General features: G+C 38.3%; 7 protein-coding genes and 1 long non-coding RNA gene across 13 annotated transcripts; 2 read left to right on the forward strand and 6 right to left on the reverse strand.

The window, feature by feature from the left end:
* Positions 1–37,896: 37,896 nt before the first annotated feature.
* Positions 37,897–40,889, reverse strand: LOC102238068 (DAN domain family member 5-like). The gene is made up of 2 exons (XM_023334458.1): positions 40,404–40,889; positions 37,897–38,548 (listed from the first exon to the last, which is right to left on the reverse strand). Exons 1-2 carry the CDS (start codon positions 40,887–40,889, stop codon positions 38,249–38,251), a joined length of 786 nt encoding a protein of 261 aa, XP_023190226.1. The 3' UTR covers positions 37,897–38,248.
* A 5,662-nt stretch (positions 40,890–46,551) lies between these two features.
* Positions 46,552–50,326, reverse strand: LOC102233352 (tetraspanin-1-like). The gene is made up of 8 exons (XM_005809064.2): positions 50,219–50,326; positions 48,972–49,043; positions 48,077–48,292; positions 47,867–47,941; positions 47,646–47,753; positions 47,407–47,535; positions 47,208–47,300; positions 46,552–47,072 (listed from the first exon to the last, which is right to left on the reverse strand). Exons 2-8 carry the CDS (start codon positions 49,026–49,028, stop codon positions 47,013–47,015), a joined length of 738 nt encoding a protein of 245 aa, XP_005809121.1. The 5' UTR covers positions 49,029–49,043; positions 50,219–50,326; the 3' UTR covers positions 46,552–47,012.
* Positions 50,327–54,078: 3,752 nt separating this feature from the next.
* Positions 54,079–68,524, reverse strand: LOC102238335 (ras-related protein Rab-3D-like). Its single transcript, XM_005809082.3, has 6 exons — positions 68,442–68,524; positions 66,395–66,547; positions 62,454–62,687; positions 57,926–58,044; positions 54,947–55,071; positions 54,079–54,807 (listed from the first exon to the last, which is right to left on the reverse strand). Exons 3-6 carry the CDS (start codon positions 62,685–62,687, stop codon positions 54,620–54,622), a joined length of 666 nt encoding a protein of 221 aa, XP_005809139.1. The 5' UTR covers positions 66,395–66,547; positions 68,442–68,524; the 3' UTR covers positions 54,079–54,619.
* pld6 (phospholipase D family member 6) lies at positions 67,976–74,269 on the reverse strand. Of its 3 annotated transcripts, XM_023334031.1 has the most exons (5): positions 74,156–74,269; positions 71,302–71,480; positions 70,828–71,057; positions 69,005–69,034; positions 67,976–68,708 (listed from the first exon to the last, which is right to left on the reverse strand). In XM_023334031.1, the coding sequence occupies exons 2-5, from the start codon at positions 71,478–71,480 to the stop codon at positions 68,482–68,484; spliced, it is 666 nt and encodes a 221-aa protein (XP_023189799.1). In that variant the 5' UTR covers positions 74,156–74,269; the 3' UTR covers positions 67,976–68,481. The 3 variants fall into 3 exon arrangements, with proteins under 3 accessions (XP_023189799.1, XP_005809140.1, XP_023189800.1); XM_005809083.2 differs by lacking the exon at positions 69,005–69,034 and having other exon boundaries at positions 74,156–74,258; XM_023334032.1 differs by lacking the exon at positions 74,156–74,269 and having other exon boundaries at positions 71,302–71,740.
* A 19-nt stretch (positions 74,270–74,288) lies between these two features.
* Positions 74,289–79,842, forward strand: LOC102233609 (transcription elongation factor 1 homolog). The gene is made up of 4 exons (XM_005809065.3): positions 74,289–74,357; positions 74,660–74,796; positions 74,875–74,945; positions 78,690–79,842. The coding sequence occupies exons 2-4, from the start codon at positions 74,681–74,683 to the stop codon at positions 78,752–78,754; spliced, it is 252 nt and encodes an 83-aa protein (XP_005809122.1). The 5' UTR covers positions 74,289–74,357; positions 74,660–74,680; the 3' UTR covers positions 78,755–79,842.
* A 2,901-nt stretch (positions 79,843–82,743) lies between these two features.
* Positions 82,744–88,578, reverse strand: LOC111608569. Its single transcript, XR_002752743.1, has 3 exons — positions 88,482–88,578; positions 85,254–85,385; positions 82,744–84,417 (listed from the first exon to the last, which is right to left on the reverse strand). It is a non-coding gene; the product is annotated as an uncharacterized LOC111608569 (long non-coding RNA).
* Positions 88,579–99,235: 10,657 nt separating this feature from the next.
* LOC102233866 (phospholipid phosphatase-related protein type 5-like) lies at positions 99,236–158,985 on the reverse strand. Of its 4 annotated transcripts, XM_005809066.3 has the most exons (10): positions 158,910–158,985; positions 154,512–154,557; positions 152,880–153,332; positions 147,650–147,760; positions 133,189–133,377; positions 110,047–110,167; positions 109,261–109,511; positions 105,749–105,925; positions 102,957–103,106; positions 102,672–102,786 (listed from the first exon to the last, which is right to left on the reverse strand). In XM_005809066.3, the coding sequence occupies exons 4-10, from the start codon at positions 147,758–147,760 to the stop codon at positions 102,754–102,756; spliced, it is 1,032 nt and encodes a 343-aa protein (XP_005809123.1). In that variant the 5' UTR covers positions 152,880–153,332; positions 154,512–154,557; positions 158,910–158,985; the 3' UTR covers positions 102,672–102,753. The 4 variants fall into 4 exon arrangements, with proteins under 4 accessions (XP_023190183.1, XP_023190184.1, XP_005809123.1 ...); XM_014472518.2 differs by lacking the exons at positions 154,512–154,557; positions 158,910–158,985 and having other exon boundaries at positions 102,678–102,786; positions 102,973–103,106; positions 152,880–153,383; XM_023334415.1 differs by lacking the exons at positions 152,880–153,332; positions 154,512–154,557; positions 158,910–158,985 and having other exon boundaries at positions 99,236–102,786; positions 102,973–103,106.
* A 1,784-nt stretch (positions 158,986–160,769) lies between these two features.
* On the forward strand, positions 160,770–200,258 carry LOC102216785 (paralemmin-3-like). Its single transcript, XM_023334571.1, has 8 exons — positions 160,770–161,225; positions 186,481–186,533; positions 188,024–188,104; positions 193,171–193,298; positions 194,167–194,215; positions 195,192–195,222; positions 196,634–196,684; positions 198,527–200,258. Exons 2-8 carry the CDS (start codon positions 186,489–186,491, stop codon positions 199,618–199,620), a joined length of 1,479 nt encoding a protein of 492 aa, XP_023190339.1. The 5' UTR covers positions 160,770–161,225; positions 186,481–186,488; the 3' UTR covers positions 199,621–200,258.
* Positions 200,259–213,117: the final 12,859 nt, after the last annotated feature.

A 213,117-nucleotide genomic window follows, 5' to 3' on the forward strand; every position in this document is an offset into this window, starting at 1 on the left:
GTTCCCAGAGAGGGAAAAGGGTTCTTCACAAAGTAGGCAAAAGTAACAGAATCATTCATTTTAGCATTCCCTTTTAAAACATTTTTGCTCAATGTGAGAATTGTTTTCCCTCAATGCATCTTTAGCTTGAACTGAAACAAAATGAAATCATTTATAAAGGCCAACATAACAATGTTCAGGCACAATTAGAGATGTCAGTAGCTGCAAGAACATTCTTTACTGTTCTTACTGTAGCCGTTTACCTCCATGTGATTTATTGTGTAATAGTTCAGTGGTTCGTTCGTTTGTCTGCCTGCCCACACTTTGCAGTGAGACTTTTGGAGACGAATGCTGTGGCCTGAAGTAAACTGTGAACCCTCGGGAGGACGTGACATTAGACTGACGTGAGAAACGTTTGGCTTTCTAGACACAGGCGTCACCTTTCCAAGAATTTTTATGAGGCCGCTGCTGCGTGAGTGTGTGCGTTAGGCCGAGCGGTGCTTTATCATTGGCCTGTACTGGGCTCAGCTCACATATCACACGACACACACTCCCACAGTTACACAGATAAGCTGAGTTCTGAATCACAAAAATTGTATTGACAAAAAAAAAATTAGCTTTCTTGTCTAGAAACGGTTGGGTAATTATCTTCTTTGTTCAAACAGATAAATTGTTGAAAACTGAAATTTAGTTACATGTCCATTTTTTTCCCCTTGTGGATTGGCTGGTTTCACTTTGCTTTGTTTCATTAGCGTAAAAAAAACAAAAAACAAAAAAATGTGATGTTGGGATTTTTTTTCTTTTGCACTTTAAATGCAGGTGAAATCAGATTCCCGTTTTATCCAACACATATTAATCAGAAGCCTGCATGGATCACATCTTTCATGCACGCCAAATTGTGAGTGTTTCACTGCGTGTGCTCCCATCTGATTCCCCTCTTTGTGTCATAAACCGTCAGCAAACGTGACCTGAACTGAGGGCGGCCACGGCGTCTCCTCCCAGCCTGGGCGCCACCGCGGCCTCAACACCGCAGCTTGATTTGTTCTGGGCCGGGCAGGTCAGCGGCGGGCGGAGTGTGAAACTTAGTTTTTCTGTTTGATTGAAGAGGGAGGAGGGGGACGGTGAACGAAGGTTGTGTGCGCGTGTGTGTGTGTGTGTGTGTGTGTGTGTGTGTGTGCGTGTGCGTGCGTGCTCCCCCAGGAAAAAGAGAGGACTCCTAATCTGTTTTCCTGGCTCTTCTTTAAAGGGAGAGCAAGACACACCAGAGGCTCCCTCTGATCTGCTGCCCCATCCATCCCTTCACTTTCTCTCCTCCGTCTCTCTTTTTCCTCGCCGCCATCATCTGTCTCTCGTTCCCTCTGCTTTTAGCCCTCGTTTTTTCGCGGCCCCCCGTCCCTATGCTCCCTCATCTGTTGTGTTGGCCCGCTCCGGTCTTTGTATGGCAACAGCCCTCATCTCCAGATACTCGCCTAAGAACTCTGATTCCACTTAATCGCTCAGTTTTTTATTAGTTTTCCCCTCGCAGGGTATTTTGTGTTCTGTATTGCGTTTATCTATTATGCTGTTTCAGATTTATTGCTTTAGGAGGCAGACTGTGTGGCACACTCCCCACCAACGTGGTACAAGGCGCTGTGATCTCCCTACGTCTGCCCCTCTTTATGCCTGTTTGCTTTCATCCCCTCAAAATTAAATGAACAAATACACAACCAGAGCGCTGCCACTCTCTGCTCACAACTCTTCGTGTTCTTCGCCCAGCGCTTCTTTTATTACTTTACTTTTATTATTCGGTGTCTCAAGGCCTCAGCAGCGTTTATTTAGCATGTATGTGTGTGGTGGAGGGGGGAGTGAGTGGCATCAGTTTCTCGGTCCCACTCTTAGATCCATCTGTCCTGGCACCATTTGGGCTGTGTTGCTTTACTTTTCAAATATCAATATAAAAAGAAAATCACAGGTATGTGAGCACAGATGTCTGTCTTTGAATGAGTTTTTTTGAGCAATTTGCACAATATTTAAAGTGGCTTAGTCGTGACTATGGCACATTTAAGCCCCGCTCTGTTCCAGAAAGATTAAAATATACTGTTTATTCTTCCTCTTTTAATGGAGGAGGCTGGATTTTTAGCCAGCAAATGAGAAAACCCAAGGTCATTTTGCTGCCACTGATTTGCGCTGGACTCCAAGCGTCTAATTCCTACATAAATTAGGAAGGATGGCACGCATGCCGAAAATATTTTGCCCTGAAAATGGCGGCGCCACCATACTGGCCCTCCATTTTGTTCCATCACCGAATCCGAGTCTGGATCCCGCACCTGACTTGTTGGACCAGTGCTTGCAATTGAGAAAAAAACTCCTCCCTCTCACGATGTCCCGCTGTTACTATGCGGCCTGCTTCTGGTAACTGGACGACACGAATACCGTCAACCCGGGTGAACCAATGGAAACTGGGGCCCCGTGACCACTGGTCCCTCCTTAATCAACTCTGGTTCCAGGGGCTTCCTGAGGCCGGGGAAGGGGAGGGGAGGTGTGCGGGCGAGAGGGGAGAAACTTGGGTACTGGCCATCAAATCGGCCAAATCCAGAACCAAATGAGGAGAGAGACTCATAGAAACGGCCAGACAAATGGAGACAGAAACAGAAACACAGACAAAGCCAAGATTCAAATATCTATCTATCTATATATACATATATATAAATGTATATATAGATAGATAGATATAGATATATAGATATCTCTCTCTCCATATATATATCTGTATATATACAGCAAAAGAAGCAAAACTAACAAATTAAGTGGTGATGTAAAAAAAACAAAACAAAAAAAAACCCCCAGAAAAAGCAACAACAACGCTGGCTTCTTTTCGGGGTGCATAAAAATTATTATTCATGACCTCATCCCTCCCTTCCAAATTCACCACCCTCCCTCTCAAATGCTCCCTCCTCCTCCTCACTTCCTCTCCCTTCCATTGGGTGGCAACACTTGGTAGGGCACATGGTGAGACAGCTGTTGCAGGCCAACATGGGCATCTGTGGTGCCACAGTGGATGGGATGGGATGGGGTGGTGTGGTGGTGGTGGTGTGTGTGGGGGGAGGGGGGGTTAGAGGGTGCAAGCAAACAGCATCAAGACACAAACCGTGTCTCTGCATTCATGTTGTGAACTTTCCAGAATTGCTGCTGGACTCTTAGAGCTGCTGTGGAAACATGAAGGGTTTACTAGAGTTAGAGAAAGCAAAGTAGCCCTCATTTTCACCCAGTTCTTCCAAGCCGAGCAGTGGATGACAAATTACACCTGCGTTCAGAACCACAGCAAATCCAACATTAACATGGGAACACACAAATGGCTTCCCCTAAGATGAAAGTTTGTGTCTTCAGCAACAATGGGTGTGGGCTGGTCACCGGTATCAAGGATTGCTAATGTTTTAAAATGTTAGTGTCAGAACTGTTACAGCTGCTCCTTCTGTTGAAACTGAATAATTCACTCTTTTCACTTATTTTGTAGGAATGTGCTGCAAATTGCAAAGAAATTGGAGCAACACTTTTCTCCCAAATTACTTTGGCTTTGTGGGGCTTACCCTTGCTGAAAGTTCATATAAGGAACAACCATGGCCTGATTACTGGTGTCACGGTATATCAAGGTTTCCAAAAGCTAAGGTTTCAAAATCATAACAACGTTCCTACAGTTTAAAGCCCTTTTATTCCAGAGAAAGGGCCCGAATGATTACTGCCAGTAATGCCCCTCTCACAACTGTTTCTTTGCACTGCCAGGAAGCTGGCTGAAACTTTTTAGTAAGTTACAAGACAAACCTGAATGCTTGGAAATATTTCTAGTCGCAGAAAAAAAAACAGAGACAGGCACCCGTCACTCTTATTCCCATCACTCCACAACAGTGGTGTTTTAAAACTACATTTTGTAAGCGCGTTCATTAGTGGTAGCCCCACTAATGAACTGACTGACATCTGCTTGCTGTGCTAGTAGGGCTGGAAAAAGTGTAATAATCTGAGCAATACACACTTAAATAGTAGAACATCAGAGATTTTGCTTAATAAATAAAGATAAAATGAAAAGAAAAAAATTTACTGGATTTTTATATTTTTGTAGACAGTGTATGAGAATCAAAATAGCAATAAAAACTATAGATAACAGTATTATACTGTAGCTGTAGCAATCAATATTCTATTTCAGAAGCACAGTGAACAAATTTGCTTTTCTGACTTAAAAAAAAAATAGGGTCCCATAATATATTAATATCTTTTAATTTTGGTGAGAAAATATCATGAAACTGTGATTTTTCTCATGCTCCCCCACGCCTGCCTAAGAAAAACACATTTTTATTTTTCTCTGGGAGTATTTCACTCCGTCTACCTCACATTCATACAAACTTAATTTTTTTTCAGGTAAGGAGGGTTTTCTCGGGTATATTACCACACGCCAGGTGCCTTCCCTCACACACACTTCAGCCTTACCCCTGTCTACTCTTCTCCCTCGTTTCTCACAGCACCTAAACAGCACACCCCCTTTGCCATTTCTCTCTCCCCCAAAGCGCCAGCACAGCCCCACCTCATGGTGCCAAAGTGGGCAGCCTCTGCCTTGGCGTTGCCTAGGCCTTCTGGTGCCCCAGATAGCTAAGTGAGAGTGTGCGCATATGTGTGTGAGCTGCGTGCGCGTGGGTGTGTGTTTGTTTGTGTGCGTGTACTGGCCCGGCTCTTTGCGGACACAGCCAGCCCTTTAAACTGTGTCAAGGCTCCAGATGCTGGGAGAGACTGGGATTAACACAGGCGTTTGTATGCAGACACATACGCACAGATGCACTGTTCTCCAGGCCTGAAGTATTGCATCATTCAGGTCTTACTTAGCTGATAGCTGCGTGTTTTTCTAATACAAAAACAAAAACAGAGATGCATTGATCCGAATTGTGTAGCCGGTTTACCTTTTGGCCTTTGTATAACTTTCACGTGCTTATACCAATTTTAGCCAGTACTGAACTATAATTAACACAAATGGAAATAATTATTTCAACATTTCCTGGTATGCATTAATATTAATATAAGTGTATAATTATGCCACATACAAGGGCAGTTGTCATGAAATAAGGCCTTACTATTGTTTTAAAACAAAGAAACATATCTTAAATGATCCTTAGCATCTAATGTTAGTAGTGACAGAGTTAGCGGTACTTAAACAGTTTTTCCATGTGTAGTTGTTGGAGAATGTTGACCCTCATCTTATTTCAAACGCAATTCAAAGTCACAATATTTTATAGATCGCAAAGAGAAAGCACATTTTGTTGTAACGGATATTACCCAAGATTCTTTAAAGAGTTGTTGTAGATGCTGTTTGCTGTGGGAGGAAGGATCTCCTGTAGGGGTTTGTGTTACAGCAAGTGTGAAGAAGGCTCTGAATATTGTTCTAAAGCAGGCTCATGAAGAGGATGCTCAGGGTTGACAGTAATTAATCCTAACCCTAAAACAAATTTTGTCACCATCATCTCCAGAGATTCCACCGCAGTCCCTTGAACAGAACCAGGCTTCTTTATCAGGTTGTTTAACCTTTTTAAGTCCCTGGCCCTCATGCTGCTGCCACAACAGATGATGACAGAAGACAGTGAACTCTCCACAACAGACTTAAAGAAGATATGCAGCATCTTTCTGCAAAAACGAAAGGACCTAAGATTCCCTAAGTAATACAGCCTGTCTTTTCTTGTAGTTGGCTTCATTGTTAAGTCCAGTCTGTTGTCGAGGTGCATACCAAAGTATTTATACCAGTCAACCAACTCCACTTCTTCAAGATGGTATTAAGGTATGACCTGACCCTATTTCTAGTCAAAGATTTCAGCAATGTTGCCAACATTTCAAATCCAGGATGTTCCATAAGAGATTAAAAGCTCAAAGGTGCACAATAAAACTACTTTACGGTGCATTAATCAGCCCTCCTGGTAGCCACTGAAAGTCTTGCCCTCTCTTTCTCATTTAGGACATGTCTGTTCATTGATAAAAAGCAGTGAACTTTGGCCCCACTCGTACGACAAAGCCTGGACAGCAAAATGGAAATATTGCTTTTTGCCAGTTGTCACAAAAAAGGTTTGATAACAGGCCCCACAGTGAAACCGTTTAGAAACAATATACTCATCATGCAGGTTAAAGCAAACTGAAGATATTTGGAAATAAAAAAGACAAAAAGTCATCTTACGCTTGTACAACCGGGCCGGTTTTCACCAGCATAGAGAACAATAACAACGGCAGACATCTATGCTCCTGCTGCACCTGTTCAGACCATTCGGTGTGTTCAAAGCAAAATATGCTTATTGTAGAGCATTTATGCCTTCAGAAGACATGAAGTGATTACATGTACCAGATCATGTGCAACACTGTACAAGCATAGGATTATAAAATCACGCTCCTCAATCAGAAAGTTCACAGAGTTTCAATGCTTCCAATCTGCTCGGCATGTGCACCACATCATTTGCATTGCTGTTTACATTTTTTTATGTTGTATAAACATTTTTTTTTTTTTTTTGGACATGCAACAGAAAGTGTTTTTGGAATACGGACCTTCGAGTCCTCTTCACTCAACAGCAGTGTCCACACAGAAAGGTGTTGTCAGCACAACCTGTTAGTTCCAAAAAAAAAAAAAAAAAACAGAAGAAGAAAGGATTCAAAGCACAAGTCAGTCAATCTCTCCTTGTATTTCTAAATAAAACAAAGCTGTATTGTTTTAATGCAGTCATACTCACCTTGAGTTCTGCTAAATGAAACCAAGGTGAGTTGGACTGGAACTCATTGTTCCCCATGAGTATGGGGGACAACAACCACAAAGGTGGAACAGAACCTATAGGAAAACCTGCAAACCTTAGCATTACTTTGAGATGATGTAACAGCTGCCAACATGGCACCTCAGAGAGCAAAATCTGGACTGGGTGAACTCAGAAATGGGACCTTGGAGACCTGACACACACACAAGCCCCGGTGTCCCTGCACTGGCCTTTCAGTAGCATGCCACTTTGCCCGCGGGTATAAATGCACACATGTGCATGCACACACAGAAAGGCAGACACAAATATCAAACAAAGTGTCCACCTACTATTTGTTTATTGGCATGCCATTGCCCTGAGGGTATGCAGATTTACATACACACACGCCCACGCCCCCACGCACACACACAAATACATTCACAAAGACAGAGCAGAATTCACATTCCACCAGAGGTTCGACATTAACCAAGTGCAATTAATAGGGCTGAAGTAACAGGGAACCATAGTGAATTCAGGCAATGTCTCTGCAAACCAGCAACAGCTACAAACCGCTAATTACATGTATGCAAGCTTTAGACATGCCTGTGTCCAAGTGTGCAGAAAGAGGAGGGAAAAAACAAGTGAAAGTTTTCTTCCAAAGTTCAGTGTCTCTCTCGCTCACCATGTCTTGCTGAGCAGCAGTTGTGGTGCCAGTTATGGAGTGTTTGCCATAGCAGGGAGCTGCCTTGGCATCGTGCCCTAATTTAGGAGAATTAAAAAGCACTAGACAGGCCCCTTTGTGGTACCGTGCGCCCGCTTTAATCTCCCCACGCCTCAGCGGGCACCCACAGCACCAGGAGTTGGCTCCATGCCCACATGACCCCAGGCAATATGGAAATTGCCACCAAAAAACCCCTAACTGAGCGCCGAACCCATGCCCCGGTGCACAGTGCACACAGCTTCTAGAGACATGCGCAAAGCGAAGCAATTCCTCACGCAGACTCGGTGCAGGAGGGGCAACTCCCGGCTCACAATGGTGCTTTGTACAGTACGCTCACTTGCACATACTTACACATATGATTAAAAGCATGAAAAGTAACTGCAGGCTGCATGTGTGCACCAACCTGCAGCACTGAGATACACACACATAAACACAGGATTGTTTGTTTGAGAAGGCTACAGGGGCTTGAAATGGATTGGTACTTCACATTTACTTTTCCACACATCCAAACTTGTTTCTGTTGATTGTTGTGAGGTCATTCATCAGGACTAATGAAACTGGCAGACTCAGACGCTGCTGCACTGGGCACCAACTCTGGCAGCGCAAGCTAACTCAAGGAGAAAGGGGACTGATTTAATTACACGCTGAGGGCAAATGCACACACATGCATGGCAAAAATAAAATGGATGAAGTATAGGCACATATTTTTTTAGGTTTTAGGAACCAAGTCAGGGTAAAATGAGATCTCACACACCCTGTGTATAGACACATTACAGAAAATTGTATTGCAGGTTTTTTTTTCTGATTCTGCTAAAATAACAGCCTCATAAATCCAGCTGTTCTATGAAGGCCTCAGAGGTTTGTTAGAGAACATTAGAGAACAAACACGAACGAACACAGCAAACCTTCTTAGACATGGCCATCCACCTCAATTGATGAGTCTGGCAAGGAGAGGGTTAATCAGGGAAGGAAGCCAAGAAACCTATAGTGACTTTGGAGGAGCTGTGGAGATCCAGAGCTCAGGTTGGAGCATCTGTCAACAGGAGAGATAGTCGTTTCACGCTCTACAAATCTGAACTCATGAGAAACTGGCAAGAAGAAATGCATTTTGAAAGAAATAAATTAAAAGTACATTTTGGAAAGAACTTGTTAAAAATGGCTGAGAAGGTACTCCTGTTAGATGAAACCCAAACTGAATTTTTAGCTCTTTGTGCAAAACGCAATGTGTGGTTTAAAAGTGACGTTGTGCGTGAACTGAGCATTTCCATGGTGAATATGGCAATGGCAGCAACATCCTGTGGTGATGGGAAGACAAATGAAGCTGACTAAAGACAGTTTGTGGAAGAAAGCCACAGGTTGCAACAGAGTTGGGATTGGGATGCAGGTTCAAATTTCAAAATGCAGATGTGAATCCAATCAAAATGAAATAGATAAAAGACCAAAAAAAAAGTTATATTCACACTAAGTCCAAATGAGAATTAACTATTTTCTGAAGATCAGGCAAAAGAGAAAATATTGTTTCTAGAGACTCTTGAAAGATACCTGAAAAGATTTTTAGCATTTAGCATTGCAAAATTATGTTCTTCTGCAAGTTTAAAAGGTACACTACACATTCCAGATATTTGTTTGTAAAAAAAAAGGCTAAATTATCCACTTCAAAATTCCATTTTTGTTGGTCTAACACATGACATCCCACAAAAACAAATTGAGTTTTATTGGACAGATGCTTCATCCTGGTGTTGAGAGTCACCGATGCAAGTCAACCCGGCATGTCAGACATTTAAAAACTCCTCATCAGTGGCAAACTGTCCTGAGACAAACAGCATCGTGCACCAACCAAACAGATTAAGGTGGACTCAGCAACTTTGCAGCTAAATTCAATGAAGGCGCCATTAGTGAGGCCACTAACCCGCCTCTCTGCAGGTTCACAGCGTTCCCTTTCCCTAAAACAAAGAGCCACTTTGGCCCTGGAACAGGATGCACTCCCATCCCTCTCTCTTTCTCTCTCTGTCTGCGTTTCCCCCAGTTTCCCCTTTCCCTGCTCGGTCTCCCTCTCTGTCCATTTGTCTCCCCACTGGGCTCACTTAATAAGCTTCAAAGGTTTCTGGGCAACGTGGTTTTCAAAAAAGAAAAAGAAAAAGTTACCATGGCATTTATTTGGCTCACTACATCTTCCCTCTTGCTGAGTATATGGGGTTGCCATGACATCAGTTGGCACATTATAAAGCATACAATTGTGTATATGTGTGTGGGGGTGTGTGCACGTGTTTTTGACTCTTGATAGACATCCTGCGCCAACCCCGGCTAAATGCTCAGACATTGGTGGAAAAGTGAGCAGCAACCGCACTAACAGAGTTCAGCTTCGCTCTGCCAACTTACCGCTTCAGAGCGATGCAGCCCACAACATACATGTGCACTCAAACTCCTGCTTGGTGGGTGATGCTAATATGAATATCAATTGGGATATTCATTAGAAAGTCAATGTTGGATGTGTGTATTTAATCTCACAGTCTCTGAGCTGAGCATAAACTAGAAAACGTAACATGTGTTTGGCTTTGACATATTATTAATAAACTCAGCAACAGAAGATCTGGCTAAGAGTAACAGCAGAAATGCATTTTTCTGCAAGTACATTCTGTGTTTGTTTTGGTTAAACTTACCCGTGAGAGTCCTGGATCCAAGTGCAAACTTTGGAATTGGCTTCGGGTTTCCGCGGATGGTTAATGTTTTCGTGCTGGCACCTCTCTTTGTTTCTGCTCCTGTTTGTCGCTGGGACTTAGGTTTTTTTGTGTTCCTGCATTTATCCTGTGCACTTTAGTTAGCGACAAGCGCAGAAGTAACTTGTCGTTCCTGATTTGCACGTTTAAGGGAACAGAAATGAGATCTGTGGGAAGGTCAAAGCAACACTGAGTGTAGCAGGTAATGTATTGCAGAATGATTATTTATCTTATTGTCACATTACTACCTCTGATTTTGTGTGCTGCGCTTTTCATGTTTTGGTACCACGTTCAAGAGGCCTTAGTGAACCCCACGCCTCTCTTTTGAATGTTAACTGAGTTGATCAGACAGCTAAAGACCAAATTATTTAGATTTACTTTAAAAAATTATTTTCATTTAAAACTAATATGTTTGTTTCTCTTTGGATTTGAAACAAACATATTTTAAAAGATAAAATAATTAAAAAGAAGTAAATATTTAGAGGGAAAAAAGGGCTCTACATTTTGTAACACACAAAAGGCATGTTGAATATTATAATGTTCAAACCCATCTAGTATTTGCTAAGCAGATTCTTTTGCATATTTCCACCAGCATTTTGGTCATTTATCTTTGATGATGAGCCCCAAATCACTGAGGTTAGAAAGGCTCCTTGCCATCACCCCAATCAGGCCAGGACTCTTGCTGTGCCACTCCAAAAATTTTAAAATTACTTATATTAAGAAGAAACTTGTTGACAAAATTAAAAGATTATTTCAAACAAAAATCTGTGAGGGATATTAATACCTTTTGGCTTCACTAAAGCTATTTTCATGATTTTGCAGCATCATACATTTACATCAGGTAAAAGATGAGAAACAAAAAATTAGACATTTTGGTCAGTATGTACGTATATGCTGTTAAAATGGATCTCTAATGACATAAAAGTACGTTTTAGCAGAGTGAAAGATCAAATGAGTTTCTTTTGCCTTCTTTTGTTGCCCATACATCTGTGTGATTCTTTGATATTTTGTCCCTCTAGTGGCCTCTAGTGGTTTATGTAGAATGTTGCTGATGTCAAGTTTCATTAACACTCTGTACCTGGGGTTGATTGTTTTCATTCCTGTACATGGTGTTCTTTTCTATCACCATTTAAATGCTACATGATTGCAGAACTTAAATTACCTGTATGATAAATTATTATTTAAACTGTCTGAAAATGGTGTGAATTATGAATCAAGCCTCCTGGTAAAATTCAAAAATAGAGATTTAATAGCAACCAGATGATATTAAAAGATTTGGGAATTTTGTTTCATGAGATTTGTTTTATTAGTAGTATTATCAAAGGCATTTGAAACAATCTCAATCTCTTACTACGGAAGATTTTTCTTTGCTTTTTTAGTCTAAAATATGGCAAAATATGGTAAAATAAAAAGCAGAACAGTCAAAAATGTGCCATATTTATATTTTCTGTCCTGTTTCATAACACTTTATTTTGATAATATTCTTCTTGATGTACCAATCAATACCACCAAAAATAAATATATATATATATATATATATATATATATATATATATATATATATATATATATATATATATATATATATATATATATATATATATATATATATATATATATATATATATATATATATATATCGAGTGTGTTTTCTCAACAGAGACTTGGTACATCAATATTGCCACGGGAAATATAACCAAAATTCATAGAAAGTACATTGTAGTTTGGAAAAGAATACTTGTTTTTCTTAAAGCTAATCAAACCCAAAGAAAATGAAATTAAAAAAAAAGACAACAAACAAATATTTTAACAGAACACAGCATTTGTAAAAGGCCTCTGTCAGGTTATTGTTTAATCTGGGAAACCAAAAGATTTCTTTTGCCCCAAAGTTTATCAGCCAAATAAATTCTGAGTTAACCAATTATTTACATGGATTACATCACAGTACAATTATTGTGCCCTCAGCAAGTACTGACAACCTTGGTGAACAGCATTAGGCCTTATTAGAAAGCCTTCTTCTGTAGCAGGAATGTCTAATCAGGAAATTTGAGAACCAGTCAACATTCTTATGCTTTGACCTAATCACATACACTAAGAAATAATGGCAATAAATTGTAATTGATGATGTAATACGCTGCTTGTGCGCAAGCGTCATGAATACATTTCTAGCCTGTGAAGAGAAGATTTTCCTAATCTTCTTTTATGATATGCTGAAAACACCTGCAACCTTTTCAAGGCCAAGAATCCGGAACCAGCACTCCTCCGTTCCCAAACATCTGTTTTCTGTTAAACGTGTTGTATTGCACAGTAAAATGTTCTCTGTTGCATTGAAGAAAACTTGTTAGTTTTGTCAAAGGCTGTTGAAGAGCTAATCAGAAGTAACACTTTTACTTTTCTACATGTCTAGTGTTTATGAACACAGCCAATGGTCTTCAATAGGTTTTATAATGTCAGTCCTTAATTCATTGCGGTAAAATAAATTATGGAATTTTATTTTTTTAAATTTCAACCAATCTGGTGAAATAACTTATTATATTAGGGATTCCTCAGGTATTCATAAAAACTGTTATAAAATAAACTAAAAATCAGTATTTTGAGCTTATCCTTCCTTTTTGTTATAATATCAGGGAATCTTTCTATTTTCTGTAAATGAAGTGTGACATAAGACAGAGGATGTTTAACTTGTTCACTCCTCAAAATGGAAGGGATAAGAGCCACTCAAGTGATATAGGTGTTCTTTTTTAGGTCAGAAGAATGGTACTAAAAGCATGTTTATTTTTCACTTCAATACACTTGTAAATATAACAGCTGGAACAAATATTGCATATGTTCAATCGGGGTGCCAATAGCAGTGGAGGCGCTATCAAAGAAATCAATGATTAACATCATGAGAACAGAAAGAGATGACCGCAGTTCTGTGTAAAATAGATTCCATCAGTGTCAGGGTTGCAGTGGACATGTTCAATGTGTAAAAATGTTTACATCATAGTTATAATTTGTCAAAAGTGGAATTACATGTTTAATAGTTGTTCGTCTTCCCTCGCAGAAGCCTACAGAACAAAACGACTGTTTTTTTTTTTCTCCTGATCTGTTTACGCTCGCCTGAGGAAATTTAACCAGCCAACGAGCCAAGAGTAAGAAAGCCCTTTCTCTTTTCTCCCCCTCACATCCAAAGTGGACTTATTATGTTACTTGTGGCAGTATTCCCAGTGTGGCATTAGGACTTTGAGCTCTGATAACGTTCCTGAATCCCGGCGCAGGCCTGCTTTAGCCAGTGGTGGTCACACACCGCTTTCTGTCTTCGCCCTGAGCCGGCCTCGTCAGGAATTAGTAATTAATAGGCAGACAACTACAAGCTGTTACTGTTTCTTATCCTGCTGAGGTAAGGAGATGTTTTGCAGTTCTTTAATAGGACACAGAAATTTTAGTTTTGGTTTGGAATACTGTGTCTTTTAAGTAACTTTTAGTCCTAATTTTTAGCAGTGCTATCTCCGGGCCCTCATGTTGCAGTAGAAAAAAAACAAAGGGGCAAAAATCTTCCAGTCTCCCTAATGTTCACTAATCTAATGAGGGCAGCAGGGATATTAAGCAGATTGCTGAGCATTACGTTTTAGCAATAGAGACACAGACACCAACTATTTCAGCACTTCTGGGCTGTTTTCTTCTATCCAAACCCTTTACAACAACCTCCCTTTAAAAAAAAAAAAAAAAAAAAAGTTATTTATTATTATTATTCCTCCAGTCTGATCATATCAGCCTGCTGCATCTTTGGTGGATTATTTTTTTGGCATGAAGGCGAGAAGTAATCCAATCATGCTGCTGCAGCTAGGAGTTGTTATTGCTGAGTGTGGGAGAAAGTGAGGGGGAGTAAGTGTGAGTTTTTGCGTGTGTGTGACTTTGACAGCAACAGAGAAAATGGTGCGGTTGGTCTCAAGCCAAGTTAATAAAGGGAAACAATTAGGACATTGATAGACTGATATAGCTCACAGATTCTGCAGCTCTCGTCTGTCTTCATAAAGTTTCCTCGACTTTATCTGCTTCACACACACACACATTCACACATATAGGGGCCTGCTCGCTCTCATTACAGTGGTCTCATCACTTCCCTCAGGCTCTCCTGACAGGTGTGGCTCACACACACACATACATACGCAGATAAACATTCACACAAACACGCACTCAAACCAGCCCCTACAGGGCATTTTCCCTATCCTGAGAATGCACAATGGGCACTTTGTACACACCCCAGCCTTTAGCACCCCCACACCCCCCACCAGCCTTCCATCACATCCCTCTTTAAATGGGAGATTATGCAAATGAGCTCACACCAACATGGAAACCCCACATGTAAGTGATGTGCATTCAGTGATGTATGGGGAGTCCACACATGGATGCTATAGAGCTCGCCGTGAGGCGGATGTGGCCTCAGTCCACGGACGACATTCAGACTGTTGGAAAGCAACCAGAACTTTTCTCATGATCACCTTTAAAAATGAATTAAATAAAATAAAATTGATAAAAATAAGATGACATAATTTACCTTTTACTTCACTTAAAAAAAAAAAAAATCTAATTTTTAATTTGACTAGATATATTCAGCTGACAAAAAAGTTCTAGATATATAGGTACAAATACATCTATACATATGTGGAGTTTTTTTTTTTTTTGTATTACAAAATCACAGATGCCAAAATTATTCCCACCTTTAACAATTTACAGAAAATAAATGAAACTACTTTTCTAGTAAAACAAATTTCTCTCCCCTGCTACCCTCCCTTACTTCCTGTTTATGTGATATAAAGTCTTAGTCCACCTCAATAATATGGCCCTGTCTGCTTATTTCCATCTGTCGCTCCCTCAATCCCCACTTCTGTCCTTGTCCACGGCCTCTTCAGGTCTTGTATTGACCATTGTAACTTTGTCCACATGACCACTCCTTCCCGCTCCCTCAGGTCATCCTCCTCCATCCACATCCCTGCGAATCTCTCCCAGAGTTCAGATTCAGACTCAAATCTCACCTGTTCGAAACACTCTCTGTAATTATATTGCTCCATTTTATTCTGTGTGCAATTCTAATTCTGTGGCTTTACTGCTTTGCTTGAGCCGTGTTCTTGCTTTGAGAGGTACTTATAAATTAAATGAATTCTTCTGATAATTATTATAAAGCATTTGTTTCTTTTTAAAGTTATCAAAGCGTTGAGAAACATTGCACTAAAGAAAGCAGATTTACGATTCCGCAACAAACATTGAGGAGGCTTTACGGTCGGTTAGAAAGAAACGAGAACTGATGCCTGGAGTGTCACAGGGTGATAGAACAGACTTTGCTACAACTTAGGCTCCCATAAGAGCATTTGAAATTATAGTGAACAGGTATAAAAATGTGCCAGTTGTTAACATACTTTGAAAAACCTTCCAAAAGTTTTGAAAACAGATTGATATTTTAGTACCAGTTGAATAGTTTGCGTTAATTTTGTCGGAGCAGGAATCTCATCCACATTTTTTGCAGGTAAGTAGATCAATGACTTGCAGCATTTTTCCCACAGTTGTTACTTTGACCCTTAGGTCGGGACCGCTTGGGTTCACAACCATTTCCTTCGAGATATTTAAATACATCTTTAGCAGGTGTAGCTGTATCCGATTAATGTGTTGTTTTCTCGACCACAAGATATGTCGAAGAAATCTGTCTGTCCAGTAAAAATATCTGTTCAACTTCATAACAGCTGTATTTAAATTGGCAAAAGCGATTAAGGAAAATTTAATAAACAAGTAAAAAATGTCTTTCTTCATGGGAGTAAAGTGTGAGCATTTTTTTATTATTATTATTATTTCAAATGTAAAAAATGTGAAATTATGTGATAATAATTGAAAAAATTCTGATTACTTAAATAAAGTATGAGTCCACAGAATTTATGAAATAAATTTATAAAATGTATTTGTGTGTGTTTCATCAGAATGCTGATATGTTTATGTGATTTGGTAGTCTTGAGATAGCTACTTTAAGTTACTCTTGAAATGTAACAATAAAAGATAGACATATCTATAGTTACAAAGTAAGAAAAAAATAACCTGATTCAGCAAGTAATTATGCCATCCAGCAATATTTCAATATTTAAAAGCAAAAAAAGCAAACAAAAAACTGAAAGAAAAAAAATATCTCTGAGAATCTGGCTGAAATGAGTTTAGTTCAGTGAACTCCAAGGTATGAAGGGTTGCAGACCTTTAGAGTGAAGCATGAGGTGAGCAGCCCACCGCAGGCAAGTGAAGAGCTCTGTGAAATAAACCCCGAGACTGAAGCTGCTGGAAGTGCTCCGTACAAACCGGGAAAACGAGTGAGTGTGCAGAGACAGAGACGTGGCGGACACGGACCTGCGTGGATACGAGCTCGCACGGCAGGCTTGTTACATCCATCCGCCAGGTCTGAGGTCAGGCTGGGACACAGGTTACCACAGGGTTAAAGCCTCCTGCACATGAGAAAAACAGCAGAAACAGATTTAGGAGTGAGGCGGATGCCAAGAGTGCCATCTGTTTTAGCCCCCTCTCGCTCTCCCCCAAAACACCCCGTTTCCACAGCTTGCTCCATCTTTGTCTCTGTGCACATTAGCCCCCTTTTTCCCATCCCTCGCCTGAGCAACAAACACATTTTCTCAGCAGCTAAATATTACTGTGGATTTGTTACCAGATCACTGCTCGAACACTGATAATGAACTAAGATGGTATAGATATGAGGATTGGGGTGGGGGTGGGGTAGATGAAGGGTGTAGTGGGGGATAAGTCCAAATTTGGCAACCGTCTCAAGTGTAATGACACCTCCATCTCTGTGGAAAACCATCCCCTTTTGTCTTCACTTGCATGGAAGCTCTTTCTTTTACTGTTTTGTTCCCAGAAAGCCCATGGAACATTTGCCAACATTTTTAAGAGCTGCGAAAAGCAGGATTTTTTTCTTCTGTTTTTTTTTTTTTTTTTTTAAAGTCTTCCACCTCGCAGGTGTTTCTTTTTAAGGCGTGCTCAACAATGCCAAGCTCGTCTTGGCTCGCCTTGAATGGCGTGAGCCCTTGGGGGGGCGAGGAAGAGAGAGAGAGAGAGAGGGGGAAAAAAGGTTGGAGAAATCTTATTGATTAGCAGTTTGACGCTTCCCTTTTCTTTATCTCGCAGTCGCTCTCCTTTTCTGTCTCACTCACACCATCTTCACACAGATTTTTAAATGCTGATAGGGGATTGAGAAAACCTTTTTAGGACAGGCCAAGTTAAAAAAAAAAACTTAAGCAGAGCAAAATATCTCAGATATAGAACTGCTGAAAGGGGCCGAACTGTCAGAGAACAAAGTTAGATCTTATGTTTGAAAACTGCGGTTTCAGTTTCTGTAAAAGTTGACATGAGAAACTGTTGAAAAGTTCTTGACTGTGATACTTCAAATCAGCAGTGGCTCATTTATCCATAGATGCCATGAAATGGATTCTTTTCTACCTGAATGTAGAAAAAAAATTGTTATGATCTCCAGATTAGCTCAGACTTCATTGATTAGTTTGCTAATATTCACCCAGAAGAATTAGATGGGTAATGTGGGTGAACCTCAGTCAGTGACTTTCTCAACTACATCTAGGTCTAGGACTTTGACTAGGCCATTTTAACATGTTGATATGCTTTGATTTAAACCTTCCAATTGCAACTCTGCTTACATGTTTAAGGTTTTTGTCCTGTGAGAAGCTCTATCCAGCTTCCCATTATTTCTGACCAGCCTTCTTGTTCTGCTGAACAAATACAACCCCACAGTATGATGCTTCCATCACCAGATCTCATATTTTTCTGCCACACTTTAAGTCTTTCCCAAGTAAGCCAAAATAGTTATTTCTGGACTCATTAATCATAGCACAGCTGTGCCCTACTATTTAACTTTTTCGAATGATAAATTCAAACATAGCTCCTTGTAATGTCTGCTGTGTTTTCTTGATCTTTATGGTGACCTCTAACGTATATAGAGTGAAATGGATAAGACAAATGCATCATAACATTTGCCAGATTTGTTTTTGTAAAAAAAAAATGTTCAAAACTATGTGTCATTTTCCTTCCTTTTTGTTAATCTATCCTAAAATGTTTGTAGTTGCCATGTGACAAAATTGTGAAAACTTATCAACAGTTTTCCTAGGTCCCTGTGTCTCTCAGATTGGGCATAGCTAATATATTGCGTAATAAATCGATTTAGTATTTGAGCATGAATTAGCTAAAGAATTATGTGTTGTTCAGTGAAAACAACATCGTTTGTTTGGGATAATTTGTTTGCAATGTATCTGCTACAAAATCTTGTGAGGAATTTTAGAAAAAAAAAAATCTGAAAACATCTTGGAAAGCCAATTTGGCTGAAGTTGTTGACAAAAAACATGGCCTTCCATCACAATTTTTTTTACACTTTCAGTATTCTTATGTAATTATTTGCTTTGAGTCAAATTAGATTAGTTTGATATATTTGTAACTTTCAAATCTTTAAATATTCGATCTTCTCACTGTGAAATCTGAATTGCACCAATCAATCATCCAGAAGCAGAAATTGGCCAGTTTTCCCTCAGTTTGTTCTAATCAGTGACGAGCACGTCAGGCACAAACACATCAACAAACAGCCTGTTCTCTGACGCACTCTGATTTGAGTTTATTTAAAATCAGTTAAATGTTATGGACATATTCTTTGATTCATATGTCATTTTCTGATGGAATCAAAATTAGAATCTCCGTAAAAGATAAACCTGGAACTTGTCAACATTTGAATCGACAAAATTTCACAAGTTCCAGGTTTTCCAGACCGGAAAGTCTGGAAAGATAATCAGAGATTTTTTATCAGTCAGGAAAAGCCTGAGCACTAATATGTATGAGAAAAGTAATAATTAAAACAAAAACAAAATGTCAAGCAACTCCCTGGTGACCCTTCAGGATAAGTGGGAGTAGACAATCTATGTAACAATGAATACAAACAGCTCTTTATAATTTTCTTATTGTGACAAGTGTGTCTCCTGAGACTTTTCTTTATAGTTTTACCATTTAAAGCCAAATTTTACCTCCTAATATTCTAACATGCTGAATGCAAATAGTGAAGAAAACAAAACCTGCTGTTAAATTATATTTGTTGATAACAAATCCATGGTCAGAAAATATCACGCTTTCAAATGACTTACATGTGTAAGTCAGTATATATTTAGACTGAAAATTAATCTTTTTCCCTGGCCTTGAACACCATTTGAAATAAGACAAAAAAAAATTGTACATCAAATGTATTATAAACTGGTGTGTTATTTTACTATTATTTTTATTGCCAATTTTATCTTAAAAGTTTATTTATTTCTATTACCTATCTGTGATGCCATAAATATGGTTGAGCACTTTGGTCAGCTGAGGTTGTAAATGTGCCATGCAAAATAAACTTTGAACTGAATTGAATTAAGAATTATATTTTATAGAAGCAATATTCAACAATGCCTCAATTTTAGCAGAATGTCTTAACTTTTGTGAAACAAATCCTTTCCAACCCTTTAGACACGCATTTAACTGAAACTATTGATTCAGTGAGCAATTAATTTAATTGTTCAGGAGTGGATGTTGGCCTGTCTAGAGTACCCTGCCTTTTGTCCAATGACTGCTGCAGTATTCCATTTCCCCTCCTGAGATGAACGACACAATTTTGCTAAAGTCTCGGAGAAAAGGTTTAACAAGCCGACTTGTAAGAGTACGTTTAAACTGTACTCTTACAAGAGAGTACATTTACGTTTAAAATGTAAATTTTCTGCTGTAATTACAAATCCACATTGTGCGCTGGAGGCCAGACTGTATGACTTCTTGAAAGAAACAGTGAAGGTGCTGCCAAGGAAGCCCCAGAAAAGGTGTCTGAGAATCCCCCCCACATCCATGAAACTTGTGTGTGCAGAATATTCAGTGCAGCTGTAAAACTGCAAAATTAATCAGATAAATTTGGAATAGATCAATCTCAGCTTGTAGGTTCTATAAGCAAGTTTAGCAGGACTGATTCAAACGAAAGCAGGAAAGTCTGAATCCATCTAAATTATTACATTGATTAAAATAAATCATTTGAATTAAATGATATAAAATATGCAAGAATTTGAATAATTTTGGTAAATAAGTATTCTTAAAAATGTATATACACTGAGATCTATTTAGGTGTACCTTAGCTGTTAAATGCATATAATTTATACTCATAAATATTTATTAAAATCTATCAAATAAAGTGACTGTACCAATTTTATTGGTGAAATTCAAATGTCCTGCTTTTTCATTGCATTTAAATGTAATCTGAGAGATGTTGCTGAAATGTTTCAGCTGTTACAAATTTAACTTCTTTCCTTTTATGATCTGGTTTCTTAAAACTGCTGACCAGGCAAACCTCAATTATGAAAATTATTACCCACATAATGGGTTACAATTAAGTATTTTCTACAGCACCGGTATTATGTTATTTTTAAATTTTTTTGTTAGTTTGTTTACAGTCTCATTGGTTTTCTTCGAGTTAAGTACATTGTTACTCTGCAGAGCCACCTTGTGGTAGGAAAAAATAACAACAGCTGCTGAAGTTATTTTGATACCTGTGTAAGGTAATGAGGCACGGAAATACAAAATGTAACAAAACTGGACTGGAGAGCACAATAAAACAGGAAAAACCTAAAGCACATATTGGTATATTTCATACTGTTTTGTGCTGTCTGCACATATTCTTGAAACATGTCTTTTTTTCTGGCTGAATTTACAGTTCAAACAATAAGAATGCGTAACAAAAACATTTTTTTTTTTCCTGCACACAAATCAAATTGATTTCTGAATTAAACAGAGAGGAAAACAGAGAAAAGACAGGTGGAGTGCCAGGATATGCCGGCTGGATGGAAAGAAACAGGATGGGAGGGGAGCGGGGAGGGGGGGGGACACAGAGAGAGGGATGAATAGAGAGAGCTGGGAAAGAAGTGCCATCTGTTTTTGTAGCAACAACGAAGATAAAAATGGGAGTAGTGCTCAGAAGCAGAATGTTAGCATTGAGTCCGAGTGGGAGATGACTCTGCGAATGGGGTGGTTAGGGGACTGCAAGGAGCGCTGAGAGGTAAGGGAAAAAGGGCAGATATGAGGGAGGTGGACAGATGGAAAACAGAAAGATGAGAGACAGAGGAGCAGAGATTGGGTCTGGCAGCTGAGTGAGCGCGCTGGCTACGCACACATCAGGAGGGGACGTGACTCGACACGCCGACTCTGCCCAGCTGGGTCAACGCTCTGCACAGCCATGTTGTTTTGGCATGCCACTAGCTTCGCTCAAACACACACTCACACGAACCTACAAACAAATCCTGTCACCTCCCGGCCCGCTCCCTGTCTCATATCTAAACACACACTCGTGCACCGGCAAACACACAGAGCTCACACCCAAAATGCCACGGTTTTGGCCAGTACTGGACAGGCGAGTGAGGGCCCCGGACTAATGGAAACGCCAAACTCGTTACTCTAACGCTGGGTGACAAGGGCACCTTGGGCTGCAGATGTTCCTGCTGATGACAGATGGAGCCTGGCACTGCCAGGGGACAGTGGGCCAGGCCTGCGCCAGCTTCATGCCACCTGCACCCCTCTTCTGTACCCCTCCACACAAACATGCACACTCTCCCTCCCCACTTCCTCACTTGGCCTATCTCTCCTGAACACTGGCGCACTGCTTTCCCCTTTGTACCCCCACCTCCTATTTGCATGTCTGTCCCTGTCGCCATCACTCTTCCTCTTCCACTTTCTCACACACTGGGAAGATGCTTTTCCCACTTTGCCCACTGTTAGGATGACTGCAAAAAGATAACTATGACACTGGCAAAATGTTCTGGGTCCAGCTTGACAGTAGCAGGAGTGACCCTCATCCTAAGGAACACCAAGTAGGACTCAGCAAAAGAATCAGTTTGCAGCAGGATTGTAAAAAACACGTAAGTAATGTTTGCTTCATTTACTTCGACTCTCTGGTCTGATGGCTGAGTGCATCCCGTAGCTATCTTCACTTTTGGGCAGAATGAATGTGGATTCCAGATCAGCCACTGCATGGTGCTGACTGTAATGAGGCCATTTATCATAATGGAAGTAGTGACAGACTCCTGGAGGTGATTTCCAGGTCTGGCTCAAAGAGACGGTCCACCAGGATAATTTGTTTGATGCTATTGGTAGCCAGATTACCAAAGGGTTTTCATCTGTAAATCTAATACTGTTGATTTTAGTGTCTGCTTTGGGCTCAGTGTGAAGTACTGTCCTCAACATTATCAAAGGTGTCTCTTTAATGACTGGAAAATGAATATAAATTATGACTAGAAAAGATTTAAGAGTACCTCATTTTTCACAAACAGCACACAATACCTCCAGCTTCGAAAAGGTGCTCCTGAAAATGGCCAGTGTGGCCCAATCCAACAGATGAGCTACTGTAGCTGAAATTGCAGAGGAAGTTAATGTTTTTTTTCTGGAAGACAGGTGAGAGCATAGACAACATCAACCAGCATCAGAACTGTACCATGGATCAATTGAAGAAAGTAGCTTGATCTGATAAATTGTGTTCTCTTTTATGTCACATGGATGGCCTGGTGTGAGAAACATGTGGTATCAAGATGCACTTGGGAACAAGACATGATAGCAAAAGAAGATGCTTTTCATCCTTCAACCCAGTGGCAGCTGGTGAAAATAATTCTTGGTAGGGTTGATGTGCCAATAGAGTGCGCTTCTTAGTCCAGAATTAGGATTCAGATGTTGGAAAATGACTACAATTTCACAAAATATAACATTCCACATGCAAAAAAATAAAATAGTGCAAAGTTAGCTAAAAGTAAAAGTGCTCGCTCTTCAACTACTTGCAAAATGTAATGTACTTAATGAAATCAGTGTCAACAGCTAATCCTGAATCAGACTAAACACTGTGAAAAATATAAAACAGCCCACAAATTCAACTCTGAACAACAGTTTTTTTTTTGTTTTTTTTGAGACATAACTTTTGAGAGTCAACTAATTGCAGACAGTAGAGGCCTTCCTACCAAAACAAAATACAGCCACACTGGTATTGGCTGAAATAATCACAGCTACAAGCATAAAATTAACCCAGAAATCCAGAGGACTTAACCAGGCTCTGCTGAAACCACACCACAACACCAAGCAATCACTCTGGATTTATCTGACAATCAGACGCTCTGCAAAATCGTACATATACGAATGTTGAAACAACTGAGCCAACAAAAAGCACTTCAGCTTCTCCACAACATGTCAGAGCGACAGTGTGACCCAGAAAACATTATATGAAGCAAACATTGCACTGAAAAAAGAGAATGGGGGTTTAACTTTTAGAAAAAACTTCAATTTGCTACATGTAATCAAATTAAGTTAATCAAATTTATTTTATTTACATTTTTTTAACTTATAAAATGATAAGGAATATCACTTTATAATGTTATTCCCTCATCAAAAAGAAACCTGGATTGTTGCTTAGATTTTTTTTCCGCATGTTTGGGAAATTTTTTTATCTCCCCTGACAGCCATTCAGGGGTGCCTAAACGCTTGCTCACACAAAGCACAGCCTTCTGTCTCACCTCTTCCACTCAGCTCCATCAGACTAGCAGCAGCAGAATCAATTAGCAAACACCTGCCAAACTTATCACATGAGCTACTTCTCAGTCCAACTCTCCTAAGAACTGTTGTAACAGCATAATAGAGTAGCATTGTTTTAATGACCTGTTGAAGGTATAGGGTCAGAAGGACACAGCGGCCCAAATTTAAGGTGGTACATTTCTTTGAAGTTACATTTGATATATAAAGCATTTTTATAGCAAGTGAAGGTAACATAATTGGTTGTGCTATAAAATGGCACAATGTGCCTGGAAAATACATAATCCTGCCCCTTTTAAAAGAAAATACCTCTTAGCAACATTTGCAGCAGCAACAGCATTATCCTAACCAGAGCAACAGAAACAAAACATAAACCATAGCAATGTTCATAAATGATAATCAGCAAAGGCCAAATGATAACAGCTGATGAACAGGAAATGTAAACAGCGAAAAAGAGAAAAATAGCATGGAAGATAAAACTTGTAAAGCATTTTGAGCAACACAAGCTACTAGTCATCAGGAAAATCCTCTGTATTGTGATTCAAGGTGGAGAAGTTGGTTTAAGCTCCCCTCCACTGTCAGCACCATCAACTTTATCACCATGACAATCCAAAATGAAGTTTCTAGCCAATGTTTCTGGCATCCGAAAACACATTAAATTCAGTGATGCTGATTGACCATATGTTTATTGCTTTTCCCTACCAACCACATGATTGGCTATTTAGCGTCACTTCTGAGGCATCTCAGAAGAGAAATGGTAGAAGTCTGTTGGGAGAAATTTGATGTTGAATGAGAATCTGTTGATGGAAATATTGTGCAAATAATTCAGATTACATTTAGGCACACAGTATTAAGGACAACTGGCATTGATAATACAATTTTTAAATTGTGTAGTGAGATTATTTCTTTTGACCCTCCACCTCTGGGAGGGCAGAACCCCATTGCTGGGGTTTGATAACCAAATCTATGACCTTAACTGCATGTCTTACCCGATTCTCTCTCCACTCATGTCTGACCTGCTGCAAGTAAAGGCCATCAGTGCCAGAAATATATTGAAAAAAAGAATTCAAACATCCAGAGGACTTCTACATTGTCCTACATTCACCCACTCACGAACATTCAAACAATGATGTGACCAACTTGAGGTTCCCTGCCTTGCCCAGAGGCAAATGTTGCAGTGGACGAAGCTGAAATTGAACCCACAACTTATTAACTGTAAGAGTACTAATCTACCTGTCGACCAACACTTTCAAACTTACAGAACTTAAAGAATCTGCTGCTAACACCTTGGTGCCAGAATCCATAGCACACCTTCAGAGGTCAAGTCTGTGCCTCAACAGGTCAAGAATGTTTTGGTAAAAAAAAATGCTGGCACACTGTTATGCAAGTGTTAGTTATGTTATGCCTAACCTATGTATCTCCCACAACTAAATGTTGATGAAAGGTGATCTCCTGAGGACAGAATGCATACACCATGACCACAAAGAGTGGAAAAATCATGGTTAACATCAAAGTCTTTTTCTCCCCCAAAATTATGATGAGATCCTGGAAAAGTGTCTGTGCTGCCACGCCAGCAACAAATCCAGGCACATCGTCTGTCAGTCTGGGATTCCAAGTGCTGAAAGAACACCAAGGCACCAGAGATTCATATGTTTGCCTTTTCATAAATTTTGATAAATCTAACCAGGACCGGTAGCCAAAGTTGTGTCTCCAACTTGGCCCGGAACAGTCTTTCCCACTGCTGGAATTTTGTAGACCGTGCATTTTGACATTGAAATCCTATGGAAGTCCTGTGACCGCAAGGCAGCAATGTGCATGGTCATAATCAAGGTTTCATGGGAGCTTGTGGATTGTCAGTAAAAAAAAAAAAAGAAAGACTTTGAAAATCCAGTTTTGCTTTTTTATGGGCTGTGTGTGACTGATTCCTCTATGTACTAACCCCCTCCTCCACATTTTTGCCCCCCTTCAGTCAAGGCTGCACCCCTCACCCCTCTTTGCCCACTTCATCCAAAAACCATGTGTGGCATGTCATTTCAACTCCCTCTACACTGAAGAAGGGCCCCTAACAAAACAAAACAATTATCTCTCCCCTCGTTAGGACCTGGCTTGTATCCCCTCTCCCACTCAAACCTCCCTATTCCTCCTTTCCGACGCAGCCTTCACTCTCTCCCTTCTCTAGCTGTCTGTGTGACAATAAGTCGAGCCGAGAGTCTCTTAAGTGCTTCTTGAGTGGAGCGTTTAGCTGATTTCAGGCTTCATGTTTCTTTTAGATGCCTCGGAAGGAGCAGCGGCACAGGACAGTTGAGGCAAAACGAGTAGGGTGAGCTGCCCGCGAGAGAGAAATGAAGAGGAGGCGAGTGAGGAAACGTAGAGGAATGGATGAATGCATGCTCAGCAGTGGCATGAGCTGGGCGCTGTTGTGTGCTGATGAAGAGGACGGGGAATGGATTGCTTGGCAGAGGGAGAGTGGGCAGGATTCACCATGCCAGCTCTTAATTATTTTAATTGGAGTCATTAGCTAAGTGAGCTTGAGAGACATCACCTGCATGGCATGCAGGACCGCACCTGCCATAGTGACATGGCTATTATCATCACAACCCAGCAGAGATTTTAGTTATAGCTTGCTATTCAACGTTAATGTTGCCATATTTAGGACACAAGCACAACTAATAGTCACATGGACAACATAAACAGATACAAAGATGTGCAAATAAGCATGTATTAACAGCTCAAACAAAATATTTACATATGGTATATAAAAATGCACATCCTTCCCAATTTATGGTTGGTCAGGATTACCCAAAATATTTCTGTTTGCTAAACACCACAATAAGAAGAGAGAATGTTTTAAAGTCTCTTGAGGACTTCCTTATTGGAGCATTTAGCTTTGTGTATATTCAAAGGTATATATACTTAGCATTTTATATAATTGCCTTTGAAACTGCATGGCTTGGCTCCAGTCTTTGTCCATTCCACCAAACAAAACTGGTGTAACTGAATCAGGGTTGTTTTTCTGTCTTGCTCACACTCAAGTTTTCGGGACTATCCTCATATTTTATGTGACTAAAACCAGGGCTTTGCAATGGCCAGTCAAAAACATTGTCTTTATTGTCTTTAGGCTATTTTGAAATTAATTTGGCAGTGTTACAGTGTCACTTTGAAAAAGGGATAGTGTTATCAGTAGGCCTGTCACGATAGCAAATTTTGCTGAGCGATTAATTGTCTCAAAAAACTATTGCGATAAGCGATAATATTGTCTGAAGACCTTTTTACACTGATTTAATGGAAATGATGTAATAATGCATGTGATTTCCTGCCAAAGATAGATACACTTTATTTTCAAAAGAATATTTAACACTGGAACTGATAAACAAAATAAACAAAACAACCAAAAACAAAATGGATTCTCAGTCTCCATTAACAAAAAATGTACTTGATAAAAACTAAACAACATAAAGCCAAAGTGGAAATAAATACTGCATTCAACCAAAAGAGGGCAGATTATGAAGTCTGTATATTATGTTGCCCTTCAGTAATAATTAGATTTAAATAGAGAAGATGGGCACATCGACTACCTGATGCAATAGTTCACACTACATGATTTTTTGCTCCTATTTTTTCCCTTATGACAATCTTAGACCTTTGGTCTTTCTAAGATTGTGTGGTGTGTTACGGTAGATCGTCGTTGCCGCTCCGATCTAAATCAGGGGTTTTCCCCGACTGGGACCTTAAGGCAGCCTGTTGAATGTGCCAGGCAGCCAATCAGAAAGCCCGGATTCTCCTCTGTGCTTTCTGAGGGGAAATTACTTCGGGGAATCCCAAACAGCTGACACGGCGCAACCAAGTCCAGCGGACATTGGAGATGATATGTGGAAACAACATTAATGTTTATTCAACATGCAAAGAATATAGAAATGACAAGGGAGGAGTTGGTTGTATTTCTACAGCACCTACTGCAGTTGATAAACCCGGTAACTTTTCAGCTGTTCTTCGTTAACGTGACGTAAATAGGTTCTAATGATTTTCATTCAGTCAGGACTTTACACTGACACTAGCCACATGCATTGCAGGTAGATTGTAGTAAAGCATTGATTAATGTCTGGTTTTAAAATTAGTTCACTGGACTTGCAGCCATTATTTTGTGCCCATTGTTGGACACCACACGGCAGGACCGAATACGATCGAACCGTTAAACCTAGGATTTCTGTCGGCTAATGTGTGATCTGTCAGGTTTTGAAAATGGGCCGACAATCGGCCGACAGCTCTAAGATGGTGTAGTGTGCGCTGGGCTTTACACTAAGGAAACGAGGAAGGGAGGAGTCAGTGGAGAGCACCGGAGTTGAGCCTTTTTTCATTCGGTGTCATCAACAGAAAGGGAAAAAGGCCGGAAGAGACGATAATGCCGATAATTGAAATGACGTCGATAGTTTTAATTTATCGTACGATTAATCGATTTATCGTTTATCGCGACAGGCCTAGTTATCAGGCTTATGAGTGACCCTTAATGACCAGTAGTGGTCATTAAGTTTCTATTCCCTGAGAGGCCTTTTAGTCTATGCAGTGTAGCTCTCTCTTTCCAGCTTCAGCACATATATTCATGTTCTGTTACTTGGAGACAGAAGATCTTCACTGAAAGGAAACATTTTCAACTCAACGTTAGATTTCACTTTGAACATACAATTTGTGAATGGGCAATTATGCCCATTCATAATTGCATCTCTTATGCTGTCAGTTTTACCTCTCTAACGTTTTTCTGTTCACCAATCCTTGTTTATTCCAATCTAAATCATTTTTTATGGAATTTAGTTTTCTGTCTCTTGTGGTTTTTAAGAATGAATAAAATTAAACTGTGTCAATCTGCTGAATAAACTAGAAAATAAAATTGACTAATAGGATCTTCTTGCTAGTGCACTGACCCTGATGAGTTCCTGCATAAATACAAATAATACTTCTTGTGTATCTACTGCCTTCAGTTTTGGTTTAGTCTAGATGCTAGTGACACATCATCATTCAACTAATATGAATGCAAAAATTATTGCAGACTACATATTTGGTCATTTTTGATTAAACCTCTGGTGACAGCATTGTGATGCTAACTGCAGCAGGACTTTAGAAACTTTGATGTAGATAGTGCTATACCTATCTTTGTTCCCCCAGCACCCAGCAGACAGCCTGGCAGGTGGGCTGGCAGCCAGGCAGAATGGCAGTAGGCTGGCAGGCTTAGCCCCGGGGCACCATTTCTAGCAGAGCCAACTCTGACCAGCTGGTCCAGGCTAACACTGCACAGCGAGTATGTACCACCAAATCAGAGGGGAGGTAGATGTTAGCCATGGAACAGACAACCCCTCACCAAGAGCCTGACACCTACAGCAGAAGACCTGTCCTGGTGGGATTTAGGTGAGAACACGGTGTCTTGCTTGTGATTTGACAGTTTCTTTTTAGTGATGCTTACAAGTATCCATCCTGGCAGCATCCTGTTTGCTCTCCAAAGCTGATGTAAGACCTGCTGTCCGTCCTGGTTCACAGTATCATAACCCTGTCTGAGCTCCAAGAATATGAGGACAGGATAGAGGGCCTTACCCTTCAAACCTCGCTCAGCTGGTTGGTTAGCTTAGAGGTGTTTAGACAACTGAATCATAGATCTAAACACAGATGAACAGGCGGTAAGTTGTAGGGCGTCTTTAGAACCAAGATGTTCTGCTGTGATGAACCACAACATTTTAGTTTGCACCCATGAATGCATAAAAAGCATTTAACAAAGCAAAACTTTCACATATTAAGCCAAAATATGTTATACCCCTTGATGCACCTTGATGGAAGTGATCTTATTCAAGTGGTCCCATCCCACGCATCTCTCAGCCATCTTCACATCTGACGGTTAAAAGGCTTACACACACACAGTGAAAGAGCAGGCAGCTCATTGTGCGTCTTAAAGCGCTAACTAGGCCACTTAGCACCCTGTGACGCTGATCTGATCCCCGAGGCGCTGAACTTGGCAGCAGGCCCTCCTTCTTTTGCTCCTTCCTCTCCCCTCGCCATGGGAACCAGGCCATCCTTAATGACACAGGAGCGCTCTGCCGGATCCCACAATGTGAAGGGGGCTAACATCTGTCTTGCTAAGTGGTGTACACTCTTGTGCACCTTGTTTGTTCAATCAGCAACTATCCTCTCCAACCTCCTTCCTGTGCTCCTGCAATTACTGCCCTTTTGCCCCCAATAAGAAAAAATAAACAATGAAAAAACATAATAAAGATCACATCAGAGGTCAACTCAATATTGTCTTATTTGCATCATCATTGCAGACAAGTACGCTAGAGGGGGATTGCTAATTCAGTTCTCCGTTACGGGCATATTACTCACAGCTCTGCCACTGTGAGAAATTTGGCCTGAGGGGGGAAAAAATCCCTTCAGTCCCTCATCCCTCTGCATGTTTAGAAGACATACAAGTGCCTGATTAAAAGAGGCCTCTAATTCTTCACCGTTGAGACCTGGGCAAATATTTGCCCCATCAATCTTGGAAAATATAGCCATCAACCCGAGATGGTAATCACATGCTAATGGAATCTGCAGGTCTCAATGTGAACCCCCTGTAGCGGACTGAACGCTTTCACTTTCTCAGAAAACCCACGTGAATGCAAATGGCCATCCAAAGCAGGCATTTTGACAGTGTGCCAAGGTAACGTAAAGAGCCTCCTTCTTTATGCTCCTCTGGGAATGTATGTTGGGATGTGTGGGATGAGTTCACTTTACCAGACCCAGGTGCCAGGATATAAATGAATAATAGGTTTTATGGGCCTTAACTGAAAAAAAAAGCTCATGCACATATAATCACACATGCGTGCCTGCTCAAGCGCATCTGTGGTGAAGGATGTTCAAATTCCCACAACCACTCTGAAAAGACGTCGAGCATGAGAATAGGTGGTGCCTATACATAATTCAGGAGTCCATGCTGAAACAATTATGTGTGCTTACCGCTAAGTACCCATGCTCAATAGCTCGTTTGCTCTCCAGTCTGGTGCTTTCAGATGTAAGTGCAGTGTGCAAAAAAGTCGGCGGAACATGGCTTTTTAATAAAATATAGGAGCCGACACTTGAATGCTTGAATATGAGAGTGAAGCGGTTAGGGGTAGAGGGGACAAAAACAACAAATACTCTTTGTGTTTTCCGATGCAAAATAAATTGAACTTGTAAACCTAACAGCAGTGGGAGGAAACCAATTAGCAAGGCCAAGCAAGAGGTAAGTGGATGAAGAAGACATTTTAATGACATCATTACAGATCACATTATTTCAGTTACAGATCACATTATTTCAGTTTAGAGTAATCTAAAGATACTTTTATAGTGCAGTGTGAAATAGATGTGGACTGGTTACAAGTCCAGTCAAAACTGAATTTATTCACTCTCCTTGATGATGTAGGTTTAAATTTATTTTCTTTCAACCAAGTAGGCTGTTTGTGTTTATAGATGAGACAGGCATTAAAAGAAAATAACACAAGTGACATTTTTAAACCCCAATAAATATAGCATGTTTAAGATGTTTTATGTCATTTGCTAAAATAGCTGGAAAAGCCTTTGTCTCCACCAAAAGCAATTAAATCTTTGTATAATAGCTGGCCAACTTTTTGCATTTTTCTTCTGGTATTTGACCAGTAAGTGATGGACTTCAAGTCTGTCACCCTAATCCTTTGTTCCTTCCACAGATAACCCATCAGATTTAAGCTAGGACTCCGGCTCAGCTTCTCAACATAGCTTCCAGCTAAAAGAAACATTTTTTTAAAATTAATTAATTAAAACTTTACTCTAAAAAGATCCCCAGGTCTTGTTGGCATCATGTGGGTCAGATGCCTAAGGAAAGCAACTACAAAGTTTTCTGACTTGAAATAAAGATAAATTTTTCCAGTCGCAAAAAACACAAACAGCCATATAGTGCAAACTGAAGGACGGCCAGATATCACTCTTAATAAGATAATTAAAGTTGTCAAGCTACAACAGGAATGTCTGACTGAAGGCTGGCTATCAGAGCAGATAGCCTGACAAATCAACCAGCTAATAGCAGCTTTTTATTGTTACTTTACAAAGAGCAGAATGGCTAAAAGGTAAAACTTTTGCACAATATCTGCTTAAATACTGTCACTAAACGTAATGATGCTCATCTAATAATTTTCTTTGTCTTGCAGGTAAATGCTTGCCAACACAAAACCCATTAACACTAAGATAGCTCAGTTTTCGAGTCCTTCCCATATCGGCTCAACAGGGCCAAAAGGCCGGAGTCCACCCTGACGACTCTGATGGCTCAAATTAGCATCCCTTCTTCAATTGTAAATGTGGTCGTTGACCGTCAGGCCAGAAGGTAGGAGTGTGAATAGTCCATGTTGGGGGTGGGTATCTATGATACCAGCAGGAGATCAGGTCTCCTGTAGGTAATGCTCTTCAGTTTAGTTTTGAAGCATACATGAAGTGTTTTTGGAGAGATGTGACCTTTTGCAGCTGATCCATGATGTTGTGCTGCATTATCCAGGTCATTTTGCCAAATGTACATAGAGTTTGCAAAACATAGAATCTGTTTCAAAAAATATGCAAAGGTTTTTCTAAAAGAAATTAGTAATGTTTCTCTTTGAAATAAAGCTAAGAGGGTTTAAAATGACAGTTTAGAAATAAACTAACCAAATTAATTGTGTTGATCCACCTCAAAAAAATCATGCAAAAAGTGTAAGCAAAAGAAATCTGGGAGACTTTGCACATGCAAATTTGCATGCAGCCTTTTGTGCTGTGGAGGATAAATAGGTGACTGCTTCACCTATTTAGTTCACAAGAACTAATGGCATTTATTTCAGTCATAATCTTGCGGGGGGTGACCAAGGTCAGTCCTGCACTTTATATTTTATATTTAGATTTATATTCATATTTTATACTGTTGAAAATGACAACAAAGTCAGTCGAAGTCGAAGTCTAAGGAACAATTGTGCAACTGTGAGATGCGTTGAGGCCATTACCAGGGTACTGATAAGGTAATGGCCCTATTTACTGAACAAAAGCACCTGCTAGATAAAATCCTTCAGGCCAGTTGGACTATCGAAGCCGAAATAGGTATACGTCAAAGTGGACTAACTCAAGCTATTCTATTAAAGATAGGTTATCCTTTCTTAAATGGACAAGCTTTGCTATGCTGAGTAAAATGATAATTTTTAGTGTCTGGCCTTTCTTTAAAGGCATGGCAGTATGTAAATGACCATATGGGGTCAACTCACATTGATTGGCTCAGCAGGTTATTGTTTTTACTGAGGCAATCTGTGTCATGTGACACAGATCTTCACATGGCAATCTGTCATGTGACAGTGACAGATATTTAAAACTACATCACAGTATTTTTTAGACAGTCTTTGAATGTAAGTCCTCTGTGATAATTTGGTCACTTCCTCTTAAATGTTACATGTGAATATTTGTAAAAAAAAAAAAATAATAATAATAATATATATATATATATATATATATATATATATATATATATATATATATATATATATATATATATATATATATATATATATATATATAGTAATTACTCTTTAAAACGAAAAAATAAAAGGGCCTATATTCAAATGCTATACCGTGGTCGCCTTCACCTGATTGGCTCAGCTGGTCATTGGTGACCGTGTGAAACTTCTGTGGCGAAGCCAAATTACGTCACAGATTGACGTCAATGAATGGCTGAAACAGAGTCTTTGAATGTAGGCCCTCTGCAATCATTTGGTCACTAATCATTTTCTTTGTCTTGCAGGTAAATGCTTGTAAACACAAAACCCATTAAAGATAGGTTATCCTTTCTTAAATGGACAAGCTTTTCTATACAAAGTAAAAACAAATTTTTTAGTGTGGTGCCTTTAGCGTCATTTGGTCAATAATCATTTTTCTTTTGCAGGTTTCGTGAGAAAACAATAGCCATCAAATACAGATTATCCTTTCTCTCTTTATCCTTTAAAGATATATATATTCTCGACCTGTATAGGGAGAGTGAGAGGTTGAATATATATATATATATATATATATATATATATATATATATATATATATATATATATATATATATATATATATATATATATATATATATATATATATATATACTTTTTTTTTCTCTCTCTCTCTTTCTAGAGGGTCTCGAGAGGTAGAGGGATCCTTTCTTTACTTTAAAGAGAGAGAGGATCATATACATTATTTCTGTAAACAATGCTAGTTTCCACATGCACTCTTCTCTCTTTTGTAAAAAGGCCATTAATTAAAAGCAGGGCAGTCAGTTTTTTAAAGAAAAAGTAAGGAATCCAGCAAAATTGTGAAGAAATATAAAACAACTTTGCGATAACTTACAGAAAATACATTGAAGAAGGCAAGGAATATACAAATAATTCTATTTTGTAACGGGTTAAGTATAGTTAATTGGTTAAGATTTTAAAAAAGTAACATTTGAATTAGCCAAAGTACTTTTATGCTTAATTTCTTCTGTTTTTAGCTTCAATTTTACTCATAAAAATGATTGAAAATCTATTTAAATGTCTTGATTTACTCTGGTACTCTTGATGTACCCCAAATCCAGTGGAGGGAATCGACAATGTGACCCCCACAAAGTGTGGTCACATTTGTTTGGTTTATTTGTGATTTTAGTTTAGGACATGATCCTGTTTTTTTTTTTACTTTTTTAGCAATGTCAGGCAGTAGCATAATTGCGCCGCTAGATGGCAGAAGTGGAACATTATGGGACAAACGGTGCATCGTTTCTATCTCGAAGAAGCTTCCCTCCATTCAGATGAGGGCTAGTAGCGCCACTAAACCCATCGTTCACTCATCCCTCCTATGGACCTTACCAGAGGGGCCGCTTTTCATTGGCTGATGCCCATTCTACGTGGTCACGTGCGTGGCCGTCTCACAAACACACTTAGCTTCCCGTTAGCTAAGTACAGCATAATGGCAGAACTGATACAACTTCTACACCTTGAAGCCTGTCTGCTACACATTCTTACGTTAGCTAAACAGATCAATATGCAATGTGTCTGTATCTGACATACACTAAAGATTTTATTTTAGCAGAAAAGGCTTTGGACTAAACTGTTACTCGTGTTAGCCACGTTAGCACCAAGTACAGCTAGTCAATCAACCATCGCTGTGTTCAGGGAAGCGCTGGTTAATAATCGAGAAATAAATATCAAGCCTGGAAACTTGATATCGTAACGGACTGAATGTTATGTTTTTAACGTAATCTTTGCTCGTCTTGCGGGACTCAGGCGGTTGCCACGGTAACAGGTGTGCTTAAACTACAACGAGAGAGGGAGTAAAAAGGTAGGAGTGGTTTTGAGTTGATCACCTGTTCGGGTTATTTTACCTTTGTTTACCTTTGCTGTGGTGCATTACAGCCGCTGTAGTTTCTAAACGTTGGACTAATTACCTCGTTCGTTTGTGAGTTTACGTCATTCACAACAAACATCCAATAGAACAAATATATTTCATAAAATTTTAACAAACAAATGGCTTCTACCGTGGTAATTATGTGAAATTAAATTAATTATATCCCAACTTCAGAAGATTTGCCTTTACCTTTACGGAGCTCTTTGGTTCCTCCTATCAGTCTGTAGCTTCTCATATTGACGTCATCAAACCAAATTTCAGATCTACCATAACTGCCTGACACCTGCTGGCCTCATGTTTGCAACCAGTAGTGATGTTACGTGATGTGCCGAGGCTTCGAGGCGTGTGTCGAGTAATGAAGGGGGCGTTTCCGTAAAGCGCGTATCGAGGCTTGCTTCATTTAGGGGAGGAGCCGAAAACGATGACGTCCGAAGCCTCGCTGCCTGGCTGTACCACGTGACTGTTTCGGGAAGTGGCTCAGATGTTGGCGCGGGGTTTGACAGCTTTAGAAACCCCGCAGGCTCCATTCAAAATGTGGGTTGTTGTAGGCGAGTTGCGGTCAGTTGAGAGAGTGGATAGAGTTTTGATAGTTTGGATAGCAGAGTTTGGATAATGGTTATTTAGTTTGAGACAGTTAGTTCGGTGTTTGGAGAGTTTAGTAGGTAGATAGATAGATAGATAGATAGATAGATAGATAGATAGATAGATAGATAGATAGATAGATAGATAGATAGATAGATAGATAGATAGATAGATAGATAGATAGATAGATAGATAGATAGATAGATAGGAGATTTAGGAGCGCGAGGATAGGAGTAGGATGGAGCCGGCGAGAAAGAGGAGGATTTCCCCTATGTGGGAACATTTCGATTTGATAAGCCCTAACAAGGTAAGGTGAACTGAACATTTGCAGATGCATTATGTTTGCTTATGAGGAACTGTATTTTTCACTGTTTCTTATTTTCTGTAAAGGTGAGGTGTTTATTGTGCTCCAAGGAGTTGGGGTACAATAATAACACCTCATCCATGTAGTGTCAAAAAAGAGAAATCGTTTGAAAACAAAAATTGTGGAGAAATTGTTGTTTCTTAATAAAAATGCATGAAATCATCCAAGTTACACAAGCATTAGCCTATTCACCACCCCCTCCCTAGTTCCACAAGCACTTTCACTGTCCTCTGCCTGATTAAGCCCAGGCCATTTTTCTAGAGTCACAGAAAAACTTTATTACACAACATGCCATATCTCATGACACTACTATTTTGGGAACACACAGAGGATACATTCAAACAATATTTTATTATACACATGTGTATACATAATTTATGTAGATAAATGATTTCGTCCTACACCTTTTGTGACGTCATTCCCAAGAGCCATAATAGACAAAAATTCAATGCATCACACGTGTTAAGATACAGCTGGCTGTGATTATACACCTGGCCAGTAGGTGGTTTCGTGTGCACATGAAGCCTCAAGAAATGAACCCTTTCTCGAACCAGTTGGCTCAAGTGGTTCAATGCCTCATGAGGCTTCATCTCACCATCACTAGCAACCAGCTTGTGACTGAGAAACCAGTAACCTCCTCCCAGATGATGACATGAACTTGTTAGTTCCTCTGTCCATTGTAGTAGCTGATATATTGTGAAAATCCGGTAGAAATGATGCACTAATCGAGTCATGTTTACATAGAAACAACGCGCTGCGAGGCTTTGCTTGTTTGACTTGTGGTCACGTGGGTCGGTTGTGGGCGGAGCTTGGTAAGGTCCATTAAACCAGGTTAGTTCCGTGCTAAGCAGAAATCCGACATGTAATGAACATGATTATATGACTGAGAGATGATTGGGACATTTTATCCCTGGGTAACTATGATAACAAGTCGAATTTGAATGTCAGCGTGTGACAGCGTGAGTGTTAGCTTTAGGAATCCCGTATTCCACACTGTGCTGGACGTTTATAGATTCCCAGCATTTTCTGAATTGATCAAATGAGTTCCCGTGCAAAAATATTGTTCTGCTAAGTGTGTCATGACTTTTATCCCCTGTGTATTTGGTTTATGGTTTTTGTTGCCACTATAGCTAGATTAGTAGCTCTTGGTTAGCTGCTTAGGGGATTTCCTCAGATGTTCGGTAAATTATGCATATTGAAATAGCTGTCTATAATGTGCATAAATTTGCAATGTAAAAGTTCATAATATAACAATATGTTGATATTACTAACTACTAGCAGTGTGATTGATCACAATAATTTGACAAAGTTGTATGATTACTTTATGAATACAACCTGGAATAAATTCAGATGAGAGCTACCAGCGAAACAATACCGTCTCCCATTGTTCACTCAGCTCTCCATATCTGTAATTGAGAAGTTTTATATATGTATTTTTTGGTAATACATTATTTAGGTAGGAAAGACCCAAATAAGAACAAGCGTCTCATTTACAAAGGTGTTCTGGCCAAAATGACAATGGGTCAAAGCAACAGTAAAATACAAGACATGACATTTCACACATTAGAAAATATCAAATGTCACAAAAGAACTAAACTTGAGAGGAGTCAAATAACATGTGCAACAGTTTAGTCAAAGAAAATCACAATCAAAATTCCAATGAAAACTTAAAATCAAAAATATGTGACAGTGGTTTGAATGATCAACACACAACATCCAAAGCAAAAAATACAACATACTATAATGATGGAAATAGCTGCATGATGTTGTTTGCTGTCTAGAGCCTCTATAAAATCATAAGTTATTTTTAACATTCTTGTTGCTTTCCGTGTATAAAAATGGCATTTTAAATAAATTATATATTTTTGCAACCACAAGTTGTTTTTATTCAGGCTTATTATAACATAAGAACCTCACAAAAACAAAAATCGGCATGACCAAAGTAGGTCATTTGTCAACAGTCATCGGCGGGACACTCCACCAGAATAGTTTACTCTGAATGACACATTCAGACTTGTTCAAATCTAAAGCAGAACACACAGTGGCAAACAAAAGTAAGAGGACTTGATGCACATGTGATGGAAAATAATTGCCCCATTCTTAGCAGCAATGTCGCGTTGATCCGACTACAAACATCAATGCCAATGTTTCGTCCTTTTGGCAGCTGGGACTGTTACAGGTGGGTGTAAGCAGCCGCCTCAGCGCTCCTCTCCTCCCGGCCCGTCTCACACTTGCACTCCTCCACCACCATCACTCTCTTCTCCCAGACCTGGGCTCCACAGCGCAGAGGCACAGTGACTGTCTGAGCTTTGAAAGGGGCACAGCGGGAGCAGGGGGCCCGACGGCGGAAGGCCCCCGTCCCAGGACTCGGATCGACAAACTCCCCCTCGGACGGGACAAAGAGGGAGCTGCACTGGCCGAAGCACAGCTTGTTGTACACTGTCACTGTTTGGCATCCATCTGCCGTCACATGCTGGGAGGAAGACAGAGAGGGCTGAGTTTGGGATAAACAAAGCAGCAGCTTTATGAGTAAATACACATAACAAAAAGTTGACTCTTTAAGTAATTTTAGCTCCATAAATAAACATTTGTAGTTTTAGTTTTTAGTTTGAAGTTCTCCTTAATAATTTTGAGTATCATCAAAAAAGTTTGCGTTTTGATCTAAAGCCTGAACCTAGGTATTTCAGTCAGACAACACAGCTGTAAATGTGAAATACTTCTTGACTAGCTAATAGTATGAGTTCTGATCTCATCATCCTGTTGCTACGCTGCTCAACATACTATGAAGCGATGAGCTCATCTTCGCCCCTTGAATTCGTCTTCTACATGTCAGTAGATGCCGAGAAGGTCACTGACCTCTGAGCTCAAGGGGCTGCTGGGGACAGTGGTGGGATTGAAGAAAAGCAAGCAGAAACTGGCAGCACCAGCAGCGGGCAGGAACAGCACATGAAGTGCAGCGGATGTCTGGCAGCTTAAATAAACCTCCCAGATTGTGAGGATTGTGATGTATTGATGTATTCTGAAGAATGTGTAACAGACCACATGAAAAGCTGTGATTTTGCAGGGACACACTTCAAAACAAAGCGGTAGGAGCTGCTTTTGCAAATCTTCAGATAATTTTAACGGAACAGTCACAACTGTGCTGTTTAATTTGTATTGTCCCAAGACACTATGTTTCATATTATTGATAATCATTGTTAATAATTTATTATCAATGGCAATTCAAAGCAATTCAACACACAGTATTTAGCTCTACCAACAGCTATGGAAATGTGTGCTTTAATTAATGCTAGTGCTTTACTTTTATTCTAGAAGAAAATATGGAACAATATTGCTTTTTAAAAAATTATACTGAAAAATTATAGTTTTTATTTTACTATAGTTCTAAGTATATAGAACTACAATATACACCATATTATTATATGTTGAAATTATATAACAATTACATATGTCACAATTAATTTTGTTGTCTGTAGGGTACATTAGACATCATATTTCTGTTTCCTTTAGGGTTGACAATTGTTACTCAACACATATTGCATCTGTTTATGCGATGCAAATTTCTGCTTCATGAAGGAATGTCTCATCTCTCCTTGGAATATTTTGACTACCTCCTCAGTTAAGAGTCAAGAGTTTGGGGAGCAGCGGGGAGTGGGAGTGTTCATATCCCTGCTGCTAGCAGGGATCTGGCAGGGATCAACTAATTCCATATATATAGAGGAATGGATCTACATGGCCTTGTACATCTTTTAAAAAAGCGATGAAAACAAAATCCCTTCCTTCAGTGCTAATGGGAGGTAATCCTGGATGAAAACCGATTGATTTTCCACGTGGTTGATCAGCTGTATACCCTGCGAATTTTGATTTAACTAGAATTTATCACCAATCAACAATTTTGTTTCAATTTTGGGAGACTGATTTTTTTTTACTATCATCTAGTTTTCATCTGACAAAAAAAAAAAAAATGTTGTAGATGTAAACTCTGAAAAAAACTAAATGAATACTGTTTTGCTTTTTAACATCCAACATATTCAGCTGTGAATTTTGCGGTTTAACCTTCTTGTATATTAACTATCTGCCGGGGGAAACTTGTATGTCAGCATCCATCCCCATGTAGAGTGACATGAATGACTTTGTTAATGATAAAATAATTTTCTTGGTGTTTTACATTAACTGTTTTGAGAAACTTGTGGTGTTTTGTTTGCTGTAAACCAAAATCATCCAAATAAGGGTGTGTGTCCTCTGTGTGAGTCTGAGTTTCACTCTGTTGAATAACTGAAATAAACTTTTTGAAGATATTCTAAGTCATTAAAAGGAAACTTTCTTACCTGAGTAAATGGCACCGCAGTGCATGTTTGCTTAGTATCCTTCAGGCTAACAGGCAGTGACACCTTCCCTCCTTTATCCATGACCTCCTGCCACATCTGCAGTCCTTGTTTCTTTTTCAGATCTGCCTCTGTGGGTCGTTTAGGGCGCAGGTGGCGTAGTGGACTTGTAGCATCCTTGGGGGCTTGGGCAGGACCTGGACGGCCGCGAGACAGAAAGGCAGGGAAGGACAGTCTGGACTGGTGGAAAGGAGCTCCCCTCTGATTAAGTCCTCTCCTGAAGAACGCTGAACTGACCAGGTTACGAGGGTCTAGCTGGACAACCTTAACCATTCCTTTCACAGCTTGGTCAGGTCCGCCACCCGATGATTCAGCTTCATCTCTGGACTCTCTCAGAAGAGAATTATAGGGAAAAATAAGAGCTGAGGCTGTCGAGGTGGGCAGAATGATCAGGCTGATGAGGAAAGCCATAATCTGAAAAAAAGACATAATTTTTGAGCGGAGACACTAAAATTATTATTTTAAAAAAAAACAGTTGAAGCAGCTGTAGAAGTAAAGCAGACTTTAACACTAAAACAAAATGTCAGTAGAGAAACTCAGTTGTCTGGGTGGATGATGGTCCAAGGTTCCAAACGGCAACCTTGCTGTCAGCGCTATGTAATTGTGGTGGAGGGAGTCTTCTTATGTAGGCGGCTGCCAGTTCTCACCTGCTTTACAACGCAAGGAAGGTGTCGCAATTCCCACACCGGACCAGACATCGCACCAAGCTTACAGCCCCGGGCCATGGTTACCACACAGAGAGGGCCTCTGTTTCAAGATAAGTGTTAAAAAACAGCAATCATGAAAACATCTGAACGGGGATTCAGATGTGTGAGATTTGAAATGATAACGTCTGAACCGACTCTAGACTTTTCTTAGGTTGCAGCAGTGGCTTCAGTTTGTTTTAGCCACTGAAACCAAGTTAACCCAGAAAATTCAACAAAAGCACACACAAAGTGAAACCCTTCATGTACAGGATCAAACCTGAAAGCAAACAGGCCAGCTTCAATCTTAGGTTCTACCAGATGGAGGTAAGGTAAAGATTTTTCCAGTAAAAGTTCCAATTTTTGCTAACAGACTTCCAGACATGGTCATTTAGAATGATTAAAAGATGTACATGGTCCAATTAAAACATCAGGTGTTTTATGATGTAATGAGATTCATATTATTAGAATAGGTTTATAAAAACAAGCAAACAAATCTATCTGTCTTAAAGATATCCTGTCACACTTAGTTCTGGATGGATTACCCATTCCCCTTGTTTTTAAAAAATATTAATTCTCTTTTGACTGTCTAGCATTTGGAGCTGGTTATGATGTCATTCCCCTCATGAAAAAAACCCAAATTTGTCTTATGTTTTCTTTGGTTTTGGGGACATGATGCATTCTGTTCATTTCTATTGTCTCCATATGTTTTTCCACTTCATGGTTCCTCTCTTAAATGTGCCACGAAGTATGAAAAAAATGCTGTGGAAATATTTTTAGTAACATGTTAGTACATTTGAGCAATGATAGCTCGCTGATGCTTATAAAGCTGCAAGCTAGGCCAAATTCTTGTTGACACATTATTCCAAGTTAAGTTCATTTGCTATAATACTGCATATGTACAGTATATATATATATATAAATTTCTGTTCACTTCATTTTATTATTTCACCACTGAATAGATTTGCATGTTTTTCAGCTAATTTTATGTCCAGATAAATGTCACATTAAAGGTAGACAAAAGTTTCCGAAACAATTCTCTATCATAGAATCCTGGTACTGAAACAAGGGCAATACCAGATCTACTGCAATTCTCTAAAGATGTGGAAAAAACAGGAATCCTGTTGGATTTACAGTGTTACATTTTTTTCATTTTCATTTATTTGCTAAAAAAATCAAACCCTTTTTAGATTAAACAATTTTAGCTATTTCATTGTATTTTTATGTGTTTAAAAAAAAAAACAACTAAATAATGTAAAACTTTTGTCTGCAGTAGAAAGCAAAGATTGTGTCATATGTTGAATAAATCGATCAGTTCCCAATCACCAAGTCGTTAAAACAAAAACAGTTTACTCTATAAAAGTGGAAGCTTCAAACTGTTGGTGCTGGGTCGCTGCTGCTGAACAATTCAGCTCGTCTGGCAGACGCTCCTGTTAACTTTATTTGTGAAGCCGTAATGAGTTTATGTTCCCTGTGCAAACAAGCCGTGTCCTGTTCATTTATTCCCAAAGGCCGATTCTGAGCCTCTCCCAATCATTAGACCTCACTGTGTCCTGTCGTCCGTGACGTGATCACATGCTGGCTGACTAGCTGACAGTTTTATAATGAAAGGAGTGTTTGACGTTTTCTTATACAAGACAAGAAGCAAGTCTGATTGAGCTTCAGCTTTTATGTGAAGAGGAATTGGCAAAAACTGTAGTCTAGATGGGCAAAGCTGGTAGACTCACAGTCCTATTGACTTATAGCTCTAATTGCAATAAAAAGAGATTCAATAAAGTATCCTTTTTTACTTCAAAATGATCTGCAACTTTGTTTTAGCATACCACATAAAATCTTGATAAAACACACTGGCATTTGTAATTTAATGAGATCAACTGGATAAAAGTTAAAGGGGTACAAATACTATTTCAAGGAACTCTACCACAGATTAACGTTAGTAAAAAGATTGATCACTGTATAATTTTCTACCAGTGATAAAAACCTAGCTTTCTACCAAGTGAGGGTACACTATTTTATATCCACTTTATTTGTGTGCCGAATATGACAATCTGCCACATCTGATGAAAGATGTTTCAACCACAAGAGGGCACTGTTTACAAACTATTCCCTTTTCATTTCCACTGCTGATGGCCAGAAGTATCACTTTTAGTGGGTTTCTAATACTTTTTCTCTGTTACAAAGAATAAAAAATAGAGGGAGAAATGATTGGAATAAAAGTGATGAAAAACTCACTGTAAAATCCAAATCCAATAAAACAATGACTGTTCCTGCTTTGTAGGTTTAGAGAGAGCAGTGGTAAATCATACAGTATTTTCACCAGTGAAACATCGAAGGAGTAAAGAGAAAGGTCAGTTCGATAACAAGGTGGCAAAGTTTAACAAAGCCTTCCTTCCTTGTAGATGTACCGAGTTTATTCTGCCCAACTTCCTGTAAGGGAAAGCAGTCAATAAAGCCATATAAAAAGAACCACGGTGTTAACTGTGAAGACAAAGCTGCTTGGGGGAATAATGGGCCTGAGCCTGTGAAGGAAGTAACACATAAGAGTTTAACTTTTAGAGAAACATTAAAGTTAATTCAGACAGCCACCTTTGTGAATACTTATAAATAACATCTAAAACTCTTCCTTATTATGTCCTGGGTGTGATACAGCCACAGTTTACAGGAAAATACGTCACTGTCTGCTGACTGAGTTGGATACAGTTAATGGATAACTTTGCTTCAGAAGTCTAAGTGTGAACAGGATCAGCTCTCTGTGAATTCATGCCTGAAGCAAAGCGTTGAAGCCTGCTAAGAGCAAAAAGGAAGATGAGATAATCACATGATGGATTTAGTTTCTGATTTACAACCTCTCCTCCAGATAGCATTTGTTTGAATAGAAAGACCCGATATCTGCAGCTCCTCATGTGACAACCCCACCTGCAACTTTTACAGCCAAGAAGGATTAAATGCCACTGACCAGACTCTAGTAAAACACACTCGAATGCCAACACATGCTGTACCTCGTAATCAGCCGTGTCTAATGTAAATGGTAATGTATTAAAAGTAATTAACCTCACATGGCATAAAGTGAATTAAAACACACTTCTGACCATGTGGCGAGACCATATTGATCAAATGCACCTTTTCGTTCCCCGTGCAATTAAACAGCTGTTGGTTCATATCGTCTAATGCCAGGGCCCGAGCTCATGAGCTGGGCTGAGTGCACTAATCAGCTGCCACATGTGCAGCTATGCAAACACACAGGGCTCAGAGGGTTAATTAAAATAGGAGCAGAAAATGATGCAGAAACACACATTGCTTTGCGGCGTCAGTTGCGTTATGTTGATTTGAACTTGTTTTGTCCCCCGACCCACAGTCATGAAACAGAGTATTTAATTTTAATAAACACAAAAAAGAAACTGATGGCAGAGTCAACGAGCAAACAGTAGGATCACTAAAAAACAGAGGCTGATGCACAGAGGTGGGAGTGTGATGATCTAGCGCAGAAAAAGCGCAGAAATATTTTAGTGACATTTATAAATGAGTACTTTGAATCCAATCGAATATAGAAAAACTAATATTAACGCTTCAAGTCTGCAAAAATGAAAACTCAAGCAGAATAACAAGTCGACAGGCCCAGAGTCACCACAATAACAGCTTGTCTGCTTAATTTTGAAATAATGCATGCATGCCAACAACAATAATAATAACAATATAAAAATCTTTTTAACTCGCATTTGACAACCATTGGCTCCTTAGTTTTTAGCTTAGCTTAGTTTATTTTGCACCATTAAAATACAGATCAAACATATTAAGATAAAATGATTATAACACTGCAAGAAGAGGCTCCATCCATGTAACATATTCCAAGAATAAAACCTTTCATCAGTTCGACATAAATTTATGAAATACAATCACATAGAAATAATAAAAACATGGAAACACATCCATAAAGTATTAATGGAATGTGCTCCTCCATTGCTGCTTAGTCATTTTATTGTGTTTGCTTCTTGTTTATGGGCCATGTGGAAAGAGCTCACCTGTGTCACAATAATTATGTTCAGTGGCTAACCCTAGTGCTAAAGACAGGAGGAGTTGCAGATCTAATCAACAATCTACACGGCATCCGAGCTTTCACCTCAAAGTACCCTTTGCTTCCCTGACCTCAGTGTGTTGAGTGTGTGTCATAATTATATTATACTGTGGGAAACTGTAAATCTTTCCACATCAGTTTCAGGTTTTAGTACACTGATTATGGTGCAGTAAACATGGTATGCATTGTGCATGAGATTCACTAATATCAGAGCAACAGGATTAACGTTTTGGTGCAGTAAAAAAGGATTTCAGGTATTTTCTTCAGTATTTGAGCAGAAGTTTACATACACTGATAAGTAGCATGTATGGAGTCTTAATTTGTACATTTCAAGAAATAAATGAAGATGTGATTTTCAGAGTGATGGCAATACTTGTAGCAACTTCCATAGTTTTAAAACTACTTCTTGAGATGGTTCTCACACCACTGTTTGGAAAAAGGCCCAGTAGAGACTTTACTTCCTGATGCACCTCAAGAAGCAGTACAACCCACCACATGTGCTGCTGGTCATCTTCTACAATGCCATTATTCTGTCTGTCCTGTGTTTCTTGATCACTGTGAGGGTTGGCTCATTTGCAAAACAGGACTGGACCAGACTGCAACACACAATTAGGTCTGCAGAGAAAATCATCAGGGCTGACCATCCTTTAATCCAGGACATGTGCAGGTCTGGGGTCAGGAAAAGGGCAGCTAGCATCTCTGGAGACTCCTCACATCCTGGATACAAACTGCTTTGTCGTTTACCTTCAGGCCAGCATTGCAGAGTGCTATTTACATAAAAACAGCCACCACAGAGAGTTTCTTCCCCCAGGCTGCTCCTCTGATGAACACTTAACAGTGTCCAGATCGATACTATGCACATTTGCACTAATTTGACCTTGTTTTCCTTTTTTGTAAAAAGGAACGTCCAGGAGAACATGAGAAATTTAACGTCACGTTTTCCTCACGTTAAATCTATCAAAACTTTTATGTTACTGAGGCTAATAAGCTCAGTCTTTGTTTCCTCTAACCATTTTTTTTTTTTTGCAAAAGACATTTGCCATGCCGTTTTGGAAATATGCAAGTTTCATATATTTTGGAAAATTTTGTTTTTGGAGCAAATACTTTTCAGATGACATCTCCTCCACAATAAATTCAAACATGGATGTAGAGTCATAAGTCAAAAATAATAGTCCCAATATAAAAATCATACTGGTAACAAGTGGATTTATGTGAAACTTTAGCAAGAGGTTGTCCTCTTATCAGCAAAATTATTAACTGAATTGCTTGTTTTGTGCAAAATCAGACATGTGCAGCAGCTGGAAGATAACTTAACAACCTCAGAAATCAACTAATGTGTTCTGTTCTTCATGTTTATTGCACAAACATGTTACAAAGAGAAAATAAATCACATTTCTCAAACAAAGTTTCATTCACCGTTCCTACATAATTAAAAATACAAAATAAATGCATTCTATTAGTGCCATAAATGTGAGTAACATAACACACACATAAAAGCTCAACAGAAGTCACCTCAACGTGCATCATTACATCTCAATGTAGAATACATCAGCACAAAACATCAGTGGAGGTAAAGGCTTCCCAAAACCTTAAATAAATATAAACAAGCAGTTTTAAAATGCACAACATATTAGTATTCCTTCTATATTTTAGTGCTCATAAAGAGTGATAACACTGCATAAAGAGTGTCATCTGTTCATGTTTGAATCAACCTGCTTGAATTAAATATCAGAAAAACTTTTTACATAAAAGGTCCCTTTTTACTTCCATTATTTTTTTTATCATCCCAAGGGCGAATCACTTTCCCTTTTTGCCAGCATTGCAGTAGAGAACCATAGAAACAACCATTGCAGCAATCTGTAAACAAAGAAAATTCATTATCGGTTGATCGAATTCACTAGTATTCCAACCATTTTTAAGCATCTCTACTCGGTACATTTATAATACAAAAATAGTCAAACATAAATCAAATTAAATAGTGTAATACTGTACCTCAAGGGCAGCTATTCCTAGAGCTACTCCAGCAATGATCGCAGAGTTTTCCTCCAACAGCTCCAACAGCTTAACAAAGCAACCTTTAATGTTCTGAAAGGGAGACATTTGGTTTCATATGAGGAAAGACCTGAGAGATAGATCTCCTTTGTATTTGAATAAGAAGCTAACAGAAAACAGAAATGAGTTGGTTTCATACCGCTGTTCGTGCTGCATTTGAAGTGCATGGTCCTGTGCCATCACAGCATGGTGAGGGGTATCTATCTCCAGCGTTGTTGAAAGGGGAGCCTTCGAAATCTGTGTAGTTCTTGTAACCACAGCATTGAAACTGAAGATACATAAAAAAAAAAATAATAATTACACATCTCCTTCATTGCCTCGGTGGAACATATTTTACCACAATAAATAAATGCCTGACAAAAGGAATAAATTCAGTACCTGCTCCATGGTTGTATTCCAGACTTGGGTCATATCATTCTCATTTCCATAGTTTTTTTGAATGTCTGTCCTTACTTCATTTTCTATACTGTCAAAGATTTGATCAACCTGAGAATGAAAAATAAATAGTGATACATTGTTGTTATTTGCTTTTAAAAAAAGATCTGATCTGTAAAATTTAAGACCAGCAATGTCCTGGTTTACATTCCACAGTCTCTTACCTCATCGTTGAAGACGAACAGCACCACACCTCCTGCAACCTCAATGATGAAGATGATCAGCACGAGACTGAAGAACTAAAGGGAGGCAAACAATACAATATGTTTTAGAGAAATTAGCAAAAATAAATAGTTTTACATATTAATTTTTTTTTTTTCTTTACAGCGGATAAATTTATATTCTATGCAAGTGTGATAATAATGATTACCCACCGTCAGCAGCATACACTTGCTCTCTTTGATGGCGCCGCAGCATCCCAGAAAGCCAATGATCAAAAGCACAGCGCCCACACCGATCAGCACATAGCCTACATAGTTCAGCTGGAAGACATCTTCTGGCAACTCGACCACTTTGTCCACCAAACCCAGCAAAGAGTCGCTGTCCACCGTCACCCATATACCAACTCCCAAAATGGCCGCACCTGCCAACTGAACGAGCCAAGAGAAACAAGAGCATTAGAGGAGCAGAAACAAGCAAACAATGAGAGAACATGTAAATCAGGGGTGTCAAACTCCAGTCTTCAAGGGCCGGGATCCTGCAACTTTTAGATGTGCCTCTGCTGCACCACACCTGAATAGAATAATTAGGTCATTAGCAAGGCTCTGGAGAACTTAACTACACAAGGAGGAGGAAATTAAGCCATTTCATTCCAGTGTTTTGTACCTGTGGCACATCTAAAAACTGCAGGACAGTGACCCTTGAGGACTGGAGTTTGACACCTGTGATGTAAATGATGATCATCCTCCTGGACATGTTGGGAAAATCCAACTATTCTAAATTATTACACAATAACTATTCTCATCAAATGTGGTATTTTTTGAGAATTTGTCATATCAAAGAGTTAATGACAGGATTTGTCATGGTTTCTCTACAACATACCACCTAATTTTGTGGAAAAAAATTTTTTAACTCCTCAACCCGATCAGATTTCAAACCCAGCAAAGAGTCGCTGAATATCTTCCACAGGATGCAATACGCAAATGTAAGATGGTAAAATGATGCCGTATAATAGTGTTGCTGACAGTGGGGGGTGTTATTCGCTACAGTTTACACAAGAGAAGAAGTTTCACAGAAAAGAAGTAACACTTTTCTCTTTTCCCAACTTACAAAGATGGCACCGTTGAAGATGAACATCATGACTTTAAGGAAACCTGTGCAACACATCTTGGCTGATTTGGGCTAGTGAAAAGAAGAGAAAAACAAAAACAAAAAAGATTAGCATGAACAGATCAGGTATTTTAACAGATATATCTTTTTTTTTACTTGAAATGAACAGGGTGAGGCGCAGGTGGACACAGAATGCGTCAAATAGGATTAAGCTCTGTCAAACATTAACCCTGGCAAACTACAAAAAAGCAGAGAGGAGGATTCTAATCTTCTTTAAATATTGCAAGTTTTTCTTTCTCGCATGGGGCACGGTTTCGGTTTAAGCATTAAGCTGAAAAATCAATACTTTATTTTAAGTCACTTGACTGTAAATGGTGTATGTTAAGCCCGGATTTACCACAGCATGTAAAATTTACCTGCAACCTTTCCCCTTATGTCTAAACACATTTTAGATATTGCTTTTATAACTTCCTAGTGTGCCAGAGTAATTTATGGAAGCATGTAAAGGTGGTAGCTCATGTTCTTTACAGTTGAGAAAGCGTTGCCATGATTTCTCAGAGTTGATAACTGACATTAGCTTTCTCTAATTAACTGTTTCCAAGGGTTTATGGGTCCAAATGGCACTTTGTTCTAACAAAAAAGCTTTGATATCTTCCTGGAACAAAAGCATCATAAAAATATTCATTCACCCTTGAACCTAACATTGCCCAATTTATTCCTCTGCCTATTCCCGGTTGAGCTCAGTTTAATGGTTATTGAAGATTTTTTTTGGCCCTTCCTTATCAAAACAGGCAATAAAACTCTCATATGACAGCAGGAAAACTAACGCTTGCCTGACTGCCTTCAGTGGAGACAAGAGGACAGTTTTATCCAGTGGACATGCTATATTTTTATTATTTCTTTTAACCAAAATGTAAAAGTTTGATAAATCACTAGTTTTTTTTATTGTGTTTTCTGTTTAAGAAAAGAGCATTGGACTTTGTATCTTCATTTGGTTGGGACTATATAGTATAAAAAAGAGAAAATAATAAAAAGATTGTCTATGACTAAAAAGCACAATCTTGCATCAAATGATCAAACTATGGAACAAAATATTGGCTACGGTTAAAAATATTGAATAAAGAATTCTTCATTTCTTTGACTTTTTATACTAAAATGTAGCTAATTTTCTTAAAAATGTAAAATCTATCCTGGTTCTGCCCAGATAAGTATTTTGGCAAAAGGTGCAGTAAAGCATAAGTTCGTACCTGTACTGCTGAGATGACTGTGTGTCCGCTGAGGTCTGATACTTCAGGTGTGTGTACTCAGTGAGGCTTATGGCCGTCCTTTTATCGACAACGGCTTTCACACACACACCCCCACACACAAACACACACTTGTAAGCTGGAGTTAGTGCCCTATATGTCATCAGGAAATGTTTTTAATCTGATAGCATGACAAGGATAGATTCCTACTGACCAAAGTTCACCTTGAATATGCTTTTATGATCCAAACTTTTCCAAACAATTTATCATCAAACTAACTTCAAACAGCATGTTGAGCAACTCTAACATTTAAGACAAATTGACTTCGATTTAAAACTAAATGTGGATGTAAACTCCAATGAATGAAAACTAGAAACCCTTTCGGAAAAAGTCATATGACTTGACAACTTGTTGTATCAGAGGTTAATTACGGATGTGAATACGTCATGGAAACATTTTGCAATAAATGAAGAGCTTGATTGATTGTTTTATTTCATGCAAAGATAAATGATAAATGAAACTGCAACCAGAGCAGTGAACAAGGCGGAGAAATGGAACAGAGAAATGGAACAGAGATATCTCACAGAAGTATAACTCTTATGACTATTTGACCGAACACATGTAATTGATAAAAATGCCTCAAACTAAAACAAATAAGACAATATACATTTGTGAAGTGGAAGGAAAGTTTATTACAAATAAAAATCTGGAAAGTGTGACATACGTTCATATTTGGTCCCATTTGCTCTGATACATCTAAATGAAATCTAGAGAAATTCACTGTCTTCAGAAATCACCTGAATGGAGTCTAACTGTCAACAATTTCATCCCAGTATAAATGTGGCTGTTCTGTGAAGGCCTCAGAGGTTTGCATTGTTCAATCCGTCCACAAATAGAGGATGGCACAAACCTGTATTTAACACACATGGCCTTTAAAGAAGAACATGTAGAAGAGAGCCATTGTTGAGAGAAAGTCATAAGAGGTAATGTTTACAGTTTGTCACAAGACATGTAGAGGACACAGCAAACATGTGGAAGAAGGAGCTCTGCTCAAATGAGGCCAGTATTAAACACCGTAAATCTTTTTGAACACACCATGATGCTTTTCTTAACCCTCTAATGCGTAAGTGGGTCCTTTTTGAGCCGGTAAGGTCATCTTTTTTGCAATATCTTTGTAATGAAAAGTTTTCATCATTTCATATTCCAGGTGTTCCTCAAAAAAATATGTTACTGATATCATGCAATTCAAGTTTTTAATTTACCTTTTATACATTTTCAGAAATATCATGTTTTATATTACTACCCCATTCTTCCGTGAGTGGGTCAAAAATGACCCGCATTCATTTCCTATGGAATTTAATGGGAATCTCTGTTTCTTACCAACTGTGACTGTCAGGAAAACATTTTTTTGTAAACCATACACACTGAGTCCTAAGTCTCACCCTGAATAATAATATTTTACACAGCAAGAATTTTTGCAAATAATTATTATGTAAATTTTTTACCTCACAAATGTGTATGTGTGTGTCAGTCATGAGTAATGTGACAGCGATATTGTCACGAATCAACATATTAGCCTTCTTCAAAGTTATCCAACACTAGTTATCTAACCAAGTAGCTATCATTACCGCCTATACTTTATCACCGCCTATAAAGGAAGGCGGTAATGATAGCTAGTTGGTTAGATAACTAGTGTTGGCTAACTTTGAAGAAGGTATTATTTGTGGGTGTGGGTGTGTGTGTGGGGGGGGTCTCTGTGTCTGACACCCTGGATAAGAAAACCAAGGGAGATAGAGTGTGAGGATGATATGGAAAACCTGTTGATCAATGTGTTCAAGGTTCTTTCTTTTATCATCTCAATAAATAAAATAAAAATTCATAGCTATATAAATAAATGCATAAATAAATGAGCTGGAAAATAATAGAGTGCCTTCTCCGGGTCGGGGAGGATGTCCTGCCCCAATTGGAGGAGTTCAAGTATCTCGGGATCTTGTTCAGCAATGAGGGAAAAATGGAACGGGAGATCAACAGGCGGATTAGTGCAGTGAAGAGGGTGCTGTACAGGTCTGTCGTGGTGAAGAGAGAGCTGAGTCAAAAAGCGAAGCTCTCGATTTACCGGTTGATCTAAGTTCCTACCCTCATCTATGGTCATGAGCTTTGGGTCATGTCCGAAAAAACGAGGTCACGGATACAAGTGGCCGAAAATAGGAAGGAAGATAGATAAGACAAGATAAGATAAATCTTTATTGTCAGTGTCACGAGAACAACGAAATTTAAAAAGTGCCATCAGTCAGTGCATATGCTTAAAAACAAAAAAATAACTGTCTCACAATTCACACACAATGTAAGAAATAACAAATAACTGGTAAAAAAACACACACACACACAAAAAAAACTAATAAATAAGAATAGCCACATTCTCACATACATCATTCATGATGATTAATGGTTGTTTTTGATTGCATTTAGTTTTGTTATTGCTATCGGGTAGAAACTGTCTCTGAGACGGTTGGTTCTTGGAAGGAAGGAAGGAAGAAAAAAAGAAGGATGGATGGATGCACACATACATACACTCACATGCGTGACACATATAGCATAATAGAATGCAGACAGTAATGTTAGTGTGCTTGGTTAGCTAGCTAGTTTCAAGAAATGTGCTCTTTCGCACCCCCCACCCCATGCCCACACACACACACAATAGATGTTGACATTGTTCATTATTGACATTTCAGCATTGCTGTTGTAAAATTGCTGTTGTCATTTTGTTTTAAAAATGTTCTACGAAGTGTCACAAATGTTCTACATATTGTTCTAAAAACATTTAAAAAGGTGAAAAAGGAAACTATTTCAAACATGAAATAATTCTTGTGTGAAATAAAACACAGTGGAAAGTATTATACAAAACATTATTTTGAATCAAAATGACAAAAGTAGCATAAAAACACATTTATTGCAACCCGGTCAAAAAAGACCCACTCACCAAAGACTGTGTAGTCTGTCTCTCATGCATCAGAGGGTTAAGCTGGGGAAGGGAGACTGACTAGACTTAAAGAAAAGATGGATAGAGAGAGATAAATACAGATTGATTTAGGAAGAAAAGCTTTAAGTCTCACTGTCTCTAATCTGGAAGTGAAATTAAATGGTGACTTTAAATTTGACACAAGTCAAATCTGTAGTAAAAAAAAAAAAAAAAAAAATCTTAATTGCCAAAATCAACAGACAAAATTTTGAAATCATGATTTATGCTTTTATTCACATTGTATTTTGGTGACAGAAAGGATTTCCTCTCTTGTCTTCAGCTTGTTCAAAATGCAGATCAGTCACACCTCCCTTCTGTCCTGCTCTGTACTGGCTTCCTGCGTACTACAAAGCTGATTTTAAAATCCTTTAATTTGTTTTTCAATGTCTCCGACGTCAGCAGACCAGCTGCTCTAGATTGTTCCAAAGACAAGACTGAACTTCTGAGGTGATTGGGTTTTTGCCGTTGGTTGTTAAAAAACTGGTTGTCTCTATGCAGTAGACAGGCTCTTTCACTGTCTTTTCTTAAATTTGTTTTGAACATCTATGTTTTCACACTGGTGTTCACCACAGCATGAATCGTTTATGAGTTATGCTGTTGACCAGTGTTTTACACCTGTTTTCACTTATTTAGTAATTTTATCTATTCTTAATGTACAGAAAATGTTGCATCATTTCATTTCTCTATGCATTACAAGGTCTTCTTAGATAACTGTAATCACTTCAGTACATATTTGGGGGATCCAATTTTAAAGTATTTCAGATCATTTTAGCCGCTTTCCTGTTGTAAAGTTGAAAAAAAAGTATGGAAGTACTTCACAAAAGTAAAACTAAGAGACATGATGCACAGATACAGCTTTTTTTATTGTCAACTTTCAAGAGGCTAGAAATCCGACAAATGAAACAGTACAGTGACAATCGTTAAACACACATGACAAAAATAAGTTAAATAGAGGCAGGTGATGGCATCTTTTCAAAGCAAAGAGTTACATGCTTTTTACACAATAAGCACACCTGTTATAACGACTTCCATATACGAGTTTGGCCTCAACCTTCAGGAATCTTCAAACTTAGGCCTTTTTAGTGGTGCATTTACACAAAATGGCCATAGGAGGGCAACGCAACACAAGTAAATCCATGCTGATCTGGTTCACTTCCTCAACTGCAACAGGGGCTGTCACCTACAGGAAACTGTTAAAGCAGGGATGTTATGAAGAAAGGCAGAGAGGAAGCTCTTTGGCTTTATTGGATAACAGTCTGAGGAAATTATGAGGGATCTTTCGAACCACCTCAAGGATGAGGAGAAAAATCCAATGGAGTTCATCTGCTTAGGTGTATGAAGTGAAACTGGTCGAGAGAACTGCTCCTGTTGCCGCCGATCGGCTATCAGCAAGCACAGCCTCCCTGACTCGTGTCAGGCTTATCCTTCAAGGTGTCCCCGTTCTGATTGACTGGCTGGCTGGTGTAACCGTTGACACTCTCGTTCATCTTCTCACAGATAAGGTCCACCAGCTTGTCGAAGACCTGCTTCACGTTGATGTTGTCTTTGGCACTGGCTTCGAAGAACTGAAAACCTGTGGACAAATAAGTATAAAGGGGAGATTAATCAAAACTCATCAAGTGACAGACGGGTGATCTGAGTGCTCTTGCAAGATTAGATAAAAACAAATGCAACATGCATGTGTGTACACGTGTTGGGGTGTGTGTTATTACCAAGCTCTGTAGCCACTCTTTGGGCATCTGCTTTTGGGACTTGTCTGTCGTCTTCCAAGTCCATCTTGTTGCCCACTAGCACGACCTGAGCGCTGTCCCAGGAGTAAGTCTTGATCTGGGTTGCCCTGGGAAACAGCCAGAACATTTTCACAATTATTCTATCGCTGACCCAACATGGACACTGAAGAAAAGTTGATTTCAAACAATGAGACAATGTGGTTTTATTTTAGAACTATTTAAATCTGGTAATGAACAGAGTAACTAAGGGTCACTAATCATTTATTTAGGAAGTAAGGCCCAATTTAATAACACTTGCACTGATATCTGCTTCACCTACCTTAAAATTTATTTAACACCAGCTAGAAGGACAAGTTACTACAGACATATATTGGCATTTATGTATAAAAAGCCTGAAAATAAATTTGTTAATACACTTACATCTGTGCCACTATGACATACATAGTCATTAATACATCAGTACTGTATTAACATCATACAGTACTTTGTATGATCTTAATACAAAGTACTGTTACTAAGAAGTCCTCACAGTCCTTTGTAGCATTTTACAAGGTTAGAGCATGCAGAGAAATTGACCTTTGACCCTTCCTCTATGCCCATAGTATTTCTCAAAAGGTTAGGCAATGAAAAAAAAAAAGTTTTGTGTCCGTCAAAACATTTTCAGTGTTCTGGAAATGTCAATCAGTATTTTTGAATCTGCTGGTATTTTAAAGAGTTTGCAATGCTATGCTCTGCAGCGAGTTTCCAGCGGCTTTGGAAGGAAAACGGTCCCATCATTACAGAACCTCTACTAGATTTAACAGTGGGAATGAGTGCTTTCCAACATATCCTTTGTTTTGTTTGCTTTGTCCATTTAAAATCAAATATCTCATTTTTACACATCTGTAAAACATGTATCATATTTGTGTGTTGCTAATTTATTTATTTTCTATACCAAAATCTGACATCTCAAGATGACTCGTTATAAACCGAACATAAACTTTACCCCCCAACTGGATTTAAGTGAGCAAATGCTAACTTTTTGTGCTCATTAACATACCAGGACGTGTTTATTTTGAAACTTTTCATCAATTTCTTTAAAAATACCTTCGGACAATTACAAGTGGCCAACAGAATTGGGGGCTGAAGTAAAAGTTTAAAAATCTAACAATCTAAGCTGCCAGTAACTCAGAACATAGCGAGACATGTTGTAATTTTTAGCTCTATTTAATCACACTGACTTGTGTACAATAAACTTCTATTGCTATTTTAGCACATTTTGACATCGACCAGGGTGAGTTAATTGTGAACAGTTGTTTTTTTGGGAGGTGGCAGGGGGTTAAAGAAAGAGCTGCAGTTTTAGATTTAGACTATTATTGGTCTTCAATTGATAACAACCCTAGATCCCAAATTAATGAGATTAGAAGACTTTTGAGATAAGTTAACATAAGGTGAGTTATCCATGACAGTGGAGCTGAATTTCCTTGGTAGGTTGGAAATACAGGGAACTTCTGCACATCTGTGCAGACTCAATTACAGCCGATTGATTTATAAAGTTATAGAAAAACTGTAGGTTTCTATCTTTTCCATCTGTTCATCTGGAAATAACATTTCAGACCAGATTTTGTAAGCATTATAGCTGCCTGTCTAACTGCTTTTCACTCGCCAAAAGCAGGAGCACTTCCAAACAACAGCAGCTGAGCAGCTGTAATCATTTATCAGTCTAGCAAGGAACATAAACTCTGGTGTTCAGACATTATTGGGAGCCTTGCACCTGTACCAATAAGCATGTTGTTATTAATGTCACAACAAGCAGGTGTTTGTTTCAGGATTTTTTTTTTAAAGAAAATTATTACTCGGTCAATTTCTCTTTCGGTATTGTTAACTTGGCATAATTTCAATGAGTTATAAACATCAACTTAAAAAAATAATAACTGAACTTTAATTTTTGATGCATTTCACTTAATGTCAATTTGCGTGATACATGTGGTAACATAAAGGTACAAAAGGTGTGTGCAAAGCAAAGAGATGAATTATCCCAAAGGTCATCTAACTTGAAAAACGTGTTTATCAGCAAAAACTGATGTACCAATCTGCATCAATAATAATCATTTTTATTTAAATCCCTGAATGCATTTTTATTGCAAGTATAACAATCAGCTTAGTTAGATGAAAGGAAAATCCCCCTAAACATATTTAAGGCACATTGCTCAGGTGAATGCTGCAAGTTGTGAGCCGCACTTTTTTGGTAACACAACCCCAGCTTCATGCTCTGAAAGCCCACAGGGCACTTGATCTTTGTGGCTCATTTTATATGATGTGAAAGGAAAGCGTAAGATGATCCCTTCCTTACAGTAGAAGGATGGCAAATCACAGTGAATTCGTAGAAAAGCCGTGAAACACTAGCAGACTTTTAAACCGTCAAATGCAACTGTGGAGGAAGTCATCCTGAGGCATATGCACAGTGCATTTGAGTTGTTTTTATGAAAAGAAAAAAACAAAACAACTGAAAACCTTTACATTTGTGGGGTACAACTGTATAATAATAAATATTAAACATCTGCTCTTTGTTAGGTTTGTCTTTGTTTCTGCAGTCAAACAATGTTCATGTTACTATGCTAAAGTTACAGTAGTTCAGTCTGGCGTCATTCCCCCTGACCTCCTTGGGTCGTTCTTGTTCACCCTACAGGTGTTAAGATTTCTTGATTCTGTCTAAAGCCGTTTTGTGCCATTTTGGCTTTGTAGTTGTTTAGAAAATTTTCCAGCTAAATAATAACCAGCTTAGACTTGCTTATTAAACCTGGCAGATGGCAATAAAATGCTGTGGTCTCATGTGAAAGTATGGAGTGTTAGTATTGTTTCTTTTGGCTAGAAACATGGCCAGTTTGAGTTGTTCTATATTGCTAAATTCAGCTGACACAGGGGTTTTAGCCATCAATAATTTTTTTTTTAAATCTAACTATCTCTGAAAGAAGTCCTTACCAGTCCTGCACCGCACAGAAGGACTCCTGACTCGTGATATCATACATGAGCAGGAATCCCATGGCTCCCCGGTAGTACGCTGTAGTGATGGTCCTGTAGCGCTCCTGCCCCGCCGTGTCCTGCAAACACAGGATTTCTTGGTAAGAATCGAGAATGTCATTTAAATAAATACTAACAATCACACAATCACATCCCTCTGATTTTAGGACAAAAATACAATAAAACGACACAGAAAACAAGGATCAGCTGGTAAATAAAAGTTTGGATATGGATGTGGTGTTGCATCACTGTTGCAAAGTGTGTTTTCTGCTGAACTTTCCTTTTGTCAGAGGAAAGTATAACACCCAGAACATAAGATTTAGTGCAGTTATCAGATGGGAGTCCTTGCCTTCCACTAACATTCAGTAATAGATCTGTCCCCGGTGTCAGTCTGCGCAGTAAGCACATTGGGCTCCGGCAGCTCAAACCCATGCATCTTTCATGAAGCCTGCCGTCTGGGGACAATGTTAAACATCAACTGTCATTAGCTCTGGAGCGAGAGAAATTACTTTAAATTCATGACAGGCAGCGACACATAAGAGGGCAAACAATGGAAAGCTCTACTCGTTCTGCTACTCCGTCGGCAGAGACTTGACGAATTTAAAAAACTTCTCACCCATAGGTAAGTGCTATTAATTATCTGAAGTAAATTACAGTTTTGACACTACAGAGACAGCAGCTTTTTGTGCCCCGTTTTGCTGACACAGAGACTGTCAATCTTGTTGTCTTTTAAACAAGATATTTTATGTCATAAATAAGAAAAAAAAATGCTTTCTGAGAATTCAATCTGAAACTGTTCTTTCAAGGCTCATTGCTTAGACTAATGTGAACATGAAATGCACATCTACAAGGTAAAATATACAGCAAACACATAAAGTAATCTCTTCCTAATGTAGACGGCAATGTTTTAATGGGCAACATAATTGCAAAAACACTTCAGGAATAGTTTTTGGCAACAAAAACTATTTCTGTTCTTCACTGTCTCCTAGTGTGAAACACTAGGAGACAGTGGAATTGCTTGGCATGCACGTTATGCATATAAAGAAATGATGAATCTGCAGTAATCAAGTACATCACCTGATGTTCATTTGTCAAAGATGTAGTTTACCCCTACCTACGGAAAAGGCAAAGAGACACAGAACTTAAGAAAAATTGAGAAATGTTTGGCTGGGCCTGAAAAGCAATTCTAGACAGAGAATAAAATATTGGTTTAATATTTCCAGTTACTACTTGTAGGATACAAGTCTCTTCAAAAAAATGATGCAAACAAATCCAATGTAGTCATTAAAATGTCATTCTTCTTTTATGTTAAGAGAACCTCGCTGCGAGACTACAAAATGCCCTCACTGCCTGAAACTTGTCAATGCCCACTTGCCATCAAAGGTACAAACTGCTAGAAAATGGCACAGTTGCGCTTTAATTTGTCAAACTATCGGGTTGGTGCGGATCAGTAAGCCATAATATTGTCTGGCTTATTCGGGAGTTAGTTAAACTCTGTCTGGCTAGGAGGGGTTAAACCCAAACCTTAAATGTGGCAATTTACTAGTGAGGTGACAAAAGTGACGCGCCACTTATGTCGCACTTGCTTGTCGCAAGCAGTGATGCTTTTCTGTCCCTCTGACCCCATCAATGAACCGTGCTGTGTGACAGCAGCACCATTGTCTTGTGGAAACGCAACTGAAGGGGGTCCAGGATGGCGCCGTAGGGGTCGGCTGTACGACTCTTTAGTTAGCTATTTTCAATGTTAATAGTTTTTAAAAGGAATTCAGAGATTTGAGAAGCTATTAAGTAAAAAGAAACAGTTTTCCACAGCATGTCTACTGTCACTCAGGAGGAAAAGAGCGAGAAACAGCAAAGAGACGGGAAGACACCACAGCAAAGGTGCTCTTTATTACCCTTTTCAGCTTCCAGTCTCTGTTAGGGATCATGCTGGAAAACTCAGTTTTGACAAAGATGATGATGATAATTTATTTCAGACAGACAAACATAATAATAATAAAGACTTTCATGTAAAAGTGTCTCTTTCATTCAAGTGTAAATACAATACCTTACTATCAAATTTACATACTCAACTACATGTAAAGACACCACTTATTCGGTGACTGTAAGTCTGAAAAGGAGTATGATGAAGTTTAACTTATATAATCATACCCCTTTTCCATTCATTAATTCATAGCATAAGTAGTCTTCCTATTTCTAGTATCCTTTCCAAAACAATAAAACAATAATAAATATAATAAATTTTCCTGAACCAAATGAAAGTAATACATACACCCATATATACAGTATATATATGCATCTACCTGCATATATACAGTACATAAATAATATTTACCTATTTACACACACACACACATACACACCCCTGCACCCAATTGCACAAGTCATCCACAGTGCTGTAATTCTCAGCCAAATTCATCACCTCTGTTCATCCTTATACTTTTGAATAGTAACCATTTTAAGTCTTTTCTTAAAATATCTCATGCTTGGACTTTGCTTCAGCTCTTTAGTGAGTTTATTCCAGATCTTCCCTCCAACGACAGAAATGCACATTCTTTTCATTGTTGTTCGAACATATAAAGTTCTGAAGTTGAGGTTTTCTCTACAGTCAAATCCCCCTACTCTATCAGTAAATAATTTTTGAATATTTCCTGGTAATAATTTGTTTCTAACTTTATACATAAACTGTGCGGTTTGAAACTCTACCAAATCTGGGAATTTCAGAAAATAAGAATCTATAAATAGATTGTTGGTATGACAATAAAAATCAACCTTGTGAACTATTCAAATGGCTCTTTTCTGTAATGTACATAATGGTTGAAGTGAAGTTTTGTAAGTGTTACCCCAAACTTCCACACAGTAACTTAGATATGGCAAAATAAGTGAAAAACAAAGAATATGAAGGGCAGAGGAGTTTAGAAATTTTCTAGCATTAGAGAGAACTGCAATACTTCTAGCTATTTTAGATTGAATGTATTTAATATGAGGTTTCCAACAGATTTTATTATGAATCAAAACTCCCAAAAACCAAATTTCAGTCACTCTCTCCACAGTTACATTATCAATTATTATGTATAAATCACTATGCCTTTTACAATTCCCAAATAACATAAACTTAGTTTTATCTAAATTTAGTGATAATTTGTTAATATCAAACCACTTTTTCAATTTACATAACTCTAAATTCATTTCTATCAAAAGCTGGCATAAATTTTCACCTGTACAAAAAATGTTTGTATCATCTGCAAATAAAACAAAATTAAGTGTTTTGGAAATCTTACATCATTTCTGTATAAGATAAACAACTTTGGTCAAAATACTGAACCTTGGGGATCTGCATTTTATAGGGAATACACTCAAGATTTAAAGTGTTTAGTACTATTAGTTGCACCCAATGCTAATAAAATATAATTTGTCACATTAACTCCATAATCACTTTGTTTTAAAATGAAAGGAAACTCCTCCATTACAGCAAATGCTCTCTCACTCAGGAGGTGACAACGCCTCTGCCCTGAGTGTAAATCTTTAATGACGATTCACAGCAGGAGGACTACAAAAAAATTATCGTATCTTGTATGCTGGTTTTATATCTTATTATGTTATAGTTCTTAAAGATAAATTGACTAAAATATTTACAAAAATGGAAATTACCCCCCAAAAAAGAAAATTAAACAACAATACTGCTTTGACAGTTTAAACTAGACCACAAAATTTGTGTCACTGCCTATATATAAACCCATCCGTTTATGTTGTCGTTAAAACAGAGTTGTTCGCTTTTTCTCAGAACTAAAACTGAAGTGTATGGAACAGGAGGGGGAAAAAAAACAAGAGAAATATTCCTCAGGAAGGAGTCTTTAACCAATATTTTGTTCTGAAACTGTTTCTCGCATGTCAAAATCTTGAAACAGCATTCTGGTTTTGTTGAGTTTTGACTCCTACCTCTAATGTCAGTGCATCAGTTTTATACACTTGTTTTAGTTCATGTACTTTAGGGTTGCATTCTGCAATTTTAGAAACACTGCTGAATAAATGTTTTCACAAAACATCTAATAAAAAGCAGTGTTCAGTCTTTATCTGAATTTTTCTTTTTAATTTCTGCAGGGAAGAAAAAATAAATAAAATAAAAAATACACTTTCCCTTGAAATAAAACAATGCAAAACGGGTTTTGGTGTTCAACATTAAGTTAATTTGTAATAGTTTGAATCAAATCCTCTTCAAACTTGAAGTGCAGTTACTCAAGAACTTCTGCACCTGCTTTTGTAAATAGCATAAAGAGATCGACAAGGAGGTGAAGGACTGAAAGGAATAAGAAAATAAAAATGTAGCAAAATGTATGTGCAGTTTTATTTCATTTTTTTGCACGTTAAAATGAGTTGTCCTACTATTCCTTCTAACACATCACAGACAGCTGATAACTGAAGGCAAGTTTTAGGGGTGAGTCTCTGTTAATGTGGAGTTCAAAGAGAGTCCTTTGCTTTATCACCTCACCCAGATCTGGAGCTTGACCCTCTTGTCGTTCCTGTAGATTGTCTTGACTTTAAAGTCAATGCCCACTGTGCTCACAAACGCTGAGGTGAAGGAGTCGTCTGCATAGCGAAACAGGAAGGAGGTCTTTCCCACGCTGCTGTTGCCGATGATCAGCACCTTGAACATGTAGTCAAAGTTCTGGTCGGCCGCGTCCCTCTGCTCCTGGCCGACCCCTAGGTCCCGGGCTAGCGCCATCTGTTGAACGACAACAGAATGAGGACGATCCCACATTTGACAGCAGAATACAGATATGTTCATGGTCACCTTGGTCAAGTTTCCCTGGTTCGTCAGCTTCAAAACAAGCCCTGATCAACACTTTTATAACTCTCTGCAAGATGGCTGAAATGAGAAAGATTTTCAGCTGCTACACTGTTTTTCACCACAAGCTGTCAAAACGTCTTACCTAGCAGGGCTCAAACCTGCTGATGATCAGCTAATCAAGTGCTTTTAATTGGCAGCACCTGGCAGCTACTTGCCTTATTAATTCCTCTGAAAGCAGCAAAGCTATGTTCCCATTATTACATTTATGGAAATTTTTGTCACATAAAAGACACGTTTCAACATGTTGTGGCAGAATTTAATTTAATAAAGCAACACAAATTGCAGTTCTTAAGTAAGAGCAAAACTGTTTTTTTATTGCTTTTATATAAAATAAAAAATCTGAAAAGAAAAGAGGGCATTTGTATTAGGAATGCACCAATGTGGACATTTGAACCAACATACAGTAGACACTCAAAATTACTATTGCTGTTACAGCTAATAACAGATATTTAAAGATATTATCTATATTATATACATTTCCCTACCCTTCTGAGATCATGAAAAAACCCTAACATCTAACATTTCACAGAGCTCTGTTTAATCTAAAAATGACACTGCTCAACTCCAACCTACCAAGATGTTGCTGTAAAGAACAGAGAAACTAGTCAGAGTTGATGGCAAAATGGGTGGAGCAAAATGCAGCGCAGAGCTGAAAGAAAAAAGGTTTCATACTGGGGTGGAGGTTCAACTTCCAGCAGGACAATGGCCCACGTTTCCAAAGCAATCCATTGTCTGTACACACATGTCCTTGCAGTGTTATGGGGGGTCAGAGTACCTGGCAAGAACCCATCGCAAACCCAGGACCTTCTTGCTACAAGACAAGAGATTAAGTGCTACTTTGTGTTCAAATAAAACTCACTAAAGTTTGTGTGAAAATGTGGAAAACCTCTGGGGGAATTAGTACTAATTCCTAAGTAGTAATTTTGCAAAGAATTGCATAAGTTGGTGAGTGAGATACAGCTGAAAATATCAATATGAACATTTATAGTATTTATTAATGACAACAGCTGGATGTAGATCCAGATTTGCTCCATAAAGAAAAGACAAGAAATGTGAAAATGTCCTTAAAAGTCTTGAAAGACTCATTATCCTTTATAGTTGATATGTTGTGTGCTGAAGTTTCAGCAATCTTCTCTTTGAGAATCACCTTGCTGGTGGTAAGATGGTGTTTCATGTCTACCCAACTGTTCTTTGGTATTTTTCAGATTTAGCTAAAGCAATTGGAGCAAACTGTGACAGGCCGTTGGTGAAAAAGTACATAAAGATCCTTTTAAGATAGCCTATCTGACTGGCTGTCAGTTATGGTTAGGTCATCTCTCTGTGGAGTCGTAATGTCTAAGAGATCAATATAGCAAAAAAATCCTCTGGAAAAGATGTTATACTGGTGTAAAAATGGGAGAAACTGAGCCACATTTCAGCAGATCAAAAGCTAAAGAGTTTTTGAGGTTATCCATTCAGGTGTATCCAATAGTAACAACTTGTTTTTACAGCAAAAAACAAGTGGTGGAACTGTTTTTTGTGTCAAAAAACAAATTGTGTCATTCTTTCTCACTCATACAGTGTGATGCAGTCTCTGGCTCTTTTGTAAATAATCAAGCAATTATTTTAACATTTCCAAAATATATTTTAAATATTCTCTGTCAAAGACACACCGATTTAAATTTGCAACATGCCCAAAAAGTTTCTTTTTAAAAACACAATGACAAAACATAGGAACAATATTTAGACAAAATTAAAGCCAACCTTCTTTGAGACCTCATTATTAAGTTAAAGGGGTAGTATGTATTTTCCAGGCACATAGACCAAGTAACTATGCTACTTTCAGTTAGTATAAAAAATGCTGCATAAATCAAACTAAAAAAAAATTACTTTACAATTTGATGCCTCTGTTTCTTTAAGAAGCTCCTACTCTTACCGACACTCCGCTTTAGCACATCACCACAACAATGCTTCTCATTATTCAGTTAACTGTTCTTAGAGTTAGACTGAGAAGTTTATATGCTGAGCTCAGCAGACTCACAGTTCCACCAGGTGTTTGCTAGAGCTGCTGCTGCTAGTCTGATGGAGCTGAGCAAGGAAGTGCTCTGCTCAGCTCAGCTGAAAACTGCAGCTCCAAGGAGGAGCTTTGTGATAGCAGGCATGTAGGCAATCTTGAATGATAACATGATATGAAACTCAAAAAAGTCCATTTTACATAAAACCCTCCCTTTAAGAGGAGAGATAAAGTCAGTTGTGGTCAGCACCACTTGGAAGTAACTTTTGTAAAATATGCTTACTGGTCAGACTGACATCAGAGTTTTCAGTTTCCAACCCATAGTTCACCGGTCAAAGCCTATCAAGAAGAAAATTGTCTCATCCCGGTCACAAGCTGATTTTCTCTAAAAATGACTGGAACTGCAAACTTTTATATCCGGAACATTACCAAAAAAACAGAGATTTGCCAGGAAACACTGGATATCTGAAAGTCTGTGCATTGAGAAAGAGCATAAGCTCTCTTGAAGTTTAATTTTTTAATTTATACATTTTTTGGATGCGAGTAACAAGTCTTGCTTGGCAGTGCCCACTTTGCAACGTTGGACCGTCTCGGTACGGGCAAAGTTAATGACTGGTGGAATAAATGTCTATCCGTCTTCCTGCCTTTGCTTTCTGAGAGATCATCACTAGGCTGTAAATCACATCCAGGGCGTGCTCCCTCCACAGTATCCCTCATTATCAGTCACCCGCTGCTCCCTCCGTCCATTTGTCACATGAAGTCACCACATAAACTTATAGCATCTGTAGGCACTGAGTGGTGTGCTGAGGGCAACACATCCTCTTAACCTCTGTGTGCATTTCATCCATCACCCACTGACATTCCCACTCAAACGTATACACAAACACACACCCACTGTCATCCATCTCCCTTAACTCGGCCATATTCATCCATCTATGCATCCCCTCCTTGTCATAAGCCATCCATATCTCACCCACTCTTTCCTCCCCTCATCCCTCTGCATCATAATGAGGCTGAACCATCCATTCATCAGCGGCCCACCCCCTCCTTCGTCCCAGAGGAACAGGATGGTAGTGCTCCTCCCTGGCTGGCTGCTGATGGGATCTCTGGAGACCAGCTCAGCATTACCACTTCCAAGATCCTGGAGGAGGCGGATGGGCAGCATGCTGCTGCGCACACACTCAGCAAAACAGCCGTGCCCACGCATGCGCCTACACATCAATGAGCAGCAAACTGTTGGGAGGACGGTTTTTTGCAGTTAGTTTAGTACAAAGAAGGCAAGTTTTTTTCCACATGAAAGCAAACATACCACACCGAAGCAGATTTAGTTGGCAAAGATAAAGAAACTTCTCTAACAAGAACAACTCATCCCACTTTTAAACGACTACAAATGTCCCCGATTTTCTACAAATTAAATCCGTAAAAAAAAAGTTATCATTAAGTCGAAACACGACTCGTGGCTATGCTTTATCTGGTCTGGCTGCAACAAAGCACCATATGGTATGGTAGGTATACAAAAACAAACAACAACAAAAAACACCTCCACTGCCTCCCCGACTGGGTGAAACACACGTGAACGCAACTTTACCTTGGACGTCGTTTATGATCTGCACTTCTCCGTCCTTCTCCACAAACCGCCACCTGAGAGCCGAAAGTTGCGTGCTGCTATTGGCCACTCCAGCTCAGGTGCTCGCCTCCCGGACCGCCACCCCGGTGCATGTGCCTGACACTGGGGCATCCACTGTGTAACGTGTCAAGTTAGACAAAGGGAAAAAAGAAGAGAAACACTTCCGGTTGGAGCTCACAAAAATAAAGGGCTTCGTAAAAGAGGATAAATGTTTTCTACGAATGATAAACTGCGCATATTTTAACATCACACACTTTATTTTTCCAATTTTGTCTCTGTTCTTCAGAAAAAAATGATCTTGCTATAAATTGAGATCCAAATTATGTCTAAAAGGTAGGCGGGCCACGCCTGGAGAGAAGAGAACAAAAAGTAGACCACCCCAAAATTATACTCGGATAAGAAGAGAGATAATAATATCACTCAAGTAAAAGAAAGCACAGTGTAGTAAAACTATTTTTAAATGTTTTTTTTAAAAAGGTTGCTCGACTAAATATAACTATTTTATACCCATCACTGTATAGGTCAACTGTTATGTTTGTCCTCCTTGCCTACTGCTCGAAAGAGAGCAGGTAAAGGGTTAGGAGACTATTTTAGTCAGCAACCATATGGAGTGTCCAAAGTTGCTGAATCAGCGCATGTCCTGTTAAACTGACCTCCTCCCTCTATGGAAGTCCAGAAGTGCTGCAGTTCATAAAACAGAAAATCAAATATTACTTCTTTTTTCATGATGATCAATAGCGATTTTAAACAAATATATCAGTAGCTTATTAAATAAATATTTAATTGGATATGTCAAGCTCTGAGAACTACTTCTTATTGTAAATAAGTAACACATTTTTTATTTGCTTTCATCTTAACATTTTCTGTTTTAACAACAGTTTTCACTACAGTATACCATTTATGGTCTGAGTCAAATATTTTTGGGTGAGTCCCCTATTATAACATTTCTTTTGAACTGTAATCCAAAATAAAAAAAGATAAAACCAAGCCATACTCTTGAAAGGAAGAAAAATCCACATTTTCAGTCATTGATTGTCATTGACATATGTGGTCAACATTTGTTTTGAAGGTGCTCTCTTGGTACATGACATTTAGTAAACTTCAACATTGTTGAGCAACAACCTTTACCCACACCCATGACCTTTCTGTTAAGCTGACAGAGTCTGACAGAGCGGTGATTTTAGAAAATTACCGCTGCAAGGATGTTAATATTTTAGACGTGATCTTTAAAATACAAAAAGTCGGACAAGCGGATTCTTTTTTTCTTCAAAGTGTTGGACAAGCAGAGTCAGGAAAAGTCAAATGTTTCGTGTTTAAACAAGATCCCCTCTACACATCAAAAATCCACAAGCAAAGATGCACACAAACAATTTGGAACAACATAAAACATGTTACAGCAACAGCAAAAAAAAAAAAAAAACTGCACCTGGTAGAAAAATGATGCAAGACTGCTACAACGAGCCTCCAGTCAAAACACAATAATCTTACATTTTTACAGCCACTGCAACTCAGTGCTGAACATATATGAAGATTTCCACAAACTTGTATCCACAGTTTTATTAAACATACAGCAGAATGCTATCGCATAAAAAACCTCAGCTCTTAGATTATCAGATCTAAGAGCTAAGAACAACATTAAATGTGTGACATGGTATAAAACAAGTATATATATATATTTTTTGTTAAATCAACAGCATGCATTTATCTATATTGAAACAATAGGGATTCTGTTTACTGGTGGACACATTGTTTTGGAATACTGGGTCACCATCTGTAAACTAGTCCATTGGTTAATACCTAAACTGAATTGTTTTTAGCAACAAAAAAGAAACACTAAAACAGTCCACAACAAATTGTAAAGTAAATGTCGACTGAATGATTAAACAAGTCTAATTCCCTTCAGAGTATCTCAGAATCATTTTAACTTGACTCAGTTAAAATGAACTTGATTCAGTGACACACCAAGAAAAGATCTACAAGGCAAGCTGAATAAACTAATTTTGCTCACACATCTCCAGCTGTCAGTGACCATCATGGCTAATCACGTATTAGCTCTTATAGAATCGAGCTGGATCATTAAGAGCCCATATCTGGTTGAACTCCTTGATGAAGGGTTGAACCAACTCTGCCTCCTCCGTGATGATGATGTTCTCCATGTTGCTCTGCACTGCTGTCAATGTCCAGTTTAGGGAGCCGGTGATGAGCTGGCGGCCATCCACCACTGCAAACTTGTGGTGCATGTGCACAGAGCCAGCATCACATCGCACGCAGACGCCTATGGCGAGAATGTTGGACAAGGGAGAAAGCCATGGAAAGTGAGGGAAACCTTTCATATTTGGATTCATCACACATACTGAGTGTTGTGATGTTGAGTTTGGATTTGAGTTTTCAGTCATTGAGAATGGTTATGCAGTTTTTGATTACTCAATTATTGTATCAATTATTCCACATAAACCTATACCTTTAATGTTTACCATGTAGACGTATTACATATATATATATATATATATATGGAGTGAAAGAGGACATGAAGGTAGTTGGTGTGAGAGAAGATGCAGAAGATAGGATTACATGGAGACGGATGACTCGCTGTGGCGACCCCTAAAGGGAAAAAGCCGAAAGGAAAAGAAGACGATATATATATATATATATATATATATATATATATATATAGCAGGACTTGCAGAGAAAATCATATATGTTTATATCTGCAAGCCCGTAAAAAAGACCAAACACAAAAAAACACAACTAAAATCTGAATGGGTCGAATTCAAATCAAATTCAGCTCGATTGGACTAAATTTTCTTAACTTTGGATGATATCTGATTGGCCGACACCAAATTCGCCCACTACTCTTATATACCTTTGCAAAGGACTGAAAATTATCAAGTCCAATGGACCCTTTCTCTTAGGACTACGGGATGGTTAAAAAAAATTGGTATTGCTCAAAAATCATAATCGGTAGATCAAGCTTTTTAAAGATAAACTGCAATCGCTACATCCCTATACTTTAGAATATTTTTGCGCTGAGAAGTTTATGGCTGTCTGGCTGCAACAGTACCCCAAGTCATTACCGTTCTACTACCAAACTTAACAGCTGCATGAGGCATTTGCTCTGCTGTTTGAGTTTCCTTGCATAGGCATCTGTGTTATCAATAGTAGCAGTGTGGAATCAGCTGTGTGTTGATTTAAGTCATTTTAGTCACAAATATAGACCAGATTTTATACCAAAACCCTAAACAGTAAAGAGTGTGTACTTTCTTTTTGTCATGACTGTATTTTTACAAACACCAGGCTACTTCAATCAAACTGCGACTGCAAACTGAATGACCTTGTGGTGGACCCAGTGGCATTCAGCAGGAATAAACAGCTTTTGCAAAACAAAATATGGAACAGGAGCTTAATTTTCCTCTAGCCAACTTAATTTTCCTGACGTTTGCATTCAACATTCACTTAGGCACACACAAACACACACTCAGAAACACTTTGCCTAATAACATTTGCTGTCTGGTTGCCAGCTTTGTACTTACTTAATTCTAACCCGACCATATGCAGCGACAGTGATTTATTAAATGCAGAAGGGACTGAGAGACAGAGTGAGACAGCATGAGTCACACATGTGATACAAATCTTTCAAAGCACTATTACTCTGAGTCATTGAAGGGCTTGTAGAGGCAACCTCAACTAACCCCATTATCTCACTGCTCGCCATTATAGATCATGTGGGACTTACTGACAATGATACTTCAGGTCTGAAAGCCTGGAGCAAGCTCCTGTTATTGAGTAAGACTAGCGTCATGCTCACTGTATCTTGAACTAAATGTGTCTATAATGGTGCTAAATAGGTTCATAGCAACCTTTTATTGTATATCTAAAATGTTTCTACAAGGGAGTCATGACTCTATATCCACAACCCTTCTAACATTTTGTGATGGGAGGACCCTTGACCACAATTCATTTTGATTTTTATAGCAACAGTTTACAATAAACTGAAGCTCAGAAAAGACAATTCTATTTATATACGCTTAAGTTTATATTAATCAAGTAAAGTACAGCATCATATTTTATTGACTGGGGTTACGAGAGAAATCGCGTGTTAAAATTCCAAACTTTCCAGATTCCAATCAGCTGCATTTCCTGTTCCAAGTACAAAAGTTAAACGTGAATTCCCAGACGATTTTTGCTATTGAGTTCACACTTCCAACAAGATACTTGCAAAACTACAGGACCGGCAGATGGATGGAAAAGTTTACAAATACAACTTATTTTTATCTTTTATTCTGAAATGGAAACCAAAATAAATTGATCAAATAATTCTAAAGGATAAGTTATTACATGGAAAATAAATTTGATCGTTGTACAAAAAGAGAGTGTAAAAATAGTGTTTCTCTTACCAGCCTTGCGAAGAGCTCCTATTTGTGAGCCTGTGATGGCAGAATAGTGCTTGTCACTAAGGACTCGGACAGTTACGCCCTTGCTATGCAACAGGAGCACAGCTCTACTCAGATCCATGTTTGAAAAAGAAAAAACACACAGGTCCAGTGAGGAGGAGGCAGAGAGGATGTGGCGGAGGAGACAAGAGAAAGACGTCTCTACACCGTGTGGCAGTGGACAGAAACATGAGCTGAAGCAGAAACAAAGAAGCAAGTCAGAGGCCTGTGCTGATCCATACATCTCATACTACTGTATTGCTACATGCAAATGCACTGACATGACAACATAGGTTTTCAGAACTATGTGAAACTCTCAAAATGTAGTGGTTAAAATTCACCAAAATGCCTTCAAAAAGTCAAATGTTGAGAATCTAATGTATTCTTCATATGTTTAGTTTGTGAGACATTACACTAATTTCATCACGTTGGTCTTACCAAGCTGAATTTTGGCTGAGCAAGTGCTCCACACAAGCCACCTTTGACGGGAAGAAGAGGACCTTGTTGAGGGTTCTTCTGCGCCTGCAGCGACCAAAGACCCAGCCAAGCAGCTCCAGACTGAGAGAGAGGGCCACCACTCCCAGGCCAACAATCTTCACACTCCACATCAGTGACATCTAACTCACATTACAAATTCAGTTAAGTCCAGCCATCTTCTATTGATCCTCTTACATCAGGATAACAATCATCTGGTATAAGAATATAACTGTGTTTTGCTGTGCATTACAATTAGCATTTTCAAATACAGTTGAATAAACTGTATAAATTGCAAATGTACTTGTGTAGAAGAATTAAAATGGACCCTTTTTAGTAAGATTCTCAGTCAACAGCACAGTGGCTGGAAACCTTTTTTTTCCCACATTTTGTCATGTTACAACCAAAGATTTAGTGTATTTTATTGGGATTTTATGTGGCAAATCAATGCAAAGTAGTGCATAATGGTGTGTTATAAGGAAACAGATTTTTCTTTTTTTGTCAACAAGAAAATTGCTATATGTGGCGAAAAACTGACACTGCACATTACCCTGAATATGCTAATGATGAAAAATAGCGGTGGCATTATCATGCTGTGCGGATGCTGAAAACATAGCTGCAAAAGACTTGTGACTGGGCAGAGGTTCAATTTTCAGCAGGAAAATGATCCTAAACAAACAACCAGAGCAGCAGCAAAATGGTCTAGAACAAAGAACAATCATGAATCAGAATGGCAACATCAAAGTCCAGACACATAAATCAAAGCGGGAACATGTGAAAAGACACAATTTCCATTAAATCTAACTGGCTTGAGCTATATTTGGAAGAGAAAAATGCCAGTCTAGATGTGCAAAGCTCATAGAAACATACTCTATACCAGTGGGGCTGCGGACCGTACCGGTCCGTGGTACCAATTGGTACCAATTTGTCCCGCACCAATTGGTACAGCACAGGAAATAATTAAATATTTCCGTTTTATGTATTATTTGAGTCTGGACGATCCTTTAACCGGATTCTCTCGGTTACGTCTTGCGCGCCAACATTGAGCCCACCAGCAGCAAAATGAGTAAGAAACAGATCAGATGTCTTTGGAAAGTTTCTTTGCGAAGGGGAAAAGGCCCAGAGAAGAGACAGGAGAATTGATTTATCCCGGACCGGAAGGTGATTCTCACATACTAAGCCCGCTCTAAATAATATGCGGCGACCGGCTCGCTGATGAGGCAATGAAGCCTTCAAACTGCTTCGCCACATAGAGACCAAGCACCCTGTGCATAAGCAACACTTCCGGTGTCATTGTCTCCCAGATGGGACTATCTTGTTGCAGAGAAACAAGCTCAGGGATCCCATTAATTTTTTTATCGTTATAGTGAGTAAAAATTTTCAAGATAGTAAAATGTTCGTTTTGCATCTGTATCTTATTTTGAAGGGATGTTTAAACGTTACCATAGCGACCAGAGTCAGAGAGCGTTAGGACAGTGGTCGAGAGGAGAGGAGTAGAGCTTGTGAGTCTTTAGTCTGGTTCACACGGCATGATTTAAAAATTGTCGGCCGATTTTCCAAACCTCTGATCACACACGAGCCGATAAAAGTACAACAGGTTCGATCGGTTCTTGGGTCCAGCCACACGGCAGGAGCAACACACTACACACGAACCGATTCCACTCACGAACATCCCGATTCCAGAAGAAAATCCCGTAAAACCCCAACATACCATACGTGAATTTAGAACAAACAAACACGGATGACGATGTAGTAGCAGTGGTGGTAGTTTGTGGACTCATTTTAAGCGATAAAAGACGAAACAAAAAGAAAAGGCGTTGGATTGAAGACGGCGGGAGCAGGCGCTCTATTTGCTGCATTGTGATTTGGAGGCGAGTTATGTTTTTCGTAGTTAACAGTTTTAACTGGATAAACATCCATGTTTATTAAGCCCATGGCAGTTTCCACATGTCATCTCCGATGTCCACCTGACTCTCGGATGCGCCATGTCAGCTTTTTGGTAGTCCCTCCATGCTTACGTCACCGCGTTTTCTGATTGGCTACCTGTCGCATTCAACATTCAATAGGTTGCGTTCTCGCTCCCAGTTAGGGAAACCAGGGCAAAAAAAATGCAAAATTGTGCCATCTGAACTAGGCTTTAGCTTACACACCAACATGCAGAAGCCTTATCTGACGACTCAGCGCTCCGCCCACCGGGCCGCAGTAAAATAGCCAAGTCTTGACCGGACCGCGGTGATTAAAAAGGTTGGGGACCAAGTTGTCATCCCAATGGCTGACTTGAGGAGCCTTGTCAATTTAAATATTTGTATTTTTTCCTTATAATTTACAAACATGCACTGCATTGTCCATTTTAATCACATAAAATCCCATTAACAAAACATTAAAATTTGTGGCTGTAATATGAACAATTATGAAGGGTGTAAGCATTTTGTAAGACTTTGAATCTTCTCACAAAGGTTTTCTAATATATTTTTCTCTACTATTATGCAGTTTAAATACATATTTAAACATTATTAATTTAAATAAACTAGTTCTTATTATAACAGTATAATTGAAACACATCTGATATAGAACACCTTCATAAACGTTAAAATATATTTACAACACAACTACTGATCATTTAGCTTTTGTCAGCTAGCGTAGCTAGCTGCTTTACCGATAAACTGATTACGGTAAAGCAGGAAGTTTCTAAACAGCGCAATATGGCAAGGTCAGTGTGACGGACAAGATATAAAAACGGAGACCCTATGGAACAAATACGGGTTTAGCAACAGTTTCAAGTCAAAACAAGAAACATGAACTGGTTTTAACCCCAAACCTGCTAAAGTTTCTGTCGCCACCATGCGGGAGAAAGACTTGTCAGGTTCTGCCAATCGATGTGACTGTCGTCTCCGGCAGCCAATGGGAGATCGTGACGTAAACGCTATCCTCCAATCACTTCAATCGGACCGTTGTTGGTACCGTGACTTAAGGAACCCTTTTGCTGAGCTCTCCAACGTGTATGATCAGCCTGAACTCAGGTAAATACGATTAAACTTCCTCTAGTTAACCTGTAACAGTCACGCAGTGCTCCGTTGTTGTTAGTAAATGAAAGCACTGGAAAAGTAGTTTTCTTTGAAAAATATAGTCGATGTGTCTTTTATCCGGAGGTGAATAAAGTTGTCAAGCAAGTCAACAAACATGCTAACGGTAGCCTGCTAAGTTAACAGCATGAAGTATTGACATAATTTAGGTCCCGTTGTAGTCATTAATAAGGTTGTATATTCGCTCATATTTGGTGATATCTTCTTTGAACAGTGTTTGTTTTGTGTTGCTCACCCAGACTTTATAAAGCTTGTGTAAAATGGGTCGACGCAAGTCTAAAAGAAAGCCTCCTCCAAAGAAGAAGATGACAGGGGATCTGGAAACTCAGTTCACCTGCCCCTTCTGCAACCACGAGAAGTCATGTGATGTCAAAATGTAAACACTATACGTTCCTCTGATCAGAAGTTCTTTTGATTTGTTTCGGCTGGGTTCTAACTTGTCTTTTTGTTACAGGGAGAGAAGCAGGAACACTGGAATAATATCATGCTCTGTCTGTTTGGAGGAGTTCCAGACTCCCATTACCTGTATCCTTTTCACCAAGTAGATTATAGCTTGGTGGTTATGGTCCTCTTCTTAAAAGGAAACAAAACAGTAGTGATTTGAAGAAGCACTGCTGACTTTAATGTGTTTTCATTTTATAGTGATGGGGAAATGTCGTTTAAGAGACCTGGTTTTTGTGGTTTGTCTCTTTAAAAAAGCCATCTTTTTATATTCCCATATGGATCCTCAGATATTTTTTTTCTTCTTAAATTAAAATCTTATTTAAAAAAAAAACATTAAAATGAATTACTCATTTACAAAACGTTCATTCTATTCAGTATTTATTATTTAAATTGATTATTATACTCCATGGAACACAGTGCTGTAGTTCTGTTGTAAACAAATATTTTAGTAATTGAATAATCTATTGATTATTCTTACGATTAATCGAGTAATCGGATTAAAAAAACATTGGTAAATATAACATAACAGCAGTATTACTATTTCTTATCAACATCAGTCCAATTTTTCACATTTGAGCTTCCCTGACAATAACTTTTATGTAGGTTAGAAAATGAACTTGTAACAATAATAGCTCACTTTCTGAGTTAACCTGAAGAAAAGTTATACAAAAATCTGAAATTATATTAAATTTAATAATAAAGAGGCAGGGTCACAAATACTCTTATAAAAAAATATCTATACTCCATCTTTTGGTTTATGTATTCATCTTCAGTGAGTTTAATAGATGAACTCTCACCTTGCTCAAACATTTATAGCTTTGTGTTCAGCAATAATAGCGACGGGATTTGGCACCTTCGTTCGTCACACACAGAACCACATCTACCAGGTATGTAACGCCACCCATTAGTGGCGACCAGAATGATACGAAATTTATTTTCCGGTTCGTCCGTAAAGTTACGCATCTAAAGCACAGCCTCCTGCAGTGTTCAGTCTATCCGCTCACCTGTATAAATAATCCCGCCGTGTTTGTCCCCGCCTTTCGCTTTGAACCAGCAGCTCCCGGAGGAGAAAGGCTGCTGTTCTCCAAGCATCGCTCCCGTCATTTTAAGGATGCTTATTGGTCCCCCGAAAAATGACAAAAACCCGGACATTATCATGGATCAATAAAATCCTCCCAGGTCCAACTTGAAAATTGGACCTTATGCTGCTAACCCTTAGCTTCAGGCGGAAGTGAGAGCACTGCGCAACGCAAGTAATAACCCGGTTGGAACACGGTGCATTAAATAATAAAACATAACTTAACCAAGCTTTGAGGCAGATAAATTTTCCTCGAGGAATTTTAATAATCGAGGTACTCGAATCACTCGAGGAATCGTTTTAGCCCTACAGTGCTTCAAAAAATACATTTTAAGAAGAGGCTGCTTGAGATTTCAACCTTGTATACTGTACAGTCTGCTTTTGCTAATGATGTAATTTAAATGGCGTCTAAATTTAACATCTTCCTCCGATTACTAATTTTCTCACTTTTCCAGCTTGTTGTCTTTTATTCATTGTTCTGTCTCTCTCCGTAGCATCTCCCTTCTGCCTGTTTCCTTCTCTCTTTGTGTGTGTGCTGTGTTTGTAGCCGCTGCCCCTCCCATTCCTGCTCAGAGAGGCCACATAGCTGCTGTTTGTGATAAATATTACAAGGAAAGTGAAAAAAAGAAAAACAGCAGCTCTGATCCTTTTCTACATATGTAGAACTGGTTCTTTCAGTTGATTTGTTTATGATCTGTTTGAAGACTAGTTTGTTTTAATGCGGGAAACGGTTTTCAAAAGGGTTGTTTTTTTTTGTTGATGTTGAAAAATTCAGTTAGTTCAGCCCTTCACCAGTTATTGCCTTCATCTATCCACCTCGTGGCTGGAACTCGTCAATCTGCTCTTTCAGTCTGGAAAGGTTGCCAGTTGTCCACCTCCATCAAAGATGGTGGATTGCTTTTCTATTGCCCCGGTTTTATGAAGCAGGTTCAGCCTGTTCCGGTTTTCTTAAAGAGATCTTGCTGAAGATCGTGCTTAAATGGTTCAATGAAGCTAGCTAATTAAGTCAGTAAATCAACCTAGGGTTACTTACGGTGGATATCTGCTTGCCATATAAAACAGGTGGAGCAGTAAAAGGACTTAACCAATGTTGCTGCCGTATCATTAAAGCATGAAACCATATACCATTTTGTCAGGAATTGTATCATTGCTGTTCAACAATCCCAACTGCTTTAAACCCCCTTTTGCACTAAATGATCTATCAAGGTTGGAATGTTTAAATCTAGCAGGTGGAGATACTATAAATGTCCAAGACTAAAACATGTTGTGGTTGTTTTGTGACGTTAAACAGTTGTTAAAAGTCATAAGTATAAACACAAGTGTAGCAACACATGCAGAATGATAAACGCCAGCTCATGATGAATGAGATCTTTAAAGATGGAGGCATTTTAATTGATTGCTGGTTTTTAATCTTCAGCTCCCAGCATAAACTTTCAAATAATCAGCCTCAGTCTTTGGTACATAAGTATCAATTCTTCCATTTCTATTTCAAAACAGCATCACTCATTGAGGAGAAGAATAAAGGAACATAAGCAGTTTGTGTTCATGCATAGCTATCCTTGTTCTCTTTTTAAATTACGTTCTGAGGAGACTCATTGGTGGAGAGCCGGTCCTTTTATTTCTAATTCAGAAAGCTAACTTGCTCTATTGTTTAATTTAGAGGAGCCCAAGTCCAGTCCTCAAAAGCAACTATCCTGCAACTTTTAGATACAAATGGCTGAATTGTCTCATCAGAATATCATTCAGCTCTGCAGAGGCCCAGTAATGAGGCATTCATTTGATTCAGGTGTAGAGAAGGGATGCCTCTAAAAGTTTCAGGGTAGTAGCTATTGAGAGCTGAGTTGAACAGTCGTGTAGTAAGTTACCATGGTAACAGGCCTAGGTAAGTTATTGACCAATTCAAGCAGAACATGAGGTTACCTTGATAAACCACTTTCCCTGCTTCGTAGAATAAGCCTCTGATGTTGTAGTTAGGAAATTATTTTGGCTGAATCGCGATAGCCTCATAACAGCTGGCAGCCTCCGACGAAGTGATCATAACATTTAATAACATTCAACCCACAATAACACTGTGAGTTCTCTACTTATTTTGTAATTTAACATTCATCTACTTCAGGTGAGGGAATTATTCCTGCTGATATTTTTCCAGCCCTAATTAAAATAACATGTGTTTTAATCAATTTTATAACAAAAAGTAATCAAATATTTATACATTTCCTGCATAATTTCTGCTAATTTAATTCCATATTATTTTCCAGTTGCTTTCCAACACACACTCCATTTTGATTCTGATTTAGACCTGTTGACTACCTCTGAGTTATGACAAATTATGACCCTGATCACATCAAAACAACCCCAACACCTCCTGCTTTTTCTTTTTTGTTATTTAAACATATTTCTCTGCAGCAGAGGCCATTTATAAAAGGGGGGTTCTTAGGCTATTAAAGCTGCTATGAAATATTCCTCTGCCCAGTATCAATAAGTGTAAAAAGGTGTAAACTTATGTTGGTTTTTTTGTTTTTTTATACTGAAATAAATAAAGAATAAATCTGTAGATAGATGGTACTCTCTGACATCTCTTCACAGATTCAGAATAATTAGGATTCTATCGATAATTAAACATGCCCTACTTTAAAGCCTAAGAAATGGCTTGGAAGCAGAAGGACTTTAAAATAGTTTAATTGCAATACTTGTCATTTGTTTAGCACTTTGTAGGATGATCTTTTCCTTAATCAGAGGCTTCTCAGATCTGTCGGAGCCTGTAGATGTGTACAGCGACTGGATAGATGCTTGTGAAGTAGCCAATCAGTAGTCCTCATGGAGCTGGACGCGCCTCAGGAAGCTGGAGAGGTCGGACATGCGTTAATAGGGCCGCGCCTATTCAGATCATGCTGCTTCAAGGATACAGTTGAAACATTGAACCATGATAATTTGTGAATTTTGATGGTCAGTAAAGACATACAACTCTGGTAGCAGCGGATTCGCTTCAGACTCCTCAGCAAAAACCTGTTTGAGAAAAACAACTTTCATTCTGATTAAGTTTATTGTACGATAGTAACCTACGACTTTAGCTTTAAATCAGATTTTATATAATTTCTTCTGTGTTTTTAAATGTAATGTTAGATGGCCCTGAAACAAATGCTGGCTTTTTAGAAATAAAGTAGGAATCAAGATATTTAGTTTATTCTAACTGCTAGATATTGCAGATTCATAATTTATGCAAAAAGTGCATAATTTGAAGAGGTCAGGTCCTTGCATGTAATTGTGAGATCAGTAAGTACTGGATGAAGTATATTAAATTAACTCGCAATGATCAATTTATGCAAAGGTTTAAAAATTCAAGCTCTGCAGCTTTTTCACCTTAATCCCTCTACAGGATCTCTTTGATTTGCAACATTGTCTTATTTACTGTATTAAAACGTGGAGCTAGTGGGAACTTCTTAAGGTGGATTTAGATGAAATTTAGGTAAATGATGCTTTGAATTAGTTATTTTGTCTTAAATGCTGCAGATTGCCACTTAATTTTTGTATAAATAAAGTAACCCATCATTACCAAGAGATCATGATATCAGTTTTCTTTGCCAACACAACACTGTTACAATGCTCTGCTTCATCTTAAAGTACTGCAGCTTTAGGTCATCTACACACAATAAAACTACTAAATGCAGAATAAAAACCAGTTAGCTACATAGTTAAGAGGTAATTAGTTAAATGGTTCATTATCCTTTAAGTTTTCACTTCATTGTTTTTGCTTGTTCGATGAAAGAATCTTGCCCTAAAAGAGGGAAATTCAGAAAAGAGTATTTTGCTTTGCTGAAATCTGTAATGCTGGTTGATTTTAAATTAATCTAATTGTAATGTTTTCAACTGTGATCAGTGAAATAAAGACTTCTTACTTGATGTTATTCTGGTGTTTACTTTTACACGGAATCAACAAAATTTTGCGCATTCGAGCTGTTATTTTGTCAAGGTGAAATGATCATACAACTTTAAGTTTAAAAATATTGAAGCACAAATAAGAATTTTATGGAAATGTTCTCTGATCCACACAAGTAAAAAAATATATTTATGAACCTTTTCTAAAATTTGGATAAATGTCCTTGAGCAAGTAGAGGAACCACTTGACTTTTTGTGTCCATGAGCATAATTCTAACTGAATATTTAACCACTCTTCTGATCAGAACTCGCAGACCTTATTTAAATTGGCACAAATAAGGTTTTAAGCAAAGTCTATAGATTTCCAAAAGGGCTGAGCTCAGGTTATTAGGGACGCCATTCAGGAAGCCTTCCAAAACTAACTCTGATTTGTTTTTAGAATCTTTGCCCTTTTGAAACAACAAACTGTGTCCATGTTTAGCCCCACATGACCTGAACTGTCACACTCAGGACGAGGTAAGTCAGCTTTACAACCCAAAGAGCCATAATTGTACATATTCCTACTAAAATATATACATATTATTTTGACTTTATAAATCTTTGACTAAAAAAAAACTTAAAACTTTTCTTGAATGGAATATTCCATAGCTTTAGTAAGATAAGAAGAACATAGCTTGCAACAGGATGATAAAAGAATGTTCTCCACCAGCATTGTTGTTCTGTTGTGGGATTTTTATGCCAAAATTAAATGAAAGTGCACAGAAATGCTAGCTTTGTTTGTTACTTTAATACTTTAGGATATCACTCAGTTCTGTCTTGTTTTTGGCCAATGTTAGTCTGAGCCGCCTGTAACTCCAGAGCAGCAGGTTTCAGACGTCTGCCAGAGATCAAAGATAGTCTTTTAGGATTTTAACAAACAACCCAAGAACCACCAAAAGTCAAGTTGATCATAAACTGGAAGATGCTATAATGGAAGCGTCCTCACTGTCAACTGTGAATCAGACCTAGAAAAAAAGCACTTACTCCAAAATAGGCACCTTGTAACTGCACATTTACCACCAGATTTAAGGTCAGATAAGACACAAATTGAGCTTTTTGGTCACAATAGCCAGAAGGTGTCTAGGCAAGGCTTTTATCCTTTACTTTTTTTTTTACTCAGTACCATCTTTTTATATGATGATGTCACACCTGGGTGTTTCAACAGGACAATCATCCAAAACGCACATCAAACCTGTGTCTGGGATGTCCCAGACCTCTGCTCTATTGAAAATGTTTGTACTGAGATTGAAAACCTGAGCCATGCAGGGAACCTGACCGGTTTCAATCAACCTTATCATTTCTGTCAAACAGAAAAGTTAAGTAACCAGCCAGAAATACTGCCAAACCTTGTTGATGGCTTAAAAATGTTTTGCTCTCCCTGTGACTTACTAAGTATATTTACCAAAATGTTTGTGGAGCTGTATGTACTGTACATATTTAAGCCTGTATGCAGAATTATTTACCTTTATGGATTACAGAAAGTCTACCTAAAATTCAAACAGTACACCAATTTTTTAAAACCCGACTTAGTTTCATTATTCTACCCAAAAAAGCAACAATTCAAATGCGTCATTAAAAATCCTAATTTAATACATTCAGCGAAGACGATGGTTGTGGGTAAATTTCTGACCAGAACTGTACCTTGATAAAGACGACAGAACTCAGTCATGTTAATACCATTCAGTTTAAATCTGTCATGCACTTCAGACATAAAAACCCATTTTTTCATATATACTTTTTTTTAGTAAAACAACATCTGTACAATGGAGGCTGTTTTGGCTCCACAATCTAGAATAGAAAACATAGAAATACACATCTTCCAACAACCACATGCTGATGTTACATTTCAATACGCTAAAGGCAGTCTTTGAATGCCAATCTACTGTCCTGAGGCATCTGTGACTGTTGCACGTTTTCAGGAGCCCATTCATCCCCACTGAGCGCAGAACGTAGCAGAAATGAAAGAAGGCAGTGTAGTGGGGTTGTGCACCAGACAGACCTGAGTGATAATAGATGAGATGTTGAGTGCTTGCCTGGGCTCTCCACCCAGGAGGAGTGTGTCCGTGCATGCATGCTCTGCGGCATGCATTGTGTTCGATGATGGACCCCAGCTGGAGAGGTATTGACAGCGCCTTATGAAACATGCTGGAGGATGATTACAATGGAGAATGATTATCACTCAGCTTCTCCTGCTCTCTCCCCCTCCCTCCTCCTCCGTCTCTCGCTCCTTCTTTTTGCCTCTCCCATTCAGCACGCGAGGTCAAGTGTCACTCTGTCTCCCTGTTGTCAAGGCTGCCAATCAACCCACACAGCGAGTCCGGGGCAACTGTTGCCAGGGAAACAGAGCGATTTTGGTTGCTAGGCACCTGGAGCTGTGCTCACAATAGTCATTTTGTTGCTTGGAAGCAACATACACGCGCTTGCATAAACACACACATAGCCACGGAAAGCGCTTTCCCCTAATCAACAAGTTCACGGAGCGTCAGAGGGAAATTTGCGTTAATTATGATTACATACTGTCACAGATTTGCTTACACATTGGAAAAAAAATCATGCAAGTGTATTTGATGGGAGCGTAATCTATCTTCAGGCTGATGCTAACAAATTGCTGAATTTGCAAACGGATGCTGATCTTCTAATTTATAATACTTTAGCAATAATGCTAATGCTCCGAAAATGTTATTCCGGATGTTTTATTCCACCACCTCAGCCGCCTGATTAATCAGCAAGCCCAAACGTCCCAAGAATTCTTCAAACCCACACCCTGGACCTGATCAATAAAAGACATAAACATCCATCACTGTGACCAAAAATAGTTACCCATAAAAGCAGTCAATCCCTCACCCCCCCCCCCCCCCCCCCCCCCCCCCCCCCCCCCCCCTCCAGGCGTACGGACCCAGTGAACCTTCACGCAGCATCGCATGTGTGCTCAAATGGACGGGATCTATCCATGTGCCTGTTGTCATGAGCTCCATCAAACCCCACTGTTTCCCTGCTGGCATGTAGATCCTGTGTTTGTGTCAGTGTGAGTCTGATTCTGCATCATGACAGCCAGTCAACTGAGTCAAAATGCTGAAATGTCAGCCACGGGTGCAAGCTTTACATGTCCTCATGTGTTACTGTCTCCTGTTGCTGCAGCTACTGGCATCAAACTAGCACTTTTTTTTTTACTCCTTTTATAAGGTTTGAGCTGGAGAGTGGAAAAAAATCGGAGCGCAGGGGGTAGTGTGGATGGGCTCGCTGCTGAGCAAAATTCTCAGGCACCGTATCTGGAAATTTAAGGACTTCTTGTTTGGAATGAATATAGACATAAAAACAACAAAAGACAGCCATGAAATGATGAGACTATGACATCGCTTATGAATGACAAGAGTACATAATCAAAAGATTTAATGTGCAGTGGTGAAGACTTTTGAGATAAGCTCCCAGAACTGCCTGGGTTTTAGCCGAGCAGCATGGTGCAAAGCTTCTTGTGAAGGAGCTGCTGAACACACCAGCTCCACAGGTGGACAGAGTGACACGGCTGATAACACCTTGTTAGTGGCTCAATTCAATTGAGACTCCTGGCAAGCCTCAATTGCTTTTTACTTTGCCTTGCAAAAGTAATCACTTCCGTTTAACTTTTTGTCACATTTTGTCACATTACAGCCACAAAGCTCGTTGTATCTTCTTGGCTAGTTTTGGCTTGTGTTTCTCAGAAGGATGTGCTGTGCTAGCTTTCAGCTACACATGGGATTTTTCTTGCATGCCAGAAAGTTTTAGTCTCATCTGATCAAAACACCTTCTACCACGTTTCTGCTGTGTTCCCTACATGGCTTGAGGCGAACCGGACTTGTTCTGGTTCTTCTGGCCAACAAATCATATCGACACATCATCGACAGATTTTCCTGACTGGGCTGTGAATCTCTGCTGCTCCTCCAGAGTTAGTGATTCTGCTTCTCTGATCTTGAATGAATGAACCAAAGTTTATTTAGGGGTATCGGAGCAAAATCATGGCCAACTTCTTGGATTTTTATTTGTAAAAATGTTAAAAATGTTTTTTATAAAATGTTTCCCTTCACTTCACAATTATGCACTAGTTTGAGCATAATTGGGCACAAAGTACACAGTTATTGGGATTTTATAAGAGATCCCAATAATAATCCCAATAAACCTAATTGAAGTTTGTGGCTACAATGTGACAAAATGCAGAAAACCTTAAGGTTTATGAGTACTCTTACAAGGTAAGGTAATTCAAAAATCTGATTGACCAAACATTTCCATTTGTTCCTTCCCTTATGTGTTTGGACTCTGCAGCACTACAGAACAGATCTCCACATCAGATCCAGTGTTGATGATAAAGCTTCCCCTCGACTACGCGTATTCTCAAGCAATAACATCCACATCTGTATTATCAACCCAAGAATACCCGTGGTCGAGACCGGAGCACAAAATGCTCGCCTCCACCCACGCTTCCACTCCTTTCTCACTCCATTCAGCTCCTTTTTTTCCCTCTTCTCTGTTATCCTTTCAGCTCCTGAATCAGATTGCATCGTAGAGGCGAATCTTTAAGGACAGCACCTGTGATAAAGGAGACAAAAGAGATGATATTTAGCCTTGAGTGGCAATGCACAGCAGCAGCAGCATTCACAACTTAAGCCCACCGCTAGAGTACTAATTAGATTGTATGCTTTATGTATGTCCACACACATTAAGAGATCACACTGCCATCAGCTCTTCCTGACATCAAGCCACCGTTTAGCCAAGCACTCGGGGAGAGGACAGGATCACCAATTATGTGCAAGGTGTCAGGAATTGCTACTCTCCAGTGAGGGGGAGGGAGCGATTACCAACAACAGATGATGTACATAACAGATGTTCATTCCTCACCTATTGTCTTCCCTCTTTCCCAACTTCCAACTCCTTTCCAGGAAAAAAAATCCACAATCCTTCTGCCTTCCTTACTCCGTCCCATGGAGAATAAGCCAGACTCTTCCCAATCCACATTTGCCAATTAGAGACACAGTAGCTGTCAGCCGAGGAGGAGAAAAGATGGGAGGAGGAGAGGCATTGGAAAAAGAGAGGAGGGGAGTTTGCATCAGCACCACAGTCAGCTCCTCCTGGAAAACTCCAGCCCCAGTTTACAAACCGGGCATGACAGTCTTCCTCCTTTATTCCCCCACTCCTTCCTCTTAACCTTTCCCCTCTAATCACGCTGATCCGTCTGCCATCTCTTTTCCGCTCCTGCCCTGTGTTTGCTCTTTCATTGTCTGGACAGCTGCTTGTTTATCTGTCCAGACACATCCAGCACTTGAGCAACACATCTCCTTCAAACTACCTGACTGACTCTCCTGCAAAATTCCTCTGAGACCCTTAACCTGCTGTCACTTAGAAGACCTCAACATCTCGCTCATTACCTATAACCCCCTTGGTCTTCCTCTCCTCATCTCCCTTCCCTCTTTCTTGCCTCTTCCTCCGCCCCAACTGTCCAAGTCCGGCCTGCCGGTGATGGCAACTCGTGTGGACGTGTCTTCTGTTCTCACCACGAGCTGTGAAGAGATGTAGGGAGGTGTCACAGATCTGGTGTAAAAATACACCCCGCTGCTGCCCAGCTCACCCCGCAGGAGCGGCCGTGTCTCTGCTCTGTGTCACCGGGAACGTCTCGGTCTGATCTGCAAACACCTTCCAGTGTGGTACATCGAGGTTAAGCTATGATAACATGACACTCATGTGGGCGTGCCTGGAGCAGCAGTTCTGACACATTCATGCAAGCTGATCATGTACCCACATATTTATGATTTTACCTTCTTCCTCACCCACCCCAATAATATATTTATAGACTGGTAAGAAGTTTATTTGATGCCGAAAGACATCTGGTTTGCATCTATAAGAAAATCCATTTCCTGAATTGACTTGATTGAAAGTGAACTGGCTCCAGCTGGAGGGCCTAATGAAAGAAAATCGGTCTGTGTTTCATATTTATGTCTGACGCAAACAGACTTATCAATCATTTTATGTACCTGGTATTTGGAGTAGGACGCAGAATTACAAGTGACTGAGCCTGGAGGCAAAGACGAGACGGGCTTGTGATGGAAAGACGAGACGGGCTTGTGATGGAAACAGAAGCAGAGCGGATGCTGGGCCTGCTGCTTGCACATTATTGCTTAATTGTTTGGAACTAAAGGCCCTGTTATGAGCATGTTTATGCTTTTGCCTGCAACAGCAAATCCTTCCAGTCATTTCTGCCACGCTGTTGAATCTAATAGTCACTACATAAAAAAAATAAAAAAATAAAAAATAAATGACCCACTCGTAGCTGTTCTAATGAATTTATTCTGGAGTCCAGAATTAGCAGATCCTCTCTACATTTACCAAACTTCTGACTACAGTACCCTAAAGCACAAGGCCAGATTTAGGAGAAGGACTCCGCCTGGGATACCGTCACTTTTGATTCCCTACCCAGAGCTTGCTATATTAAAAACCTACAATATTTTTGAACAAATCAAAATATGTCTCAAGGAGGGAACTTCCTGTTAGAAATAACATCTGCCTCCACCTGGCAAAGTAAAGATGAGATTTTATTATCATCCTCAGAAATGAAGGTGTGTGCTTTAAGCTTAACACCCTGTTGTATTTATGCCTGAGACTCATTTTTTGATATGAAAAGGGATGCAGTACTTCAGTTGTTCCCTTGCAATGTTGACAGAGGCATCTAAAAAGTATGTCTTTGGACAACACTTGGTTACAAAAGTGCTAAAGATTGTTTGTGTAATATAATATCGAGGACAGTAAGCACTGACAAAATACAACCATTAACCATTAGCCACGAGGGAGCAACTGTTAGCTTGCAGTGTTCAGCTAACAGGTATTAAAAGGGCAATTTACATTTCATTTTAATAATAAAACACTGATTATTTCTATGTGAAAGAGATTTTTTAAAGCATAGTTTGAGAATAACAAGTCCTTTATTCTCTAACAACAGACATTAAAGAGCATTTTCAATGCATTTCTGTCAGTAGCACCACCTTAAAATCAGACAAGCATAAGTTACATAATATATAAATTGGTAAAATTCTCATCGTAACATTCATAACAGTCCTTAATTACATAGCTTGTATGAATTGTGAAACCTTTATCCTATTTGTGAAAAAATAATTAGGTGAAATCACATCTTGTCTTGTTTTCTTGAGCAGAGTATTGAATATCATCTCATCTCATGTCCTGGATGTATTGTTAAACCCCTAATGGCCACAAATTGCATTGAAACTGCTACAGATAATTAACTAGTGACAAATTAATGTCAAAGTATACAGGCCTTGTCTACATGAAAATAGAGGTTTTATGGTATGTTTTCCTTTTTGAAAACTTAATTTTAAGAATAGCATGCTTGAATCAAGATACGTCTTCATTCGTATAAAAAATAAGATAACCCAAAATTTCACAGCAACACCCAAGATGATTTTAGGTGCATGTCAGAAAATCAATCCAATTTGCAAGTTGCTTTGGTGCTAACTGTTTTAAGGCAATTCACAAATACAAACCAGATCTTAGAGCCCAAACACACAATAACATAACATCCAGCTTTTTGATCTGTTCTTTTTGTCCTTAGAAGTCTGATTTTTCATTTTTCCAGTTTGAAACACAATAGATGTTTGAATTTCACATGAAAAACTCAGAAGTGTTCTCTATCCAATATGGCTGCCGTGCAATTTAAACACTGAGAAAGATGCAGAATCAAACCGTTTATTTGTAATTCTCACATCTTATAATACATTAAGAAACACGTAGAACAATACAGCTTCTATTGCTTCTTAACTCTGCAAACAAACACAATAGAGTAATAGTAGAGAAAGTAATACATTGTTATTAACTGGTACTTCTAATAGCAGTTAGACGTGGAAATCACAGTGATATAGGCTATGAAGTGAAGCAAACATTTATTTAAAAACTGAAAAAAAAAAACTATTTTGAGGCCCCCGATGAAAGACCACCACCAGGCTTCTGCCCCAGTGAGCCCTTGTTAAAGTCCGGCCCTGCCAGTACAGATGGCTCCAAGTTGGCCTACTGGCCCAGATAACCAAACAACCTCACACTGTAAAATCACACATAGCCAGCAGCACCTGTTTTCTACGTGACAGGCGTGGGTTATCAAGCTTTCTTTGTTTGTAAATACATCCGCTCCCACTGACAAGGAGATCCCAGTTCAGATGCCATGGTGGCAGGCGTGGACTGAATCCTTAACCCTTCAGCAGGAGAGTGTGAACGGGATTCAAACCAACATACTTTCCATCCAGCAGGCTACAAAAGGAAAAAGACGCGCTGCGGTGAAACACTGAGCTGGGAGCAGGTGTATCTCCCTTCAAGGCGTTTGATGGGCACTTTGGTGGGGATGCTGCTGGGACCAACCTGTTTAGTTATCAAACCATAAAGCGTGCCAGCATCCCACTGATCACTGATAGGGCGTCAGTGGCGCGATATTAACGGTTTCATCCGGAATCTTAAAATCTAGTTTCTTTACTTCCACGATTATAAAGAAAGGCTGTTTAGCCACGATTACAACATCCTAAAGTGCTGGAATCCACGCTATCAGCTGAGGCAAAATGTGATTTTATGAAAGGAAAAAAAAAAAAAAAATCATCACTTACCGCTTGGTCCACGTTTACGCTGCTCCCACGGAGAAGCCGTTCTTAATGCCACGCACTGTTTCCACGCTGAAGTCAGAGAATAGGTTATACTGTGCAGGGAAACGCCCCCCCGCCACCCCTTTCTCCCACCACCACACCTCCACCCCCCCTATCCTCTCCATCCATGCTATTCCTTTCTCCACCGTGCGCGTCTCCTCCCGCTTGTGGGGGAATCACATAACCACTCCTTTTTTTTCTTTCCTTTTTTTTCCCGCGGAATGGAAGGAATGAATGGAGCGATGACGACTCTGCAGGTGCTGTAGCAACAGCAGCATCCTTTGCAATGCAACTCATCTGCAACCTCTCACCTCTCTCCTCCCCCGCCTCTAATCACACTCTCATTCTCTCTCTCTCTCTCTCTGGTCCATCCCAGTAGAGCGTGGTCCTATAGCGCAGCGGCGGCAGCTCCAGAGCTGGTTTGGCTACTTCCAAGTCATGATGGAGTATAGGCTAACACAGAGTTCAGGGTTAATACAATGAATGCACCTCTGCGGATGGGTGATTAATTTGTCTCACTGACCACACACACACACACACACACACACACCCACACACCCCACACAGAGAGGGCGAGCAACAGAACATTGTCCTTTTTTCCCAACTGGAGTGCATTTCAGAAAATGAATGTCTTTTTTTTTCTCCACACAAATAGCTAAGGATTTATTTTACAACCCTACATTATAACCTTTGCTGCATTAGTCACAGTTGACAGAGCTTTAAATTATTAAGCAATTAAATAAATCACTATAAGTTAAGGATGCAGAGCTGTGAAAAAGTGTTTGCACCATCACCAATTTGTTTGCTGTTTGTCACACTGAAGCATTTCAGATTATCAAATCATTTTAACGTAAACCCAACCAAAAAGTAAGAGCTATCCAGACATACCTTGTGTAAATAGCATTCTTTCTGCACACAATCCAAAAACATGACTCTCCAAAGTGCTGTTAGGTGTCTGTGTTTGTGTGTATTGTGTGTCTCTGTTGCTGGGTATAGAAAATGGATGGATGGAAATTCATACTCAGTAAAAATGTTTGGAATATCATCTGTCCATAGTGACTTTATAATCTATTATTGGAGTCAGGATGTGAAGGTTTAATATAGCTGCACTAGTTTGAATTTACAATTTAGCAGCTCAAAGGCAAATGTTGCATTTAGTGAACAAACTTGTTCTCAGTGGCATCAACATTTTTAAACAGCAACATCTTACCATCTTATAATTTATTATGATCGTCTGGAATGGTTCAGTGAGGCCTCATCAGGTCGCAGTTTAATTGAAAATGGCGGTCTCTGAAGAATGATAAAGTCTTCTTGTGTCTTCTGTAACTCAACAACCTACATCACAATTTTTTACTCATTGCTGGGCTTAAACTCTCTAGCTTATGGTACAGAAGTATAACACACATTTTAATAAAACATAAAAGCCAGCAAGTTTTACAGTGTAGACTTCAGATATTGGCGAGTTCTTATGAGTGTGAATTATGCGTACATAAAAGACTTTGAAGCTCAAGGAATGATGTTATATATTTTTTAAAATTTAGATTATATGCCTTTATGGCAGAGGCATACAACTACTGAATCAGAGAACAGCTTGAGCACCTAGAACAAAACAAAACAATAAAACAAAAATTATCTGTCAGGTTTGCACTGAACAAGTATCCATTGTGTGTAAATGCTGGGTTTCTATGTGTTATGGAGTGTCCATAGTCTTAAAAGAACATGGCTGCTAACACATAAATTTGCATCTGATTATAAGATTATATTCTGCACCAATTCAAAAGTTTTGATGTACATTCTGGTTTTTGTTTTCAGACATCTGAATTGCATTTGATCCTCTAATTCAAAATCTAAAAACTCTGTCTGAACTCTGAACTGGGTGATACACACTTAGCATAAAATCCTCGATATTATCAGAATCTTTATTTTTCTTCCTGAAATAACTAAAATGAACACATCTGTTAAATTGGCAAAGCTAGTTTTGCATCAAGACCACCAAAGACAAGCGTGAAAACTGGATTATATAGATGGCAAAAAGAAATATCCTTCTATCATCTTGGGTTATGTCTAATCGATCCATGAAAGACAACACAGGTGAACAGCTAACATTTTAGCAATATTTGAGTTTCCTCAGTTTAAAGATAACGACTGAACTCTTGCCATGTAGTAGCAGACTTCCACTGTCTATAAAAAAATCCAGTCTCAACAACTTTGTAGCAGTTTATGCAAAAGGTATTTAATGAATCGTCAATCTATCGATGTTTGCATTGTCCTGTGTGAAATGTGCTGAGAATGGAATGTGATTTTTGGCTCTGACCAACTGTCTGATGTAAAATCTACAGTGGTGTAAGCAAAATATTATTGAAGTTTAAGTGAACACTTTAATATTGGCGTTTTATTTTGATGCTCTGGCTGGAAAAGCTTTAGGTGTCGCATTTTCAGTAGATGTTTTCAGAATGCTTAGCGACGGTGGGTTATCTTAATTTTTTTATATGAATAATCAGCATTTGTGTGAATATAAACTAAATTCAAACATGACCTTGATGTTTATAAAAGAATCAGCATATAATACTGCTAGGTTTATAAGCATAGATTTATTTGATCTTGGTCTCTTTCGGGCTACATGTTAGCCTCAACTAATCTCCATTAGTGGACTTCGAGAGCAGGTGGACTGACTGCTTATAATCCTTTAAGAAAACATACTTTAAAAAAATACAAAAACTGGATCTATCTCTTTATGAAAATGTCCATTTGCTGTAGTTTTTGGCACCTGACACTTCTTTCTAAGCCAATATTTCACAGTATGCTGTCACTGTGTTGTACTGGAGATGAAGTGAATAAAAATGCAGCCAAATTTTAAAGATAATATTGAAAGACATTCAAGAAGCTTAGGCAGCTAGTGACCTAGACCCCCACATAGGATCATAAAAAAGTGTCTACCCTGTGATCTACGGTAAAACTGTCATAGCACCCTGAGTGATGCAGTATAGGTGTGATGTTTTTTTATTTTTTTTTATTTTAGATAATATACTGTATATAAGGATTTTTCTTTCACTCAAGTTTCTGTATATAGATTTATGTTAGAAAAGGTTTAGTCATTCTGTGTGGTAATGGCATGTTAACACACATGGTGCTGAAATCGTAATGGCCATGTCTTTAAGGATGTTTCCTGCTCAGCTAAATTCCCTGAGGTATATATGTCTCTGTGTGTGGTGGGCGTGTACATGTGTGTTCCTCCTCCTGCTCCTACATCTAATGGGGCCTGTGCATTCGATTGATGGTCGTCCTTAGCAGACATGCCGCATAGGACTAGTGGCTTGACGCCTTTTATATTTCTCCCTTCATTCGGTGGACTGGAATAGAGTGAACCCTGAAAACCTGTTTGTGTTTGAGTTCTGAAAGCTGGACAAAAACCCACAAAAGGAGTCAAACTAGCTTTGTGCATGCAGAGAAAACCGTCTCCTTTGCAGCTACAGACGAGCAGACGGGGAGCAAACATGTAGGCTTGATGTTTTAGAGCCTGCAGCGCTAACGCAAGCCCAGGAGCTGTGGGGCCATAAAATAAATTACAACATTTCCTCAAATCAGCAACCATAGATTCTCTTGCTGTCTTTTGCTTTCTCTGACTGTGTCACACACACATACACGCCCCCGCACACATACACACAGTGTTAATGGCTTCATAATTGTCGGAGGCAGACCACTGAGCATAATCAGGAGACTGCAGAAAGGCAAAAACCACTATTAGTAATTTACTATGACAGACAGTACATTTTTATTACCCAGCTGCCTCTGCTTTGTTTTGGGATGCGATAAACCACTCTCTCTTCAGCTTTCATTTGAGCTTTTTCTTTCTCTCACTTTCTTTTTCTTTGTTTTCCTCTTCCTCTTTTTGTCTCTTTCTTTATTTTTATTTTTCTCTTTTTCCATCTACCCTTCTTTCTGTCTTTTTTCTTCTTTCTTTCTTTCCTTTTTTCTCTCTTTCTTTCCTTCTTTTGTTCTTTCTTTCTTCCTTTCTTTTTGCATCAGACAGTGTGGCGCAGGGGTCAGATGAATTACGTCAAACAGACAGACACTGAGTCAGGGAGTAAAGTCCAACTCATCACTGGAAATATCAGGCGTGGGTCTCACACACAAACACCCCCCCATGCCCACACACGCACACAGACATGTATTGCAGGAAGACAAGCCTATTCTCGGGTGTTGCATGCTGGCACAGTTGCTTTGCTGCAAGAAGGTCCAGGGTCCAAATCCTGACCTGGGATCTCCCTGCATGGAGCGTACATGTTGTATGCTCTGTATTTGAGCATGCTCTGCTCAAATGCAGAGAGTTAAAAACACATCGGTTAAGTTAAGTGCTGTCTATAAATTGTCCATAGGTGTGAGTGTATGCGTGCAAGATTGCTTGTCCTGTGTTGCCCTGCGATGAACTGGTGACTTGTCCACGGTGAATCCTGCCTCTCGCCCAGTGACTGCTGGAGATAGGTTACAGCCTCCCAATAACCCTGCAAGGATAAGTTGGTATAATGAATGGATGGATGGATAGAGAAGCCTATTCTCATTCCAACTGATGCACACAGTTTCTTTTTTTATCAAAAATGTTTGCTCAGCTCTTTGAGTCATTGATCTCAGGTGTTACAGCCTCTTCCAATCCCATAGGTGCATAAAACCTGCAGACTGTGTTTACAAACACTGAAAGCATAGATTGCTCTCAGAAGCTGCTTAGAAATCTGCTAACTATTAAATATTCCACAGTCAGCTGTCAGTGGTATAACAAAGGGGAAAAGATTGGGAATGAAAGCAACCAAGGCACATAGTGGTAGGACACTTAAAAGCACAGAGTGGGGTCAGTGGCTGCTCAGGAGCATAGTGCGCTGAAGTCACCAACTTTCTGCAGTGTCAATAGTTCATGCAATGTGACCTTCAGACTTGCTTATATACAGTGCATACAGAGATTCAGTGAATTGTTTCCATGGATGAGCAGGTACATCCAAGTCTTACATCACCAAGTGCAACACAAAGCTTTGATCGTAGTTGTGTAGCTGCCAGTGGAGTCAGTGGAGATGTGTTCTCTGGAATGACAAATCACGCCTTTCTGTCTGGCAATTCAATGGATGAGTCTGGGTTTGGCAGTTGCCATGAGAACGGCACTTACCTGACTGCATTTTGTCAAGTGTAATGTGTGGTGCAGACTGGATTATGGTGTGGGGTTGTTTTTCAGGAGATGAGCTCTCACTGCTTCAGTGTACCAAGACATTTAGGACTGCTTCACACTCAGTTTGAGAATGGTCCCTTGCTGTTTTAACATGGCTTTGCTTGTGTCCACAAAAAAGGGTCGGTAGAAACACAGACAAGCGAGTTTTATATGGTCTGCACAGAGTCTTGACCTCAAGCCGGTAGAACAGTTTCAGGATGAAATAGTGCAACAAAAAAATAAATATGTAAAACAGGCCTTCTCTACTGTCATCAATGCTGGTCTCACAGAAACACCTCTGGAAGAATGATCTAAAAACTCAACCTTTAACCTTGTGGGAAGTCATACAGGGTGAAACAATTTTATATAAATGCATTTACATATCTGCCAACAAAAGGCCAGTAACCCAATACTTCAGGCAATTCAGTGCACAAAACATCTTAGCAAGATTTAGCTTCTGAGATGTTTTAGCAACAAAACAAAACAAAAAATCCAGAGGTAAGTTTTTGTGGCAGCCTAAATTGATTTGTGCTGCTTTTGTTGTGCTATAGCTCAACCTCCATCACATAAAATCAAGACAAACATTTTTCAGTCTCTGAAACACAGATTCTTAAATAGATTAAGGTCATGAGTTTGACTGGGCTGCTTGTGTATGTGAAAATACTTTAAGCTAAACGTTTCCATTTTAGCTCTGTTGTTTAGTGTGGTTGTTCTGTTAGAATGAGAACCCTCCATACCAGTTACAAGTTTTGCATAAACAGGTATGAGTAATATTTGATTAACAGCGTCCAAATGCAAATTTCACCAGTGGAAATACCTTGGTCGTGGTTCAGTTTTTTTGCATTGAGGTTCTGTGAAGTTACTGTTAGTATTTGGAGAAGACAGATGGCAAATGGCAGGGAAATCCTCAGAGTGGGGAGGATGCTAAAAGCACTTCACACCTGGGCTGAGCCAGTTTTTGCCATTTGAACAAATTTTAACTAAAGCTTTTTCATATTTGTAAAATGCTTTATGAAGCATTTTACAAATAAATGCTTTTAGTGCTACAAATAGCACTGAGAGGATGTTAATCATTTACATGTTCACAAAGAACTGCCGCTGAGATAGTTACTGCTTTCTCAGCCAAAGTACATCAGTGATTCCACAGGAGCTTACACAGGTGAAAGCTGTAAGCTGTATCAGCCGGAGTCACGAGTCCTGCCAGCCAGGGGCGGTTGTAAAGAGGGGCCAACAGGGGTCAGTGCCCCTGTAGAACAGATCTGGACCCGTTCTACAGGGGTCAGTTCATTACAAATGAATTTAAGATTCAGAATCACATTTTACATCTTCTAAATCTGTGTGCCCCCATGAAACAACCTTTCCACTGGTAAATTCATTCCAGAACCACCACTGCCACCAGCCAGTCTTTCAAGATAAAAACTACAGGACCCGGTAAAGTACAGAACCGTACCACTGTGATGTGGTGGCACAAACTACAACCTGACACACAAATTCAAAAGTTTACACCAATCTAAGCAGACTGATGAGTCACAGGCAGTGAGTGACCTAATCCAACAAAACTGTAGGGCAGTGAACAAAGTTCGGTTGAGATAATGGCAACAAACTTAATATTGGTTAAAGTGTAAACCTTTAATATCTCGTCCTGTACAAATACATTACAGTAAATTTAAAAAACCATAAAAAAATACGACTCTTGTCAGATTAGAAGATAGCCTTTATGTTTAATACTTAGTACTTTAAGGCCTCAATAAGTCCTCAGTTCTGTATTACTAATTCATTTTGGTTTGATGCAATGTTCTAATCTGCAAGTGTAAAAACATCATATTTAACAGCAATAAAGGCTTTTAAAAAATCAGTCTGGGTGTAAATAATCTATAATGCAGGGGTGTTCAAAGTCGGTCTCAAGCCTGTGGGGCTTAGCTCCTTCCCTGGTTCAACACACCTGAATAAAAACTACAGGCCTCTGCAGAACTTGAAGAAGGAGTTAATGGGACTATTTGAATCAGCTGTGTTGGAACAGAGACACATCTAAAACGCGTTACACTTAGTGAATTGTGTTATTAAAGTAAATTAACTTTTCAATAATATTCTAATTCATTAAGATACAAATCTATAGATGTCATTTTCAGTTTGAATTATTAAAATCAGCCTAAATAAAGATTTCCGTCTGAGTGTTCCACAAATTATATGACATCTGTCTACAGCAAAACAATTACTGACTATTACTTCACAGAACCTCACTTAAAAAAAAAGAAACAACCTTTCAGATCCTTCTCTTGGTAAATGAAAGAGCACCCTTCATTGTTTTCTTGAAACAACATGCCTTTAACAGTTTGACACTTGATATTAAATGTTATTACATCAATTAAATATATACTAAATGTCTTCTTCATTAAGGATGAAACGCTGCCTGTTGACTGTGGTGACTTGGCAAATTATGAATTATTTTGTTTATTTAACCTTAGAGACGGAGAATTATTTATGTCCCAAACAGGGGACCTAAAAATCACGAGGCATTAGAATAACACACGCAAATAATTAAATTGAGTGGTTTGCACTCTGAGGTGGAACCCAAAGATGTGAAAGATTTATACTCTAATTGGAGTGGAAATGTGTTTATTAGGCTCAGCAGTTAGTTTATAGGATTGGGAATGAGGATGCTGGCAATCAGGATATAAAAAAATGTGTGTGCATGGGTGTATTTGCGTGTGTGTGTGTCAGTGTTAACAAGAGAGACAAATAGGACACACAAACAGGAACGAAGAGACAGAGAGAGGCAGGTGCATCACTAATGGCTTTTTAAAAAGGTTACAGCATAGAGCTCTTCTTTTCTAATGGGGCTCTGGCTGTGCTTGAGAAGCAATTTCCGGAAAAGATAATGTTGTCGAGAGTCCAGAGAGTTCTGTCTGAGTGTGTGTGTGCGTTTGTGTGTGTGTGTGTGTGTGTACATACGTCTTGTTGTTAACAAGACTGACAACCACAAATTCAGAGGAACACAAAGAGGAGGTGGGACAAGATCGGGGCAGTTGTGAGACAGACTGACAAAGAGAGAAATTTTCTGTCTGCCATTAAATTGCTTCATTAGATTGATGACTAATGTGTGTTATGGTCCATCAGAGGCTTCAGTGAGAAAAGATACACAGATTTTGGATTCTTCGCATTTTAGCGTCCTAATTTGTTGTTTACTACCAGAAGCTTTCAACCTAGTGATTTTTTTTTTCCTGAAAGCCTTATTATTAGGCACAGTTAAACAGCACCACCCTGTGCTCATGGTGGCCTAGTGCAACCGTTATGATATTTATGAGCAGGCATTTTAGTGACGTTTTTAGGAACACATTTTCAGTTTTAATGTGATTAGAATATAAAGGTCTGACCTTAATAATATTGAGCATTTAAGAAGAGAGATCTGTGGCAGAAAACCAACAATGAAAAAAAATGGAATTGGAATGAAAGGCCTCACCAAAGTTGTATTATTAACTATGCCAATTCATAAGGTAGTTATTTATATTAATGTATTAATATTCAATCTGATTCAATGAAATAGTCTTTTAAATCTTTAAAAAATCTTTATGTCTGAGGGGTAAATTCTCTTTGTCATGTAACCTAAACTGCACACTTCTAAGGAATGAAAGGATTCTGAAAACATATTTGTTCTTACGATCAAAGAAATAACTTTTCAATGTAAATCTATTTGATTATATTTGATCTATCACACATAATATATTTTGACAATCTCAGGGGCAGATTTTCTTTTGTCAGAATGTAAAATGTGTCCATCATTGTGTGCACATTTATGTTCAAATGATAATTAATAATGGCACTTAGTTGAGGTGTGTGTATACATTGGAGCTTGTAGGTGTATATTTAATAATGTTTGGATTAGGGAAAAGCCACAAAATCATCCAAGTTGTTCGTTATTTACACTGGGATAAGAACAGTTTAAATAAATCCTTAAACAATCTGACCGTCATGCCAATAACGACTGTATGTAAACTTCTGACCTGAACTGTATTCATATTCCATCATTTCTGCAAGCTGCCTACCTGTATGTGTAATTTTCAGAACATGAAGTAAGGAAACATTTGTTCAAGATCACAGTAACGAGAGAGAAAGTCTTTCTTTTACGGCAGCCTGAATCAAAGCTCAGACAATCAGAGGTAAGAAAAGCGTGAAATTGTATTTGTTGAGAGATGTAGAAAGGGATTGCAATCTAATTTCCCTTTTTTGACTGATGTTGAAAGACTAATGTCCTGTGGGACATTCTTTGTGAGCACAATCCTGAGGAATAGTAAGAAGTCAAATGAAAGATTATATTTATTGTGGTGTTTATGCTAAACTGTGTGGAATTAGGGCATCAACATTTTTATGTGACATGCAATGAAACAACAACAATAAAAAAAAAATCCACTTTAGTTCTTACTGAGACTCCTAAATAACACAGACTTATTGTTGATGTCACATGGAAATGGGGATTTGAGTGGCTGTGGCACAAGATGAGTATTTTCTCTGCCAAATGGAAGCGCCGTGGTTTGATCTCTCACTTCTCTAGTTTACATATTCTCCTTGGGCCGGGCAATGAAAGCAACAATAACCTCGATGTTTTCATCAGCAGTAGTGTAAAAACAGAAAAACCAATACATACAGGCTAGGAGTCTGTAAAGGGTCAGTGATCTATAACAGCAACAGCTGTATAAATAATAGAAATGCATTTACAGCGCCGTGCAAAAGTATTCATAACACATTTTAATACATTACAACCAGAGCTTTTAGTAGGATTTTAGACTAGCAACAAGTAGTGCATAATTATGAAATGTACATTAGGAAAATTTATCAAAATAGCTTTACAAGTAAATCTGAAAAGTATGGTGACCATTTCTGTTCAGCCCCCTGATCTCTAATGCAATCAACTGCCTTCATCAACCGAGTTTATCTGTTTGTGATTTTATGTCATGTTAAATAAAGGTTTACTGTGTGAACAAGCAGCATTGTGAAGAGAAGACTGAGGAACACAATAGCCTGTTGCTGAGAAGTTCAAAACAGAGTTAGATTTTAAAACATATCATGCTTTGAACATCTAAAAAATAACAGTTCAATCCAATATCCAGAAAAAATATGGTGAGCAATAAAAAAAAGCCTATTGATGACATAGATGACTGCCTATAGCAGAGATATCCCTAAATGACTTGCAGCTCTACACAAAGAATAATGTGGTTCTACAAAGTATTGACTCTGCAGGGGCATATGCAAATGGATGTTGCACTTTTAAGATTTTTATTTGTAAAAAAGTTAAAACCATACATAATTTGTCTTTGAATTCACAATTGCATATCACTTTGGGTTGGTTTACCACATAAAATCACAATAGAAGGCAGCTAAGATTGTGGGTTTAATGTCAGAGAATGCAAATACTCTTGCAAGGCACTGTGAATTTACATTTAATGTTTAAGGCTCTTGTTGGAGCCTTACCTAGTAAAAAAAACCTAGTAAAAAGTCAAATCTGCGTCTGTATAAAAGAATCTTACATCACTAAGTGGTAATTGCAGTTTATTTTGGTAAATAAATACAAAACAGAGACTTTAACATGAAAATAACGTTATCTCGCCAGACGGGGTGTAGTATTTTTTTTTTCTTAAAAAAAGAAGAAAATAAAAACAGACTTACAATACTGTAGGTAATCTCAAAGCTATAATGAGCACCTTCTGCTTTAACCGGCATTGTTAGGACGCCTTGGCAGGGGTCCTTCGGAGGCCTGCAGTTACAAACGAATGTGAGTGTGTAATTATAGCAGCTACTTTTGACAGTTTAACTTAAGAAAAACAGGCTGCCAAATTAACAGTTGTGCTGCCTTACAATGTGCTCATTATAAATACGCACACACACAGACACACCCACGCACACACAGATCTAAATAAGTCCAAACACACACACAGCAAACGCACACACATAAGAAACCCATTAGGACGTCTTGTATATAACACACTTTCTTCTTACTTTAAGAACCTGCAGTTTTCTTTTAAACTGAGCAGAGCTGAGCCAGCTGTGAGCCATACACATCGACTGCAGGCTGGCTTGATTTTAAACTCTTCTTCACTGAGCTACATTCCTGCTTTACAGCCGTCCACCATGCCGCAAGAACATTTCAGGTAGCTTCACATTATCAAAACCATACAAAACTGGATGATAACATCATATATGTTTGAAGAAACCTAAGCACTGTACAATACTCTACCAAAGTCAGAGGTCTCAATGCCGCCAATAAACTCAGTGTGTGGAAAACATGTTGAAGAGAAGCCTTTGAATGACTGGACCAGATAGATTCAGTCAAATTAGGCATGGGCTGCTCACAGGTATCAAGGTATTGCAAGGATTTAAAACAATTTTCAAATTGTTAAAAGTTTCTGTCTTGGCATTTTCATGGCTTGCAGGATTTTTTAAAATGAGATGCCAAATAAAGTGCTTGAGTGACTGGAGATTTATTATTCTGAGGCACAGAAGTGGTGCACTGCCCCTAACAACATGCTGCTGCTCACTGCCAGTTAGCTGGTTAAAAAAAAAGGCTACAAATGTATTCACTCTCCAAGGAATAAGAGAAATTTAGCTGGAAATATTTTCGGTAGAATGAAATACGGACAGTTAAGGAGTCTTGCCAGAATATCAACACAGTGTTTGAGTCGTCATTGTTCCCGTTTAAGAGACAAATTGTCCTTAATGGGAAAACTGCTGATTTCTTCACTGTATTTCTTCAAAAAAAAAAGCTTTGCTGTTTTGTTTCTTTTTCTACTTCTACTCTGACACATCTGCCATCTAGTGATTAGAGTTATAACCAGTTGAGCTTAATTTTTCTCATTTAGATATCAAATAGCTACATTTGTATCTACTCTATGTGCTTTATTCAACTAAAAAACCTACTCTTTATTTAGCACCTGTATCAAAATAAAACAAACATAATTTGCTTTTCACATAATTAGAAGAATTCTGCTCACCTTACAATGCAAGTAAAAAATAACTTAAGTTTGAGGGGTTTTTGTTCTTGTTTTATTTTGGCATATATGTTACTACACTTCGTCACTTTCTTACTCCTTCTTACTCAGTATACAGAAAGCTTTTTGTCAACGGTAGCTGGCAGGCTTTCGCCAACGATCAAAAACTATTTTTAAGCCAAACCTTGTTAAGCAAACACCTACTCATGAAAGAGGGGCTGGAAGTGGATATGACTATTTGTCCTTAGTGGGAAATGACTATTTAATTGTAGTTGCCTAAGCAAATTAAAATGTAGAGAGAGCAAAATTTGATTTAGTTTGAGAGTTTGGTGATAATTCATTCCTACAGAGCTGTTGGCTGTCCTCCATTTTGCTAAATTCAGACAGAATGAATCAATGCTGCCAATATATTAGTAAAACAAACAAAAACATTTCATAGATGAAGCAATGAAGAAACAAATGTAGAAATTTAAGATGCAAATAATGGAATGTGAGGCTTCAAGTGAAAAATCTTGACGTAGACTTAATTACCAGATTTCTTTCCTTCAAATTAAAAAATACTTTATTAATCCCAAAAGGAAATTAAATGTTGTTGTAGCTAATTAATTAAGATCCTTGAAGGTATAAGTCAGTAAGTCATTATTGTCCTGACAGGCTTTAATAACTTCTGTTTTTTTCTATTTATTTTGTATTTTAAATTTTGCATCATGTTTTTATTGTTTCATGTAACCAAAACCCCAAGTACGTACTGACAGTACAAATGGTGAAATTTATGGTCTTTGTTAATACCATACCATATTAATTTCAAGTCAGTGAATTAAAAAAAAAAAGGGTTAAATTTACATCTTAAAAACCCTGCAGAAACCCTATGGTTTAAATAGAAGCAATTAGATCATATTGCACGTTTCTTAAACTCATTTAAATACCTTGATACTGTGAAACCGTGGGGCTTTTACTCAGGGTCATCATAATGTGAAAATATTATGCTGCTCCATGCCTAATTCAAACAGCAGCCAGCTTTCTTCTTTAAAATCCAGTTTGATGTTTTTGTAAAATTTAACTGACTTTAGATGTAAGAAGTACCATGTTGCCATCTATTTAGATTTGCATTAATAGAGAAAATATGAGACATAAATTTGGTTAATAGATTATGGGAAGTACTAAAAAAGTAATGCTTTTTACTTCTAGTGAACAATAAAAATGCCACATGGAGATTTTGCACAGCATGGACACCAAACTAACAGACATCTGAAACACACTGTAACATTAATGTTATAGTATTGAAAAGTTGATGACAATCCGATTCAGGAGTGAATAAACAAAAGAAAAACTGGTATCAAAAGCAAAGCCCTAGTGTGTATAAACCGCTCTTCTATCACATTGCACAATTAAAATCAAAACTGAAAATTACAACATTGTTTACTGAGTTTTAAACTGGTTCATCTGTGCTATAATTTACAAAAGTGCTTCCCTCAACGACAACATCTCTTCTTGTGCACAGAACCAAAAATCTGTACCATATCACTCAACAGTACCAGCATTATTACATAAAGGTCTTCTTTCAGCTGTTTCCCCTAATTGTCCTGAGTATAACAAAATGATCTTGAGGAAAATCCACTTGTGACCCTCAGCTCAGCTGAGTTTTTTTTTTATTTGATTGGAAATATCAAGTCATCACCAGCCAACAGTCTTTAGAGTCACCGTTGAATCTTTGTGGAAAACCGCAAGGACACAGTATTGCTTTAACAGCTCTGGCCTTAAAGAGTCTTTTCATGGATCTTTTACACCCAAGAGAAAAGGGCGGCCATCTTGAAGGACAAAACAGAGCATCACAGGGAAAGGAGACGACAAGTCTTTGCTTCCCGGTTGGCTCCAGGCTTTGTCCTCTGTGATTAGTGAAGCCTCACACCTGCGTGGATTTGACTCGCCTCAGAGGTTTTCGTCCTTCAGGGTGGGCGGGGCAGGGCGGGGGGATTTCACGGGGCAGGTCTAGACTGAGCTGGTGAGGCAACGTCTTGAGGGGAGGAGCACATCGGGCGGGGCGGGGGGCAGGGTTGGCTGATGGTCATGTGATCTCAGAATATGGTAGCCCCGGAGCCTAAGAAGGAGACAGATAAAAACCAATTAGGAAAACTTTTTTAAATTTGGGAATTTATAGTGTCAACATGAGGCTAAAATATTCCAAACCATTCAGGAATCAGATTCAAAGAGGCAACCAAGAATTCAAGTCATTCCGGTTGAATACTCTTAATACACCTCATCCCTTACCTGGAAGCCACTTAACTTTTCGAGTGGACTCTCCACACGGGGCAGGCTGATCAGAGGCAGACTGATGGGGGCTTCAGGGCGCTGTGGAGGGGGAGGCGGAGTCGGTACTGCTAGCTTGGTTGGTTTGAAATTGTTGATCACGCAGGACACCTGATGTAGAGCAGACAAGAAATGAGTAGAAAGAAAAAAAATATTCTCTCTTTTTCAACAACAGCTTTTTCTAGTCGACAAAGTTTAGCTCCAAGTATGTCCCCATCTCTCCTTTCTTCTGGGATCAATCAGAACAACTTCACACTACCTCCGTTCTGAAACATGTTAAACAGAGATCCACAGATCAATAACCGAGAACTTGAAAATGAGCAAAATTATTAATGTATCAACCAGCATCAAATACTTTTTTAAAAAAGTAGATTATTAAATACAGGAAAGTTACACATCTTTCAAAGCATAATATTGTAATTTTCTGTTGGATTAAAAACTACTATGTGTCTTAAGTTTTTTAGAGTCACAATTGGTGGGTCACTTATCAAAGCAAAACAGGAAGTCTGTATCGGTCAAAAAAAATTTTTTATCTCAGATGTCAACACTCCCTGACACCATAACAATCAATTAAAAATGTTATTGAATCAAACTTTAACTTAATTTGGTAAAAACATATAGAGGCAAATAAATACTTTCAAGTTGCAAGGGAAGAAACTAAGATGCACAAGGATATCCACTGGAATTGGACAATTTTCACTTTAACTGAATTTGACTACCACTGAAAAATCTTTAATGCACCATATCTATGCTTTTTCAATATGAAATGTTTAAGACTGAAATCTGAAGAAACACAAAAGCTATTCCAAAGGAAACTGTATTCTCAGTAACATGTTAGTCCATGTCTTTTGGTTGTGATAGAGAAGCAGAGAAGGAAGGATGCATGCATTACAGAAAAGTTGTTCTGTTTTATCCGTGTAAGCTTTCAACCTTTGGCTGTCACAAAACATGCTGGATTTTTAAAGGTCAACAGCCTTCAAGAAATCCCTGAGTTAGGATAAGGATCTACATTCTCTAGGGAAATCAGACAAAGACTGCCATTTCAGTAATGCCACCTCCACTAACTTCATTAATCCCATAAGATCCTACACTCTATAATCATTTGTTTTTCTTATTTTAAAATATCAGTAACACCCTGTTTTGTATGCTTGCTCTCTTTCAAACACAAATTAATGTTGCCTCTGCTACTAATATAAATAATTCATGACAGTTCATGGAAAAAATGCAAGAAAAACCTCTATTTTATAGTTCTTAAAGAGAAATTTGAATGAAAAATTAAAACTGGCAGGATAAATATCAGCTGATTAGAAACTGATTACAAAAATCTAATTTGTTTCTAATAATCAACACCTTAAATCTGTTGATTATTCCTATATTTTAAATTCTTATTCCAGACTGAAATAGAAGTTTGGACAAACAATGTTTACATATGAGGCGCAAATTAAGTCACATAAATGACTGAAACTGGTATGCAGCATACTTTTTGTTTACACAAGATTATTAGATTCCTCAAACCCATTATGTAAAGTCATGTTTTTTTGTTGTGGTTTTTTTTACCAAGAAACAAAGGGTCAATCAGCAACAAGTTGCTCTATACAAACTGTAGAGTTTCAATTACGCCTGTATTAAAGTAGAGACACTTGAAATGGGAGAAAACCATTCAACAGGTGGATATATTTATGCTTAATGGTGTTAATTAAACCTGCAATGACAAAAACATGTCTACTAAATTGTCCATGTGGTGACAGTGTGGTGCAACACTGGTGGTAAGTGTTGCACCAGTGTAACACTTACCACTGGTGCACTTCATGTGTAGCGCATATGAAGTGCACCAGAATATTATCCAGTGATAATAATAATAATAATAATAATAATAATAAAGTTTATTTTTAACACCCTGATTCCACATTAACTTTATTTTAGACGCTATTTGGAACAAAAACAGGTACGATTCGTTGCTTCCAAAGGATTTAGCAGGAACAGTAGAAGCTAGCTTCTGCTAATGAAGCACTTCAATGACTGATCATATACTGCAACAGTAGTTTACCATTTTGGACCATTCATTTGCATCATTCTACAGTGGGTAGGATTTTTCCTAAATGAAAAAAATATAAGACAGTTGTTAATCTCTTCAGGAATTGTTCAACTCTGGTGTTCAGACTGTACAATGCACTGCAGAATCTATCATGGAGACGGCAGAATCTGGCCATCTCCATTATAACCTTCACAAACCTCGGTTAGCATGTGAAAAATTAAAGGGGCAATATTATGTATTTTCCATGCACATAGTGTAATTTAAAAGCAAAATCAACTAACTAGAGTAACTTTCTGTTGATATAAAAATGCTGTATATATCAAACATCACTTCTAAGAAATTTGACTTTGCAATTTGATACCTTGAAATTTGCTTCTGTCTCTTTAAGAATCTATTCTTTCCGACACTGACATAGTGAAGCAATCTGTCTGTGTTTGATAGCTAGATGTAGGCTCAATCAAGAAATATACAACAGAATGGCTGATAAAGAAGGGATGGTGTTACAATGGCTTAGTCAAATCCAGACCTGAACCTAATTGAAAAGCTGTTGCGGGATCCTAAGAGATCTGTCAAAATTCCTCAACAACATTTGAAGTAAGAACTTAATATTTTTGAAGGTATTAAAGACCAGATCCACAGGTTAGCTGAATTGCTTATCAAATTTAAGGAGAAATGTTACACAATTCTTTGCACCATCACTCTTTTTGCTCCCCCTCACCAGGAATGCAGCGATGGCGCCTCCTGTGACAAAACCAGCCAGGACGTCGTTCCAGTGGTTCCTGTGCTCCGTCACTCTCACCACACCAACCAGCACCGCCAGAGACAGCAGCACCAGGCACAGGGTGGGCTTCATCAGACGGGTTCCTTTGGTCCGAAACATCAACGTCACATACATCTGTATAGCAAACACAGTCACAAGAATATGTAAAAATAGAAAAAAACAAAACAAACAAAAAATACACATTTTGATATTTAGATGTAGGTGCTTGAGTCATCTGGCTGAGACGATGCAGACGATGCCGCAGTCTTACTGACTCGGCAGGATGCACATCTTGATCAGGCCACAAGAGGACGCAATCTACAGTCATTTTGCAGCCGCTGAGTGGTTCCACACAAACCGATATAAAATCATTTTCGGTCTGCTAAAGAGGAAGTAAGACAAGCTTCTCTCAAAAGATAACAAAACAATATAAAAGCAGAAAACACATGTTTTATAATTTACATCTTATTTAAAAAGGCTCTAAAATATCTCTGCCCTCCTCAATAATCATTTGCTGAGCAGCATTTTGCTACTCCCACTAGTTTTTTGATTCATCTTTGTTGATGAGCTCTGTTCGGTTTGTTACATTAAGATAAGGCTACAATGACTAATGATAATACATATACACTGTATTTGATTTAATCCAGTTCTTTATTAAACTCAAAGGGAAATAAAACCTGAGCATCTGGGGCAGAAGTTTTGGATGACTTTTTTTAAAAACAGATCTGGTTCTCATGAAGGAAGATACTGAAAAATTTATACCTATTGAAAAACCTGCATTAAGCCCAGAACATCCCATGGGAATGGTAGAGCTCCCTTAAGAAAAAGGCCAGGACATGTTAAGGTGGAATAACACTTTAACATGTGTAAATTTATCCAAAATTACTGACATTTTTACTTCTTGCCGTTCTGTTGTACACACTGCTTCAAGTCTTAAATCAGCCAGTTGTAATAATCGCTGCTTTTATAGAGGTATTCAGACTAGCTGATGAGGTCAGGGAGTGCAACTAGCTGTTACTGACATTGTAAAATTTTATGGGAACAGCAAGGCATAGACCTGGGCTCTCACACACTTATTTTCAGTTAAATAATAAATGACATAGTAGTTGTACAGCAGAGGTTTTATTTATACTACCCTAAAAATTGATCAACTCTGCCTGTTTCAATCCAATCAATCCAAATCCAAAAATTTCAGGAAATTTATAAAAATTGTTACAAACAACATTACTGAGATGTTCTTTAGTATTTTCGGTAATCAGTTATTGCTAATGTCTGAGCATTTAGAATTTATAAAGTATCGTTGATTGGCCACATGCGAAGGATATACAGTACATATCTTTTATTGTTTATAGGAAGAACAGATTATCATTACTGAGCCTTTTAGTCTGTGTACTCAGTAAATTATACTAATGCTTACCTAACAGATGATAAACTTAATGTCTTCAAAAATACATTAAGTTCAAAAATACATTAAGTTAAAATATATCAGGACAAAAACAGTGTTTTCTGGTATTCTTCCTCGGCAGAATTAAATTCAACATGATAACAGAAAAAAATATGCATAATAAGACTTAAAACCAACTTAACCTGGGACTTTACTTGAGAAGCTCTGCATTACTCACACTCGCAAAGAAAAGGTTTTCCTGATCCTCTATTTATTAACTCCTTTTTCTGTTTGCTAATCTGTCATTTTATGCCAGCTTTTTCAGATGGTGTGTCTACAAGGATCGTATTCCTAAAAGCCGGAGCTCTTCTGATTGGAAGACTTTGAGGAAGCTGAGGTGCAGCTCTGTAATTATGGGGCTGTTGGCAGCCTCTGAAAGCAAACTGAAAACCCACTGGCAAGAAAATATGTCTAAGGATTCTCATGGAAATGTGTAAAACTACCCAGGAAAATGAAGAGCATCCTGTAACTGCCAAGGATGACACAATGCATGCAGAACTTTGATGGAAATCTTTCTATATTCAATAGGACCATTCAGAACTTTAACATGTAATATATGCAGTACAATAAAAATATTTTAATAAATTGTTTTCTAAAATGAATTTATTAACTAAATTATTTTTTTGTTTACTTTTAGGCATTTTGTCTGTATTTACTTTACAGACAAACAACCGTCTAACAGTCACATCTGAACTACCACTCAGAAATCACCATCTGTGATGCAGCTGCAACTTACTGAAAGGCAAACTAACTTTTTAGAGAACTTTAGAATGACTGATTGTATTTTTCTACATTATAAACCTAAGCTGAACACATCGCTCCCTGCTGTCATTGAGGAGCTCTTTATTTAGGCGTAAACAAAAGATTCAAAGCACACTATTGGGGGGAAAGTTTAGCTAAAGTGCTGAGAAAAGCATTTGCCTCCTTCAGTTTGCTTTTGTTTTTTTCCTTCTTTTTTTTAAATTCCATTTTAATATCTGAGATCAACTAACAAATCTTTCATGGCAAATGATAACTTCATTTCTTAAGGGAAAATACAGTGGCCCTGAGGTGCTAACCACTTCAGCAAATTGAAAGCACAATTACAAATTACAAAAGCACTACAACATTAACAAAACAGAAGAGGTATGTCCCAGTGGGAGACCTAAGAAATCGCTGATTGGATCGTATTCTCATTTTTACTTTTGAACCGGAGGTTATCCTGGCTTTAACGTGTTTTTTAAAAGCATGAATGTTCTCGGTGATCCAAAGCCTCTTGCCACAACTGCTACAAAGGTTTGAATTACAATTACAAAGAATAATTTGTAATTGTGCTTTGTTAATGTTGTAGTGCTTTTGTAATTTGTAATTATGCTTTCAATTTGCTGAAGTGGTTTGTACCTCAGGGCCACCGTAGAAAAAGCTTCTAAACTTACAACAAGTCTTACATATAAAAATAAAAGGCATAGTATGTTTTGGAATGGCCTAGCCAAAGTCTCGATATAAAATCCAAATCCTTTCAAATGGGAAAACTCCCCAGAGGAGCTTCGCAGAATAAACTGTAATTTTATGTGCCAATTGTAAAAGCCTACAGATTTTGCAGATTTTATTTGATTGTTATTGTGTGGATTCTACTCCCTGTAGTCAGGGAGGCTCAGGGTGTGTATGGAAGCACAGCAGAGGAGAGCAGAGCAATGAAATTGAAGCTTCAACCACATAAATCGGCAGATTATCTCATTACCTACATGTTCCTTCAAACTTTACATCATATGAAATATTTAGATTGAACAAGAACTAGTTAATGTTTGGAGTGTGAATTCAGTCCTTGTAGGTGGTAAACTGTGAACATGAATAAATTCAGTTTTAAACTGTGAGCTGAATCTAAAACAAGTTCTTGTTAAGAATGAACTTGCTCAACAGTGAAGGTTGAATAATTTTAAAAAAGAAACCTCTTTGTGGTGTTGCATTCAAGTAAGATTCTTTATTTTCAAAATTGATCCAGCCTATGAGTCCTCCCTCAATAATTCCCTGACATTTGATTTCCTACCACTGTGTAGATGGCTGAATAAAAGCTGAGCGCTGCATCTTTGGACGGGAAGGATTTGCGAGCGGACACCACCAGGAAAGGGTTTCCTGTGCAGGCTCGGTTCTCTGTGATGTACTGCAGAGGAGACTGGCAGCCTAGAGCTGTGTAGTTTGGTCTGCAGGCGGACAGGAAGTGAGGCGTCTGGTTTCCTGTCACCACCTGACCAGCATTGGCAAAGATGGTGGTGGCAAAGAGACCAAAGGAGTAGACACCTGGGAAAATAAGAGAGGAAATGAGTAAAGATAAGAGGATAAGTGGCAGGACTAAGGATCAGAAACAAGCCGTTGGAGAGTAAAAAAAAAAAAAGATTTCTGCTTTGTGCTACATACAATGTGACACAAAAATATTCATTCAAAGCATATTCAAAGTAGTGCATAATTACAAAGATGAATGAAAACAATGGATGGTTTTCAAAATATTTATTTAAATAATATTGACTAGTGATTAGTAAAAACTCTATTGACATCAAACCCTCCTAATATTTGCTGATCATCTTTTTGCTTTATCTTCTATGATGTAAAATTTACATCTGGAATTCTGCTGGACCACGTCAACATGTTATTACGTTCAGTCAAAATTAAAAGACTTAAAGCTAAATCTACTGAGGAAACAGATAATTAGGGGCTTAACTGTATGTATTATTGTTATACTACTACACATTTTGTCACAAATCTGGGTTGGTCTATCACAGAAAATTCCAATAAAACACATTGAAGGCAATGCATAAGCAGAGGGACTGAGACTGACCTAGAAAGCGTACGATCCTTCGGAGGAGAGGGTTGAAATAACAGCAGTCAGCGGTCACTATGGTCTTCTCCTGAGAACCCTCCGTCTTCACAAAGAAGCTCGTCACTTCCCCGATCAGAATCTGGGACACAACAAGCAAAGCGGAGTCAAACATTTTTAGCAAGAAGAAGCTAAAACAGCATGGTTGAGGGCTGATCAGCGTCTATGAATATTCTGCCTGTTAAATATGGTGCGCAGCAAAATTATTCATGAGTTTTTCTCCCTCAGATGTGCTGTGATAAAAAATTCCCCCCCACAATGTGGCCACTTTTCTGCTCCTTTGTAAATGAACAACATCAACACCTTCAGTTTGCTGGAATCAGTGGGAGACCTGTTATTTATTTCACTTTTAATGCACAATTTTATGATGCTCCATTAAACAATGGATTCTCTTTATTGTATAGCATTGAAAAATAACAGTGTCCACTGACACGAAGCATTGCTTATATAATTCAGATAAAATATCCCAAGTGTTTAATGTTTTAGCTCACCCACATAGTCACAATTTTACTAATAGAGCCTGAACGCATTTGGAGCACCCATTTAAATATCCGCCCCTAGCGTTTGGCAACCGTTTGAAAAGCAGCATGAAATGTTTCAAGCTAAATCAGCAGGACCTTGATTTCTTCTGACAGGGGAATAAACTGACTAAACACCAAGCCACACATTCGCGAACACCATTACGGTCTGCTTATGGATTTTGTCTCGTCAGGGGACGTCTGCTGACAGAGGCATGGATGGATGTAGGTTACATGCTCATGCAATATAGATGGCTCTGAGCGAGGAGCGTGGGATGATGCTAATGTACCGAGGCTCCTTGCCCTCAGTGTGACAGATGAACGCTACGTTGGCCCTGATGTTATGAACTAAAAGCCGCCAGTGGAAGGTTCATTGATGCTTATCCGGCATGTGTAGCGTTAGTTATGGTGTCTTCAGAATGTAAGAGGTTACCCCAAAGGTACAAGAAGCACTGTAAGGTGATAATTATGCATGTTAGAGAAATTAATGATGTTTACAGTACTTTGGTGTGTCTGAATGTGATTCTTGTCCCACAAGAGTTCAACATTTTCCCTGAAAATGCTGCATTATAATTTCTTTGCAACCTGGAAAGCGTTACTGTGGTTGGAACATTAAAATTGTTTCTATCAGAAAGAACAAGAACACCACAACAGTCCTCTCTTTTAACATTTTACAAGATTTAATGAGATGGAAATGAAATGATTAGAGGGATGTACTGCCGACCCAACATTTGGGTTTTTATGTATTTTTGCTTTAATGTATTTATGGCCATTGTCTATTGTTGTATTGTTCTTATTGCTGTACTGCAGTCTTGTCCCTGCTTCCAAGCCAAATTTCTCCTATGGGAGACTCATAAATGATCTTATCTTAATAAATCTTAGACAATTTTTCTTTGCAAGGTTCAATCTTTCATCTTCTCTTCTGCTCTTCAGCTCTCCACATAAATGTCCTTTAGGGTTTACGTCTTTTGACTAAGATGGCTGTAAGGGAAGGTTGATTACGTATACAATAACAATAATAACTTATTGTTTTGTTTTCCGTCACAATTCACGTTTTTATCCAAGGTCCCTTATTATTTCAAAAACTTAAAAAAAACATTGCCAGGACCTGTTGAATTTGCACATTTTTTACTTGACAGAATCTGAATGCTATCGGTGTTGTATCATTATTAATATTAATTATAATACAATTCCTTTATCACACCATGCATGATCTCATTAACACGGGAAATAAATGTACTTCTGATAAAAATTTTAAAAAGCTTTCTTTTTAATATAATGGTTTTACAGAATGACATCATGCAACTGCACTGGAAATAATGTTATTTTAAGACTTTCTACACATTCTCGCCAGGGGTTCATATAAATGAGGAGGCCGCTCTATCTCAGATTTTCAGCTTTGTAGGGGACTGATAGATCACAGAGCCACTGCAGAGCAGCTATATCGAGCCTTCTATCTTTATTTCCGCTTAACTCCAAATTTAAATATTTTCCCATACCTCAGAAGTGTTGGTTATTGTATTTTGCTGTGTTAATTACAATAAATTTAAAATCGCTCACCTTATTTAAAATCAAAGTAATCTGTCAGTCCAGGATTATTGAATCTTTCAACAATGAACAGTTCCTTCTATTTTGAAGTTGTTGTATTAAATATTTTATGTACAAGAAGAACAAAATATTACATATTTAAAATGTTTTCCTTATGTGCCACTGAATGTACAGAAAGCCAACACTTCTGGACTTTCTATGTATTAGCAAGCCTCTAAAAACTTTACCAGAAACAAATTAAATTACAGTGGAGTCCTTCGGTTTGCAGCGCCAGTACGTCAATATGCGAATTAAAACATGACATTAACTTTGGAACCTTGTGGACACTTGCAAGGTTGCTTTAACCTGGACCAGCTTAGTGCACCACTCACAAGGACAGACCAATACCAGATGTCTGAGGCTGAACTGCTGACGGTGGAAGAAACTTAAAATCATTTTGGCGTCCAACTATTTTTCTATCATTTTGGTACAGAAGTGTTCCTCCCTCAGTTCAAGATATATTTTGGATAGTTAGCAGGACTTTTAGATTAATATTTTTCGCACAACATTGTACACATGGAAATTTTTGTGAGTTTTGTGATTTGAAAAAATGTATTGTGGCTCTAAACCATCCAATAATATTCTAGAGATCTCAAGTTAATGTTTCTCCATCTTTCTATCAATCCTCAAAACCAGGCTGAGCTGGCAGGACCTGGTCATGGGGGACCTGGATAGGTCGCCAGTCCATCACAAGACAGCATAGACACACACTGATATTTAGGAAGAGCAAAACCCCATCACCTAAGCAGAAAAGTCCATGTATGATAAGGTGGAAGCAGTCAGTGTTATGACAACGCTTTAATTTTATTCTCTCCCACATTTGACTTATTTGTTTCTACAAGAAGATTTGCTCAGGGGGGGGTGAGCCTCAAAGCCTCAAATCCTTATCCTTGAAGCTGGAAGTGGTGTGGTATTATGCTGCAGGCGCTTTGGCTGAACTTGTGGTTGCCAGAGATAAAACAGCTGGATCATATATTCTCTTCCAAGCTACTTCACAGTGTTATTACTGTCTGTATATAAGGTATATAAGTATGACTCCATACTGCGGCTGCAAAATATCATTGCATTGTCAGAGTGTATAAAGTTAACATCACACAGGACTGTGTTATTGCATGGCTAATATATTCCAAGTCGTATGAGCTCATACCACACACTTTGTATGCCAATGTAGGATTCAGCCTGTTGAATGGAGTCTCACACCTGACACAGATAAAACCTCCCAAAACACTAAACTTTTGCATTTATCACAACTGATATCCCTGTTGTTGTAGTCACCAATAATATTGCAGCCACACAGTTTTCTAACACCATGCAGCCATTTAACTTAAAAGTCATGTCTGTGGACAGTGGGAGGAAGCCGGAGTACCCGGAGAGAACCTACACATGAACAGGGAGAGTTTTCAAACTCCATTTAGAAAGACAGAGGCTGGGATTTGAATCCAGGAACAAGGCTACCAACTGCAGCAAAATGTAGTTCTTTTCTTCATAAACTTTGGAAAGAAACTAAGCTAAGAAGGTGTTACTAATTTCAGCTGCTCTGTTAATCTTGCAGTAAACTGTGAACATGTATGCAAGTCATTTCTCAGAGATCATGAGATAAACAGATCAGAGATAAACCACCTTATCTTTTGATAGTTAATTCTGCTGAATATTTTATGTAAACAAACACATGACAATGTCTTAGACTAAAATATGATAATAGTTATATAATGTAATATTAAGAGGCAGCAACGTTTGCAGCAATCAGAATTAGGTTGGATTTCTTATGGCTTTCTTTTGTGTTTTTCAGACCACACTTTCTGAACTGATCAACCGGGGCTCCAGTTCCATGAACTTTTACTGTTTAGTAACAATAGCAGTTGTGGTAACAGGAATGTGAAGGTGATTGGAGATGGTTTCCTATATTTGACTTTAAACAGGAGTATGCATAAACAGTTTTCTGAGGTCCTCAGGCAGCTCTCACCTTTGCTTTTGCTGCGTGATGTTCAGTGTGGTGCATTCAGTGATACTGAACAACTGTTTGTTTCATTTAAACAAGCTGAATGGTTGATGAGAGCCTGGAAGGCATCTGTGACACTAATGAAAACAAGAAACTAATAGCCTCTTAATGTCTATCAGTATATACAGTATGTTTGCACTGTTTGCATGTTATTGTAAAATAAACAGAAAATCATTTAATTTCACAAATTACATGAAAGTATGCATTAACTAATGATAATTCCTATTCACTTTTTAGGAGTAGGAGAAATGAGGTCTCAATGAGATATGTGGGTAACTCCAAATACCCCCTCATCTTTTAGAAGATGACAAACATTTTTCTGGTACTACACACACATACAAGATCATGAGCTCTTGTAAAAAATACAACAAAAGAAGGAAGAACTTTCTATAGGTTAGCTGAAAACTGTCAGATGTGCACAAAGGCTGCTGCAAAGCTTTGTTGTGCAGGAAAGGAAGCAGTCTCCTTTTTATTATTTGGACTTACAGTATATGTAGTTTTTAGAATCATAAAATAACACAGTAACAGACTTCAGCATTAGAAAGGAAAAAAAATCTATCACAACATCATTAATTTGTCTAAGCCTAATGGTGTACCTTCTAAATTGGTTTCAGCATTTTGTCAAAGCTGAGCAAACCAAAGGAACTTCAGTTATGAGCAACTGGCGGATGTTTTCCAAGTCTCTGTTTTGTAAGAAAAAAATAAGGCTGGAACAATGCTTCTGAAGAGTACTCTCTGCAGGGCAACAGGATGCAAAACCAGCATGAGTGCAAAACACAGGTGCGGAAAACATTCAAATACAAAATGTGGTTAGCAAAGTACATAAAGAGACCAAACCTAACTCTGATTTTGTTTTTGCTTGTTTCTAAGGGCTCACAATGTTTTCTGACAGAATAGTTCACCTGTATTCTAACATTTCTAGGTAACTGTTAGTACTCAAGTGTCAATGTTTCTGTTAATTTTACGCTAGCCAGGCTTTGAGATTGTAAACTCCAACCATCCCAGTCTCTGACATGTTGTCAATTTTCATGCATCTATTTTCAAACAGCTTTATAAGGGTACAGTTTCTTGGATCCAATGTCTTATAAAGAAGTCAAAGACAGAGAGAGGTGAAGTGTAGGAGAACTGACAGAACTGTGTTCATCTGTTTATTCATGTCTAGTGCAGTGTTTCTCAGCCCTGGCCCTAAGGGATCACTGCCCTGCATGTTTTAGGTGTTTCCCTTCTATCACACAAGGACCAGGATTAAGAGACATTTGTCTAGTGATTGCATAGTAACCAGCTGAAACATGAGCAGTGTCTATAGTAACAGTAAAGGTGATAATAGATAATGAAACTCTTAATACATTAATCTTTTATGCAGTAGCAAACAGGCACTGAACCAACCAGTGGACTTTTATACCAGTCTAGTCTGTGCTCTAAAATGGTGCAAAAATACTTGGATGGTTTGAGTTACGTCAGCATTTAATTTCCCTTTGGAATCAATCTGTCATGAAGTGCGGTTGTAGAGGTGGTGAGGAAAACGCGGATGACCCAGGTTGAAAGTAAAATAAAGGTCATTTAATGGTGAAATGCAATCTCGAAATCCAAAATCCAGGCAGCAACAGATGAGCAGACACCTAACGCTCAGAGCTGGTAGCAACTGGTAGAAATAGACAACTAAACAAGACAGGTAGGACAGGAACGACATACCGGTACAACAAGGACCCGACAAAGACACAGAGACACAGGTGGTATTAAATACACAAAGGGTAATCACAGAACGAGACACACTTGGGAACAATCAAGGGGAAGACAGGACAACACAGAGACTCAGAAGACACAGAAACCTAAAATAAACACTCAAAAAAACTCAAATCCTTACACAATCAAGTATTACTGAATTGAACAGAAATTAGTTTTAATAGAGTTTGGTTTCAAGGTTTGGAACCATCAATGCTTTTGAGACAGGGTCAAGTCAAGGGCTAAGGATTTGAAAAGACACATTTTTACTTTCACAAACTCTTTCGTAGCAATCTTTTTAGACATTTTTTCAGTCTAGTAAAGTCAAAATTAAACATATTTCAAAGACTGAAATCAAGTTTATGCAAAGTGTCAGAATTTAAACAGATTTCTTGGCATAACTTAAATGGTGACCCATTTAAGCTTTATCAGTTCTCAGCTGTTTTGTTCACTCTCTTGCTTGGAAAACACAGATTCAGTGGAAAAAGCTCTGAGGATTTTCCTGGTCACAGGCACAAAATATTAATGTTTTGATCTCTCAGAAAATTGGTTGTCATGTTTACACTGTGAAGTAGAAATAATTTCTTTTTCTATACTCATCAACACCTGAAAAATACTTGAATATAATTTCTGATTTTACAAGCCTTCCCAGATTGGGTAGGGGTGTGTGTGTGTCTTCACAGCAGAGAATGGGAGCAGCTCTGGAGCCATTTTAAATGCATCTAAAGTCTGACAAGTATATATATATATATATATATATATATATATATATATATAAATAAGCTGAGAGGACATTCAGGGAAACAGGTAGCACCAGAGGTGCAATTTTTCTAATTGGCTCCCTTTTATTTTCTACTTTTGTGACAGGATGGCAGTTCAATCTTGCATGTGCCTCTGCCTTTCAGAGAGGAGACACTGCGGATATTTTCTGCTTACAAAGCTGAAGAACAAACTCAAATGAAAAGAATAAAATGGGAACTCATCAAACTAAGTTAGATACTCCCCCCCCCCAAAAAAAAAAGTCTGGCAAGAGAATAGAGAAGTCCACAAGTAAGTGATAATTACCTCTAGAGCAGGGGTGCCCAAAGTCGGTCCTCAAGGGACAGCATCCTGCATGTTTTAGTTCTCTCCCTGGTGGCACCAACAAGCTTTTCAGTAACTCAATGTTCTACTTAGGCCTTCTAACGAGCCATCATTTGATCCAGGTGTGTTAAACCAGCGAGAGAACTAAAACATGCAGGATGCCGGCCCTTGACGACCGACTTTGGGCACCCCTGCTCTAGAGGCATTGATTTTTAACACCTGTATTCTGGATGTTCAGTGAAGAATTACTTTGTACAAGTGACAAATCTCCAAGCATGCAAAGGTGTATAAAGTGAGAAACAGACAGTGATAGGAACACAGAGATCTCCCACTGTGTCTTAGAAGAGCATAACATACCGTACACACAGCGGGCACTGTGAGTAATTCCAGCAATCATTATCAAGTGATGCAGCATTAAAAGCGGATTTGACGTCAGAACATAAAAAAAGAGGGATAAAACATGGAAGCCTATGTGGGAGTGAGAAAATAAACACGAGTGTAGCTGCAGTTTTCATTGCTGCAGATGTTGGAGACGTTTGCTGGAGCTATTTCTACAATATTCATACATTTTGATGCAATGTGTTTCAATAATCCACTCACTGATAATGACGTCAGGATTGATACGCATCATGAATAATAACTGGAGAGAAACAGAAGATTACAGAGGATTATACTGAATCTATACGAAGCCTCTGCACAAATCACATGGCACATGTTGACATTGGAGGCCCAGTGCTCGACTTTTACCGCACACACACAGCCATAGTGTACCTTTTTTGTCTTCAGGAGACCTTTGCATCGACTTTCATACATTTTTTGTTCATTTCTATAACCTAACCCTGACCTTTACACTGATCCCTAAACCTAACCTAAAAAACTCACCTCAATCCTAAAACTGACCCCTAACCCAGAAACAGCAGCTCTTCCTATGGGACGCGACTTTGGGTCCCATAAGGACAACATGCTATTTGTTGGAAAATAGTCCTTTCAATGTAAAAAAGACAAGGCCATACACATACACACACACATCTCATATGCTACTGATGGTAACCATGACAATGTAGCTCCTTCAGCATCACCCACTCTCTCCATCCATCTCCTCCTCTCTGTTTCACCCTGCCTTTATTCAGAGCTTGGTAGGGCAGTTTTCCCTGATCTTTGTGGAGGAGAAACTGGGCTACCAAAAGCATTTCCTATTTTTCATCTGTTTTTCACTTTTTATACAAATACAAAGTGTCCTCACTTGCCTCTGTGGTTCTATCCACCGTCCCTTCACACAGTTGAAATCCTGTTACACTCAGAAATGTTTTCTCTGTGGTGTGAAGTATGACCCCAATCTCTTCCGGTTTTATTTGTCGTTTCCTCTCTGTGCTTCAGCCTCTCCCTTTCTTTGTCCCATGGGCGTTATCTGTCCTCTGCCCTGTATCCGATGTTTCTCCATATAAGTTAAGTTCCTTTCCTCATTAGTACAAAGGAAGGCATCCTTGATCGGTGTGGGAGGAGACCTTCCAGCTAATCTTGCACAATGCACCAGGAGTACAGCCAGATTAGGGTTCTCATCTATGGGTTAGAACGCGTCTTACAGGCTATCAGGATGGGAACAGATCGCTGGACCGGCGTAGCAACATGGGGCTCTGTGCCCTGCTGTCTTCATCTTTAATTCCTCCACGCCGTCTGATTGGCAGCTACGGGGTAAAGCTGAGATTATCTCTTATTATCCCTGCCCCTCTTCCCAATGCTCCATCTCATAAGCATTACTATTGCTGAATTATCGTCTGTCTGCTGCTCTCCCCGTCTCTGACTTTCAAATAGTCATTGATTTGAACAAACACAGAACCAGATAAACAAAGTAAAAAAGAAAATCTGATCATGTTCGCAACCTTGTAAAAGTGCTCGAAACATTTAAACTTAAACCAAATAAAAAAAGTCTGTTAGAAACTGCAAAATGCTTCAGTCTGGTGTAAAGGTTCACCTTCTACCAGGCCTGAAATATACAACTGCACAGTATGCTGGACCACAATCATTACCACAACATTACTTTGTTGCACTACTTGGTAAGCCCTTGCATTAAAACTCGATAAATCAATAATACATTTGACCTCTTGCAGAGTTTTTACTGTCATGTATGCTGAATTGAACAATATCTTTCTGATTAAGATTATAACATTGAGGGACAGTGATGAAGTCATTGTGAAGAAACAAAAGGAAGAAAACTTTAATTAATCTTTATAGTTATTCAACAATGTAATTACAATCTTATGTTTTTCTAGGATTATGTTTTCCTGAAATTATGATCAATGTGTTCAAATGGCCCAGTCAAAGTCCACCAGTCAAGAATTTTAATGTTTTGTTTCAAGATGTGAAAAGTTGTTAACGATATACTGCAAAAGACCTGTAGCGGTGTGGCTTGTTCAAAGCATTGGCTTGAACATCAAATTTTCCAGATTTTGATTTGTGAAAAAAAAAAAAAAAGACATCTATGCATCTTTTTTCCTTTCACTTCACAATTGTATTTGTTTTATTTTGGTCTATAGCAAAATCTGAAAGGTGTGGTTTTCACAAACTTAAATCTTATATCACAAAGATTGATATTTACCACGTAGTAAAATGTTGCTGCAAGTCAATGTTCTTTTCCAATAGTAATTCAGGTACAGACACCGACAGCTCCTCACTCTCTGCAGTATCCAGGATTGGCTTGGTTCATACTTGACCCAAGACTAGTAAGTGAAAAAAAAACCTGGTTGTTTTTAACATGACATAAAAAACAAATAAACAAATAGAAAAAGAAATAGTGTAAAGTAAAAATTATCCAACTTGCAACTGAATTAATCAGATAGAGAGTAGAGCTTCATGATATCAGCATAAGCTCATTTAAAATGATTAAATATAAAGTAGCTAAAGGAAGACACCAAACAAAGAGACACAAAATGATAGTAAATATGTGCAAAAGTTCCTGGTAGGGAGAACACTATGCAACAACTCCTAGAAAAACCGAATCCGAAGCATTTTGGGGCATTTTTTGCTGCTCTTTTTTAAAACTCTGAGTCAGACAAGTGAGGGACATTTATGCAAGCTAAATGTAACATGCTGAGCTGTTAAGCAAAGTTTTACATCCAATTGGGCTTGCATCAGCACCAAAATCTTTTTTGGGTTCTTCCTCAAAAGATAATAACAAAGACTTCTGATGCCCTCACAATCCATCCATTGTTTGCAAAGCGACAGAGGAGTTTCAGAGTGACGTCTTTTCTTATTCTTTGCTAAGTTTTTTATGTCCGTCTCCATTATTCATGAAGGATTATTGTGAGGTTTAACTAAATACAAACTTTTGGCTCATTTGCAATAGGGTATATTTTAACATGTGCATGTGAAAGAGCTTGTGGTTGCGTTTGTTTTTGTGCTCTTTGCCACCAGCTTTGATCAGATAAACCGAATAATTGCAATCATTTTCAAATGTCATAAAAAGAAGACGCATACGTGAACTACGGCTTGTAATTGCACTTTTGTGAGCAGCGGTTTTTCTGTGTGAAATATCTTTTGTGCTTCCTGTCAAAGATGACAACTCTGATTACACTAACAAAAGAGGGTAAATTTAGAGCAAAGAAAGGCAGCAAATGAGAACAGGGAAAGCCTGGATTTTCTGAACAACATAATTTGTTAAGATTACCATAACAATTGTGCTGTCAGGGAGCATGTTGAGAGCCGATTCGGGACACCGGAACCTTGTTCTAGCTTAGCTCACCTACAGCCACCCATAATTGAGCAGACAAAAAATCACAAGTCTGTACATGTACTGAGACTCCAAGAGAGAAAAACCTATTTCCACATCCTGAAGTGTTTATGACTGAGAGGGAAATGGTGTTACTGGCTCCCGTCAGAGCTGACATTTCCATATTATTCCAGACGTTTAATAAAGGGAGATTGCGATCCTACAAGTGACTTTATTCACAACTTAACTAAGCCTCTGGGCTCAATAAAATAATAATTATTTATTTTGTGCAAAAACCGTTGACAAGTTGCTTTCATTTGTAAAGCCTTCTGTGCTGCTAACTTTGATTTCTACTTGTTCAGTTCATCAAACTTTTTAATCAGATGATTATCAGTGTGTCTTTACTCACTTGTATTGTTTCAAAGAAGATATCTTTCAATTTGTGCTCTGTTATAATGTTTTATTCAACCCTTTTATTTGAGTATACCGGGGTTCACTGCATCCATCTCCCTACTGACCTGCATGAAGACTCATAAAGCTTAATTTAGGTCTCCTTCAACCAGAGAACATGCTTAAAAATGTTTGCTGTGCATATTTCATGTATTATAGCAAATGTTACACATAACATTAAAGCTTTTATTCAACAATGTCTTTCTTTCTTGTCACTCTTCCATAAAGACTGGATTCAGAGGGCACAACTTCCAGTTGTCTGGTTAACATATTCTTCCCTGGAAACATTTCCCATGATCCTCTTAGCTACTTCCGTCTTGCTCTCTATGATTTGATAGTAACTTTGAGGACGGTCCAGTACGAGTCCGGTTGTTCAATTCACTCTCTATTTTTGAATCTCAGTGGCACAAGATATTTGGTTTTGTATTTACTGTGCACTTGACTGTCACAGTAAATAAAATCTCAATTGTAGTCTACAGTTTAAACAAGATAAAATGTGAAAAACTTGAAGTGGTATTATTACTTACATCAGATGTTTTATTATTCTTTTCTACCTATTAAAATTACAAGTTAGGGTTCAATCTGATACAGTATAACTTGTATTTTGTTTACTTTTTCAGTAAAAACTACACTTCAAGGATGCCTCCACAACTGTCGATGACAGAAAGAATGTAGTTTGTCCAGCAGCTGAATGACTAAATGTCTGAGCAGGTGGTCAGCAGGATGTGAGAGTCACATGGGCCTGTGCTCTAACCCTGAACGCCTCACACTTCCAGTACAACATGGAGTCCTATCATCTGCAGAAACCCTCAGATGGCTCTGCATACAGCAGTGCAGAGTGCAATTGTCTTTGCAGCCATCTGTTGGATCAGCTCTGTGCTGGAAGCTATAAGGAGGTCATTACTGCCCACTGCAATAACCTTTGACAAAGACTCTGGCCCTGATCCACTAACAGGTGGTATTAGCTTTAATTTTCACCCGTCCTTTCTGCCTGCTGTCGGCTCCCTCTCAGTGTCTCATTCACAAGGCAAATAGCAGCAGATGAACACCAAGGCTTGCTGTTTTTGTGGCTCACGGAACATTAAAGATTATGAGCAAAAAACAGAAACTTGATCAAATTTGCTTCACTCCTCAAATCAGTGCTCGAGTTCAACAGGAGACTACAGTGAAGTCAAATCAAGCTTATTATGAAGTAAATTTAAAAACAGCTGACCAAAACTGCAGTACAGCTCAAAAAATATAATAGATCATAAAAAGACACAACCCGCCCCCCAAAAAAATTTGTTAAATGGAACTGCAGCTTAATCCAATTAAATCAGATACTATGCAAATTATAATAACACAAGGGAATGACGCATTGTCTGCTTTTAGTCTCTTGAACAATAAGATCTTGTGTTGTAGGTCCACTGCAATGAGACTAACTGCCTTTCAACACATCTCCAGATAAGCCTTGTGTTCATTTAGCAGTCTGCAGAATTTATTTTCTTTATTAACAACAGAAAAAGATAAGTTAACCTTTTCAACCTGGGTTTTCATAAATGCTCATGAATGGGGAACAAAATGTAACTTAGCATTCACAGCAAGCAAAAACTAGCCTCACTGCTAACGTGATAGTATAGCCAATAATCCAAAAAGACAAAAGAATTAGGGGCAAATCAGAAGAGTCAGCATAAAACTGCACATTGGTCAGGATTGTAACTAGTTATGGCATTACTACTGAGATAAAATAAGTGCAGAAGAAAAATGTTTTCAGGTTTTCATACAAAAAATTTACTTTTACCTTTCAGATGAACAGATTAGATTTAAGCAACTTCTAAAAGCCAATGCCTCTAGATTTCAGACAAAAACTGCACCTTTATATCCATAAATCTATACATGCCTTATAATTACAACTGCAAACAGATAGGAGTGATGGCTCTCGCTTCAGAATTAAAATAACTCAGCAGTCACAAAAAGTGAAGGAGAGAAAATAAAAACATTTCCTCACAGAAAACTCTCGGTCTTGGTAGATTAACCATCAGGGGATTCTTCTCTGTTGATATTTCTAGAAATCAGTAAGTATTAGAAATGTTTTTCATGCAGGACTAGAGACTGAATAATGGTGGAATGATTCATCCCTTTAGTGATTCATTCTAACACTTCAGCGAATGTTAAAAAATACATTAGACTGTACAAATATTTGAGATGCTTCTTTTAAATAAGCCTTATAAACTTTGAGGCATACTGTCAGAGTAAAAAGGAACTGTTTTATTTCCTGTTTCTTCTATTTATATGCAGATGGTAAAAGTTTCATCTGAAATGAATGCTACAAATTTACATTTAGAATATTTCCCATAAAGCCATGCATACTGATTACATTAAATGGAGGCAAATTGTGTATGTGCAGAGAAATGCTACTAACTTGTCTGTTACTAACTTCAAGATATTTATTTCTGAGGGATTTGTGAAATAAATAGGAGAGTAAAACCTGTAGTAAACACCAGACAGCGTCTCAAGAAAGAGTGCTCCTTTTAAAACATAAATGCACTGACCTGCTGATTAGGTCACATATTAACTTTCCAAGCATGCTTTGCTTTGTTCAGAGTCGAGGGTTGTTGAACTCATTTGCATCTGTCAGCTATTGAGGGGAGGATTGTACGGTAGACAGAGTGCTGGTTCATCACGGAACAAACGCATAATAAATCAAGTATGCATGAATGCCCACCTTCACGAGGTAAATTTAGTATGACCAATTAACATGCATGTTTTGTTTTTTTTTTAACGTGGGAAGAAGCATCTTGTGAAAACCCACGCAAGCATGAATAGAAAACTGGGCAAAAGTAACACATCAGTTACTTTTGCATCAGTAACTGATGTGTTACTTTTGCCCAGTCTGTAAATTTAGGATACTTTTTTTTTAATCACTTGAACAAAAGACATAAATAAAATACGAAAAATAACATGTATTACACCATACACATTCTTCGTTTAGGCACATAAACAACCTTTGAACACAGCACAGGCTCACAGTGCTGTTTACAATCTGTTTGAGTCCAGAGAAAAGCAGGTGATCGTGTGGAACCACTTTACCTAAGGATTAAAAATGATCAACAGATATGAAAACAAAAAAGTCTGAATGTCTAAAGAAACATTTCAGTGCAGCAGCTCCTCTTTGAAGCCCTACTTTAAAGGGACGGACAATAATAATGGTCACACTCACAAATTGCCCCTTGCCACAGGGTTGACTTCAATAAATTCCACCATTAATTGCTCTTGCGCTGCAATCCACGCTCATTACTGTGATGTTGTTTTATTTGTAATTCCGTTTCAGTTGTGTTTTTGGCCTGCACAATTTAAAAGTAATTTTGTATTTCTTCCAAGCCAAAAAGCTTATTTACTTTTCTGTCTTATGTTTTATTTGAACATTTCCTTAAAACTGGGATAATTTAATTCCCACTGGTAGTCATGGGTTCCTATTGTGCTAAAGCAAATGAAGTGGGTGTAAAAAAAAACAAACAAAAAAAAAAACTTTTACAAATAAGGACCGCTAAAGAAAACAGCTCCTGCAATGTGAAAGGAAACAACAACAGAAACTAAATGAAAAGGTATAAGAACTGTGAAAAGAGGTCAGGCATCCTAAAGCATTTGTGAACATAGATGTATTAAGATTGTTTTGTTAAACAATCAGATACATCCCTATTTATTGGGTGGGACGGAGGCAGGTGATCTGAGAAGAGAAGCTGAAAAAACCCCAGAAAAATACAAAAGTGAAGTCTCAGGTCACATCTATGTCTGATTACTGTGAGACCTGCATCAAGAAATCGCTGATTCATATTTCTCTGCATCAATAAACAGAAAGATATTGTAGAGAAAGCGCGAGGGAGACAAGAAAGGACTGAACAGAGCCGAGAAGCTGTTCCTAATAGAGTCCAGCAACAGGTTTAATTCATTTTGATTCTCTTGTTTCTAATCACCTTAATAATCCTTCATCTTCTTGCAAGAAAGGTTTTTGAAAGGGTTACAGTTTGTTAAAGAAGTCTGAGGGATGGATGTATTACCGATATGATTGTTACCACATAAAGGTAGCTAAGTATACAGTTGCTACACTCAAAAATCTATCATTTTGGAGTCTTTCCACTTCACTACATGCTGATACCAACTACGCATTGTGTAAGATTTAGTGTGACAAGATCAAATATCCACTGACTATAACATACATAAGATGTTATCACCTTAATTACCTTGGTTTTATTTTGAAATTTCTGGCTAGGTTTAGAGATGTTTCAATGACTGATCTTTCCTTCTGTGTAACTTCACCTCTGTTAATAATACAGATAATAATGATCAATCACAACAAAAAAAAGTTAGTGTATAGTTAGAATGAAGTAGTTCATCACTGTAAATCATAGCTTTTTGGCAAATATCTTGGACGGTTGATCTAGTAGGAGAAAAATAATGTTTTGTCATATCATACACTTTCTGTATTTTATTTGCCTTAATGTGCCTTATAAATGAGTAAAGAAGATTTGGCAACATATTTTCAATTTGGATTTATTTCTAAAAAGGGTTTTGTCTAAAAAATGTTTTTCTTTAGTTTTTTTTTTTTCTTTCACAATAAACATTTTATTTTTAACAGGTTATGTTGAAGATGAGATAGAGAGCATAAAAATTATTTTGCATATTAAAAATGGTACCAGTAACTAAGAGCTTTACAAAATCGTCAAGCAAAATTGTCAACAAATTTCTGATCAGTTCATTTCTAATTTTAGCTCATACTTTTCTTCAACTCCTGACTCTTCCTGTTCATTTCTTCCCATCTCTTGAAGAAATGACAACAGTACAATGAAGTCTTTTGTGCAGCTGGATCTCTATTGATAAACTCAGGCTGCCTGGATAATGTGGCCTCTCCTTCGTGATTTTGCTCAATCCCCATCTTTCTGTCACATGGAGATGCATTATGCATGAGGGTTCGTTCCAGCGTTTACCAGATAACGGCAAACAAACTTGGAGAAGTGAGCATCCTCTCGAAGACGTCGGGCACATTTCATTTCCTAGTTTTTCAGTTCCAAATCCTTTGGCTTCTCTTCTTCTGGGGTTTGTTTTCTTTTTTTTTTCCACATCTTGTTTATGGCTTCTTGCTCTTTTTCTATATCTCTATGTTATGTTTACAGCAAATTTAAACATATTCTTTGTCCCATTTCAAAAAGCACCCTCGCTGTACCTCTCCCTCTGTATCAGAGCTTATATTCAACAGCACAAGAAACAAGATCTCAAGGGCAATATTTAGCATTTTATTTCTGAGCCACATTAAAAAGAAAACAACATTGAAAGCTTTAACCCATTTTCTGCCTTCATTTTGCTTGTATTTACAAGTGTGTATGTTTGTTTGGCTCAGTGGGAGTCTCCATGAGCTGTTAAGGCTCACACTATGCCACACGCATCTAAAGCCTGCAATTACCATTTGATCCTCTGATTGGCTGCGGCTAAACTGTGCCACCTGACAGGTGGGTCAGGGCGTGCAATCAGCGGAAGGTCAGCTTTGCAAAATGCATGCTCTCAAATAGACGTAAGCAAATAATCAGTAAGCAGTTCAAAGCAGGGCTGTGTTTTCAGCCAGCCCGGAGGACGATAATTGGAGCGAGAACAGAAATGTCACCTTCAATGCATCTGGATGCATGCATTGTTCGCAAACTGTGCTACAGGCTGCAGGCTGGATGCCGCGCGTTCGCCTGCACGAGAAAATGATTTTGTTGCAGAGAGCAATACGGATTGCCTGCAGGTTCTTTGACTTGTTTATATTGGAGCTGTGATGCTCACATTCCAGCTCTCATCTGTGCACACAGCAACGGTTTTCTGCAGCGGAGAAGGAGAGAATGTAAGGCATCATCCACCCACATGGTTACCTTCACTGATACACTGAAACCTACGGCATTTTCGCCAAGTGCCACACGAGTGCATCTGTTCCACTCAGCCTCTCTGTTCCCCACTATCTAGCACTCGGATAATAATTCACACATGCATGCGCACCAAGAGGTGTGCTATTCAGAGAGTAAGGAAGGTTCAGTAAAGTCAGAATAATTGTAGGAAAATAAAAGTGTTTCTCCCGTTCAGCTCATGGCATAAACATAGTGGTTTTAAATCTCATTAAGAGAGTTTATATATTGCAGTTTATGCCAAAGGCATAAGATGGAGAAATAAAAGTGTAATAAATATTTTATTAATGGGAATGAACACAATGATAGCAATTCTTGAAACCTCTAAACCTGAATCAAGATTAAATCTGCATGAAGGAAAGCGGCTTTATAAAATGTTCTGTTTGCTGAGGAGAAATCCCAGGTTCTCCCTTTTCAGAGACCCAACTTAAAATCTGAGTCAGTTGTCTTGGTAACCATGGTAAGTTACCATGGCGAGTGACTCTGTACCCAACCGGCAGGTTTTTCTTTGACAAACTCCGGGGGTCCTGTTGAATAATCCTGTTTGCTAAGAAATGTTCCTTAGTAAGTGACATGACCCAGAGGTGCCAGAGTGGCAGCAACAAAAGAGCTTCAGTTTTTCCTTCATTACTAGCCGAGGAAACCCCCATGAAAGGAAAGCATTTATTTTCTGTCTCACCGCTCGCTGCAGATGCATCTTACAGAGCAGCGCTCATCAGTCTAAATGTGGTCAATAACTAACAGGTCAGGTTTGTAAAGTTTTGTTTCTGTGCTGCAATACATTCTCTTAGGAATCAAACTTCCAATCAGATAAAATAGCATCAAGACTTTCAGATGTAAAGCAGGTTACAATTTCTAGAAGATGATATAATCATTATGTTAACTTGTGAATTACATCATGACCTACATATGTATTTTAACCTTTGTTTCAGACAAAATGTGATGAATGAACAAGAAAGTTCCTGCTGTAGATGTTAACTGAATTCAGTTCTTTTTCAAGATTAAATGACTCAACATTTTGGGTAGTTATGTATTTTTGCCCCATTTTATGTGTAAAATCACAAAAACAATGCACAGGCAACTGCACCATGTGTGCACTGGATCAGAGGGAACCAAACCAACCCTACGTCATTCATAAAGCACCATAAAACATCAAGTGCTGAATAAACAAAGGTAAAACAAATTAGATTTAAGTAAGTGTTTACCTGCTGCATTCATACCAGATTCTGATTGTGGATCTGCCTGGAGATTTCCAAACTACAAATCAGAATTTAAGTTTCAGGAAACTGTTTTGATGTGTTTCCGACTGGTAGCTGTCAAAATTCAACTTGTGAGTACTAACTGAATGCAACATAAAAGCAGTTGCTGTCAATCTTCTCTGCACTATTCATCTTTCATGTATATTGCCTCTGCTGTCGATGTTCTCTCTGCCCATTTAAGTCTTAGGGAAGACAGCAGTTATCATTGCAAGAAAGATAATTAAGGAAGTGTGTCATGTATAACTTTCTGTATTATACTAACTAGATTCCAGCTATATTTTCCACCAAAACCCCATAACGGATAGGAAAAACTAATTTCAGCGAGTCTGGCAAAGCAACATGTTAAAGTATTAACCTTCTGAGTTGTTTTTCTGCTTTGTTTTAAAAAGCACACTGATATCACTTACATCTCTGACTCCATCGGATTAAAAGCTTCCCCTTATGTGCCTGTAGCCACTTTTTTTTCCTTTTACCTAATTACACATTTAACTCAAGGTGAACAGATGCACACTTAATTGGATTAAGTCTGATCTAATTCTGCTCTGACACAAAAGTGACAGAATTTCAAGTTTGAGTTCTGGCTTATAGTTTCACTTAACATGAATCAAACTCAATCATGTAACATCAGTACATGTCCCTGGCAGACAACAGGATCCAGGATTAGAATAAGACAAGGCAAGGAGTCAAAAAGAAGAGAAAGAATAAGATAGTGATGGAGCTTCACAGTTTAACATATCACAAATTTGGAATCATAAATGACTTCAATCCAATATTTATCAGGCTTCAGTACTTCTGGTGTCATGTCTTAAATTGCTGGGGTTTTTTTTTACAAATGTGGGTGTCACTCTTTTATTTTAAAACTTGATATTGATCATAGTCACCAAGATGAGAATGACTCAAGGAGAGTGGTAGACGATGGAAAGGGGAAAAAATGATGACATTTTCAATGACACTACAGCCCTAGATGCTAATATGGGGAAATATTTTACTTAAAGATGCCATAAAATTAAACTTTCCTTTCAAACATGAACGTTTAACCAATTTTTTAAAATATTGATTATTACACATCAAAACGTGCTTGATGCTTTATGAAAGAACAAATTAGGAATGAGATTCCTACTGCACAACAGACTTGTGTAAAATTACCATGGTTTCAGGGTATCACTGTAAGTTCCCCTTAAAATTTTAATGTATAATTTAATGTATTTTTATTTGAACCAAAAAAAACAAGTGTTATAACATACCAACGTTTAGTGTTAAAAAACTTCCATAACATTTGTTTATTATTATTATTATCAATTAGATACTAAGACTTAAGAAAACAAATTGAATAAACACTATAAATTTGGCATTTTCAAGACAATATGTTTATTGCACATATAAAAATACCTTTTGGCGCACTGGGAGGATAACAAGCTGATATTAGATAACAGAAGTTAAATCACTAGGTTATCAATCATGGTAGCTAGCCTGCAGTCAGCTTTACAGATATGTTGCAAAGATCTTGCAATCGGAAGTTTTAAAACAACATTATCTTCAAAACAGTGATGGGTGGAACTTAAATTCCCACACCATGACTGGCTGTGTTTTTACAACCAGGAACATTTACAAACAGCCACATTTTTCTTTTGTGTTGGTAAGAAAAGAATGTGGTACTTTTCCTTTGGCTAGTTGAAGAAAAAGAGGAGGCCCTGCTCTAGTATGAACTGCATAAAGCTGGGCACACTTCGGTATCGTTAGCACATCCTGTCGCTAAGTTTTAGTGCGCTCTTGGTAACCTTTTAAAACCTTGGTAGGATGACATATTGGTAACTGACCATAGCCTGGTGTAAATTAATTTAATTTACTCACTGAATAAACTCTTCTAAACTTCTGAATGTGCAAATATTTTACAAATGGTTTTCTGTATGCCTGTTTTATTAGCTTGTCTCTTAACAAATATCAAATGTCTCTTTGCAACTTTTACAAACTTTGACCAGTGTGACACTGTTTATTCATCAGTTATGGAGAAGATAAGCTGTGAGGCTGTAACTTATGATAACAAGGGCAAAGTCACAGATGTGAGCTATTTAATGATTTCTAATTAGGTCATATCATAAACCAGGCCTTCCCAGCTGTATGTGAGATCGGGTCCTGAAGCTTTCTATATTTGTATACAACTCCTGTGTTTCATTATTTAATGGGTTACTTTTAAAATAAAACTAACTTTTTTTATGAGAGACTATCACAACACTTACTTAAATGAAATAAATTCAAGGGGAGCATGACTCCTGGAAACCTTACCCTTATACTGATTCACTTGGTTTCAAACATGACCCTGTACTATAGAACCGTACAGTTTTATACACACCTCACATAGTTTGAATTGCGAAATATATCATCTAAACTCCCTGTCAGTTTACATTCACTAATCAAGGACAGGGTATATTTTAAAAACAATAACTGGATGTACAATTTTGAGTCTAAAATGGAGCCAGGTTTGTAGATGTAGTCCATGCATTTCCAAAACAGTTGAGGTCAGATCTTTACAGACATGCACATATAAATCCAAGAGATTTTGGATTGGGTGTTCTGTTGGAACATCCAGTCAAGTCTAAGATTCAACTAAAGCTGTTGATTTGAAGTGAAGTTGAACACTCTGGAGGTTGTCCCTCTGTCATTATGCTATTCAGTTGAGCAATCCACCACCCTTGACAGTGAAACTGACTCTTGGCATGATCAATAAACCTTTTGCATCACTTTGGAACAGCCGCAGGAGCAAATGACCTGGAGTGGAGTCATGCAATGTTTGTGCATGTCACTTATGTGTAGATTTAACTTAATGGACAGAATTTGCTTTATTGGCAAATGACTAAATTAAACCAGCTTTTATTTATGTGTTTTGCTGCTTCTTTGTAAATCATTATTTGACTAGTTAACATTAACTTTTGCAGCAAACCAACTTTTGCATCCCTTCTACGTCCCTCAGAGGCAGCGTACAAGGCATTAGGTTCTAGAGCATTGGTAAGCAAGACAAATCAGGTCAAAGTGTTTTTGTTGACACATGTTCTTAACATGTATCTCCTTTTCATCTGCATTGGGTGAAAGAGACTCATGAAATGTATATGGGAGGATGGAAATGACCAGGTACCAACTATTTATCTGAGAGGAAATTGCAAACCCAGTGCATCATCCACCAACACTACAATGACTGATTACCAAGCAGGTAGACTTAAGGCGGGTCCAGTCCAACTAGTTAACCCCATCATGACTGCACCCCATCATGACTGCAGCTGCTTCACAGCTATGATTTGAGCTAAAACTGGAGGGAAGAGCAGAGAGCTCAGAAAAAGTTGCAGCAGTAAAATAAGTAAATCCCAGCCTGGGGTTTTTCTGCATGGAGTTCGCATGTTCTCCCTGTGCATGCGTGGGTTCTCTTCTACTCCAGCTTCCTCCCACAGTCCAAAAACATGACTCTCAGGTTGACTAGTTTCTCTAAATAGCCTTTAAACATGAATCTGTGTATCTTTATGTTGCTTTGCGATAAAGCAACATATCTCCCGCAGTCATTGGGCGACGGCGGGAGATAGACACTAGCCCTCCCTGTGACCATGCAAGGAAAAGATGGATGGATGAATTGATGGATGGATGAATACATAGATTTATATAGTTTAAGCTCTAAATATTAGGAGCATCCTTGTCAATGTTTGCTTCAGACTTAGCATCTATCATAGCTTGTGGATCGACAGAGTCATAGTCTGACTCATAAGAGTTTGGACCCTTTACACGGTCAAAGGCCATATTTTATAATCCTCAGGAAACAAACTGTCAGACAGGATGAACAGTTTGAAATCCACTTCAGACATTGTCTACTAAAGTCAATCAATAGCCTCATATACTCTCATGACCCACCATGAGTCCTTATGACCCCTCTGTGATGTCACTGCCCTAGATGTTTACAATGCAAAGATTTTATTTTCACAATAAAACTTTTAATTTTTACAAAATCCTGTATTGTAACTTTATTTATTTATTTTTTGCTAATCCCCTTGTGCTTCATTTATTATGTTTATAAAATTGTTGAAAAGCAAATATACCTTAGATTATTTGCTTTAATGTGAGGCTCAGTGACAGACATGTCCTAATGCCACCTAAAGGTCTGACATCTAGACAGCTGAGGCCTGGAGGTCAGATTAACTCATGTAGGCAGCGCTCTGAACGTAATGCAGAGCTATGTTTCACTGCTTATTATTTCCTTTTAGAAGAGAGAAAGTGATGAAATTTCACTTATTAGCTTGAAACACCAATTACCCTAACTTGTAAATGCTTAGTGATGGTAAAAAAGGAGCATTAAATCAGGTAAAATCAAATGAATGAAACGTTCACCATGACCTACTTTTTAAAATTCTGCATCAGTGTTTAATTATTAAACACACTTCCTGTGCATTTATCACACATGCTCTCTTGCAAAATAGTGCAAGTGACCATTTTGTGAACAAACACAGAAATCCTTTAAAACTAATGATTTGTTCGGTTCCTTTAGGACACTATTTGAAACAGGAACAGAGTCTATGCACAATGTAGCTGTCTCTGGTTGCTCTACGGAGGACAAATATAGTACCCGTTGCCATGGTTATGCCAGAGAACACATTGCCACAAACAGCTTTGAGCACCACGAGGACGCACACCTACACACACACACCCGACACTCTTTTCACCACGTGCAGATAAGCAGAAACCTGTTTTTGACTAATTGTACTGAAGCAGGTAATCATTTCATCTGTTGGCATTAGACGTGAAAATTTCGTGAAGGTGAAAAATGAGCGCTTTTGGAGAAACTGTTGCCTTCCTTTTTTTCTTTCCTTAAATAAGTTGCTGACCAACTCACCGTCACAGTGGGGATGGCGGTGACGAGGGAGTAGACCAGGACCGGCGGCGCCTTGCTGTAGTCCTCTGGTCCTGGGTATGGCTTTGAGTAGGCTTTGTCGAAACAGAAGAAGCCCTGGATGTGCACGGGGAAGGTGTCCGTGTACTCAAAGTAATACGCCAACAGAACGGTCCCTGCCATGATCACCAGCTGGAAATAAAACATATTGGTAGCAGCGTCAGGATTGGGGAAAAGAGAGGGCAGCCAGAAAAAAAGAGAAAGAAAAGTAGAAATATTTTTTCCTTCACAGAGCAAAATGACGGATGCTTCCTTAATGTGTAAAGTAAGCCATTTGTGCGAGGAGAGAGAGAGTGAGGAAAGAGGTTGAGAGGGAGGGAAGTAGATAGAGACGGAGGAAGATGGATAAGGAGGAAGCAGGAGAGGAGAAAAGAAAGCAGAGTGGGAGAGTGAGAGATCCCTTCAGCAGTGTCAGTGTTCAGAGTAGGAGGGGAGAGAAACAAACTGAGCTCGCTTGGGAAAAGAGGAAATAAAGCTTCATGCAGAAGCAAGAAAAGGGAATGAGAAAAGGATGAGGGGGACAAACAGATGGGTGAGCGTCAGAAAAGAGGGGCAATGAACAGAGGGAATAACACAAGTAGAACAACATATGCATGTACTATGGATCTCTGCATAACTTAATTTATGGCTCTTCTGACATTTCTAATATTTCAGCTGCATGAAAAACACATGCAACATGACCTCCATAACGGCTAAAAATTCAATCACAATCATTCATTAGCAATTCATAACAGAGTGCATGGGTGAAATGAGAGAGGAAGAGGAATGGTAAATATAGAAACCACAAAAAAAAAAAATGCATCCATGCATTTCGGCACAGATGAGACAGATACACTGGTACTAATTAAACAGAATACTCATGCTACTGTTTAAAAAAAGAACATACAATCAGAATCCAAGCCTCTCTCATTCTATGACTGAAGACCTGTGGTTTGTGCAAAATCCTGACAGTAACCTAAAACCATAATATATTAAGAAAACAAGCACAGTAAAGCCAGCTGTTGATCAGTTTGACTTCCATTTGCAGCCTGGATATTTACGTGATGAGCTTGCTGTGTATTTGAAGGACACATTTGTCGGGAGAAAAGCGTGAGGGGGCTTCTGAGGGCAGACTGAGCTGGATTAAAGCTGCAGGGACACAACTCTTTGCTGTTTCAGCTGTTTGATGGCTGTTCATAGCCATTCCTTCTCCAAAAGAGCAGACATGTATGTACTGCGGTCATAAAAACATGACATGTAAAAACCTAATACTAAAAACTGTAAAGAGTACTTTCTAATTGAAAAGAAAGGATAATCTCTGCTGTGACCGAGTAAATATTGTATCTCTGGAGCTGAGAGTTAGGATAAAACAAAGATACCGCCATGAATAATGTAAACAGATATAGAACTATGTAGTTGTAAAAGAAGTTAAAGAGAAAGAACATCAAATTTGACTTCTAGGAATTGGCAAATACACAATAGGTTTTATTTATCAAAATCTGACTTAGATCTGGGTGCAGTAGTGATCAGAAAACAAGTTTCACATATGATTCATAAAATCATGTGCAAGCTGTGAAGCCTGAGGCACAAATAGGCAAGTGTTTATATATCTGGTGGCTGAAAACAATTGTAATTTATAAGCCATACGCCACAGAATTTGAGACATGGATGTCGATTTCTTATTTTAATATCTTGCTGCTCAAACATAAATATTTTGACAGTCAGACTGCCGAGTCAGAAGTTGATCTGGCAGTTCTCAGACCTACGTCACAGAGCCTCAAATTAAACCTGACTGTCCAGCACAATATAGTGCAGAACTGGACAGGACAAATGAATGCCACACACTATCTTGGACGTGTTCAGCAGAGCTCCTCCAGCCGATCCAAGACTCAACCGTCTCCTCTTCAATAGTTCCACACATTCAGACACTGCCGCCCTCCCCTCTTTTAACCTCTGCATGGAGAACACCTGCACTGATATGGCTTTAATGGTTTACCACTTAAATGCCCTCTTACATTTTGGCATGGTGGAGGATAAAGTCAACATAATAGTAATGCATGTTTTATGAACACTGATATTTCTTTATATCTGTTTTGGGATTTAATTTTAATCACACATACAGTCCAGATTCATGCAGTAGCACCGCTGGAACAGTCATCATTCTGAAAAATCCTCTGCTCGCTCCGGAATCTAAAATGTTTTCCATTTCAGAAACTTTTTTTTTCCATGTGTCCTCCTCATATTAAACAGGAAAGCACACAATTTTCCTGTTTTCAGCTAGAGTCCTCAATATTTGAAATACTGCATTGATGCAGCAGCATGCAGTCTATGGAATGCGACTGCAATCAGCCTTCATTATCTTCAAAGTAAACTGTTGGAGAAAAATCACTCAGATATAATTCACAATATGGAAATTATGGAAATTTTGAACTAAAATTTTAGCTTTTCCTAAACTCATCTCCAAGTGGACACAACCAAAAATGAATCAGAAAATGACTGTCCTTCATGGATCCATCATGTCTCCAAACTCAATCAAGGGGCCCTTCAAGCATTCATGTTGCTCTCTCAATGTCTGTCCAGGAACTAGTGCCAGCGCTGCTCTTCAGGGCTACTCAGAGGGTTCAAGCAGCTGTGATGTGGAGCATGTTTTGTTTTAACTGTCTTTGTTAAGGAAGGATAAGATGACCTCAGTCTCACCTCTGATCTGTGTGCTTTCTTTAAAGATGCTGAAATTTAGAGAGTGACTCCAAATGAACTGTAAACTAAAACAACGATCTGACAAATGCATCTAATTGGGATTCAAGTTATCTTTTACCTGGGGTCCACAGGTATGCTGTGGTATGCTGGCTATGCTGTGCTTGGAGCTTCATGCTCCAAGCACAGCATAGCCAGACACAACCCTCCATGCAGCAAAATTGCTTTGTTTCTCTCCTTTTTCTTTAATCTCATAGAGCTTTGTTTGTGGTTTTGCATTTGATTGTGTGGGCGTGTTTCCATGTGCACTGAATTTGAGGATATCTGTTGGTATGTGGGTGCATTCCCATGTCTCATGAGGAACTCAGGCACAGGCGAGCTATGGTGAATGTTTCTTTCCATCATCCGGTCCTCTGTTCTGCCCAGGCTACAGAAGGCTTGAGGGAGGGAAGTGAGGAGAGGTGGGAGGACGAGAAAGATAGAACATCTACAAACACCCATTGAAGTTAAATATTTGAAGGCAACTGCTGAAACGCTCCTGAGAGATTTATGTTTTACATTTTTATATAAAGTTTTGCCATATGTCAGTATTAAAATGTTTCAATCAGCTGAATGTGCAGCACAACGCATGACTGGAGACAGACAGACAGACTGGAGTGTTGCCTTTTAATGCAAAAACATGTCTCAGCGTGGAAGGTGTTGAGAGGAAGAAAACTCAAAATTAGCTATTTTTACTATCAGTGAGGTGTTTATAAATGGAGTTAGAGGAAGCACAAAAGGTCTGAGAGCTCCGAGAAAACTGGATTTTCTACGGATATGATGGCTGTTTAGTAAGGCTCTAAACAGCTGAAGTGGAAGCTGAGCATATCACAGGATGCACCATAGCTGCTCTGCTTTATCCTTTTCACATTCTGGAAAAGGGAATATTAGTAACCTTTTAAAAGTCTCACAACTAACAAAAGGATCTCATAAGATGACGTTGAATGGACATATTCATTGATATTCTTAGTAATGCTAGGTGCTTCAATTGTGCTAATCACTTATATAAAGACACTGAAGACAGTTTAAAATGCCAATTCTGACATAATGTTGACTTCGTTTTAAAATAACACTAGAATCCCATTTGAATGTAGAGTTCTGTAACACTGACTTATCTTTGCGTCACAAATGTGGTGTGAATAACAGAAATAAAATCAGAACAACCTTTTGATTATAATGACCATGTTATTGTTAGCCTTAAGAACTCACCAATTAGCAGAAATATTTCAATGCTTCCTTATTAAATATGGTGTTTACTTGAATGTCATTTGAGCTTTTATGTGCAGCCCTCTGCAGACACTGAAAGTTTTACTAAATACTCCTGAAGGTCAAAGCAACTTCAAGTTGATGGTCTTTAATTAGCATCAAGGCGACGCTGCAGTCTCCTTGGAATATTAATTTGCATAAATGGAGGCCTTCTGCAGACAGAAGGTAAGAGGATCAACGCCATTATGTGTTTTTTCTTTGTTTGCGAGTGCTTCTTTGAATTTCCAACTAAACGTCTTGTCAGTATGACAAAAACTCCAACTATAGTTGACGTTGGTTTTCTAAAAGGGACCGAGTTGCTTGCTAAGTTTTTGGGTCTGACGAAAATACCACTTTGGTCAGAGACTAAAACCCAACAACTAATTAAAATGTTGTGAAATGACAGCAGATAATTAATCTGATTTATTTCAAATTCTGTATTTGTCCAGGTGGCATCATAGCCAGACCAGCAAATAAGTGTTTAGCAATGCCAACGTTCTTTTTATTGTCTTAATCAGACTTCCTGATGTGAAGATCTTATCTGTCGTTTTCACTTTGTCCATGTTCTAAAAGTTTTCATTTAAAAGGACATGTTTTATACTCAAAACATTCACCATAGAATGAAGCCAAACACACCAATACATGTCCGGGTTTACCTCTCTTTTCTAACCATCGCCAATTTGAAATGACAGGCACCATTTTAACTATACACTAAGTCTGCCATATTGTTCTCACAAGAACTCAAACTACATTTAATAAAGGCTGCCATTTTGATTTCTTCTCCTACCAGCAGTTTATACACATATTAATTAACTCTGGCAGACATTTACACATGCCTCATGCTGCTTGATCGGATTTATTATCCTGTGATTTAGTAATTACCAGTTTAATAAATTCTGCTGAACTGTTTGGGGAAATAAATAAATGCCTGTGATTGTTGTAAATGTGTAATGAAATAACAGATCAGGGGCCGAGTCAATTCTCTTCTTTGCAGAATTATGTTAAACTTGACTTTCAAATTTCCCAAATCCTTCCAGCAATGTAAGCTTTGAAGAACATGCAGATAATCATAAATGTTGCAGCTCAGCTGTTGCACAAATTTCATTTTATCTTCTCCCTACTTGATATTCTTGGGTGTTTGGTTGAAAATGGATTAAATTAAATTTAAGGTTGTATTATACAGTCAGCACAGATTCTATAAGTATATAGAATGAGAAAGATCAATAAAAAGTATTCAATTTCAGCTAATCAGGCAGCCTAATAAAAGCTTGAAGCTAATACCTCTGAAGTTGAAAACGAGCAAAAGGAAGAAATCATGTCACAGAAAGTGAAGAAAATGCCCAGAAAGCCCTTGGACTGAAGACGCAGAAAATAAAATGTGACAATAATAGAGCATTTTAGGTAGGGAAAAAGCAAGGCGAAAATAGATGGGGCATCACTAATGTCTCCTGGGGCCAAACTGGGTTTGCATACGCAGTAAACGGTGCCTGTCCACCATTGGGCTGTGGGGAGCAGCCAGATGGCAGAGAAGTCAACTGATAAAGTCAAACATGGTTAAGGAGGGTGAGAAATTTGTGGACAATGGCTGGTGTTGAGTTGACAGCACCCCGCTGGTGCACTACGAATGTCAGGATGAACCAGACTCGAGCCGCTCTGTTTTCCTGCTAACAAAACCGGTGTCTTTATTTAACTAAAAGAAAATGGTATGTGAATCTAATGTTTAAAACATGAACATGGATTCAACTTTTTATAGCTACTGACCAAATAAACATTAAGATGATCTTTACATATTAATTACTGGGACTGGCTTTGCAGGAATCAATAACAATGAATCTAAAATTTAATGCAAGTTTAAATATCTTCTCAAATCTTTCCAAAAGCTGGCATTAACTGTTATTTCCAGTGTCAAGCTGGTTTTGCAAGTTTTTATTGTTACTTCCTCTGTTGTCTTTGTCACAAAAATCTTCCCAAAATTAGCCTGAGATGAGGCGGCACCTCTCCCCCTGGTTTTCAAATCTGGTTCCCAGATGAGCACACATAATTACTAGCTGGTGTGAACAGAGCATGTGAGTATTTGACAGCAGCCATGGTCTTAATTCTACATTTTTTAGCAAACAGGCTTAGACAGTGATGGTTGTTTTTTCTTTTTTTTTTTTTAAATTGCATGCTGACATATGGGAGTGAAAAGCTGCCTAATGCTGAGCACCAAAGTCATTACATTTGCCCCATATTCAATAGAAGAAGCCGCATGAGACTGCTGAGACAAACAAGGGCAACACACAAACTGAGCTTCATCAAATCAACACTGGTGATTACAATACATAGGCTTTACTGCCCCCTAGTGGCAGTGGATTGCATTCAAACAAGTCGAGAAAGAAAAGCAGATGAGACTGAAAGAAGTGAACTAAAGGGAGAGGTAGGGTCGAAAATATATCACTGGGAGGCAATAAAGGGGAACTGGAGGAAGATAAAAGATGGGTGAAACTGTTAAAGAGACATTAACTGATCACAATAAGCAGCAGAGCAAAGCTGAGTGTGCCACTGGGAAATAAATCAGAGGGTGCAGAAAAAACAACAAGAGTGGCTCCAGAGGAGCAAATAAGGACACATGAGAGACAGAAAGAGGGTGAGAAAAGCAATATACAAAGCAAAGCAATGCAGGGGACGATGGCAATGTGGATGAGCAAAGGAGTCACCCATCTTATGGGCACTAACGCAAACTCTCTTCCTCCTTCATGTCTCTGCCAGCTTCTTCTCCCTGTTTACTGAATCTGCTTTACCACCTTAATTCATTCACTCATTTTTTTTGTATCAAAAGAGTTTATTCTCCATTAGAAATACACCCATTTGAATTATGTGGCAAATGTCCAATCTTTCTTTTTGGTAAAGCTTTAATCTCGGGATACAGATTTCTCCTAAGAACCGCAACATAAAAGTGAAACAGCATTCTGACTTCTTTTTTTCCACTGGCCTTTATTGTTTTAGCATTGAAAAGCTATTTATGTTAAGCTGCTGTAATGCTGTTTCCTATCATGCTGTGTATGCTGGCGTTTTATAGAACACTTTACGTGGAAAATCAGCACCTTCAAAACAGGGATCAGGGTTTTGAACCATTTCATGTAGGAAAAAACAATTACCTGATACACCACACATTTCTAAAGGATTTTAGTTTATTATAGAAAACCTTTCAGCAGCAGATATATAATCTTTTTCCATTAGTAAGTTCACAATATTCTGAGTAACAAGCAGCACAGGCAGCAGAAAGAATCAATGTGTAGTTCTGAATCTTGTATTAGCATGAATCTTAGAAAGAAGCAACACTGAGGGATGATTACATACCATCAAGTCAATTTTATTTTACAGACTCGCTGCAGAGACGATCATATTTTTTTATTTCAGCAGAGATCATTTGACTTCGACTACACCTCAGACGCAGGCAAGTTCTTTTAATGCCTGCGCATAAAAGGAGATTGTAGAATATTGTGATATATATGGGTTTCTCATGCCTATGTCTCTCTTTTTTAAACAAGATAACAAGTTGGAAGCAGCCCGACTAACAAGTGTCCCCAGAGCATTGAGAGATCCCAGTGCGGCAGAGAAAAACGGGCAGGTGTTATTCATGGAGTCTGAGCGGTAACGAGCTGAAAGTAGGAAATAATGTAAGAATGAACCGGTGAAGGTTCTTTGTGACGGTATGGGTGCTGAAGAGGAAGAGGTATTTAAAAATAATCAATGCAAGAAATTCTAGTTAAGAAAAGGAGGATAGTTATTACACTGAGAAATTAGTGTAATAACTATATTTAGGATGATCCTGAACAGCTGTATTACTGTCCTGTCAAGATTTGTCACCTTCCCTGTGTGCAGTTGGTAGCTTTTGATAGTGCACAAATTGATCACAGCAAGGTTTAAGAGAAACATGTAAATATGAAGGTGCATTTTCAAATGACCTACCGGGTCATTTACAGGTCATTTGAAAATGACTTACATTTTCAAGATTTTCTAAGTTTTGCTGATTTGGCACAAACAACGTGGTTCAAATCCGTTGTTTGTGTCAAAGAACAGATTTGATGTTTGTGCCATCAGAGATGGCACAAACATCTCTGATGGCACAGAGACAGACAATGTATGTCTCTGTGCTGAAACAGACAACAAATAAATCACCTAAAGGTAATAGATGTACTGAGGAGATGTTGAACCAAGATGGGGATATAGATAAATGGAGCAAAAGCCCACTTTATTGTTGGCAACTGTGGAGTAATGAAAGCAATTCTTACATCAAAACTACCATCCATCCAACAAGGTTGAAGTTGACCTACCAATATTAGGTCTCAGATCCATAGTTATAGGTAGAAACAAACTTGTAAGCTCTGCAAACTGTCCTGCCAGGATTGAAAGAGTGACACAGAGATATAACACACAGTCTGCTGGAGCAAACAAAGCTGAGACAGAAGAAGATCCTTCACTGTCCAGCTAATATGAGAAATATGCTGATCCACACAATCTGATTGAGGTACTAATAAATATATTGTTGTAATATATCATAAGATATTACTACAATTTGTCATATGTAGTTGAACAGACAAACAACCATGCGAGGAAATGCTGCCGACAAGAAGAACCAATCAATTCACCACACACACGGACACGCCAACACAAAACAGTGTCATCTATCTTATATGCTACAGATGGTAACCATCACAATGTAGATGCTTAATAACAAAAAATCCATACACATCCATATATATGTCAGAAATAAACATATAAACATTTACAGGGCAAAATGTATGAATTTTTGTGTGACATGAGGAACAATGCAATGCTCTAGCACAGTTTATTTTGACTTAAGGAGCCTGACAGCGTGGTGGTAAAAGCTGTCTTTTAGTCCTTTGGTGCTAGCAGTCAGACTCTTATACTGTCTGCCAGATGGCAATAGAAGTCTGTGTGCTGGATGACTGTGGTCCTAAATGACGCTGTGTGCCTTTCACAGACACTGGCTGCAGTAAATGTCCTGGATGGAAGACAGACTGCCATGTGCCTCCTGCTTCACTTTTCCAGCTGTGCAAGGAGCTTTCCCACACCGCTCTGTCATTCAGCTTTCCAGCACGCTCTCTATGCTACACCTGTAGAAGTTGGTGAGGATGCTGGTCTTCATGCCAAACAGCCTCACTATCCCCAGCAGATATATATTTTGAGGTTGCAACAGAATAACTTTGTTTTGAAGCACTTAATGTATCTGGACATCCTGTATGAGGATCATAGCCAGATGAAGAAGAAATGAAAGGCACAGAAATATGATGTGATGGTGCAACATCTTCTGAAACCACAAAGTCTAGTTATACTCCAGATTAATATGAGAGATGTGAATGACAAAAGGGGAGTGGATGAATGATTTATCACCCTTGGTTTCGTGTTTATCAGGGAACTATGACCTAAAAGTTACCATAAACCCTCCTGCATGTTCTGCTTTCCTGAGCCCAGAAAAACTCCTAAACAGATTGTATGTGGGACTTTCTTTTTGCTGCCAAAATTTACTCTTGATCATAGCTGAGGGATGGAATATGAATGGATGAGAGAATCAAACGCTTTGTCCTTTGGCTCAGCTCCTTCTTCACCACAACATATCACAGTAACTCTCATATTGCTGAGGCTGAAGTCCTGATCTTTGAATCCACTTCAAGACATCTCTTGAGATATTTGCTGTGGTGATGCTTTTTCTTTTTTAGAAGTGACTGGGAGGCTGGTCAGATTTGATGGTAAGATGGTTGGAGACAAAGTGTAATACTTGAAGGATCAAATCCATCCCTGTATATGAACGCATTGGGCTCATTGTTGTGCGTTATCATCTATCTCACCTAAACATAAATAAATACTAAATATAATATAGTGAATCATTAAGAATGGGATAATGCAAAACTCAATAAATGTGGTGAAAATTCAAAGAATGTGTTTCTCTTTTAGAACTAATGTGCAGATAATATGCAAATTTGTTGTGCATGAAAAAAGTAGGAAATCAAATGTGTGCTTAAAATTGTAAAATTACAAAGAAGAGAGAGGTTATAATTGACTATAAAAGAGATGAGGATAACAGATGTGCTGAGAATTAACAGAGACAGCATAGGCTGTAAAGCTGAAATATGATTTGGTCTGATGCTCAGCAGTCTGTTTATTTTACAGAACTCACAAAGCCATGGGAGGAAGCAGCCAATGAGGCATGAGGAAGGATTGACAGGGAGGAAAGTCGACTTGTCTGAGCCAGCAGTTCAGGCAGCAGTGAAGCTGGGAAGCCTGCATGCTGTGATCCGGGGGGATATGATGCAATCAATGAGCGATTAATACGATATCTTACAACTGAAACAGCAGATGCCTCCCTGGAAATGTTGAGTCTAAACGGCAGAGTGAAAACCTCTCCCCTTACATCATATTTGTCTTTAAACTCTCTTGCAAAAATACCCATACCTGTTGACTGTTTTCACATTAAAACCACAAACGTAGGACTTCATGAGATGAACCAACACAAAGTAGCTGGTAATTGTGAAATGGAAAGAAATGATAAACTTCTGTCTAAATTTTTTACACATGAAAATGTTTTAAAAAGGTGTAGAATGCATCTGTATAGACTTGAGGCTTAGGCAGAGCTTCACTTTCCAACAGGTTAACAACCTAAAATATTACCGATTCATATGCTCTAGATTTTTATTTTGAAAAAACATGAAAAAATTTTGTTTTTTTCCTTTTTCCATGATTTATTGTATGATATGAAGTAAAGGTAAAATATACTGAGCTTTTGTGGTTGTAGTGTGACAACATATGAAAAAACTCCCAGGGTCTGAATACTTTTTCAGGGTATTTATGAGTCAGCTTTAGAACAGATTTTCACAGTCAGTCCGTCTGACCCTGATGACATCAAGTTCTGAGCAAAAGTCCTCCCACGAGGCCGTCGTATCAAAATGACTCTCTAAAGAGGAACGTCGGAAAGGGTGCCATTATAAGGCCACATCAAGAGAGGAGGTGAGATGAGGATTTATCATCTTTCCATATTGTTTTCTTTTTACTGTTGTTCTATATGTTAAACAAAAGGCGCACACTTCTAAATGAGAAATAATGAAATTTTTCATCAGAAAAATAATGCGTTCACTCAGGGACAGAAGATAAAGACATGAAACAGAGCTGATCAGAGTCAGATACTGCAGACAAGAGCTCAGATAACAGGAGTGATGAAATGTCTTCAGGACAGACTGAGGGACAGGAAAATGATCATCAAGCAGATACAAAGATAAGGGTGAGCGATACAGTGTGAGCAGCAGAGAACCAGATTGCATTGATAAAGACGGAACGAGAAAAGGAATCATCATCAAGATGGCAAGAGAGGAGCAGGAATCACACAGGGCATTTGAATAGAAAAGAAGCAGATAATGAGATGCTAATGTAGCAACAAAGGACAGAGTGCCCTCCGGGGGGAGCTATGCAACAGCAGGCGGTTTCTGTAAGAAAACAGATGAAGATGAATTTAATTCAATTTTAAATTCATTTTTAAAATTGAATTTTAAAAATACCCTTTACTAAACCACCACAATGCGTGCGATTTCAGTCTAGTTCATACGAAGTGATTAAAGTCAAGCCAGATTCACCTCTGGCTGCGTCTGAGCTAACGCAAACAGAGGCAGAAGCCTCCAACAAGGATGAAAAAATGGGAAGAAAATTCCATCCTGGGTTTGAATTTTTATCTCCAGTTTGTGGCGTGAGGTGAGCACACAAACGGGGTCCTCTGAGAACAAAATCTACATTAATGAGACACAAATATGAAGACAGAGCTAAAAGAAACATCTGAAAAAAAGGGGAAAGGAGACTCAAGAGAAAAGATGAAGCTGGACAGAAGCACTGAGGAACAGGGAGAGGTTATGATGGAAGACGGGCTTGAGTGGGTGGAGGAAGTGATGAGATTTTATGTAAAAGGGGGATAAAATGGAGCGATCTGGTACAAATGATGTAATTACTCAAGTGAATGAGTGTTAAAGAAAAGTGATGCCAAGAACTTGCATGAGGAGACCGCCTGTGAACGGCTCCGGAGAGCATCAAAGAGAATACTGTAGGAGGGGAGGGGTAAATATATGCAAAGCTATGAGTAATTGTAAATTTGTGCAATAAAAACTCCCCCCCCCGAAACGCTGCGCCGAATGGCTTTATGTTGGAAGAGTGTAACAGTAGTGGTTTGTCTGAACTGTTGAAAAGCAATCGTAGGACCTCAAGAGGATGTTACGAGTGAGCTCCAACAGACAAAAAAAACAACAGGGTCGAAATAAGTTCTTCTAAAGATCTTTTTAAAGAGGAGGCTGTCGCTGCAGCTGAACTCAGTTACAAAAAAAGATCAAACGTGAAATGAGACAAGATTTTCAAAAACATCAGAAGTTTGGGCTTTTATCTCAAAAGTTTTCTCAACCAATCTTTTTCTTTTCCTAGCCTGCAGGATTTTTTTTTTATATCTTCAGTATGAAAGTCCAAGCATTTCACAATTATAGCACTTTAAGAAAATATTCATACTTCCCTTGTGCGGCCACAAACTTTGATTTATTTTCTGGAGATTTTACGTGATAGACCACCTAAGTAGTGCATAATTAATCAATGTAAGTGAAACTACACATAATGTTTGTTAAAAATTATTTCCATGGAAAATAAATAGACAGTGTAAGCCGTGGTCACATTTACTCTAACAACCCAAAATAAAATCCAGTGCAGCTAACAACCTTCAGAAGCCACATAATATCTGTGAAGGACTAAGGTGCAAGTCACAGCCCAATGATAAAGCTGTGGTAAAGTTGTAAGAGTTAAGTTGAAAATCAACATCCCAAGATTTGAGTATCTCACATTGTACTGTTCAATCCACCACCTGAAAATACAGAGAATATGGCATAACTGCAAACCTATCAACATATCTCTGGTCACCAACATGCAGATTGGGCCTCTTGGCAGAAGTAGCCAAGAGGCCCATAGTAACTCTGGAGGAGCTGCAGAGATCTACTGCTCAAGTGGGAGAATCTGCCTGTCATAATCCATAAATCTGATTATTGTGAAAAAACAGCAAGAAGAAAGCCATAATTGAAGAAAATTATCAGTCATAAAACAACCTAAATGTTTTTGGCCTGCATGCAACTGTGTCGAAGAAATCTCTGCACATTACCCTAAACACACCAATCTCAATGTGAGACATGGCGGTAGCAGCATCATGTAGTGGGGAAGCTTTTGTTTGGCAGGGAAAGTTAAACTGGTTAGAGTTAAAGGGAAAATGGATGGAGCTACATAAAGAACAAAAAACAGTTAGAAGCAGAAAGGCGAAGGTTCACTTTTCACCAGGACAACCCTGAACAAACATAGCTACAATGGAGCAGTTCAGATCAAAGCATACCCATGCAAATAGTAAAATGAAATAGAGTGTAAAGTCTAGACATCAAAATGCAATTGAAAATCTGTGGAAAAACTTGAAAAAATTCCACACAAACTGAGTTTGACCTGTTTTACAAAGATGAATGGGCAAGAAAATTCAGTTTTTAGAAGTGCAAAGCCAAAAGATACAAACCCATGAAGAGCTTTATTTCCTAAATATAGTGCAGATATGCTCTATTTTGTGTTGCTCTTCCACAAAAATATCCCAATAAAATTCAATAAAGTTTGAGTTTGTAACGTGACAAGAGTTGAAAAGCACAATAGGGAGATGATAACATTAGCTCTGCACATTTGAAAGCTCATTAAACTTTCTGCAGCATTGTAATTGCACTGTCTTTTGTAGACCTTAAACAACAACAGCGAAAAGCTACGTCAACGCAACCTACTATCATTGCTGTGGTTCACACAACTTGCAGCATGGGATGGCCAAATTGGGTTTCCCTTCTTAATTAGGGCAATAAATTTGGAAATATTAGCAAAGGCCACAAGGGCTGCGCCAGGTCATTAAGGGATTACACAGAGAAATGAAGAGCCGTATGAGGGAGAGAGAGAGGGAGAGGAGCAGGAAATGATGAGCGAAGAAAGCTTTGGAGAGGACTTCCACGATAGATCCCTTCACCATCCTTTTAAACGTTATCACTAAGTGATTCATGGGCTGAGGATAATTACCCATTTGTGTTAATTCATCCAAATCAATCACTCTTTTTTGGAGTCAGTGAACTGAAAACAGAGCCTGCCATCTGATTTCTGCAGCTGACAGTCATTCATGCTAATCTGCCATGAGAAAAGCATCAAAGGCTGAGAGATAGAGATACAAGCAGAGAACATTCACAGGATGGAAAATGTTCTTTTTTATGCTCATTAGTGTTCTTTATGGCATTTAATCTTCCTGGATATTTTCAGAACTACCAAAGTACCTGGCAGTTTTAACTTGATTCTCTGCCACAACCCAAAGGGATGTTCTGTCTGTCGAACCAGATCACTGTGGGGAATATTATTTCAAGCTCACCTCCACGAAGAGGAAACAGGGCACGATGTAGGTGCTGGTTTTCAACTGGCCTCTGTCTGCGGTAAGGTTCATCATGGGCCTCCTCTGCGATGGTCGCTGACTGTCAATCATCTGTAGGAGATAAAGTTCAATGTAACGCTTTTGTTTATCACATGTATTTATCTTTGTGTAAAATAAAAATATAATGCATAGCCATGCAATAAAAGTATAGTTAAAACCGAAGCCATGGTTCTCAGTCAGAAAAGGTGGATCGCTCCCTTTAGGTTGAGGTTCAATCTTTCCCTTAAATGCAGACGTTTCAAGTATCTTTTTCATGAGTGACGGCAGGATGGAGCAGATGGGTAGATTGGGACCTTGTCTGCAGTAATACCTCACTGGCATGGAAAAGTCTTGGGTTCCCCTAGTATCAGTTGCATATTGTCACTGGTAAAAAGGAATGTGTTTTCTTCTGGTAAGTGATATCTCTACAAAACCATTTTTGACAATAGATGGATGAATTTATGAATACATTGACTCAGAGTCACATTCCTCTTGTTTTTCTCCGGCTTAACAGAGCTATTTATTCTCCTAAAGATTGAGACAGGTTCAAAAGTAGAAGGGCAGGTGATTTGTTGCTTTGGGCAATTTGCTTGGCTCCTTAATCTGTGTTGTCTTCACATCAGCCTGGGATCACTTCCTCTGCTGTACTGACCCACAGGTGTCACAAAAGCTTAGGATGAGGCAGAGGATGCGGAAACTGGGTTGCTGACAATGCCTCACTACTTCTAGCATTTCACTTCATTTTCATTGGATATCAATCTATTGCTCTTTATAAAGAAGTGATGAAAATTGTCACCTCAACATATGAACCACCACTAGAAACAAAAACCTTCATTTATTACCAGAGTGTTATAAACAAAATAATGTCAACAAAATTTTGTTACTCAGTTAGGAATGTTAAACATGATGCTAAGACATAAACCAAATGCTCTGAAAAAGTACATGCAAATTATTACTTTAGATTTAGCTTAATTTGAGCCATCATATTTCTCCTTACAGTGAATATATTCCTATTGGTGAAGCCTTAAACATTTTGATGCCTTTTACAGCTTACTGGAAATAACTGCAATTTATCGTATATGTTTTTCTGTCTATTTTCTTAATTATTTTTGTATACTTTATTTTAAATTTCTGCATTTTCTTTATTTTAATATTCTACCTCAGTTCTTTTGTGTATCGATCATGCATGATATGAAGAAAAATAATGATCACTATCATATATTGTGCTAACATATGAAACTTTAGTGAAATACTCCATCCCTCATGCCAGTTTTGCCTTTTCTCAAGTATCTGCTTATTTCATCAAAAACCATATCTTTAACTTCGAAGTGTGAGATTCAGACTGTAGCATTCTTGTGATGGTCTGATTTTCTTTCTGCTTTAAATAATTGAAGCATTCGTAAAATCCTGTGATAATTAAACAGATAAAATAAACTACGTGTAATCGTAGTTTACCAGATAAAGGTTGCCTTTCTGAGGATTTACAGAAATGGCAACAGTTACAGAGGATCAACCCTTTACAGTGAACAAAAGAAGCAGGATGTATCTAACTAGCATATTGAGGACAATTTGAATAATGTACATACCATGCACTCATAAGTCTAGATTTCCGATAGCCTTTGTGTCCCGCATTTCTGCATAAAATCCTTTTAGAGTATAAATAGGGAATCCTTTCTCTACCCACCATGAGTAAAAGGTATGAAAAAAAACAATTTTTTTTTATGCAAACGCACACCTACGCTTTTTGCTACACACAGATTTGCAGATGTACAAAAACGCACACAGTGGTACATCCTGCATGATACATAAAAAAAAAAACAACAAATAAAACACACTCAGGTATACAGACACAAACCGAACAGGGAGGCAATGGGAGAATGGAGGAGGAGGAAATGAGGCTGATAGGAGGAGATCTAAAGTGGAAACAGAGGAGTGATGATCAAAAACAAAAGCCTGACAGAAAGAGAAAAAGACAAAGTCATGATGCAGATGTTTGGAGACAGAAGTGTGGATGGTGAGATAAAAAGCAAGCAAATTCAGCAATGGGAAATAATTGTGATAGTTGGATAACAGGTAGAAAGAAAAGAATAAAGCCTCAGATCACAAAGAGAAAAAGAAAAAAGGAGAAGGAGCAGAGAGTTAGAGTAAGAGCTCATGAGAAGCTTTGGGGTTTCTGGCATGCAAATGATCGCACTCGCACTAAATAATGTCAGCCTCGTTATATGCAGAAAATCTCAAAAGACATTCAGATCATACGTCTTTGATTAAAGCAGCAAAAACATTTTGTTAGGAGTTGGGAACTTTCTAATCTTCCTGTTATTGCTCATAAAGAGAAAAAAAACACCAAACCTCTGTATATAGCTTATTCATTTTAGGACCAGCTGGTTTTTCACTGCAGATATCACGCTTATTCCCTCATCTCCTTGGCAACAATTATCTCCCCAACTTTATAGCGCCTCGTCAGCCCTTTCCTCAATCAGCGGTTGTTACAGCAGAAGTGGAGAGTGCTCCACTTCACAAGGTTGGACGGCATCCATGCTTGTATTTTGGCCCTGAATGAGTAATGAAGAATAATAGATAAAAGGCGAGTCCTTCAGTCCTGTCCAAACAGGCCCTGAGACTTCATTATGAAAATGATAATAAATGTAAAAGCCCACAAATCAGTAAAACATGATCAAATATTAATAAAATGTATAATCTGTGCATTAATAAAGAAAGAATTAAAAATGCAACAGACTGAAAAAAAAAAAACATTTCACAAAGATCTCCTCACATCTGAAGCCATTTAATCCATCAAAAAAAATGAGGCTTTCTTTTTAATTCAACAGGTTTTTTTTTACTAACATGAGATTCAAAGATTACTAATTTATACTTTATACTGAAAAATATATCACATTGATCTTGTAAGCTCAGCACTATCTATGTATACATATATAGATCTGAACAGTCCCTAAACTTGAAATATTAACAAATTTGGGACTAATAACATGAATAAGTCAATAAATCTGTTAGTACTTCAAGTATCTTTTAATACAATAAGTCTTCTTGGTAATTTGGGGTTAACAAAGCTTGGAATGCAGACAGTCAAACATGCCTCTGAGAAATAGTGTTACATTATCTCTTAGATGTAGAAGTAGAGAGGCAGAGAGAAATCAGCCGATGGCAGGAATGGCCAACAGGGTGAAGAAACATTAAAACCTGATATTTTCCCGATGAGGAAAACATCAGGACTACCTAAATGCTAGAACTCTTAGTTCTGGAAACTGTTAGGGTATATAACTCAAAGAACAGAAAATATGAGAAGCTTTTTAAAATGAAAATGATTCTTTTTTTTTTAGTTCAGTGTGAATGAGACTTGGATGTGTAATGGTCATTTCACCCCTTCACCATTTTGTCATTTTGTAGCAGGTACCAAATTGAGTCACCTTCCAAAGGATGCCCAGTAGTACCCAAATTAGGGATGTTTTGTTAAACTGGAAAATGGCCAGCCAACCAAAAGCCAACTTCAACAGATAACAGGAAGGCTGAGCATTGTACAGCAAATTTGTGGCTTCATTGTTTGAAGCCCTTACCATCTGAAACCAGGAAATAGAGCACTTCATCCCAGTTCTAATGTCCTGGGCCTTGCAGTGGCTCCCTGCAGCTCAGAGAGCAGACTTTCAAATACATTTTGTTATTTTATAAATCACTCAATGGCTTAGCAGCAAGATATATTAAAGATCTGCTGTTGTATCAAGCTTCCAGTCACGTCTTCTGATTCAAGTCCATTCGTCATTCCCAAAACCAGAACCAAACATGGAGATGCAGCATTCAGTTGTTGTGCTCTACTAATCTGGAACAAACTTCCAGAAAACTGCAAAACAGCTGAAACACTGAGTTCCTTTAAATCAAGGCTAACAACCCATCCTTTTAGAGTTGACTATGAGTCATAAAATCTTGGATATCGATCAGTATATTTAATATGCATTTGCTTCATGATTTTGATGATGGTATTTGATCAAATGTAATGTTTATTTGTAGTTGTTTGCAAATGCTTTATGGTGTAAAGCATTTGAACTGCCTTGTTGCTGAAATGTGCAACAAGGCATTGATGTGATTGTTAAGGAACAGACTGGATTTGGACATTTTGCAGCTTCATGGAATGCCTTTGCCTTCTGTAGAAAATACACACAGAAATCTCTGTTTCATGTCCGTATAACTGTTCTAGTCATTAATGAAAAATGGTAAAAACAGCTGAAAATGTTAATTCTGTAATCATTTAGGTTTTAATTTAAGGCAAAGCATAAACTTCTAATACCATAAAACTTCTAATAGAACAAAATACTTTCAATGTACTTAGCTGTAGACCCCAGAAAGGCTAAAATTGTTATTTAAAAAAAAAAGAAGAAAGAAAACTGGGGTCCAGAAATCATCCACAACACTCTGATTAGTGCTTCTGTACTATTAAAAATGCTCAAACCCAAAAAATATTCAGTAAACATTGCAGCAGCATCACTACATATACATTACGTAGGTTGAAATATAAACTCTTGTTGTAAAGCATGAACCGTTTTCAAAGAGAAACAGGATTCAAAGCTCCACAATCCACAGAGAGCAAATTGTAATATTTATGTCAGAAGATAAAAGACTTGTATCTATACATACACACGCTCATACAGGCAGCGCGCTGTATATAGTGTGTTTGGGAAGATCTTTTATGTACTGCTTTTCCAAAGCTGAGAAGCAATAAGGCAAAAGGCTGGCATGACTGATTCTCCATGCTGTTCACTATTATGTGCATCTTTAAGCCCTTTACTGGTACCACGGCAACAAAAGGCAAAAAATCTCACTGGCAAACACTCACCGATTCACCATCACACACACATTTATGCTCACGCTAAGGTTTTCTCCTACTTCTTACACTCAAAAAGTGACTATTATTCCAGGACTCATTGCATGCCGATTTGGGTATTAGTAGAGCAAGCAGGCACACCGTTGGTACTTTTTTAGAGTACGTGAGTGTGTGTGTGTGCAGCTGAGCATCCCTGTGACCCACATTGTTGAACCTCAGGAGCGGCACAGCAGGAATTCCATCTGTAGGAGGACATCTTCCACTCCTCTCTTTACCTTTCTCTTCTGCTCACTCAAACACATGCACACATGCAGCTTTCCAAACAAACCAGGGTTAGCAAGTGGTTTGAAAAAGTCTCACCTTCTGTCTCTGTGTATTGGAAGCAGTGCTGCTGAACAGTGGCCGCTGCCTCTAGAAGTCTAAGGGGATTTGCTTCTGCAGCGAAGTCGCATCGTGTGGTCTGGTTGTGGTCTCAGCTCCGATCTCTCTCTTTTTCCTCTTTTCGTCTCTTTCAAAGCATTGCCGCCCCTCACTTCCGCTGCTCCGCCACTTATAAGCCTTTCGGCACCAAGTGTGAATAGAGAGAGATAGAGAGCCTGCCCACTGCCAGGCACTCAGCCTGCAGCCAGACTGGTCTATATCTGTCTGCACTCTGCTGCTGGGTCGGCAAGCTAAATATGATGATCTTCAACAGCACTTCCAGGCTAATTAGTCAAGTGACGAGATCCACGGGCTCAGTGAGGGAGCCTGCTCGGTGCAGTTGCCGGTGGATACGGGGAGAGGAGGAGAAGGTGTGTGTGAGAGCATCTGCATCTGCGTGTGGGAAAGAAAGAGCGAAGGGAAAAAAACAGCGGAAGAGGGAATTTAAGAAAGAGAGAGAGATGGGAGCAAAAATGATCATGTGTGTGTGGTAGTCAGAGGTAGAAGCAACACTGTGGCTAAAATGGTAGACATCATGCACTTTAGTACCCCTGCAAACCACTTTGAAAAAAAGGGAGACATCACACACTCTGAGCGTAAAAGTACTGGTGTGTGTGTGTGTGTGTGTGTGCGTGTGTGTGTGTGTGTGCGTGTGTGCATGTGTGTGATTATAGCTGGAGAACCAGGAGAGAAATGCAGCTGAATTACCCAATGGTAGTCAGTGTTGTGTGCTTCTATGGCTTTTTTGAGCACCTTGCCTTATACCGAGTGAGCTCAGGTGATCTGGGACCTCAGTTCTGAACAGCCCGAAGTGGGTTAACGATGCATTGTCAAGCAGAAAAGTGGGATGCAACCCACACATGTCCATATGTAGGTCACAGGCCTTCTGGTCGCAAGCTCACAAGGAGGATTTAGAGGTTGTTGTTATATTCCACATGCAGGTATGTGCATTACTTAATGATTTTGGGTTGCATTAAATAAATCACACATAAATCAGTGGCAAACTGAAAGCAGTCAGAGTTTTCATGAGAAATGCATGTTTCTGTGAGGGTGAGTCTTTTAGTAAATGTTTAAACATGCATGCACAGTGCACTGCAAGAGACTGGGACATCCACTGAAGGCACTGAGGCAAAGGCTAAATTCACTTTGGACTTCAACCCTGTTTACAGAAAAAAAATAGGAATTCCACTTTGACATAGTGGCTCTGCATAGGTTTTCATAACCCTTAAAATTTTGCAACTTTTTTCAAAAACTTCAATGTATATTACTGGCAGTGTATATAACAGACCAACAGTGGAATTTTTTCAAATACAAATCTGAAAAGGGTGGGATCTCCTTGTATAACCTATCATTGAATAAAATCAACAATTTAAGATGAGACTTAGATTAAAAAACAATGTTGAATATTTCAGAGAGCAGTAATTAATCTTTCAAAAGCGTAATATTGTGGCATATCTGTAAACTTACAAAGACATATCCGTCCATCTAGATTCTAGAAAGACAGACCAGGCAGGGGGAGCATTAATCAAAAAGATTGTAAAGAATCAGTCAAAAGATAGATCCAAGGCTCACCTGGGAAAACCTGTGGACAGTTTCTTTGTCTTGTCTTTCTTCCATGCTGGAAAGAAAGACAAGAAGAAAGTCAATGTAAAAATAAAAAATAAAGCCACAGGACGTGTAGGAAACAGCAAACATGTTATGGAAGGGTGCTCTACTAAGATGAGACTAGAACAGACATATCTTACGTATGCATGCAGAACACTGCAGTCTGTGTGTGTGTATGTGTGACACTAAAACTGTTACCCTATTTACCATGCCTATAGTAAAGTGGTAAAGTAAGGGGGTGGCAGCGTCACACTTTACAAATGTTTTTTTTTTTTTTTTTTTTTTTCATTTGGTGTAGGGAAGCTTATCAAACTTGAAAGACAAACGGAGTTACATTCAGTAATCCTGGAAGGAAAACTGCAAAGGACTTGAGACTAGAGGATCACCTTCCAGCAGGATAGAAACGTCAAAACACAGCAACGGCTACAATGACATGTCATAGCTCAAACCACATTCATGCATTACAATGGCCCAGTCAAAGTCCAGACCTAAATTCAATTGAGAATTTGTGACAAGACTGAAAACTGATGTTCCCAGAGGATCTTAATCCTGACTAACTGATTAAGTGTGGTTTATTTTACAATGAGCAAAAATGTTAAAATCAAGATGTGTAAAGCTAGTAGAGACCCAAAAAGGCTTGCAGCTATGTAACATTTGTTCTATTTTTATTATGGAATAAATATTACAAACCATAAATTATTTTCCTTCCATTTCACAACTGTGCACTACATTGTGTCAATATTTGTCACTCTTGGAAAGTCAACGTTACCTCCCCAACATTTATGACAGTTCAGTCTCTTTGAAACTTATTATCAGACGACGCCGTTGAGAGAGATAAAAGCTCAGAAATGGGACTGTGTCTGGTATTGTTCTTGATAAAACAAAATTTCAAAACCCATCAGTTTCCTACAATGTAAGGAACCAGCCGCCCACCCTTCTTCTCCACTCAAACAAATCACTCACAGCTGGAGAGGGACCGTGGACCACTCATGGCAAAGTGGCTTTTCTCTCCCACCCAGACATTATGGATAAAATCACGTGGTGTCACTGATGTCATAGTTCCCATGGAAACCTGCTGCATTCAAGAACAGCAATATCAAATGGGGGAACGTGTGTATGTAGAAACACCCACACATTTAAAAGCACACAGACAATGCAGATGAGACAAGCGCTGGTGATAAGTGGCGTTGCAGGCAAATCACTGAGTTCAGAAGCCTGGGTGAGAAACACTCACACATGCACACCCCCGCACACACACACACAGAGAACTCGGTCAAAATAAAACTTCAGCTAATTATCCTCTTTCACTGCTATTTGAAGTGGAAGGAGAAGAAGAAGACATAATAAGTAATGTCTACTAATCAGTCCTTAACAAATGACACGAACAACTTTCCACAAATGTGAAAACATCACCCAGTTGCTGCAAGCTCATAGAAATGACTGCATGGTGTTAATTAGCTTCATTAATATCTGTCTATCCCATTTACTTTATTAAGACCATTGCTTTAACTCAAGCTCTGCAGGTATGCAGCTTTTCTCCCCCTTGCATGAGTAAGGAATGAGCAACAAATAGCTTTGAATATGTATTTCTGGTCTTACTATTTATAAGGCGAAGTATGATGGTTCCACGAATGATTGTTCAAAGAATTCGTTAAAAGAAATAAGAAGAGAAGAGTTCTGGACAAAAGAGTTAAGGACAAAATAATAGAGAGGCTCTGTGCACATAAGCAAACTTCAAATACTGACAAGTCTAATGCAGCAGGGGGTTTGGATTCACAAACTTCCACATATGGAATACACCTGTGCTCTCCTGGGAATGTATCCGACACAGCTGTAATTCTGTCGGCCCCATCTATGGTAGCAGTTCTGCTTGTTGTGATCTACATCAAGAGCCAGTGCTGAACAAAAAAATGTTTTATTTCTCAATGTGTGTTGGAGTTGGGTATGTCACAGATTGTCTTAAATTAATGCAAAACTACCACATTTCATTTTGGGTCATAAAACAAAAGGTTTCAGGTATATTTTTTGTTTTTTTTCTTCTACATATGCAAATTTTTTAATGGCCTTTATACTTTCCATCTAGCATATATTCCCCCCTTTTGCCAATAGCAATAACTTGATGCTTTCTTGTTAGCCCAAATCACAAAAAAACACGTAATTAAAAAAAAAAAACTGAACAAAGGATCTGACAGTATAATAATCACATTCAGTTTTGCTGAGTATTACATTTTTAACATCAAAGCTATTGACAGAGAATATTGTCCAAATCAAATACATTCATTATTTTTAGTGTACATTGTTGTTCAATACACATTGCCTGGCCAAAAAAAAAAGAAAGTGGCCCTAAGCAAATAAGTACTACCCTATTGGATAATTACTGTCGGGGCAATTATTTTTTTTATCCCCAGATGATGCAATGAGTACTTGTCAAAACAATTATGTTTTAACACATGACTCCTCTCCCCAACTAATCAATGTATGACTAAAACATTTAAAATCTGCATTTTGAATTTACTCAGCTTATCTTTGTCAGATTAGATTTGTATTTTGTCCTGAAACATTTGACGGAAAAAAGTTAAAAATATCCGCATGGGGGCAGAAACTTTTTTACAGCACGATATAACATTAAACCTATCACTGTTAAGAAACAGTGATGTCAAAATAGCATTGTCTCTAAATAAAAGCCCCTTGAATCCACTCCAGCCAGTCTCTCCTCCTGTGTGTGCTGCATTCACATGAACACAAACGGGACTCTTAACGGCACGCTGCATGTGCATACCTCTGGAGACAAAGAGCAGTGTTCAGAAGGTGCTGGTGCTTGTACACATGAATACTCCTGTACAAAAGCCCATAGACCACATTGTAAAGGAAAGGTTGGTATACTTCCAAATGCCTCCCCTTGTAAACACAACACACACACACAGGGATTATTTCCATGTTGTAAGGATAATACAGTGAGATATGTGCCTGTGTACTCCCACCGGCTGGCTGCTCATGTAAAGACTCTCCCTTGTCTTGGGGAATCAGAAGTAGGCCGAGTCTTTGGATGTGCTCATTTCAGATACTATCGCTGTGGATCACAGCCAAGGACATTTTAGCTTCAAATTGCCAAGCTTGGGACTTTCAGACATAAAGAATTAATCAGATTTTCAGCTAAATGGGATTATAGAAGTAGACACAGCGCAGGTCAGCTAAGCTGTGTTTCATGTGCCTTAAATACTGAGCATCTCTAAAGAACTTTTTTCTTTGGTATTTTAAGGGTTCATACTCTACATTTGGCCAAATTAAAACAAAAAAAGCTGTTCGTGGTGACAAAATGAGCTCAAAACGAGGCTCAAGTGTAATATAAAAGAAATATGAGTAAGCTGTAGTAAAAGATATATTAAAATAGATTGACCCAGTTTTTTTTCTTTCTTTTTTTAAAATTGAGACATGGCACATAGTTTCCCCCATCATCCTATGATTCATGGACAAAAGGAAGAGCCTACTAATCTCTTAATGGTCGCCCTAGGTGTAATGCGACAAAAAGTAAAAATTTTCTTAACAGCTGGTTTAACAATAAATAACCTAAATCAAAAGAAAAAATTATCCTTTTGCAACCAGTCTGAGTAAACATTGCAGTCCATCTTAAACATAGGCTGTAATTACCTGAGGATGTGAAGATTATATGTAGGTGTTTTGAAAAGGCTTCAATTAACTTAAAATAAACCGTTTGGGATGAAGAAACTTTGCCTGTATATGAGAGGGAACTGAAGAGCCTGGAACCTGAATTCATACAAGTTACTGTGGGTTTTTACATTCATGTTAAGAAAAGTACATTTCTTGCAAATAAATCTAAAAGATGTTACCTCTAAGCAAAATCCAGTATAAACCAATGACCTTCACAAGTTAAGGGAAATAGATATTTTTGCAAGGTATTGAACATGACAAGACTTTCCTAGAATTTTTCCACATGTTCTGATGTGTCAAACAAATATATTTTTATCAAATAGAAATCTGAAAAAATCTGTGTTCTAACTTTTTCTACAGCTTTTTATAAAATATAAACATATATATGTCTCTAGCCAATAGAGGTGAAATATCTGCAATCACCTCTGAACTATCTCCAGAGAGTTTAAGGGCTGTACCTAAAATGGCTCTCAGTTAGCAAAACAATGTGTGAGTAGGCGTATGTCAGCCTTTCTTCTCCAACTATGAGTCAATGTGAAGGGAAATTTTGCTGCTTTTGCTTTTCTTTTGACCTGCATGGTGCTTGTTCAGACACATAGTATTTATCAGCAGAATAACAGTCATCAGTAAACTGCTATTCTCACTGCGCTGTAAAGAAAACAGCACCCTGAAAGCGGCAGCTTTTCCACAACAAACCTGTTCCATCATGACCCGACTTGACTCTTGGTCTTTATCAACTGACGTACCATCACACTCCCCGTCTTGCATTTCCAGGCGTAAGAGCACATCTCTGGCAGAAGGTTTCGCACTCTGAATTACCGCCAACAAAGCAAAATTGGAGCAGAGGTCCAGACAAAGCTGTTAACTTCTTTTACTGAATCTCTGTCTTTCTGCCTGCAGCCAAAATGAAAAATGAATAAATAAACAGAAGAATTTAGCTTTTCATTTTTGACATGCTGCAAAATTTCCCATACAATCACGAGTTTAAGAGTTTTCTAACTAAGGATATTAAACAGATGCATTGCTTCATGCAGTCATAAAAGTCACTTGTACGGAAGTGTTTCCTTGGAGGTTTATTCAAAGTGTATTGCTTAATCTCATCCTATAAAATAATAAGCAAAACATGCACTGCATTGATGGCAAACATCATCATAACAACAATCTAAAGTACTCGTAAAATTTTATTACAGACCGGCAGCTAATCATCATACTACTGCACGCTCTTTCACTTTACTGTCCCTGGCAGTTATTCCACTGTTTTCAGTGCCGCTATCATTCAATCCAAGTGAAAGAACTGGAAGATAAACTTACTATGCATTGCAAAATGTTCATATCCCTTTATCTTTATCTCTTGCTGTACTCACAAACTTTATTGCATTTTATTGGGACTTAATGTAACAGACAACACCTGCAACAATTAGGGGACAGAAGTCAGCTAATTAGTAAAATGAGTTCACCTAAAGTGACAGACAGAGCAAGCAAAGCATTAATCACAGAAGCAGCCAAGATAGCATTGGTAACTCTGCAGATCAACAACTCGAGAGGGAGAATCTGTCGACAACTCTGAAATTGTGGCATAAATTTTAAAATTTATGTTCAAAGTGTTAGTCATTGTATTGTATGTCGTAAAAAAAAAAAATTCCCCTTTTTTTATAATGTTTATTTGTGTAGCTATATTCATAAGGCAAGTGCTTTACAAAACATCAAAGCAGAGAAAAAACCCTTTTAAGTGTTTAAGAGATCTAAATATGTCAAACACCTAAATAACTGCATAAAAGAAACAAAAGTTAAAATGTAGATTTAAGAGACTGGTTAAAAAGCCTGAAGTAATCTTCAATCTCAAACTCCATCAGTGGTTGATGGAGTTTGAGCTTTTCTACTATTAAAAGCTTTAGTGGAAAACTATTTTCAGTCCTGATTTAAAGAAGCCAACAGTTTCTGCACCATCTCTGGTTTTCATGAAGTGTGCTCTAAAGCTGAAGAGCCTATAGAAACTTACCTCGGCTTGTTTAGTTTTGGTCATGGAAACACTGAGTTAGGTCCTAGGTAAGAAATCTTCTTTGGGCCTTAATCAGTGTTTGACCAATGATTTATAAAGTGGTGATATTCATTTGTTTCAGTGTTAGCCAGGATTCTTGCAGCAGCATTTTGGATGTGCTGCATTTTCAGCTGCCTTACTGACGTTTTACACAGACCAGTGAATATTTTAAGGATGTCATTAAGACACCCTTAAAATATTGTGACATTCTGAATATGACAATGTGCACCAGTTTTTCTGTGTCCGCTTTAATCTGCTTATTTTAGCTCCAACTAAAAATGTGAAGATGCATGTTTGTCTTTAAATATGAATTCAGTACTTCTAAGAACTTAGGGTCATAATTGTTACGGTCTTACTGCGCTAATGTAACAATAAACTAAATTGTTTTTACACCAAGTGAGAGATGCAGGTTAGTGTAAATATTATGTTAATTTAAACTGCTATGTAAAAAAGCATCTCAACCTGTTCCTAGAGGGAAGCCCAGTCAGGGTGAGCCCGTCTACTCCGCTGCCATTCAGAGGGAAAATAACAGGAAACATGAGGCTGCCGGGTGAGGAGGGCTGGCCTCGCCGTAATGAGAGGAGTCAGGTAACCGCGCGGCTCACACCGACCTCTTTCCTCCTCACACACGGACTATAAAGACGCTGCAAGACCGAGGACATTATTACCTTTTCCACTCAGGCTGTGGCTCCCCGCCTTAGGCTAACTTCAGAGGACTTTAAAGAAAGTTTGAATTCTGACGTCGCCTCGTCCCGCTGTTTTCAATGTGACGAACGTGTGGCTGCGCAGCGGAGCGAAGAAAGCGGAGCCTTCTCAGGTGTTTTGACTCGTGTTGTTGCTCTTCCTTTTGGAGCCACGAAGGGAAGAGTCCTGGAAGCAAGATAATTATCCCCTTTACTTTTTAACGATTGGCGTTTTTTTAATTATTATTTTTAAACTTGGTGTATTTTTTCCAAGACGCAAAGCTTAAACAGGTGAGTGCACTTTGGCTCGGCTTTGGAAACATTTTTGCATGAATTTGTGTTAGTAAGTTCGGCGTACGTGCTCGACTGACACCTTTTGAGTGTGGGCCAGACGGTGGAAGTGAGCCGAGCCAGGTCTGGACCGCCCCAGCCGCTGTTGACTTGTCTGACCTCAATTAAAGATACCATTCACTATTGTATTTATTTATTTTTTTGTCATTATTAAAAGTAAAAGTACCCCGTCAAGAAAACATCAACATGTGGGTCGTGAAGTATGGATATCGATTGTAGGATTTAACATTAGCCTGCACAAAGTTTTAAAATGGGTTAAGAACAGCAAATTCTGCTGCGTGTGCATTTGGGTTCATGACATCACAAGAGGTGCGAGCAGTTCAGGTGGCATTAGTAAACTGTATGGAGGGCATGCAACTTTTGATAGATTATGACGCATTATGAAGTGATTGAGATGAATGAGTTCATCCTTGTATTTGAGGAAGTGTTTGACTCTCATTGCCCTCTTACCCATGATCATAAATGCTGTGAATAATGAAAGTGACATTGATTGTTTTCTGTGTATGTTCCTGCTTAGATTTTTCAGTCGGATTTGTTTCCGTGCTTATTTCCCTCACATAAAATTTTGTGCTATACCTCTGCACTTGTGGGATTTGTAAGTACTCAAGAGTAATGTGAAATTGAAAAGTAAAAAAAAATATTGCTTTTATTACTGAACAGATGATTTATGCCTTGTGATGTTATCAGAGACAGATGTGTGTGAAATCTCATTTTTTAGGACCAAGATGTTATCATAAACTTGTCAATTACCTTTATAAAAAGGAATTAAGGAAAAACTGACCACGTTGGCACTTTGTTCAGTAGTTGGCCAACTGTATCAATTGTTAGTTTCGTACAGCAACTAAACTAACAATTAGAAGGCTTAAACAGCAGTTCTGCTAGATGACATATTTACTTTATGTTTACGATTACTTACCACAATATATACCTGTCTCTAAGGATTCTGGTTGAAATCAGTTTTCTGTCATCAAGTCAAAATCTGCATGGAGTTTAGATTCTATTAAGCAATAGTTTGACATATTTGCTCTGTTGTTATTGGCTGAAGAGCCATAGTTGCAACTGCATCTTGCAACACCCCCCAAAACGAACCCATTCCATTCAAATTAAGATGTCAAATAAGGCCAGTCAGTATAACCTTACAGCTTTTTTCCCCCTCCTCATTCTGACTCAACAAAATTCTGTGAAATACAAAGCTGCCTCCTTACTTTTAGACAGCCGCACCAGATCTGTTTGACTTTATACAGCCAGAGCTGCTTAGCATGCAGCTGTGCATACTGATCTTCACAAGCAAGAGATACCAGTAGGGGCTGCTGAGGTGGCTTCTCTTTCTGTCAAACTGAAGAACTGAGGTACTTAAAGGCCCATCCAGGAGGTGTTACTCACCTCCCGGCTTAATTTGGCTCTCAGATGGTATTTAGTCTCTTGAAGGTTTGTTTACAAGTGCACTTATCCAGTTTCAAAGAAAAAAAAAAATTCTCGTTAAGGATCTGGTGAAAGAATGCAAAGAAATGTCAAAGGACCAAAGCAGGCTGGTGGTACTGGTCAGCACTTCTCTATAGCATGTTCAAAAGAAATCTTTTCACCCTTTTGTCTTACCTTCCTGTTCATTATGTTTTCACAAGACACTTAACATCATTTTAATAGGGTCTTCTGTTTAGCCTGGAACTCCCATCACAAAATGACGTCACACCAGACTTAATCTAGTTCCAGTTGAAAGTCAGAAAGCCAGTGAGATTTGGTTACTCTGCTTAGAGTTGCATTGATTAATACACTGGTGACAGGAATCTGATGATTTTTAGCTTGACCAGGGGATGGTATTCTTTTCACGATCAGGAAATTCCCCTCATATCTGAATGTTAACAGGCAGAGGTAATGAACACTCCTCAGTGTGAACGCTGTTAGTGAGTGAAAAAGACTGAAGAATGCATACCTCCAGTATCAGATAGACGTTTAAAATTAAATCGGAAGAAGCAGAGATATGTAAGAAGTTACTTAAAAGGCAACTGTATACACTTGCATATCGAGTCATGCTAGTCGTTCATTCAGACTGCAAGAGAAAAAGATGGTCAACCCATAACAGGAAGGTTGAATATTTTTTGTAGCAAAGACTCAGTTTTATTCTTCTGAGTTTCCAGCTCTGTCTGTCATGGAGTCATGGAACATGTTTAATAGCTGTGTTAACCAATTCTTTCAATGCGAAATGAAAAGACTACTTAAATATCAAATTTGTAGTATTTTTGTTTTTAAAACAGTAGTAAAGCCCGATTGAACCTTCTCTCACTAACATGGTATGGTGTCCTCTGCTCCTAGATATTAGAAATCTGACACAGAATTCAGATCCTAACGGTTTATAACTTCAACTATGAATATTTTTTATTTATGAGTAAGTCATATTGATCTTTGATCTTGTGGTTAGTGGTTAACCTCAGATTTTCAATCCTGACACGTTTTTATAAATTGGAAATTTTAATCTCTGAGCACAAATCAAACACTGCATAACCCTCAAGATGTCTGCCATTGTTGTTTAAAATATTGACCATTTAACCAATCAATGAGGCCATCAGTTGTAAAGTTTAGCTTTTGATCTGTCTCTGGAAAATCTCCTCTAATGCACAAAAAGGGCACAGTGGGGAGTGTACTGGGTGGGATAGTTATTAAAAGGCAGATAAAAAGGCAAGATGAAACTGTGGTTGTCAGCACCACCAATCAGCAAGTGTCTTATCTTTTCAAATGGCAATGAAAAGAACAGGAGGAGAATGAGAGTCTGACAAGGCTCACATAGATTAAAAAACTCAGAGATAAAGGAGAGGTGACAAAAGGGTGGCTGGTAGTGAATGAATTAAATCCTCCACCTCTTTGCTGGCCAACATGATCAAGGCCGAATTTTAAGCAAGAGGAAAATTCCTTACTGTCCCATCACCTCCGGCATATGTCTCAATCATGTACAGTTTCACCATAAGACGTGTTACATTTATAGATGTCCCTTTGCACTGTGGTTCCAAGCTGAAGCAAACTTACAGCATGTGTGGTGACTAGCTTGTTTTAAACTATGAAAATGGTCGGGAGGAGTTTTGTTTGTTTTTTGGGGGTTAAGAGTCTCTTCTTTTCATATAAATGCTGTTCTTTGTCTTAATTTGCACAGGACACAAACAAACTTCCCTTCAGGCAAGCAGAAATTTGGCCTCAGGTGACAGAGTATACATAGAATAATGGAACAAAAACAGAGAGGTCATACACAAAACAGCACATACTTTGTTAATTGGACTTTAATTTAATTTTCTGCACATTAAAAAGAAGCAAGAAAACAAGCATAGGAGGCACAGTCCCATGACATTTTTAAGACAAAGCAGACTAGATGTGGAGCTGGGAAAGTAAATCAAAACAAGTTTATATCCATGGACTTTATTAGGAAGGTCTACGAAGTGAGTATTGATTGAAAGATTTCAGTCAATACTCCTTCATTTTGTGCATGCGTTTTTGTTAAAGCAAACGGGAGAAGCTACCGATATGAGCTGAACTTCAATAAATTGCTATTGGTTCTGTTTTAAAATCATTTTAATTGCATGTGTTTTTGAAGAAAGATTTTGAATAGCAACATTTTTACTTTTGACATTTTTATTTTTGTTGTAGGAGTTTGCCCAAAGTTAGTCACTGTCAGGATCATAAGCATTTTTCCAGACTATAAATTTTCACTATGATGAAAGAGAAACTAAAACCTGTTGTTAAAATGTTGGATACACCCACTCATTCAGTTTAAAAGTATAGGTGTCACTCTTAAACCTGTGTCTGCTGTGCTAATATAGACTAAATTGCTTCCCACAGAGCTCACCTGACTTGCATGTTTCTGCATGATGTCATCTTAGCTGTCCAAACATGTCTGAGATACCCGCCATGCCTCATCACTGAAATATGAACCATAGTGCAATTCTCTTTCATTTTACTCTTGCTGTTTATTTCTGTTTTAAGGGGTGGGGGGAATTTTACAGCGTTCTTTACAAAGCCCTATAAAGTTGCAAGATGTTGCAAAAATTATATTGCTCATTGCTTGTATTTCCACAGCTGGACTTAAATGGTAATCAATTATAGAAAACCTGATAATTATTGATAAAATTTGTGTTGGCCAATGTGACTTGGCAAATGAAGTAGCAAACAAAGATTTAGTGCTTGTCAGAGTAGAGCAAACAACTAAATTACTATAGCAGGTCAAATAAATGTTTTGTTGTTGTTTACTTAAATGTAATGATGTAGGATGGTCCAAAAGACTTTTAAAGAGAAGTCATGTGACCCAGATGTACAGTGGAAAGGGATGAGCTGCTGGGCTTTCAATAGTTCTGCTGGGAAATAGTGGGTCTTATGTGGATGTTTTGTTCTGAATCTTCAGTTTTCTGGTTGTTATTGTTGACAAAGTTTGTCAACAATAACAAAGTAAACTTCTACTTTATAGAACCAATATATTGCAAAGAAAATTTCACACTGGAATATTGTAGAAGAAGGAATTGAGGCAAAACTCAGGTGTTACCTTGATTTGAGGACTTTTTCATTCTAATCTGGTCAAACATTTGTTCAAAATGCTTAGAATCTTTATCAAAAAACTCCTGTTGTCAGCTGCTACAGGACTGTCATGTGGACAGGTTTGATCTAGAGAACTAGTAAACTAGTAGATCAATACTGCTCCTATTTGGACTCTTAGCAATTATGTGTTCAACATTTTTTCTAGTTCAGCCCAATAATTGTTCATCCACAAGGCAGGTGTACCTTGAAAGCTATATTTTAATTTGATGAAGATGTTTCTTCTGACTTGTGTATATAAATGTTTATCAAAATGCTACAATGTGCCATAGACTTTGGCAAAAAAAAAATCTGTCTTTGATTACACTTTATATGATAGAGCATGTCTGAAATTCTTGACATCCATTAGAAATTGTGAGTATGTGGGGAAAATCCAAGTCTATACACCCTCCCATAGCACGCCATACTGTTGTAGAGCATCCTAATTACACTTACTTGAGAACAGATGTTTTCATCAACACAGCAGGATAAGAGCAGCAATTCTCTGCAGCTGGTTTGTGACACGTCATGGCTAAGGGAAAGCGCTCATCTAGGACCTGCGGCTGTGCATTGTGGCGGTTCACAACTCAGCTACAAGACCACATATGAATACCTTTAAGTTGGAGAAGTCACAGTAGCAAGTATTATTAAACAATACAAGATGTTATACACTGACATGCAGGTATTTGCCAAACTTGATGGCATCCTGAAGAGGTAATTCAGTCATTTGATTCAGCTGTGTTGGATTATGAACCACCAGCACAGCAGATCTTGGAGACCCCTACAAAGACAAGGGTATAAAAAAATTTGAAAAATGCATCACAAATGTAAATAAAAATATTTTCTTTTGCCCCATAATGATATCCTTGGTACATCATCTTTTTATCTTTTTGAAAATGGATGTGTCTTTTCCATTCAAAATTCATCTAATGAGAATAATGAAATCATTTTTGGCTTAACTGCACATCTTATAAATTTTATAGGCTGTTCAGAAAGGCCATTACATTAATTTTCTGGTTGGCATCGAACACAAATGCTTTCAGTTAACAGTAAAAATAATGTAAATCTGTCAGAATCCAAAATGGTAAATGATATGCTGCTTTCATATTAAATGTAATCGCGAGTTAAGTGAGAAAGGAAGAGATTACTGCCAGGCAGGACTGATTATCGCTTTAGCAACCACCAATTAAGATCTACCTCTCTCTTCAGTCAACATTTTATTATTAGCTGACCAAGTTCAGGATGTTTTTTTAAAAATGTAATTTCTTCATTTTATGCTATGAATTAACTGAAAGACAGCAAAATGCCAGTTAATGCAGGATTTGATATATTTTTTGGCAGGGTTGGTGCCCTGGTGATAAAAGAAACTAATACATAGTAAGCACTAAGTGGTGCCAGGAAGCTGTCTACTGTTGCACATCTTTCCGAAGCCGGAACTAATCTGTGATGTGGTTTATGTAGTCAATTATGTGGTAAATCATGTCTTTATATCTTTGCCAGTTTACAACTAATTTAGAGGAAACTCACCTGCTGCTGAATTGTGTAGAGTGCCAAAGGAAGATCTAAGTCCCACGCTGAAATGAGTCAGCTTCTTTGGTGGCTGAGCTTCTGTTCTGCAAACTGCTAGAAATGTGTTTTCCATGTGCAATATGGACATTTTACATCAGAGGAGGTGGAATTCATTTGATTTCATTCCTCTTGCAGCTGTCAGACATTGTTCTACCTGGGCATACAGTTAAACAAATGAGTCATTCTCCCTGTTTTGCTAGAGCTCTGTAAGTCTAGCTTTATCAGTGCTGGGTGTTATTCACATCGCAAATCATTTTGTCCATTTAAACATTAAAGATAAAATTCAGAAGGCACCTGCAGTCCAAAATGTGATGCTTTTCTATAGAAGATAAGTCTTTATTAGTCGATTCTGGTACAACACCAGGCCAACTCAAGAACTTCTTTTCTTCAAAAATAAAAAAGTCTGTTATAAGCTGTCAAGCTTAAATTGTTAGTTTTGTATTTGTTGAGAGAGCTTCTTTAAAGTCCCCTTACCTATTCCACAATATATGATCTCACCTTGAGTTTGTGGATAAAGCAAACGCTTCCTTAGAGTTGTGAATCCTAGCAGGTATTCGCACCATCTGTTTTAGCTGATCTCAGCAGCTATATAACTCTGATGGTGGTTATTAAGGATCTAGAATCTGAAGTGACCCGAAGTCCAGCGGACATTGGAGATGATATGTGGAAACAACATTAATGTTTATTAAACATTTTGTGCAAAGAATATAGAAATGACAAGGGGAGGAGTTGGAGCGAAATTGATACCACATGCGTTGCAGGTAGATTGTAGTAAAGCATTGATAAATGCCTGGTTTTAAAATTAGTTAACTGGACTTGTAGCCATTATTTTGTGCCCATTGTTGGACACCACACGGCCCGATCGAACCGTTATACCTAGGATTTCTGTTGGCTTATGTGTGGTCTCTCAGGTTTTGAAAATGGGCCGACAATCGGCCAACAACTCTAAGACCGTGCAGTGTGCGCTGGGCATTACACTAAGGAAATGAGGAAGGGAGAGGTCAGCGGAGAGCACCGGAGTTGAGCCTTTTTTCATTCAGTGTCATCAACAGAAAGAGAAAAAGGCCGGAAGAAATGATAAAGTCGATAATTAAAATGAGGTTGATAGTTTTAATTTATCGTGCGATTAATTGATTTATTGTTTATCGCGACAGGCCTAGTCATAGTTGTTTGAAAATTATCCAAGTAGTCTCACCTGATCCAAAAATATTAACTTATGACCCGGACTGAAACAGTCAATCTAGCTTGCAAGCTTTTACCATGCTGATGATTTAATTACTTTTCCAACAATCTCATAGAAATATGACATGTTTTTATTACAGGTAAGAGGCTTTATATAACCTCTCTGGGAATCTGGGACTCATAATAACAGCTTAGAATTACTTCTCCGGGCACTTTCACATGTTGACACCAACTGGTTAAAGCTTTATGATGTAAACTTTAGCTTAGAATAGAAACATTGCGATGTTGATCACAACTTGTGCCATGAGAAATGGTGAACTAGTACTGAACATAGAGAAGTTGTTTTTCACCAGAGGACAGCTATTTTGGGGCTGTGCCAGAAACACTAAGTTAGATTATGTTTAAAAGATTTAGATTTTCCAGCCTATATCTGTTGGTACCAACATCAAGATGCATCTGCCACCAAGTAGCATCAATTCCTCACCTTATTTCTTTTATCCCATCACATCAACAGCCTCAGAGTCTTTAATGACTTGCAGTTGTCTTTCTTGTCTTGTAAGAGAGGCCAAAGTGTACTTTAAGCTATTGAAGTTTAAAGTACTTTTACTTCAAATTCAATAGTTACAAGGAAATTTGTTTTACTTATGAAATTAGGTGAATCAATTTGAGAGCTGGTTACTCGACTAGTAATTTTACTTTGAATTTTTTTAAATACAGGGAATTGGCGCTTAAGTGGCATTATATGAAATCAGTGCTGAATGTTGTTTCTGTAATGTTGTTTTGTTTCGTCCTAATGAATCAGATTAGATTCAACCTTCAGATTATCTGGAAAAATGTGTGTCGTTGTGCCCAGAGATCTGAGGCACAGCAGCCTCACAGTCTTTTGACTCTTTGACAATAGGCAAAAATGAACTGAGGCTGGATTACACCGGTCGTGCATTCCTTTCCAAACCTGTTTGAAATGCAAACACAGACACATTAATCCTGCACAGAGAGACAAAGGACTGGAGCAAGCCAAAGCGTGCCATATAGATTTTCCTTTAAAGTCCAAAAAGTACAGAAGTAAAAACATCCTCATAAAATTTTAAAAACCTTAAATCATGGATGAGTTTGAGCAGGCTGTGTTCACTCCAGTTTAGGTAATGCTTCATTTCTCTTCTATGCTTAGGTTGTGAATAAATAGAGCCTGAAGCAAATCTGCATTAGTATTCCCACCAAACAAGATAGTTTTCATTTCAGCGCGTTTGCCTAATGTTATTCTGTTTCTCTTTAGGACTACCACCTGTCAAAACATGCTTCTAATTCCTGTAGTTTGGTCTTTGTAAAATTGCTTGGTGAGCGATTAAACCACAGCAAAGCTTGAACAGATAAATTGCAGCCATCTGTCTCTGGATAAAAATGGACAGATACTCTGCAGATTTGCCACGAAAGATTCTAAAGTTGTTCAAAACTCACCGTTGAGAGACTTTTTCTTTTCTCAAAAAGCCAAAGCAGTCAAGACAAACCTTATTTATGCTGCTGCAACTGCACCAGCTTCACTGTGAATTTTACTTGGTGTTTTCATGATTTGTGAATTGCATAAATTCACAAATGTGAATTTATTCAGATGTTGCATAACAGCAGGAATGAACTGCCATAGATAGGATTTTCAGGGTGTAATGTTAAGATAGTAACTACTGTTATGCTGCTTTATACAATATGACAAATTGCACAACTTGTTGCTTCATTAGAATCAAGTCAGAGAAGTCCAACAGAAATATCAGACAACATGTTGTCTGTTAATGCCCTTATCATTAGAGCTGAGTTCAGAGAGAGAAAGATGGAGAACAATGAGACAGTGATTGCTACTTCTACCAGCCCCTTATCATGGCTGAACAAAGTTTTATAGAAGGAACAGTCGTGCTGAATGGTTTTTAGATACTGATATTTGTTGTAGGAAGTTGGTGTGTCTTTCAAACTTAATCTCTGCCTACTCACTGTCCAAGACTTTGTTTCATTGGGAGTATAACAAGGTAATATTAGCTGGGTAAGTAGTCAAATTGGGGTTGTCAACAGTTGCTTAACACACACGACACTCACAGCCTGTCAACTATTGCTTCAAAACAGCATTGCCTTAAGAATAGTAATGGGTACCTTCTTTAGTTTCTATGGAATTGTGTTAATCAATTCTAGAGACATTTCCAAAAACTGGAGTTTGTCTCTCCTGTAAGAGGTCAAAGTGTAGGAAGTCACTTTCTTTGGCACTTCATTAGACGAACCATAGGTTACCAATAATTAAAGAGCCTTGGTATTGGGAACTATCCCTGTGCACCCAGTACATTTCCACTTCTTGGTAGACTTTCTTGTTGTCCTTGCTAAAAATGCCTAAAACTTTGATTTAACTTTATAATTATGAACAGTCTATGCTTAATCATCAGTGTAGCACAGCTATTGTACTCTGGCTCTGGAAAAAGCCCCAAGTCTTGAGTAAGACTACACTTAAGATACTGACAGGCTGGAAACAGGCACAGCACAATGTGTCAGTGGGAACCTGATGAAGAACATATTTGAGAATTCACAGCCTCAGTTGCTTGTTAGGACTTGTCAGAACAGGTGCCTCGCAACCTGATTTCCCCCTATTCTCATCACTTCTTCAACTTTTTGTTCTGTTGCACATTTGAACCTTTCTGGTTGCCTGCAGGATTTTCCATTTCTCCTTCTTGTGTGTGTGTGGGATTCATCCTTCTGTTGTTAGGCTCTTCTTAGAGCTGAGTCAGATTAAGCTTTTTAAAAGACTGAGAAATCCCAAAAGTACATTTCCATCTGCACACTACTTTGTGTGATGTTCAGGATAAAGAGCTTTAATTAATATACTTCACTAATGTTGTGTTGGTGTCTGAAGGAAACTTTACCTTCAGTAATCACCCATATGCAGAGTTAAACACAGTGCACTCCACATCAAGGTTAAAATGCTGCTTTCCCTCTTACCCTGTATTCTAATATGTCCCTCAGCTGCCTTTGCACAGGGTTTCTAAGATAAAGCTGTTGAGAGACAGAGTTTGTGTGTCCCAAAATAATAAAGGAACACTGATTAACTGTCTTGCTGCAAAGGGAGGCGGGAAAGGGGGCAGTTGATAAACCACTGTCTCCTGCTCTGAACAAGGTCATCACTCAGAGGAGTCGAGAACAAATGGTTTTGCACTGAACTGAAATTCAGCCCAAACTGACTAATTTTTTTTAATTAGGGGCAATGGAGAGTTCTGTCTCAGCTTGTGTATTGTTTCAGACTAAATTATATGTTTTTATAAACCTCAGTTTAAGCCATTTAAGATTTATTATCCAGTTAAAACCAAATATTTAGATACACCGGATGACCTAAACCATGATATTTTCTCTCATTTACCCAAACTCTTTCTAAGTGGTTTAAGTCAGAAGACCAAGAGAGAGATTTTTAGAGTCTTTTTCTCTTTGAGTTCAGAGGTTTACATTGTATTTGGTACAATTGCCTTCTAAAATGAAAAACTTGGGTGAGTGTCTTGTCACAAACTTCCTACAACAGGTTTCTGGAGTTTTGGTCCATTTGTCCCAACAAAACTGCTGTAACTTAGGCAGGTTTGTTGGCAGTCTTGCTCACACACACATTTTCAGCTCTGCCAACAAATTTTCTACTGGACTGAGATCAGGACTGTGTGATGGAAATCTTATGAAGGTCATTTTTCATGACTAATATACTGAAACGTTGTCATTATTTTCACGTTAGGTTCTTTCCTCATGATGGCATCCGTTTTAAAAAGTGCACCATTCCATCTGGACCGAAACACTTCACAAGACACTGCCACTGCAAATTTTCTAAGTTGGGACAGTATTGTGATGCTTACAAGCTTTGCCTCTGTTTATATACACATGTATCTTCCACTCTGATATATATATATATATATATATATATATGTACACATGTATCTTCCACTCTGTTATATATGTATGTATATATATATATATATATATATATATATATATATATATATATATATATATATATATATATATATATATACATACATATGTATGTATGTATGTATATATACATACATATATGTATGTATATATACATATATATATATATATATATATATATATATATATATATATATATATACATACATATCAGAGTGGAAGATACTTGTGTGGTACATTACGTTTGTGAACAAATACAAAACAAAGAAAACAACAAACAGAAAATATCGTTCATTATTAAGGTGGTTACAAGGTGGAAGTTGACATGTTATGAGCCGACTAATGAGGTTCTCTCAGAGTTGTAATAGTTGACTTATTAAAGGGTAATTTGGTTTTGTGGGTTGAAGTGATGGCAGATCTGTGTGAGTGGCTGGATATGAGTGCTGTGGTACATTGCTTGATCCTTATCAGTTTTTGCCATTAAAACAGATTGGATGAGTTCCACTGAAGCGCACCAAGATGAACCTGATCTCAGCCCAGTTAAGGGTAGTTTCTTCAGTGACAGTGCATCTGAAAATAGAGCAAAACTGGAAAGTTTGCAGTTTCAGGGAGCTATGCTTTGCCGCATGCTCTGTTTTTTGGTGGATTCGATGTGAACTCCCCTTCAGAATAGGGGCTCATGTTGTTTATCTTTAGCTTTCCCAGGAAGAAAAAAAGTATAATATTTTAGACTTATTTTTCTGGATAATTCTGCTAATTGCTATAGCCCTTTTTGTTGATGGAATGAGTGGATCATTTACGTATATTTGTTGCTTTGGTCAGAATTTTCAAGATCCTACACCCTTCCAGATCTGTTCTTTTAAATGTGCAGATGCAGCTGGTAGATGGTGATTTTGGCTTAGTTTATTTATCAGAAAACCTCACCAAAAACTGTGCCACTCAAAGAGCTTTTGTGTAGCCATTTTCGCTAATTAGATTTACTTCAGCCATCTGTATATTTGGCAGGAGGCATAAGAAGTAAACAAACTTGTTTGACCTTGTCGCGAGGCTTGCTAAATAGGAGTTATTAGAGATGTTGCTTGTGTTTCTAGTTTAATTTAGAATAAAAATGTCTGGTAACCATGTCTAATGTGGTGAGAATACAGGAAGAAGCTTGAATCAATTTACCAAATATTAAATATCTTTAGTTTGCATGAATTATTATTTAAATCCCCTAGTTTATTTAAGAAATGGATTTCTGGACCAACATTTGGACGATGTTGACCACAATTTCAAACTTCTGATCTAATTTGCAATTATTCCACAGATTTTGATAAACTTCAGAATGTTTTCACAGAATGTATAATAATAAATTTGAAAAAAATCTTTCTTTTTTGCATTGTGTACATTTAGATGTATTATTATTGTCTTTTTTTTTGCAGGCTGTACTAAAATAAGTTTTAATGATGATTTCATTTCAACTGTGAGACATTTTTATCATGGTAAATACTAGTTTTATCCTTAGGGGTTCAGAAGAAAGTACTGTTGGTTTTCTTGAGTTCTTTAAAAAGCCCAAACAATGTCATTTTAGAGAACTCATTCAGATTTAAGAGGAAGGAAGGGAAATAGTTTAAAGACAAGACTCTTATAATCAGTTGCTTTAGTTTGAAAATTGACTCTTGGAATTATACTGCTTAACGATTCAAGAGTAAGACATTGTGCTGACACAGCACTGGAAGTTTTATTCACTACATGCACTGACTTTGATGGGAGAAGTTGCAACAATTAGATGTGGGTCTGCTAGCCTCTATTTTCTAGGATTACATGTCACAGGTTTTGTTTTCAGTTGACACCAATGTCAATTGTCACATGCTTGGCGTAGCCACAGCTTATTTGTGCAGTTTCTGAGTTCATTTACCAAACTGATTGTTTGCAAATGAAACGCATGCAACTAAATATGATTTTTCTTCTCTCTGTTCTGACTACATTAATCTGAGCAAAAGTATGAGGGAGACCAAAGGAAATCATTTCCGATTTAGCAGTGAAACTTGGAAACATCTGTTGCATTGCATTCCTGAGCAGCCACAGCAGAGTTTAGACGGAGAGCGGTGGGTGTCTGTTTTGTGTACAATTGTTTCTGCAGTGGGCAGCAGCAGGCAAAGGCTAAGATCTATCCACCTCCTGCTCAACAGAGACTCTGTACTGCACACACACTAGTCTTATGTGTGTGTGTTCTTTTGTATGTCGGTGTGTGTCAGTCAGTGTGTATGTGTGAAGCCTGATGGTTCACCGTTGATCCCCCTCAATCTCTCTTATAATTGCAAAGGGAGTTTGCTTCTTTGAGGGCTATTTTTTGCTTTTTATCACCGTCTCTTCTCTCAACACTGTTTAGTCAGATTGTCAGTGCATTAAACTTCCTAACCACTGAACACTGGGACCTGTTAGAAGATTTCGTTTGATTTTTCCCTTGCAGTCATTCCTTTGAAGCTCTGAAGCTTACATTCTCCCTTGTGATCATTTGAGCAGGCTTACTGTATGTATCTCAAAAGTTAACCCACAGGTATTTATGTGACAGGCAGATTAACTTCTTGTGTGTTCAGAGATGTACACATTATGTGGACCTCGCTGCCACTCATAGCCTTTTCACATTTCGTCACGCTACAGCAACAAACGTCTGTGTTTTATTGGGCTTTTTGTAATAGAGCAATGCAGAGTTGTGAAGTGCAAGGTAAATCATACATCATTTTCCCTCTTTACTATGGTTCCTCCAAATGAAGTCTGGTGAATATAAAGCTCTTCAGAAGTCACTTAATAGGTAATTGGAGTCAGTTTGTACAGAATTTAATGTCAGTATAAATGCGTCTTTTCAATGCAGATCTCAGATGTTTGTTAGAGAGCATTAGTGAACAAAAGAAAACAGCAGATAGGTCAGAAATTTGTGAAGAAGCTAAAATGATTAAGTTGTATGAAATTTATACTTAAGCATTACACTGAGCAAATGAAGAAGAGTTTGGCACAACTGCAAACCGACCAAGATATGTCCGTTCACCTGGACTAACAGGTTGGGCAAGGAGAGGATTAATCAGGAAAGCAGCCATGAGGGTCGTTGTAACTCTGGGGGATTCTCACAGCCTGGCTGTGACAATCTGTTGCCAGGCAACTATCAACAACGCACCTCACAAATTTGGCCTTTATTGAAGAGTGAATAGAAGAAAGTTATTGCTGATTGAAAGCCATAAGAATTGTGTTGGCAGTTTCCTGCACTGAGGGGAAGGTGCTGCGGTCAGATGAGACCCAGATTGTATGTGTTTGCAAGAGGAAACACACTGTGTGTGTGTGTGTGTGTGTGTGTGTGTGTGTGTGTGTGTGTGTGTGTGTGTGTGTGTGTGTGTGTGTGTGTGTGTGTGTGTGTGTGTGTGTGTGTGTGTGTGTGTGTGTGTGTGTGTGTGTGTGTGTGTGTGTGTGTGAGAAAACACTGCCCATCACCCTGAGGAAAGTATCTCCACTTTGTGGTGACAGCATCATACTGTGGGGATTATTTTCTCCTACAGAGACAGGGTTGCTGGATGGTTGATTAGGAGAAAATCAATTGTCCAGCAAATAAACACACTTGGGTAAACTATACAAAATGGAACAAGATAATAGGCCCATAAAATAAGTAGCAGAGCTCTACTCAAAGTACGGACAAAAACAAAACAACACTAAGTCAATCAAACCGACCTTCTAAAATGAGACAGAAGGGAAACGTAAATTAAAGCTCATCAGCCCACAAAATGCACAAACACCTATCTGAAACTAACATGAGCAAATACCCTCCCCACAATCTCCTAATCAGCTCCTTTTTTACACCTTAGTGCACCAGCCAAAGGTAACTCGGAAAACAAAAAGATTAAATCAAGTCAGACACACATAACAAGGTTAACTAAATAGTGCACACTTTTTTTAGAATGCAGTCTTATGTGACTGTGTCAATAAATGAAATCTAAACCAAAACAAATTATGTTACTCTGTAAATTACACTTATGTCTTGTTTTCTTTAGACATAAGACATAGTCTGATGTATAATTCTGTATTGTAGTTTTTGGTGTAACTTTACTACACTGGTATGGCTGTAGCTGCAGTTACAGCCTATCAGAGGTTCAGATCAAAGCATACTTTTGTTTTAGAATGGCCCAGTCATGAAATCAAAATGGGAATATTTGATAAAACTAGAAAACATAGCTGTTTCCAGATGGTCTTCATCCAACCCAGCCTTAGCTTCAGCTATTTTGCAAAGATCAGTAGACAAAAAAATAATAATTCAGTGCGAAGAGAGACATGCACGTACTGTAGCATCACAAAGGTGTTAAAAGTATTGACTCAGAGGGGCTGAACATAAATATAATGCAGACTTTTCACATTTTTGTGTATTTGGAATAAAAAAAAAGCAAACCATCAGTCACTTTTCTCCCACTTGACAATAATGCACCGTGTTTATGGATGTAAGGGGCCAAAATGTGAACAGATTCAAGAGGTGTAGATGTCAGACAGCAGTTAGACCTTGCATGCTCCAAAATGCCCTTGTCCATTAGCTGTGACATATAGCTGTCCAGAACGTTGCAGACAGACGCGCACAGAGCTGGAATGTAGTGTTTTCGTTCCGCTGACCTGAACTGTCAATCAGAAGAACCTTGTGCTGTTTCAGCAGTGCCATCCAGGCTCCACAAATTCCACCCATACCACCCACACATGTACGGTACACGCAGACACACAGCCTTCCACTGTGTGAGAGATTTATTTCTATCTCAATACGCAGGATATCCATCTCTAATAATGTGATTCCTGCTGCAGAGTCTGTAAAGCAACTAAAAATCAATAACTGATGAAAAAGCACTTTTACAACAATCCACTCCGTCCATCTCTCAAGCTACAGAGTGATTGCCTCTTTCATTTCTCCCGCCTGCAATTGAAGTTCTATCTAAGAATTTGCTTTACGGCTTGTTGCCTGTTTGAGTCAGGCTTTTCCTGAGCAATGGCGGGCGATGACAGCAGAGGATGCTCAGGTTCAGGGATCGTGCGACTGCATGTTCCATCTCTAATCGTCTGGTCGACATTGTTTGTGCTCTTCCTGTTCCTAAACACACGGGTAGGATGATATTTTCAATTTCCAATGGCCTTGGCCTGGTTTCTGTCTGTTTCGCAGGAAATTCGAAACGACTCGGGTTGAATTTTTGTCTTCACTCGAAATAGGACAGGCTTTGTTTTTAAGTCTTCTGTTATCCCAAGTTTATAAGTACTTAAATGGACTCCTGCAATATTCACTGTATGCTGTGTAATAAGACTTTTTTAAAAACAAAATCATAAATATTCTAATTCAGAAAAGGAATTTTGGTTCTCTAAGCCATGCTGGTTTTTACCTCCTGCACAGTTTTTGCTTTTACAGTGATCTCCCACCTCCATTCAGCAACGTCTCAGAAAAACACTGCAGAAACCTCAGCTTTCTGTGAAGCAGGGCAGGCAGCAGCATAATTATCGTACAATAGGGAAAGTCACACTGTGGCCTTTTAATGACGCTCTCTGCCCCCACACCATCTCTACTATATTCAGAACCATTTATTTGTTTTGTGCGTGGAGCTTCTTTTTTTTTTCTTTTTTAGAGTTTTCTTTGCCTTCTGTGTGCAGATACTCAAAATTTAAATGCATACAGTTACAGTCAAAAGTTTATAAGTAAGCACTCATCATGAACAGGTATCTCATATTAATTTGGGGCTTGCAATGATATGTTTATGGACACATGTTCCAGGGTGGAATGATGATTAAACTTCAGTGAATTTTAACAATCGGATGCACATGTTTAAATTTCGTGTGGATTTTGTGCCATCCACAAAAGTTTAAAGTCATGTATATAATGCCAAACATATACATACACCTCGATCATATTTGGTCACTAAATGTCACTAAGCAAGTTGCAGAGAAACCACACTCCTCTTTTTGTGTCCATTCGCAAACTACTATTTTATCAAGCTTCTTGTCAGACATAGCAGAGCTCTTTTAAATTGATTGGTTTCCTGGTAAATTGTTTGGTTTTCCCTGATGTTGGCCATTTTTATCCATTTCAAAACCAACTTTTCTGTTGGGAAAACCAATTTTGTCTGGTGTCAGACTTTGTGCAATTTTCACTTCCCAAAAGTAATTAAGACCTTCCCTTTGCTTGTCGACTGTGATTTAAAAAGTCACAGCTCACCTTGTTTAGATGACAAAATGTGTTACCTTGTGTTATGCAGTTGGAACCAGAAGTTTGCATGCACTGAATGAAAAAACTCACATTTTTTTTGCATTGTCTGAAGTTAAATCAGACCAAACATTTCTTGTTTTATTTAGTTACTATTACAAAAAATATTTCTATTTACTAAATGTCAATAATAAGAAAAAGAATATTTCAGAGATTTATTGATTTCTTGAAAATCACAATGATAAATACAGAATGATTGCTGTCTTTTTAAACAATGAATGAAAGACCAGATGATGATGTCATGGCAGTGGAAATCTCTTACAAGTTAACTGACACATTGGAGGCACACCTGTGGATGTATTATAATGCCACACCTGCTTTCTTGTTTGACACAATGGGTCAAACAAGAAGAGTAAGTCTGGTTCATCCTTGGGAACAATTTCAAGATGCTTTAAGGTTCCACATTAATCTGTTCTACTAATTATAAAGAAGTATAATTATGATGACATTATGGGAATATCTGACCATCAAGTGTCTCAAGAAGGAAACAGGTTAGTCCCAGAGTTGAACGTGTTTTGGTTCAAAACGTTCAAATTAACATCCACCTTGAAATGTATGGAAGTCATTACACCAAACGAAACCTAAAAAAAGGCATATTGCAGTTTACCAGTGCACACAGGAAGAAAGATCTTCATTTTTGAAGATGTGTCCTGTAATCTGATAAAGCTAAAGTGGAATTTTTTGGCCATAATAACCATTGTAACATTTGGAGAAAAGCGGGTATGCTTGTAACATCCTAACTGTGATGCATATGAGTGACAGTATCATGTTGTGGGGCTGTTTTTCTGTAGGAAGAAATGATAGACATCATAAAATCCATGTCATCATGAGCAAAGAACATTATGTGGAAATTTTGAAACATTTAAAGACATCAACCAGTAGTGACACTAAGCATACAGCCAAACTGGTTATAAAGTGGTTTACAAACAAGAACAGGATTGTTTTGGTGTGGCCATCGTATAGACCTGATCTCACTTTGTAGAGAATTTGTAGCCACATTTAAAAAAGCATTTACAAGCGAAGTGGCCTACAAATCTTATTGAGTTGTACTGGTTCTGTCAGGACGATCCGGCCAGAACTCCAGCAAACTATTGTGAGAAGCTTGTGGAAGGAAACCCAAAACATGTAACCGAAGTCATACAGTCCAAAGACAATCCTACCAAATACTGTAGAACTGTCTCTAAACTTTGATTTTGAAGACTTTAATAAATAAATCTCTCTCTCTCATTGCTGTGGCATTTAGCAAACAGAAAATGTCTCTTTGGTGTATGCAAACCTTTGGCTTCAACTGTTGAAACTGGAACACACTAATCTTTCCTTTCTCGATCATTGATCTGATCATGTACTTCCTCGGTGTCACAAAATGTGAGCTGTTAATACTTGCCGATTCTTATAGTTTGCATTCCAGACCCCCTTCTGCTCTGCCATCTGTTTCCACAGAGCTGATGTCACTAAACTCGTGCTTTGTGTGCAGCTCTCCTAACACCTCGCAAAGCAAATATACATTGTTATATAAACATGCACACATCCATTGCTTGGCAAATATACACCGCATTCTTTTGCAATTGGGTGGGAAGAAGGTCTGCTGAAAAGTTTGCAGAGACTTGAGAGGCAGCTGGACTTCTATGGGGACAAGATTTAAGTCTGTCTGCATTAACGACTGCTTTATAATGCAATATATTTGAATAAATTAAAATATCATTTTAAAGCAACTGCCTTTTGGTTAAGATTTTATGTCCATTTTCTTTTTAAGTATCCCAGTAAAAACTTTGTTTCAAAAGTGCCTCTTTTCTATAGTCCTAAACAGAATCAAGCTGGTCAAATGCAAGGTCACATCTAGCTGATTAAATCATCAAAATGCATTAGCTTGTAGTGAGACTCCTATCCTGCAACTTTTAGATGCAGCCCTTCAGCAACGCACCTGAATCAAATGCCTGAATTCTCTCATCAGCATGTCATTCAGCTCCACAGAGGCCTGGTAGTGGAACCACTGATTTGATTCAGCTTCATTGGAGATTGAGAATGGATGGAAATGCCCAAAGACAGGTGTGCCAAGCTTGTGGCATCACACTCAAGAAGATTTGATAGTGTAATTGCTGCCAAAGGTGCATCAATAAAATAATGAGGAAAGGCTGCATACATGTGATTTTCTTTTCTGGTCTTCTAAAGGTATTTGCGCAAATGTAAGAAATCACGTGTTGTCATTCTGGAGTATTAAATGCCGAGGTAGAAGTTAATCTATTTTGAAATAAAACTAACAAATTGAAAAAGGTGCTATGAATACCTTTTCAGTGCAATGCAATTTGTATAATCGTCAGTTCAGCTTCTGCATTTAAGGAACCTCAACTGCATTTAATTAGCACTAGCTCAAAAGCTAAAATGATTAACCTGGTCAAACCTGAGCTAAGTTTCTTTTCCTTTGTATGTGGGTTTTCTCCCAATCTGTAGTTAACTAGTGATCCTGCTTAATGCCAGCTCTGGATATGGGCCTGGTATTTTAGTTCTTTCTCAGCCACAACTGAGAAAGTTGTGAGGGAACCAGTTGAGGTTCTGGCTGGGGGAAATAATCAATTTCTTGATAAACAACCAAAGACAAATGAATCAATTGTGACATCAGGACATCGGTCTGCAGGAATACCAATGTAAATGATGTGATCTTGGACATTAAACTATCCATCTGTGCTGTGATCCAGCAAAAACTCCTGAAAATTGTAATCGACAAACAGAGAATGACATTGTTTCTCAACTTGACAAAATGACAAAATTCTATGGAAAGAAATGCATATTTCTGAAAAAGCTGACAAGAATCAGGTCTTACTAAAATGTCAACGTAAATGTATTTATATAGCATGTAAAAACAGACATTGGATTGTTGGGACATTTTTTCTGGCACACCAAGAGGCTTTTAACAGCTTAGCTTTTGTGATTGCTGTCAGCTGTGGTCCCCACATCATAAAACTTTTTAGATCAATACAGACAATGGTAATTTGCTTCCTTATGTATATCGCATTTTACAAAGAAAACAGCCAACAGCTCACTTCTGTCTTAATTTAAGACATTTTAAGCTTCATGGTGTTTTTCCAGGTGATGACTGCTTGGACTCACATTTGTGATCTCTGTAGGGAATGGAAGGCTGTGTCCTCCTACTTCACTAATCTGCTCTCATGCATTTCAAAAGCTCATAAATTACACAAATCTGTAACACGTTGGTTACGTATAGAGATACATCTGCAGACTGCCTAATTTCTGGTGGTTTTACCTCAGTTCATTGCATGAACAAGCGCCAGGGGACTGCTTAGCGATGTAGCCCATCATCCTGTGAGTGGATACATTTTAAAAGCTAAACTTTGTCTGATGTAAATAATCTGAGCTTCTTTTTTATGAGGTTCTATAGGAGAATCATCCTTGCTGGGTTTTTGCTACTAATCTCTGTTTCTTTTCATGGTTTTCTCTGACGACTTTGTCATGAAGAGTAAGTTTGTTAATATATATTTTTAAAAATATTACCATAGTGTTCTGTATTCTGAGTCTGGAATCATTATTTCTTTGAGATGCGTTTGATTTAATCTGACTGAACAGAGGTGCAGGTTCAGTCCCACACCAAATTTGTAAACTGCTCTTCCTTCTTAATTCTTCGTGATGATTGTGGGAGTCGTGTGAACATTCACAGTTAAGGTGTGAAGATCCATGGTCAGATCAAAGAATTCAAATGAAAAAACAACTTCTGACTGTTCTCAAAATGTGAGCACTGCCCATTAAACACTGTAGATATTATACAACATGTAAGTGTATTGTTCTGCTTCTATTCACATCTTCTATTCCACTTTCTGGATTCCAGTTTTCCTGATTTGACTCATCAGTTTATCATCAGGCACGTCACCATTAAGTTACCCTGAACCTTTATCCCCTGGAACTTACCTACCCTGAACTCTTAACGTCCCCTGGGCTGTTTGTTGTGCGTTTTTCCCTGCTGCGTAGTATTTGTGATATGTAAATTACATCTGCTGCCGCTGAGAGGGCTGTCTGGCTCTCTTCTCCACACTGCTGCCAAGTGTATAAAAGAGAAATGGAAAATAAAAGGCTCCTTCTCTAAAATAAAAAACATGGGTTTTCTATAATAAAACTATAAGCAACGAACCTTTAACAGCTTCAGCCTAAAACTTGGATAAACAAGATCCCGATCTCTGCATAACTGTGGCAAATATTAAATGATCAAAGATGCAGACTTCTACATTCACTTGCATTTGTAGTAAAAGTGAGATGAAGAGGAGGATTATCAGGGTTATTTTTACTCTGTGAAACAGCATTAAGATCTCTTATAAGAAAAGTGTAAAATGTACTGATCTTTAATAAATGATACCAACTATGTTTAAGAATTGTTACTGAAACATAATCTTTGGGTTGGGGTGAGAGAGGATAAACCATAGCTCTGAACTACCCTGGTTCAGGGAAAAGGTTCCTGACAGTCTAACAAGTTAAATTATACATTGACTGCAGCTTGATTATGCAGCAAATATGGCACGTCTGTGTAAAAAGCAGATATAACTTGTTTTCTTTTTTATTATTATTTTAAATTGCTGCTGTTTGCTGTTTTTTGTTGTGTGATGGGTGGAGGGGTTATGCTGTGTCGGGCTGCTGTTTTCATAGCAGATTTTGTTTTGGGGGACAAGATGCTCTAGAAGACACAATGTCCATTAGCATGATTTGAATTCATAACCTACATCTGTGTTATAGGCAGACTAGTATGCATGCATCTGATGAAAGAGCATTATTTCAGTCATTAAAGATTTGACGTAGAGAGAGTGTTGTGAACCACTCTGGTTCACAGTGCTCAGAATCTTCTGAAACCTCCTGATGCCTTCTTTCATGTTTACATTTACCTTCCTGTCACAGCTCATTCCCTACATGCTGACGTTAACTGAGCCGAAGCCCAAACCAGCTAACCAGGTGCTACACCTCGTGTCGCCTCATTTCCTTCCTGTCTTTTTCTTTCCTTCCATCTTCTTACCATCTCCTAACTTTTTGACTTTGTCAGCCCTCCCATCTCTGTGCTCCTGTATCTTGCTTAATTATTGAAGTCAGTGCGTGTCTTCAGGGAGCTGCTCAATACCTCCTCATCAAAGCCTCGGTTTGTGTTTGCTTGTTTATCTCAGACTGCTATTCTAGGCGTTCTCCTCAAGTCCTGATGAGATACAAGCCTCCACTCCCTACGGAGGCTTATACTGTAAGCTGTCACTGCACCTTCAGTCATTCAAAAGCCTTCCATGGAAAAATTTTGTCTTTTTCTACTTCTGTTGCTCTGCATCGATGGAATGTTTCTGAATTGTCTGTGTGCATCTTTTTTTAGAGTTGCATGATGAAAAGCAGGTTAGATTTTTTTCCACCGTTACCTCTCTCTCTTTTTCTTTTATTCCTGTCTCTCTTCGAGCACACCGATGTGTTTGCCAGCGTTTATGAGGGACCTCTTTGTAATCCTCCCACCCTCACCCCCATCCACCCACCCGCTTACACCTGGAGGGTGCCAGGAGGAATCCCTCTGGCATCAAGAAGATGAGGTTTCTATCTATGATAACTAACATCCTCTAAGGCCCTGGAAGATCTTCCATTCTGAGGGAGCAACAATAGCCTGCGCTGTGCAGAGCTCCCCTCTGGGAAGAAAGGAGAGACCTCATTTGTAGAGTGTGTGAGCTCCTTGGGTGTGTGCAGCATAGCATCAGCACACACAGCACATGTGTTATATATATATATATATATATATATATATATATATATATATATATATATAACTAGAAGATCTACAGTTGCAACCAGAAATTTGCGTACACTCATCATGGCCATGAATTATATGTTTTGGGGCTGTCAATGGTTTATTTGAATTGCTCTTTTTTTCAGAGTGGAATGATGACAGAGAACACTCTGTAAAGCATTTTTTTTTTAAATCAAGAACTATTTGCACAACTTTATGAATTGTCTGTAACCCATAGCTCAGATATTTCCATACATACCAATAATATTTGGGTAAATGTTACAACTTTACCAAACACTTTTTGTGACCATCATCAAGGCTCTAGCATCCTAGCTGAATATGTGATTCCCTCCTCTTGAATGGAATTATTGACTTTTTAAGATAGTCAACTTGGACTGAAATAATTAATTGTGATTATTTGGTTTTTGAAATAATCATCAACAGTAAAGAGAGTTTACAAAAATATACATTTCACATTTAAGGTGAAGATGAACTTCTTTTTTTTTTTGTAAATACGTCCTACCCAGAACTCCTCAAGTGGCAAAGTTTTTTGCTTCATCTGGCTCAACTTCAGCAAACAAAAGGTTCTCCTCACATACAAAACGCTATTATCCATGGCAACAAAACAACCCCAGAGCATTATGTTGCCATTAACATTGATAGTTGGCACAGTGATTAAAACTTTATTTCCTGCAACTTTCAGTCAAGCATGAAGAAGTAGAAAGGGATATTGATGATCAAGCAGTTTCCAGTTTATGGCAGGTTTGAGCTTTGGCCGTGTCTCAGCTGTTTCTTATTGACAGATGGTTGAAATTGAGAGGACCACGACCCCAAGGACTTGTCACAACTAATTTCGGATGAGACAAAGCAAGTTAATATTAAGCGGTTGGAAAGGCTCTGACCTGGTCTGTATTGAAAATTAAAATAACAGTGGGATGAATAGATGTGTTTGAGTGCAGTGCATCTGGCAAGAATTCACAGTACCACTTTTTTTTTTTTTACATCTACTTTTGTTTGTAAAATCCAGGTTGTATAATTATCAAACCCTGAAAAAGGTTTTCAAAAAGTTTGGGTTTGAAAAACAACAGTTTGGGTAAAATCATTGTCAATAAATGTACATTTCTGGCTTTTGTAAGATTTTTTCTTTTGTCCTTTCAATTGATAAAACCAGAGATCTGAGCTGTTTTCTTTTTTTGTTTGGTTTTTTTTGTTCTTGTAGTTGGTGAGAGCACAAGAATGATAGAGTGTTGAGGAGCTGGTTGCTATGTTTTATTCTTCTTTAAGCTCTCTTATACCTTTGGGTTTTGCAGAACTCAAATATTTTCCAATTTAGTGTTAGCTGCAGGGAAAACCTAATACTTCCTCTGCTCCTTTTCTCAAACAGAACATGTCACGACAAAACTTGAAGATTAACTATGGATCGGAAGGGGGACGTTCTTGTAGCTTTTATTTGGGACTGTGGGTCAGAGGAGCTCTGTAGTTAAGGGCACATGTTGCCTTATGCTTGCCAAATTACACACTTTGCCAACTGTGAAGGCTGAACCTGAGCCTCTGCCTCTGATCTTGCTCCCACTCATCAGCTTGCCTACTCAGTCTCTGATGTTGCAGGAACAAGACTGCGGGAGTTTGGGGACTTGTGCAGAAATGCTCTTTGATTCTTCTCTTCAGATGACAGCCAACATTTACACTTACAAAGAGGAAAACAAAAAAAATTACAGCACAAAAGCTGAGAAAATTGACACACCAACAGAAGCATGCTTCTGTTGGATTTCAGATGAATCCCATGGATTTTTGTTGTTTATTTTTTTTTGAAAGTACAGAGGGGGAGGGGGGGGGGGAGAAGGGGGTGACTCTTTCCAAACCCCCTACCGTGATAAAAACGTGTAGAGTAAATGGATCCAGTTGAGTGTTTGTGTGTTTGTTAACCACAGAGCTCTAAACTTTGATCGTGTCCTGGTGTCTGACAGGTGCCAGGATGGATGAGGCCGAGAAATACAAACAGCGACTGGAGGCCATTGCTGTGAGTACACACACATAAAAACACACAGCATAAAGAGATTAAGCAGCTCTCTTTATAATATTTCACCGAATGTGAATGTGGTGAGCGAGTTTGTGCCTAATGTACTGAAACAGTCAGCGGATGGCAAATAAATGTGGTTATGCAAATTGTTAAAGAAATTGAAGAATATAATCAAAGTATCAAATTAAATGCATAAAATTCAAAATGAAGTCTAAAGACTTAAAGCAAGTCAGAGTAATGGCAAGAAGCACAAGATAAAGGCAGTGATAAGTATAATAATATACGTAGTCCTTTAAAAAACATAAAATCACAGTTTAAGTATCGCTTTGGGTTGAAGGGTAGAGAGTGTAAGTGATTTTTTTTTAAAAGCTAGTGATAAGAAGGTTGGTTGCTCTATGAAAATTATGAAAATTATGAAAGTTGCAATATTTTTTTTTTTCACAATCTCGCTCTAATGCACTCATAGTGCCTTTTTTTCTTTGTCTTTTTTTCTTTTTTAAAATAACCTACATGTTATCTTCATATCTCCTCTTCAGCTCATTGAGTACCTGAGCTTTGAAACATCTTTAATTACTGATGTTTTTCCTTTTTGTGTTTTTATGATGTACTGCACTTTGAAATGCCTTGTTGATGAAATGTGCTATACAAATAAATTTGATTGATTGATTGATTGCTATTGCAGATTATATAAATGTTTCCCATTGGCATGGTGACTTATCATTGGAAATGCACAGGAAGTGCCAACAAAAATGTCTAATGCAGCAAAGCATTAAAGTCATTAGACAAACATTTCAAAATGATAGAAAAACAGCTTGATGGAAAATGGGGAAAAACAGTAAAAGACAAACAAACGAAAACACATTTTGAGTCCACAGCAACAGGCTGCTATTGGAGCAGCTCTATTCATGTCTTTGAGTGATGTGGTGAAAGCCCAGACCTCCATCTCCAGCTGGCTCTTACAAACGCTGCAGAGCAGCAGAAGCCAGCCTGCTTGAAAGGAGCTGGAACATTTCTTTTTGTCCCCCTCTGATGAAAAGATTACTGTCCATCTGCAAAGGTGTGCCAAACACAAATACACTGGAAAAGCTTCTCTTTTTTTCATATGCTCCTCGCTTCAATGTTTAAAATATTGTGCAACATCAAAATAGGGAATGTGTTTAAATTAAAATTAAAGCCCAACCAAAATTTGTTTCGATTCCAGGTGCAACAGACCAAAATAAACACTTTGAGTCTTCTCTAGTAATGCATTTTAATTAATTATTTTGGTTCAGTTTATGTTTTATTTTAGATTAACTGTGTTTATGATGAATTGTTATTTGCTCAGAGATTGGTCCCTCTCGCACTTTACATGATAATACTGAAAATGAAATGGATTTTGTTGTGCTTCAGTACAATAACAATTAAAGCATTGTGATTCTGACTCTTCCTGTGCTGTGTGCAGACTAAACCCTTTAGTCTCTTTCTCTGCCGTGTCTCTTGTTCTTATCCAGGAGAAGCGCCGGCTACAGGAAGAGCAGGACAAAGTCAGAAGAGAAAAGGAGGATGAGAGGCTTAGACAACAACAGCTCAAGGTCTGACACACACACCCATTTACATCCTGCCTTCATTTCACTCAGCAAACATCATCTGTATATTTACTCCATCTTGTTTGCACGTCAACTTTCTTCACACATTCTCTCCACACACTCGCATAGATGACCTGTAAGTATATCCTGTCACGTTTCCTGCTTAAGCCTGTTCCCTGGAATCCTAGAGGCAGCCCCTTCCTTTGCCAAAATCATTTTTATGTGACTGTTTACACACACTCTGCAAGTCACAGCGCTGCTCCATTGTTTTCACATAATTTCCAAACTGTCGTTTCCACTTCCTACTCCACGGTCTTTTGCCGCCCTTAGGCACATTCCTCAAATTGTGCAAAGTTTGTCCAGTAGAAGGACACATTTTTTTTGTGGTCCATGAAGGTATGTGTATGAAACATGTAGGAAAGCGTCGACCCTGCAGTCTAACTGGGAGTTTGTGCACCGTGCTTCAACAGTGGAAAGCAATTTTTTATAAAAAAAAATAATAATTGCTACAGATTTTAAATACTGACATTGAATTGCAATCCAGATATGTGCACTTTTACGGGAGGTGTTATCATCGCAGCCTTTAGTGAATCCATTTGCTTTGGCAGTAAAGCTGACCTCAGTGCAAATATAAATAAGCGATACGTGAAAGCATCAACTTGCATGCAGCTCCTTGCCTGCAGGAAACTGTAGAGAAGGCAGCGCCCTGTACAGGGAAAAGGAACAGAGCCAGACTTGTTCTGCTCTTCACAAGGAGACAGAGGTGGTATTGTATCGCCTTCAGTTACTGTAAGTAGGTAGCAACAGGTTAACGGTTACCAAAGGTTGGAAATCTGGGCCTTTCTGGTGGATGGAAATCGTACATAAAAGGTTTAGGTTATGTAAACCTAAGCGTTTTATGTATATATATATATATATACATAAAAATTCCCTTCTCACCCACCGCGGGTGGTTCTTAACTTCTGAGCTCGGGTCCTCTACCAGAGGCCTGGGAGCTTGAGGGTTCTGCGCAGTATCTTGGCTGTGCCAAGGACTGCACATTTCTGGACTGAGATGTCTGATGTTGTTCCTGGGATCTGTTGTAGCCATTGGTCCAGTTTGGGGGTGACTGCCCCGAGGGCCCCGATGACCACAGGCACCACTGTGGTCTTCACCTTCCAGGCCCTCTCCAGTTCCTCCCTGAGGCCCTGGTATTTCTCTAGTTTCTCGTGCTCCTTTTTCCTGATGTTGCAGTCGCTTGGTATTGCTACATCTACCACAACGGCTTTCCTCTGTTGTTTATCCACTACGACAATGTCTGGTTGGTTCGCCATTACCATTTTGTCTGTCTGGATCTGGAAGTCCCACAGGATCTTAGCTCTGGCGTTCTCCGTCACCTTTGGGGGTGTTTCCCACTTTGATCTCGGGGTTTCCAGTCCATATTCTGCACAGATGTTTCTGTACACTATGCCTGCAACTTGGTTATGTCGTTCCATGTACGCTTTCCCTATATATATATATATATATATATATATATACAGTACAGACCAAAAGTTTGGACACACCTTTTAATTCAATGAGTTTCCTTTATTTTCATGACTATTGACATTGTAGATTCACACTGAAGGCATCAAAACTATGAATAACACATGTGGAAATATGCACTAAACAAAAAAGTGTAAAACAACTGAAAATACCCCTTATAATGTAGTTTCTTCAAAGTAGCAACCTTTTGCTGTGATTACTGCTTTGCACACACTCTGCTTATAGGTGTGCCCTGTCAGGTTAATAAGTGGGATTTCTTGCCTTATAAATAGTCATGAAAATAAAGAAAACCCATTTTAATTAGAAGGTGTGTCCAAACTTTTGGTCTGTATATATATATATATATATATGTTATTGCTTTTCAACTAAAATGCTTGAATATATTTTATTGGTATTTTATGTGACAGACTAACCATAAGTAGTGCATAACTATGAATGAAGGGAAAATAACACATTCTTCTTATTTCTTTAAAAAAATTAATATCTTCTATATGTTTAGTGCACTTAGCATTAATTACTACTCTAATTTGCCTAAATAAAACCCAATGCAATTAACTGCTTTGAGGAGCCACATAAGTTAATGTTGTGCCTGTGTGAAATGTATCCTCTGCATGAGTCCATCTGTTCTGTGAAGGCCTCACATGATTGTTAGATAATAATTAGTGGCCAAACAATATTGTGAGGACACAACATACAGATTGTGGAGATCATTAAAGTAGGGTTGGGTTATGAACAATCTTAGCTGTCACCATCAAAACACCTACATGCTAGTCAATGGGTCCATGGGAACACCAGATAAAGGGTTTAAGCATCTCATGAAAGTCAGTCTATTATTTAAAAATGGAAATAGTATGACACAATTGCAAACCCCTCAAGCCATATGTTGACTTGAAATGGCAGGCCTGGCAAGGAGATTCTGAATCGGAGAAGCAGTTCTGGAGGAGCTGCAGAGAGGTACAATGGAATGGTCTAGAGTAGGCTAGGATTATCCATAATTGGAGTGGCTTAGTCAAAGTAAAGACATAAATCCAATTGAGAAGCTAGGGCAAAAACGTAAAACATTTTTCTCACAACATACTCTCCAATCTGACTGACTGAGCTATTCTACAAAGCAGAAAGGAAACATGTTTACTATCATGTAGTGCAAAGCTGGCAGAGATTCTTATGTAATTCAGCATAATCTAAGTAAAAAGTAGTTTGAATTGTATGATGGCAAGTAAAGACCATATTTAAGTTGTGCCATGCAGCAATCAATAGCCTAACTGGCTAAATATAAGAAATAAGCTGGTTGACATGTTCATTTGACTTCCTATTCATTATCTAACCTCAGTAGATATGGTTCTGCTGAGTTTATGATTGTATTTTAATTTTATGTTGGGTGCATCAGAGATGGACAAGAAGCTGAGTACAGCAGAAATGTGGTGGAGTGCTTTGTGGCATGGTGTGGAAACAATCATCATATCGTATGATGTTCACATGAGAACAAAACAAAGGATGTGATTGTAGATTTCAGAGGAAACAGAATTAGGTCAAACACTATTTCAATCATGGTGAAACAGAAGTGGAGATAGGTGAGGAATAAAAATAACCACATGTTCTGTTTAGAGACTATCATAGAACCACTGGAGATGATGGTGCAATGAAGAATTCTTAATAAAATTAGCAAAGTTACAAACAACCATGAGCATCCGCTTCATGAGACTGCTTTACAACAGAGTATCTTCAGTCAGAGGCTTCGCTGTAATACAGACTGCTTCAGAAGATTGTTCCCACCCATATTAGCATACAGCTACTCAACTCTTTCAACTGTCACCCCAAAAACAGTTACATGCAAGTCAGTAAGTCCATGGGGACGCCTCTGTCCTCATGACAGTTGAGGGGTTTTAAAGAACCTTGGATAATATGAGTTACAGTAACATTTAATTTCCCTTTGGAATTAATAAATTACTTTTGAATTAAATTTGAATTAAATTATGCAGTGTCTCAAAATAAAAGTCCAAAGATTACCAAACAAAGTATTTTCACTGTTGCTTGGATACGGTGACAGGCAGTTATTTTCATTTGAACATTCTGTTTCCCGTAGCAACCGGATAATAACAGGACCATAACAGACAGTTGCAAGTGGCTAACTTGTTTGTGAATGAGGAAAAAGTGGGTGAATAACAGGACAACATTTACCTTGACTGGTATATTAGCTGAAGGTACACTATTTGTCATGTCTTTTTTATTAATTTACTGTTTTTAAATGTGTGTTTGTTTTATATTTTCCTGAAGGCTAAGTTATGACAGTTAGGTAGCTAACTGCCAGTTGATGCCAATTCAATAATCTTAATGAAATCTTGGTAGCCTAGTTTGTTTTCTATTAACTTAATGTGGCGTTTAAAATATATTAAGATCGTGTAAATAACAGCTAACCAACCAGCATTTTTATTTGTAACATCCTTGTACTATTTTAAGATCTAAAATATGTAAAAGATATTTGTCACATATCTTTTTACGTACCAAAGATATGTAGCATCTTTGTTACATACATAACAAAGATGCTAACGCTGCAGCTAACATTTTTGCGAGACCTCGGAGAAGTGGAAAATATTTGAGGTGTTTTCAGTTCAGTTAAAAAAAATGATTATAAATAAATGCTGCAAGCCATAGTTAAGTTTTTTCAAGAAGAGTTGTAGATGGTGGTCGGCTGGGCATAAAGAACAACCTCTTGTGGTGGTCAGTATTACAGCAAAGAGTCCTCTAAAGTCATGAAGAGGATTGTTGAAGATGTTCTTTGTTTTCCGAAGAAATCTCATCATCTCTAGAGATTTAAAAGCAGTCCACTGAACAAACTAGCCCTCTTTGTCAATTTGTTTACCTTTTTAAGCAACTAGCTCTGATGCTATCACCCCAACAGATGAGGAAGAGGAGATTGCACTCCTCCAAACACCCAAAGCACAGTCTGCTCCCCTCTTGCTCCGCTGCTCCTCTGAGTAGTTCTGCAGATGACAGGACACAACTTTGTGGCGCTCATGTGATGTTGACCACCTGGTTAGAAACACAACATTTCAGTCTCACAGACTGTGGTCTGTTTGTCAGGAAGTCATTGATCCAGGTGATTGTTGAGGCTCCCACCTGTGTCGTATTGTGTCTAACAAGGGAAATCAAGCTGAATTATGTTAAATGCACTGGAGAAATAATAATAATAATAAAAAAAACATATCCTCACAGTGCACTTTGTCCAGATGACTGGGTTTGTTGAAGCAGGTGTATGAGGATGTCTTAAATCCCACTCCATGGCAATAGGGATCCTGAAAGGTGCTTATTTACTGACTCGCGTGGGCCAAAAGGAGTCTCTTCATAATGTGGGATCATCAATGTGGATTTCATTGGTGCTGGAACAGGGCAAGATGTTTTCTATAACAGTGGAACGTTCTTCTGGGTCAGACTAATGTTGTAGCTGTCTTCAGAATCACACAGAGCTGCTCTGCACAGCCCTTCGGAACAGGCAAAACTTGATTAACACTCATCTTTTTTTTCCCCTCACCCTCTTATTTATATTCCAGAGGAAGTCTTTAAGAGATCAGTGGCTGATGGAAGGAAATCCTTTGTCTCCCTTGTCACCAAACACCCAGAACACCTTTTCCTCTCTGTGGGGAACACAGGAGCAGGATATGGAAAAGCATGCTGACAGGTATGTTTTGTGTGTATGTGGATACCAGTCAGAGAAAGAGAAAGACTGGAATTGTTAAAGTGGGCAGAAAGGCTGGCAACATAATTTGTTTTGTTTTTTTGTATGTGTACAGCTGGTACATAGCAGATAATTTAAGTTCATGGGTGCAACCTTTTACATTCTGTTTGCTTTCGTGAGATTTTAACTTTGGCACATTATGTTCTCATTTTTATCGACAGATTTTTTTTTTCTATAGATATATCAAGAAATTAAAAAAATTACTGGAATGGAGCAATTAGAAACTCAAAAAATATGTATTTTTAATAATTTCTTAAGAATCAAAGAAAATTGTTAGCAGGGTTATAATAACAAGTAAATGGCACTTTTGTTTTTGGAAAACAAAAGTGTTATTTTGGTGGAAATATTTTGTTTAGTCATTGAAGAAAGCAATTTGGAATTTAAAGCTCCTAAAGAGAAGTAGGAGTCAGCTAAAACTGATACCTGCAGGTCTGAGATTTACGAAACTGGTCATTAGAGCTCAGCCACAAAATCTATGGTTGGTATTTTTACTTTTTTTGTCATCATGTTATATTTACAGTCTTCAAGACCTGAAGTACACTTTTTTCAAAAAAGATCCTCTTTTCAGTAGAACATTTTACACACACTGTAAACGCACGACATCAATATTAGTTTAAAAACTGACAAATGCCACAGTTGAACCGTTTTTCCTCCTCTAATTTCCCTTTGGGATCAGTAAAGTGTTTTTGTACTGAATTGAATTATCTTTCACCATAGTACAATTTCTACTGCTCTGTGAAGCTACACAGAGTTTGAATGCATCGCCTCTTTCGTCCATGTGCGTACTTACACACTTGTGTGTCGGTCTCAGGTTGCAGTCGGAGGATCAGCAGGTGACTGCACAGAAAGATCACAAAATGGTGAGCAAATCTCTTGTGGGAGTGCACATACCCTTGCATTGTGCACACAAAAGAGGGGCTGGAATATGTTGAACATGTTTGTTACATCACCTTCTATTAGGCAGGAAATTTCCCACATCGCCTCTCTGTGGCTCTCTGCCATGCATAATGCATTTGCTTGCTCAGTGTAGCTTTGATGTAGCACCTCCTGTTGAGAAGCAGGAACTTTATGAAAGTGAGCAGCACTTTAACATAAAAAGTACAGAGTTTGATCCACTCTTAAATAATTGTTTTTCCACCAGTTATGTATTTTATTAGCACATCTGTTGCTAATTTAAAAAAAAAAAGCAATTGATGCGGTGCGTTCTGCAGCTTCCCTGGATCTACTGTATGACTCAATTTCTTTTCATTAGATCAACAGTTAGATGTAGTTGCATTTTTTTTAGTAAAATTTTTGAATATACAAATGCATATTATTAATTTTCATCAAGGTAAGATGGAAGTGACATTGTTACATAATTCTTTTAATAAGCAAGTAAGTGTAATAATTTGCTTTGGGGGAAGTTTTGGATAACTTCACAAATACAGAGTGCATCTGTTGCATAAGGTTAATTTATTTTTGTTGTTTTAAATCCGATCTTACAAGGTGCAGTAAAAGGTGTCACATTTCTGTTAAAGGGGGCCCAAGAAAAAGCAAACTTAAATATATCTTTTTCGTAATTAAAGCTTTGCACAGTTCTACACCAAGCCTTTCCTGCTCAGTCGCTCCCTCTTGTGACGAGGCAGAAATTTCAGCTTGTTTCAAATGCCAGGGATTCAAAATGAAACCATCACCATGGTTTTAGCTGGTTAAGGCGTCAGACACAGATTTGGAATGCCACCAAATGTGTTATAACAATATATTTCTTTTTTTAAGGCTGTTTCTGATGAGACATGACAGATTCACCTTTTCAGGCGATTCTAATTTAAGTTCTCTGCATGTCCCTCTTCCTCACAGGAGGCATTAAAAGAGGCAGAAACTAAAGCAGGTAAGTGGAATGAGATGAACATAAAACTGAATCAGATTTACAGTGTCATAAAAAGCATGCATTCAATTCAGAGCCAAATGGTTAAACACTCATGTCTACCTTATATGGAAAATGAAAATGCAGGAGGACAAATTGTACTTTGCTACTGTGATGTATGGAAGAATTATTTCCAGCAGCACAAAAAAAACATTTATTTCTTACAATATTGTGCTGGAGCATGTAAAGTATCTGTCAGATCTGAAGATGCTGAAGCAGCAGCCTCCTGCTTCCAGTGTTGATTCAGTTTTAGGTCAGAGATGAGCCACAAATCCATTACATTCATGCAGCTGGCATATTTGGAAGTGTAAAGAATCCTTCCTGTTATTATCTGAACAAACAACAAGTAAGAAGGGAACAAAGGTCACCGTTTGTAGCAACAGCTACCATGCAGCAATACCTGACAATGATTCTTTTACGTCACTGTGGAGAAACTTTGAACCACTCTTCTTTGCATAATTGATTAAATTCAGCCTTGTTGGTGCGCTTTGGATCTCTGTCCTGCGGGCTATTCGTTTGTAAATGTCACAAGTTACGGTTCCATCAATTTTGTTAAAAATAAAGCATCCTCAGGCCATCATGACACCACCACCATGTTTTTCTGACATGCTGTGCTAGTTTTCCACCAGATTTAATGTTATACATACCCCCCAAAAAACTCCACCAAGGTCTCGTCAGTCCACAGAATGTCTTCTCAAGGGTTTTGGAGATCACAAAAATGTTTTTATGCCCCACATAGCACCTCTTTCCCATCTCTTTCTGACAAAATGAAAACATAATTTGAAGACAGCTTTGTTGCATTTGCCCAGGCCATCTTTGTAAGACAGAGGTTCGTTATCTTCTAAATTATTGAAGTGTGACAATTAGAAAAAGCAGAAGAAACATGTAAGCTGCCCTACATTTGTTTCATAGCAGTGTGTATTTTGAAAAGTGAATTTCAGTGGATTTTTTTTATATCAGAAAAAATGATACTTTAAGATTCATTGCTATGTAATACCAAGCTTGATATCTTTGTATAATCAGACAAGCTCCTAGATCAAGTATTTATGTAACGGTGGAAAGCAAAGCATAGCCGTCATCCATCTGGACACCTGTTTTTAATGCTTGCATGTTCATCTGTCCAATCCATCTGAACTTTTACTAAGTGCACTTTACTGTCACTCACCACAGCAGCTGTGCTTCTATTGCTTGCTCATTTTCAGCTTTTCAATTTACAAGAAATAAAATCAAAGTGGATGCTATTTAAACAAATAACATGGCTTAGTTTAGTCAGGATTTGGTCACCTTCTTGTAATACCCTTAATATTAGGCCATCAAAAGATCCACAGTTGTAATTATTAAATAACCCGTTGATCACTATTTGTTTTGCCCTCAGAAAACATCTACAATTTTTCAGAGAATGGAGATTCTACAGCATTAAGATACAGTGAGTAGAAAGAATGTCTCTCTACATCGATTAATGTTGTTTGGCTTTGACAAGTTTCTTTATTTCAACCAGGAATCCTCTGATCTGATCCATTACGAAGCTTAGCTCACGTGTTGTATATTATATTATTATGGTATAGTCTTTGCACACCGAGCAAGCCATGATTAAGTTCAACTTCAGTCACAAGTAGTGAGTCTAACTAGCTGGCCTTTATGGAAGTGTAAAGCTGATTATTTTTCTTTTGCTGTGGTTTTACACTTCAGCAGATCTTAGCAACCATTTTAACATCATATGAAAAAAATGCAACTATTTCAAACTCTAGTTTTCAATATCAATATCTGTCCTGGCAGTCACAATAACATTCACAGCAAAAAATGAAATTAAGGATGTCAATAATTCCATTAACATAAATTTTAAAGTGTCTTGAATTACACCTGTACTATTAAGTAAATAAGATTAAGACATCTCAAAATCTGAAATGTTTCCTATGACAGATGTTTTAGAAATATAAAAATGATAGATGCATTTTTATATTTCTGAAACATTATTTTTAATGGGAATAATTAATTTATGTATATTTGGTTAGAGTATTCTTCAAGTCTCTCTACTCTCATCAACAGATAGAAACATTACTTACTCAATAATGTCTGCTGCATTTGGTAGTTTGGAAATATCAATTTTTATTTGTGTTATGTTTGAGATTAGCAGATTAGCAGCCAGCTCCTGCTTAGTCACATAGGTAGCCATAACAGGTAGCATCAAGGGGGCACTCCGATGAAAATACGTCCTTTCTCTGTTCATTTTTTTATGTTAATTTTATTCCATCACTATCTTATGCCAAACTGTGTAACACCATGGAATCCCTTATAGATGTAACTGTCAGTATGCATTGCATCAACTAATCTCAAGACATTTGCATCCTAAAGAAAGAGGGTGAAGAGGCATGTTGTAGCCAAAGTTCACAAAGCGGTAACACAATGTGATGAATTTAAATTCACCTTAATGGGCACTAAAGCGCAAATCTTGCATTTTTAAAGATGTGTCGGTTAGGATGCTGCTGAAGCAGGAGAGAACTTGAAACAAAATCTGCGCGTCTTTTTATGTAAAAATCATTCAAAGTTGATGACTCAGCTGTCCAACACTGCTAACTCTCAACTTTCACTCAGGACATACTATACATTACAATACTTCAAAGGTTTCCGACCACTTTTTATATGGAAATCCCCTAATACTTGTAGCTCCAAATAACTTCAAGATACCTGCTCCTATGCCCACACATGCTTGTGCAAACAAATAAATAAATATGTAATATATAACCTAACGCTAACAGTGTTCCAGTTAACATAGTCCAGTGGTTCCCAAAGATTTTCTTCTGCCTCCCCCCCAGTGGTTCCCAAAGATCCCCCCCTCCCTATGTACTACAATAAAATCCCCCCCCAAAAAGAAAAAAAAATCTACTGGGCACACACATCGTTAAACCTACACACATATTTTATTTTCAAACTCCACTGTAGTTTATTTCACACTTCAGGTTGCAACAAAACAAACTACAAACCACCTTTACAGTGAAACACTTTTGTGTAACTGTTTTGTTTATTTTTTTCATTCATCCATACCACTTTTCTCGCCCCCCTCCCCTGTAATGGCACTGCACCCCCCTAGGGGGTGCGCCCCACACTTTGGGAACCACTGTCATAGTCGTAGAAGTCACTTAATTCTTTTACTTTTAACTGTTTTTCTAGTTATTGCCGTGCTTGTTGATAAATATTAATAGGTAGTTCACTTCACTTTTATGAATTAATATATTTGTGTATTTTTTGACATTTATTCTGTGTTTTTCAGAACCAGCTGGTGATGAAGTCAAAGTAAACCAAAATACACCACAGGGTGAAACCGCAGTCATTTTGACCAATGGTGGGGGCAGCAGCGAAGACATCAGTTCTCATGCCATCTCAGGGCATAGTGAGACGAGCACAATAGAACCAGCCGGAACCACCAAGGATGCCAGTAATGCTGAGATGGAGTTAGAGATGAGCACAACTGCCACTCCTCTCAGTCAGGTTCCAAATGCTGACATGAATGAGGAGGAGGGAGAAGAAGACGGGACTCTGGTGATGAGAGCAGAGTGTGTGTACATCACAGATGAAGGGGATGATGTCTCTGGGGACCTTTCTTCCCTGAAGGACCAGCAGGAGTCCACGCAGAATCCAGAGGGAGCCCAGGAGATTGTAGAGGTTGTGGAGCAAGTAGCAGAAACAGGAGGAGGTCCAGAAACAGAAGGAGGTCCAGAAACAGGAGGAGCTCCAGAAACAGAAGGAGCTCCAGAAACAGGAGGAGGTCCAGAAACAGGAGGAGCTCCAGAAACTTCACCAGTGGCTGAGAATGGGGAAGCAGCTGAGCTCACTGTCAAAGACCAATTAACACCTGAAGACAGAGGAGACATAAAAGGCCATACAGAACCAAGCAGCCGGCCAGATGAAGAGACAGAAGTTGAAGGCCGCGATGAAAAACAGGAAGAACCAGACAGCCCACAGCCACCCACAGCTCTGGACTCTGGTGCCGTTTCTTTGGTGCCCATCTATCCCGAAGCGTCTCCCTCTGCTCTCATTTCAGAAATGGAGGCTGAGGCCAAAGCTGAAGTACCAGCAGTGCCCGAGGTGGCAGAAGAAGCAGTAAAAGTGGAGGAACCTGCCTGTAATCTCGGCCAGTTCCAGGAGGTGCTTCTGACTGATTCCCAGGACAACCAGAACACAGAGGCAGAGCCTGGAGAGCAGGAGGCCCTTCTGCAGAAAATCCCATCCCCGGACCTGAACGTAGAACTTGCAGGACCAAACAGCCTTCCCTATTCCGAGACACTGAGCCCAAGCAAATCTAGCCAGGGAGAGAAATCTGAGACGCCCAAACAACAAACCTGCCAGTGCTGCTCTGTCATGTAATTGTTCCTCCGGTCACCTTGGTTTTATGCATCCATTCCATTTTTGCTGCATTTTCTTTCTCCACTACTCAAAGTTAAAACAGCTTGATATTATAGATTTTTAGCCTCATTAGCTCATTACCTGGAACAACCTTATTAAATTCTCTTTGTACAAACAAAACTAAAACATGGAGGACTTTGTTGAGTTTGAGAGAACCTTCATTGTTTTAGACATAAACTAGTTAGACTACAAGCACCTCCACATCTTAGTTGCAGTAAAGTAAAAACAATATGCTATTTGCAGTAATAAATATTTGAACATATCTGGTGAAACTTGTTTTTGTCTTTGATTTCTAGCACTTCTATCCATTTAGGCATTTTATGGGAAACACTAATATTCCAAGTAAATTTTTTTATTAATTTGGAACATTGTTATAGTGTCATATGCAGTATTCATTTTATTTATAAACTGGGGCCACCAGTTAGCATTTTAGGAACCTTGGACGATTTTAAGAAATAGATTTATTTTTGAATACCTGAAAGTGTGAATATAGTATTTCTGTGAATTGGTGTAGATACTGTAAACAAAACTGCTTGTGGATCTTTGGAGCTTTGCTGTGACTGTTGGATGGGTTCATGATTAAACCAACGTTTGTGCTACTCTGTGTCACGTCTTGATGTCTACGCAGGATTTAAGCTCCTGGTAAAAAATTTGTCGAATAATTTTCAAATGAACTCTTGCTGTGTGACAAATTTCAGCCATAAATTATTGGGATCTTCTATGATAAACCAAAACAAAGTAAGGCTAAACTGTGAAGCAGAATGAGAAATAATTGCATGAGTAATTTTTTGTTTTTACAAATAAACTGAAAAGTGTCTTTACTTGGTTTCCCTTTCATTAAAGTGAGGCTAATTAGTAAAAAATAGTCCATCTGTGTGTAATTTAATCCCAGTATAGATTTATTTATTAGAGAACATTAGAAAAAAGAAAACCGCATTCTTCAGCATTGACGGGGAATCTGGTCCAAACTGATAAGATGGAAGAAGCTAAATATAAGGCAGACTTCTAAGGTCGAAGAGGTCGCAGTGCACCTGGCCCTGAGGTTAAGCTTCAGCTTTTTTTGGAATGTACAGAATTTTCAGTCTAGATGTGGAAAGCTGGTGGAGATATACCCCCATTAAGCCTGCAACTCTGGAGGTTGTGTTTTTTAGATTTATATATTAATAAAAACAATTGAAAACACAATTTTCTTCTAAAGAGAAAAGATGGCCTGTAAAAGCAGTATTGAGAATCTCATTAGAGGCTGTACTTTTCTCCCAGCTGTTCTCAAATATTCTTCATTTAAGCAAGTACTGAAACGTTTGAGAAATCTGCCGGAGTAGTTTCGTTTCTCTGCCAGCTCATGGTCAACATCGGCTTTCTTGTGGGAAAGTCATGCGTTCTCTTCTGGCACCTGCTGAGCACAGATGCCTGCATCCCAACCTACAACAGAGGAGATATCAAAGCGTGGTTGCATAAAGAGACACTCCCTCTTGTAATTAAACAGAAGGTTGACGGTGGTCTCACAGCGAGAAAATGATCAAAAGGACGCATCCATGTTATTAGCCTTTGTTGTGCATAACTACCTACAAAACAAAAGTCTATTTTGTGTTTCCTTGTGTCTCAGAAGTCTTAATTTGAATTATGTACACTTACAGCTCAGTGACCATTGAGTAAATTCTGATTTGTGGCAAGAACTGACACAAGTCTTCAAAGTGTGTGGTAGAAGTACAACTTCTAGCCACATTTACCAAAATATTCATAGAGGTGTGTACAATTTCCTAAGACCAAAGATAGAATTTTATTCCTGCTTGGATAAGAGAAAACCTACAATTTGTGCACAAATTCTTCATTTGGAAAGTCATTGAAAGTGTATATTGTATAATTCTTCTACCTAGAGACAACAGTTCAAATGGTTTCCCAAGGTCACAAATTATGACTTCCCTGTCCAGTGTAAACTCTTAGACTATCACCAGGGACACACATCTAAGTCATAAACATATCAAATCATAACATATAACTTGGACATTTCCTGAACCTAAAGACTGAGCAGCTCATTTAGAGAAGGACTATCCAAAGTCCAGCTCAAACATTTGTCTCCTTCAAAATTTTGGACCAAGGAAACGGAATACAATTGATTTTTTTAAAAATTGGACATTGTATCCCTTTCTTTTATCGTGACGGCAGTATGAGGACATTTCTGTCATATCTGCATTGATTAACAGGTTCCTTTTTACTTAAATCAGATTTATTGTGTAATTATATATGTTGTCACAATCCCTACCTTTTATCAAACTAACATCTTTGTAGGTTTGCTAAAAGAGTTGTCTCTTATCTGTTGTCAAACTGGAAGTTTCATAATCAGTGTTTAAACATCGCAAACAAACAGAAAAAACCCAGAATGTTCAAACCCAAACAACCCATCTGTGTTCTTGTCGTGTCTGTTTAAGTTTATTTGATAAAGTGACGAACCTTGACTACAGAACATCACCAACATCAGAGCAAACAATCCGTCAGTCATTACCTATTGATGTCTTTTTTTACATCTGTTTCCAAATATACAAGTGCATAAAAAAACATTTTCAGTTTTTGTAATGTCCAAAACACAACTGGTAAACAGACAACGTATTCAAGAAAGATTTTGGTCGATTATGTTGTGCATAATGTTGTGCATTTACTCAACCTGTCTTTTATTATTATTATTATTATTATTATTATTATTATTATTATTATTATTATTATAAAAATACACATCTGGGGTTATCATCCTGAAAAGTGGAGCTCCACAAAAATGACTTTTAAGCCTCCTTCTGTGAACTCACTAAATCGCCAGCTGTGTACAGCCACTCACAACTTCAACAGTATTGTGAAATGTTTGCTGGTGGCAGATTTAGACTGTAAAAAGAAAAAGTAGGAAGGAAATAAAGTACTTTATGATGTTGTTTCTGGTGAACAGCTTACTTATACACAGTGATAAAACAAAGGAGCTGACTGTACACTCAGAAAACAGCAACACCACACAAGCCCCTACCAACACTTAGCTTGGTCTCTATGCTCTCAAGGACATGATCCTGTGTGGACTGGAGAACATTCACAATCAACTCTCAGTTGTTTGTGTTATATAGTCATTCCACCGTGGAGAACTGAATTATTTAAATAGGTAAATAGCACAAAATCAACATGAGATCCATGCCTGTAAAGAGTGTATATAAAGATGTGAGTTGAACTGTTGAATCTTGAGTCTTGATCTCAAATCATTTCCTACAGCACTACTTCAGGCATGTCAGTGTAACAGAAATCACATTTTCCAAATCAACAGGGAAAACTGATTAAAATTTTATCAATCATGATGCTGATAATGACACAAATAATTGTATTAACAAAACATGCCTACTTAAATTAGAATGTTTTTAATCTAAACTCATAAAACATTCTGTTGCTCCTTTCATTCTGTTAACTCACTACTAATCTATTCACTTTTTTGCATTTAATCCCCAAATACTTTAAGACAGCTTCGTTCTGTGTGCAAGAAATCAGTGCCTTTACAATCGATGAGAGAAAGATCACAAATATCGCAATCGGTCACAGACAGTTCACAGACTGAGAGGTGATTTCATAATCACAAAATTCCCCAGGTGAAAAATGGCTGCATTGTGAAATCACACATCTCTGGAACAACTATAAAAACAGCCAGATTTCACTGTCTGCCTCATTGGCTCTGTAAGTGACTGCATAGACAGAACATCATGATTCCTGTTGTGTGTGCCGTCGTTTTCCTTTGTTTGTTACCCGTGAGCCGTTCAGCTCCTTTGACCTGCGAAGAGTCGGTGCGGCCCTTAGATCGACTGGACACTCGCCGCCTGGAGGGGAAGTGGGCTTTGGTGGCGGGCAGTCTGAGCCACCCCCCGTTTCTGGAGCGCTTTAAGCAGAGAGACAGCGCCTCCATAAACTTCGCCAGCACCACCAGTGACACCAGCATCTCCTACACTCGCAGCATCCGGTTGCACGGCAACTGCACATACAGCTCCATCAACATCACCCTGGAAGGCAGCAGCTTCACCTTCGATGGGACAGACAAAAGCAACCTGAGCGCCTCTTACATTCACACATCCTGTCGCGACTGCCTGCTGATGCGCATGGATGCGGAGTTGGGGAAGAGGGTTCACTTCTACCTGTTCAGCAGGAGGAGGCAGCTGGAACAGGAGGAGCTGGAGGAGTTCAAAGCTCAGGTGGAGTGTCTGAATATGCCTCCACCTGCTATGATGGACCCCACTAAGGAGCTGTGTCCAGACAAATGATGATGCCAGAAAACAGAATTGGAGAAAAATTAAACACTAAAGAAACTCTCAAAACAATCTGTAACAAACACACAGAAAGACTTGATTTCTTGTTCTTGATTTAATCCTTGAAAGTAAAAGTTGAAAACCCGACACTTGTGTAATATTGTAATGCAGATCCTTCATCTGTTGTTGAACTTTAAATAAATGTTGACTTTTATGATGGAAGTCTGAGAGGCATTGGTTCATTTATAAATGGGACAAAAGCAATAAAAGACATGAGTGGTTTTCTGTCTCCCTCTCGGTATTTGGATAAATTGACCTTCACTAAAGAGGCTTAGTCATTCTCAACCAAGACTAAACTTCAACAGTGTGTAAAGGATTTGACTGGAACTTGTTTTAAAAAGATTAATAATTTCTGTATATAGAATTTCAACTACTTCAACGGCACAAAAAGCTCAAGTACTCAACGTCCCTGTAGGAATTTAGCTATGATACTTTGTTGATATTATACAACCCCATACAGAACCATTCATAGCCTTTGACCTTTTCAGTATTTTAAACAACCACAAAATTTAATGTGTTTTATCAGAATATCTTGAGATGGACAAACAAATAGTAACAGATTATTTATTAGGTAACCCTAATAAATAAAAAAGCTAAGCTGCTAGCAGGGTGTGCATTTGTGGTTTGCCTTTTTTAAGTGGATGCCAGATATTTGTACTGTATCCTCCCGTGAGTGGCTGAAAAACTTGAGACACCCACTAAAGTTATAACTTCCTATTTTAAAAGTTCAGACACCAAACATATATTTATTAAGATATTATGACTTAATACATACAGTGAAAGCCATCTCAGCACCACCACAGAAGCTACCAATTGCAGTTTTTCTTATCTCTCCTTTTGAGATACATATAATCAATCGGCAGTTGGGGAAATGACTCGTGCTTTGCCAACACTAGCCCAAATGACCCTGATCCAGCCAATCGTGTGCCAAGTAGCATTAATTTCAGATTCCCAAACTGCATTTTCTTTTGAATATTTTAGATGTGCTCTACAAATATAAATCTGTGAGTAAGCACATTTTCTGTGAATAATTTGGAGTTATGTTCCACAGAAAAATCTGCGAATAGGTGAATCTGTAAATACTGAACCAAATAGGTGGGTATCCACCGTACTCTGAAACCCCTATAAACATCAAGTCTGATCAATTGCCTCAAATGATAGCCAAGAATTTTATGGTTAATCTGGAGGAACTGCAGAAATCCACAGCTCAAATAGACTAATCTGTTGATAGAACAACTAATAGTATTGGCTGTGCCCTATACAGATCTGCCCATTATGAAAATTATTCTTAGTAGTTTATCAAAGCCATGTTTTCTGATCAGATGTGACAATAAACTACCTTTCTGGCCTTACATTCAAGATTCGATTAGTAGTAAACACTAACACTGAACATATTTCCAAAAATGATTACTTTGAATCATGGTGGAAGTAGCATCATGCCATGGGCTCAATTTCTGCACCCTTCCCCTTTTTATGAACATGGAAACTGATCAGAGCGGGAATGAAGGATGGAGCTAAACACAGGGCAATGCTGAAGAATTTCGCAGTAGACTTGATACTGGGACAGAGCCTCACCAACAGGACTGCAACACTAAGCACACAGCTAGAACATCAAGGGTGTAATTTATAGCAAAGTATATTAATGATAAAATTTCTCAATCAAAGCCCAGGCCTAAATCCAATATTTTCTCCATTTGGTGAAGTGTTGGTTTGTAAACCACTTTACCCATTTCAGTTGTTTGTTCTTCAAAAGTACATTTCCAGTTTCACATTTTAATAACTTGACTTTTTGACTTTGGGCTCTGATAGTACACTTAGAAATTTAGCCAGGAGGTGAAACCTGTGGTTTTAAGCTATGTCAGCTCCATGTGCTTTCATGATTTCTGTGGCGTCTTTGTGGTGCTTCATGATTGACTGTTGACCTGTGTGGGGCGTACCTCTCACCCACTGACCCCTCCTCACAGAGGGGAAAAGCAGCTAGTAAATTTCCAGTGTAAACAATTAACTGTGTAGCTGAAAGTCCATCATTTCATAATCACAGAATGCACAGCAGATAAACCATTTCTGTTTGCTGGTATTTTTAGAATTGTGAAACAGCAAGTTTCTGAGGTATATAATCGAAAAGGTCACAATGGTCAGAAACAGTTACTGAACCTTTAGGAAATGAGGAATTTATCCAACACGGTCATGTTGGCAGTAGCTGCCGCTGTTCTTCTCCTCAGTTTGGCATCTGTGAGCTGTTCTGTTCCCCTGGCCTGTGAAGATCTGCTCCAGCCTTTAGGTCAGCCTCACCTTCGTGGTTTAGAGGGCAGAAGGACGATGGTTGCCGGCAGTATTAGCCACCTGCCCTTCATGGAGCTACTGAGAAGCAGAGACAGCGCCACTGCTGAGTTTTCCAACAACGGCGATGAGAGCAGCATCTTCTTCAGACGCAGCGGCCGTTCAAATGGCAACTGCTACTACGCGTCCTACAATGTCACCTTGGAGGGCAGCAGCTTCACCCTGGATGACCACAATATCACCACAACCTTTGTCCACACTTCCTGTCACGACTGCATCCTGCTGAAATTTGATGTGGAGTCAGGAAAGCGACAACATTTCTATCTGTTCAGCAAGAGGAGACAGTTGGAGGAGATGGAGATTGAAGAGTTCAGAGCTCAGGCGAAGTGTCTGAACATACCTCCGCCTGTTGTGATGGACCCCACCAAGGAGCTGTGCCCAGAACAGCACACCACCAATCAAAAAGAGGACAAAACAGAAGCAAAAAGTAATTGAATAGTGTATCTTTAATTGCTGAAAACATTTTGTTATGTAGTAAGCATCTGTTTGCAAAGTTGTTGGCATTAAAAGAGTCTGTAAAAGAGTTTTACCATGAATGTATCCGTTTCAGTTATGGATTCACAACTTCCAAGTTAAGAGTACTTTCAGTGACGAAAATGTATTTATCAGTGATTATGAATTTGCTTTGTAACTGTCTTTTACTGATATAAGAGTGTCTCATGATGCTCTTTCACTCCCCACCTTTATTTCTGGGATTCTATTTTGTGCAAAGAACGTCACTGAAGTAAATGTAGATTCTCATAAAAGTTCTTATAAAAAAAATACAAGAAACAGCTTGTTTGTAATGGAACCTTCTCTTTTGATTATCATCATTATTATGAAACAGCACATTCTGTACAATGTACAGCAAAAGAATAATATTAGATACTCAATTAAAAAGAACAATCTGGACTCCTCAAACATCTGCCAAAATAGGAAAAAACATATTTGCAATCTGTACCTCAAAGAAGTGATTTGATAGCAATCAGTCAGCTACTGGCATAATTTTGATTGTGTTTGAGCCCAGGTTTTAAAAGAATTAGAGAAAATGGATTGGTTTCCTTGCATAGACCAGACTTTTAAACACAGTACAGAGAACTTTTTAAAAAGGTTATGTTCACGTCTTTGGACCTACCATTCAACGATCTTAATCTCAACCAGATTTTTTTCTGTCCGTAACCAATTTTTATGTCTGTTCGGTGTTTTTTTTTTGCTACATTTCAGACTTGGTGGTTCCTGGGTTGTTGTTGAACTAACTGGTTTTTTAAGTTGATACATACAGTACGATGATCCAAAACGCACATCAACACTGGTTTTAGAATGGATAAAGTTGGCAAACATCAAGCTTTTGGATTGGTCCTGATGTCAACTTTGTTAAAAAGTTGTGAACTATGCTTAAAAGCTGGGACTATACCATGAAACCAATAAGTCTAAATGAACTCTATCTCTATTGCCAGAAGGAGCAATCCAGCTGGCATCAAGCCAGAAGCTTTTGTTGGCAGCAAAAAGTGCGTGGGTAAGCTGTAACTTGCTTAGGGACATTTAATCATATTAGTTGGCTTTTATGGATATATTTGAGCCTGTCATATATTTTTGAACATTTGAGGATTAGAAAAAAAAAAATACAACTGATTCAATAAATTAGAATATTAATGAAAAGTCGGTTACCAGTAACTCCATCACCAAGTGAAACACATTAAACACTAATGTTTTTAAAAAAAATTTCCTCTTAATCGTGATGATTTTCAAACAGATAATGAAGACACGACATTTAAGATAATATTACATCAGATCAATAAAAAACCTAGTTAAAAACTGAAATTTCTAATTGAAAAAAATTACCTTTTGTTTTTTTCAAAACGTAATTTGAATTTGACAAACAGGACTCATTTGTGTGTATTCTAATTTATTAAATACTACTGTAAATTCAGACTTTTCAACTCAGGTCAACTCAGGCCACTGAGTTAACCTTTTTAAGATTCATTGAAGTTTGTTGTAGCTTCATTTTATTCCCCTAAAAAACTGCTGCAATGCATCCTTAAAGGTCCCAAATCAATTTCCTTCTTGCCTATGATAAGTGGTTAATTTCATTAGAATAGCACCAATTGTGTCAGATTGCTTATAGTGGGGCAGCAAACTCTAGAGAAAACTTTATCATCCTGAATATGATCAAATGACTTGGAGCCCCAAACCATCAGTATGCCTCATCTCTAAATATTTCAGGAGAAAGCAACATGCTTTGTTATATTAATACCCTGCTGCAGGATCTTTGGTGGCATCTGTCTGAATTGTCATTTGGGACATTTTCCACACATGTCTTGGACAGCTCAATTGCATCATAAAAAAATTTTGGCATTGCAATGTTTTTAAAATTTTATCGACTCACTCGAGGGGACAGATTCAGTCCTGGGTTGATTTTACACGGCAGGGTTGTGTTATGGGTTTGGTTGAGATGTGAAGGGAAATACATTAAAACATCTGAATTTAGAGTACAGACAGATGTAAGTTTTATTAAAGCCCAAGAGTTACCAATGGCAAAGAATCTAACAAAGACCAGAGAAACATGACATATCCTAATGATATGTCATGTTTCTCTGACAGGTTTTACTAACTCTGTACACAGAAAGAACTTGACTAAATTACTATGCAATATTGATTTTTACTTTTGCTACAATTTTGTGTGACTGGAGATATTTCATTCAGCAAAGTAACTGAATAACACACTACTCTTCAGTCCTGTGAACCATCACAGGATACTGCTTTCCTCCTAGAATCAATAGTATAGTTATGAATTAATATTATCTGAGAAATAATTGTACAATTATAGTGGATGTATCAGAGTTTGTTAAACAGAGAAAGACAGAGCATTTCTACAGTATGTATACACTCTTTAATTATGATGGATTATCTGTCATGTTTTCCAATTTTATGTTTTGTGATTTGAATGTCCTGTGAACTTTATGACATTTGTTATTTTTATATTGTATTACACTTTGGGGCTTTGTCTGTGAAAAGTGCTTTGGAAATAAATCATTCATCCTACATGTTCTTTCACTCATGTTTTAATCTGCGAGTCCATTAACACTCATTTCCATCCACACATTCTCTTTCAGATTTGGCAGAAACTGTTTTGTCTTCACATCCCATAAAATTTGGAAGCTCTGTAAAATGAAACAAATAAGTGTCCAATCCCAGTCTGAGGCAGTATTATCATTTTTTAATCTAACATACAGTGTATCTAACTTTGAATAAACATTTTTTACATCCCCTACTTCTGTGAATCCCGAGTTTGTACTCAGGGAACAGATAACTTACTCACTGCTCCACTTTGCTCCTATTAAAAGACTAATTTCCCTAAAAACAAAACATGATGCACAAAATTAGCTCTGTTGTGATCATGTGCCTGATGAGAGAAGTGGATTAGAAGCAACAGTGCTCCAGTAATATCAAAAATGTGTCTTGCACTTCCAGAACTTCAAGTTTAGGTCAGAAAACAGTAGGAATTTTAATAAACAGTTCTATTTCTACATCACGCCAAGAAGGAAAACCTGGAAACAGCTGCTTCAGATGGCTGGAAATTGGTCAAAACTCAGGTTTTCTTCAAGATAAACACAACAACAACAAAAAAAGAAAAACTCAATTGTGGTCAGATTATCTTCCCCAAGTGGTGTACTTTGGTTTGTCCAATATGGATGTTAGCTCCTAGAAGCATTAAAATGGGGAGGACAAGGTCTAGCTCAAAAGTACTTATTTGGTTGTCATTTGTGCCCTGAATATGTTTTCTATTGCTTTTGTGGTTGTTCTTTCAATCCATGTATTGAGAAAATGTTCCTGGATTGTTGCTGAAAATAGGGACACCAGAAGATGTGTTTGCTGTCCGTCACACAGTCACACAGTGCCCACGTTGGGTGACGTGCAAATTATTCTGTGACATATTTCCCTTTGCTGGAGAGGATGTTTAGCTATGATCAACCAGGGAATTTGAGGAAATTATGCCTTCTCAAACTGGTGCCATTTTTGTAAATACTTATATTATGGAAACAAATATGAAAGGGAGAAAGCAGCAGTGTATGTGGGTAAGAAATTCAGGAGAGCTTGCCCAGGGAAATATTTATGCAAGAAGCACCGCTTATTGACAGAACACTATAATTAGAGTTAGATTGAACTAATCGGTGGCAAAGTCAGAGCTTTAACGCAGCCCACAAGAAATGAAACAAAGAGTAACATACTAGAGAAATGTTGATCACTAAGACAAGGCACAGGTGGGTCTAATTAATTGAATGTGGAACAGCTGTGGGGAAACGATGCACTGAAGAGGTGAGAAGGGATGGAAATGACAGAGCACAAAGTAAACAGAGGGTTTCATGAAACAACAACTAAACAGAGCATGACCAAACACGAAGGTAACCAGAAAAAAACATTCTTTGGAAATACAAAGTAACACAAAAACTGAAGATAAAATAAACTAAGAAAACTCTTAAGTTATCAAACTCATGATGAAGTTACTAGGTTGAAGTAACTCGTGTATATGTGAACGTTGCCAAAGAGTGGAATACTAAAGAAGTGCGATTGGGTAAAATGACTGATTTTTAGTTGTATTCTTCAGAAAACATAAATGCTTCATAGCGATTGTCATATTTTAATACATTTTGTCTGTGTGTGTAAATTACAGAGAGCAGAGAGAATATGGGGTTATATTGTCAGAAGATTGGAGTTTGTCTCAGACTTAGATTTTTCCTTGCATCCAGCAGTGGATCAGCAGCTATCCCTCAGGAGTGGAGAGGCAGACCGTGTTATTCATGTCCAACAGTCACAGAGCATTCTGTATTTCACAATCAAAGATTAAATAGACAGAAAGAGGACTCTGCTCTTCAGATCTGCCAGTGTTGTGAAACAGAAGATCTCTGAAACATCTATAAAAACCAGCTTAGCTGCTTCAGCAATCTCAGTCTCACTTTGACACTACACCGACTTGCCTAGCAGAGAGTATATTCTATAGTTCAAGGAAATGTATGCTCTGTGTGTCTTTGTACTCTTCTGCTGGGCGTCTGTGAGCCACTCAGCTCCAGCCCCCTGTGAGAACTTGCTTCGACCTGTGGAGAGCCTGAGTTTCCGTGATGTGGAGGGCAGATGGGCTTTAGTTTCAGTCAGCGCTGCTGTTCCAAAATACCTGGAAAAAATGAAGCTTTCAGACAGCGGAAGCGGCGTCTTTGCCAATTACACCGACAGTACGAAGATATCCTTCACACGCATCTCAAGCGTCGGTGACAGCTGCCAGTACATGCAGACGGACGTCACCCTGGACGAGAGTGGCCTCAGCGACCCTCAGTTAAACATCAGCATGACTCTGATCCAAAGCTCCTGTCAGGACTGTATAGTGGTGCGGTTAGACAAAAGCCCTGACCAGCCACTGCGTCTGTATCTGTTCAGCAGAAGGAGGGAGGTGGACGCGAAGGAGCTGGAGGAGTTCAAAGCCCAGGCAGAGTGCCTCAGCATGTCTGAACATCATGTGATGGATCCCACCAAGGAGCTCTGTCCAGAACAGATATCCAGAAATCCAGCTGCTTCAACTGAAAGCAGCAACTGAGGGACAAAATGCCTGAAACACCCCTGCTTCTACTGTCGCTTAGCAAAGGCTAAGTCCAACTAATGTATTTTGAACATTTATAGTGCAAAAAATTATGGAAAATTTGTAAATGACAGTGCCAGTGGATCAACCTTTTTGACGGTCAAGAAGATTGGATTGGATCCCTTTAAAGTAAATTTGCTATCTTCAATCTGTAAGCAACATGCCTTAAATACAACTTCAAATTATCCAACTTTAACTACTTTAGTGTCTTCAGTGACACATTTGAATAAAAATATAGTCTGCCCAACTTATTAATAATCAAGATTCATGATTTGATAAAGAGAATACCTGAATAGCAGTTGACCTGAAGGATTACTCAGTAGTTCATGTACTATTTATTGTCTGAAGTTGAGCTGAATTGAATTGATTTTATTTGAATGGCATTTTAATGAACGTACAATATTGTTGTAAATATACCGGATTTAGCAAAATGCTAATTTCCATCCCTAGTCCCATGTATTAGGATCCTAACTTTCACAGAGATGGCTGTTGACAAAACTGAAATAAAACCCAGTTCATATAATCACATAAAATCTCATGAATCAGTGTTTAAATCTGAGATGAGCAGCATCCTGACATGAAAACTATGTCATTGTAAAAAAGTGTGAACTTTGCACCTTTAACATGCCCCATTAATCTTGGACTCATTAGAGCCCAATATTAATGTCAGTTGTTTTTCATAGTAGTGTTAGTGAAAATGTAAAGACTTTTCACTGTTTAGTAACACGGCTAATCATGGTTGTTCATGTCAGGGTGAAATTTAAAACAAAATCTCTGGAAGAGACTCATAAGTCTGGACCTGTTATTGCATATTGATGAATAAACTTCTTCACTGCATCAATCTCTACTTTTCCCTTTTTTAGCTATTATTCTACGTTTTTCCCTGCATATGATGGCGAAACACTGTAGATTTTATTAAGCTACAGATAAATTGCTCTTAAAATGTTCTTAGATGTCTGGCAGCACTGACATGTTGGCTTCTGAACAAATAAACCTTTATGTAATTATTATTGACATTGAGACTATAGTTAAGGAAATAAAAATGATACATACATAAACATGAAAACATTCATGTTTTTGAATCTTTGGGCAGGTATTTAAAATATAAATAATAATTTAGCAGAAGTAATATTAACATTTTGAAGTGGACCAGTAAGTAGACCTTCCAACCTCAAACACTTTAAACTC

This window comes from Xiphophorus maculatus, chromosome 5 (genome assembly GCF_002775205.1).
Source record: "Xiphophorus maculatus strain JP 163 A chromosome 5, X_maculatus-5.0-male, whole genome shotgun sequence".
NCBI lineage: Eukaryota > Metazoa > Chordata > Actinopteri > Cyprinodontiformes > Poeciliidae > Xiphophorus > Xiphophorus maculatus.

Excerpts from the sequence above, each read along its gene's own strand:
- LOC102238068 (XM_023334458.1), bottom strand. The coding sequence starts at position 40,889 with ATGTCTTTTTTTCAGATTATGGCTTTCCTCATCAGCCTGATCATTCTG. Across the intron at positions 38,549-40,403 it reads CTGCGGTGCCATTTACTCAG|CATGTGACGGCAGATGGATG; the intron begins GTAAGAAAGTTT and ends TCTTCCTCCCAG.
- LOC102233352 (XM_005809064.2), bottom strand. The coding sequence starts at position 49,028 with ATGTGTTGCACAGGTTTCCTTAAAGTCATGATGTTCATCTTCAACGGT. Across the intron at positions 47,754-47,866 it reads TGTTCGTCTTCAACGATGAG|GTTGATCAAATCTTTGACAG; the intron begins GTAAGAGACTGT and ends TTTCATTCTCAG. Across the intron at positions 47,073-47,207 it reads TAGGAATAGCTGCCCTTGAG|ATTGCTGCAATGGTTGTTTC; the intron begins GTACAGTATTAC and ends CTTTGTTTACAG.
- LOC102238335 (XM_005809082.3), bottom strand. The coding sequence starts at position 62,687 with ATGGCGCTAGCCCGGGACCTAGGGGTCGGCCAGGAGCAGAGGGACGCG. Across the intron at positions 58,045-62,453 it reads GGGTCAAGCTCCAGATCTGG|GACACGGCGGGGCAGGAGCG; the intron begins GTGAGGTGATAA and ends CTGTGTTTGCAG. Across the intron at positions 55,072-57,925 it reads TTCTGTGCGGTGCAGGACTG|GGCAACCCAGATCAAGACTT; the intron begins GTAAGGACTTCT and ends GCTGTTTCCCAG.
- pld6 (XM_023334031.1), bottom strand. The coding sequence starts at position 71,480 with ATGTCACTGATGTGGAGTGTGAAGATTGTTGGCCTGGGAGTGGTGGCC. Across the intron at positions 71,058-71,301 it reads CTCAGCCAAAATTCAGCTTG|CTCATGTTTCTGTCCACTGC; the intron begins GTAAGACCAACG and ends TTTCTGCTTCAG. Across the intron at positions 68,709-69,004 it reads AGCGAGTCATCCGTCTCCAT|GCGTCTGCGTGCGATGTGAT; the intron begins GTAATCCTATCT and ends TTCTCGCCATAG.
- LOC102233609 (XM_005809065.3), top strand. The coding sequence starts at position 74,681 with ATGGGTCGACGCAAGTCTAAAAGAAAGCCTCCTCCAAAGAAGAAGATG. Across the intron at positions 74,797-74,874 it reads AAGTCATGTGATGTCAAAAT|GGAGAGAAGCAGGAACACTG; the intron begins GTAAACACTATA and ends TTTTTGTTACAG. Across the intron at positions 74,946-78,689 it reads GTTCCAGACTCCCATTACCT|ATCTGTCGGAGCCTGTAGAT; the intron begins GTATCCTTTTCA and ends GAGGCTTCTCAG.
- LOC102233866 (XM_023334415.1), bottom strand. The coding sequence starts at position 147,760 with ATGATTGACAGTCAGCGACCATCGCAGAGGAGGCCCATGATGAACCTT. Across the intron at positions 110,168-133,188 it reads CCGCCATCCCCACTGTGACG|ATTCTGATCGGGGAAGTGAC; the intron begins GTGAGTTGGTCA and ends GTTGTGTCCCAG. Across the intron at positions 102,787-102,972 it reads GTGGAGAGTCCACTCGAAAA|GCTCCGGGGCTACCATATTC; the intron begins GTTAAGTGGCTT and ends TCTCCTTCTTAG.
- LOC102216785 (XM_023334571.1), top strand. The coding sequence starts at position 186,489 with ATGGATGAGGCCGAGAAATACAAACAGCGACTGGAGGCCATTGCT. Across the intron at positions 193,299-194,166 it reads ATGGAAAAGCATGCTGACAG|GTTGCAGTCGGAGGATCAGC; the intron begins GTATGTTTTGTG and ends TGTCGGTCTCAG. Across the intron at positions 195,223-196,633 it reads AGAGGCAGAAACTAAAGCAG|AAAACATCTACAATTTTTCA; the intron begins GTAAGTGGAATG and ends TTTTGCCCTCAG.